This window comes from Macrosteles quadrilineatus, unplaced genomic scaffold, assembly GCF_028750875.1.
Source record: "Macrosteles quadrilineatus isolate MER2022 unplaced genomic scaffold, UCM_ALF_1.0 Scaffold_15__1_contigs__length_3749704, whole genome shotgun sequence".
Taxonomy (NCBI): Eukaryota; Metazoa; Arthropoda; class Insecta; order Hemiptera; family Cicadellidae; genus Macrosteles; species Macrosteles quadrilineatus.
The window spans coordinates 1,357,143-1,645,500 of record NW_026542608.1 but is presented as its reverse complement, the minus strand read 5'-3'; the positions used below and the strand labels follow the sequence as shown (position 1 = coordinate 1,645,500).

The following is a 288,358-nucleotide window of genomic DNA, read 5'->3' as shown; positions in this document are numbered from 1 at the left end:
GCTTTCCACTGTTACAATATGATAGAGGCATAACAGGATATTACCACGATTGGAACTATTATGATTCACACTATAGAACTACTATTATACAATTTTATTAATTAATCAGACATACCTACATTTTACATTTTTTTATTGAAGCATTTGGATGCCTTATTAAAAAGAAATCATTATAAAAAGTATATTACCAAGCTTAGTAAAATAAAGGGAAAACAGAATGACGTTTCAAAATTATTAACCAACACTAACAAACCTGTCTTCCATTTTATCATTTATTTTGCATGGAATATACGCGTGCATACCAGTATTCCTTTACTGGTCGTTTAATATTTATAAAGTTCCAACAAATTCTAGAATTTTAAAGCATAGACTTGTAATTCGAGTGCAGTCTTTACTACCACACGGTTAAATAATAAATACGGCCAGCAATACATTTTAGCAAAACATGAACTAATACAACACACACTGTTTATGGCCTGTTTCATGAAAAGATCGAGAGTGTTTGTTCCTCATAAACAGCCAAACTCTGGGAAATGGGTTTATGGGTAAAAAGTAAGAGGAAATTAAGTATGTGTTTTTCCACAATGGTTTCCCTTCCCTAGCTAGATATCACCATTTTGTATTTTTTACTTTAACAATTTTATTTTGGATTGTTAAACAGTCAAACATTTGACTGTTAACATTTGATATATTAAGATAGAACAGACCTATTAATCTGGTCCAGTACAAAATTTCCATATGGTGGCAGTATTATTAAAAAAATTTAACTTACTGGAAATTGATTATTGGAAATATGAGAAAACTTTTATGGTATACATAACACATTTACCAGATAACACACATCCTTAGTTTTTTGAGGTACTGTAACAACATTTTAATGGAGATACAAAATAGTGCGAAAAAGGTACTAAATGTGTATATGTCAAATTAAAAGGCCGGGCTATATGTCAATGGTCCGGGGCCTTTATTTAAATTAATTATAAGTCGGTTCCAGGAGGGCAAATATTAAGAAATCGGTACTAAATATTAACACAACTTGTTTGAACAGATTCCATCATGGTTGGGCCAGGACATGAACGTTTAGATAACCACGCTTAATGTGCCGTTTTGTACGAGTATATATTTATATAGTTTGATATACACAAACTGATCGTTAATACAGTAAGGCAATACTTTTGAAAACAAATGTTTCAAGATACCAGAATTTCACAATGTGTCATAACATCTTATTGTCAATAACCGTAACTGCTATGTACCGTTTCCAATTTTACACATCGCTTTTAACCGTTTGTACAAAAATGAATACATATTTCAAGTAATTAAATACGTGCAGATTAATATCGATAATTTTAAATAATTGTATACGTAATGGTTAATTCTTTAAACAGTTAACTGTAACCATGAAAAAAATAACACTACTAAATTAAACACACATTGCATTGCTTGATGGCCAAATAAATCATTGAATCATTGAAACTCGTAATCAATAATATTGTATCGACGGAAACAGAAAGTATCGCTGTGTCATCGTATGACCAACATTCCAGGAACTTGACCTACGTGAATAATGCATGATGGTCTTGCCAACGTATTGGAAAACACTTAGAGCAAAGGTGGAAAGTTAAGTCTGTGCGAAGTAAGGAGCTGATCATAGTCAGTATGGCCAGAAAGTTGGTAGAATGTCAATATTCTAAGAAAATCTACGTTCTGGCTCCAACTGTTTAGTTACCCATACTTATAGAAAACGAAAAGTATGAATAAATAGAACTTTTCACAAAAAATAAAAATATTAAGTTTTGTGTCACAGTAAAGATGTAATTTACATCGAGTATTTCAGCCGGATCACTTGCTATATTACCTTCCTTGTGCCAAAGCCGTGTTTATATTCAAAGCAATGTTAATTGTTAGAGCGATGTTTACAGTCAGAGGAATAGGAATATTACATATCAAGGTAATGTTGATAACTTTGGCTGAAATATCCTTGTGTTTACTGATTACACATTATGTTGTACATTTATAGCATAATAACATGATTTTGTTTCAGTAACTGTCATAACACATGGAGTTGGATTTTACGATACTTCTAGCACGGACACCTTTTTCATTAAATCGGGACACATACAGGGTGAATAAAAAGTCAAGACCCCCCCCCCCCCCTCTAATATTTTTCCAAGTAAATATACAGAGATATCCTTTTGGTGGTCGAGCAATCTTAGCAGGAAGTTTCATTTTATCATTTTGAAATGTTTGAGTGTCCCCCCAAAAGGGGGGATTTGGGGGGCAACTCCAATATTTTAAATGTAAACCCCCTTCAAGTGACACCTCATTTTAAAGTGTTTACAAAAACTTAGAGAAGAGATAGCGAGCTCTAGTTTTGACCATTCTTTAAGTTTTTGTAAACACTTCAAAATGAGGTGTCACTTGAAGGGGGTTTACGTTTAAAATTTTTGAGTGTCCCCCAAAAGGGGGGATTCGGGGGACAACTAAAAATGTTTCAATAGAAAACTCTATCAAGTGACACCTCATTTTGAAGTTTTTAAACAAACTTAAAGAATGGTGAAAACCAGAGCTCGCTATCTCTTCTCTATCCAAAATGGCAGCCAATATTAACAGTTTTACCATTGATTTTCCACAACATTCGACGGGCTACCATTTTGGATAGAGAAGAGATAGTGACCTCTAGTTTTCACCATTCTTTAAGTTTTTGTAAACACTTCAAAATGAGAAGTCACTTGAAGGGGGTTTACATTTAAAATATTTGAGTTGCCCCCCAAAACCCCCCTTTTGGGGGACACTCAAAAATTTCAAAATGATAAAATGAAACTTCCTGCTAAGATTGCTCGACCACCAAAAGGATATCTCTGTATATTTACTTGGAAAAATATTAGAGGGGGGGGGTCTTGACTTTTTATTCACCCTGTATGATGTATTGCCTTTTGAAGACTTGATTGAACATATTATGTTACTTTAAAAGCGACTTAATTAAGCAGATAAGCCATTATTTGCTCAGTAAAAACATCACTTAATACTTTCTACGTAGCTTTCTGTTGGGTTGTGTTACTGTGATTGTTATCGTCTCATATGACATAAGTTAATCACTGTTGTATCCTAAAGCCTTAACAGGAAAACACCTGAATTCAATGTGTGCCATTCAACTGAAAACATAAGTGAGCTTTAAAATATGTAGGCATAAATTGAAACTCATCCTGAATCTGTTTCTGTTATTAACGGGTTTATCAGTTAAGCATTTAGTTAATATTGTAGGCAAGAGATGTACCACCTTTATGATTTTCACACGAGAAGCTAACAAGGCTAACAACTTGCATGACAAAACATGACAACGCCCATTGAATCGATGGGGCAGTCCTTGTAAGATAGCATGATCATGGTCTTTGGTTACATTGGTAATGGATTGGCTATTGTTAGCCTAAATCGATTTAAAAATTGCTTACTTTTGTCGAATGGATACGTCACACAAGAATCTTGTTCAAATGAAATAAATTATGCAATACACACCGGCCACGAGAGGTACAAACAAAGCTTTTCATTGTTGGTGGATCACAGGACTTCAGGACTTGTTTTTCTACTTTGTTAAGGCAACACACAAACCTGTGTCGCTCACTTGACAATGTTTTTATGGTTTGTTTGTAAATACAACTATCTCTTTTTGATACTAAATTTTAATAATTAAGTCTATCACTGACGAATTTTACTGTCAATTCGATTGATTTTACACTTGAATCTTGTTTCATTTCACGTAGTTTACTTGTTTTAAGGTAAACGAAGCTAGTTTTCGTAACACGTATATCCTACAAAACTCTGTGGATGCGATGACTACTTAAGTTAATCAATAATATTTATATACATTATCAATAAATATTAATTAAGAACATAATGTAACCAATCTTATAACTAATTTTAAGATTAAACAATAGATATATTTTGTATTTCATGTTTCAGAGCTGCTGTTATCGGGTTTCGCGTTATAAACTACTCTGAATAGATTTTACTGTAAGTATAACTGGTATAAATCAATACTTATATTTATTGTATTTGCTATTATTATATAATACTATTGGTTAACAACGTGACACACAATGGAGCTGTATTCAAGTGTACAATGTTTCCTGGTTGTTGTCTTTTAAGATGAGTACGAAAAAATTATATTGATCTGGAAAGCTTACTGAACTTTTAAATTTTAAAATTTATACCTATACTTAGTTCATCAAACAACTCAATACTGTATAATGCACTTTATGCCTAGAAAGTTGAAAAATATCAACGCTCAGCTATTATTGACTGTGTAGAATTTTTCTTACTACAATATTTGTTTTAACTTTGGACAAATATTTGATCGAATTACAAGAAACATGTTTAATTTCGTGTAAGATAAGCATGTAGAGTATCAACAACAGAAACAGTGATTAAACACACTCACTGATACATTCTCACACGTATCCACTGATTAATGGGCTGATTGAGTCCGGTCCCAACGGGACGGATACAATTTACTTTAAAGTTCCCCTGTAACATACACCAATGTTTAGATACAATTAATACTTCTTTTTTCTTAGATAAAACAAAATTGATTGAACCCTTTTATTATTTACTTTATTTCTCAGACAAAAGATTTTTTAATTTGGTTACTAATGACTATTACCTTTAACCTTCTATAACCTATTGCCTATATTATAGGTGTTTTTACCTGTGCTCTCCGGTTTCAACACTTTATAATACGATTAAGTTCCCAAAATTAATCATGGGCAACAATAGAAAAAAAACAAGGATTTAAGATCGTGTCTTATAATATTCACCCTTGTTTAACAATAACATAAGCACCAGTCGTTTCTGAGAAAAAATAAAATTTAGTCCATGATTGTTCTACAACAATGTTTTACAACATGGTTTATGTTGTAGCAATGAATAGTTGCATATTTCTTCAAACAAACAAGGTAGTTCTAACGGTTGAACCCCTAACATCCAACATCCACAAACTTTCTATGTTATATCATTCAAACTGTTCGCCTTTTCAACAACCTTTTCGTAAATGTTTGTAAGTCTTTAAAATATTTAAACATCTCAAAGCTCAAGGGGTAAGATAGGAAGCCTGATAAATATGCTCAAAGCTTACAATGACTGTCACTCAATGGCTGGAACCCAAGCTGAACTGAAGCTGTTATTTAGTTGAACTTCAAATGAAATATGACTGAATTTCAACTGAGTAGGTTGTCGGTTTTCGAAATGAGACATTGTTTGATTGGCTTACTTGCCTACTACATAATCAATTCTTTAGCACCTCAAGCTCTGGCGATATGAACAACATTTATCAGGCTTCCTATCTTACCCCTTGAGCTTTGAGATGTTTAAATATTTTAAAGACTTACAAACATTTACGAAAACAATTAGTTTGCAACAAAAAAAGATTAAAAATAACTTATAGACTATTGACCCTAATTTATATTTGTTTGTTTGAAATCGACTACATAAATAAATGAAAAATGTATATGATAAAAAGTCATCTATTATAAAGTAAAGCATTGCTATGTAATCTCAATCTAACACTGAACTATCATTGTTTATTTGTTATATCTGAGTATATCTGAGGTGTCTCCGGTACAAAGATTTCTTGATATTGCAGCTTGGTTTATGAAACGACTCGTGGAAATAACGTTTCCTTACAAACTGGATACGACTCTCTAAAGCATCTGTGTTATTCAATATAACCCTCCAGTCGGATTCCTTTCCTAGCAAGATCTTTGCCACTGTCAGGTCCAGCCGGTATACTCTATCTTCAGTATCTTCGTTCTTCAATAATATTTTGTATAACATTATTTAATATTTTTGCTTATCCATGCCAACATTTAAATAATTAAATATACAACGCAAAAATAAATAATATCCAAACAAAACTAATAGTAATATTTTCAAATTACGAATCAAAGTTTTTTTATATATTTGGAAACAAAAAATAATTTCAAAGCATTCTACATCATAGATGTCAAGACTTTACTTTGATAGGTTTACTGGTGGTAATACATACTTGCAGCTTAACCGTAATAGAACCATTGTCTCAACAAAAGAATAACGTAATATGTTTACATATTTTCATGACTGAATTGCTATCTCAATAGCTCTCAAACTTGGAACTAATGATAAAACAAGTTGTTAGTTTTGAATTTAGTAGGAATTGAATTAAAAAGTCTAAAACTGCTCTCAAGAAGTATTATTGTCTGATACATAAATGTTTGAAGTAGCCCTCGTGTAAGATGCCAAGTAAGAAAGGGGCCCCACGTACAAATTTGATTATTTTTAATCATAAAGAACTAAGATATCTCAATAATTGTCAAACTAACTAGCATAGTATGAAATACACTTTCATTTTCAAATGACGGGTTTTAATTACGTACTCTTGTACAAATTATTTTGGAATTTTTTCTTGCTGGCTGGAAGAATCACAAAAGCTCTCTGACATATGAAAATAAAGAATATTTTGCACTCGTGTTTCCAGAGCCAATATTGCTATCCGAGGAGAAAGGGCTATCTGTTCCCCTGGAGGCATGTTGGCACCCGGACAGCTGTATAAAACAAACTGTTGGATATACTGAAATGGTTCTCTTGGCAAAGAAAACACTGTTTCATATCTTAAGGAGCTCACAGAGTTTATACGATTCCCATTATTTATAAACTACCTTACCATTTAGAACTATTTAACTAACAAGAAAATGAACTGTAAACATATAATAAAATACATTTAAAAAGTAACTTATTTCATTGAAGGCAACATTTTGTTTCAGGCGCATTTCTTCTATCGTAACTAGCTTAGAAGGTTTAGCTAAACAGTTTTTAGCATTTAATAAGCTGTGATGTGTAACTATGCATTTTTGAGGTCGTATTTTTTATAGAAATATAGCTTTTACACATATAAATGTACGGCCATCGTTCATAATCGCTACATTATAGTAATGGTTATGCTTATATTTATATTTATAGGAGTAAAGGGTTCCCTATACAATTAAAATAAAATAGTAGCCAAATTAGTGTTAGGTACTAAACTAGAGAATCAACTAGAAATTGTAAATTAAAAAGTAAAATAGGTATTTTTGAACCTATTTTACTTTTTAATTTACAATTTCTATTTGATTCTCTACAATAGTTTAGTATCCAACATTATTTTGGCTACTATTTTGTTTTAATTATATAGGGAACCCTTTACTTCTATAAATATAAATATAAGCATAACCATTACTATAATGTAGCTCACACACAGAGAGGAAAGCAGCTAAAGAAATAGCATAGCTGATTTGCATTTTTCAGCATGATTGTATTTAATTTACTGCAATTATTGTTTCTATTTTAACAAACGTTACGAGAAAAATAGGGTTGTTGCTTAAGTTCAGGGTATATCAATAAAAAATCCACGTGCTCTTGGAGAAATGTTTAAAAACATGGCAGGAGATTGATAGCCGATTGGACCTCTTGAGAAGGAACATATGGTGATCACAAAGAATTTCACTAAATATGATAGCAATATTATTTACATTTATAACATGCTAACATATTTTTTTGTAAAAAATAACTGCCATAAAAACACACTGAGTTAGATTTCCTAGCTTGAATACCTTTTTATTAAACCGGTGCACATAATTATGATGTATTACCTTTTGACAAGTTGATTGAAATTGTTTAGAACATTCAATGGTTTATGTACTGAGTAGTCTTATAAAGATTAACGTGGTATATGGTAGCTTATTGATGTGTTTTTGTCTACCACAATCGTTTTCACGTTGAAAAATTAATTGTATTATCAAAATTCTGAGACAGCGACACACACTAAGGTGCGAATTAAAGATAAATATGGATGCAAAATGAGTGTAGAATGGAGTAAAAGTATCTATCTTGACCAGTTGTTTTGTTAGTCAGGATCATTGGTTAAAACTAAAAGCCTATTCTTTGATCAATGACAGCTGGGCATTGTTCCGAACCATCAAAAATCTAATGACTTATTTTATATGTGTAACAAATATGAACAACAGTTACTTTTTAAACTTATTTTGGAACAATACATAGTTTGAGTCTAATATTTTAGTAAAACGATAAATTTACGCAACCCTACGACTGTGTCCAATAGATACGCGCTATTATATTCACGTTTTGGTTATATTTCAATGTGGTTGTCAGATAAAGCGACGGAACGATATCTCGTTGTCTTCACAGTGGGCACAGATAGGCGATGGCAGATGCAATAAAACTGTTCTGAACACTGAACATAACACCGAATATGTGATAGAATGTATTCAGAGGTTGTATCTTTATAAAATATAGGCCTATACTATTTTTTGTGACATTGTTTTGATTTTAAGTTTGAGGTTGACTATAATTAACTTTTTTCATTTGACTTCTTCTGAAATATTCTTGTAGGCCTACTCGTATAAAAAATTAGGTGCATGATAATAATTAAAACACCCCCGTCGCAGCTAATCTGTAGACTAAGCGAATTTCCAATTGGTTATTTGAATTTTCAATCATATGTTTCCTTCATCTCAGATTTATTCCTCATTTACATAACATTACTTAGGTGTATTTTTAGGTTAGCGAATACTTAGATAAATATCATAATTACTCCCACTACTTACCCATGACAAGTATTGTAGACAAGCTAATAGGTGAAAGTATGTGTCAGATTGCTGATATTGTAGCATACCGGTACCGTTTTTTACAGCATTAACACTATCCAATCATGAAATTACTACTAGAATTTTATACTGAATAATTGATTGGTTCGTATCACCTTTCGTGTTTGTTTAGTTAGTGATGAATTAACTATTATTGCATTTTTATTTTAACCAATTTATGGGCGCTTAGTATTGTATGCACTTCCATATTAGTACACTCCTACGTTTTGAATATAAAAAACTATTATTCAACTGTGTCAATCATTAGTTTTCTTAATTTGTTTCAAACTAAAATTATTTACTCAACTGGTTGTCACTATATCCTACTCAAATGTGCAATTTAAAAATAGTACCTTGACAAAGTGTTTAGTTTTACAAAGGCAAACTAATAGTGACTGCAATAGTGATAGGGTAGTGCGGGAGTTTTGAAGCTACGGCGTTAGAAATTTAAATTGAAACATAATTCAATCGTTATATGATAAATATTTCATAAAAGTTTATTAGTATTGTTTATTTGGCATCAAAAAATACACATTGACTATGATGCTACTTAGCCTTATCAGTTTGATATCCTTCCGACGTTTCTAACTCAAAATTTATACGACTTAAATGTTTGGACAAACGAGAATACATCGAGAGATTGATCACCCCTCGGAGATTTTCACGTATTTTCCACAAATCTGTTTACACCGGCCTCTGAGGGCGACTCTCTGTGGCCACCCCTCTCGTTGCTAATGCTTGGCCATTATCTGGATTAATACACAAACTTGGAGTATGTCCCGTGTCATGCAGAAATAAATATCCGTCACGATCCACAGAACAATCATTACTTAGTAGAAATTATTTATTGAACAAGTTACTCTTGAAACATGATCATTTTAACAGTTGAAAATTTGTTCCTGGGCAAACGTGAAATCTGTCACCGAATCTAATTCTAAATATTTAATTCACGCCACTTATATCGCCGTGTTTACTGCACTAACGAGTGTGTTCAACGTTTTGTTGACAGTTCATTTCCGTTCGCAATTTGTCCTCGTGTTGGACGCTGATTCCATCAACCTCTGAATTATAATTTGAATTTTGAATTAAAATGGAGAATAATCAACCATTTTGCTATCCCGGTAAGTAAAATAATTTCCTGGTATTTTAAATGCGCTCAAAAAATACAAAGTAGTTAAAACATGGACGTTTTAATGTAGGAAATGTTTTTTCCATGGACACTATTTTCATTTGTCTCACTAATTACCAATAAATAGTTCTAGACTACAGTGTGGTAGATTTTAAGGAAACGTATAAATGACAATTTAACCTGTATACAGCCATTTCGTTGATTTATCGTTTTAAAAATCTTTCCTTTCTGACCAATTATTTTTGATATACAATGTTTGTTTCATATGCCACTTTAAAAATTATTGTCCCTAACTAAAAATAAGTCTTTTAAAAAATTGAGGTTAGCCTTAAAGTAAAAAATTATTTATAGCCTGGTTTACAAAGCATATCACTGTACATGATTGTAAAAATAGTTCACAACACATAACAATTGTTATATTGCAGCCCGGAGGTGAACTATTGGCAAATAGAATGAAGAACTAGGTTATGGATGTTCAACAACTATTCCTCACATTCCAACCACGCTTTTGTGGGAGATAATGTTTCTAGTTCATACTAAATTATATTAAATACAAACTCAGTCCTAGCTTTAAACAACTATTAAGTATCGTTGGGATTAATAATAACTTATAACCGTCATGATTAAAGGTCATATTATTGTTATTCCGAAAATCAATATCGTCATCGTGTCAAATAACCAAACAAATTAACCATTTTCAATTTACTTTAACTGTAAAAATGTAATATAAAATAATAATTCACTCGTGTACAAAACTATCATGCATCATAGATGCAGATATGGTGAAAACATCCAATCTTTATGCTTATATGTAGATTACATTCATTGATCTCTACTTTTATGACAGAAACTGAAGTTGGAATTTAACGGTGTGAAAATAATCAATGCCGGAAAAAATTTAGTTTCAAATTCCATCCTTTAAAAACACTATGAAAATGTTGCAGAAGTGGTTTCTTGAGACAAAGCGTATCTTGTCCAATTTCCCAACTAACATCCAATAAGGTTCGTTCATCCGGAAAAAAGGCTATCCCAGTTCAAATGCTCCGTGGGAAAACTCAACCTTTGTGTCTGCTTAATACAAAACTGCACATGTAAACCTAAATATAAGTGGCTTTAAAACATAAACCATAGTACGAAAACTAATCCATATACAAATCTATATACATATCTATATACATATTTATACATATGTACTTACTCTGTAACATTGCTTTTTCCCACAGTTCTACTTAACCGATTTTTACATTAAGCGGTCGTTTACAGCACAAGGACGACTGGTATGCAAACATGTAACATCAATCTGGGCTTCGCCCCCTAGGCTTTCATTTATATCTAGAGGTCGCTTTAAAAGGTTTATTGCTCCTGACCCACTTCAAATTTAACACTACCATTTGCCATCTGATTTCCCAGTTTTCACTAGTCTAGTTTGTAAACAAGAGACGAGATATATAAAAATGGATAATGAATAGCCTTATTTGATTGATTGTTGTATAGGCAAACAACTTGTTATGTTACATATCTGAATTACTGACCACATAATGTTTTTCCATTAGTTATACACATTTTTTAAACATTTATTTTAGACTAGCTGTACCCGCGGGCTTTGCCCCGTTTAACTTTATAAGTGAGCTCGATCGCATGGCTCAATCACGTCCTGGTTGAAGTTCGTTCGCTACGCTCACTCACTTTTACGTTGGAGCTCGTTCACTGCGCTCACTTGCCTTCAGGTTAGCTCGTTTGCTACGCTAACTCACTCCCAGGTTAAAGTTCGTTCGCTACGCTCACTCACCTCTTGGTTGCAAATAAGCCGTTGTCATAAATGTAAAAGAAATAATAGTGCTGCACCCTGTTGATAGTCCTTGTAACTTTAATGCTATTGAACATCATAGAACAGAACCAACTTGTTTAATTGAAACAGGTGTTAAGATTCATTAATTCCATTTAAATATGAGTACTCATAAGGTTAACATGGGAAACTCCAGAGCCACTGGGGCAGAGCCCGAGAGTCCGATCAGAATAAAAACAGCTTAGTTTTCCTATTTAATGCCTAAAGAATCAGTGTACCAAATTTCAGCCTCCTAGGTAAATGGGAAGTGAGAGAATTAGTGATGAGTGAGTGAGTCAGTCAGTGAGTCAGTGAGGGCTTTGCCTTTTATATATATAGATTAATAAAATTCACAATAAATCTGACAACATACTGATTAAAAAATATTGGCAATTTGTAGTTGCTATTAATACCATAATAAATATCTTACGTCTTTGACTAACATGTTATTAAATATTATTAAGTCTTTATTGAATGTTACTCCTTTTCAGTTACTTACGCAGTAATCTATTCAAAATAAAATGACAATGCATTTTTCGGTTAGATAGGACAAGAGTTTTAAACTTTATTATAATAAATTCGTAATTTTTACACTGCCCCCTCGTTATGTTTATACTTATAAGTTAAATGTTAACCATTCACTTGTTCACCGTAGCCCTATATTATCTTGCAAAGGGATCCTTGCATTTGGCAACATACATACACTAACCTACAATGATATTGACATTGATATATTGATACAGTAACTTCATATTGTTTTATTGAAAGAATATACAATTTATTAACAGACTATCGTGTATGATGGGAAAAATTATATTAAAGTGTTCGGAGCTACAAACGTCATAGATTTCCAAAAACATGTTTCTTCATCTGTTTATGTAGAAAGAGGCCCTTTTGTATATTCGTCTTGTGTTTTTTGTAGCTAAGATTTGTATAATATACGTCTAAGTTGAGCTAAAAATCTATAATGATCATACTCATATCAGGGAGGGAAGTTGTTTGAAAACATAAGCATTTACATCGCTACCTTATATTAGGTTTTTAATAACTAATTGACACGTAGTTTTATGGCATAATTGTGTTTATTATCTTGCAAGCGAAATATATGACTGATAATATATGCATTGCTGTATAATTTGTCGTTATAAATTCTAAAGCTACTACATACAAAATGTTGTACAAGCAGATTCATATTTTACTCCTTTAACTCCTTACTCCTGTGATCAACACTAAGTGAGTTATGTATAATCTTTTTACTATAGTTATTTTATAACAATGTATACATTTATTGAACATATTTTAATCGATAGAATTATAGAGTTCTGAAGCGTTTGGTAATATTTCCCAATTTCATTTTCTGTGACTGAGGAGAAAGTTAAATATTCAAATATTCTGTTTAATTAAAACATATTTCTGTAACTAGTTGTATTGAATTTCAATCACAGAAACGTTAATCACACTGCTTAATTGAAATATGGGATCTATTAATGGATTTAGCTTCCGATGTTGTATTTACTGTCCAAGTTCACTCACTGAACATTTGTTTAATCGATGCGTCTTTACCGCCATTGGTGAGTTCAAAAGAATAAGTTAATCCCTGAGTGGAAGGCCCAATTTAGTTTTCAGAACAAAATGATTGGTTAGGAAGGAGTTTTATGAAAGCACTGGTAATGAGGATATTCTGGCGGTAATGATTGTCGGAAACAGCTCGTTAGTGGCTGGTGGTTATCCAACTCATCAGTCTTCCAACACTCCTGCAGCTTAGGGATTAGACAAATACAAATAATGTACACGGTAGACAACATAGGCAAAAGAACATTAGACCAGTGGACCACACGTTATCGTCATATACTTTACAGGTTTGAACGATATGCTATTTTGTGGTGATTATTATTGCTAATATAGTAATTAGAAGTGGCCAGTGTCAGTACTTTTTTTGGTATTACTTTTAATAGAAAATTTTCGTAAACATTCAAATTCACAAAAGAACGCCTCTACAAAAAGAAGAATAAAATCTAATAAAAATGACAAAGGCCGAGGACGCATATGCAATATCTGGCACTTCGAGCCCAGGGCTACGATGTAAGACCTCATATTGTTCGGCAGATCTCATTTTTATTCAATGGTCTACAATTGAGACTTACAAATCCGGAAATATTTTAAAGCAATGAATGTGTTTTTATAAATCACCTTGATTTTAATAAATATTTGATATCTTATTTTATTTCAATAGTTACAGGTTAATTTGCTAGAACATCTTGTTGTAAACAAATTAGTAATTGGTAGAATGCAAAAAAATGTTTTGGGTACATAAAAAACATCATTATATTTTTAAAGTTATTAGGTGAAGTCAAAAATAGTCTATACATATTTATTTCTATAAATATCACTTTTGTAAATGAACATCGAAACTTAAATGTTCTATTATCTTTTGTTTATGTTACTATTTTACAATGACTACCTAAGCATCTAAGTAAGAATCGTGGATAGTTTGTAATACACCTTATGCTGAAATTCAAGTATAACTAAACTAAACAAGATATATTATAACAACAAACTACAAAGTAAAAATATGGATTTCAACCAAATATTTATAAATTTGCAGCTAGCCTACCTAGTTTATGCTAAATAACTGCATTAAAAATAAATTCCCCCCCCCCCCAACCTAAACTTTGATAAAAGTATAACATTGAAAATGGTAGACTTTATAAAACTCATAACCAAACTAATCTCACTATCAATGACATTAATAAGTATACCTTTTAAAGGACAATTATTTATATTTCATGATCAAATTATAGCAATAACAACAGTTTTATGTAACTGTGATGTCACAATTAACTGTAGCAATTTACGAGTAGTTAACTATTTTTCTCCCAGTTTAAACATTATAAAAGAATAGTATAACAATCTTCGTCACTTATCATTCAAAAATTATTATTATTTTTCTATAAAATAGAAAACAATTTGCCAAAATATTTTATTCCTTATTCTTGTGAAGTATAACAAGTGAACTATAAATGTATACAAACGTTTTTAATCGAACTTAAATAAATCTTAGAAGCTTTAAAACATATTCGTATAAAATGATACAATTGTGTAAAATTGACTAATCACATACTTTTAAAGCATGTTCTATAAATGGTTAGCATAACAGCATCACAAATAGAGATATTGGCTTATCTAATCGGCCCAAAAATGAACATACTGAGAGCTAACTTTATTTACAGAGATTGCAAAAGGTTACGTCCAAGTGCTACGATGGTTAACAATACGTCAATTTCTTGTTGTACAAGATGATCCGTCTCGTCTTTGTAGCAAGAAAGACCTTCGCCAAATGCTGACCACTAACGTTTCCGGCTGGACGGGAATAAGGCAATTTGTTTCCTAACGTCTCCCAAAGGAGGACTTTGTCTGGTCGCTCCATAAAACATGGCATTGGGCAGCCAACCAGCTATAAACTAGTTTTTATTAAGAATAAGCAATGTGCAAACTGAGTTATAAGGACAATTTTTAACAAAGGGAAGAATAGCTTGTCTTTGATATAATGTTTAGAAATTAATTTTAATTTGCTATCGAAACTCACGAAATGTTGTTTACCATTCTTGTATTGTTTTCGTAGATAATTATTTACATTTTACAAACCAATTAGGTATTCAAACCAATATAATCTAATAGGGTGTCGGAAAAGAAAAACTGTACCATTGTTTTGTTCATCTACTTATGAACAGAATAAAGTACTCGTTACTTGTTCTATTGCATTTTCTAAAATATTTGAAAGCACACTAAAATATTTGTCAAAAAATGCTAAGTTTGATTAAAACCTATACTTTTAAAAGTCATTTACTACTCACTCACTGATCATTATATCTAAAAAACTACAAGCCATAAAAACTCAGGAATTGTCATGAAGGTTCCAATCAACCTATGATGTGCAATAAGAAGCGTTTTCAAGAAATTCCATCAGGATACTTATACTTTCGATATACTTTTAATACTTTCGAATCTGAACAGTTAATTAAGGGAATAGCTGGTTATATTTTAGTATATGAAATGGAAAATATTTACATTATTTTTGTGGCTTGAAAATAGTATATTTCACTACTAGTAATAGTGCTTTACATGCGAGTCGAAGACGAGCCACTATAAATCCCCGAAATAGGACTTTCGTGACGAGTATTAAACAATACTTTTTATCACAATGAAAAAAAAAACAACTTAATCACTCCTTTTGAGTTGTAACTTGTTGATGTCAGGCAAAGTATTGTTTGTGTAGCAAAAGTAATGTTTATGTAAGGAAAAATTAAATGATCCCTATTTGTTTTTGGTGTATGGAAATTTAAGAATTTTGAAGATCTCAGCTGTATGGAAATGGGCTATTTTTGAATAAAGAGTGATGCAATAGTATATTTCATGTTCTTCTTATCACGATTTAAAAAGCTACTTCATCAAATTTAAAAAATTATCTGTTATTTTGTAATCTATTCATTTTTCTAATCTAAACTCAATACGGCTATATTTGTTTTTTGTGTATGGAAATTGAAGATTTTCGAAGATTTCAGCTGTATGGAAATGGGCTATATTATTATACAGAGTGATGAAAAGTGTTTTACTTCATAATAGATTTTTAATAGTTAAATGAATTAAAAAACCAAGAAGTGTAGGTTGAACACACCTCAGGTTGAACATTTACCCTTTTGACCCATTCACTACCAGGTCTCACAACACCCATCATACAGCTGAGTGTGACAGCCGGCAGGCAACGTGTTAATATATAAAAACAGTTCCAAAATAAAACATGTTATTATTTGTCGTAAAAGCACAATTTTTATTATTCTATATGACATTCATTTACTCATAATTTAAATTCGTTTGGTGTGTACATTATTTGTTTCTATTTTGTATTTATTGTACATCATGGCGATGGCTGACAGATATATCTGATATTCTCAAGTTAAGAAAATGTAAATATCGAAAACGAAAAGAAAATTGAAGTTGCAGCTACATTTGCTGGTAAACATTTTGAAAACATTGTAGTTTGTTTTTCAAATCTTTTGCTCAAACGTATTTTATTCGATACAATAAAAAAGTTGTTCGTCCCTCTGCAGGATCCAATGCATTACGAGCTCGGCTATTCAGCCAATAACGTTATATGAGGCGGAAACGGACTATCCCTCCCCGAATGCCCTGGAGGACACGGGACATGTTTTTGGGGGTAGATACGGGTTTTTTTGTCCATACATTTATAGAGGTGCGAAGGACTCATTAACAGTAATATGGGTGAATTTTAAATGAGTTCCCCCCCTACTTTTTTCCACATTTCTTAAGATATCAACTTCGGACCACGTCAGATCATTGTAGTGTAGTAAGTACTTCATTTTGACTGGATAAACATTTTTGGCCGCCATCTTGGATCCGCCATATTGGATACAAAATCTTTTTTTCAAATGTAAAGGTAGGGTTGTGACCCATTGTTTCAAACTAGAATTTTACGCTGATTACAATGCCGCAATTAGTTTTAAAAAATCTTGATCCGTTCTAAAGTTATGAGGACTTTTTATAACTTTATTTTTAGCCCATTTTAACATTGTGCATTTACAAACTAAGACCATAATCTCAAAATAGTGCTAGATAAAGATAAGTATACACCACCATTTATTGTCGACCTATTATCACTTGGTTATGACGGATGTATTTTTTTGGCCGCCATCTTGGATCTGCCATTTTGAAATGTGATAAATTAATTTAAATATGAAGGTGGTGTTGTGACCCATCATTTCAGACTACTTTTTTATGCTGAATTTAATGCCGCAATCCGTTTCGCATTTGCATATTTGTTTTTTGAAATATTGGAAATTTAAGTAAGGTAATTTTAATATTTCATCAAGAAAGCCTGAGAAACTAAAACGGATTGCGGCATTGAATTCAGCATAAAAAATTAGTCTGAAATGATGGGTCACAACACCACCTTCATATTTAAATTAATTTATCACATTTAAAAATGGCAGATCCAAGATGGCGGCCAAAAAAATACATCAGTCATAACCAAGTGATAATAGGTCGACAATAAATGGTGGTGTATACTTATCTTTATCTAGCACTATTTTGAGATTATGGTCTTAGTTTGTAAATGCACAATGTTAAAATGGGCTAAAAATAAAGTTATAAAAAGTCCTCATAACTTTAGAACGGATCAAGATTTTTTAAAACTAATTGCGGCATTGTAATCAGCGTAAAATTCTAGTTTGAAACAATGGGTTACAACCCTACCTTTACATTTGAAAAAAAGATTTTGTATCCAATATGGCGGATCCAAGATGGCGGCCAAAAATGTTTATCCAGTCAAAATGAAGTACTTACTACACTACAATGATCTGACGTGGTCCGAAGTTGATATCTTAAGAAATGTAGAAAAAAGTAGGGGGGGAACTCATTTAAAATTCACCCTGTATAACTAATCAAATTCAAAGATTTTACCACTATAGATGTTAAAGTGTGAAGCAGTTACCGCTTACTATTTTTCTTACGAGTTTATTTTTTATTTTCTGGGTGAGACAGTTATTTATGAGTTTGATTTATTGTGATCATTTGTTGAATAACGTTGAATAATCATCACTGAGTAAATCTAAAGCTCAAATACCACTGACTCATTCATTCACTCACTCACTCATCACAAAATCTCAGAAACCATAAGACCTAGGAACCTGAAACTTGGCAGGCATCTTCCTTTTGGGTAGTAGACGCTCACTAAGAAAGGATTTTACCCTCCGACCTCTGGGGCTCCGCCTCAGTGGCTCTGGAGTTCCCCATGTTAACCTTATGAATACTCACATTTAGAATTAATGAATCTTAAACTGCTGTTTCAATTAAACAAGTTGGTTCTGTTCTATGATGTTCAATAGCATTAAAGTTACAAGGATTACCAACAGGGTGCAGCACTATTATTTCTTTGACATTTATGACAAAAGCTAATTTTCAACCAAAAGGTGAGTGAGCGTAGCGAATGAACTTCAACCTGGAGACGAGTTAGCATAGCGAACGAGCCCTAACCTAAAAGTGAGTGAGCGTAGCGAACGAACTTCAACCAGGACGTCATGACGTGATTGAGCCATGCGAACGAGATCATCTTGAAAATTAAGAAGTTAAACGGGGCAAAGCCCGCGGGTCACAGCTAGTTAAGAATAAAGACATGAAGCAGTTTCGAGCTTTAAGCGACCTGCGTGAGTATAACCTATAATTAATTATAAAGAGTAATTAAAGTTGAATGTATTGAATACTTGAAGGTGAAACTATTACTGTACTTGTAATGAAGAACTTTCCACTTACCATTGAGTTAAACAATGTAAATTAATTTAACACCTTTCCGATTTAACAAATGTGTCAAGCATAGTTATTGAATTGGATATAAAAAAATTAAGCACTATCTAGTAATATAACGTAATTTTCCAATTTATAGGAAATCAAACCAAAATAGCTAAATCCATGTAGGACAAACTATTTGTTAATAACTATTAACAGGGCCAATCCACAAACGAATAGGTAGTGTCCGCTAATGATCAAAAACTCTAAATTTGGCATTCCATTGTAAATTTGAGAATCGATCAGAAGTTATTTGAAAGTGAGTGCCTTTTAAGTAAATGTCTTGTTATCACCCATATCCGTCCGTAGTCTTGTATTAAAGTGGTTATAAAGACTTCCCTGTATATTATTAGACGAATATCTAGAACTCTAAATGTCATGATTAATATCACTAACAAATATAGAATTGTACTAGACTGACTCATACAATCATTAAAATCATAATACTATGCAAACAAATTAATTGCCACGATTTTACTAATTTTTATTTAATTAGGAAGTATAACAAAACAGGTTATAATATAACACCAAACTTCAAATAATCGTATCTTACAAAATATACTGTTAAGATAATGCTACAACGTTTTAAGGATGTGTGATATTGAATCTCGGATCATTCAATAACGGGTGTAAATAGCTGATCTAACGCAACACAATATCGTCTTGAATATCGCTGAACATAGTTTTTCTTTTACTGAACTACGAGAATTTCCACGTTGGATCGTATTAGGTGTCATTGGGTTTTAACAATCTTTAGATATTTACTCTGGGTTCATATTAGATCTTGAGAATTTATAGACACAAAACAGTATTCATCAGTTTTTTGTATTCATTATCAAATCAAAAACTAGTACGGTATTTCAAAGTAAATTAGTAATTATTTTATACACGTTATATCATAAAGTAATGGATGGATTGTAATGACATTTAGAATTAAGATTCCGTGTCTGATGGTTAATGCACCTCTTGTATCTATGCATATATGCAATATGTTTGATTAAATAATTTATGTCGTATCCAATATAGTCTTCACTAAGGGATTTCCCAAATAGGAAATAAGCTACTGCCATAGGTCGCACGGTGAGACCTGGACTCGGGAACGATTGACTTTCTCGTTTTGATGTCCTCATATGTCAAATACACCATCAGTTCGGATTCAAATGTGTATAAATATATAAGTTAGCACGATACCTCGAATAAAAATTGTCTCATTTTCATGAAATTCCATACAAACATATTATAAACCTACGTTTATTTAAACGAGTCCGTGAACCAGTAGGAGAACTATTCGGACGAAGTAAACGAGGTTTTATGGAATGTTTTTATGGGGTAACGATTGGTTTTGCCCATGTTTGACCCTCAACTTCGAAAATTCTTCCTAAAGAATTTTGTAGAGCTTAATAAAATAATTTAGTATATTGAAGCAATGTTGTACTCTCAATGGTTATAGATAAAATGTCAAAAACAGTCAATTAAAAATTCCCACTTTATTGTTATGAGATAAAGTAATCATTCTGTAGTTTGCTTGGTTATGAATATGTTTGAATTGGATTTGGCCAATTTATTAATTGTATACTATGATAATGAGATGGTAAAGGAAATCCCATATTATTACCCTTCTACAAAAAAATATGACATTTTTACATAAATATGTAAGTAGAAATCAAATTTGGAAAATGCAAATACGCTTAGTCTGCCGGTTTACTGCAGCAGAGGTATTATATGTATAAAATGTACCATCTCCAGTTTCTATAAAAGGTTTCAGTACCATTAAAAAAAAATGTTTAAATTCAGATGCCAGTATTAATATCATTACATTAAAGTTTGAAACACATTATTGTTTCAGGTAGGCCCTAGGAATTATACCGAACGCATTTTTCGCCTTATAAAATCTGAAGATACATAATAATATGACAACAATTTAGATTCTAGTTGGTTTTTTATATTTTATATACTGATTTATCATCACACAATAAACCGGTTTAATGTTTTTTTGCGATAATTAACAAAATTGCAAGTAAATGCATAGGAATTAGGTAGATGACTAAGCCATCATGATTTCTTAACACTTACTGACTAGGAGTTAAACATTATTATATGGTATGAGTAAACTTTTAACTTTGTTATTAGCTTGAATTCGTAAAATGACTTTTTTCAATAAGTTGGTCAGTATTACCGTAAACGATGTTGTGTCACATAAGATAAATGTTGTGCATAAACAAAAACAGAACAAAGGCAAAGGGCTATCTCTGCCTCCAAATACACTACCTGTCTCTTCTCCAGGACAAAAACATCAAATACAAAACATGCCAGCAACAGATGGATACATCATCCAACTCCCTGAGAATTACACTTAAAATGTATAAACGTATTGCATTGGTAGACTTTGTAAAATATTTGTCTGTGATAGTCTTTAAAATAGTTTCAATAATTTTGCAGTTTTTAAGGTTTATTTGTTCACATGGATCACATTTCGATGGATAGGGAGGTGAAACTATGTTAAATGCACTCGCTATGACTGGTCAAGAATGCTCTGTGAAACTCTCATTGGTTTACGCAGTGCAACAAATTAGGTAAATAGAACCTTCGACTCATTCCATTCCTATGTTCAATGTGTTGCCAGTTTCAGGATAAAAGTTAACTTAGTTACATTAAGTGTTAGTTACATGGAGTGCGCTGATGTTAACTACTGAGTCGACTGAGCCGAAATGTTATCCAAGACAAACAAAGGACAGTTATTGCAAACCTAGCACCTTTGATGTTTCATCAACTATCACATACTTAGGATAGTACAGTAACCATACTATACTTAATACTTTACTACATTCTTTAGATGGCTCATTTATCTACGTTATTTTGTTATTAACTATTATTAACCACAGCTGGTTAATATAGTTAGTTACAGTGTCTACTTCATCATTCAACAGATAGACAAACATACATAGCTCGTATTAGAATATATGCTAGGAAAATTAAATCTTCCAGTAATGGTATGCGTATCGTGTATAAATACCACGACTCTTGCCACAGTTTTTACCATCGCAAATTATATACATCCAAACACTATTTATAACTCAACAGCCTACTTAACCTTCCTAAGACAGTGGTAGTCTTAACATCCGTAGCCAGGTAATTGTCAGATTCACACAACAACAAGTCTATCTTAGTTTCAATGATAAACGCTGAGATGTCTAGGTCAAGAGTCATTATCAGACATGAGACGAGAAGTGGAATGTCAAAGTGACTATCAGTGACAAGCGACATTAATGAGTCAGCGACCAACGACCGACGACCAATCAGTGATCAGTCGTTGCTCGAATACAGTGTGAAAGTGTTATTTGTTGGAAATCATGACTTTGTAATTTAACTAACTTAATTTGCGCAGGTAATTAGCTGCTATTTTACTTACTTATATTGTTGGATTTTACACATTTTACATGTAAAAGGTAGTTATCATTTTAGAGCATGTATTAACATTAGAGTAGTAAAGTAAATGTCCCTGCTCTAGCAAAGCTGCAACTAAGCGAATTCCCATTTGCTTGATTGAATATTAAAACAAATTTTTCCTTAGACATTCGGATATATTCCCTATTTAAATAACATTATATTTAAAGATTACTTGGGTTTGCTGCTACAGGGAATAAAAAAAGTGTTTTTGTATAAATGTAATGGTATACAGTATTAAATCAATTAATGAGCTGAGTTATCGTGTAGTCGAATACATATGCATGCATTTGAGCGGATACTGTTTTTGGCTGCTGGAGACATCAAAACGAAATTGTAAAACGGTTCCGGGTCTAGGTCTTTCCATGAAACCTATATTAAAAGCACCTATGTGTTTTTAACATTGATCAGATGGTGGAATATAATGTAAATACTTACATAGCCTATTACTTGTATATAGAGTAGTTAATCAACCATATTTCCATTGTTAGTATGCTTAATATTTTGATAAAACTAATATTTATTGTGATTTTTTTAATGCCGGGGTTACAACAAGTCATGGCCAGTAAAATTGTGAATTATGTTATGGCTAAAGGATCCAATGTGTAGTTTGTTTAGGAAGCGTATCCTATCACGGTTTCAATGTTTAATAGCAAAACCATAAACGGAGGGTTTTACAGAAAAAAAACCTCTACAGCATTGTCCTTAATTTAGTGATATTAACCATGCAGGGATTTACATAAGCCCTTTTATGCAAATACAAACTCCACTATTTACATTAAAATAGATTTCTGCAACAAAAGTGAATAGTCGTTCTCAGCCAACTCTTTCCTCAGGTAGAACGAATATGTTAATGTAATTTTCTGTTTCTGAGCTCACGCTCTACATTAAATGTCTCTTGCATATCGCAGTAATTTTCAATTGTTCTTTCTGTGATTTTGTGCTTATAAAAGTAATTTTTTTATTTGCAGCGTATACACCATATTAGTTGACAAGGAACAAATGTTTTCAAACGACGTTTAGGTAACAATAGTTTTGTTTTTGACTTTTCCAAAACAACTTACAATATGGATACCCAAATTATGTATGAACTAACACAACTTTGAGTTCTAGTAGACATCTGGAAGGTCAATGTTTAACGCTGAAATGATATATTCTAGTAGGTATGGAATATTTTTGAATAGCTGAGAATAGATGTTTTTGATATTATTGTGTACTGAGACAAATAGTTTGAATGCAGATGACCTAATAACACGATTATATTTCTTTAAGCATAGGAAACAGTGTTGACAACATTTTTTGGCGTAGTTGAAGAGCTATTCTTTTATACCTGGCATACTGAAACCCCCAATTAATATAACGTTTAAATTAAGGCAAACCTTTTTGAGGACGAATAACATACAACACGTTTAATTTTTTTAAATATAAAAATATTCAATTTCGCTCGTGAATAACTATATAAACTATATAAGTGGCAAGGCTTTAACGGCGCTAAGTGCTGTAAAGGTACAATATAATGCAGTCTCATTCATCACACTGGGTACAGATGGTGGACACAATAGATTAGTATTTTATTTCTTCCGTACAAGTAACTGCAGTGCCACAGATGGAATACTAACTATATTCACACACTTTACTCAAAGAGTTAATCTATACACTCCATATTTTAAATTAATTAATTGTTTCAATTGATTTAGATAACGTTGTGTGTTTTCCTTTTCAAAGAATGTGATACTTACATGAAAATACTACGATGGTTAATAAGTTGAATGGAGGGCATTCAATTAAATAAAACAGCCTTTGCCAATTATTTGAAAGTTCTCAAACAGTTCTGGATTAAATGTGACAGTAAAATGGAATGTTTACGCGGAATATAAAGGAAGATGGGTTCAAAGCAATTTATCTGTAGCAAATGCGCAAAAACCGCGCAGAAAACACACTGTCATATTTTGGAGTCTGCCCAAGTTCTGACATGAATAACGGGGCTCCCCAACCGCTTATGAGCTTATGTGATGTTTTTATTACCATGTAAGCAAACTCACTTACCAATTATTTCTTAACTATTGCTATAAATGAAAGGTTATGCCTATAAAAGTGACGCGTTCAATGTATATTTTGTTCATTTGAAATAAAGTGAATGACCGAAATGTAATACATAAGAATGTGTAAACGGTGGTCCAAGAATGTTAATTTTGGTTGTAAAGTGGTTGTCGTGTGCTGCTGCTTAGTCGTTTGCCAAAAGACGTATAATATTTGTAACGCTCTTTTTCCATTTAAACTTCAGTATTGAACATAGCCTACGCCCACTCATTTTGCTGCTGTTATGTTTGAGCGAAACGCAGAGTCACAATATTGCTCTGTAGGGAGAGGTGTGTAGACCAATATAGTTTTCTAACATTTTCTAAAAAATAAATTTATTTAAGCACTTTTAGTCAGCTTGCGATGTATGCGCTGCTTCTGCTTGTAATACAAGACTGTTCATACTCCTAAGCTTTAACGACGGATTCAAACAAAAATTATGTAATTTTACAAAGTATTTGTATAGTTTTTTTTTTTTTACTATCTTTAGAGGATTATTATTTCACTATTCGAGGAAATTACTATTCTTGTAGGAATTAGAAAAAAATCTTATATATTTGTACTAAAACACCTATTAGGCACACAGATGTCCTTGGTACTGAAAGTATAAATAAATTATAGTTATATACGTTTTTGAAAAAAACTTGTAATTCACTATTGGCGAGTACTTTTGATAACAATGGGAGGGATTGTTTTATAATAAAGCTACGAGGACATAAAATTCATTCAAATGTGAACTGTAACGAGGATGAGTGCTGTCGAAAATATAAAAGAATGTTCTCATTGAAACTCCGGTGTGCCTCCTGCACTCGAGACTGCAGCTGATGGATTATGAACTAGTTTAGAATACCTAGTGACTGTAAACAAGAGTGATGAATATCCGCAATATTGTTCTACGCTCACGTTTAGGGAACCTACCTAACATATTACTGTATCTTGTACAGTACCTCAAAACTGTTAAATCATTGCCATACGATTTGCAATATTGTCCCCAAGTTGGTTGGGGCCATTAAAATAGTATAGTTCTACAGTATTTATGGTGAACTTAAGGCGGTTATCTAAAATATACAGTAAATAAAATACGTCTAATAACTCTAGAAAGATATATATCGTTTCGAGATAAATATTCTTTTGAAAGTTATACTGTTTCAAACAAGACGGTATACATATAATAATTATAAAATATGGTAATGGTGATCGATTTCGATTGGATACTCCAATCACCATGAGACCCAATAGGCAAATGCTATTACAATGTTGATTAAATTTGAAATATTCCAGTGTAAATCGGAAACACAATTTTTTTGGAAAAAAACTTGTACAGAAAAGTCTATGAGTACGATAATCCTGATTGTAAACACCAGGGGCGTAGGTGTATCACTTTGGTATTACGGTATTCTGATTGTTGAGATATGTTTTGAAATAGTTACTAAATAATTTTGAATTTTCCTTTAACTAGCTTTGCGACGGTTTCGACCATGTGTGTTTCAAATTACTTTCTTACAGAATATGTTATGTATTTTTTATGATAGCTATTATAAATACCCCCGCCGCAGCAAACCTGCCGACTAAGCGAATTTCCATATGTCTGAATTGATTTTCAGTTAAATATATTTTAATAACATTAGGTTTAACGAGTACCTAGGTTTGCTGCTACAAGGAAACTAATAAAGTGTGTTTTTGAGTAAAATATTGATAACTTAGTACAAAATAAATAAATTTGCCAAGTTTGATCAAAATATATTCATAAACAAGCAAACTACAACATTTGACAATATTCTCCATAAGAATAACATGGGAATTTTAAATTTAATTTTTTTTTAATTTTCTCCGTTACTAATAATTGAACAAAAATACTTTTATATACTAAATTATTTGTTTTTTTAATCTCTTTAAAAAGATCTAAAGAGAAATTGGGAAATTTTGTGTTTTGAGGGTCAAAAGTGAGAAAAACCAATTTTTACCCCATAAAACCCCCCGTAAAGCCCCGTTCCCATGGTCCGATCGTGCTGGTTCGCGAACTCATTCAAGTTTATCCCGCTTTACACCTTTAAACCAAATTTCATCAAAATCGGACAAAAATTACTCAAGTTATCGCGTTCACGGACGTATATATATATATAAGTCTATATATATATATATATATATATATATATATATACATATATATAAAAATTTTAACGAATAGTGTTTTTGGCCTCTGGGGACATCAAAATGAAAAAGTAAATCGGTCCTGGGTCTAGGTCTTACCGTGCCACCTACGGTAATAGCTACTTCCCTATAGGGAAATTCGCTAAAAATGGTTTAATATATACAAATCGAAATAATTATTGATCTTTTTACTAGCACTCGGATAATAATTTATCAATAACGAATTTGACTCAATCATTTCTATGTCGTATAGAAAATGTTGAATTTGATGCTGGAAGCATATTGAACATCACAGATGTCTTGGCAATAGTATATTGTCGGTAAGCAACTGGCATTTGCTCGCGACATTGCATAAACCCGCATTATATATTCTCTATCGCATCGAATATTTTATTTTATACCTTCAGCTGAGGTCACTATTATACTTCTATGAAAGGTTGAGGTTGAGTGACCTAACATAAGGAAAATGTTTACGAAATATTACAGTACAATTAATATAGTAAATATTATTTATTGGTGACAGCGGTACATGTAATATATCTAGTAATGACCTTAAAATGTCACCTCGAATTAAGTTAATACTAACTCATTAAGTTTGCTTTCTAAATCACGATTGCAAATAATTGAATCATTGTATGCAATTTAAGTAAAATATGGACACTACAAAGTACTTCTTATAAGACTATTAAATGGAGTATAAAGTATAACATAGTAAAGATAGCTTTTACCAAAAATTAAATTTAATTAATTTTGCAAAAAAGTCAAGAATATTGTAAGGTTTTGTATGGGTCTTGGTTTCATTCAAATTAGCATATCTTCTTCACGTTCATGTAGTGTTATGTTTTGCTACAAGCTAAGCTAGATAATATCCACTGAACTAGTTCCTCACCAGATGCGAGATTTGAATGTACGAGAGAATGCTTACCAAACCGTAGCAAGAAATTTAATCTGCAATAAGGAATGCAGTGAAAGAGTAATATTGCACAATCCCATGTTTTCGAGTAGCGTATCTCGTTTGTGAGGAAGCGTTATTTCCAAGTATATTTCATAAACCTTAATTCAATATCAAAACCTTTGTTTAGAAAGACATCTCAAAAGAATTTTTGTTCGAGATTCTAGTTTTGAAATGAGGCGAAATAGTCAATCGAGATTTTGAACCGCTAAAATAAAAACATTGCTTTACGCTTTTGTCTAACCCTGACAGTATAATTTGAGTAATACAAACAAGCTGATTGTACAATTGTTTCTAAGTGATTGATTTTGAGTCGATTTACTGAAGCGTCAATATTTAGCTATCAGCTTTCCCAATCACTTCGTCCAACAATAAACTTCTTACGAGCTAAATTTGAAAACATCGTTTTAAGGACATTCGCCAATTGCCACCCAGAATTCTTCATGAACGCTAAAAGACGTTAAGTATCAGTTAAGTAAGAACATTTGGCAATTATATTTATATGAAGTTTTACATGTTATGAGAAGTTATCAAACCTCTATATTTTAGCAAATAGGATGTTAGTCTTCAGTTGTTAAACAGTTATGAAGTTTTAGCTCAGGACGCAATATGTGCAAGGGTACACGTTTTCACTGCCTGCCACATTGACATAGGCTGAACCATCTGTTGTTTTAATATCGGAGCACACAGTTAGGTTGGCTTTCTCCTCACAAGCTTTGATAGTGTATTTATACATTTTTGATTATACAATACAATTGGATGTACTCAAACAAACAGCAGAACAATCATTTTGACTCAGAGATAATGGATGAGATAATTACAACAGAAAAAGTCAATATCAAAACAAATAAACAGTGATGTCGTATACGGTAATTTAAATCATGTTTTTCCTTAGTTTCATTTACCACAGTCATGTATTTTACCTACAACTACTATGACTTATGTGTTGTTTCTGTTCGAACAGTATTTATTCGTTGAGAAAAAATACATTATTTCTATAGATACCTGTGGCTCCCAAGAACCTGTGGCTCTAAGCATATTAATAATAAATATAAAAAAAAACGGGAAAACTGCGATTCCAGTTAAATAGATTACCTTATATAAGGAATACTCAAAACAAAACAATGCAATGGAACAACATTTTCTCAGCTCTATAAAAATTAAGTCGTTGGGTGAAGAACAAAAAAGTGCCATCAAAAGCTGTCTGTATGAATTTAAAATGGACCAATTTAATTCAAATTAATTGCTACAAAAGTTATGGAAACCCCAAAAATGACATGTGGCAGTTATTATAATGGAAAAACAAGTACCTCATCGCTGCGAACCTGCAGACTAGCAAATTTGTATTACCTAGATGGATTTTCACTCATATATAGGCTACCCTCAAAATATCCAGATTCATTTTCTATTTAAATAATATTAATAATAATTAGTGCTTGCTTTTAATGCCACAGTAGAGGTAACAAAGTGTGATTTTATTGAAATTTTATTAGCTTATTAGTATTAGTAACCTTCGAAACACGAGTGAAATATAGTTATTGTTACTATACATATTCTCGACCACATTTACTCCAGCAAGTTTATTTATTATGTAACTCGATATATCTATCACTTTAATCGTATGGTCTCACTTCCTACTCTTGTTAGTATATATGCTATATCGCGATATTTTTCAATAAATGAGATCAATCACTATTAATGAATTACAACATATCTATTTTCAGACTATCAGAACAACAAATTATGTCAACAAATTATGGTAGGAATGAAGCCATTGTGTTGGAATCAATTTTTGAATAGCTATTGTTACCGATAACAACAGTAAACTGGTAAGGGTCACGTACCTCCTCAAAGCTGGTGGATTTACATTTGTTTGTGGTTTCGTTGATATTACATCACCGCAACTCTGTTTCCATTCACATTCAATGTTGAGGTCTGCTCCTCGTTAGTCGTGTGCATTCTACAAAAAGATATATTTAAACGAGTAGGATTTATTTTAACATAGAAGTACCAGTTTCGTTTCACACAGTAAGTAAAGGTAAATTAAATTAATTATTAAGGTAACACACTAAAGTTATGTATATAGAATGAACATAGCATTTTTACCTTACTCTTGTTACTCTATGTTACTTTGGTCGATAACAAACCAGCATTTGGAAAGAATATAATTGAAAATAACTAACATTGATTTGTAATTGCCTCCATCCTCTACTACTTGATTATTTATTAACTAGTTGGCAAAGAGTTATAGATTTGGTCAGCAATATTCATGTTTATAACCGCACAAGGTCGTCCAAACCACCCTCGTACTTTAAAACTCTCATTGTTTCGAACTAGGATTCATGCTTTGTCTATTTGCTAGATTATTTTCTAGTTCTGATACTCTCATTACTATGGAAAACCAGGCTATGATTTAAATATTAAATTGAAATCATACAAATTTAACTTAAAAAATTTTACCCTCCAAAAAAAGGCGTACATTTCAAAACGACTAAACAGTTTTTTTTATGGCTATAACTTAAATGTGGTAAGAGCTAGCAAAGATTTTAAGGAATTTTCATGGTCTGGAATTTATGGTTTTAAAATACACTCGTAGGCATTTTTTTAATCGCAACCCTTCACCCCAACATAACGCTCTACTTTAATTTTTTTTTCAAATTGTCAATTGTTTTCACAACTTTTTCTACCTATGTAAATTTTTATTGTAAGTGGCACATATGCTTTGCATCTGAAAGGGGCCATATTGAGCACCTACAAATGGTATACAAAAAAACCTTATTAGTTACTCTTTAATATAAGATTAACCTCATGTTCATATAATTATTAGTTTTCAAATTATAAACCTACGAAATCGGATTATTCTTTTTGAAATACCATGTATATTAGATGATAAAAATAAAAATAATACGAATTTTTTTGTGTTTGTTTGTGTTAGCACCTTAGAGTTAGGGTTGGTTAAGACCCTAAAGGTTTTATTATAACCGAAAAGACATGTCTTGACCGTTGATATAAGAGATAAATTTACCTGGAATATATAAAATAAAAGCCAGACGAAGTGTACTGTTTACTTATTCAACTCGTCCATTTTCCAAACTGACATATCTCATATATCCTCTCTTTTGAAACAAATACAAAGCTACACCGTCGTCTGCATCGCCGAGGAAGTATGTTAATGTAATTTACTGTCTTCGCTCTTGCAGAATATTATGCATGTCACACCCTCTTTGCCTCTGAAATATGTTTTCCATCAGGGACTCTAGTAATAAATTTTGTGTCGTGCTAATAAAAATAAAAAGGCCGTAACGTGTGCCTTTGGTAAAGATAAGTGAAACCAAAACATGTTCACAATTTCCGTTAGATGAATATAAAACTGAGCGTCAGAGTGCGATGATTCAGTATCACACTCGTCTTCATACCGTAACTGAAAAAATAATACTTCAAAAGAACGTTTATTTAGCTTATAGTGCGTGCTGTTTCCGTAGCTTGTAATTTTTTTCATAAAACAATTCATTCAAATGTTAAAATTATAATAACTTGTATACATATAAAATGTTCTAATACAATATTGAAATTATTTATGTAAATCTGCCTGTATAGAAGCTTACATATGAGCAGCGGTGATTCCAATACATTTCTTTAGATCCAGTTTATTGAAGATAGTACTTCAAATCACAGAAAAAAGAGTAGAAACTGTTAGTTGTCAGTTCTATGATGTATGATATCTTGTTTTTAAACTATCCGCTCGTTGTTCTGCGATCAAACTGACATTTTATATTTTTAAAGTCACCAACAAGGAACACCTAAAAACTGAAGATCAATATATTTACCATATTTTGTAAACAAAAACGGAATTAACTATCCAGTACCTCTAAGTATACTAGACATTAATATTTAAAACGTTTAACAAAGTAGTTGTAGTAAAGTAATTACGTAAAGTAATTACGTTGAAAGACAATGGAGTAAGTTAAGTATTAATTTGGAATGCAAAGTTCTAACAGCATGCACATTTTCAACCCAATTTTTACTCGATAATACAATATACCTGGCATCCATTTTAAAAACTACGATCTTGAAACCTTTTAAAGGTTAGGAATATAAAAAAAAATGTGGAAATCCAAACTATACCAAGAAGACATAATGTTATATTTCGTCAAGAAAGGCTTGTATGGTTATATAAAACTTAAAATTACTTTTAAAAGTGCCTGTTTCAGCACGGAACGTTGGTTTCGTAAATAACCAACGGTGTCCGCTGACTTGCACATGTTGTAAATTGAACACCAACAATGGCATGTTTTATTCAGACTCGCCAAAATAAATGGCTGCAATAAAGGCAATACTTTTCGTGAACCAATTCAAAATGTGTCCCCGTTGCAGTAAAATCGATTTAAACGTGAGCTTTATTGTCTTAAATATTTGTAGAAGAGTTTTGCTTCCAAAGGGAATGTAGTCGAATAGACTAACTGGAAGTAGGATTTCAAAATTGGTTCAAAAATGTAACTGAGGGATTCTCATTTTTTACCGTATAGACTGAACCTATAGTTCAGATTATTCTTAGAATTCTCAACTTTCGAAATATTTTTTTCGAACACTAATCAAAACATTCTAAACGAAACAGATTAGGTCTAGATTAAAACAAAAGTACATGATATCTTCTGATACCTAAAACAATTACAACAGAATGATTTAGTATATTATCCAAAGATCCATTTAGAAGGTAAGCTGAAATGCATTTTTTTGCGTCAAGGAAGATTAAATAGAATAATCCACTTTTAAGGCTTAGCTTACTCTGTTGGTAGTACAGTTTGTGTCAACATTTTAATCATTTATAGCTGACATGTTGTGATGCAACATCATCAGTCTCATCATCAGCAAACATCATCAGCAACATCATCGCGTCAAAATATCCCTAGCCTTATTACCCAGCCTAACTACAACCGCCGCTGTGTCATTATAGCGCTATTAAGTTTTTGTAGTTTCGTGTGTTTAAATGCAACATTTAACAATGTAATGTACTGTTTAATGTTAAATGTTTGATACTTTTGCGTGTTTTAAGCTCTGATGATGTTGCATTGCAACGGAAAATGTCAGATATAAACAATTGAAATGTTTACACAAATTATACTACTGACGGAGTGAGATGAGCCAAAGCCTAAAAAGGCTATCAGGATTGATAATGAATATTGTGAACTTTTTACCAATTCAAATCGCCCTTAATTTTCCCTGTTGCTTAAAAATAAATTGTAACTCAAGTAGGATTTCAAAATGGGTTCTGAAGTATTACTGAGAGATTCTTGTTTTTTTTACCGTAATATAAGGAAACCTCTAACAGAATGCTGAGTATAACGATGGTGGTTGAACCAGAATAAGGCAATTTGGTTACTAACGACGACCAAGAGATTGCTTGCATGACCACTACACGCTATAGAACAAGAGGCATTGGTCTCTAATACCCTGGTATATTTTATTTTACGAATAATGTACCTACATTTCAGCTGTTGGTTTTAAAGCAGTAGAAATATTTGGAATAATTGTGAATCTTACGCCGTAAGTTATATTCACTGCTGCTAGTTTACTGACGTTGATCTTTCGTTTTTAAACACATTATTAAAATTGCTACACCCAAAAAGGATCAAGCTTTTGCTTTCGTTCGATAATAAAGCAAAAGATATACGATCAATAGTAACAAGTCCACATTTTAGACTGTCCTTATGAAGAAAAAAAAACACTAAAAAGTATGCGACGTAGGCACCGTTAAACCATCAAATAGATGTCCGTGTCAAACTACATTGGTTTAAATAGGTAGGTTAATGACACTAAAACTACTTCAGTGATAGACACCATAGTCACCAGTGAAGTTTGTATTTTATTGTGCAGAGAACATGCATACAAAGCACCTTATAGTATAGGTCCAAAGCTAATCAAACCACAAAACCTTGTTTGGCAAGTTAGTAATCCTTAAACAACTTTTCATCTAAACACATTTCCTAACTTTAAATATTTTTGACAGTAAAGCCATGAATAATAAATAAAAATATACCTAGTACAGTTTTATTGTTAATTCTAAAAGATAAAATTTTGCTAGACCTGTTTATGATATATTATTAAGGTATGTGATCGTTCAAATTTCTTTCTAAAGATAAAACTTTAATTTTTTAAAGTAATTTACTACTATTTATACAAGTGGTACTATCCAATAAAAAAATAAATAGCGTATACATTATTTATTGATTGAATAAGAAATTAAAAACCTTGAACTCAGTAAGAAACGTTCCTTGGTTCAGTAGTAGTAGCAAGATTCTACTACCATATAAACAATGTCGAATCTCACTCACACAAGTGGTATCTCACTATCAAATGGAGAATACACATTACATTTTTCTTCTACGTATCCTTCCATTCGATGGTATAATATGCTACATGTTATACAGAATATGGGGAGAGTTGGACAAAACGGGACAGTCGAGCAAAACGGGATACCCTACGTTTTAGCGATACTAGTGCTACAATCTATAGAGAAAGCATAGTTTTTAGCTCTCGGCCGCCATCTTAGCATTCTCAGTTGAACATGGAAGGCCAGCATTCAGTTTCCATGAGTTATGATGTTTCAAAGTTTTGTACTGAGTTTTCAGCCAAAATCATTGTTTTTTATTGACAATCTTCTTGATATAGTGTCTGCGTGTGAAGGAATACAATTTTGGTAGCATTATCTTTTGTTTGCTGTTTATTTCCGAATACTTTTATGTGATCACCTTGTTGTTTTGCTGCTTAGTTCTGGCAGCAGCCATATTTGATTCCAAATATGTCAGGGTTGGACAAAACGGGATAGGCATTTTTAGAGTTGGAGCTGGAAGAAAGGGAAAGCAATGAAAAGGAAAATGCCAGAATAGTTGAAATGAAAGAAAAGGCTATTAAAAAGGGGCTGTTTGATATGAAAAAAAGAAAATGTGAAAAACAAACGAATAAAAATAAGGAAGAACCAAGAAAATCTAACCAAACCATCCCTGTTCAACAAATAAAAAGGTCTATTGCACAGGAAATGACTTCCTCATCTATAGATGAAGAAGATCAATGAAAATCAACTTAGTTTGGTTTTTAAACGATAACAGCTTATTTTTTTAATATTTTTTTGGGATTTGATGATGAAAATACAACGTAGAAATTCCTGTCCCTTTTTATCCAACCATGGTTGGATAATACGGGATCTGTAAGCTTTTGTGAAACTTTTTTTTAAGATTTAAGTTGAGTTAAATGCAAAAACAGTTGTTTTGTTTAGTTCATTAATAAATGTTTAAGGTTATGATACGACATGTTTGCAATTTCTTTAAGAAACATTTATGAAAAAAACATAATATAGGAGTGGTATCCCGTTTTATCCAACTCTGCCCCTATGTGTGCCTTCGATTTAGCGTGGTGATAGGATAACTTGTCAATACAGCGTATCAATAAGTGTTCTCAATGTCTTTGGAAATGTGTATTTTCTTTTCATCTTTCGTTTCAAAATGTTGGTAACATAAAATGGGTACTCAAAAAACTAAAATCAATGTGTCCATATATATTCAAAAATGTATAGTTGAATTATCCCCCACAATTATCTCCAGACACAAATTTTACTGAAGAAGTAGGTTCTTCTTTAGCTATGTTTGTAGCTTGTTGGATAAAATAATTTAAGAAACTGAAATAAAAACATAATTTTATTGGAATGAAAAAACATAAGTGTGTAATGTACAAAAATCAGGAATGAACTGTTAGGTAACTATAGCAACTCATTAGAAAAAAACCAAAATTAATACTTTTAATAAACAAATCATTGTCCAGATGTTTTTGAACAGTATTGGTGCACTCACCTCAGTATAAAAATAAGTTTTATGAACTGTTAACTAAATTAGTGATCGAGTGGTAATCATCAAATGTCTTAAGTTATGACCCATTTTTCATAGGTTCGAGGCAGAACCATCATAATCCACTTAACGAACGTCTTTGGAGTAAACTTTCCACAAACTAAGAGTTATTGCTTGTCATTCCATCAACTTAGATTACCTTTAGGTTTACCGGATGCCTCAAACATTACTTGTGTATTCTTTAATCGTAACGCGAGGGTTTTTTTACCACTGTTTCAGTCATATGCATACAGTTCACTCAAATCATAAATTTTAAAATACTCAACGCGTTCAAATAATCACTTTAATCATTGTGCGCCATAAACAGAGTTTTTATTCATTCGTTTTTTTTTTTTAGAAACAAAATCCTTCTACTCGTCATTAGGGTTTATACTGATTTCCTTATAATGGCTATCCATTGTGAGTAAGTGAGGATATAAATTTATATTCATTCTTAAAATCCACTTAAAAATTCTATACGTTGTTTGTATTTTATTATAATTAGACCTTAAAACTATCTTTTCAGTTAAAACTGTCAATTTGTTATCTTAAAAGCTACTGTTATGAAGTTTTGATAGTTTGGTTCTTTTAATGATTAACCATATTGGTGCTTTGCCATATTATAAAGTAGATTGGGATAAAACAGTTTTTATTTTGGAAAGAAGTTGACTGTATTTTTACTGAATTAATTTAATTTACATAAGAGGGTCAACTTGCCTAAATAATAATGGAAAGTTGTTGTAAATTCTCTATAATCATGAATAAAATCACTTAAGTACAGATCAAGTGGTTATTTCTTGGTATCATTCAATTAAAATTTTATATAATAATTTTGTAGCCTTGATTAATTTGGAATTTCAATCTTCCTCATGGAAAATAATAATCTTTTAGCATATTGGCTGTCTTTTAAATTTTCATCTTTTGGCTTCATTCTTTATAGGATACATTCACACATGTGTTCAAGTTGTTTTCATAATACTTCATTGTTAGATAAATGGTTTTAGTGTGTTCTAATTGGTTTGAAAATGATTATTTTAATTAAACTGCTTGTATTGACAGTATTACCAATATTAATAATGACATCTTCTTTAAGTTATATTTTTATATAGGTAATAGATTTTAATATAATAACATATGATATTATTTAATAATGAAAATGGATTTGTGATTTAATTTATAATAAAACATGTTTATTGAAGAAAATAGGTTTTAAATTCATTACCAAACTGATTAGTGGCAACTAATAAATACTTAACAGCTACACTGTACTATGACCCCTCGGCTTAGTGATAATAATATAAATATTTCCAAAAATAATGTCTTCGTTGTGAGCTCTATGTAAAATATACAGTGGTAAACGATGTAAATTGTAGTAACCTGAAAGCCTGAATAAATTTATTTAATAACATTCTTATTAAATATATGTTTCACAACAAACAAGTACACCGAAATATATTTAAGGTTTATCAGGATCGCCTTAACTTTACAACGCCCTTAATTGATAATCAAAACAAATTTATTGTCAAGCTTTAGTATGTGTCAATAGTATCCATAATATTTAAACAGTTTTTTTGCAAAAAAATAATCAAATACCTTTGTACTTTTGAATGCCTGTATCCATAACTCTCGGCCAAATAAATATTCAGAGTGTCATTTGTTACAACCATATTTCATGGCTGAGAAGCTTCGGCAATCCACTTAATGAAAGTCCTTGCTTCAAACTTTCCATGAATCATGACTCAAAATGTGGCTCCGTATCAATACAAACTTTTGCTGACATGTTTTTATAAGATATTAAAGATGCGGTGAAATTTATACCTAGGAATTGTGTAAAATGTAAAGTGTTGATTGGGTTATTGAAATTATTAAATCTACACATTTTGTTTAAAACAATTGTATAGAAAGAAACATTTTAAAAGTTTTTCCGATGTTTCTTGGCTCAAAGTTTATAAGAATTAGGATTTCGCTAACAAATAGAATAACGTTGTTTTAGAGAACACGACTAGCTCACAAGTTATATTGCCTGGGTACTCCTCGGCTCCTTGAGTAATACTCTTGGGACAACAGAAATGAAAAATTCACAAAGGTAGGAGACAGAGTGGACACGTACTACCCTTCATATAAACGTAAAACAATGTCACATTCCAACACAAAGTGTACCACCCTTCATGTGAACATGCAACAATGTCACATTCAAACACATAGTGTACCACCCTTCATATAAACGTAAAACAATGTCACATTCCAACACAAAGTGTACCACCCTTCATGTTAACTTACAACAATGTCACATTCCAACACAAAGTGTACCACTCTTCATGTTAACTTGCAACAATGTCACATTCCAACACAAAGTGTACCACCCTTCATGTGAACATGCAACAATGTCACATTCAAACACATAGTGTACCACCCTTCATATAAACGTAAAACAATGTCACATTCCAACACAAAGTGTACCACCCTTCATGTGAACATGCAACAATGTCACATTCAAACACATAGTGTACCACCCTTCATATAAACGTAAAACAATGTCACATTCCAACACAAAGTGTACCACCCTTCATGTGAACATGCAACAATGTCACATTCAAACACATAGTGTACCACCCTTCATATAAACGTAAAACAATGTCACATTCCAACACAAAGTGTACCACCCTTCATGTTAACTTACAACAATGTCACATTCCAACACAAAGTGTACCACCCTTCATGTGAACATGCAACAATGTCACATTCAAACACATAGTGTACCACCCTTCATATAAACGTAAAACAATGTCACATTCCAACACAAAGTGTACCACCCTTCATGTTAACTTACAACAATGTCACATTCCAACACAAAGTGTACCACCCTTCATGTTAACTTGCAACAATGTCACATTCCAACACATAGTGTACCACCCTTCATGTAAACTTAAAACAATGTCACATCCCAACACAAAGTGTACCACTCTTCATGTGAACATGCAACAATGTCACATTCCAACACAAAATGTACCATCCATCATGTAACTTACAACAATGTCACATTCCAACACATAGTGTACCACCCTTCATGTAAACTTAAAACAATGTCACATCCCAACACAAAGTGTACCTCCCTTCATGCTAACTTGCAACAATGTCACCTACCAACGCAAAATGTACCACCCTTCATGTGAACATGCAAAAATGTCACATACCAACAAAGTGTACCACCTTTTTAACTGGCAACAATATTAATCCCAACACAACATTAAAACTTTCCAAATAAACAATAACTCATCACAAAATCTCACCACGAATATAAACCTACATTTATTCGAACGAGTTCGCGAACCAGCATTATCGGACTATGGGATGATGGGTTTATGGGGGGTTTCATGGAGTAAAAATTGTGGTTTCCCATTTTTCACCCTGAAAACATACAATTTTGCTATTTCTTACCACACCATTTTGTAGAGCTTAAAAAAAACAAATAATTTAGCATATTGAAGCATTGTTGTGCGCCTAATGGTTACGAAAAAAATAATAAATAAAGTGTAAATTTAAAATTACCATGTTATTCTTACGGATAATAAATTAATTGTTGTAGTTTGCTCGTTTATGGACGTATTTTTATGAAATGTTGAATTTTTGTTACTTCATACTAAGCTATCAATATTTCAATAACAACCCATATTTTCTTCCCCGTAGAAGCAAGCCTAAGTACTCCTGAAAAATAATGATATTTAAATAACAAATAAATCTGACAATTTTTAAGGCATAATTTATTGTAATTCCAGTCATGTAGATGAAAATTCGCTTAGTCTGCAGGTTTGCTTCGGCGGGGGTATTTTAATGAATTCGAATGTTTATTAGTACTGAGCCGTGACTTGCCCACCAAGCGTCCCACCAATGTCACGCCTCAGTTTTTTTTATAGTGCGAGTACTGGCTTTGCGCCGGAACTCGCTCGGTTTGGGTCGGGCAGCAATCCTGCAACCCAGAGTCAATGTCCGCCTTCTGTCACATTTTCACCAGAAGGCCGGCGATTGTTGATTTGTAAAGACTTGTTTATCTTCGATGAATATCAGTGTTAATCCTTTAATGGCACTGTTAATTTTGTTCATCCGTTCTTCGTAGACTCAAGTCATGGTTTAAGTGTTTCGCAAACGTCAGATGAGGTCCCAGATGAGAGGCTTCATCCTGCTGCTTCCGGAGAGGGTCGCCCGGGGAGACACTACAACTTCTCCTTCTTCGGGCTGCCCGTCACCCTGCTTCTGGGACCAGTAGAACACTACGCCTTCTACCACCACCGCCTACCACCAGGAAGGACAATGACTATGATGTGCAAAAGGAAACCGCAAGTTTTATGTTTAGGCATGAATATTTAAAAGGACTGTTATTTAAAGGGGCCCCAAAATAATTCATCTTCGGTTATTTATGTGTCATAGTCATCGTTATTTTTAATTGTTATTTATTTAATTGTTATTTATTTAATTGTTAATTCATTCAAAGTTTATATTGCAGTTACCATCCTTAAATTATTAGTTAGGCCTAACTTTTTCACAGTTAAGTTACCATTTGTAATCTGGAAGGGTAAATTTTTTGAGAAAAGTGTTATTTAAAATTGATAAATTCTTTGGATGGGGAAATGATTGTTGTTTGATGTTATTTGTAGATTTTGAAAATTATAGGCTTTGTTGACAACTGTTTGTTTTTTGATATTCACCCACGGCCTTTCATTTTGTTAGGGATGTGGGGCGGCCACTCGCACTGTCACTATGGGGGGGCATGCTTCCAAAAGTTGTTCGTCTGGGGGCGGTGCGAGGGGTCGGCTCAGATGGTAGCAGAGCGTGGTTTTTTGGTTGCGTCCTGGGTGCCTTGTCGTGAAACTTCGGTTTCGCGACTTGGATACTTAGAGATCCGATCACTGTCCACGTTCTGATTTGTTTTGAAGGGCCGTGGATGGATTTGATTTTTGGGTGATGCTGGTCTGGCAGTCTTAGGAATTTTTTGAAGAAATGTTGTCGTGGTGGGGTAAGCACATTGTTGTAGTTTTATTAGGAGCTCGCCCTTGGCCGAGTCACCGGGTGGAATCTGGTTAATGACTTGCATCCTTTGGGAGCAAGAGTGTCAAAAGCATGGCCAATCCCAAAATTGAAACTGTGTGTGTGTGTTTACCTCATCACACAAATGTTAGGTGTTGTCGTTTAGTGTATGTATGTATGTGTGTATGTCGTGAGTGTAAGTCCGTGTTTTTGTTTTGGTGGCTTAGGCGGTGTGTATGGGCAGGTTCTTCTGTTTGGGACCTCATCTGACTGTAGGCATTTCAGTCCAGAGCCTTTAGTTAGTTAATTTTGTGATTTGTTAGTTGTAAAATTTTTTGTGTGTGTTTTGGAAGGTAGACCGACTGACTGAAAGCAAAATGGGTTTGTTTGCTCCACTGCCCAATCCCATTGCTGGGGTTTTGAGCGACATTCGCCCAGTTGATGGTTTAGAGGTAGAAACTTTGTTGGAGTTTTTGGGAAAGGTGTTGCACCTGAAGGAGTTCCCAGGCATGGAGGACTCAGTAGTGTTGGAACTGCTGGTTCCACTCTGCCTGAGACCTCTTGGTGACAAATTGTTAGACTGTTTGAAACGGGGAGTAAATTTTGACAATTTTCACAGTGAAGTGCTTGAGCTCTTTGTCCCCTTCAGGGTCATGGAGAGATTGAAGGTTGAGAGAGTGTTTCGACCTCAAAAATTTGATGAAACTCTCAGTCAGTATGTGGGTGACATTCGTGGCGTGTGGCGTGTCCTACGGCTGGACATCCCTGAATCCCAACTGGTGGACATTGTCTTGCAGGGGTTGAAGCCTGAGGAGCGGTCCAGACTGATTTTTGCTCCGAAGCCTTCTTCTTTTGCAGACCTGGATAGGCTGGTCATCCTTTCACGGAGCGTTCAAGACGCTGATTTTCAGAGGGAGCATGTTTCGGGGCATCTTCCCCAGACTGGTCCCCATCCCGCTGTAGCATCCGTGTGTCGAGGTCCTGAAACACCGCAGAGACAGAGGCATCCTATTGTTTGCTTTGGCTGTGGTCAAACAGGTCACATGAGACGAGAGTGTCGTCAGAGGGTTAATCTTGGGACTTTGTCCAAAAACCTGAGTAGCTCACAAGGGGAAAGTTTGCCTAAACCGCCCTGTGAGAAAGCTGTTTTGGAGAAAGTCAGCGGGAATTTGGTTTCTGTGAGTACTGCCCCTTCTGGGAGTGCTGGTTTTGGGGAGCCTCTGTCGCGGGGAATGAGGGAGCTTGCATGCATGGGAGTGAAAGCGGCGCGCCCAACTTGCCCACGACTCAACATCTTCTTAGGTAAGACGGTGCAGAAGGCCCTTGTGGATTCTGGGTCAGCCCGTTGTCTCATTTCCCTTTCCCTGTTTGAAAATCTAAAATCTTCTGGGCTAATCAAGCAAGTTGAGCGAAGTACCCACATCTGCTGGACTGCATCGAAATCCCCACTTCCAATCATTTATGAAGCCCGTTTGAAATTCAAAATTGAACATTTTTCTTGGGTGTGGAGTTTTTGGGTAGCCAAGGACCTTTGCATTCCTGTCATTTTGGGAGCGGATTTCATCAAGCATTGTGGCCTGATTTTGGATTTGGGCAGAGGCCAGTGCTTCTTTCGTTTCGCAAGACGGGTGCTCATTCCTTTCGCAGATGAAATTGTGGATGGTGCAGCTGTGGTAGAGCCTGAGACACCCAGCAAACCAAAAGTTGATCCTTTAGGGCATCTGACTCCTGGTGAGGCTGAAGCTATCAGAACATTGTGTTCTCGTTTTCCTGAGGTGCTGACGCCAAAGCTTGGAGTCACCAATCTTTTGGAGTACGAAATCCGTTTGACTGACACCCGTCCAGTTCGTTCTCATCCTTACAAACTTGCTCCACCCAAGATGGAAACACTCCGTGGAATCATCAATGAGCTTCTTGAAAATGGGGTAATTGAGCCTTCTCGCTCAAGTTACGCAAGTCCAGCTTTTCTAGTTCCAAAGCCAAATGGCAAGTCTCGAATGGTTCTAGATTATCGCAAGTTGAATGCTCAGATTGAAATTGACTCTGTCCCTCTCCCTGATTTGCACTCTGCGTTCGATTGGTTCGGTAAGGCCAAGTATTTTTCCGTCTTTGATTTGAACCAGGCTTACCATCAGATTCCTTTGAAACCTGAATCTCGACCTCTCACTGCCTTCTGTGTTCCGTGGAACTTGTACCAGTTCACACGTGTACCCATGGGCCTAGCTGTGGGGGCCCAGACCCTCACCAGACTTCTGGACTCCATCTTTCATGACGTCAAGTTCAAATTTGTGTTCAACTATCTTGACGATCTTTTGGTGTACAGTGAGAGCTTTGAAGACCATCTGGTTCATCTTGAGGAAGTCATGAATAGGTTGCTTAGGGCTGGCCTTACCGTAAATCCCGAGAAAGTTAGTTTTGCTCAGGCTGAGATTTCTTTCCTAGGTCATCTAGTATCTTCACGAGGTGTCTGTATCGATCCGGCTAGAACCCAGGCTATCAGGGAGTTTCCTCCTCCCAGAGATGTCAAAGGCATTGCCCGTTTCATCGGCATGGTGGGTTTCTACCGGCGCTTCATCCCCAATGTGGCTGAGTTGGCGGCTCCTCTCAATGAGCTTCGGAAGAAGGGCGCCAAGTTTGTTTGGGGTGAAGCACAACAGATGTCTTTTGATCTTCTGAAAGGAGCTATCATGCAACCCCCGGTTTTGGCGATGCCAGATTTCAGTCGAAAGTTTGTTTTGCAAACCGATGCTTCCTCCGTCGCCATTGCGGCTGTGTTGTCTCAAGAGGTAGATGGTGTTAGGCAGCCAATTGCGTATGCCTCACGCACTTTGAACCCATGCGAAAAGAAAAGCTCTTCTGTGTATGAGTTAGAGTGTTTGGCTGTCGTGTTTGGAGTGAATAAGTTCAGACGTTTTTTGGAACACAAAGAGTTTTTGCTGGAAACCGACAACCAAGCGCTCTCGTGGCTCCTTGCACATCCTCGCCAGCTTGGGAAAATTGGTCGTTGGGTTGTCCAAATATCTTCCCTCAAATTCCAAGTGCAACATGTTCGAGGCACGCAGAATGTGATTGCTGACACTTTATCAAGGATGTATCACTCACCTGACGACCAACCTTCTGATCAGGAGGAGCACACTGGGTGTGCCGTGCTCCTGGAGTTTCCCCTCGCCTTTTCTGAGTTCATCCCACATCAGCTAAAAGATCCCGAGCTGGCTAAGATCATTGGTGAGCTTCAAAATGGGGGAGCCCACCCCCCGTATTTTCTGTCCCAGGGTGCCCTTTGTTGTCGAGACCGACAGCGAGGTAAACCCAAGGTTGTGCTGCCTAGTCTTCTTGTACCCATGGTCTTTGCGTACTTTCACTCTTCCCCTGTGGGTGGGCACTTAGGGATTCATAAGACCATTGCGAAGGTTAGGGACATGTTCATCTGGAAGGGTATGGACAGGGACATTGCGGCACGAGTACGTTCTTGTCAAACATGCTCGCTAAGCAAGCCTGCTCAGAATACCAAGTATGGGTTGTTGTCATCTGAGGTGGCGGAGAGACCTTTGGAGAAGGTTTTCATAGACTATGTAGGGCCTCTCCCACGTAGCAAGTCAGGAAACAAATTCTTGCTTGTTTGTGTGGATGCCTTCTCCAAGTTTTGTTGGCTTTTTCCTTTGAGGAACGCCACTGCACAGCTCACCGTGCAGGCACTTCGTACCCATTTGTTCCAACACTTTGGAATACCCGCCACCATTGTTTCCGACAACGGAACTCAGTTCGTGTCTCACCTTTTCAAAAGAATGTGCTTTGGGCACGGTATCCGCCATGTGACCACTTCTCCTTACTATCCACAGCCTTCCCATGCTGAGAGGTTCAACAGAAATCTTCGATCCGCTCTCATAGCTTTTCATGCTGACAAGCAGACCACCTGGGATCAGGAACTTCCTTGGATTCAATTTGCTTTCAATACTGCACACCATGAGAGTCACAAGGCGGTCCCTTTCGAGCTGTTATTGGGCTATCCACCCAATAATCCCTTGGCAAATGTGTGGAAAATTGGCGACCTTCTGCCACCCCCTGGTGCTGCCAATGTCAAGGCAACTTGGCAGGCGGCTAGGAGGAACTTGATCAGGGCTAGGGAATTGGTCCGGAGGAAGCACAATCGAGGTCGGTTGGACAATCCTTTCCAGGTGGGGGATTTGGTTTTCTGTAAGGCTCATCCGGTCAGTTCGGCCGTGGACAAGAGAGCCGCAAAGTTGTCTCATCGGTGGTCAGGTCCCCACCGCATCTTGAAGTTCTTGACTCCTGTCTCCGTGCGGCTGGGAGATCCGCAGACTGGAGAAGTTTTCCGGAGGGCTCACATTTCTCATCTGAAGCCTTTCCGGGGAACAATTCCGTAGGTCATCTTTCATTACTCTTGTGTCTGAGTGGGAAGTGCACTGGGCCAGAGAGCTTGATCACCTCTTCTGTCCCTTGTGCGCTGCTGAAGATTTTTCCCTAGTAAATTTTCCAGCACTGGCCAGTGCAAACCCTGGGGGTGAGTAGTCCCTCCAGTTGAAAGACTTTTGGCGTTCCCCACTTCAGACATTTGAGTTGATCTGTGGTGTTGAGATCTTCTAGAATTGGGAGAGGTTGTTTTCTTTTTTCTGGAGAGGAAGTCCTCCTTTGGGGGGGGAGGTTGAGCCGTGACTTGCCCACCAAGCGTCCCACCAATGTCACGCCTCAGTTTTTTTTATAGTGCGAGTACTGGCTTTGCGCCGGAACTCGCTCGGTTTGGGTCGGGCAGCAATCCTGCAACCCAGAGTCAATGTCCGCCTTCTGTCACATTTTCACCAGAAGGCCGGCGATTGTTGATTTGTAAAGACTTGTTTATCTTCGATGAATATCAGTGTTAATCCTTTAATGGCACTGTTAATTTTGTTCATCCGTTCTTCGTAGACTCAAGTCATGGTTTAAGTGTTTCGCAAACGTCAGATGAGGTCCCAGATGAGAGGCTTCATCCTGCTGCTTCCGGAGAGGGTCGCCCGGGGAGACACTACAACTTCTCCTTCTTCGGGCTGCCCGTCACCCTGCTTCTGGGACCAGTAGAACACTACGCCTTCTACCACCACCGCCTACCACCAGGAAGGACAATGACTATGATGTGCAAAAGGAAACCGCAAGTTTTATGTTTAGGCATGAATATTTAAAAGGACTGTTATTTAAAGGGGCCCCAAAATAATTCATCTTCGGTTATTTATGTGTCATAGTCATCGTTATTTTTAATTGTTATTTATTTAATTGTTATTTATTTAATTGTTAATTCATTCAAAGTTTATATTGCAGTTACCATCCTTAAATTATTAGTTAGGCCTAACTTTTTCACAGTTAAGTTACCATTTGTAATCTGGAAGGGTAAATTTTTTGAGAAAAGTGTTATTTAAAATTGATAAATTCTTTGGATGGGGAAATGATTGTTGTTTGATGTTATTTGTAGATTTTGAAAATTATAGGCTTTGTTGACAACTGTTTGTTTTTTGATATTCACCCACGGCCTTTCATTTTGTTAGGGATGTGGGGCGGCCACTCGCACTGTCACTATGGGGGGGCATGCTTCCAAAAGTTGTTCGTCTGGGGGCGGTGCGAGGGGTCGGCTCAGTACATAGGATATGTGTACTCAAAACTGGACAGAATACTTTATTTACAGGTACATTTTGTGTTGTGTAAGCTTATATTAACACAGAGGCTTTTATCCGAGTATTAAAAACATTATTTTGTTACCTTATTGTGGTCTGATAACAGGACTTTCCATGTCAGTGATCGATCTTTAAGTATTAGAACTGTAAGATAAATGAAAGCACCGTAATTTACGGGGAAAGTCAATCCATCCCTGTCTGTAGGGTGCCCGGGGCCAAAACATTATTGCTTTTTCAAACAGAAATCAGTCTATGACAGCTCAATAAATATTGTAAACGCATGAATTTCTGATCTATTAATATTGTGAAAATGTTTGTTTTAAGCAAAATGAGTTATATGTTATTTTTCTGAAACCTATGTTTTCATTAGGATTGTCCGTCACATACTAGGTAATGATCAGGAACACTTAGCGGAATACGTTGATCACTTAATTAGTCTACTAAAAATTTCAACTTAATGTTTCAATGCACATGTTATGTGTCACTTTAAATGGTCGCCCCCCACCGTAAATACAAGTATATTTGTTTTCAATTATTTGTTTTAATTTAATATAGTAAAACCTCTTTACAGTGGAAATGATCAGCAACACATTCAGTTAGTAATACAGTATACAAGTAAAGAGTTCCGCGTGATAAGAAATCAGGAAACCACGAAAAATTAGTTTTAAAAAAAGACGAATTTGCAGTTTTTTTTTATATCAGGGAATAGTAAAAAACTGATCAAAGAAAAACCCTTAAAATTGGGGAACTGGGAATTTACTCGTAAAATTTAGCATAAAGATCGAGCACATAAATTTGTCTAACAACCTAAAACAGTGATGTTTTTTTTTCTACTTAATTGTATGAGTGAACCTAGTTAATCAGCGGTTTACATTAAGTACTGTGTATTTATTTTGTGTTATTCGCCTTCATTTTTATTGTTTTACGGCCCTTGGAAATTCAGATTCATCCTGATTTTCAAATAAAGAAGTTAAAGTATGATCCATATGAAGAATGCAGTACTCTTTTTAATTTACATTTTAAAAGTCGTGTAAACAATAGTGTAAACAATTTTATGCTACTAAACAATCACACTATTATCAGCAGGGCCTAGGTTACGAAGTTTTCTATTTACAAAAACACCCAGCATATCTAATAAGTACATAAATTTCTGACTTCAAATTAAATTAATTTCTCATTCACAGTATGATAATTATTAAAAACAAAGAAAAGCGAAAATCAGTAACACTGTGTTAGTAAATTTCAATTTTGTTGTAAGCTTCGTAACGTCAATTATTATATTAAGCTCTAGTTTTACAAGTCTTTTTTGAAGTCCAATTTTAAAATTTGATTTGACCACATAACCATGTCCTTTTTGTCTATAATGCACATCAACAACAACAAAAATATTTATTTTTTACTTTATATAAACCGCTATCTTAGTAGTTTATATGTTGAATTATTAAGCAGTTCAAAATTATATACATTTACAATCTAAAAACCTGGTTTTATTTCTTGGAGGGTCATTATCGTGCAACCTGAACTCTGAAAGTTATATTATTCAATTACTAAACTTGGACATATAAAATAAATTTAAATTTGAAATGATGATTCATTATGGATGGTTAGCGTTTGTTTCAAAATGTCATGGTAATTAATTTAATGTCACACCTACAAAACGTACTACAAGACTTTAACAAATGACTGAAATAGGTGAAATAGGAAACCAATTAGCTTTAAAAAGATTATATAATTATTATGTTTTGACACTCTAAAATACCATTAGAAATTTAAAAGGCATATTAGGTTTGGCTAAATGTAATTTTTACGAACAGTATGAACAAATTTGAAGTTTACAAGATGTATAGGAAATAGCAATGATAGACCTATGTACTCACATATCCGTTTTCAGGAGGTGGCTCTTTGTTAAATAATCAGAATGTTTAATTTGTAGTTTAATTATATACATAGACATTATAAAAAGTTAGTAGTTGGATCCAAATTGATGGATATTTAATTTCCCTTGAAATCTCTCAGAAGCAAAGTATTCGATAACAAACTGCCTGAGCCTCAGTTCTCTCTGAGATTTTATCTCCTTGTTCAGAAGACAGAGCCGTAAATTATTCCACCAGAATCCTCCCCCTTCCACCCCCTTTGCCACTGGAGATCACAAATGATTTACTTCACTCCCTCGCAGAATACAGAATTAGTTAAATACAAACATTAAAACGGGATCCTCACAAATTGACACGAGAAAGACAAAATTCCGAACTTGATTTTTTTATCAATGGGTTATAATTTTAACCTTGCAGCAGATCAGAGAGTATCAGAGAGTACTAGGATATATCAACTCATTCCAATATGTAACATGCTTCTGATGTCGATACCGATATTAAGGTTTTCCTTTTTTAATTATTTTTAAATTGCCTTAAGTTGACTAAAGTTTACAGACCATCTTTTACTGAAAAATGCTAAGTTAGTCAAACATCGTTTTACACGAGAAAAATGTATCAGTGCCAACTATAAATTTACTACGAAGCCTAAGTGTACATACTATTTACTAATTACTTACTTATTTTACTTTTTAATTTAATAAAAAGCGAGAATTTTTACTAAAACTAGGTGGTACAACGATCTCATATTAAATTCGATGTAATCAAAATGTGATCAAATTTGATGCTTTAGTAAAGGAAATTTCTCATATCTGCACAAACGTATGCACCCATATTAAATTTTGGGGTTTAGAGTTTAGAGTAAAAAGTGATAATGATCTAGCACTTAGTTGCTACAATAGTGACTACAGTACAAATAAAATATCTATACATCCCCTTTAGATTTCCAGAATACGGTGAGGAATGGATAGTCTCAAACTAATGTCGTGTTGTGAAAGCCAAGCATGTTGTACTGGCGGAAACAAACATCGTCTACTTCCGATGGGAGAAGCTTCTATCCTGGCCTTGATCCACGCAAGCTGGTATCGTGAGACATCATCGGCCCAAGCTAAATGTAAACGTTAGTCTGAGCCAGGGAGATTTCGATGACCATTTAAATATGTTTGTTGATTTCAATTCCAATGTTGGGATTATGTTATTTAAATGCATGGATGAAAAATCATTTAAATAACAATGTTTCAAGTCATGTTAAATGACGAGTATATTCACAATATTTGTAATCATTAGGTCGGCCGGACAGATAGCGAGCTGCGCAAGCATTTATCGCGCATGTTAAGAGAAAGTCGCTTTCTAAGCTGTTTATAGCTTATTTATGAATAAATTCAATAACCTTGCCAATATTAATATAAAGCGTCACCTTCTGATCGTTCCTCTTGTATATACTGTATTTAAATGTGAATTCCATCTCTTGTACTTCTTGTACTTGTACGTTTATTATTTGAGCGTTCCTACGTCGTCCTATTTTCAAATGTATTTTACTATCAGTTAAAAAAAATAATTACTGTTATGCCCAAATCTGGTACTGTAATCATTTCTTAAATTATTATTTTCTATTAGCCCCAACAACCAGTTAACGTCAGAAAGTAATTTAACTTAATCCTTACCTTAAGTTCATACATGCGTCCAATAATCAAGCTTGGAGCACTGAATGCTTGCGATAAGCCTTGACGTTGGCGTGCTACTCAGCTTTATGGCAATGAAACACGGCACGGCTGTATTACCTTCCAATGTATATTTTCCCACTTACACAATAATACTCAACACTTTCTAAATTCGTTAAAACTTATAATATTAGAAGAAGACCTTAATTTGAATATCTTCTTTATATTATGTAACATCATTAAAGATCCTACTTTATTATGCCAATTGTTAGAGGTGTTTATAGAACCACTTTCTAAGTCTTTTACAGTTGGTCTTCAAAGCTTTCATGGTTTTGAATCAACTCAAACAACAATCCAGAATTGTATACAATGATTCGTGTTTTCACTTTCATCGTGCCACACATAATCGTAAAACCACATTCATCGGTTTAAATATTTATTTTATATATAGCTCTGCATTTAATTTAATATAGCTTCTAACGTAGAATAAAAATAGTAACCAAAATTAATGTTACAAAATCATCTTACCACATACCATTGGGAACCAGTGTATCAGCTCTAAATACAAATACCCTAAAGCAGAAGACTGCGCTCTCGTGTTCTCATTCCACTTTGATCCTCCTAGTCATTCCATACGACATTATTTTATATTTCTATTCAAGTTCCTAATTTTGCAAAACTATGTCAAACTGTATGTAAAAGTGTGGATAAAGATTTGTAGTGCCTTGATCGGTGGATGGCAACAACTTTTTCTTGGCGTCATGCTTGATACAAGGGGTTTGCATCAGGCTTGATGTAACGGCTTGCATCTGATGGGAGACTGATTCCCCTAGCAACCTACTTGGCCTTTATACTAGTATTATTTTCATAGTCACTACAACACCCTGATGCCTAACCCGAGATGAGAAGACATTGAATTGCCTCTTCTTCAGAAATAGTTAAGCTTTAGTCAATTACTAATTTGGTGAGTCGGTGGCTCAGTTGGTAGCGTCGCGGACTTTGGGCCTAAGGCAGCAGTGTCGTGGGTTTGGATCCTGGTCACTGCCACAAACTTTTATCAGTACAGTTCACCTTTGTACTATACCGGCTCACCCCTTGCTTTGCTGGATACGTTCCACGCACAGATCTGTAGTCTATGTGGACGGGCAAATGCAAGGTTAAAGAGGCCGCCAACCTCTTATAAAAAAAAATGTCAACTGTGTTTGGCAGATTTGATTATGTGAGGTTGTTATGAAATATTACACATTTTCTAATTTTTGCCTGCGTAGTGGAGCGCCAACCTACAAAAATAGCATCACTCAACTAAATAGGTTTGTAATTTCAAACCCCTCTATGACCCTCTAACTATACGGCTGGGTCATTTCCTGAAATATTAATAATCAATAGTAGAGTACAATTTAGGTATTTTCAGTCGTTTTATGGTTCTGCTTGGAGAAAAGCCGGCCTGGAAATATTGGAAAATTGAATTAAGTCTTAGAAGTTGGTATTTTTATATCAACCCTATCTTTTAAATATATCTGCAATGCTTGAAACATTGCATTTTATATGAATCGCTACAGCCATAAACATGAAACTACGTAACAATATTGACCGTTGTCCACCTCAGCACGAAATGTTGGGTCGTGTAAATAAACAACATTGTTGCTGAACTGCACACGCTGTAACTCACGCGCGAGTGGAGCATCAGCATTGCCTTGTTTTATTCCGGTTCAGCAATATGAACACAGCACAGAACACTAACATTTCTGTTACATTTAGTTTTATTTCAAACAGTATGTATAAATATTTACTTTAAAGGCATCGTTTAAATAACAGTTAGCTACAGCAATATTTTGGTTTATCCATGTATACTGACTTATAACAATAATAACAAGACTGAAGAAGAAAACACCAATGATAATATGATAATAATATGATATCAAACACTAATCGCTAATAGTGGTTTACGTAACAAATGCGTAAAGATAGTGTTAACGACACGAGTAGAAAATATTTATATTCTTTTATTTTTATTAAACTCTAATTGCCACTGACAGTGATGCAACGAAACATTGTATCAAATACTAATTGCACTAATCAACAATTAAATTGGCCTAAACAGCTGATTAGTTGAATTTCGAATCAATACACTTTTGCTTCTCCTCTCTCAATCCTTGAACCTCATTGGTCCGTTGCCCGTGTTGTTATGAGTAAAACTATTCTGTTATGAAAGTAAACAATGCTGTTATGAGATACTTTTCAATTCTAAGAACTGTACTGAAACGGCTACTTTAAAAAACGGTCGTAGGTAAACATTATAAAATAAATAAACACTAAAATAAATAGTTATAAACAGGTAAATATTTTTCAAAGAGCAATCCCAACATTAAGTTTATCTTGCCATAAGCACTTAGGAATTTAACACTAATTAGATTGAAACCGTACATAGTGCTGAGAAATGAATATTATATTGCATGTTTAATTCAGTTTACAAATGCAACATTATTTGTAATCCAGCATGAGATATATTTATGAGTTGACAACATTCTATTTTTAAAATACTTGTATAATATTTGTAAAATATTTCAACACAAGAAAATATAAAGAAACATAATCTTTGATTTGACATTGATATATTAAATAACTTGATACCTCAACTGCGCACCATTAAAACGATTGAAATCGTAAGGATAGCTGATTGAAATATGAAATTTGAAATCAAATATAAATTAAACAAATCTGTTTTACAAATTTGTCAAAACAATAGTAGTTAGGATTATTTGGAACCTGTGCACAAGTTTGACTTTTAAATCGTTTATTCAGGCTAGGTTATGCTAAAACAGGATATGACAACATAGGCAAAATTAATAAAAATAGCCCAAAAATAAATATACGTTACGTACTAAATTGGACAAACCAGTATACTTATTTATCCAAATTGTTGCCCAAAGACCTTTGCATAGACGTAATAAAAAACCTTTATACACATCATGCAGTATTTGGTATGTGGGATTGCTGGAGTCACTTTTTCGTTCACACTGAACTAAAAAAAATTCAGGTTTTATTTGCATAACTCATATACACTATAGTAATACCAGAAACAAAAGAACCCTGGGCCGTTTCGAGCCGCGCAGGTTTGAATGGTACGCCACACCTACCGGCGCGAACCACGTGAGCTTTTCGTTTCTGCGCAGGTGCAGGTTGTTTTGTTCTTGGTATGTCTATATACTACTTACAGGATGTGTACTTATCCCTCATTGTACTTTTGGGACAATTGAAACATCCACGTGGTTTTCGATACTATGAAATTCTCGATTACGCATTGGGAAATATGATACTAACTACTAAGACAATTATTTTTGCAAACGAATCTGGTTGAAATTGGGAAGCGAACGAAACTGTAATAATTTAAAACGTAATTGGCATGTATGTGATCCCCTTGGATTTTTAATTACTATAAATTATAATAAGTTATCATATAAATGTTTAACATTTTACCTTGTGATGGGTAAAAATTACCCAAAGCCCTAATCCTTAGCGTTTATAATCCAATCACAACAACTTAATGTACAATTCTTTATAGCCTTGCTCACTAAACGTCTGCCTTGTGTGTGTATTTTAACCTGACAACTGTTGTTAGCTTATAATTTTAGTACAGTTCCCAATAAATTCTTATTCTAACCAATTCTGTTCAACTGAAATGTTTTTAAATTGAAAAAGTGCTATGATATTAATTTAGGAAGTTATATTTCATTGGCCAAAGCTAAGGCCAAAGCCAAGTCATGACCAACATGGCAAGACCGGCTGGCGGAAACGAGCATCGCTCACTTCCGGGATGGGGGACTTCCTGTTTTCCATCGTTCAAGATAAACTCTCACTAGACATGCTTGTCTTGACTTAAAGTATTTTACTTGTAACGAATCACACCTAAAAGCCAAGGAAAACTCATTGTAACTTCTTAGCTTATAGTGTACACTTACTGATATCCTTTTGGCACATGAACCAGGTTGTCCAAAAATTCCCGGGTCAGTTAAATATTTTTCGAAATATTTAACACAACCACAAAACTGCACAAGGTTACTGGACATAATCATATATTTTATCACATATTGAGTAATCCACTACTTTCTCAGGGGCGGCCCACTAGGAGTCTGAAGGAAATCTTAAACTTAAACATAGGTTGATATGCATCTCTAAAATAAAGCATCTTTCGTAAAAGATACAATGTATACATCCTGAATAATAACTGCTATGTCAAGGTAACTAGTAGAATAGAAGGCAGAAGTAGAATTAATGTTATCTTGTTAATTATCACTTTACACATTAATTAAAACTTTAATTATAAAATATGGAAGACTATGAATTGTATCTCACAGAATACAGTACAATACTACAGTATATAGAAATTCAGTAAACGATTATTGAAATAAAATCTTTGGTGATTAAATACCGCACCTAATTAATTATCTTTACAAATGAAAACACGTGTAAGCTGGAAATTATCTTAACAATGTTCTAATTTTACACTGTAATGGGAAACGATTGTTTTATCAATGCAAAAACGGGGCTCTGCCAAGAGGCTTATAGCAACTACTAAATTAACTACAACACACTAGAGGATCTCAGCACTAACAGGTCTTGCCAAGCTTCTATACAACAACTAAATGTATCATTACTCTCAGTCCTGCTCCAACAACAGTCACAGCAACGACGTTGTGGGGCAGATAGCCCCAACCAACACACTAGAGAGTTCTAACCAACAAGTCCTAGAAATCTCTCTTACACAACGACTGCATTGTTAGTTTCAGTCCTGCTCAAAAAAGACAACAGCCACAACGATTTGTGGCAGCTAGCCCCAACCAACACACTAGAGAGCTCTGACCACTAACAATTCCTGACAAGCTCTCGGCCCCAACCAACACACTAGAGAGTTCTAACCAACAAGTCCTAGAAAGCTGTTACACAACGACTGCATTGTTAGTTTCAGTCCTGCTCAAACAAGACAGCAGCAACAACGATTTGTGGCAGTTAGCCCGCACCGACATACTAGAGAAATCTTCCCAATATCAAGACCTGACTGGCTCTTACACAACGACTGAATTGTTAGTTTCAGTCCAGCTCCAACAAGACCACAACAACAAACAAAGTCAGTTATCAACAAAGTCGTGAGGCGGTTAGCCCCAACCAACACACTAGCGAGCTCTTGCTACTAACAAGTCCTGACAAACTCTCGTACTACGACTGCATTGTTAGTTTCAGTCCAGCTCCAACAAGACCACAGCAACAACGTTGAGAGGCATTTAAGCCCCAACCAACACACTAGCGAGCTTTAACCACTAACAAGTCCTGACAAGCTCTTGTACTACAACTGCATTGTTATCTTCAGTCCAGCTCCAACAAGACCACAGCAACAACGTTGTGTGGCAGTTATCCCCAACAAACGCACTAGAGAGCTCTTACCACTAACAAGTCCTGACAAGCTCTTGTACTACGACTGCATTGTTAGTTTCAGTCCATCTCCAACCAGACCACAGCAACAACGTTGTGTGGCAGTTAAGCCCCAACCAACACACTAGAGAGCTCTTACCACGAACAAGTTCTGACAAGCTCTCGTACTACAACTGCATTGTTAGTTTCAGTCCAGCTCCAACAAGACATCAGCAACAACGTTGTGACAGGTAGCCTCAACAAACTCACCAGACAGTCCTAATTTTCACGACAATCTTTTTTCTAACTGGAGTGTAAGAAAAAACATTTCTATAGATTTTATTTACTTCACCGACTTCTGTATATCATATTTATAAGCATTATCAAACTTCATCCGATGAATAAATTGTGTTTCATTAATATTTGCATGCATATCAAAAGTCTTAAGGTTTGAATATTGTTATTTAACCTAAGCGCATCTAATTAAAGTATCGTTTACATAAGATTATACTTAGTCTACACTAAAACACAGTTTATGAATGCATAATCGTAAATTTAACTGCGTTTTTATACCAATCATAGAGATTATCAATAGCCTTTAGGATAAAGATATTCTACAACCATAACGATGTCAAAATCCCAATTCCCAGGGACGTTTTTACCTCCTTGTTCCTCCCCCCAATGCTTACTCCTACGCTGGGCTTTAGAGATCACAAATGATTTACTTCGCCTCTTTCGATGCAGAATTACTTATCGTTGACTCCCAAAATAACTTTCACCACTTTTTTACAAACCACCTTAAGGTTATCTGTTAACTGTGTTTCTACAGTAAAAAGTGTTTTTTTGTTTTACTATAGTCTAGTAATTTCTTCCAAAAATCTACAATAAGCAAGGAAAAGGCGGAACATAGGGTATTTGTCAAGAAAATGTAAATATGTTTCAGGGACAATGTAACAAATGCTATGAGGCAGTTTTTTTTTTTTTTACTATAAAGATGATAATATTGTGTTTATACAGTTTGTAAAACTTGCTACAAAGTATAAGTGTAGCATGGAAAAAAATATTAGCTTGAGGCAGCTATTTTTTAATTGGCTTCATGTAAAAATAATCGCAAGTCAAAGTTTTACAAGGATGCATTTATCTGATATCACATCTTATTATAGTTTTTTTTGTCACTTCTTGCAGCAGCCATGGTTTGTTTATACGGTAGATGATACTTATCTGCTATTTGTTGTTTATTTATTTACATAAAACTATTTTCTTAGATATAAGAGTTTTCTACCAGTATTAAATGCGCCAATATTATTGTATGTTGAAATTTATTTACCTATTCTAAAGTTTGACGGAAGCAAAGAAACAAATGTTTGTAATTTTAAATTTATCTTGTTTACCTAAGACGTTATTATCACAAAGCAGTTTCTAGACGCTTTGCTTTGTTTATCCATCAATTTGTTCAAATGTGTAAATCCATCTTGCAACAGTTTCAAATAGATTCCACAACTCCGCTGTGTCTCACTTGATAATCGAATGAAGACGTGATGTGCACACTGCACACTGCGGTGCTTGTGAGTCAGGAGAGGTCGTTAAAAAGTCAGACCTAAGACGAGAGTGTAGCAACTGCACATTTCAGTTATTGATTGTTGTTAATATTTAATGTTAAGATTTGTATTTTTTTTTTCTATATAATGGTATTAAGTTTTTTCATCCACGTTTTTTAGATTAAGGCGTTATTAATAAATTTTACACTGAAATTAGTCTGGTAGGACTAAAAATAGTAGGTTTGGTTATTGCTATCTAATTAGTCCAACATGTTCAAATACATGTACAACACTGTCGCTTGTGTTGATCAAATAGTTTCCCACAGTTAAACGCTTCTGAACTTCTATCCTGCATTTCCAAAGTAAACTGAATTTGATTTAAATTAATAATTTCCAGTTTGTATTCATTAATTAATTGGTAGTCCACAAAATTAGCAATAGAAAAACCAACCACACATTTCATAAACAATAACGATATTTCCAGTAAACAGGCGGAGACCTGAAAATTATACTAAAAGTGATAATGATAAAGAGGTCATAAAAGATACATACGATAATATACGTACGTCCGAGAGTGAGTATGTACCTGGCCAGGATGATGAGATTTACAGTAACATCAGCATCCTTAACACGGTCGACGCCGGAACTGATGCGTCGTGTGTGTGCTCAGCACGTAGACTTTAGCGCAACCTGCTCACAACTTTAACAGGTTTGTGCTAAACACATTTTAACTCCAACAGTTACTCTCCAAATAAAATTGTTACTTGATAGGATTAAATATTATTTTATACTTACGTAAAAACACGTATCATCCAATAAATTAATCTTTGAAGTAAAATTTATTTAGATAAAAACCTTGACACTCATGATTCGTTGTATCATAGCGGTGCAGTATAGTATAATATAAATTATGTGGCCCTAAGTTCTGAAAAAAACATTTTAACACAGAGAAATAATACTGCTATAATTAAACCCAAATTCTTTTTGTGTGTTTCAGGTGTTATTCCTGATCTTCAAAATCAACTTATTTAAAAAAGAGGTATGATAACAAAGCATTCCATATATTGAAAATAGGAATATTTAAAAATACGCGCCTGTTGAAAGTGTTAAGCTCAAAAACCTACAGTCTCGTTTGATAAAGCTTCTTAAGTAATTACTTTCTGGTTCCAGACCATTACCTCCGTTTCAATTAAAGGAATTTATTACAATTTACACTGAAGTCTCTATATTTGATTATTCGGAGTTAATTAAACAACTTTGCGAAGCATTTGCTGCATTTGGTAATAAGTCATTAATTTCAAAACATAAAATAAGCCTTGACGAGGGTGGCCCATGTGCATTTTTTCGATGCAAAACGAATACAACAATAGCCTACTTTCATACCTTGCAAAAGACTATGGTTGTATTAAACAGTCATTAAGTGACTGGAAAAATAAATTTACATTAATCTTTCTAATTTTATTTTCACACCATAAATATTGATTTACCTACCTTAATCAGGTTACAATTGTCCAAAAACAGCCTATTTGAAATATGTGTGCATAGATTTTGTCTCTTGATTACAAAATGACAACGATCAAACATTCAACTGCATCTGCTGTTAAGTCACAATTTAAATTAAAATCGTAATAAAGAAAGTTGGTCAGCTTAACTGGATATTTGAAAGAGAATTTTGGAAATAAATCAAACGCTGGGGCGAAGACCCTAAGGAAATTACTTCTTTAGTTACGATTCGTCACTCCGTTTGATCGCAAGCTTTAAAGTGACACCTCAATCGTTAAAGTCGGTTAAGCAGAACGGTTGAAACGTGGCAGAGAAAAAAACGTATTAGTTGTTTATTTTTATTGTCCAAAATACATATATCACAAATTATAATTTTTTTTAAACTTAAAAAAACGGGAAACTTCATTTAACTCTATGTGATTTAGATTCTTTAGAAGGCCGTACAAGTGTCGAATAATTTATAATATTCGACATGTTTGCTTATGCCGTTTCGTTGTAAATAATTTCCAAATCACATATTTCTTTTATATGAATACAAGGACGGATACAGCTTTAATTGAGATTATTTACAAAATCATCCAGTGTAATCGAAATTATCTTTGATATTTGGCCTATACTCGTATGGTTACATATAAAAAAATATAAAAGCACGTAGCTAATACCATTAAAACAATTTTTAATTAGTTGTTTCAACCTTAAGAAACATTGTTCATAATAGATGGTTCAACGCTTGACATTATCATGAGGGACAGCGACTACGTGTCACCTCGACAACCAGTCACCCCGACCAACCGTCACCTTTTAAGACAGGTTTTGAGGTGACACGTTGTCGCGCATCGTCCCCGACTACCCGTCACCGTTTGAATGAGGTGACAGGTAGTCGGAGTGACAACTAGGCGCAAGCGTGCGAGGTGACAGGTTGTCATGTACGAAGGCGTCTAGTCGTCACCTCCAAAGAGAGGAGGTGACACCTTGTCTGGGTGACACCTAGACGCGTGCGTGAGAGGTGGCGGTTTAGCGTCGATGCAGCCGACAACTTGACACCGCCTCAAGCCGTCACTCCGATAGTATCATCACTTTTAACTAAAATTACATAAATGAACAAACTAGCAGAGTACCCGTCCTTCGTACGGGGCTGGCGTATACGAATACAATGCTTATTGCAGTTATACTCATGCTTTGCGTTTATTATAACAAATCTAAAATAGACATAATGTTCTACCACTGTACCTAAATAATAGAAGAAAGTAAATTTTCAAACATTTGCACAATACCGCAAATTATTAATTAAAAGAAAAATGCATACGTAAATGTAAACAATACTACTTTGCAATTTTCATTGTGTATCACAGCTTTTTGTTGCTGCTTAATTCAAATTAACTGTTGTCATAAAATAAAAAAATAAATAATAATGTGCTGCACTCTGTTGGTAAATCTTTTAATTTTTAATGGTATTGAATATCATAGAACCAACCAGTTTAGTTGAAACAGCTAACTAAATTCTGTAATTCCTTTTAAATATGAATACTATTCTTTTCTTTAATCATACTAAATGTTATAAATGTGAAAGTTTGTGTGTTTGTTTGTTCGTTTGAAGCTCAATCACGCACTAACTACTTGTCGGATCAGGCTGAAATTTGGCAGGATGATAGCTCACATCCTCGATTAACGTATAGACATATTCTTACCTCAAAAATCCTTTCGGGTTCCGCTCCAGCTAACCCGAAATATGTTTTTCATATAAAATATGTTTTATATGTTTTTCAACTTTACATCACTCGTGAAGGAGTTGTATACATCACGCTTGGGATAGGGAAGTTTAACATGGCGGGTTAGGTAAAAAATATACCTCGACGTTCAACGCTAGAAATCAGCTGTGTGCTTGAATTTTATTGTGTTGATTTAAGAATTTTCCTAACCTAGCTTTTGTTTGTAAAAGAACCTTACTGTTAGAAGATGAGTGAAATGGATAATACAAAATATTGAACGTAACCCCCTGTATATTTTCGGGTCAGGCAAAATCTTGTACGTTACACGTTACGCAAGAGCGTGTTTACATCACTTAGGTGAATTATGCAACTCGCATTCGCTCGTTGCACAACATTCACCTGCGTGATGTAAAAACGCTCTTACTACACTTGTAATGTAAATAGCTATTGTAATATTCAGTAGATTAAGACGAAGTTAAAAGGTTAGTAAAAGGTTAGTCAGTTTTGTTGGAAGAACAGAAATGCCTCAAGTTCAAATAAGAAATATTTATAACGGTAGGAGGAGACAATTAATAATAAAATATCTTATCTGTATGAGGAGAGTAGAATAGGCCTGCTCTAACAGATACTCATCCAGATACACATTTACTTGGTAATATGCCAGTTCTGCTATGCAACTTACTTTAGAAGTGAAAAACATACGAAGCACATAGTGTTGTCTTGGTGGTAAAGTTAACTTGCTTAATGTCAGATCAAATTAATGCATACAAGAAATGTTTTACTTCTGACACTAACAGATCGAGATATTTCAAACATTTACGAAACCATAATAATGTCTTGACTGTGATAAATTCAAGTTAGATTATACCAAATCTTGGCGGACCTTATGTCTTTATTGTAAACTTTAGAATTACTCACTCTACCTCAATTGAAAAAAAAAAACGCAAATGGGTCGTTTAAGCAACTTTTAATTTTGTTACTTTAGCCTATTCAAAGCAGATTATGGATGTCCAGTTGGTAACCCAGAGTTTGTGGGTAAAAAATGGAGCACATGAAAGGGTTGATATCACCATCACCCCACTTTTCAGGATTCTCTACGGAGAAAATTCGTTTGATCAAGGGGATGCCTCAATTCAAAGAAATAAAATGGCCCAACTTAAGTTACTTAACACAGGTTATCAGTGAGGCAACAGTTTTTTAAAATTTTTATTCTCAATGCTGTGATAACTTTGTTGCGACGACATGTTGACTCGAACTGAAGCAGATCGTTTAGCATTTATTAGAAGTTATCAGTATAAAACTGAGAGCAGAAATAATGTAGGCGAACCTTGACGACGCAAATACAGATATTTATAATTAGTTTCTAACAAGTGTAACTCTAAGATGTAACTAGAATTACTCGAATATGAGCTTAACGCTTTGTTCGGCGCTATGTTTCATACTATGCGGCTCATTGAGCCGCGCGGGTTCTCTAGTATTAAATAAACTAGGTAGCATTCGCAGAGGCATCCACAACATTGAGCGGAGTCATCAGGGTTTATTTTATACTAGGTGAAACCCGTCGAAATCGACGGTTAGGGGCCTCCTCGTTTATATGGTCGTGTAGCTTCATTGGCAACAAATAATGTAAATGAAATAGCAATGTGGCATATCCTAAGCGAAAAACATACTGTAAATTGGCTGTTACGTAAATATTGACATTTACATGCATTGTTAATCAACGTATCTTATAAAGGATTTAAAAGGAATATGACCTTTCTGTCATGACAGTAGCTGCTTAAATAGTATTTACTCTTACAGCCAAAATATCGTGTTACTTTCAATAATGTTACCAACCCAGTGAGCCACGGTCCGTAATATAGACCAAACTGCAAATAATTTGTCAAAATAGGTACCATTTTAGGCAAGGTTTGTGTGTTTGGATGTTATTAGACACGTTAAGAGCACACTGAACTTCTTCTGCAGATGAATAACTGTTGGAGAAATATAAGCCGAATCATAAATGTCACAATGCGAGTTTGAGTTTTAGGCTGCTGCTCAGTGCACTTTAAGAATATATTTTTTAGAGATAAATTAAATTGTTTTTGTTGCTGAGTAGCGCCAGCAAACATGCACAACACTTTTTTCGTTAAGCTAGGACATTCGAAGGACCTCGAAGAGTTCAAGAAAATAACATTGCAAAAAATACTTCCTTTGGACAATTCAGTAACTCTCAATATGTGTTTGTTGTTTAAAATACAATTTAAAAATTAACAGTTGTTTCATAAAAAACAAAAATTATTATCCACATGGCCAAAAAGTAAACAAATCTGTGGAGGGATCTTTAAAGGCTTCTGGGGCAGAGCCCTAAGGGAATTTACTTCGTTTTTCTTTTGATAACTCATCTACAGACCAAGACCGTTCTTTGGACACCTCTACCAAGTTTCTACGCCCAGTCGTTCTCTTAAATTAGCGGAGGAAAAGTTTCTAATTAAATAATTTAGATTCCCCCATGTTAATATTATTGGAGAAAACCCAACTTTGATGGAAAATCCAGTCCAAACTAATAAAGATTTCAAACAAATAAAAACACTTTGCAAAACTACAGATCAGGGCCATTCTTTTGACACTTTAATCATCAAAATCGGTCCAAAAATGAGGGAGGAGTTCTGTTTACAAAAATCGGCTTAGCGTATTATACAGGGTGATTTGTACTCAGTGTGACAAAATTTTTTGATGTAAGTACAAAGTAAATGAAGTGTGATGATGCATATCAAATATTCCAAGTCTCAAAATTAGCGTCCCAAAAAACTATTTTATGTTTTTCAAAAATAACCATGCTTTTAAACTTAATACAGCGATTTCTCAATTACCTGTATATGGATTTGAGTAGATAATGTCATTTTCGTGTTCTACATTAAATTTTGAACAAGAATAATAGAAAATGACGGAGGACCAGTTGTAAAAACTCCATTGTAAATAGATTCAAAGATAACAATTAAGAAGTTTGATAAAAATTGTAAAAACAATGGTCTATTCCTTTTTTCACACCCTGTATACAAGAAAGTGTCGGAATATATTAAAAACTGCGCCATTTTATAAGCTTTCCAACGATATGCTACACTGTTGAGGTTTATGTCTGCTTATGTACGCTTTAATGGTTTGAAGGCTACAAAACATGGTGTCTTTAGCATTTAAAACATAGAAAGTTGGCATGTATTAAGCAAAAGTTGTATTTTTGATTCAGCTTGAACAGTAAAAACAGTAAAAAGTCCCCTGTTTTCTGGTAGTCAAACCACTAAAACAAACAAAAAAATATCTTAACCTCAATAGTGTAGCATATGGTTGGAAAGCTTATAAAATGGCGCAGTTTTTAACATATTCCGACACTTTCTTGTATACAGGGTGTGAAAAATACAATAGACCATTGTTTTTTAAATGTTTATCACATATCTTAATTTTTATCTTTAAATTTATTTACAATGGAGTTTTTACAACTGATCCTCCTTCATTTTCCATTATTCTTGTTCAAAATTTAATGTAGAACATGAAAATGACATTATCTACTCAAATCCATATACAGGTAATTGAGAAATCGCCGTATTAAGTTTAAAAGCATGGTTATTATTGAAAAACATAAAATAATCTTTGGGACGCTAATTTTGAGACTTGAAACATTTGATATGCATCATCACACTTCATTTACTTTGTACTTACACCAAAAAAATTTTGTCACACTGAGTACAAATCACCCTGTATATATGGATGGATGGATTGTGTTGACCTGGTCCATCGAGCTTTATAATTATTCAACCTACCATTTTAAGTAAAGACTTAATTTTCGTAGAGATAAATATGTAGAGGCAGTTGTATGTAATAAGTGGGATTAAAAAGGTGTTGTAATCTAAGAAATATTCAGGTAGACTTGGTCAGACTTAACCCGCTGTTGTCAAAACATAGGTATTGTTGTAAGACGGGTGTCCTGTTAATCGCCACCAGTGACATTCGCTACCAGTGACAATCGCTACCAGTCTGGCCCGTTCTTGGAAAGAGGGTGTTGGGTGGAGGGGGGGGGGAGTGTCGAGACTGTGTCATACTATGATCACGGCTACTTCATAGTTAGTACCAGAATTAGCTAGTCCCGATCCAAAGGAGAGTTAGCGATAAGTTCAAAGGACAGTCGATTGCAATAGTTAACGTTTTTTATATTGATTCTTACACTATTTGTTTTTAGTCAGTATACATGGTTTTGTTCAATACCTTTACCGTTGGACGTTCTAAAGATGATCTAGGTGGGTATGATGATTCACCTTAACACGTACTTTGAAGGAATGTACGCAAAATAATTTAGGTTCGTTCCCCCGATAGTGCAATGCGCTATGATAAAATGCTCTGTTATTCTGTTAACTTATACATTAGCCTGCCTATAATCTCAGAAAGATCGAAGCTAGAGATTAACTCATTGCAATGCATCAAACGGAATGGATAGATCAACATTAAAATTGTCTTGTGGCATTATATTCTGCAATAATAATAAAAAGTTTTGCCAAGTTTGGTCAAAATATATGCATAAAGTTTAGTAGTTATTTTATAGTTTTTAAGACACTCTGTATTTTTTAAATGTATATTTACTTAGCCAAGGCGTTAATGTATATCTGGCCAACTAAATGACTTATGACTTAAAGAAGCAAACTACAACATTTTACAATATTCTCCATAACAATAACATGGGAATTTTAAATTTACAATTTTCCGAACTTTCTCCGTTACCAATAACCGTACAAAAACACTTGAATATACTAAATATTTTTGTAAGCTTTTTAAAAAGATCTAGAGAGAAATTGGGAAATTTGGTGTTTCGAGGGTAAAAATTAGAAAACCCATTTTTTACACCGTTCCGATGGTTCGATCATGCTGGTTCGCGAACTCGGAATTCATTCAAGTTTATCCCGCCTTACACCTTTAAACCAAATGTCATCAGAATCGGACAAAAATTACTAAAGTTATCGCGTTCACGGACGTATATATAATTTGAACGAATGGTGTTTTTGGCCTCTGGGTACATAAAAATGGAAAATAAAAATCGATCCCGGGTCTAGGTCTCGTACTACCTAAGGTAATACTGTAGCTAGTTCCCTATAGGGAAATTCGGTAAAATAAAAAGATATACAGTACGTCTAATAACACTTGTAATAATATATTTACACTTAAACTGTTGACTCAGAAGACGGTAAATACATATGAGAGGTGGTAAGTGGTGATCGATTTCGATTGGACACTCCAATCATCATCATACCCAATGCGGGAATGTCAAGAATCAATAGCGTCCTTTATATACTACTGGCTACCGGAAGTACACGCCAATAAAAAGTAGATCTGTAGTCAAAACTTACCCAGAAGAAGGAGCATGATTCAATGAAGCAAATATTCAACAGCCAACATCCGAACCTTCTTAGAAAAAGTTAGTTTACATAATGAACAACAAACACTTTTTGGTGTAAGAACAATTCTGAAAACATACAAATTAATTTATAATATGTATCTATATTTTATTAAAATTTGATAACGTTCTGGCTTTTTGTTTACAATATACGAATCTTCAAAGTCACATCGTTTTTGAAACTCCGTTGAAAGAAGGTCGTCTTAACAACGCTCCTTGATATTCTGACTGTCATATTGATTTTTATAAAAGAGCTAACAATACTCATTTTTAGATGAATACAAAAAATAAGACGATAAACATTTAAATGTACTCCGTGTTTTTTCTAAGTAGTTTAGGAACTTTTCTGTACTTCTTCAAACTTAAATATCTAATCTTTATTAAAAGTGAGATTGTACCATCGTACAATTTAAGTTAACATTACAACCAAACTACATCAGCTAAATATAAAAAATGACTTAAAAATTTAACTCTTTAGCTAAAAAATCCATCTAATTAACTTACCTGACCAAAAAAATGAAAAAAAGTAGTTGCCAACGAACTTTTTCATGTCATGTTTCCCCCGGTCTGTACCCATTGGATAACATCTCCTTATAAGGAGTATTTATCTTATGATACAACCGTAGATTTTACTGCGTTCTGAACAAAATAATTGAATGTTGTTTTAAAGATTAATAATTTCATGCAAACGGTTACTTGGTGTTTATTCGTTATTTAAGGGCAAAACTTAAAAAAAATCCTTACCTAGGATCCAGTCTGCGTAGTTCAACAACAGTCTGTTTAAAGTTCAAACTCAAATTTGGAGCTTAAAACAGACTTGGGAATTCTTGGGGTATTACTTCAGTGGTCATTCCCTATAGGGTGGTAAGTGAAGGGAGGGGAGTAAGGTGGAGTGGTGACTCACAGCCGCAGGTAGAAACTGGTAGCGATTGTCGCAAAATTTGAGTTGGCAGCGATTGTCAGTGGTGGCGATTAACATATATTCTGTAAGACGAGAGGGACGAGAGGGTGCGCTACCCTTTCCCGGCGGTCATTGCCACTGTTTCTGAGAATTAAAGAGAGGCAGTAGCAATGACCGCTGAGACGCAACCCCTCGGCTTCCCAGAGAAGAACAAAGGAGCTACTGTATGTTTTGACAACAGCGGATTAGGCCTGTCCGGTATCTGCGCGATGATGGACGCAAACATTGTGTGACGTAGCTAGAATTGGAACACCCTGGAGAAAAAATAAAACATGATACACAATTTTTAAAGATGTTTTGTTAACAAGCACAAAAAAACTTCTCACAATTGTTTTCAATTCACAAAACTTAAATGACATACCAGTAAAATCAGTTCAGATTATATTTTGGCACTATATTTTGTCATTTTTCGATCTCTGAAGATATTGTGATATGATCTGAGGACTTATATACTATTATGAAATTCATAATTTATTACGAAATAAAAGTTTAATTCATTGTTCAGGACTTAAAAGACTCCATTTAAAACAGATGATTTACACAATTGGCAGTACATGTGGGTGATTGCGCCAGTGAATAACCGTGCGTATGATATAAAAAAATCATATCAGGCTTCCGGTCTTCCTATTCGATGACAAACAATTTTAAAAGTAACTTTCGGTCCTTACATGGTATATACTTTGTGGCTGATTAAAATACCCTGATTAATATTCCTTGGTTTTTTTATATTTTTTTGTAAATACAGTAGTTTAATATGAATTAAAACCATATTCCAAATATATTATATGTACTTATCTTTTCTCCAACCTTCAATAATTATATAATCCTATAGATATATTTTTGTCTAAGACGAACCTTCAGTGCAATATCGGTTTTCATTTAAGCTATTAGTCATTCCAATCGGACGAGTTTCAAGCAAAGGCAAGGTGAACAACCTACATAAAAATTATTTTCTATAAAGTTTGTCTATGATTTAAAATCAATTGCTCCAGTATTGTTTATGTTTTTGACTCAAAATAACCGTTGAATTACAGTTTTTAATTTGATTGTTGAACTATTGATTGTTAGAATCAGCTGAGTTCAAAACTCTACTATATCAAGAAACAATATTAATAAATCAAAAATCATAAATTTGATCATTTCTAGGATATGATAATTATTTCGACACTGCCGAGCAGAATGGGTCTTTTAGTAAATTCATATTTTATTTCCCGTGCATCGCAGAGAAAATCTACACAAACCTTTTAGAAATATATTTTCCTGTATATGTCCGGAATCCCTATATAAATAAAACAGGCTCAAAAATAAGTACAAAAAATCTGTAAAAAAAAAATAATACCTCCGCTGCAGCAAGCCTGCAGTCTAAGCGAATTCCCATTTACTTGAACAGATTTTCAATTAGGCCTAAAAATGCATTTTTAGCATTCAGTTTAGCGAGTAACTAAGTTTTCTGCTACAGGGAAACTAATAAAGTGTGTATTTTTAGAAAAATAATAATATCTCAGTATATAATAAATGAATTTGCCAAGTTTGATCAAAATATTTCCATAAACAAGCAACTACAACATTTTACAATATTCTTCATAAGAATAACATAGGAAATTTCAGATCATATTTTTATAAATTTTCTCTGTACAATAACTAATAATTGTACAAAAATACTTAGATATACTGAATTTTTTGTGTTTCAAGCTCTCTAAAGAGGTCTATAGACAATTTGGGAAATTTTGTGTCTTGAGGAACAAAAATGAGAAAACCCAGATTTTTAGCGGAGCGGAGCTCTTATACGTCGACTCTTATAACAGTTAATAGTAAACAGTGATAAACAGTTAAATAACAGTCAAACAGTTAACAGTTATATATTATTTTTAAGTAACCCGTTTTATTAGCAATATGGATTGGTTTGTTAGTTCGGGGTTTAAAAGAACAGAACGACGTGTTTTAATGCGAACAAATTTGAAGTGTTTACATGGTAAGACATACAGCTTTTTAAATAATAGTATCTTAGTCGGTATTGTGTTTTTTTATGCGATAGGCTTACTTGAGAAATATTGAATTTATAATATTAGCATTCATAAAATAATTAAGTACTATGTACCTGTTGCTCGAAATCTAGCAATTGTCAAGTACCGTTGTTATAAAGGCGTTATTTAAAACTGCAGTAACTACAGTCAAAATTTTCGATTTTGATAAGTTAAAAAAACTCAAAGTTTGTATATTTGTATTAACAAGAATACCTTTTACTTAAGTCAGGTAAATGCATCCTTTAACATTTAAAAGTCTATTCTTGAACTTCCCAAGAGTTATGTGTTCAATATGTAAGATACGTTTTTTTTCAGTGCTGTTTGAAAGCTTATATTTTGGAATATCAGGTTTAATTTTTAATTGAATAATAGTTTTAATCTGTTGAATTACATGGATTATAAAAATTAAATATATATTTGAATTTAATGATTGTAGTAAGCTAAAGTAAAGGAACTTAATTTTAATTTAGCATGAAACGTACTTTTTTCTGACATATCTTGTAGTTTTTTTTTTATATTTAACTAGTTAATTTTTGTGTTTGAATGCAAGAAACAAATTTCTCTCGTGGCCATAGAAGGCCAAGTAGATAATAATTATTAATTCATCCAAATACACTATGAGCTATTTCAATATATGTTCAATTAATTGGTCAAATGTCTAACGGCGTCTTAAAAATTTAGTCTCAAATGTAACATCTGTTATGATCTGGAATAAGTTTATATTTGGCACTAACATGAAAAATTTTAATCGCAAAAGGTCGTTTTTATTTCCTCAGGCACAATGACTGACTTCTATTTAAGCTGAGAGCATGCAATGTTGGCTTAAACTAAAATTTATGTAACAGTGTCACTGAACTTTTTATAAAATCTCCTACATTGGAAAATGTCCTAACTGCATTTAGATTGCAAATATTTTTTTTTCTTCTACTTGTTGCAGTATACAGAACCAACCTAATGTTATTTGGTTCTAACTACCTATATTTTAGTATTATTTTATTAATTTGTTAGATTTTTTAGTTTTATTACCCGGGTGGAGCCTGCGTGTATCATCTAGTTAGTGAAGATTAAACATGCATAATTTATAATGTATTTTATTATTTGTTTATTATTTATTGTAACATCTATATAAATAAAATTAGAGTTTTGTCTGTACATTGCTCAGAATTATATATTTTTAGGTTATTTTTACGTTTTATACATTAAAGAAGCAGAAACAAGTCTTATTTCTATTTCTGTCTGTCTGTCTGTCTGTCTGTCTTTCTTTCTGTCTGTCTGTAACACTCAAGATGGCATTTTACGCAATTTTATCCGTGAAAACAAGAGTACCTATCAAGATCCAAGTCATTTTAATGTGTTCACTGGATTGGCGAGAGTGTCTTTAGCGATTAAAATATGGCCTCACTACTTTGTAAATAAAATTACGGACGTTCAAAAATGCAGTTTTGTGCGATTTTTGTCAAATTTTCGTTCAATTTTTATCACATAATCGTCAATGAAATAACGAACAGCTGTTCGGATCAAGATTATTTATTCTAGCTGTCACTGATATGTTTACAAATGTTGTTTACAAAAACCGCAACCATTTCTAGTCACGTTTTGAAAGCAAATCCCAACCAAGTAGGATTAAACGCGTTTTTCTTACATAACGGATTTAATTAATCGCAAGTGTAATATCATAGTGTAACCGTAAATGAAATTAAATAACTAGGCATCATCCAGGTCAGGAACCAGAAATTCTTTGTGTATAAAATTGTTCTTGAGTTTTGATAACCAAACAAAAGACCTTGAATCAGTGTTGTATATGGCTGGGACACTTAATGATCGTCGCCAATAGCTTACAAACAAGGTTTCCACTCATTGACGGCGCTTCAATGGCGATTGTGTAAAGTGTAAAGTAAAAAAATCACAACTGCAGTGGGTGATTGTAACAGGGGTTTACGGATGATGCTAAACTTGCTTTTCCAATGTGTCACTTTCTGTTTCTACTCACCGTGTAATGCAATCGCTGGACCATACAGCCAATAGGCCCATAGCCAAGGCCACACTACCATAGCCCATCTCTTGGGTACGTACGCATACCTATTTATTCATCTAACAACCTTTTCGACGACGATCCTTGATACCAGTAATTTTCCATAGAATAATCTACCTACCTACTTAAGAAATAAAATTACAAATGTCCAAAAACCCAACATTGTGTGATTTTTGTCACATTCAACTGACTACTATAAGATCCCCGTACGTAGAACGGGCACACAGCTAGTATACAATTATTTGTTTTCAACCATGGTAGCGCCGATAAACCAAGTGGAGAAATCCTATTATGCGTTATAAGAAAACGTAAACAGATGGAGCGGGGTGGCAGGTAGTCGGGGTGACACGTTGTCGTGAGTGTACGAGGTGACTGTTTGTCGTAAACGGCAACGACAGATCGTCACCTGGGCCTAGAGTAGGTGACGGGTAGTCGGGGTGACACGTTGACGCAAGCGTGCGAGGTGACAGGCAGTCGTCTCTACACACGACAAACAATCACCTCCAGAGAAGAGGTGACAACTAGACGAGGTGACACCTAGACGGCATCGTTATATTTTTACGAGGTGACACGTTGTCGTCTGTGCCCAAAATACCGAGGTGATGGGTTGTCGGGGTGACACATAGACGGCGACCCTATCATGACTTTAACGTTGTTTTTTGAAGATGTATAGGCTCTATCCGTGTATTTAACAAAAATACATTGAGAGACGGGAGTGGTGAGGCCTAATATGGGGATTAACCTGAGAACGTTCGGCGCGAAAGGCATTCAACTCTCTTAATCTCAAGTTTTCTTTAAAAGACTCCGCTTTTTCATCTAGGTATTACCTCCAGTTTGGAAATGCCGGTAAATGATCAAGTTTGTAAGGATTACCAGCCCAGCATTTTACAGTTTCTAAACATCCTGATTTCAACAAACAGCAATTTAAGCGATTGTTCTCTTAAAATGTAATATTCTAGCAAATAAACTACTGAGCACGTTAAAAACTTTACTTTAACTTATGTTTCTATTAAGGCCAGTTTGATTGTCTCTTGAAGTAAGAACATTATTTACATCAATATTGAAATACTTGTACCTATTTTATAAATATGTATACGTCTGTAACAAACTATTATAATTTTTCACGAATACATACGCGACCAAAAATCAAGTGACAGATGAAAAATAAATGTTGGTATAATGGAGGTAAACTTAGGTCTATGCTAGAGAAACGTATAAAATCACATTTGTCTGTTACTACAAGCTAGAAGGGAAACTGTTGAGAATCGCCATGCTGAACTAGATTTTAAAAGTCTTTGTATGGTGTTATCATCAAAAATACGTGTGAACATGGAAACATTTTCAAGAATGTATTTTAAATTTCAAACATACCTATTAAAAAAGTGTTTATAGTTTAACAAGGTGTATAAATTATACTTACATTTTTGTTTAAATTACAAAATTTAACCTAACATCATAGTTCGCTTATTCCGCCAAAGGGCCCCACAGATTCATTGCTTATTCGTTTTATATGTTGTGGATAAATCTTATATTTAGCTGACAAGTTATAACAAACTCGTGTTATTTGTTTACAAGTAAGAAGTCCTTACTCAAAACGTTGTAAAAATCTACTTTTAATTTAGAAGAAATTCCATGTTAGGTTCGTAAAAACTACCGGGGTTTGCATAAATGTTTCGAACTTCTGTTGCTGTAATAGTTTTTATTATAGAGGATTTTTATGGAATTTATATTGACTCTTTATAATAGAATCTCAAAGAGCATAATAACCGTACACGCTGTATAACAGGTGAAAATCGCTATAAAATATTTGACAAAACGTATTAATTACGTACTGATAATTGCTTACCAGTGACTACTGGACTACATTTTAAGTTAAGCAGTCTTTGTGCCCACTTCAGCGTAATATAAAGAGCAATAACTCAGCCGTTAAGGTCCATGCAGTCGTAAACATAAGAAGGTGTAGAATTGCTTATAAAGCTACGAATAAGGTTTCCATCCGAGCACTAACGTATTGTTATTTTAATAAAAAAGTAGGAATATTTAGTTCCGATTTTAATATAAATTGTTTTACGTAAGTACAACGCAGAACGTCTACTTACGTAAACTGTGTTTTAGTCTACACAGTTGATTAATTATATCCGGCTGCAGAAAATTAATCATTTTAGGTTACAGAGGAAAACATGTCTGTGATCATCGGGGTGGAATCGATAAGGTGTGTGTCTAACATTGGCACTAACACAGACAGCTGGTGTGTGTGTGTGTAGACCTAACACTGGCACAAACACACAAGCTGGTGCATGTTTGTGTGTGTGTGATGTTAAATGGTGGACACATTGAGTTGTGTGCAGAGAGAACACACACCGTATCTTGTGCACTTATCATGAGCTGATGCTGTCATGAGACCCTAAGGGTAATCCAACTGTGCCGTTTTCCTTATTTGACATACAGTACAAGATGACTAATTTGCAATTACGGTAGGTTTGACAAAAGGTTTGAGCGTAATAAGACGTTTCTAAGTATCTGCGTGTATTTGGGTTGATATTCAGAAACTAAAGACATTTTTTATTTCATTTAGTCTGATATATGAAGTTCCAACGACTTCATGAATGTAGTTATAATCTTATTCAAGTCTTAAAGAGAAAGGACATAAACCCCCTTATATATGTAATTAAAATATAAAATAATACGTTTATTTGTAAAAAAATCCTCCTGGTTGACGGATAACATGTTGTATTGATACACGTTGCAAACAGTATTACATTTCTTTGTTATAAATAATCACACGGGCTTCTGCCTAGGTATAGTATGCAATTCTAACTAAAGATACCACATACATGTAAATAATTCTATTACTGAATAATGATAGTCACATTTAAATGAGTTTAATGTAGAGAAATATTTAATATTTTATTATTCCGTATTAGAATCAGTTTCTGATTTCCGGTTTATGTATACAAACGATATGGTGTAGTTACATTATATACATCAAAAAGTTGTCCAGGAAGACGCAAGTTTAAAACATAAATTATTTAAATTTTAAGTGGAGTTATAGTTTTATGAAAGGTATTCATATTTATCTATGTGGCAGTTAGATACCCATAAATCAACGTCATAATATTATAGTCCACTGCAAGGGACCAATATTGTGCAAGATATTTTCAAACACCGAGCACCTCTGCAATCATTATTGCCTGCTATTGCAGCTAAGTTGTCGTTTCATTAGATGACAATGTTTTTATCAATGAACCATTGGTTTATTTTTTGAATCTGTTATTCTAATGGATTCCTCTGGCACATGTCTAAAAAGGTAGGAGTATTTCAAACAAGTACCAGTACAACGCTTACTGACAAAGAAAGTAGAAATAAACGGTATCAGCATTCTGACACATACTTTCTCCCATAAGTATGTCAACAACCTTTATCATGTGTAAGCGGTGAGAGTAAATATACGGAAATGGGATTTGTACAATTTTGTTCAGAATTTCAATGACTATAACATACTAAATTTTTGTCAAAATCGTTCGGGCTATTTTTTTATCCTATTTTTTCGTTTTAATGGGAAAATCCCCATTGAAAATCTAAATTTCTAAAAAATGAAAAAAAACTATCAAAATTGTACGGACCATAACATACTATGTTAAATCAAAACCGGATTTTTTTCTAAAATCCTATTTTTCGTTATTTTATGGGGTTTTTATGGGAAAATAACATAATTTACAATAACATTTGAACCATAAGTTTTACAGAAATTGGATTTGTACCATTTTGTTCAGAATTTAAAGGGCTACAAAATACTAAGTTTTTATCAAAAATGTTCAGGCCATTTTTGGGAAAATCCTATTTTTCCGTTTTTGTATGGGGTTTTATGGAAAAATCCCCATTAAAAATCAAAATATCTAAAAAATTAAAAAAAAACAATTTTGATTGTAAGGACTCAAAACTGACAAAACAAAAGGAACTCAAAACTCAAACTAGAAAATTTTGACAAAAAATAAAAGTTCAATCTAAAATTAGTTAATATAATAAAAACTGATAAACCACATAAAACTAAAGTGTAATGTAATGGCAACTGACAATTCAAAACCTCGCAAACTCATAACGTGCTCTTATTTTCTTTGTTTATCAAACAAACCCATCATAAACAACATGTAGTTTTATCGATAATTATAATCATACTATCGAAATTTTATTACTATCGGTGATGCGATGTATCAAACCGGTAATGCAAAAAAATTTACATACTTAAGTTTCTACAGCCTCAAGAGTTTACCTTACAAAATTAATTCGAACAGGTTTTAACATAAAGATCTTAAGAAAACAAAATCTTTACGCAATCAAAACTTTGTAAAAAATACGCAATCGTTGACATGTGCTTACGCCTTTATTGGAGTTTCTTAAATGTATTTATTATAGTTAAAACTTATAAAAAATATCAACACTTATAAAATATCAAACTTATAAAATATCAACAATTATGAACATTTATTTTTTTTCATAAAAAATACGTTTGTATAACTTTGTTTGTGACGCCATAGAACAAAACTTACCGTCATGTAAAGATGACGGCGAATTGACTGAAAAGGTGGAAATCAATACACCGGGCTTAAGGCAACATTGAAATAGCTTTAATTTATTCTACAGAAGAATGTCTAGAGACAGGCGAATTACAATAGGCGACGGTCGATGCTGGGTGTATTGATTCACCAAGGAAATGTAGCCAGGGCGGTAAATTATTCAACTCTTTCTCTAGACACCGTGCATTGTTTCCAACAGAGCTCGCTACTGCTTTTCTTTCAAACAGTTCATACTTCAATACCTCACCTTTACTCTAATTAAAATTCTTTTCGCAGATAAAACTTAGCGTCTCTCGTTTTTCTTCCGAGATCAAACAGTTGCAGTACATATTTAAAACTCAACTTAGCTGGATAAATATTCAAATTATTTCTGTGAGACTGATGGACCGACACAGAACCACTATGGACAGAACCCCAAAGCATTTACAAACCATCTGGTATCACAGTACGGCCTTTTAGTGACAACCGTTACACTGGTAACATGTATGTCCCGTCTGTTTCATAATTCATGTGGTCAACGTTTTCGTCTTAGTCATATCGTTTGTTATCATTCAAGGTTAAAATACGCGTATATAAGTAACCAATCAGCATCACCCATTTAGGGCATTGATGGCCAGGTGAGGGAAAAATACAGTTACTAAACAAGATTGTGTTTTTATTCATAGTTGTATGCACCTATATAAAGATTGCCTGTAACCAAACGTGTTACCGTAATAATACTGTTGTAATTTTATCGTAATATTTATATATATTTTTTTATTTTAGTACAATTTAATATTACAATTAGTGAGTTTAATTCTGTACATTACCTGAATACATTTTGTGAATTATGAGTTTTCGAGTAATTTACGGGTGTATGTGTTTCCTGCGAATACCTTTTATAACAAAATGTTTTAATACGGCGTGTTACTACTAAAAATAAATTTAGAATGAATAAAGCAAAATATAAATATTCTATGCTATTTAAGTTACATCTCTTTATGTAAAACCCTTATAATATACTTTGGCTTGAGATAGAGTTTAAGATTCATTTTAAAACCCCTTGTGCAAAATTCTCCTACTTTAAGCCGTCCTTTACGTCAACATCATCGTAACTTTAACCCTGAGTAGGAAGGCGGAGTTAAAAGAAATTCTTTATCGTCTCTAATGAAAGTTATTAAAATGATATTTTATTTGGTAGATGTTTCAGTTTGGCAATTTAATAGTTTATTTGCTTCAGTATATTATTTAAATAAGGTGTGCGAGCCGCGAGAGCCCCTCAGGTCGAATTAAGAAAAAATATTTTATTTTTATATAAGACTAATTTTACAATTATTAATTATAAAATTAAACTCTCATCACCTAACACAACCAACCAAACTTGCTGATAATATAAAATACCCCCGCCATTATTATATTATCAGCAAGTTTGGTTGGTTGTGTTTGGTGATGATAGTTTGATTTTATAATTAAAAATTGTAAAATTAGTCTTATAATAAAAATAATATAATTTTTCTTAAGTCGGCATGAGGGCCTCTCGCGGCTCGCACAGTGCCTGACTCCTTCACAGAAGGGGTTCACATAGACTTCTGAACAGGTGCTTTAGACACGCTAGTCTCGGCGCGCAGTGTCACATTTTGATGTTGCCTCTACTCGGACAGTTAAAAACTCGGACAAATGATATTTTTATATTTTTTTAAAATAATTTAAAAACTCGGACAAATGAAAACTCGGACAGTTGATTTAACGAAATATTATTATTATTTAAACCATACTCGGACAGTTGAAAACTCGGACACTTGATATTTCGATATTTTTTAAAATAATTTATTAAACTCGGACAAATGAAAACTCGGACAGTTGATTTATCTAATTATTAATAGTTATTTATCAAAACTCGGACAGTTGAAAACTCGGACCAATGATTTTTCAAATATTTTGTAATTTTTTACAAACTCGGACAGTTGAAAACTCGGACAAATGAACCTCACCCAAATGCAGAACAAATTATAGTGCTGCACCCTGTTGGTAAATCTTATAAATTTTTTATGATTTTGCATATCATAGAACCATTTTTTTTTTTTAGTTGAAACACGCTGACTAAATTCTTTGATTCCCATTAAATATGAATACTCATAAGGTTAACATGGGGAACTACAGAGCCACTGGGGCGGAGCCCGAAAGGATTTTTTAGATAAGAATATGCCTATATGTTAATCGGGAATGTGAGCTATCATCATGCCAAATTTCAGCCCAATCCGTCCAGTAGTTAAAGCGTGATTGAACTTCAAACAAACAAACAAACAAACAAACAAATAAACAAACAAACACACAAACTTTCACATGTATAATATTAGATTAGTAAGATATATATATACTGTATAATATAGGTAGACCAGAGCTGACGTGTACAATGTTACTCGCAAATCAATATCCAGTCTCGTTGGTTTTGAGAAGGAAAGTGAAACAGAGTTGTAAATAATTGAAGCCGCCCTCAACCACGCATTGTTCCTATTATAGAAAGATAGAGAGTTCATTATTCACTCTACAGAAGAGTTTCCTAGAAATAAGCACTTTTCGAAATACGCTCACGTTAATTTCTTATTCATTTTCCTTCCAGTTTTTATTTCAATTTTTCCTTAACCCATTACCTCCAGGAGATTTTCAATTAGGCCTAGAAAAAGAAATATGCAAAATGGGCGATATTTGTCCTGTAAAAAAGGTGTGCATAAAAATAGGTTAATTGTTTTAAACAGTAGAAATTTTCTTGAAAACAAGTTTCTTGTTTCAAAAGCCATCTTATACCGTACCAGACTTCAATTTTAATTTTTCTAACTGACAAAAAAAATTATACGATAAAATATTCTAAATTCTTAAGTAAATTTGTACATAATCTTTGTCGGACAACACGAATGTAAGAATTTTGCCTCACACAACTATTGATATTTACAGAATAACAAAATGTTTTAATTCGGACTTAAATCATTATAATAAAATAATCTTACTTCTGTAAACAATACTAAAAATGGGAAGAATTTCATAAATAATATTCCTTTCTCATGTTAACTAGTAGTACTTCTAGTCTATATTATACGTGAAAATGTATGCCCTATTTAATTTAGTGGCCCTGACAGTGACAGGATTAAATACGTTGTATCACCCATCGAGAAGTGTCTACTCGTTTATCTATGGCTGTATGTAGTTTAAATGTATTTTACTGCAGATGGCCGTTCGTAAAGAGAACTTACATCAAAGCAGAAGTTAATTTAATCCTTTTATCTTTTGCGTGACCCAGGTTGTTGAAATCTTTACTTTAACATTAACGTATCTAATTGCATCACACCATACTAATTTTACTCGTTAAGTTATGTAACGATAGAAAAATTCTCATACTTTGGGAGCATGGCGGTAGAAGAACACACAAGACGGAATATTTGGAAAGAATGGGTGCCATAATACTCTTATCTCAGATAGAAGTGGTGCTTCATGTACAGTATACAGTATATAGTTTATATTGAGTGTACATTATTGCAGGTGGCGGCGGCACACAGCTGAGATGCTGGAGGCATGAGGCAGTCGACACATGCGGCTAGCCGTTCCTCTATTGCTCAGATAGAAGTGGTGCTTCATGTACAGTATATAGTTTATATTGAGTGTAGATTATTGCAGGTGGCGGCGGCACACAGCTGAGATGCTGGAGGCATGAGGTAGTCGACACATGTGGCTAGCCGTTCCTCTATTGCTCAGATAGAAGTGGTGCTTCATATACAGTATACAGTATAGTTTATATTAAGTGTACATTATTGCAGGTGGCGGCGGCACACAGCTGAGATGCTGGAGGCATGAGGTAGTCGACACATGTGGCTAGCCGTTCCTCTATTGCTCAGATAGAAGTGGTGCTTCATATACAGTATACAGTATAGTTTATATTAAGTGTACATTATTGCAGGTGGCGGCGGCACACAGCTGAGATGCTGGAGGCATGAGGCAGTCGACACATGTGGCTAGCCGTTCCTCTATTGCTCAGATAGAAGTGGTGCTTCCTGTTCAGTATACAGTATAGTTTATATTGAGTGTACATTATTGCAGGTGGCGGCGGCACACAGCTGAGATGCTGGAGGCATGAGGCAGTCGACACATGTGGCTAGCCGTTCCTCTATTGCTCAGATAGAAGTGGTGCTTCATATACAGTATACAGTATATAGTTTATATTAAGTGTACATTATTGCAGGTGGCGGCGGCACACAGCTGAGATGCTGGAGGCATGAGGTAGTCGACACATGTGGCTAGCCGTTCCTCTATTGCTCAGATAGAAGTGGTGCTTCCTGTTCAGTATACAGTATAGTTTATATTGAGTGTACATTATTGCAGGTGGCGGCGGCACACAGCTGAGATGCTGGAGGCATGAGGTAGTCGACACATGTGGCTAGCCGTTCCTCTATTGCTCAGATAGAAGTGGTGCTTCATATACAGTATACAGTATAGTTTATATTAAGTGTACATTATTGCAGGTGGCGGCGGCACACAGCTGAGATGCTGGAGGCATGAGGTAGTCGACACATGTGGCTAGCCGTTCCTCTATTGCTCAGATAGAAGTGGTGCTTCATATACAGTATACAGTATAGTTTATATTAAGTGTACATTATTGCAGGTGGCGGCGGCACACAGCTGAGATGCTGGAGGCATGAGGCAGTCGACACATGTGGCTAGCCGTTCCTCCATTGCTCAGATAGAAGTGGTGCTTCATATACAGTATACAGTATATAGTTTATATTAAGTGTACATTATTGCAGGTGGCGGCGGCACACAGCTGAGATGCTGGAGGCATGAGGTAGTCGACACATGTGGCTAGCCGTTCCTCCATTGCTCAGATAGAAGTGGTGCTTCATATACAGTATACAGCATATAGTTTATATTGAGTGTACATCATTGCAGGTGGCGGCGGCACACAGCTGAGATGCTGGAGGCATGAGGTAGTCGACACATGTGGCTAGCCGTTCCTCCATTGCTCAGATAGAAGTGGTGCTTCATATACAGTATACAGTATATAGTTTATATTAAGTGTACATTATTGCAGGTGGCGGCGGCACACAGCTGAGATGCTGGAGGCATGAGGCAGTCGACACATGCGGCTAGCCGTTCCTCTATTGCTCAGATAGAAGTGGTGCTTCATGTACAGTATATAGTTTATATTGAGTGTAGATTATTGCAGGTGGCGGCGGCACACAGCTGAGATGCTGGAGGCATGAGGCAGTCGACACATGCGGCTAGCCGTTCCTCTATTGCTCAGATAGAAGTGGTGCTTCATATACAGTATACAGTATATAGTTTATATTAAGTGTACATTATTGCAGGTGGCGGCGGCACACAGCTGAGATGCTGGAGGCATGAGGCAGTCGACACATGTGGCTAGCCGTTCCTCCATTGCTCAGATAGAAGTGGTGCTTCATATACAGTATACAGTATATAGTTTATATTAAGTGTACATTATTGCAGGTGGCGGCGGCACACAGCTGAGATGCTGGAGGCATGAGGTAGTCGACACATGTGGCTAGCCGTTCCTCTATTGCTCAGATAGAAGTGGTGCTTCATGTACAGTATATAGTTTATATTGAGTGTAGATTATTGCAGGTGGCGGCGGCACACAGCTGAGATGCTGGAGGCATGAGGTAGTCGACACATGTGGCTAGCCGTTCCTCCATTGCTCAGATAGAAGTGGTGCTTCATATACAGTATACAGTATATAGTTTATATTAAGTGTACATTATTGCAGGTGGCGGCGGCACACAGCTGAGATGCTGGAGGCATGAGGCAGTCGACACATGTGGCTAGCCGTTCCTCTATTGCTCAGATAGAAGTGGTGCTTCATGTACAGTATATAGTTTATATTGAGTGTAGATTATTGCAGGTGGCGGCGGCACACAGCTGAGATGCTGGAGGCATGAGGCAGTCGACACATGCGGCTAGCCGTTCCTCTATTGCTCAGATAGAAGTGGTGCTTCATGTACAGTATATAGTTTATATTGAGTGTAGATTATTGCAGGTGGCGGCGGCACACAGCTGAGATGCTGGAGGCATGAGGCAGTCGACACATGCGGCTAGCCGTTCCTCTATTGCTCAGATAGAAGTGGTGCTTCATGTACAGTATAGTTTATATTGAGTGTACATTATTGCAGTTGACGGCGGCACACAGCTGAGATGCTGGAGGCATGAGGCAGTCGACACATGCGGCTAGCCGTTCCTCTATTGCTCAGATAGAAGTGGTGCTTCATGTACAGTATATAGTTTATATTGAGTGTAGATTATTGCAGGTGGCGGCGGCACACAGCTGAGATGCTGGAGGCATGAGGCAGTCGACACATGCGGCTAGCCGTTCCTCTATTGCTCAGATAGAAGTGGTGCTTCATGTACAGTATATAGTTTATATTGAGTGTACATTATTGCAGGTGGCGGCGGCACACAGCTGAGATGCTGGAGGCATGAGGCAGTCGACACATGCGGCTAGCCGTTCCTCTATTGCTCAGATAGAAGTGGTGCTTCATGTACAGTATAGTTTATATTGAGTGTACATTATTGCAGTTGGCGGCGGCACACAGCTGAGATGCTGGAGGCATGAGGCAGTCGACACATGCGGCTAGCCGTTCCTCTATTGCTCAGATAGAAGTGGTGCTTCATGTACAGCATATAGTTTATATTGAGTGTACATCATTGCAGGTGGCGGCAGCACACAGCTGAGATGCTGGAGGCATGAGGCAGTCGACACTTGCGGCTAGCCGTTCCTCTATTGCTCAGATAGAAGTGGTGCTTCATGTACAGCATATAGTTTATATTGAGTGTACATCATTGCAGGTGGCGGCGGCACACAGCTGAGATGCTGGAGGCATAAGGCAGTCGACACTTGCGGCTAGCCGTTCTTCTATTGCTCAGATAGAAGTGGTGCTTCATGTACAGTATAGTTTATATTGAGTGTACATTATTGCAGTTGACGGCGGCACACAGCTGAGATGCTGGAGGCATGATGCAGTCGACACTTGCGGCTAGCCGTTCCTCTATTGCTCAGATAGAAGTGGTGCTTCATATACAGTATAGTTTATATTGAGTGTACATTATTGCAGTTGACGGCGGCACACAGCTGAGATGCTGGAGGCATGATGCAGTCGACACTTGCGGCTAGCCGTTCCTCTATTGCTCAGATAGAAGTGGTGCTTCATGTACAGTATAGTTTATATTGAGTGTACATTATTGCTGTTGGCGGCGGCACACAGCTGAGATGCTGGAGGCATGATGCAGTAAACACATGCGGCTAGCCGTTCCTCTATTGCTCAGATAGAAGTGGTGCTTCATGTACAGTATATAGTTTATATTGAGTGTACATCATTGCAGGAGGCGGCGGCACACAGCTGAGATGCTGGAGGCATGAGGCAGTCGACACATGCGGCTAGCCGTTCCTCTATTGCTCAGATAGAAGTGGTGCTTCATGTACAGTATAGTTTATATTGAGTGTACATTATTGCAGGTGGCGGCGGCACACAGCTGAGATGCTGGAGGCATGATGCAGTAAACACATGCGGCTAGCCGTTCCTCTATTGCTCAGATAGAAGTGGTGCTTCATGTACAGTATAGTTTATATTGAGTGTACATTATTGCAGTTGACGGCGGCACACAGCTGAGATGCTGGAGGCATGATGCAGTCGACACTTGCGGCTAGCCGTTCCTCTATTGCTCAGATAGAAGTGGTGCTTCATGTACAGTATAGTTTATATTGAGTGTACATTATTGCTGTTGGCGGCGGCACACAGCTGAGATGCTGGAGGCATGATGCAGTAAACACATGCGGCTAGCCGTTCCTCTATTGCTCAGATAGAAGTGGTGCTTCATGTACAGTATATAGTTTATATTGAGTGTACATCATTGCAGGAGGCGGCGGCACACAGCTGAGATGCTGGAGGCATGAGGCAGTCGACACATGCGGCTAGCCGTTCCTCTATTGCTCAGATAGAAGTGGTGCTTCATGTACAGTATATAGTTTATATTGAGTGTACATCATTGCAGGAGGCGGCGGCACACAGCTGAGATGCTGGAGGCATGAGGCAGTCGACACATGCGGCTAGCCGTTCCTCTATTGCTCAGACGCCACCGGTCGAAGTCCGCTATCCATTTGGTGTCCAGAACGACCTTGGACAAGTAATCTTAAATTCTAAAGCTAAGGTAAGAATTCGTTTGTGTTCTGTTTTAGGATTAAAATGGTTACATGACATAGTTAAAATGGTGGACATGTGAATGGTATCAAAAATGTTTATTGAGCTACGCATGAAAATCGAGATTCACCGAGCAATAGCAAAAACTATACCGCAATACTTTTGTGCAGTCATCTCCTTCTACACTCGCAATCAAATATTCAATTCCAGACTCCATTTCTGATCTCTGGTCCCATATAATGTGGCACCAGATTTTTTACCCAAATATGAGAGAAACCCATTACTTTGCTCAGTCAACGTATGTTTCCCAGCCAAATGTCACACTGGGTCTTATCACTAACCTGTAAACTGTAAGCTTAGTACATATATACAATGATGAGGATTAAAAGTGGAAAATAGATTTTCTGTTCTTTCCCCGAGGAAAACCCTTTCTGCTGGGTAAGCTCAGTACTTAGTTTTAAAATGTTACTAGATTACTGGAAAAATGTAAATCTACACTTGTTGGCCAAAACTGTTCGTGCTATTTTTAGTTTTTCTAATGCAAGCTACTTACACAACAAGACAAAAATATCGATGCTGACTCGTATGATAGAGATAACTAGAACTATTTCATAATTTGAAAAATAGCCCTTAACATTGACTCCCTCCCGGTATCTTTCATTTAAGATCACGGTGATATCTATATTTTATACTGATAACTATGCAACACTTTTTAATAGAGAAAAACTGTATTACCAGATTTTTCACTATGTAATGCAACTTTGTTTGTTCCTAACCAAATCCTAATCTTATAATTTACTAAAAGATAGAATATGAAAGTAGACAAATGCCAAATAAGCAAATAAAAGGCTGGATACTCTACAAAGTATTTTTCTCTACGGAGACAAAGATTCCTGGTATGGGATCCAAGAACACATGATCAACACATGTTTTCAAATTTTCTTGAATTTATTACTGTGGTATGACGATTAGTGTTCATCAATTATAATCTAATTCGGCTTGCAAGTAAAGAAAGGAATATAAAATTGTACTGAGTAGCATCAAACTAATGGTTTTTTTAAAGGTTTACATGCGATTCATACATTATTAATGACAGTTTTGTGAAGAGACAGACGTTTATGTTGATAGTAAAATAAAATCAAAGCAATAGTCACCTAAATTATAAGTATTATATAAAATATTATATTTTACAAAGTATTATATAAATTATGAAAATTCAGGTGGAGGTATTTTGTATTTTCAGTGAACCATTCAACTCCCGGGGATAAGAAATACTCTCTGGGGAGGTATACATAATACAGGACATTCGGGTGCTGACCCTTTTACAAGGCTTTTGACGGGGGGTGGCCGGCTTTATAGCCTGCTGTCGCTCTCCCATCGAGAAATTCTTCTGCTTACCTTATACTCACACGCGCACCGTAGACAACGGTTTCTTATTTTTTATCATTGGCTCGGAACGAATTAAACCTGATAAATATTATCTAAATAGCAGAGTACCCGTCCTTCGTACAGGGTTGACGTTTAAGTATAAAATGCGTATTGCAGTTATACTTGTGCTTTGCGATCGCAATGGGAGAGCACACGGTTTGAGCAAATTTGGCTCTTTTAATTTACGGTATGCTATAGTATAATACATCTACCATAGCCTGCTATAGCGGAAACGTAAGCTATCATCATACCAAATTTCAGCTCAATCCGATCAGTAGTTAATGCGTGATTGAACTTCAAACAAACACACACACGCACTTTAACATTTATAATATTAGTTTGATCTCTAATCTAAACAGTTTTAATAAAAGATCCATCAATTCATGGTTGAAACAGCTGTTCAGAGTTGAAGTGAGTGTTCAGAGAATCGTTTATACGCTACAAACGTATCTTTAAATTGCATTCCAAGTGGACTGCTACATCGAAGAATGTGTAAATCTGATAATACTCAAAGTGCTATCTTAGAAGTTTATAGAATGTTAAATGCTTTATAAGTGTATTTGATTCGGTTCAATTTAATTCTATACCAAATATGTGAGATATGAACATTTAGCTCCTAAAAGAATAAATAAACACACAATGATTTTTAAAGGAATGTTATTGACTTTTTTACAATAAACCAATAATCATGTTTGAGTTAGTAACAGGTAACAGGTTTGAAGTATCGGTAGGACAGATCAGGTGCAGGCTGGCCCATTAATGGGGCCTAACAGTATAACACAATTACCAACAGACACGGGCTAGCGGCTCGACGCTGCATTATTGACGAACTCTCGGATCGATCGCTATTCATTCCAATGTGCCACAGTAAGCCTTAAATATAACACTGAGTGGAGTTAGCTCTCTAAAAGGTGTTATGGATTATCTTTATGAACTACATTACATCAGTTATTCACCTTAGCACCTTTCGTGCAAGATACGTATTTCGGCACTAAGGCCATGATCACAGTATGAGCTATATAAAAGTATGTAAACAAATAAAATAAATAAACACATTTACATGTTAAAAAATACACCTAACCATTTAATCAAAAATTTAATATGAATTCAAAACATATGTTATTAACTATTTATTTATTTTATTTGTTTACATACTTTTATATAGCTCATACTGTGATCATGGTCTTAGTGCCGAAATACGTATCAGTTTAAATAAAAATGAATTTCAGGGTACTCTAGTTTTTATTATTTCGCTTATTAATATATATATATATATATATATATATATATATATATATATATATATATATATATATATATATATATATACGTCCGTGAACGCGATAACTTGAGTAATTTTTTTCCGATTTTGATGAAATTTGGTTTAAAGGTGTAAAGCGGGTTAAACTTGAATGAGTTTGCGAACCAGCACGATCGGACCATGGGAACGGGGCTTTACGGGGGGTTTTATGGGGTAAAAATTGGTTTTTCTCACTTTTGACCCTCAAAACACAAAATTTCCTGATTTATCTTTAGACCTTTTTAAAGAGCTTAAAAAAACAAATAATTTAGTATATAAAAGTATTTTTGTTCGATTATTAGTAACGGAGAAAATTAAAAAAATTGTAAATTTAAAATTCCCATGTTATTCTTATGGATAATATTGTCAAATGTTTTAGTTTGCTTGTTCATGGATATATTTTGATCAAACTTGGCAAATTTATTTATTTTGTACTAAGCTATCAATATTTTACTCAAAACACACTTTATTAGTTTCCTTGTAGCAGAAAACCTAGGTACTCGTTAAACCTAATGTTATTAAAATATATTTAACTGAAAATCAATTCAGACAAATGGAAATTCGCTTAGTCGGCAGGATTGCTGCGGCGGGGGTATTCTTTGAATTCCTTACATGTCCATACAAACGTCAAACTTGGACTATTTCATGAGATAGTCATTGAGATATGACTTGTGTGTATTCTTATCAATTACCTCGAAGGCCTGTGCAAGGCATTATAGTGGCACGGAGATATTGTGTAGAACAGGAGTCGCAAAGGCAGTCATCAATAATGCAAGTAAGCGGTGGCCAATTGGCGTCGTAATTGTGTTACTTACCGACGCTTTCTCAAAGCTCCTCTTTACTCCACACAATAGCTATTTACAAGTTTGACATTCTAAAAAGCTGCTAATTAAATGAGCCAATTCTCTTTCAAAAGTTTCTAAATGTTGATAAGATTTCCTTGAAGGTACAATATTGTAATTCCTTTAATTAGTATTTCTTAAACCTTCTTTGATTATGTATAATAATATGATTTCTAACCATATGGATTGTAAAGTTGTAATGCAAAGACTTCTTCATATCACTGAAAAGTGAATTAAAATTATACATATTGGGATCTATTTTCAATACTGTTGAAATCATATGAAGTATTGTATTTTATATTGTTGTACTACTTTGTGTTTTGATAATCTAGCTTTTAAAAACGAACCTGGCTACAAATCCAGCTGGTCTTAGCAGAAACGCCAAATGAAAGGGCCCTAGACTCGTGGTTCATATCTGGCTCAAAACACATCAAAATTAGTTTTTTTCACCATCTTATGGTTTGATGGTGTGATGATGTATGCTAAGGCTTTAAAATAATAGTAATAATTTAGTACATTTATTCACGTTTTAAAATATACTTAGTTTCACAATTCAGACTCAATTCTTGATCAGGTGTTCTAAAATAAATACATTTTATTGTAACAATAGTACCTCATTAGTCTCGTTGCCTAGGACAGATGTGCTTGGTGAGGTTGTTATTCAATAGAAGCACCGAAAATGCAAGTCCGAGAAAGAAAGTAAATTGACTTTGTAATTGAGTTACTCAAATAACCTTTTCCAGAACCACACTTCGTGCCACAAGAACTTTATTTAGACTACAAAGGGCTGTGTCACGACACTCTCAATGTGCACATTATAAAGTTTAACACTTAATTTTATTGAACTTTTCCTGACACATGTACAATAACAAATAATGAAAGGTTACCTACAGTAGGGCCTACGAGTAAGTATGCATGAACTAAAACTAATTATAAACATTAAGTTTTTAAATCTTATGTTAGCATTGTAATAAATTCTTTAGAGCAAACAGGAAATTTATTAAATCACCAATATAAAATTATACAGGCATATACAGCATATAATATATATTTTTATATACATATGCTAAACAACGTAAAAGGAGTATTAGCATTGTTTAAATGGAGAAAAGTGGTCATACATTACGAAAACAACACGTTTCTCTGTTATTATTTATCCAATCTTAACAAATAAGGTATCATTGAAAACTACATAAAATTTACAAACTTTTTTGTCTCAATTTGTCTGCAATTCATTTGTTAAGTTAACAGTTTTCGTGAAGCTTAAATGGCCGCCATTTTAAAACGGTTAATAATTTGTTAGTATAATTTCTAACGATAATAGGTCTTAATAAGATTAACATGTTTGCAAAAAATAAAAGCTGTATCTAAAACCGTTTAGGAGTTATACGTTTTTTTGTAAAAACACATAAATACCGACAGTCGGTAAACTAGACACCACAGACACATGTTCCTATGGTGAAATGTGTTTGTCTTGACCTAAGCAATAACGGTATATACAAGTGTCCAGAGAATTACGGGACACCCTGTATATCTAGTGGTGCAAGATGTTGCAGATTCCGAACATTTTATTTAAAACTAACTGCGCTTGTACATGCACTTTAAAAAAGATCATGAATACTGAAAAAATCTAAAATTAATATTGATCTATCCGTATGGAAATTAACATTTTTATTTATTCTCAACTACAATATCGTTTAACTATTTCAAAGGATAAACTAACAAAAATTATTCAAAAACACAATGAATGTCTCTTACGCAAGTTTTAGTCTTTTTGCGGGATTTAACAAGAAAGTTTGAAGTGGTTCAGCAAGAACAACAATAAACTTTTAAAACGAGGTTAAAACTTTTCTTTTCCGTTTTGCTTTGTTTTAGAAACAGATTGCTTTAAAGGTTTAGCTTGCTCCATAATTAAATAGCCTCTATGCTTTTATGTGAACAGATTTCTTAAGTGCTTTGCTACACATACACACTTCCTACATAGACATATTATATAAAGCATAGTCTTTGCTCTCGTTATACAACATAGTGTTTGCTGTTGTACAGAGTGTCCAACGAAGAAATGTAGGTCAATTATAAAACTTGTTTAGTCAGGTTTTAGATCTATAAGTTTATTTTATATTACGAGCCCATTTATGCACCAATAAATTTGAAACCTTACACAATTCATAAAGTAGGTTTTGAAAATATTTTGTAAACATTTCAGCTTCCTAACATTTGCACCACCAAAATGGGGGTATATTGACAATTTTACCAATTTCGTCCCATAAAAGTTGTATTTCTTGATTTCTGCGTTTCAGTTGTGAATTTTATGAACTTTTTGAGCAACTAACTGTGATTGAAAATTATTGCTTCAATCATAAAAACACTAACATAAAGCGTAGTTTTAGTTCAAATAAAGTTCAAAGAATATCTTTTAATGTTAAATAAAAAGTGAAGTTTTTACAAGGGATATTGCTTTTGGTGTAGTTACAGAATCAGTTTTAAAACTATTTACCAAACTACCGGTTTCTAAATTATAATATATAATTGTTGTCTTAGTTATTGTTGGATAGCTTGGTGATTAAACTTCTGAGTAGCCAGTCTGAAATTGTCTAACAGCTTCTGTAACGATACAATTTCAGTAAAACTTCAAGACAGAATTATTATGCTATTTTACGATTCAATCAATATTCTTTAATCAAAGAATTGAGACGAACTGCAAGGTAGTAAACAAATCGAAAAATAACTCATGAAAGAGATTTTTATAACCAGCAAATCGGATAAATTTTCAATATGCTACCTTTAATTTCTACAAATGTTGAGAAGCTGAAATTTTACAAAACATATCTACTGAATAACACTTTCACTCGCTCACTAATGAAGTATACCCACTAGTTACCCCACTTCCCAGTTACTAGTTATCCCAGTTAATAGTTTACCCACTTCTAAAAGAGTTACGGGGTTGAAACTAGCACGGTTTAATTTCTTAGGCCAAAACACCCAGAAAATAACCAAAAGTGACAAAGGCCCGCACCTTTGAGCTGTGGATTGTTAGTATGGGGTTTATTTTTTATTTTTAACGAAGCCCAAATGTTACAAGTAAAAAATACTCCGTACCCAAACGAGTTCGTTAGTTATTTTTGGCTTCCAAGCTTCGTTTACTTGATACCGATTGGCTGATATGGATTGTTGCCTTCATTGTGTTATAGGGAATTTATTGTGAATAGGACGTAACATGGCTTTACATTACACACTATTGAAACGTGTGTTGAGATAATTAGAAATAATTTCATTGCAAACCTTTCTTGACATAAAACCTATGATTTACCTGCATTCTTCGACATTAGATAATCATAGAGGTTGCATAAAAATAACAATCTTGAGTCTTTTTTGCAACAAGTTCCTAAATAAACTCTAAGCCGTAAAGGCAGCAATGCATTAATGCATGTTAGCTGATCGGTAATGAATTGAAGAAATAAGGAATGCCAACCTATGATCTCATATTGTCTCTAAACGGTGACAACCTACACTTGTAAATTGGGTATAGTTTAATAAAAAACCCTGTTTGAGTTTCACGTACCAGAGTTTCAGATAGTTGAGGAAATCCTTCAATCCTCCTTGTAACTCACAAAAGCCAATAAGATGTTTTTTTACTTAATCCGGCTAAAGGTAAAACTGACCTAAGCTCAAAAACAAATTATTATAATTTTATAATATTACACATTACAAAATCGTTTTATCCTTTGGTTGCAAACGAAAAAAATATTAAGTTGTAACAAAAAACTATATTCAGTGACGCAGATGTAAGACGCTGTTTGTGAGAGATCATTTATCAGTGCAAGTCACATTCTTTTCTTATCATAAATCAAATTCCAACCTGGAACATAATAGATTATTTACAAGTTTTCTTTTATACCACGAATTAGATTTTTTAGTCAAGTATCTTGGATTATTCTTTTTCGCAAATTAATGTTTGTTAATGTAAAAGAATGATAAATAATTAAACACAACATTGCCTTATAAGTTCTGATGTAGTAGTTAATTACAAAAGTGCTGATCTTGTCATGTTGATGTTCACAGAAGAATAGATAGCAAACAGTTTAAATCCGCTGTACAACATCAGTACCACACTGACCACAGCGACATGTTGACGATAGCTGACCAGCTCACCACCTGTGCCAGACATACACACACATAACACAAACGTTCGTTACACGTTTGAAGCGTAAAATACTCAATTGTAATATTTGCTCGGTAAAATACTATTTCTGTTCTGCAGTATTAACATATTTGGATCATTACGAAATCAAACTATCAAACAGGTGTTACGAGATCATGTTGTTGAACACTACGCTTTCATTCAGTTTGCAAATATAATGAGAGTTTCGGTTTAGTATCTAGTAACCGCATGGAATCATATTAGAGGATTAAGTTGATAACAAAAAACCCGTGTGTTTTACCGCACAGTCTGTTTGGCGTGTTATGTAAATGGAATACTGAATAAAATTGTTTCAAGTCGGAATATTGCAAATGTAACACTCGCTTATTGGAGGTGGAGTCACATCGGCAATAAACTGGGTGTGTTCCGGCCCAGCCAAAACGTAGATGAATGAAAACCAGCCAAGACCTGCATATCAGCCGTCATTAAAAGCTCTTGTGGCTAGAATATGAAATGTTATCTTGTGAGGGAACCTTAAACTTGTGTGGGTACATCCTGCGACCACAACATATGTTTTGCATGTTTTGGTATCACCATTGACTAGTGGATACTGATAGTCAAAGGTATCACATATTTAGTTCTTATTGTACAATAAAATTAGTTTAATTCTTTCCTTTTGAGCTAAAAATTAAATTCAAACTGAAAGCCAAATAGTGTTGAAAACTATAGGTAAATATTTGTGTTTAAATGAAAACGTGGAATTTTCCAACATTACATTAGGCAATGGAATATATTTTTAATGACAAATAATAGTTTAGAAGAAGAATTTATTAGATTAATATATAGTCGATAAAGAATACTACATTTATATAGTTACATTAAAATAACAGTTAATCTCTTAATTAATAGTTTAAGTCAACAGTTTTTCTAAAACATTTCAACAACAGACTTTCCAACAAACAACCACGATATGTGTACAAAAAACTACAAGTAAGCTTTGGAAATCTTAAACGACCATACGACGGAATAAATACCCTAGCCACAGCAAACCTACAGACTAAGCAATTGATTTTTACTTAATTATTTAATAAAATTTTGTTTAAGGAGTACCTAGGTTGCTGCTACAGGGGGGGGGGGTAATAAAGTGGGTTTTTTTTTTGTAAAATAATAATAGCTTAGGATAAAATAAATAAATTTCTTAAGTTTGATAAATCCATAAAAGAACAGCTACAACAGTTTACTTATCCTCCACTCATTTTTAAGTACTTATCAAAGAAAAGTAAAATTAGCCTTAAAGAAAATTAAAATTCATCTGAGTTGAATAACTTTTTTAGTACCGGTATCTTAAATTTAAACCAGAGGGGAACTTAAATTTAACCCACACCACCATTTAACCTCTGGTTAAAATTAAGGATGCTAAAAAAGTTATTCAACTCAGCTGAATTTTAATTTTCTTTTAGGCTGATTTTATTTTCTTTGATCTCTACTCAGTCACATGTTCTCAAATTCAATTATTTGTAAACTGTTCATATTTATTTATTTTATTTTATTTCTTCCTGCTTGAAAAGGTTTGTATTAAATGAAAATTCGCACAGGTTCATGTATCATTTTCACAATTCTCTCAAGGAATCCTCAAGAACAATGTCTACACATGTGTAAAATTTTGAATGAATAGTGTTTTTGGCCTTTAGGTGCATCAGAATGAAAAAGTAAACCAGTCCTGCGCCTAGGTCTTCCTAGGTCCCATCTACGGCAATAGCTCTACTTCCCTGTTGGAAATTCGCTAACAGTAATTTCGTTCTTAAACTGTGGCTAGGTTGTTCACATTATATATTTACGATTGTACAAGAGCTTGCAAAAGATTACAATTTGACGTACCCGAAGGTACAGAAATTGTAAACCACTCAATATTTATGCTATCAATTCACTCATACGTCCATCTTAATTGTTTATAATAACTTTATACTATTCATTAGTTTCTTCTACAACTTTTAACAGTATACGTAAAAATATCATGAAGATCCATGACGATCATGAAGATCCATGACAATGTTCAGCTATGGATGTCACAGCCAAACAGTTTTTCGATGAGGTTGGAAATCGTTATCTAGATACAGAGTTTGTCCTACATTATTATTGATTCGCATACATGTAGGCGTCAGTGACCTTTCCGTTGGTTAAACTACCTCGACATTTTAACTTAACTATGATAAAACGTATCGATATACAACCGTTTATGATAATTATTTAAAAACGTCTACATCGTTTTCAATGCAATTCAATGCACAAATTATTTAGGTCTACTGTTTTGTGTTCTATATATTTCAATATTTTACCTCATAATACAAACAGGTTGACCTGCGAGTATATTAGTTTAACAATTCCAATACATTTATGTATAGGGAACAGCTAAATGTTTCAAAAATATGAATATAATAATAAGGTAATAAAATTAAATCAGCAATACAAACAGAGCAGGTTATTCTAGTAATCTAGTGGATGGTTTGTGGATTTAGAGATATCATATCATACTGTACTCATGTATTAGCTTCTAAGCATATTATCTTCAGCCATAAGCCCATTGTATAATGCAATGAAGGCAATCCTGCGACATGATATATTGTTTTGGGTTAACAACAATGGAGTTATTGATTTATAACGTCAAGGATATTTTGCTTCGAACGTCCAGTGATATTTCCGCCTCGAAGCTTCGGTTGTACAGTACTTACGTTTGCGATACAAACGCAAAGTTACCGACAGAGTTTATAACATTTTTAGGTAATAGACATTTTTGTATTTTATTTATAAGTGGTTATTCGTTTCTATAATCAAGTAATTGTTTTTACTATACGTCTATACCGAAACAATATTTTATACAGTTAGTATGAAAAGCACCACTGGTAATATTATTTATGACAATAACTATGGGAAAAGAAAACTAGATTTTAATTGATGTTAATTGACATATATAACGTTATCTTATGTGTTAATACTCCGTAGTGAGGCTCGAGAAAAGTCCAATAGTAAAAAGTTCATTTATAGTTTGTACATGTTATGTTGGGCTATTTATCAGCAGCATGGATTGTGCGATCGAATTAACCATGATACGGAAGTGTCATAGTCTTGTCATTAAAATTTTTATCATGAATATTTGAGAAATAGTTATTTGTGCAACTAGTGAGAAAAGTGAGCAATTGACTCACTCGAGAGAAACCCTTACTCACGAGCCGTAGGCGAGTGAGGAATGGTTTCTCGAGTGAGGCAATTGTACTTTGAACTCGAGTTGCACATTATACTTTTCCTACAGTTACCATAAAACAAATAAATTGGTGAAGAAACATAACCTATTTTTACACAGAGGTGAACTTTTAATATAACATTTAATGTGAAGTGACAAATACAACAGTAGATACAACAGCTAACCAGCTGATTTACAGCCAGTGCTACCAACGTATTCCGCGCGCATACGGCGTTGCCTGCATGTTACGCGCTCACTATTTCGTGCCTTCACGTTGAAAATCTGGAGTGAGACAAAGTAATTAGAGTGAGACAATGTTAACATTGTCTCACTGATGAGCGAATTGGCCACTTTGCTTTCTCAAATCAGTGAGAGAACATGTACATTGTTAGGTAACTGTAGGAAAAGTGAATTATAATTACCAATGTGTGTTTACTTGACTACGCAAGTATAAGATTCCAATTCAAATATAAATTAATATTTTCTTAAATGATTTAAATAAGACAAATCACGGACCATATCCGTACATTTATTCAGTAAAAGGTAATTACAAAACAATAGTTGACTAAAAACAGATATGGATATTACTACACTCACTTTAAACTCGCAAAAGCAAATTAATTGATTTTGTCCGGGATATTGGGGGAATTTGCTGTTTAATTATTCAACGGATTGAAACATTCGAATTAGGTTTGCCTTTGGAAATTGTTTACAAGATTATATCAACAAAACACTACGTTCAGAATAATTTGAAATTTTATATTTAGAAACGCTTTTGATTGGTCAAACTATTAGTCCAAACGTAATTCTAGCATAACAACATATCAGTTTGTTTATTTGATATCTTAAAGGGTATTTAGAGAATCTTTGCAGTCAGCAATAGTTCATTATGATAGGGTAGTCTAGTATATTCGTTCATCATAGTAATTCTAGAGAACTCCTTACCTAAGGGACTTGTCTTTTTTATTGAGAGATGGTCATACGTTCATACTGCTCTCATGGGCCCCTAACCACCGTATATTGGCATCATCATAAGAGTCATTCGTATTAGGTTTTAGGCACAGACCCTTAGACCAGAAGTCCTATGTGGAAAATAACTCATCAGACCTACAACACTATTATATTTCGATTGCAGTAGGCCTAATAAAACAGCCTGATAACAGCCTAATAAATAGGCCTGGGTCATACAATTCTATAATTATTACTATAATTTTGACACACCGAGTAATCTGAAATGTGTGTAAATGCTGTTTTAACTGCTTTGCTATTCTTTAAAGTTTTATTAGTTTTATTATTTAAACCTTTTATTCGTCTTGTCATCATACTGATTGATATTGCAACTTTTACATTACATAGTTTCGAATAATTGTGTTAAGTTACTGAAAATACTTTATAGTTAGATTAGTCCCCTAAAAGACAAAAAGAGATTGATTTTATGTTTCACAAAATTTAACCACTGAATTGTGGAATTAGTCACCAGACTACTACAAAACGTCTGTATCTCTTAAATTTCGCAATAAAAGATAAAAACCAAATGTGTTGATAATGCAAGGTCTATCTCCATATAAGGACTTTTTCTAGTTAACACATTTATAAACACAACTTCACAGCCACTACTCATAAACAATGTAAATAAAGTAGCTACAATATATTCTGTTAATAACGGAGAACCACGAACCTAATGGCATAACAAAGTGCCACAGCGTGTTTCGTACCCTAAGCACAATTTATGCATTCTAACGACTAAGCCGTCGACTTTAACTCCGTGATAAATGTATACTTCACATGTATTTGTCACCTCCCCTTTGTGTGTACCTACATTTGTTTACTGCTCCTTTGGAGGTTACAATATCATTCTTCCATTCAGTGACATTGTAAGCTAAGGTAAAAATAACAAGCAAGAGGTAACAAGATAATGTAACTTTTGCTTCTGTGAAACGAAATAAGGGGATACGAAATATTGTATAATTCTATAATTTTGACACACCGAGTAATCTGAAATGTGTGTAAATGCTGTTTTAACTGCTTTGCTATTCTTTAAAGTTTTATTATTTAAACTAATTGCGTTCTTTCAACGCAATGCAAGTTTCATCACTTTTGTTCGACGAAAATGTCTATTTTGTTTGAGTAAAAATATGACGAAATTGTGATTAAATTCAAAGATTCCCTTAAGTTATTAAGTTATCAACTTCACTCCTCAACACATAATGTACAACTACTGTAAGTAGTTTTCATTTCAAGACTTAGGTTAGGTTCAGTTCTATCTCATAAGGACCACAAAACTGTAGAAAGGTGCATCTGTTTATATTTTAAATCCCATGTGATAACCTCATGGGGTGACCTCATACAAGTTATAAGTATTAAGAATCGTTTGTAGTTGACCCCTTATGACTTATGAATATAAATAACGTCCTATAGGAGCAAATGTTTGGTACCATAGTCATTTTAGTTTCTCTCTTCCACTCAAATAAGTAACCCTTCGAAAGTATTCCTTAAAAGGCCGCAGAACATAACCTCTTATAGAATTGTGAATTGTATTTTTTTGGCTGACTCTGAGCACTGTTTTAATATCAATAATTAGTAGACATATTTGACGACTCTCTGACAATGGATATAAAGTTCTTCGCTTTCTAAGAGAACCTCAATGGGACATTTTATATTCAGTTTCTCTTTCTGGATATACGATAATTTTTGGTCATGAGAAATGTTTGATTAACGATAATATATCAAATTGAATTGGTATTACGTACTCTTGGAACTTTTTTTTTTCAAGAAAATAAGGGAGTACTGACCCTCTTATGAACCAGTTAGAATAAATTTACTAAAAGATTAAAAACTTTACAAATATACGAACATTATTTATTCAAACATGGGAATATTATAAAAAATATTGTATTTTTTTCAAATTTCTCTTTGAATGTGCATTTAACAGTATATTTTTGTGAGAATCCTACATATTTATTACTGGTTGTAGAAGAATTTCCAAGGAACCCAACGCAGCATCTATATTTATAAAAGAGGAAGTTTGTAAATTGAACGTTATGGACTTCGAAATCGCTCGACAGATTGTAATGAAACTTTCAGGCATTTTTAAGCATTATTCATGGATGGTTTTTGTGAAGTTTGGTGCAGATCCATCGAAAGGGCTCCGCCCCAGTGGCTCTGGAGTTTCCCATGTCAACCTTATGAGTACTCATGGAATTAAAGAATCTTAACAGCTGTTTCAACTAAACAATTTGATTCTGTGATGATCAATAGCATTAAAAGGTTAAAAAACTTACCAACAGTGTGCAGCACTATTAATTGTCCTAATTTATGAAAACAGTTGCTAATTTCAACCAAGCAGCTGTTATACAAAATTAGAACTGTCAAAGTAGGGTTGTTTACAGTTATGTTTATGTTTTTAATTTAATAAATAATTTTTGATAGTGTGTGAATAAGTAGTTTTATTTTTTTAAGTGCGTAATTCATTAACTTATTGACTTTCTTTTTTCCAAACTCAAATGGGGTGAAGCCCGTGGGTAACAGCTAGTATCAAATTATTCATTGATTATGGTCATTCCTTCTTTAACTAATGTATCTCTATTTTAACAAATAAAATATTGATTGAAGAATCCTGCGATTTTCGTTATCTATTTATACAATTTATAAACTTTATATATATAAAAACAATTTATATCTATGGTCCGAAATTATTGAAAAAATTTATCTCAGCTATATAGGATCATCCATGTTAAAAATTTAAATTGATATGTCAATACAAAATTAACATTATTATAACTGTAATAAAATTGGTAAAACACATAAGTATAAGTTTCTAACTAAAACTTTGTGGTACAGCACGATGTTTTGTAATTCTAAATCAATTTATATTTCAAATGTATTCTTTACAAGTTTTACACTATTGGAATAATTGTATAATAATAATTATTACGAATCTCCGAAGGCTTACATGAAATTTTCATCAACAAGAAAAGATCCAAGTTCACAGAAGTATATTACCGATTTTAAACTCGATTTGAAAGCTTGTTGTAATTGATGTAAGTTAGTTTCATAAGGTGCAAAACCCAGTTGACGTTTGGGAGAAAAGTGTTCCAAAATGTGTAAACTGTCAAACTGAGGCTTAATTGCTGTCCAATCTTGTTGGCTGCGATTGAAATTGGACGTTTGGCCTGCGTTATTGGAGGTTCGCTTATCGGTCAACTCAATTGTCCACTTTTGGTACCCGCAGAATCAAGAAGCTGAAATCAAGTAATGTGAGTCAAATATTATTTGTTGTAGTTTTAACTCGTCTTTAAACTATTACACGTTTTATATTAAACTTTTATAATTATTGAAAAGAAAAATATTTAACTCCCACAATAGGTGCAGTATACAGTTCCATAACATATGACTCCCTGAAGTGGTGTATTTTAGATATTACAGCGTTGGACTTTCTAGGAAATTACAACAGCCTATCATTCTCTTTGTAATGTTATGGTAGTCTACAGTACAGTTTATACCTGGTTAAACTACTAGATGCTTGACGTAAATGATGTAATTAGGAAGGAGCACGATAATGAATGTATTCAATAAAGTCATACAAAGCAAAATCAGGATTATAATGGTAATATAATGCAAAGAATTTATAGATATTTACTTTTTTAACTCGTAAACTCAAATAAACGTACTAGAATAAGGTATGACAAAAACCCGCACTAACAATTTTACTGACGTTGTATATGGCTTACAAAATCGTTTTAAGTACCTAGTGACACATCATTTCAAAGTAAAAATGCAACTACTTTTTTTTACCTTTGACTTAGTCAATGTGTTACTTAATGTATAACTTAATGTGTTACCATTTGTTACTGACTAACACCATTGAGTGAAGTCATTGCTAAGTGTTTATAATGAGCCAGCCACAGTCGTGAAAGGGTGGCTGAAGTTTAAATATTCGAGCATATGTCCTCGCTAGTTTTATGGGGGAAAACTTGAGTTTGAGAGTCATGCCACATGTGCCGCGCCAGTAAGATCGGATAGTGAAGCCTTTTGGCGCGTGACCCGCCTGAGAATGGCAATATCTTTGTAACATTTATACTCTTCATGTTACCGACTCCAATAAAGGCCACCAGTGGCCATGTTTTGTTTGATTCATCTCCTTTTTACTGCTATATGAAACCTTCAAAACATTTACGGTTGTATGAACCCGGATATTTTAGTAAACTGATCGTAAATATTACGCCTTCTAACGACAGAACGAAAAAATTTGAACAACATAACTTATCTAAACTGTGCAAATTTTATTTATTTTGTTTCTTAAAAAGTTGTGCTAAACATTTTTCTCAGCTATTTCTTTATTGGTATGTGTGGAGAAAACACGAACTAATAATAATATTATTGTTACTGCCAAAATAAAAAATGTAAAAAAACATTTTAATAAGGAGAGTATAATATAAGGAGGCTGACCTCTATTCCTCATTGTTTAATGTAAAAGTGATGTCAATGTTATTTGACAGGGAACATTCATTACCAGTTAGTTACAAGTGTGGCCTAACTATCAGTCACTTTATGTGTGTTCTGACATAACTCAGTCGTAACTTTGAGCTCAGCTGTTTTACAGGCTGCATGCTATACTATCGCAACAACGTAAACGTTTGTGAACAGTGTGTTTAGGCACACAACAGCGATGTGTAGTAAATTAAATTTCTGTTAACTGCAAACTATTATACGACTTCTTTGTCGCTAGCTGATTGTGAAATCAACACGCAAAACGACTTATTTTATTCCTGTTTCGTTGCCCAACATTTACTCGTCATTTTTATTTTTTGGCATGGTTATCTTTTAAACGGTGGCTTATGCATCTTACAAAATTGGAATTTTTGTTCTAAGGTGTTTTTTATTTTCAAATACAGTTACCATAGCTGGCCATAGAGGCCTTCAGCTGGAGCTATACTTTTATGGTTAAATGACGTGACCACAAGAATATTGGGTGGTGAAAGTGGCCAAACACATTATGGGTCTGTTGGAAACCAATAAAATAACCATCCGACGTGAGCTGGATATCACATCCAATAGTTAAAGAATTACGAATGCATTCACCATTTTATAGTTACACCTATTAATTTTACATTTATCTATTTATACTGTCAACAAGTGTAACATTTTCTCCTTATATTTGTTTCTCATTTGTCAACACTTTGCTAAGATCAATTATAACTCAAAGAAAACACTCTATGTTGACAGAGAAACTTGCAAACCAAATGCAACTTTGTCCTTTACAGTGAAAATTTTATCCTAATTTTACAAGGCACAATAATAAAATTAGATATCGAAATTTAAAATAAAATATATAAAATATATTTATTCACTCAAACTTTTAAATGGCTCAGCGTCATCTAAAAATAAAAATCTTGTACATTATATGTCATAATATTAAAATGTTTAAAGTGGTAACGCCGAATATAATTAAGATGATGCGTTACCTTCCCTATTTAATTGCAAACTAAAATATACTTAATTATTTAAACAGTTGTTCCGAAACAGCCGTAGTGTTCAATCAACACAATATCATTACATGTATTTTATTTACCGAATAAAAACGTAGACCATCACCATGGATAGTATACTACTACAACAGCTCACTCAACACAACACATTATAACTACGATTTAAGAGAAAACTACCAGCTAATGTGCGTTAACTAATAAATACTGCCATTTTCAATTGAATGAATTCAATTAACTTAGTTTTGAGGAATGTTGCATCGGTTAATCTAAACGTATATTGAATAAAAAAGCCTTTGATTGAGAGCCTATGATGGCTTCCGCTGCTGTTTTAATTAGTCGTTCACATACCTAATCAATCTTTCACTCATTAGAATAAATAACTAATTGAATCATCAAAATACTAATGTAGTTTTATTTCAATGCGTTCGTACCGTTTTGTATACTAATAATATTGTAAACGCTCCTTTGAGAGCGTTGAGGGAATTAACTCTAGAATACTTAGTCTAAAGAGTTGTTTAATTTTTTATTTAGTTTCACAAATAGTGTTTTTTTTACTGTTGCACTTTGTTTGAGGCAAAAGGGGCCAATTGTACATGTAAAGTTTGATTGGATTAACAGAGCAGCCAATCAGGCCACAGGTGAATTATCAACAGCAGCTAAATAGACGAACAACGATGGGATTGGCTTGTCTACTGAAGAGAGGCAAACATGTCCATGACCCACACAACACTAACAACCCAGATGTTCAGTACTGTTCAAAATGGGAATCATTATAAAACCGGGTGTGAACATGTATGAAGACAAATCTCTGAGACTTATGTTTATAATCTTGAATAAAAAAATATTGGCTTTACATTTTGCACGCTTTAAATATTAATTATTCATTTAATGCGTAACATGCATACGTTTTCTTAAGACATAAGCCTAATGCCAATTAATTAATAAATAATAATATAGTATAACAAAACAATTTAGTAAACCAGATACAAAATTACTATTGTGTTAGATATAACACGACAATAATATCACTTGCTAATACCTTCCAATAAATTATGCCACATATAAATTAAGCTAGTTTTTAATACCATGCTTTTATATGTCAAACATTACAACAGTTGGTATGTACATTATTTTTTTGTTACTTAAATTTATATACCTCTATAGAAGGTTTTCTATAGAACATGAGTTAAGAATGTGTGAGAAACAAAAAGAAAATGGTGTTTTAGCTTATGTGAATTTCTCACTGGTTGAAATGCAAATAAATTTATTTGACAGTTCAAGTAAAACCATAATTAAAATTACAATTGTTCAGTTTCTACCTTGATGCACTCAGTGTCAGCAATTCTTGAGAATTAAGTAGAAGGAAATTTTACCAATCTGGTATTTAGCTTACTTAAATACACTTACAATCAAATAACTGTGATCCAATAAACAGAATGAATACACACAAACTATTACTGCTATTTTTACATACTAACTTAATGTAAAACAACGTAAAACAAATAAATGACAAATAAATGTCCGGACTACTATTATTTGTAATGTATAAATAATTGAGTTGAGGTCGGGAGTTTATTTTTTTTATTATGTATAAAGTAATATTTTAAGTTTGATTTTGGTTATTTGTGTGAGATTGATAATGATGGCTGTGTCTGGTTGTTTGTAGATGAGGACAAGTTAAATACAAAACGTAGAATATTAATTGATTGCGGTATGTTGTGAACGTAGTAACGGTATATTTATCAAATCGAATAATGTTTTATTATTTTAAAAATATGAACTCTTTTTTGAGTAGGCTACTGCAAGTTATAAGTGAAGCATCATACTTTTTTGCGAGATTTTTTAAATATAAATTTAACAACACAGTAAAATTAATGATGAAAGGAGTCAAACCATAAACTAACCATGTTAATGAATCATTTACAGTATTTTTAGGATAGATATTGCCATTGAACAACCTAGTAAGGGCTGGAACTGTCTATAAGGATAAACGTTATGGATGTATATATGGATAAACGTTAAATATGTATTTTAATTAGACACGTTTACAAAACAATATGGTGCAGTATAACAGTTTTCTCCAAGTGTTCATCGTTGACATCAACTATGATATTCGGGCACAAGAAGTCTGATCGTGGAGAGAATGCAGGACAAGTGAGTTATTAACAAAAAGCCCGGACTGTTACCCGGAACTTAATTATTGGTGGAGCTCTTGGGAGCTCCGCGTGACTTGACTGGCGCTGGCGTCTCCCCTACTTTGTCTTCATTATACAAACTCAACACTAACACTTGGCTTGTAATTGGTTAATAGTCTATGTTCGTCTAACGGTAAAGAATGGTGATTGCATTGTTTGCACCCCCTTCTAATACGTTTTTTAATAACTAAACATAGCATTAGAAACTGTTTGAATATCCATCGATACGAATACCACTCATCCATTCCCCTTGAATTAGGGACCGTCATCGTACTCCTCCAGACAGGTTTAATACTTTATAAAATTTTTATAAAAACTGTTCAAAACATTCATTACCATACATTTAACTTCAATCAAACACATTAACGGATGAACAACATAACATGTGCAATCATATATTTTAAAGATTCGTACTGAATTATTAACAACTCACTTTAACATAATATTTTTATTTTATTTACAGCTTATTAAAATATATTCAGGTTATTACATTTTCTTCACAGAAAATTGATGTTCTCTAGTACACAAAGTTCTACAGTGAAAAACGAACAAGTTAAATATACAACGATGTTTATCACGGTGTTCCAATCAGGAAATGTTGTTAGTCAAAATTTACACAGCTAGTTTGACATTAAAATTACAAGTCAACGTTAATAAGTGTCAGAGAGCGGTGCGAGGGGTGCGGGACAGGATATTGATTGGGCATCATCTGTCGAATCGGACGGCTTGTAAAAGTGTTGAGCACTACCTTCACTTGGCACCAAGTCGATGAATCCAAAACACACGGTTGTAAACTGTTGATGAAGTGTTCAACCTTCTTATATACAGTACAGACTTCTTCAAGTTTGCTCTCGCCCCAGTTGTCGGGAAACGAAATTATAGAAAACCTGTTTATGAAGCAAAACATCTCCGTCATCTGCAAAAAATATATAATACCATGCAGCACATCACTGGACCCACTAGAGTAACTTCCAATTCAGCCACTTTAATAGGCCATATAATTACAAATAAATCAACTCACCTGGATATGTGTGGTGTAATTGATGCATCAAGTATCTTAGATCATAGAAAAAAGAAAATTACTGACCAAAAATTAATATATTATAAATTGAAATGTAAAAAAGAAAAAAGCGCAGCAAAAATGTTCACCTATAGAGAATTTAATAAGTTTGACACAACTAAGGCAATTACCAGATTGGGAAGTATTGATTGGAATCGAGTTAATGACATGACGGGATTAGAATGCATTAATGAATTTATTACATCTAATGTCAAAGATATCTATGACGCATTAGCACCTCTAGTTACAAAACGAGTTACAAAGAAAAATTTACCTTGAAGAAATGATGAAGTGATCGAGCTAATGCAATTAAAAAATGAATTTAGATCAAATTATAAGCAAACAAGGCAAGATAAAGACTCGACGGAGTATAAGAAACTTAGAAATAGACTAAACTGTGTAATATGGAGGGCTAAAAGAAATATTTTGCTGATAACCTCGCTGACTGTAAAGATGCAGGAAAGTTTTGAAAATGTCTTAAACAGAATAATGTAATTGTTACAAGCTGTAATACTCAATCCCTTATACCATCAAAGACAGTTAAATGAATGATTACTTTGTTAAAATGGGAGGCTATTATGAAGCAGATTAAGATTTAATTGGTTTTTATAACAAAAAAAAAGGAATAACAAATTTATTTAAAGATGTTTTAGGAAAGGACGTTAAATTGACAATAAATGAAATAACCTCTAGGGTGGTAGGAGTAGATGACTTGTATCTGAATGATTAAGGCTGTTTGCCCTTAATGCGATAACTCGATTGATAAATAAATCATTATTAACAGGAGAATATCCTCAGGCATGGAAAAGAAGTATAGTTCACCCAATGCCAAAAACATCTAATCCTACTGTCTTCAATGATCTTAGGCCTATATCAGTCTTGCCAGCCATTTAAAAAATAAATAATAATGTTACTAGAAAATTAGCAAAAAAACAAATTTTAAAACATGCAGAAAAAGAACAATTACTTCCTAAACTGCAGTCAGGGTTTAGAAGAAACCATAGTACCTGCACTGCGCTGGTAAATATCTTTGCAGACTTGTTTATGTTTGGGGCTAGGGATCAGGGCAGGTGTAGCTCTGCAGTGATGATTGACTATTCTCAGACATTTGATTGCATGAGCCATAGTTTACTACTCGCTAAATTAAGACATATTGGATTTATGGATACTGCTTGGGTGCAGTCTTACTTGGAAAAAAGAGACCAGGTGACTAAGGTGGGAGCTGATATTTCACTTCCCCTTAACCAAAGTACGGGGGGTGCCGCGGGGGAGCTGTCTGGGTCCTATTTTATTCACCTTGTACACTGCAGACCTTTCCAGTAGCTATTACTACTGCAATGTGAACGTCTATGCAAATTACCGTCAGTTGCATTTATCCTATGATGTCAATTCAATAGGGTCAGCTGTTGCGAGGCTTAACGTGGATTTGGAAAACGTCAGAGATTAGTCAATGAGACATGGTCTCAAGTTAGATGGAGAAAAACGCACAGTTCTCCACATTGCTCCACCCAACGTTGTCCAAAGTATAATTGGGGGAGACGTGCAGGTGAAACTTGATCAGAAGGATTTGAAGGTCAGCCACACTGCTAGGACTTTAGGTGTTATATACTAGACAGTGGTCATACTTTTTCTGATCATATCACTCATGTTTCCAAGCTGGCGTTGGGTAGACTGCGGGGTCTGTACAAATGCCAATTCATCCTACCTGAGTCAGCTAAGAATCAGTTGATTCAATCGATTGTATTGTCAGTGCCGTACTATTGCTTTCCTGCATATGTCAATAGTATCACAAAGGAGGACATGAACAGGCTCCAAAGACTGCATAACACCGCAGTGAGATTTGTATATGGTCTTCGGAAACAAGACCATATATCTCAATTTGAAAAAAAAAAACTGCCGGCCTCTTGCCCACAGCAGCTGTGCGCAGAAGGCAAACCTGCACTCTGGTACACACAAGGTGATGGCCAAAAAAGGGACCTGCCTAACTCTTTGAAAGACCGGTCACCCAATCACCAGGTGATCAGGTGTCTCAGCGCAATACCCAACAAGACGAACAACTTCACTTCCCGAAGGTAAAGTTGGAAGTAGGTAAGAGAGGTTTTGCGTACTTTGGGCCAAAACTGTACGATGACCTCCCCTGTGACCTTAAGATGCTGGGTGTCCCATCTTTTAGATCTAGGCTGAAGAAAATATATACTATCTATAATTGTAGATAGCTAAAATATTGTAAATAGGTGGTTGAGCTGTAGTGTATTTTGTAACGGTCAATTAGTTTAAAGTTAGCTTTAGTTCATTGACAAGAATCGCCCTGTAAAAAGGTTTTTACTGAGGAACACTTCCTAACAAAAGGCCTTTTATTTATTTATTTATCAGTAGGCCGGTATGAGGAATGGTGTATACAAGTCGACCTAGTCCTTATATTGGTTTCAAATCGACTGACAAATGTCATCATCAGGACACATAATTGAGTTAGTTTGACGTGGTGTTTGATTGCCAAGTAGATAAAAAAAATAGGCCACTGTACGGTTTTTTATTATTTTCTTTATTATTAAATTGAATTTGTAATAGTAGGACTAATAAAATATAAATTTATATTACAAATGTTCTTGCAGATAGGGTGTCAAAGTAAAGCAGGATATTTAGATTTTAAAACGTAGTACTATTGTAATACTTTTGTAGTACGTAGTACGTATTTGTAATGTGTGAAAGAAAAAAAAGTTTGCTGCATTGACTAAGACCATAAATAGAGGAATAGATCTTATTTGAGTGTAAGTATGGGTTTAACATTTTCTTGTTTTGTTTTCAGGTAAATTATTCTTAAAATAACTATATAAAGTCTCATGTAAGTAGTTTTTATTTTGCTCGAACTATTTTAGAATAATACATTATTTAACACTTATCACCCTTTTTAAAATCCATCTATATATTAATAGGCAAGCATGTTTCTTTAAAACCTTTTTTCTCAGCTCGTGTGTAACGCAGGGAAAATCTAAGCATACCGTTAGAAAGATATTTTCCTGTAGAAGTGCAGAATCCCTTTAAAAATTAAAATAGGCTCAAATATAAGCACAACAAATTAATTTGAAATTTTAAAAATTTAACATGGGCTATATGGGTTGCCATGCTGGTGACTAAATAACAACGAAATGTAAACAGAAAATCAAAACAACAAGAAATTCCAATCACATGTTTCATTTACAGCGTGGGGTGAAAAAGATAGAAAACATTTTGAATGAGCTATATCATTTGTTATGGCCCATCAACTTTCTCAGGAACAAAAAGTAAGGTAGAAAATATAATTTAAGTCATGCTTTCGGTGAATGGCTCACAGAACTACAGTACAGTACATGTTTTTTTTATAAAAACAAAATTGCGACAGCTGGTCCATAGAGATGGGATGTCTACTTCAGTATCCAATAGTCAATACGTGTAGATTACATGTTTTTGGTCGAGTTTTCGACCACTGGACGACCACTAGTTTTAATTAATCAACAACTACTATAACCTTTAGGTCATAATAATGTTGTCTTCATCATATAAACAAATATAATAACAAGTAAAGAAAACAAAAACATTTAATCACGTGTTTACTTAACTTTAAGTTTGGTGAATGTTGATTTATTTATTATCTGATTTTGTGTATATTCTATAATATTACTATTTAAGTTCATCTGAAGAATTTTTTTTCAAGTATTAGATTTGATTTATTGGTGTTCATGGTGTTGAGTAATGTTTGAGTGGAATTTTGTAATATTTTTGTATAAGCCTATGTAAAAGTTGTCTTTGAAAATTTAAATATTATTATCTTTTTCATTGCCTATAATTCCTAAATTTGAGTTTTATTATAATCACTTGGAATTAAAAAGATAAATAGGCCTACTAGAACTAGTACAACAGTTAATTGCAATTTAGTAACAAAATAATATATTTTCTTTAAAATTAATTGTGTTCCTATATTTACTACTGATTTAAAGCACATTGATTTCCACTAATATTGTTCATACATTTACGCTTTCTTATAAATTTATTATATGTTTAAAACCCAAAAGAAACTAAAAATTGACCTAAAACAATTTAAGTCTTATATTCGACTTCACAAGCTTTGTACTTACATTACACGTACATTACTCTATTATTTTAGTATTTTGTATTTCTTATGAATAGCTCACTTGTAAACCATCAAGAGAGCTACGCCATTCATCCAATGAGGATTAACCTAACTAGTTTTCTCTTTAGCCGTTAAAAGTCAAGATAGCTTCTTTGACTGGCAACATCGAAAACCTTTTATCTCACCTCTAACAGATTTAGTGAGCTGTCTCCTAGAAACTCTCATGAAAATCAATTATTTGTTTTAACGAATTCATGGACTTTCAGTTTAACATATATTTTGATGTAGCAATATAGATTTTTAGAGAGCATTTTTTTATTAGGCCATACGAGCATACTCATAAAGCAAGCAAAGGAATGTGTACGGTCAAACTATACACTATTATTAGAAAGAGAAAGATGATACAATTTGAAGTTATTAATACTTGTACAGGATTTTAACCGGAATTTTTTAAGTAATTATTTTCTAGACATATTTAATGTTGTTTGAAATGCCCTATGACGACAATTTAACATACAAGTATAGAGGAGTTTTCTATATTATTGTAACATACATAATATATAAATACTTTTCATTTTATACGTTTTTTACAATCAACTCAGCATCTGTCTATAATGATATCTTCATAAAATATCGTGATTAATGTTCATTTTTGAATGTATTACGTTTAGCAAATAATAAAACAATTTTACAAACTCAAATTGTGCTCGCTTCAATATCCAATAAAAACTTCATTAACATCCTAATCAGTCTGTTTGATTAATTTAATACATAGTGAACTACGTCGGATGCCAGGCTTGATCATTCAACCGCAATATCAGATATTACATTTATTCAACATTAAAAAATATCTTGCATTATCCGGTTTGTTTTAGTTGATAACTTGTATTTTAACGGAACCAAGGCAAATTACCTATTACCTGATTATTTAAACATTACAAAATTAAATTGTTTACCGAACAGTTTGGAGCAGTTGGAATACATGCTGTATGTTTTGCTCTCACTGTCAGCTCAAAGTGGATATTGACCAATACAGGCGTGCGCTTCAGAGACCAGGATGACGTAATCCATTACAGTAATTAGGAATAAAACCTCACGCAACTTGTGGTGGATCACGAAATAGTCTTCTCCACACGTTTGTGCCATGAATGTGCTTGTTGTCCATAATCGCCATGTTCGCTTAGCTCAACACAGAAATATATAATTGATCTTTTGTTGAAGTATATATTGTCATTCCAAATAAGAGATAACAATAATAACCTTTCTTGTAGCAGTAATTAATTACCTAATTACTCAATAACTACTCTAATTTAGTTAAAAATGTGATAAATCTAACATTTGTAAGGTCACTTTTAGTGTAAATCAAAATTGGACTATTAGTCTGCAGGTGGCTTGCAGTAGTGGTTTTTTTATGTCTGATCAATCCTAAGTTAGATACAAACTAATGGAAACTGAGTTTAAAAATTAAATGCCTCGGATCTTACGAGCCAATACAAGCATTTCATAATTTTAAATTGAACTATTATTAATATCTTACTAGAGGACCCATGCTGCTCCGCAGCGTTAAAACAATTATTCTATTCGAGAAATAATCAAATTTATAATTTTAGATTGAGTAATACAGTATCTTGAGCTTAACTGATTCAAACGATCAAATCTCAAATTAAATCCTATAATTTACTGATTATTTTGTGTCTAAAAGATATAGAAAAACATTAACAATAATGGAGCTATTGATATTTAACCATACCATATTAAAACCTCATGAAAAATAAGGTTTATATTGGTTATTCACCTTGAGTTTGCTTGAAACTCGTCCGATTTGAATAGCTAATAGCTTAAACGAAAGCCAGTATTTAATTGAAGGTTCTTAGACTAAAATATATAGGATAACAAATTTATAACTGGTAAATGTACATCTTAAATTGAAGTAAGAATTATAAAATAAATCAAATTATGTGTTCTAGTCGTGTAATACTGTAGGTAAATATTTGTAGATGATTGATGACAAATTTGTGCGTGCATACTGTTGCGGGCTTAGCAGGTTCTTTACAAATAAAAATTGGCGATTTTATAATAACTATTTATTTACACTAATTATTCTATATTTACAGATATTACAATTACCTAACACCTAACTAACCCTATCTAACCTAGCTAAAGCCTATTCTAATTTACAATGATTCTACTTACAGCTAACCTTTACAGGATTTATCACTACTTCTGTTACAGCACTGTCACTACACTGCCACTAGTGTCACTACACTGTCACTAGTGTCACTACACTGTCTCTACACCGTCACTACACTGTCACTGCCACTAGCACTAGCACTGGTCACGCGCTTGCTGCGACGATTCTCGGAAGGCTCAACTCAACTCAACTGCCGTGTGCCGGAAGACGGTCCCTTATATAAGTTTTCCGTAGAACATTCTAGAGACTACTCGTAGGCTAGACAAAGGTGTTTACAGATCGCCGTGGAAGCTTCTGGTAGATGTCAAAACCCCTATTGACGTAGTCCGTTGACATGGGTCCATTGTCTTTCGTAGAACCCCGTGTAAACAAACAACCCTTTTGAGACGGCGCCTGGCTATTGTTGCGCGGGGCTCCTGACTTGTAACACTACCCCCTCCTTAAGACTGTTCTGTCCCAGAACAGATTTCCCCTGAAGCTTGCGATCTTCTGGTCCACCGGAGGTTCCCCAATCCCCATGGGTTGTACACGCAGACCACAATTTCGATGCCAGTGTCCTTAAAAAGTTCCTGCACCATATTTCTCACAATCCTCCATTCTAGTCCGTCATAACCACATCCCAGCCTGGGAATAGCAAGCTTTTTTATTCCAACCCGAAGGAGCTTGTTTCGCAGGTCTTGCAAGCTTTCCTTCAACGATTCGTAGGAGGGCTTCTTGCTTGACGTCTCCTTGGTTACGAGGTAGAACAAATGCTGTCCATTGCGCTCCAGGTGAAGGGTTGTGCCAATGGCGGGGCTCTGACGCTCAAGATCTTCGGTCCCTCCAAACTTTTTCCTGAAGACTGTGGCTATACCTCGTGACGCTCTCAGGTCTTCTGCTACGCAGTGGGCCAAGGCATAATCCACTGGTAAGGTGAAGGGTCCTTATATAACAATTTTTTCAATTTTTCAATTTCAATATTTGTCATGAGAGCCGAAGCCCCCTGACTACATACCCGGTACCTATCGTGAGACTTACCTGGGCCCCATGATGTAGGCCGAAGCTTACGCATCAACCTTTTGCACATCATGGGCGGATGACTTAAGGTCATCAGGCTCACCGGCTGCCGAAGCAGACCCTTCGGAAAGAGGGTTGCCCCTCAATCCTAACCAGGGTTTCCGGCTACTTGTTTAAGCGTCACTCCACCTGGGTTCCACTAGGTCGGGACCTAGAGGACCATAGTAGAGCGCCCCGACGCATTTAGTGCAAGCAACACTCGGGACCTATCTAATCCCTGACAGGCAAACCCGCCGTCAATAGCCAGAAGGAAGGGGACCGTCAGCAAGCTGACGGGGGAACCCCAACCTCCCATTTACACCACTACCCGATCGAGGCCTTACCCAGTTGCTGGGAAACCAGAGATAACCAGAGCGATTGATCCCCGGATACCTCTGGTGGGCTCGGACCCAGCACCCGATCTACTTCGTTTGCCCGTCAGACCCAACATCACTGCCAGGTCATCGGGGTTTCCCAAAAGGAGGCAGGTATAGAAGTGGGACCCACCCGGATGAACCTATCCACCAAAGGTGGCGACATCCTTGACTCAATTGAGGTTCCGGGAAGAACCCCCCACACTCAAGATAACCATACCGTCCGTGATCAGAGACAGGGATTGGTTTGCATAAGTGCCTACAAACCGTTGCCCTCACACTGCGGAAAGTTACGTTTCCCTTGAGTGTCCCCATGAGCTAAGGGTACTTGCCCGTTTTCACCTCCAGGAAAGGCTACTTCCAAAGTCGAGGATATGCCACTCTGAATGCTGGTCGCACACAACAAGCAGGCCGAAGCCCAAAGAACCACAGACACAGGTAGGTTAGAGATTATGATGCACTTCCATCTCTCCTAGAACTAAACACCCCCCTATCCTGGATGAAGGGATGTCACTGGGACACAATGCCCAGTCGTCCATGTCTGTGGCCTACTTGAAATGCCGATTCCAACACCGGACAGTTGCCTCCCCTTTGGGGGCTTAGTTTTTCACCTCCCAGGACGAGGCTACTTCCAAAGTCGAGGATATGCCTCACAAAGTGTCAGTCGAACACAACAGGTAGGACGAGCCCGAAGAACTCAAGTCACAACCACAAGCTACAGGCAGGTGAAAGATCTATGAACTTAATCAACACTAGCAGAGCTGAACACCCCACCACCCTGAATGGAGGAAATGTCACTGGGAACTCTCACTTTGGGTACAACCCAAAGAGGCTGGCTTGCCCAGTCGTCCATAGCTTGTGGCCTACCTGAAGTGCCTGTTCCAACACCGGGCAATTACCTCCCCTCTGGGAGAGCTAGGGTCCGCGTGGTCGCCAGGCCACGTACCCACGCAAGCGTGGGCCCCCTGCGGGTCCTTATATAACAGCCTCAATTCCTCATTTCCACGTTTTTTGGGCACGACGTCTCTTGGTTCGGTTGAGATGTTGCGAACTTGTTGTTCATCTTGTTGGCCGTGATCTCCTTTGTAGGGTGCAAGCCTGTTGAAATGGACTATTTTGGGTTTGCCATTTGGTTGCTTTTTAATCCGGTAGATGACGTCATTTAAAAAACTTCATAGGGTCCTTCCCATGAGTTCTGGAGTTTGGGTGAATAACCACGACGCCTTCGGGGATTATGAAGCCACACTAGATCACCAGGTGTGAACCCTCCTTTCTCGGCCTTCACGTCGTACCTCTCCTTCATCCTGTCACTTGCTCCAGATATGTTGCGACGAACTTTCTCATGTATCTCGTCCATCCTCTTCCACAGATCCGATACGTAGTCCTCGCCAACCACACATTCATCCGGCTTTAACCCATACTGCAGATCGCATGGAAGACGTAGCTCTCGCCCGAAAACTACGTTGTCTGGAGTCTGGCCGGTGGTTTCGTTGACAGAACTCCTATAAGCAAGTAGGAACAGGTGCAGGTATTGGTCCCAGTCCCGCTGATGTTCGGAGACAACCTTTGACAGATATCTTCCCATCGTCCTGTTCATGCGTTCTACCATGCCATCTGACTGTGGATGAAGAGCTGTTGTTCGAGTCTTCCGGATACCAAGAACTTCACACATTCTAGAGAATACCGCTGACTCAAAATTTCTTCCTTGGTCAGAATGAAGTTCGAGCGGGACGCCAAATCGGCTTACCAATTCTTTGATTAATATATCTGCAACTGTTACCGCTTCCTGGTTAGGCAGTGCATAGGCCTCTACCCATTTGCTAAAGTAATCCATTGCAACCAAAATAAATCTATTTCCAGTATCTGACATGGGGAACGGTCCTGCTACGTCAATGGTGATGCGCTCAAACGGGGCACCTACGTTGTATTTCCTCATTGGGGCTTTTCGTTTGTTGACAGGGCCATTTGAAGCAGCACATGTCGCACACCTTCTGCACCAGTCTATAACGTCATCTCTCTGATTTGCCCAGTAGAAGCGCTCCCTTACTTTCACCAGTGTACGATGTACCCCTAGATGGCCTCCAGAAATTCCATCGTGAACTTCCCTTAGGACTTCGGGAACCCTCTTCTTTGGAATTATTAGTTGGAGTTTGCGGTGCCCCCCTTCCTCCGATTCGACAACTCGCTTCAAAACTCCTTCTTCCATAAAAATAGAGTTCCACTGCGCCCAGTAGGTCTTGACGTTCTCAGACAATGGAGCAATATCCTGCCACGATGGTCTTCCTTTATTGTCGATCTTCCACTGCAAAACGTGTCTTAGGTCAGGGTCTTCCTTTTGGTCCTCTGACAACTTCTTCTTGTCCCATTCGTCGTCTACGGTGGTCACACGATGAACCGATGCATTCTTGTCTTCCTTGCGTATGCAGTGTACGCAGTTGTCCCCGCACGGTCTTCTAGATAGTGCATCTGCATTCCTGTGGCTCGGTCCCGCACGATGGATTGATTCGAAGTCATATTCCTGTAACCTTTCTAACCATCTTGCAACCTGTCCTTCAGGAGACTTAAATCTTAGCAACCACATCAGTGCGGCATGGTCCGTTCTCAAGAGGAACCTTCTTCCATACAGATACCTATGAAAGTGTTCTATGGACTTAACCACTGCGAGAAGCTCCCTCCTGGTGACACAGTAATTACGCTCAGGCGCTGACAGGACCTTACTGAAGTATCCGATCACATGTTCTTCCCCATCCTGAAGCTGAGAAAGGACTCCTCCGATGGCTGTATTGCTGGCGTCCGTGTCAAGTATGAACTTTCCGTCTGATCGTGGGTAGCTCAATATGGGTGCGCTGCACAATTTAGTCTTCAGCTCTTCAAAAGCTTTCTCGCAGTCATTACCCCAAACAAAGGTCCTCTTGTCTTCGGTCAACTTGGTTAGTGGTTTTGCAATACTGTATTAGCAAATCCCTTAACAAATTTCCTGTAGTAAGCGCAGAGCCCAAGGAAGCTTCTAACCTGGTGCTTATCCTGACGTATTGGCCAATCAGTGATAGCTCTGATCTTCTCCGGATCCACAGACACTCCTTTGTCTGATACGACATGGCCGAGGTAATTAACCTGTTTGCGGAACAAGTTGCACTTCTTGGGGTTCAATTTCAGATTAGCCAACCGCAGTCGCATGAAGACATTCTCCAGGTTCTTCAGGTGGTCTTCAAAGGATTTGCCTAGAACGATAATGTCGTCCAAGTAAACCAGGCATGTCTCCCATGACAATCCCCTGAGGACGTTCTCCATAAGCCTTTCAAAAGTAGCAGGAGCATTGCAAAGTCCAAAAGGCAGCACGGTGAATTGCCAAAGTCCTGTCCCAATAGAGAACGCTGTCTTCTCCTTATCCTCAGGAGCGAGCCCGACCTGCCAGTAGCCACTTCTGAGGTCTAAAGTTGAGAATATTCTACATCCTCCCAGAGTGTCGAGTGTGTCATCAATCCTGGGGAGAGGGTAGCTGTCTTTCTTGGTGACATTGTTGAGAAGGCGGTAGTCTACGCAAAATCTCGTTGAGCCGTCCTTCTTTTTCACTAGTACTACAGGTGACACCCAAGGGCTGCTAGAAGGCTCGATAACACCATCCGCTTCCATCTCCTTTATGATTCCCTCGGCTTCGTCACGTTTTGCCAGTGGGAGTCGTCTAGGGGCCTGACGTATGGGTTTTGCATCTCCTGTGTCTATCTTGTGTTGTACTATATTCGTTCTTCCCCTAGGGCCACTTCCGTACTCAAAGACATCTTGCCATCTGGTAACAAAGTCCCTAATTTTTGCACTTTGTTGATGCGTCAGCTCCTTACAGGTGCTCTTCATGAAATCTTCCAGCTCCTTCGGCAATCCATTCGGTGATGGCGGACATGATTTTAGTTGACGCACCACCGAATTAACAGCCACGCAAGTTCCGATCGTTACTCCTCTTTTAATTGTCACAGGAAAACCATTCAAGTTCATCAGCCGCACCGGATTTTCGTGTCCTAAGTTAAATAAGGATCTGGCGACAACGACACCACGTCCAAGCTGGGATTCACTGTCACTTCCTGGCTCCAGAAGAACACTTTGCCCACTAGTCCAATCTCCTTCGACAGTAGTTCGAACGATGACTTGGCTGCGTGCTGGTAGCGAGGTGTCTTCCAATAGAAGGACGCGTGCAGAGATATCCTTTCCACGCCGAAGTATGACATCTTCATCTCCGAGAGTCATTAATCCTCTTGACATGTCCAACTCCAATCCAAACTTCACCATTATATCGGTTCCCAAAATCACGTCCTCGTCTATGTCGGCAACAAGTGCGCAGTGTTGAAACACGCAGCCACCGATGTGGAAGGTAGCAAGCGTCTGCCCAAAGACCTGAGCCAGCTGACCAGTAGCTGTACGTAGAGACCATGATGTTGGTGAAATATCTTCCGTCGACACCGTGTTTGGATTCAGGATGGTCATTGTCGCCCCGGTGTCCAGAAGACAGCTTTGGAGACGCCCGTTCACCTTTCCGTCGACGTAGAAACTGCTCGACTGACTTCCCAGTGAAGCAACTTTAACACTTTTCCTCGGGGCTTTCAAATCACGGGCTGACGGTTGCCCCTTTCCATCAACCCTCCTTAGTTTTCCTGCTTCGGTTCTGATGTGGTCGAAGGACATTTACTCCGGGGATATCCCATCTGTCCGCAACTCCAACAGCGTATCTGCCGGCGACGAGTTTTTAGTGCCTCCAGCACTCTCTTTACTAGCTCCTCGATGTCCAGTGGAGTTGTAGGTTCTGCGTCTGCCACGTGGACTCGAGCCTGGCCCCTCACCGACTGTCGCACAGCCTCGAACTCCAGTGCCTGTGTCAGTGCGTCACTCATTGTCTTTGGTCTGGCGAGTTTCACTGCCTGTTGAGTCTCAGGTTCACGTAGACCTTCTAGGAATTTATCTACCGCCAAATTCTCGTAAACATCATCCGTGACCGATGGATAGGCGTTTCTCACCAGGCGAGCAATGTCGGCTTCAAACTCCTGAAGTGACTCGCTGGGCTTCTGGATCCGGTTCCGCAGCTGTGATCGGTAGAGCTGGTCCATATGTCGATGTCCAAAGCGCATGTCCAATCTTCTTACTAATTCTGCGAAATTATTCCGCTCCGCCATTGGCATAGCATGCAGAACAGCTAGTGCATCACCCCGTAGTGCAAGGCACAGTGCTGAAGCCTTTGTCTCCTCGGTCCACCCATGAACCATAGCCGCTGTCTCGAAGAGAAGCATGTAGTCCTCCCAGGGAGTTTTGCCATCGAAGTGAGGAACGATGTTCTGAGGGGCAACGGCAGCAATGGTGGGCGCTGGTTTGGAGATCGTATCTAGGGTGTTATCCTGCTGAAGTTCGCTAGTGCTAGCCGATGACGCAGGTGTGAAGCTCCCCGATGCAGCCATCTCCTGCCTAAGCTTATCAACTAACCTATCTTCTAGATTCTTTTCTATACAGTTAACTTTCTCATCGATTTCATTTATTCTACTTTCTAAACTATCAACTTTGCTAGAATATTCACCTAATTTGTTCAGCATTTTTGATTCTACATTTGACATTTTTGTCTCAATCTAGGTCAATTTTTTTGTCAATCTAGGACAACTTTCTTCTAGGTTTTTGCTTTTTTCTGACATTTTAGACTCGATATTAGCTTCTAGGTTTGATATTTTTGACTCTAATGCTTTGCTATTTTCTGACATTGACTCTAATGTTTTCAAAGGTTTATTGCGGACATTTTCCATCACGAAAGTAAAAAACAATACACAACGTTTCGGGATCTGGAATCTGATCCCGTCTTCAGGTGAAAAAACTTAACTAACACATTACAACTAACAATACACAAACGCCCAACCTAAGTTGGAATACACTACCGAGGGTGGTAGTCAAAAAATATGCACTGTATAGCAGACAAGTCATGATACAACATGCAATTAATAACAAATCACAAAACACTATAATCTATAAAAGGTTTACGTACAAAAAACTCACACAATGGAACACTAACAACACCGTACGCTATGACTCCACCAATGAAACACACCTACATACCTCTAACATACCTCTAATGTTTTGCTATTTTCTGACATTTTTGATTCTAGTGTTTTAGTATTTTCAGAAATTTTTACTCTAAGTTTTTAAGCATTTTATTGAAATCAGATGTTTCAAATAAAACGTTATCTGGATCCTCACCTGCATCAATTAAAGCTTGTTTAAGTCGTGCCTGAAGGGCTGATTTAGTTCCACTAGTATCTAGATCTCGTTCTTCTAATTCTCTCCTAAGATAAGTTACTTTTAGTTCATCAAGTTTTACACCTTTGACAGCAATTTTTATACCAAACAATTACAATGATTTTACAATAAAATCGCCAAAATAATGCCGCTTTCTGACACCAATTGTTGCGGGCTTAGCAGGTTCTTTACAAATAAAACTCGGCGATTTTATAATAACTATTTATTTACACTAATTATTCTATATTTACAGATATTACAATTACCTAACACCTAACTAACCCTATCTAACCTAGCTAAAGCCTATTCTAATTTACAATGATTCTACTTACAGCTAACCTTTACAGGATTTATCACTACTTCTGTTACAGCACTGTCACTACACTGTCACTAGTGTCACTACACTGTCACTAGTGTCACTACACTGTCTCTACACCGTCACTACACTGTCACTGCCACTAGCACTAGCACTGGTCACGCGACGATTCTCGGAAAGCTCAACTCAACTCAACTGCCGTGTGCCGGAAGACGGTCCCTTATATAAGTTTTCCGTAGAACATTCTAGAGACTACTCGTAGGCTAGACAAAGGTGTTTACAGATCGCCGTGGAAGCTTCTGGTAGATGTCAAAACCCCTATTAACGTAGTCCGTTGACATGGGTCCATTGTCTTTCGTAGAACCCCGTGTAAACAAACAACCCTTTTGAGACGGCGCCTGGCTATATTTGCGCGGGGCTCCTGACTTGTAACAATACCTTCAACTTGAGACCTCAATCATGAAAATCGGTCTAGCAGAAGAGGTAAACGAACTCGGCAAAGAAAAACCAAATTTAACTTCCATAAGAAATACATGGGAAGCAAATTTCATTTGCGTATACACCAAGTGGGATTATAGATAAATATATGCCGATGCTTGATGGCAAATCTGTGCGTGCATACTTTCAATTTGAGACCTCAATCGTGAAAATCGGTCTGGTAAAAGAGCCCAACGAACTCGGCAAAGAAAAGCGAAATTTAACTCCCATAAGAAATACATGGGGAGCAAATTTAGTTTACGTATAAGCCGAGTGGGATTATAGATAAATATATGCCGATGCTTGATGGCAAATTTGAGCGTGCATACCTACAATTTGAGACCTCAATCATGAAAATCGGTCGGGTAGAAGAGTCAAACGTACTCGGCAAAGAAAAACCAAATTTAACACCCATAAGAAATACATGGGGGGCAAATTTCGTTTACGTATAAGCCGAGTAATACTATAGATAATTATATGTCGATGCTTGATAGCAAATCTGTGCGTGCATACCTTCAATTTGAGACCTCAATCATGAAAATCGGTCGGGTAGAAGAGCCCAACGAACTCGGAAAAGAAAATCCAAATTTTTTAAATATATAAAATTATGTGGTTTCCATAGTCAAAAGACCGCACACAATATTCACAATTTAGGGTATTTAGGCTGTAGAAAAATCTTTTTTCCAAAATAGTTTACTCCTTCTTATTAAAAATGTTTAGTTTTAACATGTCCATAAAACTGATCTACGCTTGCTAACATGTAAATTAATTTTTAATTTATTTCATTCAGTTAATTTGTCATTGTTTAAAAGCTTTTGAAAAGTATACTGTATCCACAGTGTAAAATAGAAATCTGGAACTCCAGGGAGATTTGGGGAGTAACAGGATTAAACACAACAGGTGGCTTAGCCATTGTCAATAACATGAACAGGTCCGCCTAACGGTTACAGAGCACAACCTATTACATTGAATCGGAATGGGAATTACTTTATTTTCATCTACGTAAGAGTTGACTGTTACCGATATCAACCAAATGATCAATGTTTCCCATCATTGAGAGGTTGATTACAAACTCTATAACTAAGTAATTTCTGAAAGCTTAATTCATATATGCAATATGCATGTTGTGCTGTATAGTGTGAAGGTATCTTTTAGCTCTTGTATCGTGAGAGTTGACGCCTGACGTATATTTATACCACACATGAGACATTTATACATGTAGATGTATGTTGTGATGTATAGTGTGTAGGTTTCCGTGATCAGCTCTTTTGCATGAGAGTTGACGCCTGGCGTGTCTTTATACCACACATGAGACATGTATACACGTATATACATGTTCTGCTGTGTAGTTTGTAGGATTCCGTGATCAGCTCTTGTAGCGTAAAAGTCGACGCCTGACTTGTATTTATACCACACGTGAGACATTTATACACGTATATACATGTTCTGCTGTGTAGTTTGTAGGATTCCGTGATCAGCTCTTGTAGCGTAAAAGTCGACGCCTGACTTGTATTTATACCACACGTGAGACATTTATACACGTATATACATGTTCTGCTGTGTAGTTTGTAGGGTTCCGTGATCAGCTCTTGTGCATGAGAGTTGACGCCTGACGTGTATTTATACCACACATGAGACATGTATACACGTATATACATGTTCTGCTGTGTAGTTTGTAGGATTCCGTGATCAGCTCTTGTAGCGTGAAAGTTGACGCCTGACGTGTATTTATACCACACATGAGACATTTATACACGTATATACGTGTTCTGCTGTGTAGTTTGTAGGGTTCCGTGATCAGCTCTTGTAGCGTGAGAGTTGACGCCTGACGTGTATTTATACCACACATGAGACATTTATACACGTATATACATGTTCTGCTGTGTAGTTTGTAGGATTCCGTGATCAGCTCTTGTGCATGAGAGTTGACGCCTGACGTGTATTTATACCACACATGAGACATTTATACACGTATATACATGTTCTGCTGTGTAGTTTGTAGGATTCCGTGATCAGCTCTTGTAGCGTGAAAGTCGACGCCTGACTTGTATTTATACCACACGTGAGACATTTATACACGTATATACATGTTCTGCTGTGTAGTTTGTAGGGTTCCGTGATCAGCTCTTGTGCATGAGAGTTGACGCCTGACGTGTATTTATACCACACATGAGACATGTATACACGTATATACATGTTCTGCTGTGTAGTTTGTAGGATTCCGTGATCAGCTCTTGTAGCGTGAAAGTTGACGCCTGACGTGTATTTATACCACACATGAGACATTTATACACGTATATACGTGTTCTGCTGTGTAGTTTGTAGGGTTCCGTGATCAGCTCTTGTAGCGTGAGAGTTGACGCCTGACGTGTATTTATACCACACATGAGACATTTATACACGTATATACATGTTCTGCTGTGTAGTTTGTAGGATTCCGTGATCAGCTCTTGTGCATGAGAGTTGACGCCTGACGTGTATTTATACCACACATGAGACATTTATACACGTATATACATGTTCTGCTGTGTAGTTTGTAGGATTCCGTGATCAGCTCTTGTAGCGTGAAAGTCGACGCCTGACTTGTATTTATACCACACGTGAGACATTTATACACGTATATACATGTTCTGCTGTGTAGTTTGTAGGGTTCCGTGATCAGCTCTTGTGCATGAGAGTTGACGCCTGACGTGTATTTATACCACACATGAGACATGTATACACGTATATACATGTTCTGCTGTGTAGTTTGTAGGATTCCGTGATCAGCTCTTGTAGCGTGAAAGTTGACGCCTGACGTGTATTTATACCACACATGAGACATTTATACACGTATATACGTGTTCTGCTGTGTAGTTTGTAGGGTTCCGTGATCAGCTCTTGTAGCGTGAGAGTTGACGCCTGACGTGTATTTATACCACACATGAGACATTTATACACGTATATACATGTTCTGCTGTGTAGTTTGTAGGATTCCGTGATCAGCTCTTGTGCATGAGAGTTGACGCCTGACGTGTATTTATACCACACATGAGACATTTATACACGTATATACATGTTCTGCTGTGTAGTTTGTAGGATTCCGTGATCAGCTCTTGTAGCGTGAGAGTTGACGCCTGACGTGTATTTATACCACACATGAGACATTTATACACGTATATACGTGTTCTGCTGTGTAGTTTGTAGGGTTCCGTGATCAGCTCTTGTAGCGTGAGAGTTGACGCCTGACGTGTATTTATACCACACATGAGACATTTATACACGTATATACATGTTCTGCTGTGTAGTTTGTAGGATTCCGTGACCAGCTCTTGTAGCGTGAGAGTTGACGCCTGACGTGTATTTATACCACACATGAGACATTTATACACGTATATACATGTTCTGCTGTGTAGTTTGTAGGGTTCCGTGATCAGCTCTTGTAGCGTGAGAGTTGACGCCTGACGTGTATTTATACCACACATGAGACATTTATACACGTATATACATGTTCTGCTGTGTAGTTTGTAGGATTCCGTGATCAGCTCTTGTGCATGAGAGTTGACGCCTGACGTGTATTTATACCACACATGAGACATTTATACACGTATATACATGTTCTGCTGTGTAGTTTGTAGGGTTCCGTGATCAGCTCTTGTGCATGAGAGTTGACGCCTGACGTGTATTTATACCACACATGAGACATTTATACACGTATATACATGTTCTGCTGTGTAGTTTGTAGGGTTCCGTGATCAGCTCTTGTAGCATGAGAGTCGACGCCTGACGTGTATTTATACCACACATGAGACATTTATACACGTATATACATGTTCTGCTGTGTAGTTTGTAGGATTCCGTGATCAGCTCTTGTAGCATGAGAGTCGACGCCTGACGTGTATTTATACCACACATGAGACATTTATACACGTATATACATGTTCTGCTGTGTAGTGTGTAGGTTTCCGTGATCAGCTCTTGTAGCGTGAGAGTTGACGCCTAACGTCAGGAATGCTCACGCACGGTGAGTTCAATAGTCATCTGTCGGTTCAATAAATTCTTTGCATAAATTCTTTCCATTTACATCGTTTAAATACAAAAGTCTCACAATTTATATTTTAAGTTTGGAATTTATGTACAGAACATTTTTTCTGCGTTTAACAACAGGTTTCTGTGTTTAATTACAATGTTAAAAATAATATTAAGCCCTCTCTATATATTGTTTTTATTTGGTGTAGGCCATATTAGAGTATTTCTTAAACGATTGACAGTAGCAATTGTTTGCTGGATTACAATTTATCACACACTACTACAGAAGGAATAAGCTTTGTTTTAATTAAATGCATTTGCTTAAAATTATTTCCCGTTTGGCATTTTATGTATCTGTATTGCTATTTGGCTGCAAAATAAAATTTTGGTATCTCATTTTAGTAAAATAAAAATACAAACCCGAATCAATCCATTAAGAGTTGAAAACCAGAGCTAGAATTGAATTAGTACGAAGAAACCAGCCTTAGATAAATACGACTTTGATTTTCTCGGAGGAAACAGAACAGAACTTGTTTGCACCAATAAGGAAATCAATCAGGAAATCAATTTCATCATCTTAGTCATTTATCCTAATATTTGTAGCAGACAGACTTAGTTTGTGACTGAAGGACAATAACTGTGCTTTTGCTCTAGGCAATTCCTCTTATCGTTTCATGTGATCTTTTGAATTGGTAAATAAAACAAAATATTAATATGACGGTACAAAACGTTACTGTGTATACTGTATGTATAAAAAAAAATTGGATAATGAATAATGCGTAGTCAGACTATATTTTCTACGAATATCATGTATGCAATTAACATGTAGGAACAGAACGTATTATTTAATTCAACATAATATTATTTTTATATTGTTGTGTCTTAGTAAAATATTCTATGGTATTCTCTCCAGCAACTGCTGAAAAACAGTCTAGTTAATATCGGTAAATTGTTAATTACTTCGTGTGTTTTCAATATAATAATATATGAGCTCAGCGGGTTATATAACAGTACACGAAATACATTAGTCTTAAACTAAATGAGTATTTATTTACAATACAATGCCGTATGTGGTTAGTTTTAATATTGATACATTTTAAAGTATATACATTTAATGTATTAGTGGTTTGCGAAACTGATAAATCCTGAACACAGGTTAAAAAAAAAAAAAACATTTTTATAACTATTGTAAACTCTAACTGTATGTTTAAAACAGTTGACCGTTATATCAATAGTTATAGTCCAGGACCTGACTAGGGTTCTGTGTGCATGTCGTGTATAGAGAATTTTGCTTTTGCATTTCAATATAGGTGTCTTAGGAAGTGTTTTCCACTCGGGTGTCAAGTTCGCACCTGGTACGTTTTCGAGCTATGACGTCATCAAAATGGCGGCCATTGATTTTTTTAAATCGTATATTTCGCAAACTATTTGTCGGATCGGAATGAACATTTTTTTGTTTGAAAGATAATTTTAAATGCTACCTGTTTTACATTTACATATTTGTTGTATGTTTAGTACATTCTTCGTTATTTTTCAAAAACCTGTAATTTTTAATATTTTTGTGTCATTTTTGTTTGTAGCGTTTTATTGATACAATTTATCAAAAACCACCAATGAAAAAAGTTGTAGAACTTTTAAAAATCTTTACAAAAATACCAAATTCGATATGTTTTCCTCAAAAGATTACGTCAAGAAACTAGATAAATCTCATAAAATCACAAATTTTGGCGCAAAAACGCCTATTAGTCCGGCATCTAGGGCAGTTCGGAAGTCTTATAAAGACAGTTTTACCATTCAATGTTGATTTATGTGTCTAAATAAGTGTTTTCAACTCGGGTGTCACGTCTGCACCCACTGCAGTTTCCGGTTATGACGTCATTAAATTGGCGGAAAGGGCTACATTAAAAATAACTATATTTTACATACCATGTATCGGATCGGAATGAACTTTTTTTTGTTTGAAAGATAAGTTTACATGCTATCTTTCTTACATTCAGACTTTTGTTGTATGTTTAGTACCTTTTTCGTAATTTTGCAAAAACCTATATTTTAAAACATGTTTATGTTACTTTTGTCGATAACGTTTTATTGACACAATATATCAGAAATAACCTAAAGACAAAGTTGTAGCACGTTAAAAGAGCTTTACAAAAATACCAAATTCGATATGCTTTACTAAAAGGATCACGTCAAGAAACTAGAAAATCGTACAAAACAACCTAATTTGGCGCAAAAACGCATATAAATCCGACATCGATGGCTGTGTTCGAGTCATATATAGACAGTTTTACCATTCAATGTTGATGTATGTGTCTAAAGAAGTGTTTTTAACTCGGGTGTCACGTCTGGACCCACTGCAGTTTCCGGTTATGATGTCTTTAAAATTGCTACATGTTACGATTTTACTAACTATTTTATTTAAAATAAGACCAAAACCCTCTTTTATGCAAATAAAAGCACAACAAATCAATGTAATTAGTCCATAGGAATGTTTCCACTATACAAATACCCCCGGTGCAGCAATCCTGTCGACCAAGCGAATTTCCATTTGCCTGGATTGATTTTTGAGGTACTCTTAAACAATGTTAATTAAATGGATTAATTAAAAAACAATCCAGGCAAATGGAAATTCGCTTAGTCGGCAGGATTGCTGCACCGGGGGTATTTTTATAGTGGAAACATTCCTATGGACTAATTACATTGATTTGTTGTGCTTTTATTTGCATAAAAGAGGGTTTTGGTCTTATTTTAAGTAAAATATTTGGTGAAATCGTAACATGTAGCAATTTTAAAGACATCATAACCGGAAACTGCAGTGGGTCCAGACGTGACACCCGAGTTAAAAACACTTCTTTAGACACATACATCAACATTGAATGGTAAAACTGTCTATATATGACTCGTACACAGCCATCGATGTCGGATTTATATGCGTTTTTGCGCCAAATTAGGTTGTTTTGTACGATTTTCTAGTTTCTTGACGTGATCCTTTTAGTAAAGCATATCGAATTTGGTATTTTTGTAAAGCTCTTTTAACGTGCTACAACTTTGTCTTTAGGTTATTTCTGATATATTGTGTCAATAAAACGTTATCGACAAAAGTAACATAAACATGTTTTAAAATATAGGTTTTTGCAAAATTACGAAAAAGGTACTAAACATACAACAAAAGTCTGAATATAAGAAAGATAGCATGTAAACTTATCTTTCAAACAAAAAAAAGTTCATTCCGATCCGATACATGGTATGTAAAATATAGTTATTTTTAATATAGCCCTTTCCGCCAATTTAATGACGTCATAACCGGAAACTGCAGTGGGTGCAGACGTGACACCCGAGTTGAAAACACTTATTTAGACACATACATCAACATTGAATGGTAAAACTGTCTTTATAAGACTTGCGAACTGCCCTAGATGCCGGACTAATAGGCGTTTTTGCGCCAAAATTTGTGTTTTTATGAGATTTATCTAGTTTCTTGACGTAATCTTTTGAGAAAAACATATCGAATTTGGTATTTTTGTAAAGATTTTTAAACGTTCTACAACTTTTTTCATTGGTGGTTTTTGATAAATTGTATCAATAAAACGTTACAAACGAAAATGACACAAAACATATTAAAAAATACAGGTTTTTGCAAAATTACGAAGAATGTACTAAACATACAACAAATGTGTAAATGTAAAACAGGTAGCATTTAAAATTATCTTTCAAACAAAAAAAGTTCATTCCGATCCGACAAATAGTTTGCGAAATATACGATTTAAAAAAATCAATGGTCGCCATTTTGATGACGTCATAGCTCGAAAACGTACCAGGTGCGAACTTGACACCCGAGTGGAAAACACTTCCTAAGACACCTATATTGAAATGCAAAAGCAAAATTCTCTATACACGACATGCACACAGAACTATTAAGGACTATTAAGGATTAAACGTATCGACAACAATGGAACTCGGGGTCACTCAATGTGTGTATTGTATCAAAGTTACTTTGCCCAATAACAATAACTAAAAATAATACGAGAACAAACACAATGTTAATCGTGTTATTTATCATTTTAACTGAAGTAAAATTTGTCTCGGATATCATATAACGCAATTGCATTTTACATCTCATTGAACACAATTGTCTCTTTCCATAAATTGATTTCATCGTCATACCATTAGTGTTTTCAGGAAATTGAATTTAAACTTTGACACAAAGTTTGGTCAGTAAAAAAACTTTGGAAACAATTACATTAGCATTTTTCCTTCTTGATATTTTCAAAATCGCGCCATTTACCTAAGAGTATATTATCACAGTCTGGAGGTTCGGATTCAACCAAGTTTCACTTATCCAATATAAGAAATCGCTCTTTTAGGCAGAGAGAACCGTCTATATTTTTAAGGTCTACATGAAAGAATATCCATAAGCAAATGGAATATAAACACCACAAATATTAACACATTTCAGATTTTAAATGAGAAAATCACTATTAATAAAAATATGGTCATAACATTTGGTAGAATCAAAGATAATTTGCTGTTGAATAACTTCTTGATCAGCATCGTGTCAAATAACACTTGTAATAATTCTATTAACATTTATACTATTTACTCACAACACATTATAATTTCAGATAATTTGTGTTTTCAGATAACTTGGTTTTGTATCGTAGGTAGATGGTTTTCCGCTTTGAAATAGTCTTAGCAGCTTTACTTAAGGTTCAAATATTTACATTGTTAACGACTCCTAGACACGACTCTCGTCACCAACCATGAATGAATGAATGTCTCGATTCAATGCATCTTGATTTCCCTTGACAGTTGCTTGATTGTAACAGCAATAAATGATGACAACTGATGAACCCTCCCATAACAATACATCTGCCAAGCTCTGCGTAATTAAGTCTAATTTAACTAGAATATTTTCAGTTCTGTTCAACGATATTTATCATCTTTCATTTTTTGCGATTCCTTTAAAAAATTGTAAGCGGTCTGTGCATGGTGGTCAAGTTCATTTTACCTTATTAGTATGCTGCTGTGTTTTTTAGTATAATCACAAACAATATATAACCAGTCTGTGGTATAATGAATCTAGCATATAATAATAATTAAATAAAAATTGAATGCGTATTTAGAACCACTACACTACTGTAGAGAAAAATCTTTAACAAATTAAATTTTGACATATACACTATACAGAATAAATTATAAAAATAGATATAAAAAATATTTTCTTTGCAAGATCCAATATTAATTATAATATTTGGGTGGATGATTAAAAACTATGAAATAAATCTAAAAATAATTAGATACATTCATACAACAACCCATACAATCGTGATTGTGCTAAGTAATTTTAGAATTATCATAATAAAAAGGAAAATCAATCCACATTTAATCCTCTGAAAAATAAAACGTGTTCTTTAAATTAATTCAGCATATTAAATATGTTCTAGTTAATTGTTGTTACCATTTATGACTTTTTGAATCTTACTCTCATAACACACTATATTTCAAATAGATAGCTTGATGTGAATTAGACATGAATAAAAGATAAACATGAAGTTAATATGGCTAAAATTAAAATGATTTAAATAATATTTAACATTTTCTTATATTTTTTAGTAATGTGACTAGGATTAATATTACATATCATTAGAAAAATACATTTCGATGATAAAAAGGTGAGAAAATGTGTTATTAAATTATCTGAACGGGCTGTAACATAGAATGTGTTTATCTGATGGATGACATGTCAAGACCGGTGATGATTGATAACATGTTAAAACGTGGTCCTCTATACTCGGCCCGTAAAACATTGACAATTTTTATCATGCATCTGTGTAGAAAGGATATGTAGAACTAAAAAAAGATTTATCAAACCAAAGGTTATACAATTCCAGTATTTAAAGAAAAAACCAAAAATGATACTATAATTTTTAATTTGGTCTCATTATACTCAATAGTATGGCAGAACTGCCTTTTTAATTTATATTTTTGTTAGTATAAAACTACTATCTCTCTACATAGGATTTTAGGTTTTCTCAGTTGAATTTTTTACTGCATTTACGAGTTCCACAATAGATGTATAGAACCTTAATTTAATTTGTAATAGGAGTCCTCGTTTACCCTATTGTATGTCTCTTTTAATTTGAAAAACCAAATATTTACGAAATAGTTCTCCTAAACTAAACCATAGTAATTAATTTTGGGGGTTTCTAAAACACAGTTGAAAAGCGCTCTACCTCACAGCGAACCAATTATGAAAATTACCTCTGATTTGTGTACAGATTAATTTAATTACTACCAATATGTGGGGTTTCTTCATTAAAAGCCATGTAATTTTGTTGCAATTTAATTTAACGGTAAGTTAAAATACCGTGTAAAAGATGGATACTTTTAAATTACTAGATCAATTTATGTTCATTGCAACGTATTTTACACATAAATTGGACTGTTATAACTTTGACGTCTTAGTAACTAAAATACACAATCTTAGAATAAGATAATACATTTAAATGTAATACGTGTAAAAACTGACGTTATACACTAAAATATCTTATAGTAAGTAACATATCATGTGTAAGGTGGGATAAACATGAATGTGTTTGCGAACCAGCATGATCGGACCATGGAAACTGGGTTCAACGGGGGTTTTATGGGGTAAAAATAGGGGTTTCTCCTTTTTCGCCCTTAAAACACAAAATTACTCAACTTTTCTTCAGTCCTTTTTAAAGAGCTTAAAAAACAAATAATTTAGTATATCAAAGTGTTTTTTACGGTTGGTTACGGAGAAAATTCAAAATATCGTCAATTTAAATTCTAATGTTATTCATATGAAGAATAATGTAAAATGTTGTAGTTGGCTTGTTTATGGATATATTTTGATAAAACTTGGTAGATTAATTTATTTTATAGTAAGCTATTAATATTTTAATAAAAAAACACACTTTATTAGTTTTCCTTTAGCAGAAAACCTAGGTAGTCGTTAAACATAAATGTTAATAATAGATTTTTTTAAATAAATCCAGGCAACTGGAAATTCTCTCAGTTAGCAGGTTTCCTGCAGCGGGGGTATTTTACTTACTCAAACGTTACTAGGATTAATAAAGCTTTGAGAGCTAAAATTGTATGCCTTACTTACATTATTCTATCCAATAATTTTGGTTGGACTAAATGCTGTCACTTTTAATATGAAAATGTTTGTCTTAAGAATTTTTAAGCAAATTAATTAACACATCGCAATATCGTACAAACTCCAAGATTGTTAATTAATTCAAAGAAGTCTATGGCATTAAGCTATAAACCAAAGACAAATATCCTAAAAAAAATTCGAGTGAAATCTTTTTAGTGTAAAATTAAACCTTTCCAAACAACCTATAGACTAAATTATGTTATTATCATTATTTTTCCTATATACATATATATATACATGATTAGGCCTAAATATATTATTTCTCATAGGTTGATTGACTCTCAAACTCCAATGGGAGACGGTTATCCATGATGAAGTCGATATTCTTAAATACAAGTATAGGTTGACATGTACATCAAATCACTGTATTTTGTAAAAAAAAAACGAAAAGAAACATGGCTATTTTAGAACAAATAATTGTTTGGTAAGCCCATTTTTGACTTGGATTTCCTTATTGCATCATCACACTCAATTTACTTACACCAAAAACATTGTGTAACACTGATGACCAGCCACCCTGTATTATATATTTGTTATGCAGACAGCACATAACAACGCTTTTCAAGATAAGTGATGAAACAGTATACTACTTGGAAAAATACAACTGTAATCCTTAACCGAGAACCCTGTTAGAAAATTTTCGAAAATTGCATGTAAAAATATGAACATTGTGTTTCATCAGATTATAAGCCTAGTTCAATCATACCAATAGTCCATTTATTGACATTTTAATAAAGGTTATGTTGAGCTCAAAAATCTATTATATTATTAAAGTGATACAATGAAATTTTATGTAAACAGTTAAGGTCATTTACCAAATAAAAATATAGGCATATGTAAAATCAAAATGAAGCTTAGAGTTTGTAGATTTGCCGAAAAGTATTGATATGGACGAATTTCCTAAGGGCTCTGCCCCACAGGCTGATTTGCAAAGGGCTACGCCTGGCATGCTTCCAAAGTTTACATGATTTAATTTAATTTAGTTAATGAAACAGCTGGTCAGTACAATGAACCGGTGTTTGTTTATTTACTCGAAAAAGATGTTTGTGATGCTTTATGTAGATTTAGGAGGGTTATGTTTGGTTTTAAAGAAATGTTTTATACGTTTTGTAAAGTATTGCTGAAAGTTTGATTTTGTAATTTATATAGTAAGCTACATGTAAAGAGGCTTGACTAAAGTTGAAGAATTGTGGTAAAACATGTCATTCGTGAAGCATCAATATGAAGCAATTGATACTGTTGCTACACTAAGGTAGGCCTATGTTGTCACATTCTTTTGGATCTATTAACATAAAAAGCAGGAGTTTGAAAGTAAGTGGGTTTACACTTTTAAATCAGTTTATATTTTCAAACTAAATCTTAGAGTTACCGTATTTTAAAACACACATCAGAATTACTTTAATAGCTCTCTAGGTCACATTTTCTTCCCGTTGCAAAGCACGGGTATAGCAGCTTGTAACTAACTATATTGTTACTTGACCCATAACTCGATATGTTGTTTACTTTGACCATGTATACATTTCGTTAGCAGTTCTCAGTGATATATGTATTTAAGTCAAGGAGGTATATTTCAAGGTAGAGTCTTAGAGCTGTCTAAATAAGAACACGGCGAGCCCCTGGGCTTAACTACACAATGCTTGCAATCATTCCTGTCGATCCCCTCAGGCTTGAGGCTTGAACAAACTTTCGGTACAATTTTATCAATGCAAATCGATTACGTATGTTTGTGCTCAGTAAATTTATATTTCTGTTATTACTCTAAAAGAAAAGTTGCTAAGCGATAATTTTTGGGTAAAGCATGTGCTCATAAAATAATTACTTCGAATAAGGTAATAAAATCGTATTAAACATTTTACTATATAATTAGATGAATAGTAATTTTGTCCTTAATCCCCATTTGTATACTTAAAAATACTTAGGAATCCACCAGGATGTTGTAATGGAATAAAACATTAAAAATACTAATTTATAGATTTGTCTGTACTTTTTATGTCAAATGTGTAATAAGTTAGATTCACAGACATTATTGTGTCTTAAAGAAAGAAAACTGAGAGTTAGAAGTTATCAATCCATCAAACAATATTTGACAGACAATTTATCATAAACTTGAGCTTCATTGAGTAGGGCGGGCCCACTCAGGCGTGTTTCATCTATAATCCTGCTTATTTCTTTAAATTAAATATTGAACTGGTGATATTAGCACGAAAACCTAAAAAATAATACAGATGTTTGAAAACATTAAAATGTTCAAATATTAGTAAAGCAATTTGGTTGTTATAAGTCATGCATGGTCTTCTCGTTTTATGTAAGCAAGAGACTTTTCCTAGAGTTCTCAGTAAATGTATTATAAAACAATAAACATTGTGTGTTGTTCTGGTTTGGTCACTGTTAAGTTTCAAAAGTCTTACCATTAGCATCAATTCCTTCGCGAACTAACGCTTAGTATATGATGGTCAAAATCAGAGTACCCGTCCTTCTTATGGGGTTGAAATATATTTATATTGTGCTTATACTGTTTGCAATGGGGAGATGAGGTGTAAGGAGACAACGTGGTTCTTCCAATTACTTAATGACATAGTTACTAATCTACTATTTAATTAAGATACTTTATAGGAGCAAAAATCAATTAACTGTATATATTCGTTTTATTAAACACCTTTGTCCATCTTATTCACATACAACAGATTATTACGCTACTTGGTACGATGCATACCATTTAGTTGTACGTATAAAAAAATAATAATAAATGCAAATAATAAAAATAAAAATTATAAATAGTTTAATGGTACTGTTTTAAGAGTGTATTTTTCAAAGATTCTTCTGTATCTTAAGTCAATAGTAACAAAATAATTTTATGAAATAGAGCAAAGAAAAATTATACCAAATTGTCACTACCTAAGTGAATTATTCAACAACTAATACTTCTATTGTTAACAACAACACGAATATCCTCAATATACAATTATCAACCATTAACCGACAACATTTTCTAACAGTTGGTTAGTAGGTACCTAACATCAAACTTCAATATTATCAAGTGTCATGCTTAACTTTTTGTTCGAACAAAAGTGATTGACCACTTCACCTTGACTGTAAAAAATAAAATTATCTAATAATCTGAAGTTAGTAAAACTGTTTTTTACCTAATTAACCCTTTAATTTACTTTAATATTATTGTGGAACACGGGAGGTTATTGCTGTATGTTTTACCACCGTATTTCAGATACTGAAGTAGACATCCCATCTATATAGACAAGATGCAGTTTCTTTTAAGGGATAGAAAATAGCCAAACTTAACTGGTAGGTTATTATACAGGGTGTTTCAGTAAAGCGTAGACACGTCAAATTTCAAAATGGCGGCCATTTAAAGGTTCCAAAGTAAAATTCCATGAAAACCAGCCAATAAAACATTTTAATGGCCACCATATTGAAATTTGATGAGCTTGATCAAAGATAATTTCGGAAAATGTTTATGCCTGTGAACTTAAAGTTTATACCAAGTATCATAAAAACATCTCTAAGGACTTTTGAGTTATTAATAAAAAATTACAAAATGGCGAATTACGGGTAAACTAAGCCGAAATAGAAAACAATTATTCAACATTTTCGACTCATTTTTGTATTTAGAATCTGAATCTGCATAGCCCGCTACGCTTTACTGAAATACCCTGTATAAAACAGGCTAGCAAAATTTTCCAGTCGTTCAAAACGATTCAATACAAAATGAGTTAAATGACAGTCAAGGAGGTTAGGATTGATAATCAAACTATATAAGTAAATTTTCAGCGTGTAGAAATGACTAGGAATGCAATATTTTTTTATATTTTCCTTGTCCTTACCCTTTTAAATTTGTCCTCTACACCTAATAGGTTAAGTGCGTAGCTTTTGAAACAAATGATGCATAAAAAACACATAATTGTATCTTTTACATTTCATAAAGAACTAAATTACCGAGAATTCCAGTTCTGAAATATGAATAATTATTACTTTTACATTCATATAAACTTGAACTTCACAATATCATGCAACTATACCGGGTGTCCGAAAAATAACTCCCTAGTTTTGATAAACGATTGTTTATTGTAGAGAATACATATTCTTATATCTAATACATGAAATTAAAGAGGGTTTACTCAAGTTTATTTTGACATTAGTACACCTCGATATGTGACCCATTTGTAGCTCTACAGATATCTAACCGGTATTCGATCTCTCTCCAAGTGTTAGTTAACATATCAGGTGTCACTGATTCTACTGCAGCTACGATTCTTTGACGAAGATGGTCAATGTCACGTATCTTTTCTGAATAAACCAAGTTCTTAACGTAACCCCACAGGAAAAAATCCAGTGGTGTTATGTCTGGGCTTCTTGGAGGACCTTTCGGTTTCCCGGCAAGATGGATGGGGAGAGCTGGCCCGATCGCGTGGCCTCCAAGAAGCCCAGACATAACACCACTGGATTTTTTCCTGTGGGGTTACGTTAAGAACTTGGTTTATTCAGAAAAAAAACGTGACATTGACCATCTTCGTCAAAGAATCGTAGCTGCAGTAGAATCAGTGACACCTGATATGTTAACTAACACTTGGAGAGAGATCGAATACCGGTTAGATATCTGTAGAGCTACAAATGGGTCACATATCGAGGTGTACTAATGTCAAAATAAACTTGAGTAAACCCTCTTTAATTTCATGTATTAGATATAAGAATATGTATTCTCTACAATAAACAATCGTTTATTAAAACTAGGGAGTTATTTTTCGGGTATTTATATTTCTTAGGGAAATAAAAAATGTGTCGTTGAACTTTTCATAATTTTACAAAACATGTTCAAATATGGTGTCAAGATCACTGTGGACTTTTCCATTAACATCGAGTTATAGCTCAATAAAGCTCTAGTGTGAGTGACAGTAAATGGTCTGGGTTTACAGAGAGATATTGGAAGTGGCAGATCGCCTTTATCTTATATCTTACCCACTTCCTCCCTGTCGCACCCTCGACTACCCCCTCTACTCAGACAACCAAGCCCTGATTCTTAAATCTCGTGTCACGTCTTCTTAGAAGTTTGAACAGTTAATAAATAACAGTGTTATTTTTTTATGAATACTTGCACTCAAAAATTATTGCAATTAAATGCAACAGAAACCGTAAGCTACATAAAACACACGAAGCGTATGACCCATATGGATTAAAACTCAGTTTATGAGTTACTGTTACAGCATACTTGTTAAGAACATATTCTAAATATCAATCATTGTAATTCATTTTACTATTGACACACTATTGCTAATTATCTAACAAAGCCGATAATATAAAATGAATTGATATGATTCTTCAAGATGTTCGTATAATCTAAACCAGTTATTTTTTATTTACTGTTAATATTTTCCTAAATCCTAGTAAAAAATGAAACAATTTCGTGTTTTATATTTTCCAATTTTAGATTGTGAAATATTTACATAATTTTACTAAACAATCTGCCTGACTTATTGCCAGGTTTATAAAGTTGAACTGCGGTTATATCGTTTAACTCGCTCGAAAATATACGAGTATAAAAAGTTAATGAATTGAAGTACTAATTAAAACATCAAGTAGTAAACAAACAGTTATGTAGGGTTAATGAACTGTAAATGTAAACGAGTTTCATTTCAATGTGAAAGGCCAAAGTAACTTTAATAAATATTTCTACGTAGGTTATAAAAACAGGTTTCACGTTACTACAAAATACGGTTGCCTATGGCGCTGAATATTTTTGTAATTTTGGTTTTGTCAGTGGTAAAACATGTTTACTTTGACAGTAACACTTAACTATTAAAACTATAGATTATTCAGTATTTTAATTAGTAGAATAAGTTTATATTGGGCAAAACAAATTAAAATCGAGGACTACAAACATGTCACAGGTGTTTAGCCTGCAATTGTGATTGTATCATGCATTTACGTTTCTGTGCCAATGCAAAACTCACATTGATACTATTGTACACATAGATCCCTAATTCATAAATAAGCATATGAGTAAAAATGAATGTAATTGAATATGTAAAGTAAAGTATCTTCTTATTAATTGAACATCAAAAAATATATGTTATTGTCCAATAGTGTGATTACTTAAATGGTTAGCAAAGAAAATAGAAACGGTTACAATCCATAGTATTTACTGTAACAACGAATTATTTTATGTCAATTTATATTTTTTTGTAAATGAATCCCAGAGTTTGATTGGTATCATGATAAATTATATTCATAGAGTTATCGGCTTTTCATCAATTCGAGGATGACTGAATTATATTGGATTGCTCCAATTTATCAGGCTGACTTTCATGTTTTGACATTCAATTCACTTCTCTCAAATTACCCCGAACTCCTATCACAAGCAAGTATTTTTTACACAACGATTTATTGATGGCTTAAAATGTAGTTTCCTCTTTTAAATTTATACTTTTTATGAATATCAACGTGTATTTACTGCAACGCTATTGGATGAGGAATTTTAAATTAAGAACTATTTAGCTAAATATTAATGGTTTTACGTAATATGCCAGCATACAATATCTAGTAAGCAGTTCTTAACCAGAAATATATAGGGAGGTAAGTGATCAAGAATGTATAATTTGTACTAGTTTCTATTTTCTTAGGTTTACAATTTAAAATACCCTAAAGGTTTATTTTTGAAACGTATATTGTGTTAAAGAATAGAATCAAGGATCTACGAATATCAAAGTATAAAACAAACTCACCAAATTCTTTCTTAAGAACATAGGTGATTTTTAGAACGACTTCCATTAAATAGATTTGTCAAATTTCGAGGGACCTAGTTTAGTCTTGTGGCAGGCATTCGACTAGTTCTTTCCCAAAATATAATACACATAAGGTATTTATATCAACAGAAGCTTCAGGCAGTATTGACAACATTATGTTACTGAAACTGCAATCCTATTTTTAAAAGTTTTAAAATAGAATCTTTGTTGGGACCCAAAAACCCACAATATTCTGGGAAATATTGACTGATATCTCTTCTACGTGTTTACAAGCTGATGGATATAATCCACTCTATACTCAATGCCAGCAGTTACTCTAGTAGGCCGCATGTTGACCTGGACACTACTAATATATGAATTGCCTGTCTCTTCCATTTTACACGGAGAATTCAGACTTAAAGTACTACCTTGTCCAAACAAGTAAGTCACTGCCTGTCAGATCTAGTGATTTTCGGTACAAACAACTAGTATTTCTGTATTCTTTTGTTGATAAATAATTGTTATAAATTGTATATATCTTAAGTTTACTAGTTTCACATACATAAAGTGAAGATCTGAGAGTTATGCGTCCATTTTTGTATGAACCCCTGAGGAATCTGCACAATAGGAAGTATGTGTTACTCAGGAAGACGATTACACAGGGAGCGTATGTTTCCAAGCCTATACTTCGTTATGTACTGAAACTTCATTATCAGTTTATAATATACACTTATGATTGAGTTTTATTCCCATGATAAATGTAGGTAGCGAAACAATGTTCGGGAAAGCTATAAGTTATATCAAAGCAAGAGTAAACAACATAAATCGTATTGTTGGGGTTCAAAAATGGAAAATAGTAGATGATATCCAGTGGTTCGTAAACGTTAGATGATGTGTGTAATGCACAAACCGGGGATATTATATTATGCCGTGGAAGTGGGTTGGCTTTGATCGCTGGTATTTAGCTAATGCTGTGGAATTTTACACCCATAGGCTGTGGGGGTGAGAGAGAGAGAGAGAGAGAGAGAGAGAGAGAGAGAGAGAGATATGTAGGGTGGCGAGAGGGAGGAAGCAATTGGGATGGAAGAACACTGATGTTACATTGCACGCGCGGCCTACTTTACTTACACAAGTGTTAGTGAAAAGTTGTTTTCCAATGATTATCTTTATCCTATTTTCTAAAACAAGCGCGTGTACGGGCAAACTTTTATTTTATTCCCAGGATTTCTTTTTAATTATGGGGTATTTGGCCACGAGAAACCGATTGGAGTTGGTTCCAAGGCTGGGAAAAATCTGGTTTATGCCCTACAGCCCTTGAAAGTTCCCATGTTATCGGCAACACCTTTTTGTAGTGGTAGTTAGCAAAAACAGCTGTTACAGATAATTTTTATTGTCATAATTTAATTTTACGTGTAAACAAAAATAACTGCGTTAGTTAGTTTGGGCTAAACAGTTAGTTTATTAGGTACATATTAGTGTTAAACATTTTCAAGGTAAATTTCAAGAAAAAAATTAAACGGGCAAGTCCTCCAAAGCGAAAATATTTACAGAATCAGTTTACAAAACAGTTGGTGAAAGTAAACATCTGCTTTAAAATTATATTTATTTTTAAACATTGTAGTTCCAAAAGTCTGACATTGGACCCCTTAAAGCTCTCTGGGGCAGAGCGCTTTTGACGGAACTGCACCAAACTTCACACAAACTATCCTTAAATAATGCTTAATAATGCCTGAAAGTTTCATTGCAATCTGTTAAGCGGTTTCGGAGTCCATAGGGTACATACATACAAACTTCCTCTTTTATAGATATACGTAGATACAGCATGTACAAGATACAGCTAATAACATAGTATTAAGCATATCAAAATGACATCAACAACAACAAAAATAGTATATATTTAAATTTAACAAAAGATCGTAGGTATTTACTAGAAGCACATAAGAATATTTGGTCAAACATGGAAAAAGCTGATCTTCCTCCTGGAGATGTGAGTTTAAACATAAAAAATTCAACATTGATATTTTTAAAACAATACATAGTTTTTTCCTTTTATTTTCAAGGAACACTGGAGTCATATAACCCTCTATTTAAATTTGTTGAGCTTTGTTTACCTAAATGTTTTCTTATTAGTGTATTCGTTGTTAGTTATGATATGCTTTATAATAATTACGAGCAAGCTAATATTCTAGTAGATAAAAGGGTTTTAATAGGAGAAACTGAGGTTTTATGAATGTGTATAAGTTTACAGGACGGGCCCGGCCCCGGCGGTGATGTCCCTGCTCATATTTCACCGTCGGCAATTTGCACATTCCCCAGCGTGAACCGCAGCTACGTGATGTCTGTTACCCTGCAATATGTTTGTGATGAACTTTTACTTTACGCATTTAGTAGGCGTTAACCTTCTTTAGTAAAATTATATTTTTATTCTTCGATAAAATTGTCAAGATATATCCTAAAACTAGATATAATTCTTTGCTTTATACCTATGAGCTATGTAAACAATTTAATAGAATCGCTTACCCAAACTAACTTTAACGTCGCTTTTATTAATAATACCATACCACGCTCTGATATATAAAGCTCTCGACCCCACTTGTTGACGTGGCAGATGGATCGAAGTTTGTGAAATCACACAACTATAAACGCTTTGTCCCTCAGGCGTTTCATAAGTTTACTTGATACGTCAGTGATTTCTAGTTTGAACTGTATCCTCTTCATCTATTGCTGTTAGAGTCTATAGTAAATGATGTGAGCTATATCGGCTGCTGTAGATCGTCCTTATCTTGCCGTCTCACCACTTCACACCTCCTCCACCCCTCATCACCCAACGGGTCCTCGAAAGCTGCTTCGATCCCTACTGTCCCCAACCGACACCTGTTAAAACCTCGTTCAATTTCATTTCAATAACAATATGATTTCACTCAGTTGCAAAAATAAAATTAGCTACTCAATCAATTTTTCAAGTGTTGCAATCTGAAAACCTGCTTGATTTTTCACACGTTTGTTGTTTAAAAATAAACTAGGGGCATGTAGGGACTAGTCCTAAAAAGCTAAAAATGTAAAACAAATTATGCAATTATTAAATACGCAAATTTTCAAATTGTACAGTAAAATTGATTTCAACATTCTAAGACATAACGAAAAAGTCGAAATTATAGGTAACTCAGCAGCAAATGGCTTGTGGTGGATGTCAATTTTTGATAACTTTAAGACATCGGGCATTTCTTCGTCTTTCTATTTAACAAATCATATCCTATAATTTTTAACGACATAGTTAAACATTTGTAATACGTGTGAATACCAGTTGTCGGAGTCAAAGTAAACCACTCCTAATTTTTACCATACAACTAGCCGTAAAAACAATATGATGACTCTCTAATATAATCCCAATTTTAAAATGCCAGTACCATTTTTTTAAATGAGTATTATTATATTAAATAATACCTAGGAACGTATTATTTTAAAATCCTTTGTTTTAAACACTTAAAGACGATAAAACAATTTCATTGACGCGTTACTGCTACTGTACCTAAAAAGTAATACAGTAAAACAATTTTCAATATTTTATTGTAAAAGACTTGGACAATTCAAATCAACGTATTTAATAAATAATATTTGTTAGAAAAAACATAATTGCATAATGTTTATAATTAAAGTAAAACTTGCAACGCAACATTTTTTAAATTAATGTATAGTCTATTTTTATATTATGTTTGAGTGAACGACTTTGTTCGACTATACGTGGGAGAGAACGCTTCTATTCATATTTCTTTCGAAAGGTATAAGTTACTGTGAGCCAAAGGAGGCGCGGAGTCTATACGCCAAATCCACAATGCTTTATCGGTGGGACACCAATCCATCGACATTTACTTACTCAGTCCATAATGTAATATTGGATTCACCTATGCAAAATCAATATTTCTTAAAATGCTTTATAGAAGCTTTAAAATTTATTTTCAGTACTATAGTTTTTTACACTTATTGTAAGTTTAACTTTTTAACTATATAGAAATTGCGTGTAGTTTTCTAATTTGTTTGAATCGTAACAAATGTCGAAAGTAATTTCAAACTTTTGAAAAGTTACTCTAATTAATTATATCAGAGCAGTATAAAATATTAGGGCAATTCACTACTTTTACCGATTTTTTCCTATTGTATTTTTATACTAAGGACATTCATATTAATCTTCACGCTTGAATAAGTTATTAATAAGTCAGCTTGAGAACCCTCTCTATATTACCGTCAATAATAACAACACTTCATTAATAATTATCGTAAAAATAACACTGTTGGACAAAATCTGTACTGTGTAGTTAAATCTTGGATCACTTCAAATACATAATTATTTGACCATTGCAATAAACCATAAATAAATCAGAGTAGATAACAAAGCCTATTCATAAATGACAAAGGCAGCAGCTTAGAAATAGTAGATTTTTTAAAGAATAACTATACGTTGAATGTTCTTTCAATAAATGCATAGAAAAATTGCATAGAATGTTATTAATATCAATAAATCAACATGAACTAATGTAAATGTTGTCCTTTAATGAGCTGTTATATCCCTATTTAAGCTTATTCATCAGATGGTTTTTATCTTCTAAATTATTCTAGTACACGATTGAAACTCAAAATATGTCCTCAACTCTTAAAGTTAAAATAGTTTAAAAAAATAATCTGTTCGAGTGCCAGTATGGATAATACTAACCGATGTTTTATCATTGGTTTTATACCCGTATAACGAGGTGAAAGTAAACAAGTTAGTGTGTGAGAGAGAGGGTTTGTAGTGCGCGAGGGCACGTCGCCTGTCGCCTGAGGTAGGAGCTTGACAGGTGTTTGAACCAATCTGGGAACCTTGTCAGTTTAGTAATGCAATTACTTCATATCCATTCTAGTGTTGTGATTCGTTCACAACAGATGTCATCTTACAAAGACTTTATTCTACCTCGGTAGGATCTTATAATGTCTTGCGGACATTGAAATAAGGAAAACTTTCATAGTGAGTTCATATTGTAGGACATATGTCTGGTAAATAGTGGTAACTAGAAACTAACAAAGTGTAGTATTTTATGTGACTCCATAATACATCAAGATTTGTTGAGTATAAAGAAGTTCTGTGTGTAACAGTAGTTAAAAGACTAATAATAATGTTAAAAGGTTTCTATATGTATTTTTCCATAAGCAGGATAACTTGAGCAATGGTGGATTTATATATAAACTTTCACGAGTCACCAACCAGCAAGATCAAGTAATTGTAGCTGGGTGTTATGGGGTTTTTAATGTTTTACAAATCGGGTTTTCGAATAAAACAAAAGCCCAATTTTCATTACATTACCTTTAAAATAAACAAACTTACTATATTGAAGCGTTGTTGTACACGTAATGTACACTTAAAACCCTTATGTTTTCTTATGAAGATTAAGTAAACTGTAGTAGGATATGTGTTGAACAAATTTATTTATTTCAAACTGACCTATTAACTTTTCATCAAAAACTCTTTGTAGCATTCCTCGCAGCAGCACCTAAGTAATCGATTAACCCAATTTTATTCAAAAAAAGAATAAATCTTACATGTTTCTGGAAATATTTTTATGTAAATCCGAATAATTGAAAATTCATTTAGTCTGCAAGTTTGCTGTGGCAGGGATATTTCGTAGTGGGCCTGTTGTGTTTAGTTTGCAGAGAAGAAACACATAACACCCGTCTCGGTTGACACAGGCCTGGTGGAGGCTGCTATATTGCATTGACTATCTGTGTGCCACAAAGGGTGTTTCAAGGAGGTCACGTAGACAAACACTCGTTTTCTCGCCGAGAGTGAGCGATTAAATACGCTGATTGCACAGCAATAGCGGTTTTGGGTTATTTGTAACTCTGATGTATTGGATGTTGAATCAACTTTATAAGACGTACGTGTTCTGGCGAGTTGTGCTATTAAACTTGCAGCATTTTCTTAAAATCAACAGAATTTTACTAAAATTAAGTAGTGGGGACATATTGACTGTAAACTCTCAAATTAGTTTTATAGATGGTTTAAGAATGCTTAAACCATGGTTAAAGAATGGTTTAGAAAAATTATAACAAAAATCGAACTACGTAAAAAATCGTCAAATTGAAAGTCCAAAGTAATTAACACTGGCTTTATGGGTTGCCAAGTAACCATGTTTGTTGAACAAAATAACAAGGAACGAGTAAACTAAAGACTTCTAACATCTACATAAAGCTAAAAAAAACCATGAACTTTTGGAAAAACTACAAGTCACACCCCCATAAACAATACACTTAAACTGTTCGTCATGACGAGAAACCTTGCACAAAACTATTCATTATTTTATAAATTGCCCTTTAAGGTTGAAATTGCTTTATAAAGGGAAATTTCCATATACCTAATGTTAACAATATCTCAGCTGTACTTATTTGTATGTCATTCTTTCAAATTATTTCCTTGTTAAAATTATGTGTGATTATTTGTTTGTATAACTGTTATGTGTGTATGTATTCTGTTTTGTTCATTTCAGCTTAACTCAACCAATCAATAGTTTTATTAATACTTACGAAGGAAAACGGGGTGATGCCGGTGGGTAAAACCTAGTTTTTTTTTGTATAACAAGCCATCTACATTATCCAATCGAACTACAAAGTGTTGAATGTAATTTTATTTTTATATAATATGTTTGCTGTTACTTGTTCTGTATTTAATTTAATTTATGTTGGTAACAGCTGACCATGTGTAAATAGTTAGGATTGTTTTTATAGTAACGAGAGGTCGTCCAGTGGTCGAAACTCGACCAAAAATATGTAATGTACTCACTTCTCTATTTTCACCCCACACTGTAAATAAAACATGTGATTGGAGTTTCTTCCATTTGTTTTGATTTTCTGTTTATATTTCGTTGTTATTTCGTAACCAGCATGGCAACGCATAAAATCCATGTTAATTTTTTCAAATTTTCAAACTCATTTTTTGTGCTTATCTTTGAGCCTATTTAAATTTATAAAGGGATTCTGCACACCTACAGGAAAATAGCTTTCTAACGGTATGCGCAGATTTACCCCACGATGCACACAAGCTGAGAAAAAAGGTTTTAAAGAAACATGCTTGCCTATTAATATATAGATAGATGAGAATTGTTGAATAAGTTTTGTTTGAGTAAAAATGTTGTGTGTGTGTACTTCAGTAAAATAAAAGATAATTATTGTAACAGTAAAACCTTAGGTGTTAGTAATTTACTTTCACTTAAGTCAACAGGTTATGGGCCCAGAAAAAATCATTAATTCAACCATAACTGTAAAAACAAGAAGTAATCTTCTAGTAAAACCCCAAGAGTTAAAGTGTAGTGAAGGTGAGTGAAAAAGTAAAAGTAAGACTAACAATGGCATCAGTAAAAGAAGATGATTTCGTAGAAAAACTCAAAGGAGTTGAAACTTTTCCATTGTGGAAATTTCAGATTAAAATAATATTTCAATCCAGTGATTTGATGAGTATTGTTGATGGTTCTGAGAAACTTGAAGATATGGGCGATGGAAAGAAGAAGGCTGATTGGATTAAAAGAGATGCCAAGGCTCAGAAGTGTATAGTTAGTTCTATTGAGAAGGGACCGATGTTACATATTATTAACTGTGAAAACTCAAGAGAAATGTTTTTGAAGCTGTGTTATATTTATGAAAGAGACTCAGAGCAGCAGAAGTACTCGTTATTACAAGAATTCTTTAACCTCAGGTATGAGCCTAATTCTGATATAAGTTCTCACACAAGTAGAATTGAAAACATAGCACACAGACTAAAAACTTTAAAACAAGATATTGATGAAAAAATGATAATATCAAAAATTCTTGTCAGTCTGCCAGATAGATTTAAGTATTTTGTAACTGCCTGGGAATCAATGCCCAATGAAGAAAAGACATTGGCAAATCTAACAGCGAGACTGTTAGCAGAAGAGTCAAGAAGTGAGTTAAAGGAGGTAAGCCTAGAGAAAAATCTTGCATTCCAAGTTGTTTGTCACAACTGTAAAATTCCAGGCCATAAAGCAAAATACTGCAAGAAACCTACACACAATTGGGCTAACTCTGATAATGAAAGGCGGTGTTTTAAATGCAATGCTGTTGGTCATCTAGCAAACACCTGTGGAAATGTAAAAAATTTTGTTAACAAGTTTGAAAAAAGAAATGTAAAGCCAAATTTATTTTGTAATATATGTAAAAAGTCAAATCATAATGAAAAAGATTGTTACTTTAGAAAAAGCCAGAACCTAAATGTCGCTAGTAAAACTGTGTCATTTTTGTCGTATGATGAAAATGTTCGGGCTAATAGTGGGACTGTAAACTTTGTATCTGAATGGGTTGTTGATTCAGGCACATCTTCACATATGACAAATTGTGAAGATTTGTTAAGTAATAAACAAAATATTTCTTCTGAAATATATGTTGCTAAGAAAAATCAAACCATGTTAGCTTCAACGAGTGGAACCGTAAAATCCAAAGAATGTATCCTGAATAATGTGCTGTATGTTCCTGTATAATGTGCCCGTAACGTACTCCCGAACGTGAGTTTAGTCGCTCGTTAATTATAGTTATTGAGTAAATTCTCGGACAACTAGAAATGAAATGTTAACTGCAACGAAATACTCGGTTACAGCAATGCGCCGGTTTTTCTCAGAATTTACAAATGTCAATGAGTTCGTAAAGAAACAACACCGTGAAAGTTCTACAATAACTTTTGCTTAATAAATGAAATAGTGCAAGTAATATTCTGATTGGAGCACAGTACCTGATAATACTACTGCACTTTTGGTCCTTGGGAGGTTGTGGCTGCTGGTACAGGGCCTCTCAGCAACGTGGTCCAGGGATCAGCGAGGGGAGTCGACTCAGCAGGGGGGAGAAGGCGCCTTCTTTGGGAACTGAAGTGACGTTCTGGAAGGGGGGGGGGCGATGACGATGGTACAGTCAAAAAATGGCATAAGATGACACAAACACACTCTTCTCCAAAATATCAAAATAAACTTGCACTTCAAAAACCAGATTGTACGTAAAAACTAAAAGAAACCACGCTTTTTCGACAAGTCTGTGCACGATCTCGAGCACGTGTTCGAGTGAAAGGTAAAATAAAATAAAATCACTGTCCAAAAGTTTATAAAAGAACTAAAAAACAACTTTTACGAAGTATTACTGTATTTGAACGGTAAAATTATATATTTTTGCGGTTTGATAGTTTGTGACCGTGAAGCACGGGAGTTGCCGGTACGACGATACATGCGGAACTGACCAAGTGGCGTCTTTCCCTCTCCACTAACATTAAAATTGACCAATGAGAGGACAGGGATAAGAATAAGTCAGGAAAAAGTTTGCACTGTGTTCAGGTTCGTTTAAAACTTGTTGAATTATGTTTTTGTGATATTGTCCATACCGCCGCCCGTGAATCACTCAGGGATTCGCAATGTAAAACAAAACTAAAAGTTCTCTTGAAAGAAAGTTCCATTTGAAAATAAAAAAGTATGTTTGTAGAAATAGATATCATATGAAATAAACCTATTTATTTTTTTGTGTTTTTTTTTGTTTTTATTTTATTTTTTTTTTATTTTTTGTAGATTACTTAGGAAGGGGTGAGATCTTGACGACAGGTCTCGTGAGCGTTCCACTGGCTGTCTTCAGGGTGACGACTCTAGTGACGCCATCACGTCCAGGGTGTGTTTTGATGACTCTTCCTTTTATCCAAGTTTGAGGTGGGACTGATTGGTCATGAATTAAGACTAAATCATTTTCTTCTACATTAGGGTGTGATTTGGTCCACTTCGCTCTCTGCTGTAGTGTGTGTAGGTATTCAACTTGCCATCTCTTCCAGAAATGTTGAACCATCGATTGTACAGCTTGCCAGCGTTTCAGGTGATTCATAGGTGACTCTCCGTGGTTTGATTCAGGCAGGGAAATCATGGGTCTTCCAATGATAAAATGTCCTGGAGTTAGAATGTCGAGTTCCGATGGATCAGATGACATGGGACATAGTGGACGAGAGTTTAAAATGGCTTCGACACGCAAAGATAAAGTTTGAATTTCTTCTAAAGTGAGAATTCTTTCACCAATAACTCTTTTCAATAGGGTTTTGGCACTTTTGATGCCACTCTCCCATATACCACCCTGGTGAGGGGCTGAAGGTGGTATAAAATGAAATTGAATTGCGTACTGCACGGCAAATTCATTCAATTTATCTTTTGTATCTTGACTTCTCATAAGATCTCTTATAACTCTGTTTATCTGACGTGAAGCTCCCACAAAGTTAGTGGCATTATCCATATACAAATGAGATGGGGCTCCTCTTCGTGCAACGAATCTACTCAAAGCGGCGATAAATGTTTCTGTAGTTAAATCGGATGCAATCTCAATATGAACTGCCTTTGTGGCGAAGCATACGAATAAACACAAGTAAGCTTTAACAATTTGAGCTCTTCTCAAAGTGTGCACTTTAATATCAAAAGGGCCTCCGTAGTCAAGACCAGTAGCGTTGAAGCAAGGAGAAGGATTAACACGAGGTTCTGGTAGATCGCCCATTTTAGGATAAACAGTGCGAGGTTTGAAACGAAAGCATGTTATACATTTGTGAACCCTTGATCGAATTAAGCTTCTTGCAGATAAAATCCAAAAACGCTTTGAGATGTGAGATTGTAAAAACTGTGGTCCAGCGTGAAGATACATCAGATGATAATAATCAACAATCAACGTTGACACATAGTGAGATTTGGGCATTAAGACTGGATGTTTAGCGTCTAAACTGATAAGAGCATTCTTTAGCCGCCCGCCAACTCGGATTAGGCCATCCTTATCTATGAAGGGAGCGAGAGATTGTATGTTATATGAACAAGGTTTATTTTTTCTCAAATTTTGAATATCCGAGTAAAAAGCTTCACTTTGCACCATTTTACAAATTGACACGGTAGCCTGTTCAAGTTCCTTCAATGATAAATAACCTGTAAGTTTATTTGATGGGTCCTTTGTGTTGTGTACGAATCGTAATAATAAAGCTGTTATTTTTTTGAGCTTTAACCATGAAGAGAAAGTAGTCAATAATTCATTTTTCTCGGCATTAGTCGATACTAAAATGTTATCAGTTGTAATCTTAACTTCTGGAAGTTCACTGATATTGAGCTTGGAACTAGAAGTTTTAGGCCAACAATCGGGATGAGACGATAGCCACTGTGGACCAGTCCACCATAAATGATGATTTATTAATTGGTGAGGTAATATTCCTCGCGAGGCGCAGTCGGCAGGGTTTGAGGCAGAAGGGACGTGTGACCAAGTAACACCTGGTAGCCATTCTTGAATCTGTGCTACTCTGTTAGCTACAAACGTTTTTAATTTATAATGAGGTGTTGATATCCAAGCAAGTGTGATCGTTGAATCGGACCACGCGTACACTGAGTCAATATTCATTTGTTTGTTTACAATTGTCATAGAATAATGCAATAACTGTGCTAGCAGATGAGCGCTGCATAGTTCTAGGCGGGGTAATGTTGTACGCTTAAGCGGTGCAACTCTTGTTTTTGCTATTACTAAAGTTGTCTTGATAGTATCATCATCCTTATTAATCAACTTTAAATAAACGCATGCGGCATATGCCACCTCGCTTGCGTCACAAAACCCGTGAAGTTGAATGTTGTTTACGTTAGAAGTACCAAAATGGCGAGGTAGTTTGACAGTTTCTATCATTGGTAATTCTTTATAAAAAATAAGCCATCGTTCTGCTAAGTCATGTGGAATTATACTGTCCCAATTAAGCCCTCGTGCCCAGAGTGCTTGGATAAAAGTCTTGGCAAAAATGACAATAGGAGATAAAAAACCACAAGGGTCAAATATTTTAGCTATATTGCTTAACACCTTTCGTTTGGTGAGAGGTTCGCATTTGTCCAGATTAATTTTGTAAGTAAAATTATCTGAGCTTGGAATCCATTGTAGACCTAGAATTGCAATGAGTGGCTGATCAGGAGTGTAAAAATGTACAGGTTTCTCTAGAAAATCAACAGGAAGATCTGATAAGAGCGTGTCATTGTTAGCAGTCCATTTTCTTAGCTGGAAACCTCCTTTATTCAATAAGGATATTACATCATTTTTCAGCTCGACAGCATCCTCTAAACTATCAGCACCGAGTGCAATATCGTCAATATAAATATGATCCTGTAAAGCTTTACATGCAACAGGGCAAGAATCCTTTTCATCTTCAATTAGTTGTTTGATTACTCTGTTAGCAATATAAGGACTACAAGTCATTCCGTATGTAACCGTATTCAACTGATAAACAGATAACGGCTCGGCTGGGTCCTTGCGCCAATAGATAAGCTGATATTTTCGGTCTGACTCATCAAGAATTATTGAGCGAAACATTTGTTTTACATCCGTTGTAAAAACAAAGCGGTGTTGTCTGAAGTTGATTATAATTGATGCAATTTCATTGTGAAGTTTAGGTCCAACGTGTAATATGTCATTTAGAGAGATGTTATTAGAGGTCTTACAACTGGCGTCAAAAACTACCCTAAGACGGGTGCTAGTGCTGGATTCCTTTATAACGCCATGGTGAGGGAGAAAATAATGCTTATCTTTAGGGAAATCTCCTTTCAACAAAGTCATATGCCCCAGACTTTGATATTCTTCCATAAAATCACAGTAGGGTGCTCTAAGTTCAGGCTGGGATTTTAATTTATTTTCCAGAGATAAAAAACGTCTTTTTGCTGTAAACGATGAATCGCCTAGATTTTCGGGGTTTTGTCTAAAAGGTAGTTTCACAGTAAATTTCCCAGAATCAGGCGAACGAGTGTGAGTTTTAACAAAGTGATTCTCACATGCAATTTCGTCCTCAGTAAATTTATTTGGTTCTGGTGGTTGTTCTAGGGACCAAAAGTCGGACATAAGTTTGTGTAATGGATCGTTTTGAAGGCAAACAAGTGTTGTGCAGTTCGCAGATACGTCACATGGGTCAGAGTTCAGTACAGGCGCTTTACCAATAATAACAAAGCCAAAGACTGTGTCTAAAACATTAGGCAAGTTTTCACCTAAGCTAAAATGTGCTGATTTTATTATTTGCATGAAAATATCAGCACCTAACAACATTTGAATTGGACCTCGCTTATCAAAGCTAGGATCTGCGAGGTTGACATTAGTTAACATTTCCTTAATTTTGGATGACAGACAGACTGCAGGTAGATCTGATGTGATTTTATCTAATATCACAACAGGAAGTTGGTGTGATACCTTTTGTTCATTTAATGTGAAAATGTTAACATGAGCAATTCCTTTTGTATTTACAGGGGTTGCAGATATACCATCGACCTTTGCAATCTTAGGAGAAAACTGTCTCTTTAATTGCAATTTATTTACGACATCAGTGTTTACAAAAGAACAGGTTGATGCGCTGTCAATCAATGCTCTCACAATCATATTATTTCCATTAGAAGCGTGGATTTTCAAAAGTACAGTACCCAATACTGTAGTAAAAGTTTCGTTATTTGTATTTACTGCACAAGCAGTTTGAGGGAGAGAGAGAGCGTTATCAGCTGATTGCGATGGGACAGCCCGGGGGGGGAGGTGGGGCGCTGCCGCCGATACCAGTTTTAGGGCAATGACCTTGGGACATATCCTTCGATTGATTTACATTTAAATGTAAAAATGTGTGATGTTTTTTATCACATTTCCTACACGTACTTTTACTAGGACATTCTTTGAATTTATGAGGGCCCAGGCAGTTAACACAATAACTGTTTGTTTTGATAAAATTTAATCTATCTTTGATTGCAAGTTTCGAAAATGCAGAGCACGAGTAAATGGAGTGGTTGTCATTACAGTATGTACAACTGTTTACAACATTCTGAGCGCTTAATGTAACATTTTTTGACCTTTGGAATGTTGGTTTGCTTTTGTTATTGTTGAAAAATGTTTGTGCTTGACTCCGTGAGCTAACTGCATCTGAATTTATTAAATGCGCATTTTCTAAGTACACACACTCATTTTCTAAAAACTTTATGAACTCCTCAGGAGTAGGGAGATCTTCTAAGGTCACACGTTTTTCCTCAAAACGTGTACGTAGATTAACATCAAACTTTCGTAGTAACAAAGTCATTAAGACAGGATTGTTATCGACAGTACTAACATCTAGGCTACTTAAAGCTGAACTGTGCTCTCGAAACTGTGAAATAAAATGCCTTAAGGTTTTTGCATTTACTTCGTGGCAAGTGGGCATGTCAATGAGGTGATTTATATGCAATGATTTTAACACCCTTGGATTGTGGTAACGTTTTGTGAGCGTTTCGTAAGCTATTTTGTAGTTTTCACTTGTTATAGGCAATGCCTTAATTAGATTTAAAGGCTCATTATGAAGTGAAGACAAAAGATATTGAAACTTGTCAATATCTGTTAGAGACTTATTTTTGTGTATTGTAACATCAAAAATGTTATAGAAAGCAATCCATTGAGACATTTCTCCATTAAAAGATTTGATTTGAATTTTAGGAAGTCTAATACTCGTAGACTGAGTTTCATGAGCGTGAAAACTAACACTGGAGGTGTTAAGAGAATCATCATTGTTTGTGACTGGTAATAAAGGTCTTACAGTAGAATGAATATCCAAAAATATATCAGATATTTGTGACTCGATATCCTGTAACTCTTTCTCATCGTCCTCTTCAATTGCACTAGGAGTGTTGAGAAGTTTATCCCTAATAGTATGATACTCTTTAGTTTTTTCCTTAAGTTCTTCATATAAAGATAAAGCTTGTTGTTTGTGCCTATCTAATATTTCAGGTATTTCTTCAAGAGTTTTAGCATGAATTAGAAGTTTCGCAGCTCGGGTTTGGATTAGTTTGGATTGGCGTTTGAACGTGATAAACTTCATTATGTTATGTATTTAACACTATTTATTTTAAAGTACTGTTAGAGATGTCATTTGAATGTTTGAAGTGCATTAGGCTAGCGTGTTCTTGACTAAATATAGTTTTATGAAAGTTGGTTTCCATTGATATGGGATGTTTTGTGTAGTGTGATCAATTCTGAGGTGTTTCAAGACAGGGGTTTGAGGGATCTGAGACCAAATAGATCCGGCTCGAAGGACCAATGTATAATGTGCCCGTAACGTACTCCCGAACGTGAGTTTAGTCGCTCGTTAATTATAGTTATTGAGTAAATTCTCGGACAACTAGAAATGAAATGTTAACTGCAACGAAATACTCGGTTACAGCAATGCGCCGGTTTTTCTCAGAATTTACAAATGTCAATGAGTTCGTAAAGAAACAACACCGTGAAAGTTCTACAATAACTTTGCTTAATAAATGAAATAGTGCAAGTAATATTCTGATTGGAGCACAGTACCTGATAATACTACTGCACTTTTGGTCCTTGGGAGGTTGTGGCTGCTGGTACAGGGCCTCTCAGCAACGTGGTCCAGGGATCAGCGAGGGGAGTCGACTCAGCAGGGGGGAGAAGGCGCCTTCTTTGGGAACTGAAGTGACGTTCTGGAAGGGGGGGGGGCGATGACGATGGTACAGTCAAAAAATGGCATAAGATGACACAAACACACTCTTCTCCAAAATATCAAAATAAACTTGCACTTCAAAAACCAGATTGTACGTAAAAACTAAAAGAAACCACGCTTTTTCGACAAGTCTGTGCACGATCTCGAGCACGTGTTCGAGTGAAAGGTAAAATAAAATAAAATCACTGTCCAAAAGTTTATAAAAGAACTAAAAAACAACTTTTACGAAGTATTACTGTATTTGAACGGTAAAATTATATATTTTTGCGGTTTGATAGTTTGTGACCGTGAAGCACGGGAGTTGCCGGTACGACGATACATGCGGAACTGACCAAGTGGCGTCTTTCCCTCTCCACTAACATTAAAATTGACCAATGAGAGGACAGGGATAAGAATAAGTCAGGAAAAAGTTTGCACTGTGTTCAGGTTCGTTTAAAACTTGTTGAATTATGTTTTTGTGATATTGTCCAGTTCCTGAACTCAGTAAAAACTTGTTGTCTGTTTCTGCAATAACTAATAATGGTGGTGAGGTTACTTTCTCTGAAAATAAAGTTATGATAGGACTTAAAAAAAACTGGAGATAAAGTGTTGGAAGGCTTAAAAAATGCAAATGGATTGTTCACAGTGAAGATTTTTGACATTAATAGTAATTTAAATGCTCAGTTAATAGAAAGAGAAACAAGTAAACCGGTAGTGGATGATAGTGTAATTTTGTGGCATAGAAGAATGGGACATATTAGTTTTGATAGTTTAAATAAACTCATTTCTATGTCAGAAGGTATAAAATTGTCTGGCCAATGTTTGAAGACCTGTGATAGAAGAACGACTTGTGAAGTCTGTTTGAAGGCTAAACAGACAAGGTTACCTTTTAATACTGAAAGAACAAGAGCAACAAGACCACTAGAAATAATTCACACTGATGTATGTGGACCAGTAGAACCAAGTACTCATGATGGTAAAAGATATTTTATCACATTTATTGATGATTACACAAACTTTACTATGGTATATCTTTTAAAAGGCAAGTATGAAGTGTTTGATGCAGTAAAACAATATTTTGCAGAAGTAGAGGCTAAATGGAACTTAAAAATTCACAAGATCCGATGTGACAATGGTGGAGAATATATTTCGAAGCATCTCCAAGATTTGTGTAAAACAAAGGGTATAGTGTTAGACTACACTGTTCCTTATTCGCCACAGCTAAATGGCAAAGCTGAGAGGATGAACCGAACTCTTTTAGAAAAAACAAGAGCACTGCTGTTTGATTCAGAATCAAGTAAAGAGCTATGGGGAGAAGCTATGAGAACAGCCGCATACATTGTAAACAGAAGTCCTTGTGAGTCAGTTGACACTACACCATGTGAAAAATGGTATGGCCAAAAACCAGATCTATCAAGGTTAAGAATTTTCGGCAGCAAAGTTTATGCTCGTATAACCAGGCCTAACTTAGGAAAGTTGGATATCAGAAATGAATCATTTATTTTTGTGGGATATGGTCTGAATGCGTATAGGATATGGGATGAACGCTCTAGGAAAATAAAAGTCTCAAGAGATGTGAAATTCGTTGAGTACAAAAGCAAGCATGTTGGCAAAGAACAGGAGAAAACAACAATTATTGAAGACGATGACAGTCACGATGAGAATGACCAGGAAGGAGACAAAAATGAAAATGACAAGAAAGAAGACAAAAATGAAAATGACCAGAAAGAAGACGAAAATGAAAATGAAGATATTGAGAGTGCAGATAATCTAAGTGAGATAAGTAATAATGAAGTAGAGTTTGAGTTGGTTTCAGACAAAAATGAAATCAATGAAGAACAGCCAAGTTCAAGTAATACTGATACTACACAAAGCATCAAACTAAGAAGAAAAACTAAACTACCTGAAAGATATAAAGATTTTGTGATGTTGACATATGAAGAAGCAATCAAAGGACCAGATAAAAAGAATTGGCTACAAGCAATTGAGGATGAGAAAAACTCCCTAATTGAGAATGAAACGTGGGAAGTGGTTGACAAGAAGCAAGCACTAAACAAGAAGATCCTAAGTAACAAGTGGGTATTAACAAGAAAGGATAACGGAAAATACAAAGCGAGACTAGTTGTAAGAGGTTTTGCCCAAGAACAAGGTATAGACTATGATGAAACCTACAGCCCAGTTGTAAGTAATTCAACTTTACGTTTGTTATTTTCATTAGCTGCCAAACAAAATCTCAAACTAATGCAATTTGATGTTAAAACTGCTTTTCTCTATGGAAATTTAGATGAAGAAATTTATATGTGTGTACCTGAAGGGTTTGATCATAAAGATAAAGTTTTAAAATTAAGAAAGACTTTATATGGACTTAAACAAGCTCCATTTAAATGGAACCAGTTGTTTACAAACTGCTTACTAAAATATGGCTTAAAACAAACTCAGTCTGACCGTTGTGTTTTTACAAATGGCAGTATTCATCTTGCTATATTTGTTGATGATGGAATTCTTGCTGGTTCAGATGAAAGAGAGATGAAGAAACTTTTGAACGAGCTGTCTAGAGATTTTAAAATAAAAACAGACGAAAACCCATCAAACTTTCTTGGAATGGAAATTTTATATTCAAGGGAAGGGATATTGTTAACACAAAAGAACTATTCAAACAGTATTCTCGAAAAATATGGAATGATAGATTGTAAACCTGTAGACACTCCCATTTGTCCAGTGAAAACGAGCAAACCTGATGAAGAAGTAAGCTGCCTGACAAAAGATTATCCTTACAGAGAAGTTGTAGGAAGTTTGCTGTACTTATCCAATAAAACCAGACCTGATCTTACACTTGCTGTGGGATTAGAAAGTAGATGTGTTGAGAATCCAATCAATGAAGATGTTGTAAATGTCAAACGAACCTTAAGATATATTAAAGGTACTCAAGACGCAGGAATATTATTTTCAGCATCAGGAGAAAATTGCCTAAATGTATATTGTGACGCAGACTATGCAAATTGCAAGCATACAAGAAGAAGTACTACTGGATTTGTCATAATGTATGGAGAAGACCCAATAAGCTGGTGTACAAGAAGACAACCGATTGTAGCTTTGTCCAGCACTGAAGCAGAATACATTGCAGCGGCGGAATGTGTCAAAGAAGTGTTATATTTAAAAACTTTCTTGCAAGAGTTGAGTGGAACTAATGTTGAAACAAACCTAAACATGGACAATCAAAGTGCTATTAAGCTTTGTAAAAATGGAATTTTTAACAAGCGAAGCAAACACATTGATGTTCGCTACCATTTTTTGACTGAAAATGTAAGGCAAGGTAAAATAAACATTTCTTTTGTTTCTACATCTGAGAATGTTGCGGATATGTTTACAAAACCCTTGAACAATGTTAAGTTTCATCAATTTAGCAAAGCTTTGATCAACTATCCAAAATCTTGAACAGAAGACGATAATCAAGATATTTATTTTTTGTTTCTTACATAAAATTAAAATTAAGGGAAGGTGTTGAATGTAATTTTATTTTTATATAATATGTTTGCTGTTACTTGTTCTGTATTTAATTTAATTTATGTTGGTAACAGCTGACCATGTGTAAATAGTTAGGATTGTTTTTATAGTAATGAGAATTGTTGAATAAGTTTTGTTTGAGTAAAAATGTTGTGTGTGTGTACTTCAGTAAAATAAAAGATAATTATTGTAACAGTAAAACCTTAGGTGTTAGTAATTTACTTTCACTTAAGTCAACACAAAGTACAGTACAAAGGGAAAAACATCAGTTGTAACTAATGCGCGAAAATTAAGCTGAAGATTAATCGTTATAGGTGAAAATAGGCCCGATTAATTACTGATTATTTTACTTGGCTCTCACCTACTAAAACACAATACTTGTAGCACTGAGGCATTTTTTGGCAAACTGGTTTAACAGTGAAAAAATCAATATTTAATAATATTAGGCTGCACTTTACTTTACGACCTACACTCATTCGAATGAATATATCGATCAATATATCGATTATTTCATTCGATATATCGAGTTTGGTTAGTTAGGTAAAACCTAACCCAACTAACCGAATAAAATAATCAATATTAATCTACATATCGATATTTTCATTTGAAAACAAAAAATAGTTTGTACATAAAACGTGAGTTTCCTTTATATTGCTTTTAAAATGGAAATAAACTACACCGGGCCATGTCTCAGTCCCCAGGTACACCCCCAGGTCCCCAGCTTACTAACGATTGAAAGTAGTTCAAGCAAATCTAGTACTAATAATGGAATGTAGCAAATTCTATAATAGATTTTAATTTTGACAAATATGAACTTGTTCGTGCGAATGTTATTCCAAAATGTTCCAAACTTCAAACATAAAAATTGTTTTATTCGTTATGTCTAGTATCCTAGATTTTCAAAGAAAACCCGATACACTTCGTATGTTTTAACTTTTTATCTGGACCACGAAGTAACATAGGATTGAGATTATGACGATACCTAGTGGCTTGTGAACATTAGATAGAGCGTGTATAATGCATAAAACGACGATGTTATTGAAGAGATCTTGCCTTTGATCGCTGGTATTTAGCTAATGTGCTGAGGTTACTTGCTGTGCAAAGGAAAACAGAATCCCTCAACCTGTAATGAGAAGAACGGTAGTTTGGCTGAGCCCAAAAATGGGAATTATACAGGTTTCACTTTATTTGTTCTAAATAATCTTAAACGACAAAATAGGCAATGATTGTAGAGTTACAAGCTCAAACATTTACCATTAGTATCAAACATTTTGTATACAAGAATAATTTTCTAGAAAAATAGTTTTAAATGCTCAAGTTTCCTGTGACTCTGACGTTACTCGTACGAAGGTCCTGCGGATAAACAGCCAACAACCGCAGATTTTTCAATTTTTTTCTTTTATAGATTTCATATACTAACTCATTGTTTTGAACTTCAAAAATGGTAGTATAATGCATAAAACAACAGTGAATGCATAGTAATTAATTTATTGCCATCCAACTATTATTTTCCTCAAGTAAGGTCACAAGATGTATTATATAGTCTATTACATATTATTACAAATGCTTTACACTTTATTTTACATAGTTTTTAATTTTTTTAGAAAAGGTTTTAAAAACCTTATTTTTAATATATGGAAGCCTTCACAAAATATGAGTAGCTAAAAAATCCAGTATGAACCTTGAACTTAAAGCATTTTCTTCCAAACTATTTAAAGGAGAAAACGGATTGATTTATTTAAATTTTACCAAGGCAACTCAGTAAATGCATGCAAATTATCGAGTTGAGAGTTGAGAAGGGTGAATACCCGAGACATGTGGTGCCATCTGCAGTCAGCTGCCGATGCTTCCCCTTCCACAATAATCAGGACTCACTTACCAACATCCTCACATGTTGGGTGCATTTTCTTTACAATTGGCAGGGACTTTCCCTATGTAGATTTAAATTGAACACATGTTTCCAAAATGCACTCCCTTTAAGAATAGCTAAATCTAAAAAAAAAACTTAAAAAGTTCAAGGATATTCTGAGTGAAATTTTGGAGGAGTTAATTTATGTCAATTTACTATTTATAAGCAATTTTATCATGTGTGGTTTCAGCCTCCTGCTGACCAGTCTATATATACTCGATCCTTGGCCTTATTATGACGGTTTTATCGTGTTCCAGGATGAAGCAGTGTCGTCCCCAGGTCAGCCCTCTCCCCCCACTACTCGTCCCTCGCCAGCTCATCCCTTAAGACTATCTCCTGCTCACAGCCCCTCGCGCCTTTCTCTCCAGTCTACCAGTCTGTATATACACGATCCCTGGCCTTATTATGATGGTTTTATCGTGTTCCAGGATGAAGCAGTGTCGTCCCCAGGTCAGCCCTCTCCCCCCACTACTCGTCCCTCGCCAGCTCATCCCTTAAGACTATCTCCTGCTCACAGCCCCTCGCACCTTTCTCTCCAGTCTACCAGTCTCTAGATACACGATCCTTGGCCTTATTATGATGGTTTTATCGTGTTCCAGGATGAAGCAGTGTCGTCCCCAGGCCAGCCCTCTCCCCCCCCTACTCGTCCCTCGCCAGCTCATCCCTTAAGACTATCTCCTGCTCACAGCCCCTCGCGCCTTTCTCTCCAGTCTACCAGTCTACAATACAGGTAAGATATCACACTACTGGATTCCATAAACTATTTACGGTATATCTATTTATAGTAGCCAAATAAATAAAAAAAAAATCACAATGGTTTGATTCAACACGTTTAAGTCTTTTCGCTTGTCGGACGTTCTCAAACTAATAGACATTTACATCGTCGTGTTACTGAGAACATGATTTAAGCCAACCACACACGTTATTAGTAGCACACGTCGTAATGCAACTACGCAAACATACTTTTCATATGACAATACAGCGTGGTAGTTCAAAATATTTTACTAGACAATTTGCACATATTTGCATACATATGCATATATACAAGGTAACCCGTAAGTAAGAAGGGTAATTCAGGAATATGTCCAATGGGTCGAAATAAAACAAAAATTAAGAACATGTTTTCCATAAATGCTTCGTTAAAAATATATCCGGCATTTATTTTTATTTTGTAATTTATAACATTTGATGCGATAATATTTCAAATTCAGATATAAAATTTAAAACCAAAAAAATGGCAGATATTATGACTAACGAAGCATTTTTTGAAAAAAACTTTGTACTTGATTTTGGTTTTATTTCGACCCAGTAAATCTATTTCTGACGTTTTTGTACTTACTTACGGGGGACCCTGTATATATACACGTACACATGTAAAAGAATCTAAAGTCATTTTTAAATGTGTTTTTTTACAAACCTTAGTGGGTGATACATTGCATTTCAATGATTCGATGATTTATTTGGCCATTCAGCAAAACAATAGGCTATATCACATTTCAATACAAAAACAAATATTTTAAACAGTATAAAATATTTTTATTACTTACAGTAGTTAATATATAGTTATAATAGTTATAGTTATAGTTAAGCTGAAATTTATCGTGGTAAACATAAAGATTTTGTTGAACTATATTTTGAAGTAATTAAACTCGTAATATAATTGTTATTCTTGCTATGCAGTACGTGGGAGAGATTTCTCTGAGGGAGACATTCTTGGTCACAAGGGGAGGGATGACAGTAAATGAAACAACGCCTTTGCTGTTGTAATGCTGAAGATATAAACATGAAGCTGTGCTACTTTGCTCTTAGTGCACATTGCATTGGTATTGCATTCGTTGTGTCAAAACTTGCACATAATTATGATATTCTTTTATCATGGTCTGTAATCTACTTTTATCGAACAATTCAAAACAAACACGTTGTTTTATTTGACGATTAACATCATTGATAACACTCCTACGATGAATAGTAAATCATACCCTGATTTTGTAAGAGTTTATCAGTGTGTAACTGTTATGTAAATACAACTATTTAACATTTTATCCAACAATATTAATTACATCAATTACATTAGTAAAAACAAATTTTTTTTGTCTTAATGCTAACTGAAAACAAAGTTTTTAACAAATTCGCTTGTGGATATATAATGTACAATGTCCAATAAATTAAAAGGTTTTATTTTAATTAGGATCGAGAAATTCAGCCTGTAATGATCTGAAGATTTTTACAAAAATAATCATACCCTTTTTACGTTAGTTTAGATTGGTTGGATTGTTTAGTTTTTTAAACCAATGTATGTATACCAAGTAATTAAGAGGGTCTAACAAGCTAAATTACAAACACTTATAAAGTTCTAGTCACTGAGGTCTTGAGCTAACGCCAATTACATTTGAGGATGGAAGGTTTAATTTCTCGTAAAATGAAAGAATAAGAAATTAATTATCAAGATGACGTTTGCCGAGCGATCGAACGTCTCGTGAAGGAAAACAATACAGTTGGTAATTAGTTTTGTCTGTTTGCTTTAAAACTTCATTTCGCCACTGCTCTGGAACTCCTGTAATTCAGAGTTGTTTATCTGAGACGTAGAATTGAAAAAATAACAATCCAATGATAGTTTGGATTCATGTTTTATTTTATAAAATACATTATTACTCTAGAGACGTATTTTTTATTTGAACCAGAAACCACTATATTTTAATAATATACTGTTTTTATATAGAATTATTTTTTATTGTTTTCCTCTAGTTATAAATCTAATTGGTTTGCTTACAATATTCCAAATGAAGTTTGGTAATTTATTGTGCAACTGTTATCCTGGATTGTGTACCTGGCTTGGGTTATTGTTTTAAGCTAAGTCTAAACTTACACACAGTTTTGTTAAATTAATTAATCCATGCGCGATTTCCATAGTGTACATAAGACAGTTAACGTGGTTTCTTTCAGATAATATATTTTTTTAAAGAACCTTGTATGTTACACTCATACTCTGAATTCAGACTTAAGCACGGATTGCCCACGTCAGGTTGTGGTATTTCTAGGCTTGACATCACTTTGTCTCCGAATGAAACTGGGCTTAATTTTCTTTCCGTGTTCCTCAACATTTTTTCTGCCTGGATTTTTGAGGAAATTACACAGTTTTCCTGTGTTGTGTCAATAGCAGATTTTCTCAAGCAAAGAAAGCCCAGAGGTAGGTCTTGCTCTATATTTAAGATGGTGACACACCATTCTCTTCCTCGATCAAGCCTCGGAACCGAGCAGGGAGAAGAGAGAAGGGAGGTAGAAGGAAGCATGTTCAATAGTGTGACAGATGGCCGTACACTCATCCAGACGGTGAACCAGACATCAGGCCGAGCAGGGATACGAGCGCTCTGGAGGCGGTTTTTTGGCGAGAGGTCAAAGAAAAGATTAGTCCAATGTACGGAGCGATGTACGATAGTGTGTCACGGTATATTTTTCCCCGTACGCCGCGCCGGTGCGAGTGCCGAACCGAGCGGCCGCCTGCTCTGGCGTTGTTAATTCTAATTGAATATGGCAATTAAACTCTTTATTGGTAAAATAAATAAATTACGGGTAATATTTTGCCGTTATATATTATGGGCATATATGTGGTAATTTTGTGGTTTATGTGGCCAAGGTTGATAATGTATTTTACATGTTCAAATTAAACTTGAATTAAGTAATTCTTAAATTCTTTTCAAATTAATATAAACATCAATATTAAAGGCAATTAAAATTATCAATCTGTAACATGTTATTTCAGGTTTTAATAGGATATTAAATACTCATAAGTAATAACTCATAATCTGTTTAACCAAAATAAACACATTATATACTTTTCTTGTAGAAAATTTAATCTTCTTCAATTTTATAATTTAGTATAGTATACAAAAAGTTGATTGTTTTCGAGATATAATCGAGAAACCCAAAATGTGTACCTTTAACCCCCCCCCCTTTCCCCCCTCCACCCCCTGGCTCACCACCTTGGAGTCAGGACTTTTGGTACGTTAACACCCTAAGCCCCCTGAACAAGTTTCTGAAGGAATCGCGTACGTTACCTGCTCACGCACTCTACACCTCATTCCTTGACTGGACTACTCGGTGGAACTCGTCTTGTTCGGGGATATGTTTGGATTTAAATTTTGCTGATATTTACCTCTCTTCTCCCTGTTCGGTTTGGTGTCTTGATCGGGGAAAAGATCGATTGTGTGTCACCACCTTTAAGTCTTCATTATTGATGTCCAATGAGAACAAGAATTTGGCGTTTGCGCAAACTAGAAATACCCACAACGTGACGTGGGCAATCACATTGTGTTGTGGGAATTTTGTATTTGCTCTATCACCAAATAACGTTTTGACTTTGGTATTTAAGTAAATCAGTTTACTAACAACAACTGGGCATTGCGCTTCGGCCAATCTCTGAATAAAATATTCACTCCGCAACTTGGGTGTTTCACACTTTCCACATCTCGAAGTGGGTAAACATTACGGAAATTGTCCGGATCTGGAGTTCCAGTGTATCATTATACAGCAGTTTTCTTTGTTAATCAGTTGGATTAAGTTTTAAACCCAAACAGTCAAACCCAAAATTGCTTTAAACAAAGTATAATGTGAGTTTTAGGTTATAAGTCTCTTCTACCTAAATCGATAAGTTTTTCCAAGGAAAACCTTCATATTAAGTTATAGACATTTTAAAGGATTTCAGTTCAGTTTCTTTAGAAAGAGGGAAGGACTTGGTATAATTCACTTAGCCAAGACACAGCAAGCAAACTGTTTAGCTGCCCAGTAGGGATCCTCCTCATCATTTATGACTCCTACACTGTCGCCTCGTCTTATCTCACTTCCCCTTGCCTTCCCCAAAACTAGATTTAGGCCTACTGTCTTGACGGATAGAAACACAGCTTATTGTTCCTTAAATTATTGTAATACATTACTTGTTATTAAAAAAACTCTTTTGTATTGAAACTAGGTTAAATGTTAGGTTAGATGTTATAGTTGTTTGGATTGATTTGAAATAAATAAAAAATAAAGTATAAGCTAGTATACAATTTAAGATATTTTAGCTCTAACATATAATATACAACAATATCCCAAATAATCAAAACTTTGAAAAGTTAAAGATTTCCTGGATATGTGATTTTAAAAAATCTACATTTCTTTACTAAGAAGGGAAGTAATCTACAATCAAACAGACAAACAGAAAGAAAGTACACTAGTCTTATGCTTAAATCATTAAATCAAATGTTGTGTTATACGATGTGTCTTGTACTGTAGACGGCAGTTTTTTGTTTTCTTACCAAGTAAAAGGGGGTTGGTAAATTAATTTTTCCGAGTTAACGTTTGCCGAGCGATCAGCGACGTTCTATGAAGTAAAACAATAGAGTTGGTAATTAGTTTGTCTGTTTGCTTTAAAACTTCATTTTGCTTCTGCTGCTATAAGTTTAACACTTTTCTTTCCCCATCTTCAACACAGCCATTGTTGTTATATACAACCGGGTTTATGGCGAATTTATCAAAACTCTAAAGATTTTACCCTTTAAAATTTATTTATTACAGTTAAATATAGTAATTATACTAAACATAAGTTTGCAATAAACTTATAGTGCCATTAATGTTGTTAAGTTTAAAACGTTTAAAGTGGAACAAAGCTTAGTACAATGTAAGCTAGTTTTCTTAAAAAAAAAACAATGAATTAAAAAACTTAAAAATTAATTACTATTAATTTTAAGTCTGCTTTGTAGCTACATGACAACATTATAATAACTTGGTTTGTATTTATGATAACAACTGCGGAAAGAAGCTATGCAATTGCAAACCAAACGTTTGCAATTGTATGGAACGCGATAAGTATAACAATGGTTTTGTAGCTTTTACGAAAGATTCCCTGTTCACTGGGAAGTCATATGATTAAATCTATTATGTCGGACACGGGACAGCCCCTGTGGGAAATAACGCCGGACGCTTGGGGAGAGATGACACAGTAAATGAAACAAAACTCGGATGATGCAACAACCCTACATGGACACACACCCCTGGGTACACAATCTTGTTACAATTATCATGACTATGCAGTAATAAAATATGCTACCGGTGTCAAAAATCTAATAGTATTAAACTACTTTATTGTAATTACAAATTTGTACGACCCCTAACTAATAACAATTACTGTTAAACTATTTCATTCCTTTGCTAACAATGGCCTTCAGCAATGGTAAGAAATTTGCAACAATTACATTATACATACCCAATTATATACAACGTTAAGTTAAACTATTTCGATATACAGAGAAATTGGGTTTCAATTAATTTCACACCGAGAAGAAGCATGAGTCGGTGAAATTTAAGAGGACAGTGTTAATTATAGAATGGAGAATCATATTCTTAGTGCTTACTAAACCCATCTGCCTCCAATGCAAATATATGATGTAGAGGTACTTTCCTGTTAAAGGGAACATTCATTATTATCGATGATTTATTTTCGATATATCGATATTTTTGTTTTACTTCACGATTGGTATTCCTTCTGTTTTAATATCTTCAAACGCATTTAAATTACAAATTAAGAACTAACCTTGTCTAGGCAAAAATAATAGCCTATATATTGGATTCGGACATGAAACTATTCTAAACAAAACCAAACTTGCTGTATAGGCTAAGTTACCGTTTCAAAATTCCATTTGATAACAGAAAATGCATTTGGGGAAAAGGCTATCAAACGGATTTTTGAAATGTCACCGCGAGTTTGGTTGGTTAGGTTAGTTTAGAACAGTTCCATTTCAATAGAATTTTTTTTTATTGTGTTGATACTGAACAATATTTATTTACTGTATCCTATATCGTACTTGTCAGCTGATATGTTTCAATTTGTTACTATCAATATATCGGATGGAAAACAAAACTATCGAAATATCGAAAATAAATCATCGATAATAATGAATGTTCCCTTTAACAGTAAAGTACCGTTGTATATAACACATTCTGTAAACAAAATAATTGAAAATGACTTTGTTCCCAGTTAAAACTAAAAATGCGCTACACATAATCAATTGCTAATGAGTAAATTTCACAAACACAATTTCTTTGCAGTCGAATAAAAAATTCCAAAAAATCAGACATAAAACAATATACCCTGTTTTAGTTTGCACATTTTATTTCTCAAACAACCCAATTCTGTTTGAACAGATATCTACTACTCTGTTTCATATTAATATTGGTATACGATTTAGGGCCAAACCATGAACAGTTGCTACGGTTAATTATTTAATTTATGGGGCATTAACATTTTTTTAATGCATAAAAATAAGTTTATGCACTAAAAGTTGTATTGTATTAGTTAATCAATGATTGTAGGGTAAGGGACGAAAAGTGAAAATCTGAGTCGTTCTCAATCATGATAGCTTAGGTATACTGATGTAGATTAAACAAATTGTAATACATAGGATGATCATGCGTTGAAGACACACATTAAAACATTGGGAACAAGTTTAAATTCGTCCCAAAATTACGCACATAGCAACAATTAGTGTTGCCACATCGATTTTTCTAACCATTATTTCTCTTTAATTATATTATTTCTATTATAAAAAAACTTTTCCTAAGGGCTGTTATGTAGGAATCAAAGTCCAAAGTTTTCCACCGGAGTAGTCAAACTGTGAGCGTGGCTTTCAATATAAAGTTTGGCAACATAAGTTTGTCACCAAACTGACGAGATAGGGGCTGGAAAATAAATGGAACTTTGAAAGTGATAATTTACACAATAGAATGTCAAAACAGATGTTTTCAGAACTCTGACACCAAACTATTTCTGTCCTGACTTTAGCTTGAATGTGCTAAAGATGAGATAAAACTCTAAAACCATTTAGGGATACTATTAGGTAAGTTAATGTAATGTCATTTTTTTACCATTTATTCGTATCGCCCATTTAGTTGCTTTGTAGATAATATATTTTGTGATTGTATGAGATATACTAAGGTAGTAGAATTACAATTTTAATTATAGCCATCTCTAAAATTACATGTTTAGAGTGAATGGTTATTTCCCCCTGTTTATTCTGGGGGGGGGGGGAGGTGATGCGAGCGTGATCTACTACTGCAACTATATGATTGGTTTAATGAACGAGTTGGTAGTTGAAAGGTTCATTATTCACTACTACCTGCATTGATTATTCATCAGTGTCGCTGATAGCGTCCAGACAGGCTACAGCTTGGAACTAATATTATGAATGAGGGTTGAAAACACAATCTCTATGGTGGTCTTTCGTATAACTTTTGTATAGCCTACTTAAGTTTTACAAAGCTAACCTGGTTATTATCATAGGTGAATATACCGCATAGGCTACATTTATCCGTCTAGAAAATTATATTTTTAAGTAGATAATTTTAGACAATGTCTGTAGGCCTATGTAGAAATAAGATTTTGTTACTAATTACTAATTACTGTTACTAATTACTATATGCACTTGTGAGTCCAAAATATTTTATATTTTAATGTATGTTTCCATTAATGGCTACTTTCCAATAATAAATTATATATTTGCATTTTTTTGTAATAATTCATCTCAATTGGCATTCTCTCAACGTATCTATTAGGTTTTGAACTAGAATTATTAGAATTACTAGGATATACAATTACCATATTCATTTGTATTTTTTCATCTCGCATAAAGCTTATTTAGGAACAATCAGTTTTCCTTTAAAGTTAAGACGAACTAAACTGGAAAATTGAGTTGTCAGCAACGAGTTGAGAGTCACATCTTGATTGTTCTGTCTAGAACATCGCTAGTGGTCCCCAGTCTCCACATTATCCTATTTCAATGTATTTTAGGAATCCTTCTGGTACTAGAACTTATATGAAATATTACCTAATACTCTACGTATTCACACCTTAATATAATATTAAGATATGTATGAACTCAGTAAGTAATCTTATATTATTACATGCAACACTTTGGTTAAGTCCTGCAATGTTTTCCCACTGTTAAAATTATTGCAGCCTCGGGCACATTAGCAATGATAAGAAATCTACAAGCATATCAACAATATGAGTTAATTTATATAAAAACAATCACATGAATGATTATACGATTGCAAGTGTAAATAGTTGGTATGAGTGGTAAATGAATTTCTGATTACAACTCTTTTTTAAAGCCAGTTTTTATGGTAGTAAGGTCTTTTAGTACATCATGGAAAGTAGGAACCTTAATCCTAAAAGTGTAAAAGTAACAAAGACCAACTTGTTTATTAGTTAAAGCGACGAAATCACGTTTGTTTACCAGTCTAGTAATTTACACTTATTAATCTCTTATAAGGAAGGATTAGAGTATCTTTCTATCATTAAGTTAACAATAAAATGATCATTCAGAACTAGCACGGATACAACATAAAAGTCCCAGTAATCTCCAACTAAACATGCTAAAATATGTATATTTTAATTAAATAGTTCTAAACAATTACATATTTAACAAACTACAGTTAATAAACGCTAAAGCTAATCTATATATACATATATAAATGGTTAAATCCCCTATACTGTCACCACATGTATTCAGAGGAGACCCGACTTGTGCCTACCTCATGATACACACTGCTAAAGGCCGTCAAGATTATCCAGGTTGGAGTTTCACTTGTTGATTAGATTTCTGAGCTGCCTGATTAGAGCAGGGATTTAGACTGCTGCGAGCTGCGAGCCGACCACGTTCATATGAATCAGAGTAACTAACTAAACTCTCAACCACTGTGGTGGTTAGATTATAGCTCAACTGTTTGATCAAATTACTGTATGCATAATGTTCTTAGTTATCACTAATGGCTCGTTGTGAACCGATTGGTAAAACGAAAATTATATCCCAAGATCTGGAAACCAGTCGAATAAGCTAGTATTACGTGGATTTATCAACTTTTAGTTTAGGTTAAACATTCATTTACCTATAGGATATTACCTTTAGGATATTCATTTACCTAACGTTCACTCATTCCTTAAAGTGTGTAGTTTAATTCAAATTTGTTATTTTTTTATGGACGCGTAAATATTTAAATACTGTCCAGTATGTTTAGTTTAATTAAAATTGTAATATTATTTGTAAGCATAGTTTATATCCAGTATTTCATGGGATTTATACAGAAAGGTACATTTTAAATCTTTAGTAGCTTTATTTGTATTACCAATAACGAAAATATTCCTATTCCCACGAATCATTTTATAATTTAATTAGTTAGATGGATACGTCCGAACTTTAAGGATTGAAGTACCTTAACTTTGGTAAATCTCGAATGTTTAAATTTAGACCTCATAAGGTAACTTGCTTCGGTTTACTGTTCTTCTTGAGCTCGAATGTAAAATCGCTAGACACACTACTATCTCAAGTTATCACATGAACATATCTTATTAAAATGCGCCAAACAAGAAGTGTTAAATACACCTCTGTCACGACTAAAAATCAGGTACAAATATAGAAATAAAAATAAAAATTATACATTAATTTCTATCTGTAAGAAATACACTTTGTTTTCGTTGCTTTTATCCAAGCTGTAGTGCCGTTGTAAAAGGCACGCAGGTACGAGCAACAGATGTGGATTATGTTTGTGTCTTCCTTGACACAACTAAATCCTCCTCGTCACAGGTTAATCCACAGTAAAACATTTCAGAGATTGTTGGATTGTAATACTGTACAGCGTACTTTGCTGTGTTGAACTATCTATTGATTACGTGTTTAATATCCTAAATGTTTATGGAAAAAGAATGGTATAGTGTTTCTGTGACCGATACTGTGTTCGCTAACAAAGGTAATTAAAGAATCGATTTCAGACAGTGCGACTGGAGATGTACTACCCATTCTGGTGACAGATTTAATGCCCATTGTGGCTTCGATAAGTTTATGGCCCTGCCACTTGCTGTAATTCCCTCTGCCACTTTAAAAACCACTTTGGAGCTTTAGACGCGAGGTTCACAAAATTTATGTCAACAACTACTTTTATTATTGCTGCATATCATTTGCACACAGTCACTTGCATGATCAACATGTATGTATGCGTATGCATAGATAAATCAAATTTTCAAATTTTTAATTGTTTAAGCTTTTAAGGTGCACGTTAATTTATTGCAATCCTTAAATTTATTCCCGCCCGGTGCTTTATGTCCAACTTTTAATAAAACTCCAATTACTTTATTGGACTAATTTACAGTAGGTAAATCTATGAAGGAACGTATGCCATTTATTCACATTATTGTAGCAAATTATATTGTAATAGTACGTTGATTCGGTCTAATGAACATGTTAGTAAACACAATGTGTTGTAACAAGTTGAATGGTTTTAACATAAATGAGATTTGAGGTTTTACAAATGTTACATTTGCTAAATAACACTGAATCTCTATTTCTCTTTAGGGTTAAATAAAGTGTAACTTGTGTTAGGAGGGAGGAGTGCTTTACTCATCCCAAATCCTGAGAATAATCAAGTAACTCGGAATTTAATCCACAAATAGAACTCCAGCTGGGATAGCCTTTACAACAGTTGCTTAACAAATTAATGATGGTGTCTATTTAAGTTGGTTAGTAATGTACAAAATAGAAATTTTTTTATTATTACTGCATATTGTTTTATCAAACGTGTATTAAGTAGGTACAAACATTGATCCACTAATAGTCCGGCAGACAAACAGGGAATTTTCCTTGAACCTTGGTTTGTTCTATAAAGTTCTTTTTATGGTTGGTATTTTTTTTTTATTTAGATGCAGAAAATAGCAATCACTAACAACGTACCATTGGTAGGCTCTTAGAATTTAAGATAATAATTAATTGTCTATATTAATCAATAATTATATTAATATAAAACATGGTAATGAAGCAATAAACTATGCGTTTTTAGTCCAAATATTATGAAGTTTGGTATGAAATCTCGATATAATGTTACTCGTAAATTACCCCATATCCGTCGAGCCGTTTTAAAATGGCAGCGGAAAACGTGGTTTTTATCTCTAAAAAATGCATTTTTTGCACAATTAAAAAATAACTTGATATGCGACCTTGTTCTACTGTTACCTCTAAGGAAACAAGATATAAGTTTGGCCAATTCAAACCTGAGTTTCTTTAAATATACACCAATCTCTTTAGTTATTTACAGTAATCCATATTTGTGTCTTTCGATGACAGGGTTTACAATGTTTATCCGGCAGTAAAACGTATATGATGTTATATTATCCGCTTGATATGTTCGATTCTCTCTATAAGAGGCCAATAAAGTTTATTGGTTTGTGAACACAAATTATTACCATATCATGTCGTCTGCATCCATCCAGGTTAAACTTCCTTTACAATGTCAGCGCAATAAACGTACAGTCCGGGGCAGTCAGAGTACTGCAATATACAGTCTGGCTTTATGGCCTTCTATAACTCAAGATATTGCCCTCTGCAACACTGACATCATTGACAATAAATCGCACCGGTCACGTAGAGATTATGGACAAGGGCGTTTATATATTCCAATTGTTTATATCTAACTCAACTAGACTATTAATTTTGTGTTTCTCCTGGTGCAATAGTAAAAACACTGAAACCAGATAAGTTGAACCTCTATCTAATGGATGGCTGCTTTAACAACTCATTGCATCGATTCCAAATTTGATGAAATAAATAAAGCTTTGGATGTTAGATATTTTTCAAGTTCAAAAGAAACTACTAATCTAATTTAAATATTTTGATTTCCTTCACTAAACCAATAATAAAGAGGTAGGTCTAAACATTTTACCAAACCGTGTGACAAATATTTTTAAAAGCAGTATCTTACTAATGCATAGAAAAATCATTTAACATTTTAAATAGAAACGACGATATCCAAAATGTCATCAGTATATTGTGTTACACTGGTTCGATGGTGTGCACTGGAGCTTGCTGGATTACACGTTATTCACCTGTCACTGGTATGTCCATATCGTCCCGGAACAATCTATAAATCTAGAAATAAAAGGATTTTCTCCATCGCCGTCACTTGCAAACTATTTGTGGCAATTCAGTAAAAAAGAAATTGTGTTTACACTATTAGATTTGACTGTACAGTTAATTGTATTTTAATAAAAAAAATAAATGTTAAGGACTACTACTAAACTGTAACGCAATAATATGATTGATATCTCGGTTATTTTAAAGCTAACTAGAAACAATCTTTTAAAATACACTTTGTCATCACCAAAAAGTAATCTTTATTGATAAAATTATTCTTTTTTTCCAGAATAAAAGGAAAAAAGGAAAATTTAAAGAAAATGCACATCTTGTTGCTTATTAAAATGCATATATTTTCTCTGGAATACGAAAAACTGAAATAAAACTAACTTGTAGAGCAGGTTTTTAGGAGCTTATTTCGAGACATAATGTCTGTGTCAAGGATGAACATTGAGGCCCTAGTAATAAAAATGTAATATTTAAAATTGTATTGCTAATATTTCTTTCGACAATTGAAATATATGATTCTGTTAAAAATGCGTTGAGTATATACTGCTCAAAAATTAAATAAAAAATAATTGAAGATGGCTTAGCGTAAAGTATTCGTAGCTCAACTACTTGTCTGAATTTCAAAAGCCCTCGACGGAACAACTTGAATTCAATAAAGTCAAAGAGTCCCCGTATTTTTCAAGTTTCTTTCTGTGTATTTAAAGTATTACATAAAAGTTAAGGCACTTCATTTAGAATTGTTTATATTAGGTAACCTTTTGGACGATACGATGGTTGATTGCTAATAATGAAATATAAAAGAGTGGCTTAAGTTTTTGTTTTTTTTTTATGGATAAAAACGTTTTCCGCAATGTTACTTTAAATATGAGTATTAATAATACTATCCTGATATTAGGGGTACAGAATCAAAACTCACTAAATCCCAAACTTCAAAATTTGGGAATCGCCGAAAAACTGTTCTATATACCTATCTAGAGTATAGAGGTAAGGTAAAGTAGTAGAAAGATTATTAGAATTGAAGTAATTAACATTACATACATTGTTTGTATTTACGAAAAATATTTTGGATCATTATCAAGATACCAACCTGATTTGGAAGAACAATCGGTTAGTGAAGAGTAAACATTTTTACTATAACTTAAGTAATTTCGATCTAATATGAGTTACCCCTCCATGTTGTTATATCTTTAAAAAGGCGTTTGGTATTATGATTTGCTCCTATAATTTAAAATAAAATTACCCATATCATTTTGGAAATCATTATTTACAAGTGTAAACAACAAACAAATATACATATTCCATAAAAATGTTATTTAAACATACAAGTATAGGAACTTTTATAGATTTTTGTCTGACAAGTACCACGCAGATGCGCTAAATTTTCATGTCCGTTTTATACTCTCATTTCCTTTTTTAATAAAATTACATCCACCTTTTTATGCTTTGCTAATTTAAAGAAACAGCTGCATTAAGACATTGAGTTATTTTAGTGTTGTTAGTGTTTAGACTGACTATAAACATCATTATATGGAACACTTTGAAAGAAGCATGAAAGGTAGATGTAATTTTATAAAAAAATAATTTCATGTGTAAAAGAATGGGTTTTCGATATAAATTTAGCCTAACTAAATTTTACCCACTTGATTCAACCCGTTTGACTTCATAAGTACTAGTGTACCTGTTGCTCGAATTCGAGCAATTGCGAAGCATTACAGGCGACTCAAAGATCATGGAAATCTCACAATCTACACAACAGTTAGATATAATCAAAATCTTTTGTAAATATCTTATCTTTTTTGAAAATGCTGATCTTGTTTTTTTAGTGTTTTCTACAAATTGTTCCCTCTCATAGCCGCATTAGGTTGTCTATGATAACGATTATAAATGAAAAAAAAAAACATTATTTCAATTTCTTCTACTTGGTTGTGTTCTATGACTTTTTCTGTTTCCATTGTTTGCAAATCGGTTATTTCAATGATTGCTCAAGAAATGTAGAACAGTGTTAATTCAGTTTTATTTTTAGCCTATATCAAATTGTCCAGGATTTCTCGCTCTTTTTCATTGTAATAATTACACCAACCCAAGTTTCGTCTACAGATGCAATATGCCAACGAATATCACCTACGTACAATCTCCAAGAAGTGGTAAAAAAGGCAGAAACCAACCCATACAATAGATATAAGTTAACTCCAAAAGAAATAATTTTAAGAGTTACCTACTGTGATATTAGGATTTTCCACTGATTTGGTAATAGAACATTATATTGCAAAACATGACACGATGTAGAAGAAAATCCATTTTAAAATCAGAAAACCCCATTGCAAATACTGTACTTCATTTTGACAAATTCAATAAATCACAATTTAAAATATTGACAGCTGTTTCATTAAAAATTAGGGTAGAATTATGTATATGGTCGTAATATAAACAAATCTGAAGAGGCAACTTTAAAGGCTTCTGGGGCAGAGCCCCAAGGGAATTTACCTCGTTCCTCTTTTGATAGCTCATCTACAAACCAAGACCTTTCTTTAGAGACCCCTACCAAGTTTCTACGCCCAGCCGTTCTCTCAAATTAGCTGTGACAAAAACCCCGTTTTGCTCCATAAGAATAACATGGGATGGGAATTCAAAGGCCACTGGAGCAGAGCCCCAAGGGAATTCACCATGTTTCTCTTTTGATGGCTCATCTACAGACCAAGACCTTTCTTTAGACACCTCTACCGAGTTTCTACGCCCAGCCGTTCACTCAAAATAGCTGTGACAAAGAAAAACAGTTTCAAATTAATATATAGATTAATAAAAATATTTGTTCGTTAAGTTAAGTTGAAATAAACAAAACAGAATACAGTAATACAAAAATAATCACACCTGATCTTAATAAGGTATAAACTGAAAGAATAACATACAAATAAGTACAGCTGAGATATTGTTAACATTAGGTATATGGAAAGTTCCCTTTGGAAAGCAATTACGACCTTATAGGGCAATTTATGAAATAATGGATAGTTTTGTGCAAGGTTTCTCGTCATGACGAACATTTTAAGTATATGGTTTATGGGGATGTGACTTGTAGTTTTCTCAAAAGTTCATGGATACTTTGGGGTTCATATATAGATCTGAGCATAGGTCATCTTGTGAGATTTTAAGCATACAAATAGCGGATCGCTGGATCAGTCGATAAAAATTCACAACGAACTACAACCGAATGAAAACAATCGACAAATACTTTTGATGAATCCATTTACTTGAAATCTAAGTGTCTTGAGGATTCTCTCGATTTCAGGTGATTTTTAGGCAAAATGCTGAAATAGTTATTTGTGTAACTAGTGGTGAAAGTGGCACTTTGCTGCACACGAGAGCAATGATTACGCACGAGCCGCAGGCGAGTGTGGAATGATCTCGAGTGCAGCAAAGGCCTTTTTCACTCGTGTTACACATTATATTTTTCCTACAGTCACTATAAAGCATATAAATAATTAGTCTTTCAAACACCATACAACACCTTTTTAGGTTCAGCTGGCGACACAAATGGTGCCCTAGAGAAAGTAGTACCCGCAGTCCGTATCACTCCGCTATTTTTCCTCGGCAAGAAATGTGCTCCGCGTTTTGAGAATATAGTTCCGTATGTTTTAGTAATTTGAAGTGGTTTCCGCGCCTAAAAAATGCTTTAAAGGTATTTTCTTGTTTATTAAGATCGTAGGAATGTTTTAAAAACGTTTAAAAGAAAAGTCCAGAAAGTTCAGAAATACCGAAACTATAAACACGAAATGACAGGTTAAATCGTAGTTATAATAGTCAATCAGCTGCTCATAGAATTATTATCTTTAAGTGTTGCCAACCTATTTCCAAGCGTACACGGATTACGTGCATAATAAAACCACGCTGTTTTGTGTTGTTTCGTTGGAATCCTGATGTGCGGCAAAGTATAAACCGTACGGCAAGGTATAAATATGCAGCAATTAGCAGCTTTCTGTACTATAAACAGTACAGGGAAGCCAACCTTTGTCGGGTGACTGTAGGAAAAAGTAATTCTCAGGGCCTCATTTGCTGAAAACTGCCGCTTTTGCTACAGTATGTATCATAGTACTTTTTTCGGCTATGCAGTTTTTTTCTAACGATTATACTGTATACGTTTAGAAGTGCAGAAAAGTGAAGTAGCACAGGAGATGGAATTCATGTTTCACGTCGAACAGAGTAGAGACTGTGTTTTGTAAGATTATTTATTATAGTAATCCACTCCGTTATAACAGTTCCGTTTGGCAATCCACTTCTGATGTTATCTACGTAAATTAATTGCAAGTACATTTAAACATGTATGCATTTATTAATTAATTGTAAAGTTGTTAAAAACTAAATGTTTCTTGTCAAATAAATAAACATAAAAAAACATTTTGTCGTAATTAGTTACGTCTATACCGATTATCATTTATTGCTTAAGGCAGGGACTAAACTTTCGGTCAAGGGGAATAACTTATTTGTTGCATCACTTTTGAAGGTATGCATTTTTTGTCTGATTTGAAAAACAAATTCTTCATTTTATTAAACTTATGTTATTTATGACCAACATTCCAAGTCAGGCTCGTACCTCAAGGCCCATTAGGGTATCCCTGGTATCCGTTTAATTATAAAATTCTAATATAAGCTAACTACATAAAAAATGGCGAATTTGTCTAGTAGGCATTACTGTGATACCATTGGCAAAAATGGCTTTTCCCCTATTGGGAAATTTCGCTAAAAATAACCTTAAAATCGATTAAAATATTGTAATAAGTACAAAAGTCTTATGTAAATGGAATAAATGAATCGACGGAATGCAGCATTATTCAAATCTATTAGCTCCATTGTCTTGATTTGTATACGTTCCATATAACACTTTTGCGTGAAAACAGTAGTTGTACGTGATAGATAAAACCCAACAATTTCTACTTAAAAACTAGATACTCTATATAAATATACTGTAATGTAGAGCATAAACTGCACTTTTCACATTGTTATAGTCTACTCTTACTTGAAAATAGTTTTTAGTGATACAAATCTCAAATTAGATAACAGTTTTCAAACATGTTTTCAAACATAGCATACACTAACGAACCGTGTTTGTACTAACCAATCTCCCAGATAATGATATTATCATGTTTCTCCTAGGCCCTTGGGACATTTACTTAATACATAACATGAACTTGGTTTATGTACATCGATAATAAACCAGAAAATACATAGAAGATATTCATATGATGTACTCGTTAAAAGTAGCTTAGCGATGTAGTACATTTATCTTTTTCACGTTTAAAGTAGCCTAGTGATTTAGTACATTTATCATGTTCACGTTAAAAGTAGCCTAGCGATTTAGTACATTTATCATGTTCACGTTAAAAGTAGCCTAGCGATTTAGTACATTTATCATGTTCACGTTAAAAGTAGCCTAGCGATTTAGTACATTTATCATGTTCACGTTAAAAGTAGCCTAGTGATGTAGTACATTTATCATGTTCACGTTAAAATGTCATTTGAACATTCAAATATACATATTTTATATTTATAAATCAAATGTTTAAACTGTCTTCAAAAAAATAGTACCAAAGCTTAAAATACAGTTTAATCTAGAACTATACTCATACGGGTGTTTAAGTAAAACCTTGGGAAATTGTATGGCATATTTTTGCTTCATATATCTATAAGAAGTTTAATATCTGATTGATTGTCAATATTCATCGTGCAGATGAAGTTTTAATAAGGTTGACAAATTTAAGTGAAGCATTACATTTCTCTACCCGAGTGACTTCCCTTTAAATAGGGCGGGTCTTACTTACAGGAGGGGTTTGTTCGTAAAGTGGAAGGAAAAATGGAAAACCTTAGAAATTTTGAAGTATAAGAATCGAGGTCTTGAAATGAAAGTTTTGTGTGCTGCCGAAGTAAGTACTTTAACTGCAATGCTACATTTTGACAATGGAGCTAACCATCAATCTACTGGTTAAATGATCTTTTATATGGAAATAAGACTAACAATTACAATAATTAATTTTACTGTCGTAGTACCCTGTTTATAGAATAGGAAAACAGCTTCGTTTGAGTGCTAAATTATTCTTAAGTTGTAATATATTTGTGTACAACATTCATATAGATTCAATGGGTTTATTTTGTTACCACAAATCAATTTATGAAGCATTAAAGAATTAAATGTGTCTTAGGTATTTTAAATAGTACATAAAACCAATGTATCACGACTTTTACCTTTAAAAACAACGATTGATGTAATTGTAAGAAATATATACAGTACGAATTAACATACAGTTATTAAGGTTTGTTTGTATCCATACAACCATAATATGAGCAATAAATGAAATAGTATAAAAACAGTATGTTGACAATAAAAAAACAAGATGTAACATCCTAATTTTGGATTGTATAGGGATTGCATAAAATACTTTATTTTGAATGTATTGTAATACTGTTACATTAGATTAATGTACCGCCATCATTATCAAATATTGGCTAGGCCATGACACGTCAATCTATATGGTAATGTTACATATCCGGATACGAAGCCCTCCATTATGTACATATCCTCTCGGAACATGCCCCTAGTTAAACAGACATGAGGTAATATGGGGATAGCGCATAAGTGGCCGTCTCTCCTAGTTGAAGATTGACACTTTACACGCGTAAATCCATAACCGTATAGTGCTCACAGGAAACTTCATGGGCGGAAAAATGTATATGATAGCTTATTCATAGATAAAAATTTACTACGACACCTTTGTTACGATGTACCTTAAACTGTTGTATGTTTTTATCGAGTATGGATTTCGTCTTTAAGTGTATAATATCTTGCATGACAGGTGTGGATTTTCGTGAATGTACCTTATTATTTCAAAATTGATTGTAACACAAACATCAAAAAAATGCAAAACAATGGGAAAATAGAAATCCTCAATATGATAACGAAGGCTAAGTTTATAATCTAGCAGGTATATTTTTCGCAATCCATTCAATTATCCAAAATTGTTAAGCACGTGAAGTTCACTTGGTTAACGTCCGCACTAGTGAGTAGTCTACTACGACTATCCGCAGTAATATCCTGATAATTAGACCAATTCGTTAATACCAAGGCAAAAATGTGGTTCGGATTCCACTATAAACTGTAGGTATTAGCCGTGATTAATTAACAGCTGTGTCTAAGGAATGTGTCGGCCTTAGTCACTAACAAGACTACAAGATTGCGCTAATCATCCTTCACTCATATTTGGGTTAAAATACGCACATATTGGAGTCCCCATCTTAAATAATTCATAACTGATAATCGATTGATAAATAATAATTGATTGATTTTCTTTCTCATGAATGGCTTATTTTTTTTATAGATCCTTCGAAACTGATATACTCTAGCTATATAACTAAACTTATTTTGACCCATGCTATTGAATAAGTTTGAGAATATTCTTTAAAAATATATTGAGTCATTAAACGTGTACTTAAATAAATATTCTTATGAAATCCACACTTAAGTAATTTAATAGTGGGAATAAATTATTCCTAAAAATTATTACTATACAAACAATTTCTGAAGATTATTTAGCATGATGTCGAGTCCCAGAGTGATTTTTGGATAAGTGTATAATGGATGGAGATGCTATTCGCAGCTTTGTTTAGTGGCGACCATTTTATAAAAGCCCAATGCCCAAAGACAGGTGGGTACAGTTTCGAACTACTAACAAGTCTCTTACTTATTTCAGAATGAAACATGTGACTTTGTGATTGTAAGGCTGGCACTATAACTTCTAATGAGGATGTTTCTGTTTGACTCCGTGCAAGTGTCCAAGTGAGTGGTTCCCGTCTATATATCACATTCTCCAGATCACAGTGCTGGGAGCAGTCAAGACTCCCCGTAATGTAGGCATCTGCGGCACATTTGCCAGGTTATTGGGTCGTAAAAACCGCCATAATCCCGTATCGACTATACCCTCCTCCCCTCCACCACACCTACACACAGATCATTGGTTAGGGGTGTTGTAGTTATAGGTATTGAGGATATAAACAAATGAAATACCCCAAATGTCGTCGTTGATATGAAAATCTAACCGGATCCTAACCTGATACCATAACTTTTCATACCCGTAATCAAAATGAAATGTCGTAAAGGAACCTGTATTTCTCCATAGAATTTTAAAGCGGCTGTTTTTAGTAATAGCATGTAAAGGCAGTAAGAAGAATTAAAAAATTACAAAACTGAATACTGTTTATAAAAAAATTACTTTTTATATCATGGTCCATTTAGAGGATAAAAAATTAACTTTAATATTATATACACTTTTTATCATCATAACTCTTTGTATTTCATTTACCCCGTTGGACTCACAATTATTTAAAATAAACTAACATATAACAAGAAAGACTAGATACATTTCTAACATACATAAACGTTATTGTACAAAAGAATTTGTATTAACTAAAAATATCTTTAATCCACTCTTTGATTAAATTATTGTAGCTCTTACGTAATGCAACTGTATTAAGCACCCTGTTCATGGAAGGTTTCAGCATCCTTCCACATCATAGCCTTCAAATTAATAAATAACATATTTCTATTCTCATAATAAAAAATACACAACTTGCCAACATTCTAGAGAATAATAAAAAACAATTGTTGCTTACAATCGATTATATAAAGCCATTTCGATAAGTAAAAGGTTTGTTTTCAACTTGCCTCTTGAATTTTCAGTTAAGATAAAAACGCAATTATGTTCGGCAGAGATGGATGCTACCTGAGATTGGAAAGATTGCAAGTTCTGATGTGGGTTACCTTGTTGTGCAAGTCTTACAGGCAAAGATTTACTTTTTCTTAAACTCATACACAAGATAATCAATCACGTTCTAGTTAAGAATAGTCAAATGACTATGAATGTAATGAAGATTATGGAAATCTAGGAATTCATCAACTGTTGTAATTATAATTTAAGAGCTTGAAGTTACCGATAGGGAATTGATGTAATTAAGTATACTCTGTCTGTATACACTGTATGCAATCTGAGACCAAATGTGAGGCAAGTGTCTCTGCTCAAAATGTAGTACGAAACTGAAATACCTGTCATCACCATATTCTGTTGATATTGAAACATTATATTATAGCCTAAATGCCAGATTTCCAACCGCTTTGGCTTATCCAACATATTCGAAAGTAAAAGGAATCGTACTACAGTATAAGATCCACGCTCATTTGGAATATAATTTTTGAACGGATATTCTCTATGAAGATTTGCTGCTACGATGAACAGAAATGCCTGTTGTACTCTTTTGAAATTTTAAGTCCTTCTAAGAAACAAATATAGAAATTAAAAGAATGAAAATATAACAAATAAACTAATCAGAAAACCTCTATAGTAAAAAAAAATGGCATTTAAATTTTTAATTTATAGAAACCATAAAATAGCTTTACATAACTTTGATAAGCGTGTACGATGAATAGTAGCCAGCTTCTTTAGTAATTCCAAGTGTCTAAACATTTAGAGTGATTTACAAAATAATACCTACGTGTCAGCAGGTACATTTTCTTTTAAATGAAGGTTTATAAGTGATAGAATAATATTTTTTAATCTGTATTCCGGGCTTCAATGCAGCTAAGGTAAAATATTATAGTATCGGTCAACTGAACAGTATTCGTGGGTCAAATGACAAATTGAAAAAGCTCGAATTGATGAGTTCATATTTATCAAACCGAGTACTGATTAATTCGCATCCACAACAGATGATTAGTTCTCCAGTTTACCGCAACGAGGAAAAATGCCCCATGAACTCTGTTGCTCATCGCCCATTATTCACAAATTTGCTCATCAATACATCGAACGGAGGAGTTGAATGATTGGAATTCAAGGCTACTCGGTAAATGTTGCTTTCATCCTTTTCAATATTGTAAAACCATATGCTATACTATAAAGATTTCAAAATTTTTGCATATTGTCAATAAACATTTATTTGTTATGTGAGAAACTATGGAAAATGTTTTATTTTCTAAATGCTGCAAAACACGAATATTATGTTATAAGATCACAACACTTAACTTAGTTTATCCACTATATTAAGAAACAAATGATTTCCCTTACAAACATATTTAATTACTTCTCGATGGTAGTTATTAATTTTTGAGAACCATTCAATGTGTTGTCGGACCAAAGCTAACCCTTTCCCGAGTTAGTAATATGACACTTTTCTAAGTAAATGGTTTGCAAGCATAATGGTGACGGTTTATGAATCAATCGCAGCGAAGTCGTTGGTTCGCGTCCTGCAACCAAAATAAGGTTCATGGTTGTACTGTACTGGTTCACTTCATGCTTTGTTGGATTCGTTACACGAACATACCCGAGGTCTTCGTAGATGGAAAATAGCATAGTTAAAAGAGGGCACCAATGCCTTCTTAAAAAAAAATTAATTAACAAAAGCCAAATGTTATTATGATTGTAGGCAAATTAAACTTACCCAAATTTTATTCACTGATCCTTACCATTTGTTTCTTTTTGTATTTTTTATGGTAATGTTAATACAGTAGACTAAATTTAGGAATGATATCTAACATCCTATATGCTTTGCATATCTCATACACGGCACAGTTCATTTAACGACGCATAAACCTTAACAGCTATGTGTCAAAAGTTACGATGAAACACAATCTTTATGGCAAGATAGTGATTTCGTTTATGATATCCAAGTATCTTCAGCATTGTCTATTGTCTAACCTGTATATGCTGTTTGAAATATCTTTTAAAATTCCGTACCCCTATATGTATTATTAAAATAAGTACACATCCAACATGTATAGCTGTAGGCTATCTAAATATACTTTACCGTTATTAAATAGGTAGTACTAACATTGTTTGTACTGAATGAAAAGCCTTAATGCGAGTCTTGTACGATAAGTTACTGAAAGGCTGTCAGTAACTGATTTAGCGAGTATTCTATTCTGTGTGTGTAGTTTTCTAACTAACGTTGGGTGAAACAAAATCCTAAAACAGTTTTCATAAGTTCTCCTTTAAGTGATGAGTTGGTGACAACTAATTATGCACAAAATGTGGATGGATTAAATTAGTAATGGTGTTGGCATTGAGTCTATTATTAGAAACTAACTACCCATAGGTTTTGTCAACATCGTGTACACTGTATGTGTAATACCAGCTTAATAGAGAAGGTTAAGTGCAACCACAATATAATTAGTTAAGGTATTGTAATTATTGAATTGTTTATTTAGAATTATATATTCGCACAAGTACTCATGTGGAAAAATTGCCTCGTTCAGCCATTCAAAGCTGTGATTGCTTGTTTGTAAGCAAAATTACGAAAACCGTCCTTCCTCATGAAGTGGTGTGTTTATTTCGTTATGGTAAAAAGTCGCAATCAAGTCAAGAGCGCGTGTTATTTGTGTACTTGTGTTTGTGTTGTAGTTTACGAGTCCGAGAGAGAGGAAAGCTTTAAAAATATGTTGAATATCTGATGAGTGAAACCAATAATTGGCTGGGTAGTGCTCGCAGCAATTAAAAGGTCGCTGGTTCAATTCTGGGAAATGTCAGTAGGTGACCCAGCTGGCCCTGATCATTGGGCTTTAAAACGGCCCTGACTGATAAGACACAGCTGGTATTAGTCAGTAACCAATTTACACAGGTCATCTCACAACATTCTAGAACCTACACTCATCCTTTACTTATATTTGAGTTACAATTCGCACTTACTGTATAGGTGGTGTCCCCTTCTCAATCGCTAATACTTTTTATAATAGTGTCTAATAATTGTTGTTAATACATTCAAAAAATCGCACTTGCACTCTATCAAAATATTCTACTGTATATCGTTGTTCTCAGTTACTTAAAGAATGTTTAAAGCGAACATAAATGTATTTAGTCAAAGCAATAATAATATGCATAAATATGTATTCAGTGGGAGTTTTGAATGATTATAATATTCCCCTTGATCCAGAATGTCCTGCATATAATATGATTGAGGCATCTGGGCGCCCTGTTCCTGTTATGGAGCCATAACCACGTCGTCATTCCCAGTATTGACTGCCGATGTGACTGGCCTGGCCTCAGCAAAAACACTACGTCGATCCGTGTAGTTGCGTGTTCACCTCATGTTTCAATCCATGTTCTGTTGTTACATCTAGATGAAAACATTCGGTCACAGACAATGGAAACCAAAAACAATAAAAATTAACAATATTACATTTAAAACGCATTTTTTCCAAGTTTAATTTCCAAGTTTATATTTGTAGCCAACTTTAGGCTGCCTTTATTGAGTATTTTCCAAAAATTACTACTATCAGAATATCACCTTCCACTTTGGTCGATTTCCTCACCATTTCTAAGTTATTTGCAAAAACGTTAAGCAACCTCCAAATTTATAATGGTGAGAAAATACTGAACTAAAGATTTTGTACGATTAAATCCACAGTTCTAATTAACCGATTTTATTAATAACTAGCAGAGTACCCGTCCTTCGCACGGGGTTGGCATATAGGTAAAAGACCTTCAACCCGACTCGGAAAAGAAAAACCAATAATTTGTATAGATGGCAGTAATTGGTTAACCAGTATGCATAATCTAAACATACGAACAAATTGTTAATAATTCAACAGCTTATTTTTATATTCTTATTTAATTGATTGTCTTTGATTAAATGTTGTTTTAAACAATTTGCATTTGTGTTTAAAGTGAGTTCATTATGTAAAGTATGCGAAGGTGAATAATGATTGTTTTATTTTCAAGATTCAGTTTAACGCCTGCCTATGCTTAGATGAATCCAGTAAACCGAACTGTGATGAATAATGCAGGTATTACCATTAGACTAAAATATTACATGCAGAGTCAACATTAAAATAGGACTCAATTTTATGTTATCCATGTCAGCGATGTCATAACACGTTATTTGTCTTCTATTCAAATATTTCAAAAGTCGAATTTTACTTATACTTAGAAGTTATCCTTTAAATAAATTTTAAAATGAAATTTAAAAATTCCCAAAAGAAACACAGGTAAAAAATATTTCTAAATTAATAATGGCTCATTTTTGGTAATTTCATCAATACGTTTAGTTAATCATCAACAGAGTTTTGTGTAGGTCTTAGGTTTTTTATAACGATCAACGTCATGAAAGATATCATGGTAAGTGACAAGTAGTTTAAATAGATGTACAATGTAATTCCCATCATACATCTCCAACCCAAATTTCATGAAAATCGGACCAAAATTACTTAAGTTATCGCATTCACGGCCAATCAGAGATGTATACTGGGTGTCCCTAATGTAAGTACAAACAATTCAGGAATGTTGTCAATGGATCAAAATAAAACAAATTCAAATAAAGCATATTCAAAATGTAGAGTCTAATGTTTGTTCGGATAGGGCCACTTGTCATATTTTAGCACAAATCATAAACACCGTCCATCTGCGAAAGGACAGGCACTTCCTCAGCAGTTCGTGGAATTGTTGTTAACTCTACAGGCTGTAGAGTTACACCTCGCCTCGCTCCAATGTGTGGCGCGCCTAATCTAGGGCGAGGGGTGCCTTTTGTCACGAGCAGGCAGGTCTCTCCACGTATTTCACTAGTCAATTCACATTTAGTTACAACCGCATTCGTTTCGTTATAGCAATTTATTAATCAGATTCATTTATACAGTCCACTCTAATGTGATTTTTAATAATTTATACATCAATAAAGTCACAGTTAGTTTCAAAGTGTAAGTTTTTATTACTGTATTACCAAAACATTGGCGCATCACGTACAGGAAATTATACATTATACACCACGTACGAACATTATAATTTATCATTTATAACTTCCTATTAAACTACATAAAGTTAAAAAGATCTTATAACGAATAGTTAAGATATCACATTTTTTCGCTAAATAAGCCGACACCTAACAGGAAGTTTGTTCCAGTTTTTAGTAGTAAGTCAGCAGATCTCCTAAGGCAAATCTGATGGAAATTACAAGTTACAACTTAAAACTTAGTGCGCTATTTAGGCTAAGAAATATCTACCTCGGATTTGCGTCATTGTATTTCTTTTGATAAGCCCTTCAAAATGAGGGGTCACTCAATAGGGGTTGTTTAAACAAAAATAAATCACCCCCACCCCTTACCCTGTTAAAGGGGTTAAAAAATAATGTTGATGTAAAAAACTGCGGAACCTATGTCAACAATTAATTAATTCCACAAACAGAATATTTTTATAATTTCAGTTTTACAAATACAGATTTATTTCCATATTTTTGATATTGGTGCTTTTTCACATTCATTAAATAAAATTTTGGAATACCTGCATTACCTACATTTTGGCTAGGAGTGAGATATCCACCTCGGGTTTGTGTAATTGTGTTTCTTTTGACAAATCCTTCAAAATGAGGTGTCACTCAATACGGGTTGCTATTTGAAAAAAAATAAGTCACCCCCACCCCCTACCCTGTTAGGGGGGTTAAAAATATTTTTGATGTAAAAAAATAAGGAACCTTTGTTAACAGTCAACGCCACTAACAGAATATTTCTATCTATTTCGGTTGAAGAAATAGAGATTTCTTTCAAGAATTTATTTAGATACTGTATATGAATTCGAACGGTTGGTGTTTTTTGCCCCTAGGGACCTCAAAACGAAAAATAAATCGGTCCCGGGTCCAGGTCTTACGATGAGTACTACGGTAATAGCTTATTCTATATATGGGAAATACGCTAAAACGCCGCTATTTTGAAACAGGATCATATTTGTTACTGATTATTTTTCCTTAAATACATTATGACGTATTAAAACGGTATACCAAGTTTCATAAAGATATCTTAAATAGTGTTCGAGAAACATCTCATTCAAAGCGCGTTCATTCAAATTTAAATAGAATCCCACAGCGCCACTCGAGGAGGAAACTTTTCGCGTCTTCCGCTACAGTGGCGCGGCAATACAGCCGCATCATGAAACAGCGCCTAGCGCAGATCCAGCTGACCGTCTGCATTAAAGTATTATATTGTCTGTGATTTGGTGCTCAAGATCCCATCAGTATACAAGGCTATAAGCGTTACAAGTTCGGGGGAATTGTTCAAGTATGAATGAAAGTGCATCGTCAAAGCGAAGTCTTCAAGTTACACAATGTCTCAATCATTCTGTCATCTCTCACTCAAAGTTGCGCATCTTTGTATTCGATGTAGGTTAACATCAAACTTTACTGCTTACAGTCACAATATTTTACATGTAAAACACGTTGTTAATGTTAAGTGTGATGTTCATGAGTAAATATCATTGAAAATATAATATCTGTATATATGTCAAATTAGTTTAGTTTAAGTTTTAGTTAGCTTACTTTCAGGAACCAAGAGAATTGATTATAAGGAATTATAAAGTTATTATAATCAATTCATATGTTATCTCTAACAGCTTTTTACTCAAGGAAAAGCTATTGGTAAATACGCAACCATCCAAAAATGCAGAAACGCTTTTAGAGAGCTTTTGTTTATTACTAAATCAAGTGGTATCCATTAAAAAGAAGTAACGAACCATAGTCTGAGAATATGTCAAGAGTACCAGAATTATTTACAAACAACAAAAGGGAAACACTCCTGGAAGACAAGGCTTTTGCCTTCAGCTGAATGCTCCGTTTGTTTTGCCTCTGTGTCTTGCATTTTCGTTTAACACGATTCTTATTGCCAACAGAAGAAATCCTATTACAATAGAAATCTATTTCCATAGAATTTGTAGTTACAAGAATCTTTGTCTCCTACGCCTGTAGTACCAAACCTGGGCACTCATTAAACCTAATTTTATTCAATCTTATATATTTAAGGAAACATTTAGTAAAATCTATAAAACGGAAAATCGCTTTATTTTCTTGGTAGTATATAACTACTTAAGTAATAATATATAAACACTTAAGTAATTATACTATTTGGTAATAATGTCCAATGATTCTAATGACAGAATACACACTGTTTAACAAGTTTATAAAAACTATGTACAGATTTACGTGATGACTTTGTCTAAATTTGTCTCGTCGTTGGTATCCAATAAAACTTCAAAAACCCACCATTAAACAAATGCATTCGATTTTCTTGGTTTGAAGAATAGAACATAAAAGAGTATACAAGTAAATCAAGTATTTAACAGACGATAAATTATCTTTGACCTTATACATAATATTGTACAACATAAGCATTTAATGTTTAATTTTTACTAAATTACAATCTTATAATTTCCAATGTTTACTTGTTAATCGCCACAGGGACCCAGTTTAAGGCAGCGAAGCAGACGCGCTTGTGGTTTACCAGAAGCCATAAAAAATGCAACAGCCATTACCTACTGATGGTGCTTGACATCTGCCACCCCCCCCCCTCCCACCCCTACCTCCACCAACGTCCCTCACTTAGCCTACATCCAATTTATATATTTATCATAAATCTACCAACACGTATTTACATTTTAATATTTAACAGAGTTTATGTTGATTCGGTTTATATTTCTTGTAAACATTGAATTCACTGATATCAAAGTATAAAAATGTAAACCAAGGAGAAATACAGCGTTATATTTATTTGACAAACAGACTAGGGTTGTGTGTGACTAAGTACGAGTGTATTATAGTAGACAGAAGAAGAAGCGTTTTAATTAAAACTTTAATAACACAGTCATCATAATATCAATAAATTACTTTATTTCTTGTCAAGACTACCTTTAAAATAAAATAAACCAACTTATATTTACAATGAAAAAGTAAATAATTTGTATGATAATTATAAGTCGCTAAAACTGTTGTTGCCTACACACTCATTGGAAATAAGAAAATCCAAGTGAAGAAAATTGGATTTTATAGTGGATTCGTAATAATCAATACCATAATTTTTGTAATGGATTTTACTTCATGTAAAGTAAAAAAAAACCTTTTAGTAATTGCTTTGAGAATGTATTAATCATAAACCTCCTAATACTTCAATTGCAACCAGAACAACCAGAACTTCAATTATTATTTATTTAGTGACATTTGCTTAAGAGGAATATTTAACTTCGCGCATTCTTGTGTATAGAAGGGGAATGTAAGGGGAATGAAGGGGGTCGTGTGCGACAGAATGGTTGAACTAAAACATTCAAATCTTCCAGCTTCAGCCCACGTAAAACGGAAGCTGTAATAAAACATTTCTCATCCCTGAAGTCAGGTACGCATCAGATCCATTTTTTAAATAGGAATAAATTAGGCCAAATGTTCTTTAAACGTAAACGAAATCATAGTAATTGTATTTTATTAATTAATTCTGATTAAAAAATATTAAACCAACAACTATTATTTTGTATGTTATTTTAAAACAAGGTTTAGGTTGTTGTAGAATAATGCAATACTAGGCAAAACTATCGATCAAACATGATCATCCTTAAGTTTTTTAGAGTTGGTTGGTATTATAATTGTACGAATATTGCCAAATATAATGCAAATAAATTATATTTGTCATCAAGAGATTATAAAGTTATTGTTATTTAAGGCTAGCTGAAAATATTTGTTTTTTGTTTTTAATGTTTTCTAATATAATCTCAACTTTAAAAGATCAAACTTTCAAATTGTTCTTATGATATGATTTAAGTATTTGCTACTAGAGGATATTCATACAAGAGTGTTTGATAAAACTAATCGAACAACTGCTTGACATGAGTTACCCGAGCAGAATGTGGTGCCACGTGTAGCTAAACTTCGGATACTATGCTGTTCCAATTATTTACCAGTGTGCTTTTCCGATCATGTTGTCGACTTATTACATTATGATTGACTAGATTTTTTTTGTAAAAAGTAAAACATAATTTTTAGGCATAAAACAAAAATCATTAGGTACTAAAAACTGTAGTATAAAATAATTTATCTACTCATTATAATTACATAATAATAATTCGTAAGGCACTTAAAACTATTTTTAAAGTCAGTTAATTCTTACAGTCGTTTAAAATGTTACTTTAAAAGTTAAATTGATCTTCTTACTAATATCTCATCAACACATGAAAATTCAGTTAGCAGGTTAAAAAAATCCTATTAGGTAAAAAAAAACACTGTATATTAGGGTGTTGGATAATGAAACTAAAGACAGGTTTACAAACAAGTGAATGTATATTGTTCAGTACTATAATATTAAAGAATTATTTTATGAAATAAGTTTTTTATGTAAACCTCTCTTCGTTTGTCCCCAGGCCAAGCATCGTTTGTTCAAATATACACGACTAAACGTAAAGTACCATTCTTTTGTTATAATTGTTAATTATAATTCTTTGCTGTCACGTGTCAGTTTACGCTAAAGTTAGTATTATTCCGTAATCATACTTAACATAAATGTTAAGCTACGTAGGCCTACGCCTAAATAAAACAAAATCATTTAGTTTCTGTGTAAAAGAGAATATAAATATAAATCTCTTTTTCAATGAGAAAACATCATATTTTAGGAAGAAGTAAAATTTACCAACGTACCAAATAAAATGTTCATATCAATTTATATTAACAACAGGTCGTCCAGTGGTCGAAAGCTTGACCAAAAATATGTAATAGACTTCTCTATTTTCACCCCATGCTGTAGATAAAACATGTGATTGGAATTTGTTCTATTTATGTTGATTTTCTGTTTACATTTCGTTGTTATTTCGTCCCCAGCAGGGCAACCCATAAGGCTCATGTTAATTTTTAAAAATTTTAAATTAAATTATTTTTGTGCTTTTGAGCTTATTTGAATTTATAAAGAGATTCTTCACATCTACAGAAAAATATTTTGCTGACAGTAAGCCAAGATTTTCCCTGCGATGCACACAAGCTGAGAAAAAAGATTTTCAAGAAACATGCTTGGCTACTAATATATAATAAATAAACACTGAATAACATAAGTATACAACGTTGAACACTCAATGATCTGGTATGTATCATGATAGATCGTAGGTAATTCTAGGTTTTTAATTTCTTTCTTAATATATCTCTCATAAAAAGCTTACTAGTCCATCCCTAGAAACTTGATACAGCATACATTTTTACATTGTATACGTAAGATTGTTATTCCTTTTAAGGAACAGGGTACTTTTATACTTCTTTTAGACCACGCAATGAAGTATTATGTTGGGTTCCCAAGAAAAAGTAAAGTTATAAAGCTAAGACTTTTGGAGAATCCTCGTGAGATCAAAAATATTAATAAAATATCTAGAGCAATTACGAGATTAACGACGACGCCGATGTCGCATCACTTCTCTTGAGGCGGTCCTCAGAGAGAATCTCTCCCCCCCCCCTACACCTCTCTCTTGTGATGAGGGAGTAAAGAAATATTGTAGCCTTCTGTGCCTTTGTAACTGTGCATTTAGATTTAGCATATTTAATATTACTTGTGAAGTTATATAAAACATATCTATTCAATGGCGATAAAAGGAAGTTTCAGTTTAATTCTATTCTGCGCGTTCGATAATATTTTTCTCTATTTTGCATGGCGAGTCTTAAAAATTAAACCTATGTTTGAAATCAATGAGTTAACACAAGCAATGATTGGAGAGTAATAATTTAAAAGGTAAAAACATTCTTTTGATCTGCAGATGAAGCTTTGAATGTTTCGGACATACTTATCGATATTACTTATGTAATACATACTATTCGCTATCTTAACAAACTAGCATCGATATAAAAAATAGATATTGGTAAACCAGCAGTTTAACACAGCTCTTTCATTGACGGGTATCTTTACAACGAGTGACAACTTCACAAAAAGCTTCCTGTCTATTCAAACACTTTGTTCGGCAACAAAAGCAGAAAGGTTTCGCGATCTTTTCAAAACCATCAGTCCTGATAAATGCTACGTCGCCTATGAATAACTGACGGATGGAAGATATGTTAGACTACAAGGTGTATACCGATCTGTTATTTTATTTCACTGGAGAGCAGACTGTTGAGAGATTTAAACACTTCATTTATCTCAACATCACCCGTCTGTTTACCGTTTATAAAACATTTATAAAATAAATTATGATTATTTATTAGACTATTTGCTTACACGTGGGTAAGCTGGACGTAAAAATGTACAACAGTAATCCATTAAAGTAAAATATGAGATACATAAAAATAAAGCAAACTGTAAAATAACCTTAACTATTCCAGCTAGGAAGGTCTAATTAAGCCTATGAAGGTCGGAACGATGCTTCTAGGTGTCAAGACTGCTTCTGCAAAACCTCAAAAAAACACTAAAAACTAAAAATATTATGTCAGTAACAATGTTTAAGTCAAACTGTCAATCATGAATGTCAAATTAATGTGTCGATTAGCTTACTTGTTTCTGTGTTAAAGATGTTTTTGTTAGATATTATATTTGATTTATTTCTGAAGAATGTTTGCATAATAAAAGAAATATGTTAACATTCAAGTTATTAAAATTATAATACTACAAATTAACATCTTAACAACTTGAATCAAATGTCTTAAGCACACATGATGCATTTGCATTACGTTGATATTTTGTAATCATAAATCGAGCATTTTAAATTAAATTTGATTACGAATCCCAAAACTCTATGTATAAATAGTTTCTTAATAATATTGAATAATGTATCATTTTGACATTTGATTAATTAACAATTAATGTTCATTTTGACATTTACAGGTAACTTGTTAATATATCTAATTATGAAATTAAAAGATTATACTTCCAGTAAAATTACTGAGTGTTTAAAATGCGTCGTTGGATGTGTAGACTTGTGAAGCTACAAGACCACTGAAGACTGCGAGGTATGAGTGTTTAAAATGTGTCGTTGGATGTGTAGACTTGTTAAGCTACAAGACCACTGAAGACTGCGAGGTATGAGTGTTTAAAATGCGTCGTTGGATGTGTAGACTTGTGAAGCTACAAGACCACTGAAGACTGGGAGGTATGAGTGTTTAGAGTGCGTCGTTGGATGTGTAGACTTGTGAAGCTACAAGACCACTGAAGACTGCGAGGTTTGAGTGTTTAAAATGCGTCGTTGGATGTGTAGACTTGTGAAGCTACAAGACCACTGAAGACTGCGAGATATGAGTGTTTAAAATGCGTCGTTGGATGTGCAGACTTGTGAAGCTACAAGACCACTGAAGACTGCGAGCTATGAGTGTTTAGAGTGCGTCGTTGGATGTGTAGACATTAGTACAAGACGTGTGAAGCCACAAGACAAATTGCAATGTTATCCCGGCACTTGTCTCTGGGGGGATTTTCCCTCTCTCTACATTTATAGCTGCTACGTGACGCTATCACACATCCTCCTTCCTCTAGTTAGCTTTTATCTGACCGATCTAATAACGAGCTCGTTGCTTTACAGTTTACACATCCTACACCATATTTGTCAGGAAGGCAGCCGATGTTGTGTTGTTAATTGGGTGACTTAATCAAATATTTTGGACAAGGAGAGTCATTTTATGAGATTACATGTAATCCAGAGACTACGTCCAGGAAACAGGGCATCCTTAAAACATCTGAAAAGTAAAAGAAGCCTGAACTGAGTCTATTTCTTATATAACTTTTAATTCACCAGATGTAAAGTCATCTGTATTTTTTTTTTAAACCAGTTAAATGCTTTAGCCTAGTGTAGTATTTATTGTTTTTGTGATTTTTGTTCAGCGACTACCAACGTACTAACTCCTACTATACTATACTACTACCAAAGTCTGACTCCACTCTCCTAACGTATTTTTTATTGTTCCAGTTATGCCTCGTCTGGCGACCTGTCATCTGATGCAGTTCTGCTAGAGCGTGCAATCCGCTGCAACGACACTGTCCGCGTCAAACGATTTCTAAACCTCCACCACGAAAAATTCCCCGTAAGTAAATTTGCTATTAAATATATTTTTGTCTATGGGAAAGAAAATATTAAATATTGCCAAATATAAGCGTTATCAAATAATTTATTTTAGCATTTTAGTAAAATTAAGCCTCGTGGTTTAGTTCTAAATGACATCACTACTGTACATATTTTATTATAATTATCTCTTAAAACAATTTTTTTTATCTTGTGATTTTTACCACATGATTTTGAGAACACAGTTTCATTTTAGTAAAAATTCTAGCATATCTCACATTTAAATGGTATGATCTCGTGTATAACTTTTATTTTGCAAGTCCTTTCTTGATTTCACCCAACTACTTTAATCATTAGAAACGTTTAATAAATACCAGGCTCTCTCCCTAAGTGGAAGTCTCTTTAATTTGGATTATAATATTAGGGGTTTTGTCAAGGTCTAAGGAATAGATTTGAAATTTGTTTCCTTACAAGAGCAAACAAAACTAGTGTAGGCCTTATCGCCTCATTTACTCTAATAATTAGTAATTATCTAATCTGATAATTAATACGCCAACACAAAATTAGTGAGTGGGCTGAGCACCTCTGCCATTTCTAAACTGATTTTGACCATTGTTTCGCGTCTTTTTTCAAAGAGCGTGTAAAATAGCGCAACACAGCGCTCAGTTTACAGCGCAGCGTTCAGTTTCAGTTTGCGTTGGTGTGCAAACTGGTTTTAAATTTTTGAGAAAGGTCCCTTGGACTCTGCCCCAGTGGCTTATAAAGTTTCAATGTTATCCTTGTGAAGAACATATTTGTTTGCATAATGGTCAGCTGGATAATCTAATTTTAGTTGCAATTCAAGGACTCGCATGCAACAAACATTTTTGCTACACTACTGTGAAATGACTTTTTTTTGTTACACGATAATTGCCTTTGAAAATTCATCATAACACTGTTTACTACGCAAAAACAATGTTTACTATGCAAAAGTAATGTTTTTGATCTTTTTAGGATTTTGCCGACGCAAACAAACAAACATTTGTTATTGTTGAACCATTTGTTTTCATTTGCAAAAACCAAAATAATACAATAAATGTAAATTCTAACTTTAAATTGAATGCTTAACTTAAAACGCTTTGAGTTTTTTAATGCTAATAACAGGAATAAGGAAATATCTTATGTATGTTTTAACTAAAAATAGCTTATTCCTTATAATGGGAAATTCGCTAAAAACAGTTATTCTTTGTAGTGTGGTGAAAAGTAACGTTCAAAACACGAGTGAAAGTGGGTATTTAAATATGCTTGACCAAATTTCAAGTGCTCGATAAATATCGTAAAACGTACGGTCTCACACACTTTTCTACTCTTGTTATGAAATATACTATTACTGACTTGGCTGAAATAAAATATTTACTCTTTGAATTTGGATTTACGTACATATTACAATGGAAAAAGCGAAAAATCCTGGACAATTTTACACATTTCACCAAAAAGAAAACTAAATTGACACAGTACTATATTTCTTGAGCGATAATTGAAAGAACTGATTTGCTAGTTATCAAAATATAGGAAAGTCTTAGAACACTACCAAGTTTAAGATATTTATATCATGTTTTATTAAGAATTATTTATCATCATTAGCCTATATATCGAAAAATACCTACAACATGAAGATTCTTAAATAACGATTAAGGATGTTAGCCGAAGTGCTACAATTCTTTGTAGGAAACATCAACTTAACATGTGGTAATTGCAGAGGAAACCCATCTAATGCTTAATAAGACTGGTACGTCATGGACATTTAATCTATGTTTCCGTTAAAGTAAAGTTGTTTTAGAAGAATACGACAAATCCAAGAGACCTTTACTAAAACTTCCAATGAAGGATTCTATTAACTGTTTACAATTAAGGAAACAAAATATACCACCTGAGCAACATTAGGCCTTTTAACTCTGCATTTTCTAAGGTAAATATAATTGACGTCGTTACAACAACTTGCCAATATAGCCAATTGTAGATAATAGAACTGTGACAGACAGTTTATTAGACAATTTATTATGTGATTTAGTTTATGCTGGAAATCAGTTAATGTGAACAAATTGTATCGCCATTTAATATTATAACCGAAATATTTAAACATACTGCTGACAATAGTGGTACCCTGCAGACTAAATGATCAATGACAAAGATCAACATGAAAAACCCAATGTGGAGACATTGTAGAAAACAAGATCAGCTTTTGAAAAATGATAAAATATTTACAAGATATATATTACATTGAACCGTTACATCGTGCTCGCTTTAAAATGACTCCTGTAATACTTTGCAACTACTTGAATTCGAACAACAGGTGCACTAGTTAGGGATTATTTGAAGAGTTGCCATTAGACATAGTTTATAAATGTAGGATATCAAAAAAGTATATTTCATATCAAACAGTTTTTTTAACTACATTTTAACTAAATTTTTTAAATACATTTTATGTTTAACGTTTTTAACAGCCCTTTACATATTTCGTAAGTACAGGATTAATAGAATAAAACTACTGAAATTCCCAGCCAATAAAAGTATTGGCTTGTTTTTTTTTTTGTACATCAAATAATAACTTGCAAGCTTTTCACTTCACCTTTCTTTATATAAACTTCACCTATAAATCGCCATTTCTATAAAGCACGTTAATATTATTTTTCACAACGGTGCTTCAACCAATTATCACGTAAATAAAAGAGGAAACTTGATGTCACTTTTGTAATGTATGTTGTTAGTAATGTTCAAACCTATTTTGTTAACGACAGAAGCCTCACGGGAGTTCTTTCAGCTACCAATGAATAAACAAGATACAAAAGAAACGTGTTTTTATTTGCCATGTTATTGAAAATATGCAGGTTATTAATTTAACAAAAAACTTGGTATCTGGACCGCTTTTTTACTCGGAATGGCAAATGGTACTCTAAGTGTAAAACTTTGACAATACAGTACTTTATTTCTAAAGCATTTTCCTTTAATCTGGCTATTCTTTTCAGAAACTGTAAACAATAAATGTCCAAAATTTTAAAAATGGATAATACTATAAGGAATAAGGAAATTAAATCTGTAAAATGTGTAGGTCATTACTCAGATTTTAAAAGTTTTACCAAACTGTTATGTCTACTATGAATATTATAAAATCTATATACTTTATTGAACCCAACGTCTATTTTAATGATTTCATCGACCATGACGTAGTATTTTTAAAGTAAAATAATACTCAAAACCGTTTTGCTTTAGTTTTTGCAAATTATGATACTATTTTTATAGATTTGGTTCAATATTCAAATTAGCTCATAAGAGTCCAAATAGTTTATCACGGCACATTTGTATTCTACGCATATCGGTTGCAAAGGCACCTAAAGTGCTGAGCACAGTTCATTGCCACCTATATTAACAATACACTAATTGATGTTTGCACAGCAAGACATAAGCTAGAGGGTCTATTTTATATACTAACTTGGCAAGCTTCATCTTCTTTAAGAGTTGTTATGTTCAGAGAGGAAAACGGCTTTGTGGTTTTATTCGCAAATAACATTTTACTTAAACTCCTAATTTAGGACATTTCAAATTTTTTTTTTAATTATATGCATAGAAAAATTTACCTTATTTTCTTATTGTCTTTTTAAATAGTAAAATATACATTACCACACAATATATCATTTTTAAGATTATTTTATGTGGTTTAGAAAAAAAAGATTAAATTGACAAAGCGCTTTAATTGTAATATAACATACCTTAATCTCACATGCTCGGCTTTTCCTCGCACGTGAAATTTTGTTTTCCTGTGTTCGACTTTCACTCACACATGAAACTTGAGCGCGTGTCGGAAAATGCCACTTTCGGTCCTAGTAATGAAATATACGATTTATAACGTTTATGAAAAGGAAAATTGACCAACTAAATTTTTTGAAAATCTTCCTATTTATTTTAAAGTACCACACCACTACAGTATCTTAAAATAACGTATTTTTCAACTGTTGTTCTGCAAAGTGTATTGAAACCAGTTTAAGTAGAAATGTTACATCTCAACATCTCAATCTATAAGCTATAGTAATTAATTATACAACAGTTATTGAATTACTTCCGTACAAATTTTCCAGGTAGTCTAGTGATTACTGTGTTCACCATTTAATCTCAAGGCTGCTAGTTCGATTCCAATTGAGAAAAATTCTGGTCTTAATGATATTTAACATTTATCATTGGGGTATTAATTAATGCTGCGATTTATCAAACGTTTCGCGTTAGAAAGTAACAATACCAGAGTCCGGATCGTGTACAAAACTTGAAAGTTACTAATGACGTTGATTAACACAAATAAAAATAAAATATGTTCATGATAAGTAATCATACAGTTGTATTTGAAGTGTGGCTAGTGACACAGATGTGTTGCTTTGCAAGAGTGTCTGTCACCTCGTGGACGCTTATGGAAATCAGATTGCTAACTCGATAACGTCGCTTCTGAGAGTGCCTTAGGCCTACTGGATTAATTACCTGATCCGACCTTTTACTGAATCTAAACCAATTTCGCTCTGTTTATGATATGATACCCGTTAGTTTTGTCCTCTTATTTGGATTGCGTAGCTAAATAGTGGCTTACTATTTTACTTGTACACACCTAGCTAGTTAAATGGCATATTCACACGGAATTTTAGAGTTAGGATGGAAATATGTCTATTATTCAAGAGATTTATTTTTATAAAACAAAATATTATTATATTACAAAAACTACACATTCTATTATTTACAATGCCATTTAATAGTTTATAGTTTTTCTCGTAATAAAATACCGTAACAATTTACCAATATACTAAAGTATGTTTATACTAAACAAGGAAGTAAACGCACATAATGTTAAACGATTCAAGTTTAAAATTTCTTACTTAAAATACATTTTGATAAATTATGAAGTGATGAATTCAGCAACTACGGATTTTGATTTTAGAAAACCTTTTTTATTACTCAATTGTTAGTTTTATTAAATATAGTTTCCAACGATTAAAAAAAAAGCTTTCTCTTTCGTTTCAAACCGGTTGATATTTAGTTCTCAACAGTTAATAACTACATATCAACCTGTTAGTTACTATGATTCCCTTAAACTTACATTATCTATTCTCATTTTATACGTTGTACATGAATATATACAGTGTGTAAATTAGTCTTTAAACAAATCTTTATAAAAATAAAAAAAAATAGATAGATATATTCTGTTTGTGTCGTTGATTGTTAACAAAGGATCCGTAATTGTTTACATAAAAAAATATTTTTAAATCCCCCAACAGGGTAAGGGGTAGGGGTGACTAATTTTTAAATATAGCAACCCCTATTGAGTAACCCCTCATTTTGAAGGATTTGTCAAAAAAAGACAATGACGCAAACCCGAGGTGGATATCTCACCCCTAGCTAAAATGGTAGGTATTCAAAAATTTGATTTACTGTATGTGAAAAAGCACCAATTTCACAAATATGGAAAAAATCTGTATTTTAAAAACCGAAATAGATAGAAATATTCTGTTTCTGGAATTGATTGTTAACATAGGGGTTGCTATTTGAAAAAAATAAGTCACCCCCTACCCCCTTAAAAATACAGATTTGTTTCAAGACTTAATTTACACACTGTGTATATTGTTCTTTCTAATTTCGTTGAGTTTATATTCCTGTCGGAATTTCTAAGACAAAACATGGATTTTTAAGTATTTAAAGTATTGTTTTTTGAGTGTGAGTGCACGTTTTGTGTTGTCTGTGCATAGTTGGTTAATGCATCAGTCAATTAATACTTCAACTCATATTGTTTAACTTTATAAAAAATATTTGTCCGTAGCTACGGATAATATTTAATAGTGGAGGAAGTATCTGCTACCATTTATTATACAATAAGAATATAATTATTGGAGGCTGGCTCGGCACCATCAGACCCGCTCACGTCATCCCTTGCTAATGAAAATCAGATCAGTCAACTCAATAGCGTCTCTTCAGGGAACACTTGACTCAAGTAATTACCAAGCCCGTCACGTACAATCTCATCAGATCCTACTTTTACTGACATTTAGAAAACTGTGTGATCTTGTCACTGCTTACATTCATAGTTTACATTCATTACTTTAAAATAAATTTATGAACAATATTTTGTAACAATTTTTTTTATACATTTAAGATATTGCAATACGTAGTATTGATTAAATAAATAATTAAAAGTATACAAGCTTAAATATTTAATCATCTGTAGATGAAAATTCAGGCGCTGTTAGCATAACTAAGAGAGAAACCAGAAGATTAGGCTTTTGAAGCTGTAATTGTCGTAAGTGGCTCTGCTTTTCATCTCTTAGTTGACGTGTTAAAACCCCCAATTTGTCTTCTTTGGATCCTGAAATTCTCAGAATGAAATAATGTTTACATTTCTAACACAAAAATTATTAATGTTAAACATTTTGTATGTGCTCTTTTTGAAAGATGTTTAGACTATTTGTCAATGCCTATGCATTATTTTGTTTTCAAAAAATAAAATGGTCAATCATTGACTGATCAGCTGTTGTTGCCATTTTACAACCACTCAGTAACTTGTGAACCTCATTTATGAGAAGTGCTAACCGCAAATAAACACCATGTCAGATAACTTTGTTACTGCGGTGATAAACTTGTAATAGTTGCACGAATTAAAAACACAAACATAAATTCGTTGAACTGAGTGCTTCGGCCTGATAGGATGGTGGGGGAGATAAATTGCCTTTAGTTTCAAGCTTTGTTTGGGCCAAATTAAACAATTAATATTTGTCAACAGTTCCATTCATCACATACGCAGCCAACACAATGCGCTTTGTTTGTTTGTAAACTCTGCTTCATTATGCTTGCATTCCCAAGTATGTATTTTTCATTTTTGAAAAGAGTTATAATACCCCAAACTCATTACGGACCTTTTATATTTGCATTTAATACAAACATTTAGGATAAAATTTTGGAATTTAAAAGTGCAACTAACTATCAAATTACATGAACTTTTACATTTGTTCAACACCTAACAACGTATCATTTTACCTTCTAATGAATTCTACATTACTTGTTCATATTGTAGATAACACCTTGATAACCTAACATTTGGTATTCTGAAAATAAAATTCTGTCACTTTTTAAGTGTTTGTGAACTTACAGAGCGACTATAATAGCCACAGTCATAACTAACAGATTTTCAGTCTACCCCTCCAGATAAAAAACAAAAAAAAATCTTCACAACGTAAATCGGATATCTAGGTCTTAACGAGCCGCATATAGTAATGGCTATAATTTCCCTATGATTGGAAATTCGTTAAAACAAAACAAGACTAACGAAACATGATGTTAATCTGTTTTATGACACCAAAGATTGACCTTATATCAATCCATTAACACAACTCTACACACACTACAATTTCAAATTAATTATATTTCAATGCGCTAATGTCAAGTTATGCTATATAGATAACTATAATATCCCGTTGTAATGTTTATATCTAAAAGATGCTATTGGTCATAGAGTAAATAAAACGAGAACCACAACTAAATAACTCTTTATAAAGGCTTTATTTAATCCTCGAGTTTAAACCTTATAGCTTTACTTGATGCTGCTTCTGTTTAGTGCGTGGATTAAAGGTAATCCTACTTAGTATTACAACATAAAAGAAGGGTGAGATAAAAGGGAGTTGTTCCTTCTTCTCTACTAGCCTTGACTTGGTGAAACTTAAATTTTTAATGTGAACAGAAATATCTAAAAATTAACTTTCAACTTTTGCTAGGAATAACATGATATGGTATAAAATCAAACTACCTTTGGTGATTTCCTATACAGGGAATGAGCTATTACCGTAGGTATCATAGTAAGATCTCGACCCGGGAACGATTCACTTTTTCATTTTGATGTCCCTGGAGGCCAAAAATACCATCCGTTCAAATTCGTATTTACATTTATTTATATTTATGTCTGTATTTTATTTAGTTATACAGCTTGATTGAAAAGTCTCGGAACCGTGTAATATTTTTTTACCATTATGGATTTAAAATTCCCGATATTCTTATGGAAAACAGTATAAGTAAACTCTTATAGCTTACTTGTTTATGGATTTGTTTTTATAAAATATGGCAAATATACAGGGTTAGTAAAATGTCTGGAGACACCCTGTTAATTTTTTAACGGCGAAAAACTAAACTTGGCACACCTTTATGGCATGTTATGAAGTACTTTTTGGGCATAACCGCCACTTGGTGTACATCCCCAAAATGAGGGATTTTGTGGGAAAATAAAAAAATTCAAAAGGTAAGACCCATCAAGTGACCCGTTATTTTGAAGTTACTGTTAAAATAAAACCTACAACGCAAACTAGAGGTATCTACCTCAATCCAGTAAAAAATGGCAGCTAATTGAAATTCTCAGAAATGAAATTTAACTTACGGCTTTCCAAGTCTGGAGTCCCCTGTAAATTTTGTAACGGCTCACACTAGAAAAACTAAACTCTGCACACGTTTAAAGCATGTTATAAAGTACTTTTTGGGCATAACCGCCACTTTCTGTACATCCCAAAAGATGGGGGAATTTGGGGGAAACTCAAAAATTAGAGACCTGTAGTTTTCCTAGCATTGGTGGTTTTCTTTCATCACGAACATAAAAATGAGGGGTCACTTGATGGGGCTTAATATTACAAATTGTTTAGTTTCCCCCAAAATCCCTCATTGTGGGTTTGCAAACTAAGTAGCAATAAGGCTCAAAAAGTACTTCATAACATGCCATTAAGATGTGCAGAGTTTAGTTTATCTAGTGTGATCCGTTACAAAATGTACAGGGACGCTCCAGACTTGGAAAGCTGTAAGTTAAATTTCACGTCTGAGAATTTCAATTGGCTGCCATTTTTTACTGGATTGAGATAGAGACCTCTAGTTTGCGTTGTAGGTTTTATTTTAACAGTAACTTCAAAATAACGGGTCACTTGATGGGTCTTACCTTTGAAATTTTTGAGTTTTCCCCAAAATCCCCCATTTTGTGGATGTAGGCTGCACCAAGTGGCGGTTATGCCCAAAAAGTACTTCATAACATGATATAAATGTGTGCCGAGTTTAGTTTTTCTAGTATAGGCCGGTAAAAATTAACAGGGGGTCTCCAGACTTTTTACTAACCCTGTATTTATCTTGTACAGTACTAAGCTATTAATATTTTAGTAGAACCACAACTACTTTCTCTGTTGCAGCAAACCTAGATAATCGTTAAACCTAATGTAATTTAAATGGAAATTCGTTTTGTCTGCAGGTTTGCTGCGGTTGGGGTATTTCATTTTGAAGTCCTCAGAGGCCAAATACACCATCCGTAACGATTATGTTTCTTAGATTTGTTAATTTGTGGAAATAATACAATATTGGTATGCGACATGTTGTTTTCAGTTTACAATCAAAAATTTATCGCCGATAGCTAGATTAATTCCGTTCAACGTAACTCTTGTAGGAAGACCTAAAATCAGCCAAAATGCTAGATGATGTGTATTTGTTTGCAGGTAAATCTCCATGGAAGCTTGCTGGACAAGTCCTCCTCTGATGATTCTGCCAGTCAGGATGTTGAAATTCTGCTTAGAAAATCGAAAACACTCATCGACAAGTAAGCATTGATATATGAAAATGTCAAATCTATTTACCATTGATCCATATGTTCTTACTAAACATGGCTCCAAACTGTTGCGTTACAAGCTTAACTCTCAACAGTCTCTACATCTAAATCGTCTCCCACAAGTCATAAGGTACATGACACGCATACATTAGGATGTATACGTTGGGTCAATTTGTTTCTAACTATATTCTCTAAAATCTCTGAAAGAACCGATTTAGATATCACCTTTGTTAAACATTATTTACATGTATAGCTAGGACCAGAATTCCAACGAGCTTTATTAGATAACTTATTTGTCTCAAACTAATCGGAATATTATTTTACACTTTTCATGTGTGTAATTATTTAGTATATGGCAGACCAAACAAACCATTTGCTAAATGTACATAATCTTGTCAGAATTTCATAATTTTTGTTGCCTTCGGATAACTTTTTGGGAACTTTGCTCACCACACATAGTTACGGTAAAAGGCGAGTTTATTATATCCTTAAATCAGAAGGAATCCTTATTTATATACATGAAGTCTATTTCTACGAAACTCTACTCCTCCTTTAATAATGGACGGATTTTTACATACGATGTGTCAAAATGGAGTATTTTTTTTTTTTTAGACGCCCCCTTTCTCCAATTCCTGTAGTAAAAGTCCTCGGGCTTTGCCCCACAGGCAATCAAAATCCCAATGTATTTCTTTTGAAGAAGAGATTTTGTTTACTTAAACAAACAAATAATTTGTATTAATTACAGCTGTTGAGGGGGGGGGGTCGACAGACCGGGGGGTCCGGTAAAAGGGGGGGTCCGGGAAAATAAAAAAAATATAGGCCCTAAAACGGTCTTTATTAGCTCTCTATGCATTGAAAATAATCAACCGCAACGTAAATACAGTATGATTATATAATTTTACATTTAATTTATAAAAAAAAAATTATTTAAGTCCCCAGGACACACCCCCCCCTGGCTACGTCACTGGCTGTTCGTCGTAAACACATGATACACACAAGATTGTTCGTTTTTAGAAAGAGATCGTTTTCAGTTTCGATGACTGGAGTGGAGTGATTGATTACACTATCTATGAGTTGACTCTTTTGTCATCGGACATTATGACTGTTAATTAATGCCTGTAATACTTTGCAATTGCTCGAATTCGAGCAACAGGTGCAGTAGTTACAGAATATTTTGAGTTTGGCGTGTAGTCGAAATTATTGTAATCTTGTGTTAATACTAGGTTTCATTAGGAATTAATAAACAACAGTAACGATTCACGGTTGGTTTGGATTTTAGGATTACTTTTCGTTATGTTTTATGCCATGCTGTATTCCAATTAAGCGTTATCTTATATGCCTTTAGACAGTTTTTTAACACACTCTAACAAAGAACATGAAACATGAAAGTTCATCCTTAGGGCGAGAAATAATGATTTACTTTTACATGCAAAAAAATTTCGTAAAAATTATACGTCTTGTACGGTTTATTTAAATATATATTTTCTTTTTAGCAGATTTCGGTTTTCTCATTTTTGACCCTCAAAACATAGAATTTCTTAATTTCTCTTCAAACTATTTTAAAGAGCTTAAAATAACAAAAAGTCCATTGTAAAGAAGTGTTTTATACGGTTATTGGTTACGGATTAAATCCAAAAAATGAAAAAAAAAATTAAATTACCATGCTCTATTTAAGGAGAATAAGTAAACTTTTGTAGTTTGCTTTTTTATGGATATGTTTTGATAAAATTTGGCAAATTTATTTATTTTTTTATTATAAGCTAATAACATTCTCCTAAAACCCACTGTATTACCCTCTACGTATCGGCAAACCTAGGTACATGTTAAACCCCATTTTTTTAAATAGAGAAAAATGTAACATGAGCGAAGTATTTAAGTGAAAATCCAACCAGGCAAATGGAAATTTGCTTTGTCTGCAGGCTGCGGCGTGGGCATATAATACGGTATATATATTTTTTTTACTACTGGTATATTTTAGCTATAGTAACAATGACATTTTGTTCAGAATAGATGATTCAGTAGATAAATTTCTCAAATTATGATTAGATGTTTGAGGGAGAATCCTCACAAAGTTATCCTGGGACATTATAAAATTTGTAATTGATATCAATGTGTTTTAGCAGCTTTTATCAATACATACAAACAAGTGTATGTATCGATTTGTATTTTGTAGCTGGTAAATATTTTATTACAAGCTATCAATTATAAAATGTTTAACAATTTGCTTACATATTATTTAAACGTATTTTGGCTATTACTGTATAGTATACCTTCTTGCTTTCAAACTATAATATATTATAGTATTGGTGGCCATAAACATGTGTGATTGTTCTAAAGTTATTGAGATAACTGTACCAATTACTTACAGATTAAACGAAGCCCAACAACCAGGGCTGGGGAGGGCTTAAAACTAATCCTTACAGTCCAATCTCCAATCCAAACTTTGCACGTTAATTTTCATACCTGAATGTTTAAATCTCCATTGTCAACAGAGGCGGTTCCAAGGAGTATAAACTCGTTTCAGTTTTAGTTAAAATTATTTGATTTTGTAGAAATAGTGAGTACCAATCGCACGTATCGTGCTCATTAAATATGTCATAATTTTTGGGTATAATACATTTTATACAAATTAAACTATATCACAAAAAGTTCGAAAAATATTAATTTCATATCCATTGGATTGTGTTTAAATACCAATACTTTAAAACCAATATATCATTATGAAGTTATTCAATACACTTATTCTTAATTTACTGCTCTTTTTAGTCATATATATTTTAAGAGATAAATTATTGATATCTAGGTAATCATATCAATTATAAAATTTTAATTCTGATGAATTCAGATCTTAAAATATTCTTCATAGGATACCTGCCTTTCGTGTGTAATGATGTTGGTCATGATATTGCTCTTTTAACTTGATCTGGTTTTGTTGCATAGATGTTTACATTGTTTGTCCTATTCTACGCAGGGGAAAATCATATACAAAGGTCATCGTAATTCAATACGAGGCCACCAAAACTGACTGAGTTAATCAGTAACCTGTGGGCACGATTGTGAAAAATTTTGCCCACCCTCACAGATATTAAGCATTATTTGTGAAGCAATTCTATGGGGCTATACACTATACCCTACTCTCTGCCTGAATAAGTTATTCATTCTACATTTAAGATCAGTTAAACATTTTCTCATCTGACCTCACACTTACAAATGTGGTTCAGTTCATTCCTATCCAAAATAGGTAGGAACACCTTATATAAATTTCAAATTTTGATATGGGCGTTTTTATCATCGGGAAAGTAATTTTGTGAATGTGTCTATAGATGCATGTACCATATAGCAATGGGTTTGACGAAATTATTTATTTTATTTAAGTTGCTTCCAAAACTGTTAACCAGTAAAATTAGTGATGCACCCATAAAATATTTTCCTTCAAATCTTTATAAACAGGTAAAGTCGCAATAATACAATTAATTTCGCTTAAATCACACTAAGTAATGAAACTAACTCAAATAATATCCAGTCATGCAACAAAAGTCATTAAGCCTAAAAGGATCCCAGATTTTCCAGAGGCTATGAAATAACGAGTTGCTCATACAACAAAGAGTCTCCTGCAAACTTACATCGCAAACTGTGTTAGGTCGTTTATCTTTGTACTTAGGTACCAAGGTACTCAACCATCCTTCCTTTAACTATGTTCATCTTTAGAATATCGAAATAGTTATAAGTTAGTTTTAATATGTTTCAATTTTAATAATATTTCTATGTTTATTAGCTGTAGTTTTCAACTGTAGTTAATGGCCAAATGTGCATGATATGTAATGTTTACCGTGGATGTGTGTGAAATACTAATTAAGACTCTTCTGACATAGCTAAATGGTTATGAAATGCCAATGTAAGTCGTGGTCATACCAAAGGCACACAAAGTAAACGACTAACACCTGATTTCTGTGTAGCATACAAGTAGGAATATTTTAGAAAATTATATTTAATTGAGTTGGTCAAATAAACAAATATAGCTTTTCCTGGATGGATATGTTACTAATGGCTTTTGTAAGAGATTCATAAAAACCTATCATTCCGAAAGGTGTTTCGTCGTCTGCAATAGGCTACTTATCTATAACGTATACATTTTATCATCTATTTCATGTATTCAACATATTGTAGTTCCACTTGCAAGGTGCATGCAAAGTAAGTGAGGCGAGATCTAAGTAGATAGTGTTACAGGGTAATAGAATTGTCAGATCCATTAGTAAGGGTTACTAGGTCAGACGGAGCTATGGGATCAATTAGTCTTTGTAATCCTAGAGTAAAATCTCAGATTGTTCATTCACTTACGTTCAACCATAATGGATCTGTTCAATATTGCTGATACCTCTCTAATGTTAAACTTTCAACTTTAAATCAGTGTATTGGTTAGGAAGAGTAAACTTTGAAATGTAAAATAACGAATTTATCGTAAATATGAAACAGTATTTGTCATTGGGTGTAGTGGAAATGAATTTCCCAACCTTGTACACAAGAATAAATTGTATGAATAAAATTTGATTTTGTAATTATTTAAACTATACAAAATTTCCTGAGACTTTTTAAAACACAAAACAGACGTGGTTCAGAATTTATCAGTTTTTACAATCAACAAATTATTGTATATGGATCAAAAGATGCTTTCAATTTGATACCGTGTATAATTTTGATTTAATAGCTTTTTTTATTAAATTTAACTCTAAAACGTTAAATAACCTCCATTTAAAAATGTATTAAGTTTAATCAAAAGTATCCATGGATACTTTTATGAGAACAACGTAAAAGTTTATACCAAGTTTCTCAAAAATATATGAAAAGGTCTTTAAATTTGAATTATTTTTGAAGAATAACAAAATACTGTAGGGGATTTCGGCTAAACTAAGCCAAAGGCACTACATATTTACCACTTATTTTCTTATGACAAATCTGGTTAATATACACTGATATTATTTTGCGATCATATTGTGATAATTATATCAATTCACCTCAGTCAACAAGTACGAAAGTCATGTACGGAATAGCCTATAACGGAGACGCATAAAGAGCATCGACCTAACCTTTGCACAAAAGTGTTTGTCGACTTGTTAATGATACGTAACATCGATAACCAAGTCAGAGTTTTGAGTTCCTTGTGCTGGAACGAAGACGTTGCTAGGAAGATAATGAGGATGGTAACCAAGTGCGGGATCGTACAAAGGTAACCGATTTCTTCTAAGATTATCAACACCACAGCAACTGAATCATGAAAAATATCATACCGTTGAGTTAATATGTAAACGTCTTACTTATATTTTAAATAAGCAGCCCTCAAAGATCGTTCTTCTGCTTGTTTCAGTAGATAGAACACTTGTATCGCTATATAGAACACTTGTATCGCTAGATAGAACACTTGGATCGCTAGATAGAACACTGGGATCGCTAGATAGAACACTTGTATCGCTAGATAGAACACTTGGATCGCTAGATAGAACACTTGTATCGCTAGATAGACACTTGTATCGCTAGATAGAACACTTGTATCGCTATATAGAACACTTGTATCACTATATAGAACACTTGGATCGCTAGATAGAACACTTGGATCGCTATATAGAACACTTGTATCGCTATACAGAACACTTGTATCGCTAGATAGAACACTGGGATCGCTAGATAGAACACTTGTATCGCTAGATAGACACTTGTATCGCTAGATAGAACACTTGTATCGCTAGATAGACACTTGTATCGCTAGATAGAACACTTGTATTGCTAGATAGGACACTTGGATCGCTAGATGGAACACTTGTATCGCTAGATAGAACACTTGTAGTATGTTCAATTAAAAGTATAGATTATATCCAGATTGGTTTAAAATTAATTGGGATAAGTCGTCTATACAGTTCAGACCGTAATACAATTTTAGAAATTGTTTAAAAGAATAATTTTACTCCAGCTTCAACTTTACCCGTAGGATACCTTATTAATTTCCTATCTTAATGTAACAACAATGCAAAATAAATATATAACAGGATATAAAGCTTTAAAATTTTAAGACATTTTATTTGGAAAATTATTCAACAACACCTTATCGTCCATATGCAGTTTATGGAAGATTTTTACGCTAGGTAGCCTACATTAAGGTACTGAATAATTGAACTGTTACTGCACTCTACAAAACCTAACCTACACAAAGAATTTATTACTTGACAACTAATAATATTAAAAAATATTGTCCAAACATACGGACACAAAAATAGCTGAGGCGTATTTGCTTTCCCTATAAACTCATGTTCTAAAATGTATAGTTATTTCAAGATGTTGAAGCGTGTAATCTTCTAAATAATCCGTCCATCTCTTACATCCAATGCAAGATGACATTGCTACGCTACGAGTGTTTGTGGCAGTGTTGGTAATAATGAAAGTGGCCGTCAAGACAAGTGTTCTATAAGGGCGACTCTGGCTTACACGAGACCACCCCAGTCTTCAACCCTCACAACAAAATGTTTTGTATTTTCTTCCCTTGGTCCTGATTTTGGTAGGATTTCAAAAAGATACTATACTATCCGAATATTTCTCATCCTAATAATTGGATTGTATTATAAATATTGGTTTTAATACGCTAAATACCACCAATTATCCATATAAACCATTCATAAAGAGCCGTATTCATTACATAAATGTATGTAAATTACTGCATTGTGGTTAGGTTCATGATTAAATTGGAAACACTGTTTTTCAAGAATTTTAAAGGGTTTCAAACATTAGTTTTAGTGTTCCTCTGGCCATAATTTATGCTTTAAATTTAAAATAACGGAATGTTAATTCAAACTTGTTTGTCCTTAACGTGTAATTTTTTCTGGTGTGTCCTAATATAAAATTATTAGTCTATGTTTGTTAAGATAATTACCGAGCTTTCGCTAATACAGGTAAACATATAACCACAATCAGAAAAGTTTTATTTGTCGTATTTTAGCGACAGTTAACAACGACGATTTAATAGTGACAAAACTACCTTATTTTTTTAAAAAACCTTTCTGTAAACTGATTACCTCTTTACAAAAGCTGGATTTATTCTGTTATGTAACTCAATCACCTAAAGCGAAGGAGGTAATCAATCCCTTTACGTCAATGAGCGCTCGGACTCTGGTTTAATTGTGTCAAGCGTTTGATAAAGCAAGACACCTTTTGTCTGCTCTTTCCGAACAAACCCTTAGCCAAATTTGTTATATTTTACCATTATAAAATTTAATTTTGGTCTGTTTAGAGTTTTAGCGAATTTTTATAAGGGAATAAGCTTTTACCGTATTTTTCATGGTAAGACCTGGACCCGGACCTATTTACTTTTTTCGTTTTGAAATCTCAAGAGCCAAAAACACAATCTGATCAAATCCATGTATATAAATATATATTTGTTTGTTGGCACGATGATTCGAGCAAAAGTCATCCGATTCTGATGAAATTTGGTACAAACGGGTGTGTAGTGTGTGTGTGTGTGTGTGTGTGTGTGTGTGTGTGTGTGTGTGTGTGTGTGTGTGTGCGTGTGTATGCGTCTCTATTAGATATAACTATAATTCGAGCAAATCTTACACGAATTCCATGAAATTTGGTACCAATGTGTGAATCTAAGTTTAATTAAACTCTATCTATCGAATGATAAAGTTAGCAAATCAGCTTAATCGGCTATGGTATTATGGGAACGGGCTGTAAGGTGAATTTATGAAACAATAGGTTTGCAGTTTTTCTCTAAACTATTTTGTAGAGTTAATAATGTAGTATATTGAAGTATTATTGTACCCTTATTTTTATGGATAAAATTCAAAACCACTGTAAATTTAAAATCTCTTCTTATGGAGAGAAGTAAAGTGTAGCAGTCTGCTTGTTTACGGACATATTTTGATCACATTTGGTATATATTTTTATTTTATATCAAGCTTTTCTCAACCCGTTGGCGGAAATCAACGTATAGTGCAGTAACATTTCACTATAGATAATCTTCTTACGGTTCCCTGTAGTAGTAAACCTAAACCCCCGAAACCTGATGATATCTGAGCTAGATTACTATCTTATGTAATTGGATGCTCAGATAATATTATACTAAAATTCAAAATAATATTGCTTAATATAATAAACAAAACTAATCCAGGTGAATTATATAAATATTACTAGAGCAAATATTTTCAAAAAGAATGCCAAAGTGAGCATATAAAATAGCCAACAATGATAGATTTCATTGTACTTTTCATGAACCACCCAAGTTACGTTGTTGGCTTTGTTAAGTATACAAGTTGGTTTCAAAGCTTTTGTATCTATTGTACTCTACCTCGGCTAATGCACTCAGGTGCGTGCTTTTGTATCGTCTCCGAGTCTTTAAAACGTTAGGTGGGACGATTTAATTGCCTAATTACATTGTTTTGGCACACTTACCTTTCTATATGTGTATTCTACGAAGGTAAAGAAAACAGAGTAGCTTGTGGGTGTATAATAGTTTTGTTTTCATTTTTTTACTGTTATAATCAATCTAAAATTGAGAAAATTATTTTCAAAAGTAACCTAAAATGGTCCTAGGTGTAAGGTGTGGATTAAAGCTATAAGTTATATAAGCTAAGGAGTATAGTTATTTGTGCAACTAGTGAGAAAAGTGAGCAATTGACTCACTCGAGATAAATCCTTACTCACGAGCCGTAGGCGAGTGAGGAATGGTTTCTCGAGTGAGGCAATTGTACTTTGAACTCGAGTTGCACATTATACTTTTCCTACAGTTACCATAAAACAAATAAATTAGTGAAGAAACATAACCTATTTTTACACAGAAGTGAACTTTTAATATAACATTTAACGTGAAGTGACAAATACAACAGTACAACAGCTGACCAGCTGATTTACAGCCAGTGCTGCCAACGTATTTCGCGCGCATACGACGTTGCCTGCATGTTACGCGCTCACTATTTCGTGCATTCACGTTGCAAATCTGGAGTGAGACAAAGTAATTAGAGTGAGACAATGTTAACATTGTCTCACTGATGAGCGAATTGGCCACTTTGCTTTCTCAAATCAGTGAGAGAACATGTACATTGTTAGGTAACTGTAGGAAAAAGCTATAATTTAACGTTAATAACAGTAACGTGGCATAACCTGGATGTAGGTATTTACGTAGCGATGATGATAGTTGCGATTTCGGGATTTCATGGAAGCACCTTCCCGAGCCGCGTGTGATACTTTTCACCATATAATCCATAACAAATAGACACCAGTAAAACCACATATTTACACATTCTTTTTTCCGTGGAAAAGATAATTAGAAGAAATTAGGTAGTTTAAAACAAACATCGATTAATAGACTGAGAATCATAAGACTTGACGCTGTTTATACGGCGATAGCCATTTTAGAGAAGAGCTGTAATTTCGTCCTAATTCTCGCTCATGACAAAGAGTACCCCACGCAGGGTGACATCACAGCATTGTATTTTTCTTAAATAACATAAATAATTTGACCCATAAAATCACAATACTTGAGTTTTACTATTTTAACACATTTTTTTTTTTAAAGGGCAACGTTGATTTGCTAGATATAACTGTGCCTGTTTGTAAACGGTTGTCTTTTCAACAAAGGGGGCAGAACCCAGATGCTAACTGTTTAGTGAGGTCAAAACAAATGATACATAGTTTTAAAGGTTCAACAAATAAGGTTGATAAGGTTCAAAAACATCCTGGCCTTTTTACGAAACGAATGATTAGTATTTGAAGCTTAATGGATTGGGTAGGGGACTTTTTTGCTTCTTATAATTCCCGATATAAGACTGTGATAAGAACACACAAATCAATAAAGCTGGGGTTTCCTAGGCACGGAAGTGGAGCGCGGCACGCGTAACGCGGAGAGCGGACTCCACTTGTCTTAGGAAATTTAATGTTACTGTTTTCCTAGGAGCGGAGCGGAACACCATTTTAATATCTTTTTCTGCTCTAGGTTTATACTGCCTATTTGGTCTTGAAATCTACCATTTCATAACTTATTTAAGTAAAGCGATCCTTAAACGACAAAGAGTACCAAAACCACGCGATGTAATGGCGGTGAAACGTTTCCATCCCTAGTTGAAAACACTAACTTCACTTGTATAGTATCCAGATTGCCAATAACAGAAAGAACAGCCCTTTCCATGCTGAAGAACGTCTATTACTTTATCTACGCAGTCTGATATCAAAATAGCACCAAGCCTAAGCTAATGCAATAACCGGTCTGATGCACAATCTATTGTCAACGGTTTATTAAAACTCACTTCCCGGCCAGCTAATATGATTCCCATTGTTAAAGGGGAAACATGACAATAGCAATATCTCATTACTGGAACTCCTTTCTTCCGTTGCATTCATCCTCCGCTTCCACGAAATGCGCCATAACATGACGCTAATAATAGAGAAATGGTTATAGTATAATGTTAAATAGGACTTTTTCTGCAGTATTATTCAATTATCTTTTATTTGAGATGGGGACGCTGCCTTGGTGCGTATTTTAACACAAATATAGGGTGAGTGTAGAATGGTATGAGATGATCTGAGGATAATTTATTTGATGCCTAATCATCAGGACTATAACCGGTATCGAACCCTCATAAAGCTACTGACCTTTCTCACGATGATAAGGGCCAGTAAATCTTAAGTTTCTTTAGCTACATTACATTATATTTTATAGTACGTAAATAGAATACTTTAAGAAGATTTGTATGAGGCAACAATCTAGTAGGCTGCGTAAATGGGGTTTTCATAACTCAATTTCAATATTGGCATATACGTAAATGGGTTTTGAATTGGTTTTATTACGTTTTTAAGGTAATTTTAGATGTACTTTTAACGGATATGGATCCCTTGAGGATTTTATAGGTTAGTAATTGCCTTATGATATACTTAAATGATATATTTATCGCGTCACTTATAAAAGCAATGAGCACCTAAAATATCAAGTGACATCGTTCTAAACTGGAAAAAAATTTTTAATGACATGTGTTAAATGTAGATTGTCAACTCTAAAGTAGTTTTCAATCATCTATTAACTGGTTTCAAACTGATATTGCTTTAGCCAAATTCCCATAAGAGGATTAAGCTATTACCGTAGGACTCGTCCAACACCCGGGACCGATTTACTTTATAGTAGAAACAGTTTTAGAAAACACTAAAAAACAAGATCAGCTTTTGAAAAATTTTAAGATATTTACAAGAAATGTTAATTATATCGAACTGTTATAGGCCTATACATCGTGAGTATTTCCATAATCTTTGTGTCGACTCTTTTAAGGTCATCGGAAATTATGACTGTTATTCGTTTTACAATAACTCCTGCTAAACTTCGAAATTGCTCGAATTCGAGCAACAGGTACACACTAGTTAATATCCAAGATAATATCCACAGTCGTGCCTCTATGAATCTAATATTATTCCTTTTATATAGCAGATTTCTTTGTATATCTTCAACTAAGGGACATCATACATAGAACTAATGGGTTGTAGTCATTGATAGAACAGACCAGTTTAAAGAACAATTCAATTCTTAATGTTTCCCTTGGATACTCTATGGAGCCCGGAGTCACCCACGGCGAAGTTATTAAATATCAAAGGAAGTTAGTAACTGGAGAACTAAGGATTATAAAGATAAAACATGAACTTTACCTTTGGACCTTTATAACCCAACACCAATTATTGGCTTTCACTGCAGCAAAAGGTGTGTCAGATAGATAAAACACCAATAATTCAGTTTTTCTTTTAGCTGCTATTGATTAGAACGACCAAAATATACGCATTAGTATTACTACGAGTAATTGTTATATTTAATCTAGAGGAGCATGGTGAGGTATGGATTTATTTAATGCATTTTTATAATAATTATAAAAGCTCTTAATTGTATGGAATATTGATTCAATCAAGTAACTGTCGTATACAGGGTGTTTAAAAAAGGTGGGGACATAATTAACGTAGTGATTCCTTGAGTCAAAATAAAGAGAAAATCAATAATAACATTTTTTTTCAAAATCGCTTCATTGACCAGATATCCGTCATTTTATATTTTTTACATTAAAATTTTATCTTTGGATTTTTTACAACCGGTTATGAAACTTGGTATGTATGTTAAGGTAGAAGAGACGCATGTTAGAAAAAAATGTCGTCTTGATTCAACTTAAAAATGGCGGCCATTTGAATTTTTAAACTTAAATTACTCAAAAACGGCTGATTTTATGAAAAAATGTCAAGAAATTTTTTTTTTATTTAGCATTTTTACTTCTCTTTCAAATGATACCAAGTGAAAAAAGATCGAATGAGAAATAGCTGAAATATTAAGATTTTTTGTAAAATGGGGCAAACCTGACGAGCGTTCTGCCTTATTCTACCCAATTAAAAAAAAAATCGTAATATTTCAGCTATTTCTTATTCGATCTTTTTGAACTTGGTATCGTTTGATAGAAAAAATAGAAATTGCTAAATAAAAGTGCTCTTGGAAGTTTTTCATCAAATCAGCCGTTTTTTTTTCAGTAATTTAAGTTTAAAGAACTAAAATGGCCGCCATTTTGACATTTTAAGTTAAATCAAGATGAGATTTTTTCTAACATGGGTCTCTTCTACTTTAAAATACATACAAATTTTCATGAAGATCGGTTGAAAAAACTCGAAGCAAAAAGATGTTTATGTGAAAGAATATGGCAGATATCTGGTTAACGAAGCGATTTAGGAAAAATTGTGTTCTTGATTTTATCTTTATTTTGATCCAAGGAATCACTACGTAAATTATATCCCCACCTTTTTTCGAACACCCTAAACTAAATATACTAACAAAATCATCTTATTTACATTAGTATAGTGAAGACAGAATAAAAAAGAATCCATATCCAACAAGCTAATCTCTTTTAATAGGTTTAGGTAGTTTAGATAATAGATACTCTACAGGGCTAGGCAAAAGTCTGGAACCCCCCAGTTAACTTTTTAATGCGTTGCAGTAGGAAAACCAAACTCGGCACATATTTACAACATAAGGAATTGCACTTTTTCATCAAAGTTACAACTTTGCCCCAGCCCTCAAAATGAGGTATTTTGGGGTCAGCGCCAAATTTTCAAATGTAAACACCTATCATGTGACCCCTCATTTTAAAGGGTTTATCAAGATAAATTGAATGGTCCAAACCAGAGGTGAATATGGCACCCCTAATCAAAATGGCAGCCATTTTAATTTAAGATGAGCAAGCAAGATTAAGTCTGGACACTCTCGGTTAACTTTATAACGTGTGGCAGTGGGAAAACCAAACTCTACACATGTTTACAACATACAAAAATGGACTTTTTCATTAAAGTTAGAACTTGTAACCGGAACTTGTAAGCCCGAAATTTTCTAACGTAAACACCTATCATGTGACCCCTCATTTTAAAGGGTTTCTCAAGACAAATTAAATGGCGCATACTAGAGGTCAATATCGCACCCTTAATCAACATGGCAGTAATTTTGAAATATCCCCTATTAACTTTTTAACAGGTTATAGTAGGAAAACTAAACTCAGCATACCTTTATAAAAAAAGGGAATTCACCTTTTGGTCAGTATTAAAATATTAATTTTTTTAAGTTATCAGGGGGTGTCAAGACTTTATCTTGCTTGCTCATATTAAATAATTAAAATATCTGCCATTTTGATTAGGGGTGCGATATTGACCTCTGGTTTGCGCCATTCAATTTCTCTTGATAAACCCTTTAAAATGAGGGGTCACAAGATAGAAGTTTACATTTGAAAATTTGGGACTGCCTCCAAAATACCCCATTTTGGGGGCTTGGGAAAAGTTGTAACTTTGATGAAAAAGTGCAATTTCTTATGTTTTAAATATGTACCGAGTTTGGTTTTCCTACGGCAACGTATTAAAAAGTTAAATGGGGGGTTCCAGACTTTTGCCTAACCCTGTATAATTTTAGTCCAGAGTGGAATATCCACTTGCTAATAAATTCGTTTAGTGCCGATTATTTTATTAGAAGCCGCATTCGTCTTGTTGCGAATTGAGCGTTTTACACGTTTTCCGTACTAAAACTTAAAAGCCACTGATTATTATTAAATAACATTAATATGCCGAAATGTAATCACAGTTTTTAAAGAGATTATGTCCAACAATGACGTATTGTAATTTTCTTTAAATGAATGACGTTTTTGCCAATAACTGAGAAAATGTTGTAATTGTTATAATATTCTCAATGTTTTCTTCATTTGACTAAAAGCTCTTTTATGTGAGAGAGGAAATACAACACTTGCACATTTGTTTGGTATTTATGATGTTTACACACGTTTGCAATGTAAGTACCTTGACTGTAATGTGGCTGACAATGCCACTAATCAGGTCCACTAATGCTACAGCAGCTGTCCATTAGACACGGTAATCTGATGATTCAATTACCGTCTTGTCCGAGTCGACCATGCACTGACAATAAACTGTGCCAACTATTTGTATTGATACACACCTTTAAGTATCAATTGTGACAGGATTTGACACATGAGTGTGCACGTGGGTCATACAAACATTTTTGACCACCTTATTATAATTATAAATATCAAACTTTTTTGCATTTAACAATTAGTTATCATTTTATATTTATTTTAATTTATGAAAATGTTATGCTTCACCTTTTATTATTTTTATTTTTTTTCAGTTGAATAATCTTAACTAAATAAAATGCAGTATAATACAATACATAGTACTCGACTATTGGGATGTTTCATTACTGTGCTGAGTGCTGAAAGGGACATGATCACACGTTTCATAGAGACAAACATTTATTTCTCTGAAGCAAACTACATTACACGTTTCATGTTAAAACTGTGAGGGCGACACCAAAGGTTCAAAGGCCTTTGTAACATCAATCTGCAGGGCTTTGTCGTTGTGATTGGATCGCGATCACGTGCGGTGGTTCTGAATTAAGGGGCGGTTTGGGAGCTCGAGCCCAGCTAGTACGCGCCTAGTGTTGGACGCGCCTAACTTTAGTCCCCGGACCAGAAACCAGGCTTGGGAGCTCGCGCCTAAGTTGAAATGGTCGTAGATCAAGTATAGTCGCGCCTAAGTTGCAGCGTGGCTAGATGGACAGGGAATCGCGGGGAATTCAGGTTTTGACGTTGGCAACGGCCATTGCAGAACCCGTTACCGTTGACAACAACAAAAGATAAACACTTATTGAAGATGGATACAATTTTATCTTGGTATATCAATGGTGGCTAATTAGTAGACTATGGTGTATGTTTCTGCATTGTACCATTGCAAAAATGTAGTTTTGTAAGATCGTTGTTTTACATCTCAATGACTGAAGAAACGTATTTGTTTATATTAAATTCTTTTAAGATCTAACTTTATTTTCACTTTAGGATTTATAATTATTTAATCAGTTGTCCTTAAGTACTACTAGTTGTCTTTTAAGTACTACACCTTATAAATACGTACAGAGCAACATAGGATTAACATCGGAAACTCGGTTTCATGCAATAAAAAGCTTCAAAATTAAACAGTAATTTCCCAGTATAATATAGGGGTATTGACAAAAAAAATAATAAAAAGTAATTCTGGAGGTTATGATTGTGTGAAGCCAAGGTAAATATAAAAAAATCTTTTAATACAGTACTTGAAAAAATTGTTGTCAATTTAAAATCTTTTTTTACATGACACTCTTTTATCTAATTTTCCTAGGGAAGTATCTATTACCGTAGGTAGCACTTAGTTCCGGGACCGATAAACTTTTCCATTTTGATGTCCCTAGAGGCCAAAAACACTGTTCGTTCAAAATTTTATATATGTATAGCCTATATATAAATGTATTATATATACGTCCATAAACGTGATAGCTTGAGTAATTTTTGTCTGATTTTGATAAAATTTGGCATGAAAGTGTTAGGCGCGATTCTCCTTAATGAGTTCGCGAACCAGCATGATCAGACCAAGGGAACCCGGAGTTGTATAGGATAAAAATATTTTTTTTCTCAATTTTAACCCCTATAACATAAATCTTTGTCTTTAAATATTTTAAAGAGTAATTTAAAGAGTAAAGAGTATTTTAAAGAGTATAAAAAACAAATTAATATCTTAAAATGTTTTGTACGGTTATTGGCTTCAGAGACTATTGGTAAAATTGTAAATTTTAAATTCCCATGTGATTCTTATGGAGAATGAGTTAACTGTTCTAGTGTGGGGTATTTTTTTATAAGGCTGTTAATATTTTGTTAAAAAACACACTTTATTACCCTCACTGTAGCAGCATACCTACACCGTAGGTAGTTTCAGGTGCTTGTTAAACCTAAAGTTATTTAAATAAATTTAATTGAAAGCTCTATTAAGTTATTTGGAAATTCGTTTAGTCTGCAGGTTTTCTGTAGCGGGTTATTGATATACTGTATATATTTTCTTATACTCCAAATAATCTAGGTACTCCATTTTGATGTAATTAGCACTTGGTCAATAACACTGAACTGAGCTCTATCACAACGCAATTAAAAGATAACAATTATGACTGTGAGCTATTTGCAGTTTTTTATGTTTTGTTTACTATCTCTTCACTCTTTCGTAGTGGGGGGTATGCATGTGGTTGCTAATTATTTCCTTACTAATAAAATATTTATAATTAAGGTACGGGTGCTTATAGCCAAACTCTCAGTTGAAAGAAATTCTATTTAGGGTCCATATTTGTATTGCAGTTAACAGTATAAACAAAAACCAAATAATCTTTCGTTAAATTTAGCTTTCTGCAAGATTTTCGTTTTATTTTGAACAACAGAAAACAAAAAAAAAGTTTTATCAAATATACTTTGAGAGTAATGAAAATGTTCGGAATTTAATAACAAATTCCAATATAACATTATTTTAGTTAATATGTAAACAATTAACGTGCTAATGAGCTAATACCGGCATGATGTCGACTTAGACCTGCCCCCTGGCAGGACTAAAGTTGGGGACTAAACTCATTGATTTTTATGATGAAAACATATCTCTTAGTCCCGAAATTGGTCTCCCAAACCCACCGAGACTATTTCTTAGGCTGGCGCCTAAGTCTACTTGGCTCCCAAACCAACAATATTTAGGCGCGAGATTATCCCTGCACAAGTTAGGCGCGCGCCTTACTGATCCCGAGCTCACAAACCCGTTTTCGAGGCGGCAGCCTAAAATACCGGAAATATCCGGATTTAGTCGCGGACTAGCGCTAATACCGAGCTCCCAAACCGCCCCTAAATGTCTAAACATCATTTCGGTTGTCTTTTAATACCATCAGCATAGTATTGACGGTTTGTCAAACTGTTGTTGAAATAATTGATTTTTTTTACTAAATGTTTCAGCATTACCATTTATTATTAGTTTTACGAACGTGAAATAACAATGACATGAAAATAAAATTGATTGCATTAGATACATAGTCTCTATCTAAGTCATGGTTGTTTTCATTACGTATGGTAGGTCCTTAAAATATGGTAAAACGCGTATTTAAGTCCTTATGCCTCAACTTTGTTTAAGAGAAAAATTTAAAATCTTTTAATATAGTTCTGAAATATGTAAAATTACGGATTGTTGTGCCCCATAAAGCACAGCCAAAATATCAAGATAACTAAGATCTCTTTCAAATACAGTATCTTATTACCTGGAAATATTTGTACCATTCTAATATACCTTAGCACATAACTAGGCCTGTATAAATAAGATCCAACCGTAGATTTAAAATAACTACTTACTGTATTGTCAAGGCTGCTTGGTTAGTTCTTTTTCAAACTTATTGGTTTGAACGCTGCCCCTTAAAAGACGTTCGTGTTTTCTTGACTAAAAACTATGACACTAGACAAAATCAAAACTGCATATACTAGTATTGACTATTGACAATTCGTTGAGTAGCTGTACAATCTTTGTTCGTAAAAGATTGTTCTGTAGCGTTTATTATATAGTATGTTAGAAAATAATGTTCGGTCATCTGGTCAAAGGGGTTTCCCATCCCTTGATCTTTCAAGCTTTCTTCTTCGTCCCTTACTTTAAGAACACACTTAAAACCTGCAAAACTTCAATGTTGATCTTCGAAGCGAAATTCAATTTACATTCTTTAAACCTGTGAATTGAAAGCATAACCTACAAGGTCAATAATATCAAATGAAAATTGTAATGCGGATTTATTCTTTTGTATTAAGGTGATTTAATTAATAATTATGAATTAATGTTTAATGGTTCATAATACATAAATGAACTATCAATCTTAAATTTCCTTCATTACGTATCCCAAAATTATCCTTACAGTTTACAATAGCCAAAGTTTTTATTTTTCAAAGACTATTCTGTCCCTAATTGGTGGTAAATTTCACACCACAAATCTATAAGCTACTCTAGCGTTCCCACAGCCAAAACTTACTTTAAAATATTTCACAGTGGCCAAAACGGACATTAATCACTCACCAACAACAGGTTACTGAAATCTGATACTATGAATAATGTTTAGTTTTGAATTATACCTCTTTATGACAGAGATTTAATATAAACATGATTCATTTAAATATCAAATGTGTGTTGCGTCAACTCAATCAGACCTACAAAGCACGTTAGATTGATGTTTGTGAAGGTCTTTTGAACACGAGTCGTCATTTACGATTATTATAACACGAAATCCTGCTAAAACCTCTTTCCTTCATTTCTCGATTCCATAAATAAACACATTTTCTGGTGCAACCCGTGTGTATGTGTATGTAGCTTCGGAAATTAGCAAACTGATCCCTGCAATATAATGTATAATACCCCCGCCACAGCAAACCTGCAGACTAAAGCGAATTTCCATTTACCTGATTGTATTTTACACTAAAATATCTCCTTAAAAATATCACATTTATTCCCTACTAGCTGAGTACCCGTCCTTCGTACGGGGTTGGTATTCAATGCTTATTGTAGTTAAATACTCGTGCTTTGCATTAGCAATGAGAGAGGACTCGTTTTGGGAAAATTTGGTTTACTATAATCTACGGTGTACTATAGTATATAGAATATCTACATTAGCCATAATGTTCTACCACTTCCCCTACACAATAGGAAGAAGTAAAGTTCTCAAAATCAGGTTTTTGTTGCTGTTTGGTTCAAATTAGCTGTTGTCATAAATGTATAATGAACTAATGGTGCTGCACCCTGTTGGTAAACCGTATAACCTTTTAATGCTATTGAATATCATAGAAACAAATTGTGTAGTTGAAACAGCTGTCAAAATTATTTAATTCCTTTTAAATATGAACGAGCTGTTAGCCCGTCCTACGTACGGGAATTCAGTAGTAAGTTAAAACCGTGTACAATTCAGATCAGCTAGTTTACACATATAAAGACAAAGTTTCTTGCAGTTTTAATGTGACAAATCATCTTGTAAATAAATGTTGTGTGAAAAATATGTTTTTATTCCATCATAGGCCTATACGATATGCATTTAAAATCAGATAATTTTACAATAAAACAGCAATTCTGCAATTTTTACTATGTGAAAAGCGTTGAAGTGAGAATTGCAGCCGATTCGCACAGACGCACACTGGCTGTATAAGTAGCATACAGTAGAGAAAGTAATAGTCAATTGAGAAGTGTATAGACCTAGTCAACGATACCTACTTCCATAGTATACCTGCCTCTTCCATAATTATTATCACCACAATACAACTACTATACACAATTTCCAGTAGGTCTGAATAGAAACGACCCAAAATAAAACGATAATATTCAATAAAATTCACAGTACACATAATTTAACTTTGGTGTCCTAACATCAAAACTAATCGTCACACCTATTATTTCAATTTCACTGCATTAATTGCTAAATAATTAAGTGTAAACAAAGAAAATTAAAAACAATAACAGTTTGTTTTGAAACAGCTGTTTGGTTCAAATAACATTCATTTGAAAAAAAAGAACTGGTCACATAGAAGCAGGAATATAAAAAGTAAACACGCTAGTAAAGCAAATGACGTAATTGTCAATGTTTATTATCCATACCTTTATCAGTTCTATCCTTGATAATTACCCACCCTCATTGAATAAATGTAATTTCCTATATTATTTAATTTAAACTACAATATATTCATAGTTGAAAAAAAGTGATATTTTCACGTTTGGGGGCGTTGATATAGGCACCCCCAAACGTAACCACAACTGAACACGATTTCATAAAAGGATGGTTTGTCTAATTGCAGTATCCTAGGTCAATGTTGACGTTGTGTTCAATCTATGTCATCCATCTGTTTATCTTTGTATAAACCCCGGCTGAGGTTGTGGTGGTAATTTAAAATCGTGATTCCTGATTATTCTTGACCTTCTTTTTATGACATAAATATTTCCGGGCCTAATCCAAACAAAGTTAAAGCAGACAAACATAATTGTAAACAAAAAGCTACCATGAAGAATTAAAACATGTAAACATTGTTATTTTTCTAATCTTTCCTTGAAAAGTGGAGCAGTAAAATAATTTGCATTTATCCTTTTTTATTAAGATTCGTGTACAGAGCCTCGATTTGTAATGTGGTTTAATTAATTTTGTGGTTTAATAAATTATTTTAAACTGTGGGCTAATTATCTCTACTAATCTTACCTATTTCCTATAATCAATGACAAAAAAGATTAAATAAAATAACGTCATAGTTCTATAGTTTATATTTAACCAGCTGTTAGTTAAAACAAATTATATTGCTCTAAAACAAATCGAAGAATACAAAGATTGCTTTAAAAAATCATTTTAACATCCTAGTATTTTACTATGTATATTTAATTAATCTTTCATCCTCTTACAGAAGAATTGAACGTAACAATGATTAACATTACACATAGTATAAATAAGTCAACCCTAAGTATGTCTTTACATTTTTATCTAAATGCTGAATTTGTGACACAAAAGCTGAATGTTTACAGCTGTTATGTTAAGCAAATTATTTATGCCAAAAGGTAGTTTATAATCTTAGCGTCGGCTGCTAGACTTTTTAAAAATTAAAACTTAATTTCTAAAAAACTGGGACCCTAAACTAAAATTATGGCTTCGACATTCCCTAGCTCTCAAAATTATCTTTCTTTCAACACAAAAATCATGAAAATCCGTCGAGTGGTTGATTCAGAATCGTGAAATAAAAAAACACTGTTTCGTTTTAATATTATAGATACTCATAAGGTTAACATTGGAAACCCTAAAGCCGCTGGGGCGGAGCCCGAAAGGATTTTTGAGGTAAGAACATGTCTATATGTTAATCGGGAATATGAGCTATCATCATACCAAATTTCAACACAATCCGACCAGTAGTTAATGCGTGATTGAACTTCAAACAAACAAACAAACACACAAACTTTCACATTTTTATAATATTAGTATGATTTAAATAGAATTAATTTAGCAAGTACTTCAGTTTGCTACAACAGGGAGGGTAAAAGTTTTTTTTTATTCTTAATAGTTTAGTAAGAAATAAATTAATTTTCCAAATTTGATCAAAATATGTTCATATACTAGCAAACTACAACGGTGTACTTATTCTCCATAAGAATAAAATGGGAATTTAACATTTTTGGAATTTTCTCCATAACCATCAAGCGCATAACAACGCGTCAATATACTAAACTATTTGTTTTTTTAAGTTCTACAAAATGGTTTGGAAAGAAATTGCTAAATTTATGTTTTTTTGGGTCAAAAATGGGAGACCCCAATTTTTACCCCATAACATCCCCCATTAACCCCCGTTCTCATAGTCCGATCATGCTGGTTCGCGAACTCGAATATATATTATATAAATTAAGACGGATGGTGTTTTTAGCCTTTAGAGTCCTCAAAACGAAACAGTAAATCAGTCCCAGGTCCAGGTCTTACCATGAGTACTACGTTAGTAGCTTATTCGGGGAATTCGCTAAAACGTTGATGCTATTCATAATATTTAATGAAAAGTTTGAAAACGGAGCTTTTGTTTTTAACTATTGTTAATATTGCACTAACTCATTTTTTTACACAGTACTCTTCTCTAAAAGAAACACAATTTCAAAATATCCAACAGAGCATACAGCTTTTATGTAACTACTTATGAAAAAATAACGCCTATCTGAACAAAGTTTTGTAACCATGTACCTCTTCAATGTCATAATTAATTGCGAATTTCTATTGAAACATCCAAAATATCCAGTTAAGTTTATCAAAAGATTCTTTATGTTTTTCAATTCTTTAAACATTTTGATTAGCATAGTACGTGCTAATAGATTTAAGGATGTAAATGAAAATAGTCCAGTTATACTTGAACAGATATTTACGATTATACTGTATACTCAGAATATGGTAAATGTTCCAATAGAAATCGATAACTACTTACCATCTTTTATTCAGTGAGTCATTTATACGTTCTTCCTACTTACCATCTTACAAGCAAAAAGTTGATTTACTAAGTATATTTACCTCTCAGGACTGTAAAACCTGTATAAACTTCTAAAACCACGCAATTAACGTTTATTTACATTTACGTTTTACTACCACGTGTACAGCCTATACTAGGATGACAATGAAATTGATGTATACAAACACGAAAACTTCCACAAGCCATTTAAGAGTTCAAAGTAGTTTGAAATTACAGTCTCAGGCGCAGATCATAGCTAAATATCTCAGAAAAAGACAAAATGTTTAACAAAGTATGACAACAGTTTAGTGATAGGTGGGTCATATAAGCAGTAGATTGTATAAATAAGTATGATTATTTGTTATGTAGGTACAGCACTTGTTCCACAGATTCAATACCTTATTCTAGGCACGTGGATGCCACACGTTTTGTCATTTGTCAGGAGCTAGGAGCTACAGTAGCTCAAGCTGAATCACTTTATCAAAACATTCACGTTAAAACTAGTACAGTGCTCAGTGAGTTACAGTGTTTGACCACGACCATTAGTTTATCAAAAATGCTTGTCTTAATAACATTTTAGTGGGTTTTACAAACAGTAAAAGTTTTAGTTTTAAATATTTTTCTTGAGGTATTTATTTTTGAATGAACCTTTAACCAAGGTTGTACGGATTGGCTTTCCCTTATTCCAATACGGTTAAGCTCCCCGTTGGACACAAATCAGCGGTCCATCAATGATAGCCAGAGATGGGGAAATAATGGGTTCGGTGAAAACACAATTACAAGTTGTCAAAGCTACTTGTGAATAATCTCATTGGCTCTGCGAACTAATGACAATGTAAATACGTTGTGTAGGGTCTATAACCCGCTTAAAATCCACTTTGTATTTAATATGCAACAGCTGAACTACTTTGTAAGTTACTCGTAACTTTGATGAGGACAACCATATCTAATGAGTTTATCAACCCACACTTTTCTCTGACCCTAATCTACCTGTTGTTGTTATAGTCATTATAGTTTAACACATTTTTGTTGTATTTTTTTATGAAACAGCAAAATGTTTTTGGGTCCATTAATATTATTTTCTTTCCATAATTGCTCAAAGAATTATCAAGTACACCAAGTTTATCACAGTTTTTGAACTAAATACTTTTTTTATTGCAAAAAAAATAAAAACTGCTGCAAACTTGAGATACTTTTAAGAATAATCTTTTGCTGTATAAACAAACCGTTTGTAAATGTCAAAAACCCACACTCTCGGTGCCTAATCATAATAACAAAGCCCTGAAGATCGATGCTTACAAAGGCCTTTGAGAACTTTGTGATGACATTCAGGACGTAACATGAAGCTCTGATGCACATACCCTAAACATTATACATAAATAGATTTTGGTTATATAGGTTTGAAAGGGAATCCACGAGTTGTATGAATATTAATATTCTTCTGTAATAAATGAAGGAGGAAAACTTAAAGCTTACATGTGAAAAAGGATATTAATGCAAAAGTACTGTTGAATATTTTCAAGGTTTACAAATGTAAAATCAAAATGGTGGTTGTTGGCTATATACAACGTTCAAGTCAACTTGAAAATATTCTAATAAATCCTATCCTATACTATAATACGAGCAATGTTTGCTTGTATGCTTGCTTGCAGAAAGATCTCGAAAACGGCTCCGACGATTTTCTTCAAATCTTGTAAATAGTTGATTTTTGGCCTAAAAACGAGATTACTGCAGAAAATTACGGGGAAAACTGAAACTGAAAGTCACATTTTTTTAACATTAGTCTTATGGGTTGCTAAGTAACCATCTTGGCTGAATTAAATAACAAGGAAAAATTAAACAAAAGACTTGTAAGTTCTAACACATGTGTTCATAAAGGCATCTACACACAGTATACTAGAAATTACTAAATACAGTACAAAAGCAAAAACGTCACTTGTTACTATTGAAGCTTACTCGATACATTGTAGCATAGATAAAACGTTGGTTAGTCTATGATTGTAGTAAAGGCTATCTGAGCAGTGCGGAATGTGGGATCTGTTATGACAATTAGATTAAGGTAGATTTCCCATCCTCGCCTTGACTACTTCCTTCACCACTTCCTACGTCTCAGACCTGTTTTCCTCCCTTCCCATAGCATTTTAAGATTGTAGATACCTTAATCTAATTGTCATAAACAGTTCCCACACTCCGGACTGCTCACCTTTACTACAGTATTTCCTTTACCACTTCCTACGTCACGGACCGGTTTCCTTACCTTCCCATAGCATTTTAGGATTGCAGATAACTTACCATCCTTGTGAAACAGCTGAAGCCAATTTTATTGTTAGTTCTGTCCGGTTTTCTGTAGATGCACGACATCTTTGTTTACAATTTGTTTCTTGTTATTTCAGTAATTTAAACCCTCGTTTAACCAAATAATACTATTTAATCATAAACGATAACTCGTTCACTATATTACCGTACTATATTACTATAGTACTATCGTTGGCCAAACAGTGCGACACAAATAATGAGAAACTAACCCTAAAATAATAAAAACAAATTTTAAACAAAATACGACTTTTATAGAAAACCAGACAGAACTAACAATAAAAGTGGCTTCAGCTGTTTCATAAGGATGGTAAGTTATCTGCAATCCTAAAATGCTATGGGAAGGTAAGGAAACCGGTCCGTGACGTAGGAAGTGGTAAAGGAAATACTGTAGTAAAGATGAGCAGTCCGGAGTGTGGGAACTGTTTATGACAATTAGATTAAGGTATCTACAATCTTAAAATGCTATGGGAAGGGAGGAAAACAGGTCCGAGACGTAGGAAGTGGTGAAGGAAGTAGTCAAGGCGAGCAGTCTGGAGTGTGGGAACTGTTTATGAGGATTAGATTAAGGTATCTGCAATCTTAAAATGCAATGGGAAGGGAGGGAAACGGGCCGTGACGTAGGAAGTGGTGAAGGAAGTAGTAAAGGCGAGCAGTCCGGAGTGCGGTAACTGTTTTTGAGGTTTAGATTAAGGTATCTACAATCCTAAAATGCTATGGGAAGGGAGGGAAACAGGTCCACGCCATAGGAAGTGGTGAAGGAAGTAGTAAAGGCGAGTTCTTCGGAGTGTGGGAACTGTTTATGACGATTAGATTAAGGTATCTATAATCTTAAAATGATATGGGAAGGGAGGAAAACAGGTCAGAGACGTAGGAAGTGGTGAAGAAAGTAGTCAAGGCGAGCAGTCCGGAGTGTGGGAACTGTTTATGAGCATTAGAATAAGGTATTTGCAATCTTAAAATGCAATCGGAAGGGAGGGAAACAGGTCCGCGATTTAGGAAGAGGTGATGGAAGTAGTAAAGGCTAGCAGTGTGGAGTCTGGGAACTGGAAACCAATTGTAACAGTTAGATTTATGTATCTGCAATTGAAATACTGAATTGCTATGAGAAGGGATGGAAACATGTCCAAGACGTAGGAAATGGTGAAGGAAGTAGTAAAGGCTGACATCGCTGAGTGGGGGAATGATTTCCCCCGAGCAAAGCTCGGTCCCCAGGTACTAATATATAAATCGACATTTAAACATGTGTTTTTCGATAGTTAACCTTTTAGTTCGTTATCTCTGATATTCATGCATATATTAAATTTATTAGCACAGACTGTTTGACGGAACAATTATTTATTGTTCCTGACAAATTTTACTTTTTTCGTTTAATTTGTTAATTTTTACATATAGTGATAATATTTTCTAATAATTCTAAGAAGTCTCTTGCTATTACATTTGGGAACTTTTTTTCTTAAATTAATTTTTGTGTAAGCAAAACGGGTTGGTTAATTTTTTTCTCGTTTATATTTTTACTATAAAAACTCATATCAATGAACGTAGTAATCTATTTAATTATAGAATAGTATCAGAACCACTAGTATATAGCCCTGAAAATACTTGAATAAATAGCAATACCAGCGATAAAATAAACAATATATTGTTGCTTTCGACTCATAGCTTTTAAGGTGACTTGACATTATTTAAACATTTTAAAGTGAATAATACCCTTGTCATGGCAAACCTACTGACTAATTCTATTTGCCTGATCGGATTTCCACATAAGTATCTTCTTAGGCATGTTAAATTTTATTCCCCATTTAAATAACATTAGGATTAGTGCGTATACTTAGTTTTGCTGCTACAAGGAATGTGATAAAGTGTGGTTCATCATTTAAATGCTAATGGCTAAGAAAAAAATAAACAAATCGACAACATTTCATCCAAATATATCTATCATCAAAGTAGCCCATGGTAAATAAATGGTATATGGTAAATATGTTATACTTAATCTCCATAAAATCAATATACGAATATTAATTATTAGTTTTTTTTTTCTTCAATTATAGTTATTAGACATAGGCCTACAACAACACATGTATAAGTACCGTATATTTCAACTGTTTTTACTGTTTTTTATGTTTGGTTTTAGTGAATTTCCCTTATAGGGAATAAGCTATCACCGTAGGTCTCATGGTAATGGTAATGGTAATGGTAATGGTAATGGTGAATGGGACCCGGGACCGATTCACTTTTTTTCGTTTTGATGTCCCCAGAGGTCAAAAACACCATCCGTTCAAATGCATAAATATTTATTTGATTAGATGGTGTTTTGAGTCTCTGGGGCCTCTGGTCTAGGTCTTACCATGTAGCTATATGAGAGATACGTTAAAAATACTATCTTCGTCATACATCAGCAAAGCCCAACGCTTTGAACCAATGAGCACCTTTGAACATGCGTTGCGGGTCTAAAGTAGCTCTTTTACTCCTTAGGGTAATTTAAGTTTTCATCGAATGGCCTAAAATACTAAGCCAATGATGAGTAGGGGCTGATTAAAGCTGCTTAAGTCGTTGTTACTGAATTAGACAATATTTTTTTGTTAGGATTATGAACTGATCAGTACCATCAAAGATTACACATACTACACAAAAAATAAATAAATCGTAATCCTTTGAATGACACCAAGTATGAATTTCTCACCTTTAGTGCCAATATTTGAATGGTGATTTATATACACCTACTATGAAATTCCAATAATAAGGTTTGTATTTGGGTGTATTTTATTTTCCATTTTAACGCGTTCGTTCTAGCAGTCGCAATGAAGCTGGTAAATACAATAATATCTCACAGGGCTTGGAAGAGATGAATGTGACAGACACCAAGTGCGGACAATGAGGCTACTGTCTTGGAAACAATGACTTATTGTTTTTATGAAACCTTTTCAAATCTCAAGTTTGCCTTGTAATCAAAACGTCAAATCCAGTGTTTATATAATATATTTTATAAACTATATACTTTAGAAGATTTACTAGTATGAACTAGCCTATTATAAACATTATATTTTTCAAAATTGAAACACTCTCATCATATTTATGGTTCTCTTTATTATTGACAGCTATGAAGCCATTGTTACATCTGTTTCTCCACACCGATAACATGTTTTACACTTTAAGGCAAGGCAAGTTTTTTTTTTTTTTTTATAAGCTTAAACAATTTTATTAAATCTTCCCTCGCAGTTTGCATTACTGCTCATAAATATATATCTATAGTATGAGATTCGTGGGTTTCAATAGGGGACCAATTCCCTTTTAAAAACAGTTATGTTTGTTAAATTATGATGTCAGTATTCATACGGTGTAAACCCAACTTTTATTTCGAAAAGTTAAACTCAATGATAATTTTAACAACCGTTATGAAAGAGAAAAGTTTTTTTTACTTTTTAAACTACCATTACTATAAACAGGGACAGCAGAGTTCAAACAATGCAATATTGAAGATATATACAAATGAGGTAAGAGCCGATAAGAGTGGGGCGGATGTCGTTAGTGATAACAGCGAAGATGTGTTAGGTGATGTGCGGAGATGTAGTCGACTGGTTTACTGAAGATTTAAATGTGCGCCGTCTTGCTCCTACCGAATAGGCTATATCTTTCTTTTTATTTCTTTCTTATGAAATGGCTACCGTATAAAGTAGGTATTTTAAGCCAGAAAGTAAGAATGGAGATGAGTGTAGGATGTAGGATGAATGGCTTGATCTTGTAGTCTTGCTAGTGACTAAGGCAGACATATTCCTTAGACACAGCTGTTAATTAATAGCCCATACAGCTAATGGCAACTAAGGGACCTACAGTTTATAGTAGAATTAACGAATTGGTCTAATTATTGGGATTGTACTGCGGATAGTCGTAGTACTCACTATTGCAGACGTCAATCCACACCGGGAGTGTCACATCCACAGTGCATGCCTATAAATATCCACAATTTGTGACCTCCCAGTAGCTGGATTACAGGACGACACTACCGTCCCAGTCTAAAATACCTTCAAATTATCAACATGTGTCTTATAGAAAGATATGGTAGGAGATAACTAACATGTTAGAAAGTGAACCTTCGTACTTGGTGTGAGGAAATGTGGTCAACTTGCACACATTTTTCTCTAATCAATTTTTAATAAAATCTGTTTTTAAACCAGTGAAGTCTATGCAAGAGTCTTGGGTGAAGTGGCCCAACTTGGTGGCGTAGCTTGAGATGGTCGTTGATTTGGATATTAGTTTCTTATTTAAACCTATACAAACATTTCCATGTAGACTAAATTATTCTAAAACAAATGCAAAACCTATTTAAAAACCATAACAAATTGAAGCTGTAATAGCTTATTATTATTGTACAGACAAAACTGTAATTTTATTTATATAGATTAGGCATATTACCAGTTGAGATGGTGACACAACCTAGGTGTGTATTTGAATGAAGGATGAGTGTAGAATGAAGTTATATGCGTTGTGTAGCTTTGTTAGTGACTAAGACTGACTTTTTCTTTTGCTAGGACTATTATTAAAAGCCAAATGATCCAGGACAGCCTAGTCCAGTTTTGAACCATCAAAAATCGTCAAACTTTTCTCAGGATTGAATCAGCTCACGTGCAGTATTTATCTCGGACTAAAGATTCTATGCTATTGAAACTATTGATTATTATGACCTATACATGTTGTGGTTTGTTTGTTTGGTTTATTTGCCAAAGCAGTCTCAACACCTGTAAGCATCAACCAACCATTGTTTAACCGTAGATAATCCTGAGGATTTCGCCTGAATAAAAATACATGTTAACAATAACCTCATAACTAAGCTGGAAACATATTTTACGCCACACTACATTATTTTGATGAACTTTCCACGCAAGGATTTAGTCCAGAAAACAGCTGTTTGCCACCAGCTTATTCAAATGGGGTTTCATTGCGTAATACTGTTCTGCAATGAGTTTTACCGGACACCAATCAGCTGATTATACTGTATTTTCGTGGCAATTAGTGGTTATAAACAAAAACATAACCTCTCATGACTAGTGATTTTTAGTCCTTTAGTTGGTGGAAATATATAACGATTTGTACGGATTAAGTAGTATGGCGTAAACTATCGTACGTAACTCGTCCAAAATGTGTGTACCGGACTCGTATGGTAATCCCGTACTCGACTTCGTCTCGCACGGGAACGACCACACTCGTCCGGTAAACACTTATTTTCAGGACTAGTAACGTAATATACTATTTGCCTATATTAAAAAAGTAATACCCACTTAGTGAGTAGGGCCAAATGAAATGAGTCTGTTATCATAATAATGATATTAACAGGGTTAATAGTAATTGACTAGTAGAGTTGTTTTTTTTTTCTTTACTCGTTTAGTTTAATAAGTAGGGGTGCATGAACTAGCAATCTCAAGAAGTCAAGCGTTGCATAAATTCTTTGCGCGAAACGAAGCTTCTTCTAAAAACCACACCTAATGAGATAATTATGAATGATTTGATCGTTAGTGTTGACGCGACGTCGTGGCGGGGTTTTCGCTATGACGCGACAGTGAATAAAGCGTTATTTACAACCATCTTCTTGCTAGCCACTTAAAAACTCATCATCATAGCACACGATTACTGTTCATCCCTGAGCCACTAACTGCACGGTCCTTATCTTTATAGTGGCTTCCCTCAAGGCCGGATAAGTCTTCACTCATGTTTGTAATCAAAATCGTTAGTTTACTCCCTTGCTACTTATTTGTCGCCAAGAAACAACAATGGGTTAAGAATACATTTTACGAAACTATACATGCTCTCGTAGTATCTTTACAATAATACATGTGTAAAATGGTTTTTATTGAACACACGTTATTAGTTCAATAATTGCATAGCAGTAATATAAAATTGTAACAATATATGAAAGCGCCTAGCGGATTAAAAGTTTTACCAAACAATATAGTACAATTTCCACTAACATTATCTAACCTAAGACTTTCCATAGTTTTATAAGGTAGTCCTTTCCTTATAACTCATTTAACTCATTTTACATAGTGTTTTGTATTTTCGTGCATGGTCATTTTATTGTAAGGTCGATGAATAAAAATGCTTATGTATATCTATCTATCTATATATATATAAAAGGCAAAGCCCTCACTGACTGACTGACTGACTGACTGACTGACTGACTCACTCACTCACTCATCACTAATTCTCCCACTTCCCACTTACCTAGGAGGCTGAAATTTGGTACACTGATTCTTTAGGCATTAAATAGGAAAACTAAGTGGTTTTTATTCTGATCGGACTCTCGGGCTCCGCCCCAGTGGCTCTGGAGTTTCCCATGTTAACCTAATGAGTACTCATATTTAAATGGAATTAATGAATCATAACAGCTGTTTCAATTAAACAAGTTGGTTCTGTTCTATGATATTCAATAGCATTAAAGTTACAAGGATTACCAACAGAGTGCAGCACTATTATTTTTTTAAATATTTGACAACAGCTAATTTGAAACCAAAAGGTGAGTGAGCGTAGCGAACGAACTTCAACCCGGAGGCGAGGTAGCGTAGCGAACGAGCTAACCTGAAGGCAATTGAGCGCAGCGAACGAGCTCCAACCGTAAAGGTGAGTGAGCGTAGCGAACGAACTTCAACCAGGACGTGTGAGCGCAGCGAACGAGCTCCAACCTAAAGGTGAGTGAGCGTAGCGAACGAACTTCAACCAGGACGTGATTGGGCCATGCGAACGAGCTCAAGTATGAAGTTAAACGGGGCAAAGCCCGCGGGTACAGCTAGTTAAAGTATACAACTATAGGAAAATGTATCCATTACTAAGGCTAAACACTTACCCAGAAAATAATTGTATGAAACTATGTAAAGATTTGCTCTAGTGCTCTTTAAAACGGTTCAGAATTAATTTAACCAGGAATAAAAGAATTTATTTCATCCAGGAAACCCTTTGTAGGAGTTAATTACACCAGCTTTGTGCTCCGTCATTTTCTGTTACTAAAAGCTGAACAGCTTGAGCCTAGGTTAATTACAGCGATTTAAGAATTCTTCATGGGAAGCAACGAATATTTCCTTTATAATATAGAAATAACATTGTATAAAAATTATTCTTGATACTACCCTAGGTTAATTTATGATTAATCCACTATTACGCTATAAGCTATACGGTACAAACTTCTATATACATTTGCATGAGTCTCACGTGCAGAGATTTAAGTTATTTGCCGCTGAATCTCAGACTGCCAATTTCCAAAAACAACACATTTTGGAGGACAAGGCAACGCATTAAATATATAGAAGTTCGCGATGTTATTATGTCTTTTGAAATGCCAACATATTAAATCAATTATTGAACATTGTAGAATCATTTTATTTAATTTTTTATTTAGCCTTAGTATGCGTAACATGCAGCGGGAAATGATTTTTCTACAATTTAGTAAAATGCTATATTTTTGCTAGGTTCCTAAAATGGTTACATTGTATTTTAACCGTTTGGCAAATTTGAAAATTGATTTAAAATTTCATATTTGTAGTTTGGTATTGTTTACAATCTATTTAAAACTTGCAGTGAAATACAATGATAGTACCTTGTTGACCTCTCTAAGAGATCTTAAAAAAATATACAGATAGCTCGTTAACTAAACGCAAAATATATTTTCACATTTTTTACTTGGGATGTACACAAACGCCTCATATTTTGTACAATCAGTGGAATGCGTTGCATGAACGGCGATAATCAATGGACATTTTAGTCTTTCGAAACATCCAGTGAACAATCTCATTGCTTAATCAAACAAACCCTAATGGTCTAGTAAACACGTTGCTGGTTTTCATTCAATAAGTTGTATAAATATGTGTTGTGTTCACTAAATAGAAGTGCTTTTTAATCGTCCAGCTGTAATCAGTTGTAAAAGTAGGGTATTCTTAGTTATTGCCGAAAATGTAATCAGGACTTTTCAGATGGGCTTCAATAAACTGAAAGTAATATCTTTATTTACCAGCATTATTCTGATACAAAAAGTCTCAATACAACTAACTATATAAACTAACTAATGTTCATCTAGCCTAATACTAGACTAAATATGCTTTCATCTTTAAACATGTTTCCACTTTATTCTTAGTTTTGCAGGATGGAACTGGTTTTATGCTCTTGGGTTTCCCAGCGTTCATTGTGGGTCCATATACAATAGTATTTTCTCTAAATTAGGGGAGAGGTTTAATCCTCTTCAGTGTTTCATCTTAACCCAAAGGGGAGGTTACTTGAGCTAATCCCTACTTGTTACAGGTTGGAGCCGTCGGACCAATATTCGTCCTCGTCGTCGTCGTGTCGGTCTCCACTCATCTCTCCCCTCATCTTCAGCAACGCTCTCCATGTGGCGGTGGACCACGGGGCCGTGGAGGTAGCGAGGCTGTTGCTCAAGTATGGTCTGGAGCCGGACCAGGGGGGCAGAGTCCCTCCGGCACCTCCGTCACCACGCCGGCCCCAGCCACCCTCCCGGCCGTGTTCTCCACAGCCGCACATCCGCACTCCTTCGCCAAAGAAAATCAAGTCTGGTGAGGAAAACCAACCATGTAAATAAAAATAACTACTGGGACTGTAAGAAAATAACAAAAAATCTAAATCAACACCTCTGTGGATACATTAAAAGAAATAGTATCTTGTTAAATCTGTAAATCCATTTTAAAGTATATTTAATGTAGGTGACGTTTGAGTGCGATAATGACAACTAAATATTTTTTATAAGGATACTTTAATATTTTTTTTTAATTTTAGACTTTACTACCCAAAAACGTCATAAGTAAACTATTTCACTGGGTTGAAATACAGTATTTCCAAAGTTTACGAAATGTCAATAAACCAATGATAAAACCAAAAGTTCTCTACATAACCTGGGCGGAACCTACTGTAAAACTATATTGGCAATCAATGGCTAGACATGCTCCGTTATAAATTTATCATCAATTTCATCCTTGTAAATCATCTATCGATCTATCGATATAATTTTTAAAAAGTTTACGTTTTGTAACGCTTGATTGGGATGATGCCTGCTATTCTTTTACTGGTGTTTAAAACTTCGATAATAATTCGAAAGAACAGAGAGGTTTATTGCCTTAAAAATATACTAGAAGTGGTTGTGGTATTGAAATATTTATAAATAAAGAAACACCACCACCGTATAAAGAAGAAACATGTTGTACATATTTACGCATTATATAGGGTTACGACGAGAAGTCTACTTGCAGTAGCCAAAGTCAATGGTGGCAATGTGTTGTCACTATTGCAGTCCATTTAGCCTCGGAATGTAATGTGCTTTTGTGGGCTATACCGTTGAAAATGATAATTTGATTAAACTCATTATGTTATTGAGAGTCCCATTAGATGATAACAGTGTCTAGTGTAATTAACTGAATTAAGATAATAGACGTATACGTTTTGTTTTGCTTAATAACTGCAAACAATTAATTAATTGAAACTTTGCAATACAATTTTACGATATGATAACCTAAAAACTGTTGTTTAATATTCCCATGATTGATAACAAGGTAATTTTAATAATGAGCCCTGGTACTGTAATTTTACAAATAATTAATTGGCAAATTTTGTTAATTACGATTTGCATGGATAAAAACTAGAACTAACCTGAACAGTCTCTTCTAACTATTTTAAGGCTAATTGGTTTGAAAGGAGATACAAATAATAGGGTATAGGGGCATTTGAACATAACAAATATATCCAAAATATTACAGTATAATAAGTCTCTTAAATCAATTAAATGATAGAATTTTCCTTGCCTTAGGAAATGTATAATGTAGCATAATACACATATTGTGCAAATAGTAGTAGACTATATTTATATAAGTAGCTATCCCTAGGACTAAGTAAACACAACCCCCCCCCCCCCCCCCCCGTTTTAAATAGGACTACATACCGTAAGATTCTACGATTATGCCTCCTGAAATAAAATATCAATTATGCCAATAGTTCTGCATCATATTGAGTCATTGTACCGTTGCTAGTACGGACTTTTAAAAATTACTTAATTAAGGAGAGTACTTTGCTTGATTACAGGTTATTAGTTGTAATGAATGGTAAACACGCACTTGACTTTTACACTTGAATAACATGTAAACTGAAGTTCATAAAAAGGATAAACGTGGTGTGAATTGTCTAAAACATAATTGTGCCATATTAAATGAATTCTTCATTTATATGTTATCTGACTACAATAATACACCATTCCTCAAAACAAATTAAATTAGAATAATTTTGTTTATATAAAATGATGTATAACTGTTTAAAGGTCTTAACTGACGAGGTAGCTGTTTACGTACAAGACACCAGACAAAATCGTGATTAGTTATGAATGATTTGTAATAAAACTGGTTATAGTTAAAAACATTTGTTAGACTATTATATAAGTCTAAGAAAAATTATTATCTCTTACAGAATCTTCTACCAAAGATGATGCACAGCCCTTGACAGAACTGTCTCCCCAAAAGTTTCTCAAACCTGAGCTTCTTCCGTCCACTCCGACCGCAGCTACCCCCGTCCGTCGGGTCAGCTGGATCTCCCCCTCGTCACCTACGGACATGAGCAAGAAGCGGAGAGCTACCACCAAGTCCTTACCTCGTCAGAGATCCTTCTCTTTGGAGCACAACAACCAGCTTCTAGGACCTGGCGGATCGTGGACGACGGAAAGAAGAAGTGTATCACTTAAGTCCAGCCCCCTCATCTCCCCTAGACCACCAGATGCTGACGCATCCCCGGCCAAGGTCAAGGCTATAATTCCAGAAAGGAGTATATTCGCTGAGCTGAGAAGAAGCAGTGAAATTTTTAAAAGTATACTGCTGAATCTGTCAATGAAAGACGCGGAGCAGCAAGCTTTAGAAGACGAAGAAAATAAGGCCACTCCAACAGAGCACCAAATCGACGTAGAAACGCTTTTAGCGGCTCACGAACAGAGAAAGCTCGCCACATATCAAACAGAGAGTGGGTTTTCAAGCACTTCTTCGTCATCCCTTTCTTCCCCGTCGAGGTCGTCACGCAGCTCCCTGAGTAGTCCTGATGAGGATGACGACGGTGACGAAGTCCTGGGGATAGGCTCTCCTACAGTCGTTGGTGGGAAGGAAGGCCCTTTACTGAAGGTCAACCCCAACATCGAGGCTGACAAGGTAGCGGGGTGGATGGAGACCTACACTCGACAGTACCTGTTCACCCTCCCCGCTCTGTTCCTCGCCGTCATCAGAGGCAACGCCACCCTCGTGTACTTGCTGCTCAAGTATGGCGCCTCCGTCAACTTTCAGGTAACCATGCACCCTCTCGATCTTATATTTCAGCTTTTTCAATATAAAAACCATATTTTAATAAAAAGATACGTACATTGTTCCAAAACATACCACTATTTCTCAGGTGCATTATATTTACCGGTATGTGATTATTGTTTTAACAGCGTTGTTCATAATGGATTTACAATAACTATGTCAAAACCATTTAAACCGCTACTATGTGGTCTAATTTTTGGCTACGTTCAATCAAAAGAAGTAAAATCATTAAGTGACATGGTTTCACCGAAACAATGTATAAAAATAGTTTTATATACGTAATAACCATTTAACACAAAAGCTATCCTATCTTAGTCGTAACCAGTAGTTTCAAAGTTGTACAACGCCAACGCCGGTGAAGGTAAGTGAAGGAGAAGCTATACACTGCGTAATTAGCGAACAGTTTGAGCTGTCAGATTACACGTATTGTTAACACGGTTATTGTGTCTTAACACGAGCACAACAACCACTTTACTGTACCTTAGTGCAATTCAGTAACTTACATTAGCAGTATTTTAAATTTATTTTGTTGTTATTGATGTAGCGTTTATTTATAAAACTTGAATTATATTTTTGTAATCTTAGAATCAACCTATCTACCTACCAAGCTATAAAGAATCTAGACACTGTCACATTTAGCTTAATATCAATTAAATAGCCATAGCCGTGATAGCTGGAATATCATAGTAGTACGTCTATGACACCACGTGCCCACGTGCACCACGTGTTGGCACTGTGTTCTTAACACAGTGTTAATCCCTTCGTTCAAAGTCAAATTAAAAATCATTGATATTACCAATTGACTAGCCTTAACCACATTGTCTCTATTCAATCTACGGTTTTAATTGTCACTAACGGTAAAGATCAATAAATCTTGAAAAATATAAGACAAATTACAAAAAACGTACAGTAAACCGCAGTGTTAAAAAGATGGCCTAATTAATCTTTCTGTTTACGTTTACTAAAGAAATAACAGTATTTTTACACGAGTAAATATGTGTATTTTGGCATATTTCTTTATAAATGCAGGTTAAGCGTAATGAAGGGCCATGAAACTACAACTTCACCTGTCAAAATAAAAGATTTGTAATTCGTATAATTTAATTTATTTTAAAAGTTCGTCAACTTATAAGCTGGTGAAATATAGGAAATATAAGATTACTACACAACTAATCTCTTGTAAGCTCTTATAATAAATTAGACCTTAATAAGAGATTAATGTCTAGTTTAACATTGCTTCAGTAAGTTCAAACATGGTCGCTGGTTCAAACCGACCGGTACATTCATATCATAGAAACAAGGAGCGAAACTAGACTAACACAATATCTTCCACCATTACATAGAATTGAGGTATAATAAAATATTCCACTGCACAAAATATATTTCATAAAATTTGGCAGAAACCACAAAAATTACAAGAAAATTCTAAAATAAAGAAACATTAACAAGACAAATATTCTGACATTGCTGAACACGGAACGCTCTCTGCTGCCTAAGCGTTTCCGATTTTGCAGGTTAAAATATTCTAGTGATTCAGCTCCATTTACTTTATCACTGTTTGCACTAGTTTTCTGAATCAAATAAAACCTGGTTACTTTCTATTTCCTATCATTACATATATAATATGTTTACTATATACTGTAGCATTTAATTTGTATTGTTTTATGTCATTTTATTAAGAATAAGAATAAGAAATTTATTGACCATTAAGTAAATACATTGTTTACAATAGATCTCGTCAAATTAGTCTAAACAAATGTCAGGCTTTAAAACTAATACCATTGACTATATAAAGTCAATGCTAATACTATTTTCTATTTAAAGCTATGTAGGATGACAGCATATTCAAATAACTATTTCAGAATTTAAAAACTCATCAATCTGGTACATTGGGTTTTCTAGGAGCCATTTATACAGAATTTCAAAGAATACCTTATCACTAGTAATATCTACAACGTAGTTTGGCAGTTTATTGTAAAGCTTTAAGCCCAGAGTGTGATGATACTTTTGTGTTCCTGTCAATCTACATCTAGATATGTCAATTTTATTCCTAAACCTAGTAAAGTGATCATGAACATCAGTCCTAGACATATTTTTATCAAAGAAAACATGAATCAAACATCAATTAGCAAAAAGAATCAATATTTTTTCTCACTAGCCTTATAACTTCATAAATGTAAAGATTGATCACAGTCAAAATCCCTGTTTGCACAAACAAAGGCCTACAATGTGCCGGGAAAGATGAACCAGTTATAAGTGTAACTGTTTTTTCTGTAATATCAAGACATCATCGATACCAATGCCATTACCCCAGACAACCAAACCATACCTCAATATACTTTCAAAGAATGCATAATAAGCCATATTTAAATTAACATCAGGTAACATTTGTCTTAACTTACACAATAAACATATTACTCTTGGTAATTTTTTACAAACTAATTCAATATGATTCTTCCATGACAATTTACAATCAATAGAAATTCCCAACAGTGTTACATTACTTTCCAGGTTTTGATTTGATCTATATAAAAAAAAAAAAGTATTTTGTCTTATATCAAAATTATAAATTATTGTACATTATATTTACTGCACTATAATGGGATTTAATAAACTGTTAGTATAATTTGTTTACTCATAATTTTACACAGTGCGTTAGTGTTGTTAAGTTGTTTATATGTTAGGAATTGTTTTTAGCGAGTAATGTAAAGTATAATGTAAAAAATAGACGAACCTCGAGCCGAGAGTCGCGGAGACTAGTGGCTGCAAGCCGTAAGATATAGTTTTCGGTTTTCAAAATTGGCTTCCAAGGAGTGGAGTGGCTGGATAAACTGAGGACCGGTATAACCGAGGATGAAAATTAGGGGTCTTATTGCAGTTACAATAAATATATGTAAAAAAACAACCCCGAGTCTCATTCGATTTAGAATATTCAAAACAAAATGGCCAAGCAACAAAATATCTACATAATTTGCAAAAAGAACGTTTGCAATCCTGCATGGTGATTTATAGATATAAATGAAATGGATTAAAAGGAATGAAAATAATTAATTTCATTGATTATTTCATTAATAATTTCATTATTGGTTAGGTCTACCACTATTTTACACTTTAATTACTTTTATGTTGTTTGCTCGCGTAACATTGATAAAATAAGAATTAGTACAGTAAAAATAAATGAAAAATTCCATAAACCTAAAACAAATTAGTACAAGCAAGAAATTTGGTACAGATGTTGGCTGTGTCTTTCTATTGAACTTCCCCTAACATTCTGCTAAAATCAAAGCTGTGCTACGGCCGCCATCTTGTAAAATGGCGACATATTTCAATATTTTTGCCTACAGCTGTTTATAGTATAATCTAGGATTTCACACATTACATGGAAAAATGTAATTTTAAATCAAATACTGTATAGAAACAACAAGTATTTAAAAACAATTTTTTTAAACATTTTTAAACTTTGCAATTTTTCAAAGGCTATATGATTGACAAATGTCGAATTTAGAAATATTTTTTACCTTACGAATATTGAAAACTGTATATTCTTGAATTTCCAAAATATACGGAGTAGGATTGTTGGTCCCTTCATAATATGAGCAACATAGTACCGGGTGTCCAAAACCACCCGTACACCCCTTTTAAAACGATGGAAACCTTTTCTTACAAACAAAAAAATAATACAGAACTAGCTAAATTTGGCACGGTCTACCAAATGGTGATAATTTCAAACCCAAAATCACACCGGAAGTGGCTTTTTCAGACCGGAAGTTGACTTTTTTAAATGTAAACTACCAATTTTGATTACAGAATCGGATTCTTCGTTGAAAAATACATAACTTTTGTCTAAAACATTTTTTGAAAAAACTTGTTTTCTACCTCTAATGCCCCATTAAAGTCAATAATTTTTGGTCATTCATCCGTCAAAGTTACTCGAAACAATAATACAGAAAAACAATCAACAAAGATTACATAAAGACATATGAATAATAGAATCAGCTGTTTATTTTAAACACCTTAGCAATTGAGTAACAGCTGGTCTACACATTGCTAAGTTTAATTTTTTTATAATTTATTGTTACATATGACTCCTTAAATGTAAAAACAAATGATTTATTTTAAAAATAAAATGAAATTAAGCAATGGGTAGACCAGCTTTAACTCAATTGTTAGGTGTTTACAATGAACAGCTGATACTATTTATCACATGTCTTTATGTAATATTTGTTATTTGTTTTTCTCTATTATTGTTTCGAGTAACTTTGACGGATGAATGACCAAAAATTATTGACTTTAATGGGGCATTAGAGGGAGAAAACAAGTTTTTTCAAAAAATGTTTTAGACAAAAGTTATGTATTTTTCAACGTAGAATGCGATTTTGTAATCAAAATTTGTAGTTTACATTTAAAAATGTCAACTTCCGGTCTGAAAAAGCCACTTCCGGTTTGATTTTGGATTTGAAATTATCACCATTTGGTAGACCGTGCCAATTTAGCTAGTTCTGTATTATTTTTTGTTTGTAAGAAATGGTTTCCATCGTTTTGAAAGGGGTGTACGGGTGGTTTTGGACACCCGTATATTATTATGCTAATAAATCCTATGCATAATATGATAATCTAAATTGCCAAGCTAATATTTTTATTTTTATTTTTCGTATACCATGTATATTTTGGATTTTATTTACGTTAATAATAGACTATTTATCGATACAATAACAAATGTTCACCCTCTACATTGTATTTGTAAATCTCGTTCCTCGAGTCTTAAAAGCTCCGAAGAAGGCTTTTAAACGTTTTAACGTTTGTATAACTATATGTTGGTACTGAAATGTGTTCCAGTTGTTTCAACGAAAAAGAACAATAAAGTACTCCAGAGAGCTTTAGTTCAACAATATAACATTTAACGTTTATTTAGCTAAATACAGAGACTGAACTGGAACACTGCTAAGACATTTAAAAAATTGCTTGTGAGAGTTATAATTTTACTTTACAATGTACGAAAGCGACCCTAAATTTATCACCATGTCATGCCGTGGAAGATCTCATACATTTATGTAACCGATGTTTCTTGTAAAACCTTTTTAAACACTAAAACATTATAATACCTCAGTCACAGCTAACCTGCAGACTAAGAGAATTTTAATTTGCCTGGTTGGATTTTCATTAAAATGTATTCTTAAAATAGTAAATTTATTCCCTGTTTAAATAACAGCAAGTTTATTATTATTTATTTATTTATTATTATATAACATCCTTAGGTGTGTTGCTACAGGGAAGACAATGTAGTGTTTCTCTTTTTTATAAACATGTTTATGTGAAAATAGCTTAGCATAAAATACATATATTTTCCAACATTTATCAGTTTATGTCCTTAACATTAATTTAATTTTAATTTTAACATTTTTAACATCGTGGAAATGTGAAATTTACAGATATTTTTTAGGATTATCACGTAACTATTAGATCTACAACGATGCTTTGATATTTTTAATTAAGCGTTTTTAGGTCTGCATAATAGATTAGTACAATTGTAATATTTCATGCATATTTTGAGGACCAAAAATGGGAAACCCCAATTTTACCCCATAAAATCTCCATACAACCCCGTTACCATAGTCCAATCACGGTGGTTCGAGAACTCGTTCGAATAAACAGTTTTAAATATTTGTAACAAACTTGATTAAAATTATATAATGTTTACTTGAGCTATCGAGCTAACAGATAAATATATATTATATTTATGAGTATAAACAGATGGTGCTTGGGCCCATGGGGACATTTATCATTTATTTCCCCGTGCGGTACCGGGTTAGAATAGCACCGCAGCCTTCTCGGGCTTGTCGTAAGAGGCGACTAAAAGGGTGACCGACGAACTCACTGGGAGTCCCTGGGAGTGCCCCTGTTGTGTTGCAGGGGTTGATGTGTGCTCTGCACTGCCGATGGGTTTTATCAGTGGGTCGTGAGAAACCAGCCACTTCGGTCCTTGGTCAGGGAGTGCGGCATGGATGCAGAGGTCGGGCTCTGCATTGCGACGGGCGACCCCCGGCATGTCAGGTATCCGGTGCTGGGCAAACGGAGGTCGGGCTCCGGGGAACCGGGGTAGGGGTTTTTGGTCCCCGAGGGTATACCCGTTCCTGACTGATTCCGGGCAGCTCCTTGCCGCACGATGCGCTGGAGAAAACACGATGAGTTTTAATAAAAATCCTACAAACACATCATTGAATAGGAGCTCAAATGAGCAAAATGAAGCGTCTGAAGTGGAGCAGAACCCCTTTGATCGAAGCTCCAAGCTTAAGAGGTCGCCACCACCGAAGAACGTAAGGACATCTCCGCCACCTGCACCTTTCAAGTGCTCTACGTTCCCCCCGTTAGGATCCCTTTCGGCAAGTGGAGCTGGAAACGGTCCAGGAAATGTTGGCGATGTAGATGTCGAACTGGCATTGCCGGGAACTGTTGTAGGGATGCCGAAGGAAACCTTCACAGCGACGTCGCGGTCGGAAAGCTCTGAGATAGTAACATTGAAACCCGGCTCCGTGACATGGAAAAGACGATTAAGGCTATGCTGGACACCTTCCGGACCCAGAGAGCCGTAAACCAAGTGGTAAAAAATGGAATGGCAAAATTAGAGGATGACCTTGGCTTCGTCTTTGCCTGCCGTCTGGTAAGCAAGGCGACCATGGAAAAGATTGCCGAAAAGGTGGTGTCCCTGCCCGATGAAAGAGCGCTGCCTTCTAAAAAACGTCGGAGGCCTTCCACATTGGAGAGTCCTCCAAAAAGAGAAGAAGGCGTCCAGACCAAAAAGACCACGGTAAAGGCCAAGGCGACTCAGACGGACCTCTCGTCTGCTGTGCCCAACGGTACGTCGTTTTCGGACGTAGCTGCATCTCGAGCGAGGCGCCAACTGGCACAGCAACCCACGACCCCTCTTCAGGGAAGTTCCCGAAAGGGGTCAGTGGTGGAGACACCTGGGGCTGTTTGGGAAAAACGCCTTTCCAAAAAGGAGAAGAGGCAATTGAGGCGGGCGGAGGTCGCCTCCATGAAAAATGAGGCAGTGAAGGCACAGCCAACTGGCGTGGCCCAAACTGGGCCCGGTTCGGTGCCTGCACCTAAAAGGTTGCGGCCAAAAAATCCCTTGATGGAGGCAATCATTGTCAAACCCTCAGGGGGGAGATCTTTTGCCGAGGTCTTGGGTGCAATCAAGGCCAATGCTAAGCCAGAGCAGACCGATACGGTTGTACGGTCGATTAGACAAACCCGGGGCGGGGACGTTCTCCTTGAACTGGGTAGGTCGAAAGACAAAGCAGCCTTTACTGCCGAACTGAAGGCAGCTGTCGAAGGCCAGGGCACCGTCCGTTCTCTTGAGCCAAAGACATCAGTCGAGGTTCGAGACATTTATTGTGTGTCGACGGAGGCTGATGTTGTGGAAGCCCTGAAGAAAGCTATCCCCGAGCTTGGTGGGCAAACGGCTTTTCTGAAGGTGTGGCTCACAAAACCGAATAGGAGCCAGCAGCGGATGGCGGTCGCCGAAATGGCAGACGCACATGCCAATAAGGTGCTGGCACTCCAACATCTGAGAGTCGGCTGGGTCAACTGCAGGCTCAGACGGAGAGTGGAAGTAAAGAGGTGTTTTAAATGCCTCTGTTTCGGCCATTCCTCCCGAAACTGCAAGGGACCCGACCGAAGCAAGAACTGCCTTCGGTGCGGGGAGGTTGGTCACATCCGTAAGGACTGCCAAGTCGAGTCCTGTTTTCTTTGCAAAGAAAATGGGCTCGCTGAAAAACACTTGAAGCATATAGCTGGGTCTGGACAGTGCAGTGCATTTAAATCTGCACTACAACAAGCGAAAGCCCTCCCACGAAGATAAGAATCCTTCAATGCAATCTTGAGCGATCCAGGACGGCTGACGCACTTCTATGTCAGTTTGCCCTAGAACACGATGTCGACGCGCTTTTAGTCAGCGAACAGTACCAGTACCGTGATAGGGACCCAGCTTTTTGGTTCCCTGATAGTCTTGGTACTGCTGCAATCTGGGCGCGTAATGCAGCTACAGTACAAGTACGGGGTCACGCGAAGGGCCGAGGTTTCGTTTGGGTTCGGTGCCGGGATGTCACTTACTTTAGTGTCTACCTCACTCCCAATGAGGCCATCCGTGACTTTCGTGAGAAGATAGACCGCCTGGAAGAGAGCGTGCGCAATACCACAGGACACGTCGTCGTGGGTGGGGATTTTAATGCTAGGGCTGTTTAGTGGGGAATGACCCTCACAAATTCCCGGGGCAAGTACATTCTGGACTTTGCTGCCAGAGCCGGACTCGTTGTCGTCAACGAGGGCAACACGCCAACTTTCCGGCGCCTGGGATGCGGGGAACGATCCCAGACATTACCCTTGCATCTGAGTCTCTTTTGCCAAGGATCAGAGCCTGGAGAGTCCTGGAGGATTACACGGCCAGTGACCACCAGTACATAATTTTTGACGTCCTGGATGGTCATCAGAGACAAGTGGCAGCGTTTCGTCAAGTGCCCGTTCGATGGAACATTAAAAAACTGGACGTGGCAAAATTCAATGGAGCCATCCTACGAAGAACGCCGGTGGTTCATCCTGCAACTGGCGTGCCTCACGCAGAGGCGTTAGTTGCATCCACGATGAAACTGATTGTCTCGGCCTGCGATGAGTCTATGCCTCGCAAGAGATACCGGTGCAATAAGCGTCCTGTGTACTGGTGGACTGCCGAGATTGCGGAATTGCGTCGAGCGGCATTGAGGGCCAGAAGACTTGCTACCAGGGCTAGAGAACCCCTAGACAGACGGCGTAAGTCGGATGCTTATAGGGTGGCTAGGAGGTATCTTCGTCGAGCCATCAATCGGAGTAAACGCAGTTGCTGGGATAAATTAAGGGACGATGTTGATTCCAACCCGTGGGGCCTGGGTTACAAACTTGTAACCAAGAAACTTGGAACCCGCTCTCCACCTTCCGTCATGGACAGGTTCACTATGGAGAGGATAGTCGAGTCCCTTTTCCCGGTTCATGCGTTGCGCCCACTGCGGGATTATGGAAGGGTGGACGACGTCCCACTTTTCAGCCCTGAAGAGCTGGTGGCGGCCGTCATATCCCTGAAGAACAACAAGGCTCCTGGTCCCGATGGGGTGCCCGGTGAAGTCCTCAAGAAGGTTTTGACTACCAACCCCTTGATCCTTTTGAGCATGTATAACGCCTGCCTGGTTGAAGGGGTTTTCCCCTTGTGCTGGAAGACAGCTAGGCTTGTGCTTGTTGGGAAGGGCAAGGGAGACCCAGATCTGCCATCCTCTTACAGACCTCTGTGTATGTTGGATACGGCTGGCAAAGTCCTCGAGAAATTGATCCGTTCCCGGCTAAATTCAGCCGTTGTCGCTGCGGGGGACCCCTCCCCTCGTCAGTATGGATTCAGGATGGGGCGATCAACGATTGATGCGATTGAGGAGGTGAAGCAAGCCGTGATGAGAGCTGAGGATTTTACCCACTACGCAGGGTTGTGCTGCTCGTAACGCTCGATGTGCGAAATGCATTTAATTCGGCGAGGTGGTGCGATATGCTGGATGCTCTGGAGAACACCTTCCACGTGCCGGCATACCTCATGCGCATCATAGAGGATTATCTCCGGTTTCGCCTCCTAACGTATGACACTGCGGAGGGCCCGCGGACGATGAGTGTCACTTCTGGTGCTGCCCAAGGTTCCATACTCGGCCCAGACCTCTGGAACGTCGCTTATGACAGCCTTCTGAGGTCTGAAATGCCTGAGGAAACAGTCTTGGTTGGGTACGCAGACGACGTTGCAGCTTTGATAGCTGCACGTAGCGTTGAGCTGGCTCAGCTAAAGCTAAACCGAGTTATGCGTACCATAAACGCATGGATGGCAGACCACGGTCTCTCGCTTGCTCTGAGCAAAACCGAGATCGTGATTTTGACAAAAAAACGGATTGACACCATCGTGCCGTTGAGGGTGGGAGCCGTCGAGGTTCAAACTGTTCGTTCTGCCAAGTATCTTGGTGTCATGGTAGACAGCAAGCTTAGCTGGCGGGATCAGATCTTCCGTACAGCGGACAAGGCCGCTAGGGTGGTTTCTTCTCTTAGCCGGTTGATGGCCAATGTCGGAGGGCCTCGGTCCAGTCGTAGAAGGCTGTTAATGTCTTCGGTCCAGTCCGTACTCTTGTACGGTGCGGAGGTGTGGGCAGACGCACTAAATAAGGAGGCATACAGGATGCGGCTCGCCCGAGTGCAGCGTCAGGCAGCACTGAGGGTAGCATCTGCCTACCGAACAGTGTCCGAGCCCGCCATCCTGGTGATTGCTGGAGTCATCCCCGTCAAACTTTTGGCGGCGGAGAGAAAGGCAATTTACCGGCGCCGTGGGGAGGACGAGGCACGAACAGAGGAACGCACCCGCACCTACCAGCTGTGGCAGGAGGGCTGGGAACAGGAGACACGGGGACTCTGGACCAGGCGACTGATACAGCAAGTCCAACCTTGGGTTGATCGGCGGTACGGAGAGGTGGACTTCTAACTCACCCAATTTCTGACGGGACACGGCTTTTTCCGGTCGTACCTGTTCAGGATGGGCAAAGCCGTGTCACCCGACTGCATATACTGCCCAGGCATTCTCGATGACGTGGAACATACATTTTTCCACTGCCAGCGCTGGGAAAGGCCCCGCCTGGAAGCTCAACAATTAATAGGACTGCTGTCGGTGGACACGGTCATACCGATTATGACGGAGGGTGAGGACAATTGGACCTGTGTGTCACATTATATCCAGGGTATTCTCCGCGCCAAGAAGATCGACCTTGACCGGGATGTGGTTGTAGGTCATTAAGAATCGAAATGCCAGAAACGGTGCGAGCCCTGAGGGCTTAGGTCACATGTTGGCCTGACTTGAAGTAATGTGACAAACAATTCCAGGTCTGTGTCCAACAGAGTAGAGGGGGTTTTTTAGTGAGTAGTCTGACAATTTTCAGGAGTCTCACACTACAGGCTGGCTACCTGTGTGCGTAAAAGCATTTTCCCTCCTCTCCCTAAAAAAAAAAAAAAAATGGGGACATTTAAACAAAAAAGTCAATCGGACCCGGGTTCGGGTTTTCCCATTAGACCTATGGTAGCAATATTTTTTACAACCTAGTATATCCTTGCGAAACCGTATTTCAGCAATAATAAATGTTTGAACCTTATCGGCCATCAAACTTTTTCACGCGATTGGATGAAAGGCCAAAGCGAACTTTTACAAAGAAATCCGTTTATTGGATACAGAAATTCATCAACCTTTTTAGCTGCATTACTTTCGAATACAAATTCCAACTATTTCAAGTCAAAGGCTCATAAAGTCTTGTATTTATTTATTAATCAACATTTGTCATGCTATTTGTGTTTAGCTTAGAGTCCCAACTTTTATTACTTTGGTTATTCAGGGGGGAAATAATCAATAGAAATTTTCATTTTTAATTATGCGTATTGCATTTATTTATTAATCAACATTTGTCATGCTATTTGTGTTTAACTTAGAGACCCAATTTTTATTATTTTGGTTATTCAGGGGGAAATAATCATTAGAAAACTTTATTTTTGATTATAGTAGTTTACAGTAACATTAACTTTTACCACAGTATACTAACTTTTATTTCACTAATGCTGTCTAGAATCTATTGATTAATAGGCAAGCATGTTTCTTTAAAACCTTTCAGGGAAAATCTACGCATACAGTTAGAAAGATATTTTCCTGTAGATGGGCAGAATCCCTCTATAAATTAAAATAGGCTCAAAAATAAAAACAAAAATTAATTTAAAATTTCAAAAAATTAAAATGTGCCTTGCCATGCTGGCGACGAATTAACAACGCAATATAAACAGAAAATATAATCGAATTAAAAAATGCCATTCACATGTATACTTATAAACTGTATACTGCATGAAATGCACTGCAAACCACGTTGACCCTACATTAATAATATTTTTTTGGTGGTATTTTTACAAGCTGTAAAGCAATCATCATCTAAAATATAAAATCAAAAAGCTCTCCTTGGTGGTAAGTCAGATTTAGCATTGATTGTGTGTTGTGAGATATGTCCGATTATTATATACTTACTTTTTGTTTAGTGAAATTTCGATATTTTTTTATTTGTTTATTTTAACTTTGAGCTATAGGAAACACTTCTAGCACAGACAATATATTCCATATTGTATATGTATATGTTGATGTATAAATACATTAACAATATCTTATCTCGCTGATTTTTTTCACGGGCGTTACCCGTGGGTTTGAGAGATACATTACGGTATATGGGGCAGGCCACACTAGAGTAAAAACGTCCGTGAACGCGTTTGTCAGTCTCGCTGGTTTTACCGCTGGAATTGCACGTGTATTCTCTACTAACATTCCACGGGCGTTGCACGTAAAACTAGTCGCGGGGCATTGCGGCTTATGGGAGTGAACACACTCATCTTATCTCGCTGAATTTTTCCACGGACGTTTCTAGTTTTAACCTGGATGATTTAGTACGTGGAGGGGGGGAGGTGGAACACGGACACGGACGATTTTTATTGCCAGTGTGGCATGCTCTATCAGTCTCACTGGATTACCCAAAAAACCTATCTCGTAAGACGAGTGTGGCCACGGTCAAACTGTTTCACGTGCGTCGTACGTGAAAACGGAAAAACAGTCTCGCCGGTTGAAAGTTACAAGTGTGGCCCCGGCCTAAAGCAGGCTATGCAAAAGCCCCCAAGCTGTTGATCATCGTACAGCCAGTATCCTAAAAACTATAATTAGAGTAAGAGGTCATCTATAAAGAACTAAAAACCCATCCTAACTGACTTAGAAATACTGTAATTGGGTTAACAAAAAATACAAAAGTAGAAATCAACAGTTTGTTGTAATCTGCATGTTTACTGATGTAATAAGTGAACAAAATTAGTTTAAAACATAAACCTCATAACGGTTACAACGTTTTCGTTGTAACTTTATTATCGTTGCAAAGAAGGTGATATCTTGGATGTGAGTGGAAAAGTTGAAGACGTGCTCTCTTGAGTTAGAATTGTCAAAGTTTTTGTCAAAGGCTGTGCAACACAAACTCGAAAAACTAATGGGTTTAGTCGCCGCTCTTCCTTATCAGCTGATGATTACTTTACTAAGGTATGATTCTAAAATAACATTACTGTGTTCGGCACCCTCATAGAACGAATGGATTTCTATGTGGCACAACAAACATGTATGAAGTTTATTTATTTATTTTATATTTATTTTACAACAACAATGCTACAACACGGCATAAACATTATAGCATTAAGCATGCAAATAAATGTGTACAAGAGTAATGAAAATACAATATAAATATAATTAGGGAAAAACGTCCGTCTTCACTAGTGGCAGTATAAAAACAATATTTTTCAAAATATAAACATAAGAATGACAGTATAATAACGAAATAAATTACAACAACAATACCCTTTACTAACTAAAATATTACTGATGGTTATGAATCAAACATAAAAAAATATTTTACAAGATACAAAACTACTAAAGTTTTGTCAACGACGATTTGTATGACAATTCATATACATTAAAATTATTATATTGTATAACATATACAATATGATAATTATAACATAATACATATAACTCATAAGTAAGTGGTATTTGCAAAAAGTACAATTAACACTGATAAGAAAGTTTAGAAACCTTGTACAGAACATGAATGAATTGTTCTAATAAATACCATGTTGTTGTGACAACTGGGTGCGAACATACGACAACAGTAGGCCTACTGTGTCTTCCTTTGCAGACTGAGATAAACATATGGGATTTTTATTTATATCTAAGAACATTTTTTATGTTTGGTAATAAAAAAAACACTATTTACTACTAATAGTTATCGAAAATGAACGTACCATCAAAGGGGTAGCGGATTTTTATCCCCCTGGAATTTTACACCCTGGGCAAACGTGACGTCACAAACCAGGGGGTAAAATTCCGGCCGCGAACTTTTGAGTTTTACGACATCAGCTCGATAGATTAAACGCGGAATTAAACATATATTTTCACGGTTGTGAATTTAATCAGAACACATCAAAGTATTAAAACTTAAAGTGTACGGCCCGGATTTTTACCCCCGGAATTTTACCCCCGGAATTTCACCCCCGGAATTTTACCCCCCGGATTTTTACCCCTGGAATTTTACCCCCGGAATTTTACCCCCCCTACCGGAATTTTACCCCCTCGCCAGATAGGCCTATATAAATTAGTGAGAATGATTAATTATCTTCATTCTGTTTTAATTTAATAGTAAATATTTTATTATTAAGTAGCCTATATTAATGTATTTGTAAAATTAACTAATCGAACAGGTTTTTAAATTTAATTTTGATATTCTAGTATTAGGATTCGATTTTTGAAGCCAACATTTAATTAATATGACGTATAAACAATCAACTGAATGATAATTGTTTCGAACATTTCTTTACAAAATAAATAAATAAAGATAGGCTACTAAATAATTACATGTTTACGATTAATTAAAAACAGAAATAAGAAAATCAATCATTCAATTTCTATAATCGGCCAGGGGGTAAAGTTCCGGGGGGTAAAAATTCGGGGGTAAAAATCCGGGGGAAAATCCGGGGGTAAAATTCTGGGTGGTAAAAATCCGGGGGTGAAATTCCGGGGGTAAAATTCCGGGGGTAAAAATCCGGGGGTAAAAATCCGGCCCGTACATCTTCAGTTGTCTAAACGGGGTAGCGGATTTTTATCCCCCTGGAATTTTACCCCCTGGGCAAACGTGACGTCACAAACCAGGGGGTAAAATTCCGGCCGTGAACTTTTGAGTTTCGCGACATCAGCTCGATGGATTAAACACGGAATTAAACATACAGGGTGGTAAAAAAGTCCCTGGACAGTTAAATATTTTAAAAAATAATGAAGATAGAGCTACAATACTTGGTACAAAGTTACAGGGCATAAAACTCTATTTTAACACATATTCAGTGATCCAATAACTCTTCAGGGGGACGGCCCACAAGGAGTCGGAAGAAAATCTTGAACAAAAGCATAGGTCAATATGCACATCAAATTAAAGGTCTTTTTTAGTAGAATACAATGCCACAAACCGCACTTCATAAGGTTGATCCTGCGCAAAATGACAGTTGTTCACAGATTAATTTAATTAACATTGCTATTATACGCTTTCTCCTCAGGGGGCACAGCCCTAGGAATCGGAAGAAAATTGTTAACGTAAAAATAGGTCGATATGCACATCAAATTAAAGGTCTTCACTTGTAGATAACGATGCCGCAAATTCAAGCTAAAAAAAATGCCTGAGTAAAAAATGGCAGTCGTTCAAAGATTCAAAATGGCGGATTCGAGAAATCTTTGAACATCTGCCATTTTGCGCTGGATCAACCTTTTGAAGTGCGGTTTCGGCATTGTATTCTACTAAAAAAGACCTTTAATTTGATGTGCATACTGACCTATGCTTCCATTTAAGATTTTCTTCCGACTCCTTGTGGGCCGTCCCCCTGAAGAGTTATTGGATCACTGAATATGTGTTAAAATAGAGTTTTATGCCTTGTAACTTTGTACCAAGTATTGTAGCTCTATCTTCATTATTTTTTTAAATATTTAACTGTCCAGGGACTTTTTTACCACCCTGTATATTTTCACGGTTGTGAATTTAATCAGAACACATCAAATTATAAAAACCTAGAATGTACGGCCCGGACTTTTACCCCCGGAATTTTACCCCCCGGATTTTTACCCCCGGAATTTTACCTCCGGAATTTTACCCCCTGGCCAGATATATAAATTAGTAGAATGATTATTAATTATCTTCATTCAGTTTTTATTTAATAGTAAACATTTTATTATTAAGTAGCTCTCTTTAATTTATTTGTATCATTAACTAATCGAACAGGTTTTAATTTTTAATTTTGAGATTCGAGTATCAGGATTCGATCTTTAAAGCCAACTGTTGGTTAGTATGATCAAAATAAAACAGCGAATTCTGTTTACTTAGTTGAGATTACAAAATAAATAAATAAAGATAGGCTACTAAATAACGAAATGTTTACAATTAATTAAAAACATAAATAAGAAAATCAATCATTCAATTTCTAAAATGGGCTAGGGGGTAAAATTCCGGGGGGTAAAAATCCGGGGGTAAAATTCCGGGGGTAAAAATCCGGGGGTAAAAATCCGGCCCGTACATCTTCAGTTGTCTAAACGCTAGTTATATGGACAGGGGGTAAAATTCCGGTTTTTATCGCTAATCTAATTAATCACGCTCTAGCTATTTTCATTAGACTTCCAAATCCGCGGGGGTGAAATTCCAGCCGCGAACAAACTTTTGGCCACTCAGTCTACTACGTCATAGTGACGTCAGCTTTGCCCAGGGGGTAAAATTCCAGGGGGATAAAATTTCGGCATCCCCTATCAAGTACGTTTTAAAAGTCTGTGTATGTTAAAAGAGTATCGTTATATTAACGTGTAGGCCTACATTATTCTTCTAATAAATTACCTCAAAATATACAAACTGAGAAAATGAAGTTACAAAGTTGTTCTGCGCTCTGTTGTGCGAAACTATTAAACTAAAATATGCATAATCTGTGTTAAATACTGACATTTATTATCATTTAGATAAATTAGGAGCTTAACGACTGAAGGGTGGCAAATGTTGCCAAAGTTAATGAGATGAAACGGAGAACATCGGCTTACCACCCCGACATGACTTATCCCCTCCTCTGCCCCCGCTCAAACCTCTAACCCCCCCCCCCTTCCAATCTCCTACTACCAACTGCTCCCTTAATATTCCCATCCCAACCACACTATATTCGAAATGTCATCCTCTATCACATTACTAGTTTCGATTAAAATATGTTTCCTCGTCATATTAATTACATTTCTTGTCAAATACCTTTTAGTTCTATTTGAATTGCAATTCAGGTATTTCATTATTGCTGTGGGCAAGTGACTCTTTTCAACACGAGCTCAATTATAAATTAAAGGAAAAATTTAAACTGGTCCAAAAGACCCATTTTTTAGTTGAATCACTATAATTATATTCATCTTACACTACTATTTTCATGCCAAAAACACCAATTTACAAGTTTTCTCCTGAAATTAATCCAATCTTGTTTTCAGTTATGTTATAAAAAAAAGTGATGACCTAGACTTCAGTTGACTATATTTCACCTTAAAAAGAGAAATTTAGCTAGGCTGTTTTCTCTGTAGTATGACGTAGTAATGTAGAAATTATTTTTTTTAAGTAGTCTATGCTTTCCCGAGAGTTATTTTTCATTTTAAAATTGTTCGAAAAAATATGGTTTAGTTTGCCTGTCAATGGTCAAGCATTATCAGCATTTATCTGTTGAGAAGGTATCGATCAGCTACCAGTAAAGTTTATCTGAGATAGTGGACCATACGGTTATGTATTCGAAGCTGATTATAAGAAATGTATCAGTATAGAATAAAGTCACATGTTTTATTAAATTTATTATTGAATTAGACCATCGCTTCTATAAAAAGCTCAGATTCTTTTCTGCTTTTTACCAGGTTGGTAAACTGTCAAATACAAACAACACTGCGATCGGTTCCTTGTCATAAAAAAGCTTCAGACCCTTTAAGCTGAAACATGTAACGATGACACAGGGTATTTTTTATGTAGTAATATGTTACGAGAAAATGGATTCAAACCCATAAACAGATCATATTTGTAAATTACTTTTGCATGACCCTTGGAACTATATAATTAAGCAATTTAAAATACTAAAAATATTTAAACTTTAACATTATACTTCATTGCTTTATTCAGCTGCAAAGGAAGACTACAAATGGACTTTGGAAGCTATTTGGCTCAAACATTTGATGGACAAAGATTTGTCAACGACGATTTGTTTGGAACTAACAAGACGGATTAGATATAAGTCCGATAGCAACAAGTACCACCATCTTTGGCAAAGCTTTGGTGGAGCTTTGATCCACCATGACACCGAAAATATTTGGCCACTTTGGCATAAATTCAACTTCTTTGGATGAATCAATATAATTATATTATTATAATTTTGTTTGTAGATAAATGGGCGTTCCTTTTTCCGTTACCAAATTAAATTTCATATTAAATAAAGAACGGCAGAAATGTTATGAATTTCCAACATTTTGACTTATAATGTTATAATATGATGACCTGCAATTCATTACTCACATGAATACCACTTTCACTGTACCACGTTCATCACAGTTGTACAGTGATATAGTAGTGACGTTAACCACGTAACATTGAATATTTTCCTCTCGTTTTAGAACTAAATCGATTAAATAAGTTGAACTATATGAAGTATTGGCATATTTTGAACGACTTCTAAAAAAAGATAAAAACTTTAAAATTTACTTATTTTTCATGCCTTTACTTACAATTGTGGATAATTATAGGGATGCACTGTGGATGCGATGCTACCTGGTGTGGATTAACGTCCGCACTAGTGAGTACTACGACTATCCGCAGTACTATCCTAATAATTAGACAAATTCGTTAATTACGAGGAAAAAATGTGGTTCGGATTCCACAATAAACTGTAGGTCCCTTAGTTGCCATTATTTGTATGGGCTATTAATTAACAGCTGTGTCTAAGGCCTCTCGCCCACTATACGATTTCGGTCGTACGACACTATGTCGTACGATATTCTTATCATATGTGTGGTCCTCGCCCACTTTACGACACTTTGTCGGATAAATGGCCAGTTGCTCGGTAACCCTGGAAGAGTGAGGTGTGGGTGTGTTACGCAATATCTTAAAACAGAGGTTCCGTATCAAATAGTAAAACAATGATTCCGTTACGTGTTGTTGCAATGTGGCTGCTGTGGCGATAGTGGCCAATGTAGGCCTACAGCATTAAAGAAACATTTATTTTTATGTGTAAATTATTTTTTAAGTTAATGTATTTAAAGAAATTTTCAAATTATATTAGTCCATGCATTTTACAAGTTTTTTAAATTTACCATAACTATCATAGGGTTTTGGGATAGTCGGGTAAAAAGTATGTATGTTAAATTGTTTTGGATTAGTTTTTAAATAGATTTAATTTTATCAATATAATCTACAAAAAATTATATTTATAGGTTTTAGTGAAACGTTTTACACGATATAATTAATAATTAAGATTATACAATAATAAATAATAGCCAAACTAGCATTTTTTCAATAATTATTTTGGTATATTTACTCATAAGTGATGCAATATTTAAACATAATATAAAGAAAAATATAAACAAATTGTAAAAATAAATAGGAAGATCAAAATTACGCAAAATAATGGTTGAAAAATAAGACCAAGTGATATATCAAACATTATAATAAAAAAGTATGAATGAATTGTAAAAAATATTTATTCACGATAAGAAATACGCAAAGTGATATAACAACTATAATAATGACTAAGTATGAGTTAATTGCAAAAAGTATAGGCCTACAGTATATAAGACTACTGGGGAGAACGCACGACATACGATTAAAATCGTATAGTGGGCGAGCGCCCTTTTGATTGTGTACGCCACTGCGAGTAAAACAGTCGTGCGACAGTCGTGTATCACAGTGGCAGTGGACGACTGCTTCACGACAGTTTGTCGTAGTCGTGAGATTATCGTATAGTGGGCGAGCTTTCATAAGATCCAATGGTTCACTGTGGAAATGTTGTCGTTCCGACACAGTGTCGTACGACCGAAATCGTATAGTGGGCGAGGGGCCGGAACATGTCTAGTCACTAACAAGACTACAAGATCGCGCCACTCATCCTACACTCATCCTTCACTCATATTTGGGTTAAAATACGCACATAGTGGCGTCCCCATCTTAAATAATTGATAATTGATTGATTGATTGATAATTTTTAAATAGCTAATTTTGGTTATAAGCCTGTACTTTATTGATCGTAGCAGGTAATCTACCTCAATTTGATCACATGCTGCATCACTTGAGTATAGTAGTTTTGGACAATTGTAAGTAATTAATTCCTCTTGTATGGTGTATTCATGTAGAACGAACCTAATCAATTGTTATCACATCGTTAAACATTCATTAACTTCTAAGTAAAAAAAGGGTAAAGGCTTCTTTCATTTCAAGTAAAAGGTACAGCTACCATTCTATCGATAGTAATCTAGAAACATCAATGCGCATGATCGCAATAACAAACTTTTTCTGATTAACTACACCACATATGTATCGTTCATTGTTGATACAAAATTATATTGATTGATACATCTGGAACTAACCGCTGGTTTTAAATTTCAAAAGTGGCATGGATTTCAAGGACGTAATGAATTTGAAATGCACATTAACCTGCAAAGCGATAGCTGATTAATCAGAGACGAACGTCAAGAAAATCAAGCAGACGTTGGATTCAAAGCTATTCATAATTCAGCAGGGGATCTTTGTCAAAGTTGAAGTGAAGATTGCATTACCATTCACTAAAAAATAAATTTCACAACTCGAACCTCAATACATTTGTAACCCTGGTGTTTCCCTTAATTTTGTATTTACTTTTTAGATCTGCGACCCCATGTGCATCTCTGTACTTGGACTTCGATTTTAAATGCTAACATTAGAAAGAAAGTCTACGTTTAATTATTATCTTCCTATTTTGTCAGCGTACAACTTATACTCAACTCGATTTGCATGTGTACTATATAATGATTGAGATGACAAAATGACTTCGGAATTTACAGTATATTTATAAACGACAACCCCCTTATTTATTAACTCCGTTTTCACTAAGCTAAGCTGATTATAAAATGTCTAAGTCCATAGGTGTCTACAAATATAATATCAAAACAATATTTTATAAACTAACTACAAAATATATAGTTTTTTAATCAGTGAAAGGATAAAAACTGCTTTAGGCATTTTAATAAAATTACTAAGCCATTTGACATTAACTATTCGGTAGCAGATCATTGTTGAGCCAAACGTATGATTGAAAAATAATGATTGAAATAATTTAACTGGAATTCCTTTTGAGGATATTTGTTTCTACGGATAGAAATACGTTATGTGTTTCTATCCACGGAGTTTATTTTCTTTTTCCTTTGAGTAGGCCTTTGTCAAAAATGTTGAGGTGACGGTAACATGACACTTGAAAACTCCTTCCTTGTACGATAAGTTAACATGTGCTGTTATCGTTTTAATCGGGCCGTGACGGAATTGTCTTACCTTAGGGAGGAAATAAAACCCTGTATGCATTACAACCGTTTTAATTTATGCTTATGTTGTTTAGTCTTGTTATAGCTATTCTGTAATCAAGTAGAGTGGTGTTGTGTAATATGGCAATATTTTATATTAAATAATTTTCTATACATATCCTTTGTTAAAAATTTGATATTTCAGATCATCCACCTAAGTGTAAAAATCTGTAAGAGTGTGTACACAGTCTGAAATCAAACCCGAAGTAACTCTGTGATTACAAAAGTTTTGGTCAAACGGTCGCTGAAAACCAAAACTTCTGTAAGAGGATTAAGTCTAGATCCCGTTGTTTTGTTGTTTATGTTTATTGAAAGGTGCCATATTAAGTATATCCTTTTAACTTTCAATAAATAAGATCTGTTACCAATATATTTTATTTAAGCACAGGCTGTACATTTCTCAAAATATACGTGTTTTCAACGCGTCTAATCAACATAGAACACAGAACCAGTTTACCATTGTAATTGATAAATGTATGCTTATTGATGATCCTTAATAGTAGGCTAGTTTTCTACAGTTGCAACAACCATACCAAATCACGATGATACCCGCTCTGATATACAACAACGTGAAAGTTCTTAGCTACAAATAGCAGGAGTTTGTGTAACCATGTTTTTCGAACAAGGACAAGGTAATCAAAGGTCTTGTACATATGTTGTATAGTAGGCCATCCACAGTATCATAGTAAATTACAAAATACAGTGCAGAGGGAAAAACGTCAGTTGTAACTGTTACACTGAAGATCACTCTATACATTGTAGTAAAGGGTAGCACTGCAGAGTGTAGGAAGCTAAGTGTCTGTGGCAATTGGATCAATGTATCTAAAAAATTAAAATGCAATGGGAAGGGAAAGGAACAAGTCTACGACGTAACAAGTGGTGAAGGAAGTAGTAAAGGCGAGCGGTGTGGAGTGTGGGAGCCATTTGTGGCAGTTTAATTAATGTATCTGCAATACTTAAACGGTATGAAAAGGGAACGAAACAGATCCGACTTAGGAAATGGTGAAGGAAGTAGTTAAGGCTGGCAGTGTGGAGTGTGAGAACTGTTTGTGCCAATTAGAATAATGTATCTGCAATCCTAAAATGCTATGGGAAGGGGGGAACAGGTCCACGACGTAAACAGTAGTGAAGGAAGTAGTAAAGGTGAGCAGTGTGGAGTATGGGAGCCATTTGTGGCAGTTGAATAATTTATGTATCTGCAATAGTTAAATGCTATGAGAAGGGAAGGAAACAGGTCCACGACGCACGGAGTCGTGGAGGAAGTAGTAAAGGCTAGCATTGCAGAGTGTGGGAACTGTTTGTGGCAATTAGATGTACCTATAATCCTAAAACGCTATGGGAAGGGAGGGATACAGGTCCACGACGTAGGAAGGGGTGAAGTAAGTAGTAACGACGAGCAGTGTGGAGTGTGGGAATGGATTAATGTATCAGCAATACTACTCTCAGAGTAAATTAATGATTTTCCCTGAGCAAAGCTTGTTCCCAAGGTACTTTAGTTAAATCGTCAAGGTAAAATGGTATTTTCATCGAATTCGTTTTTTTTTTAACAATTTAGAATGAATATCATACCTTATACACTTTATAAGGTCATGCACATTCTGACTCATAAGTAAATTTGTTTATCTTATTCTTATAATTTTGTGTATTTTCTTCATTTTAACAAGGTCGTACTAAATTGTGTAAAGCTGCATATTTAAAAAATAAAAACCAGACCATATTAAATAAATGGGACACTCGGGAAGAGACAGAAGGCGCTCGCCTCGCATCAACGGTCTCCGGCTTTAAACCAAATCCCCGTGGAAATACACTGCTGCCGCTACCCCACATCGGCTCTTAAGCGTTTTTTCTTCTAAATGTGTTAGTTTCAATACTTATTTTTCATTTGGCCACTAAACTTATGATTTCAGGATTTGTTTGTTAGGATGCTTGAAGAAAAAAACAATTATAACTATGCACCTTCAATGTACGGAATTCTAAATTGTGAACAGAAATATAAGACGATGTACCAACAAAATGTATGTAGGCCAAGATCGTTTCCAACCAGAGATATCATTCGTTATTGGACCATTAATTTGATAATGATGCTATCTAAAAAAAAAAAAGTTTACGTAAGCAACTTGACCGACAGTGGGTTTTACGGTTCCCTTACAAGAACCCGTTAAGAACAATAATGTGGAAAACAAACACAAAATAAATACCCCCGCCGCAGCAAACCTGCCGACTAAGCGAATTTCCATTTGTCTGAATTGATTTTCAGTTAAATATATTTTAATAACATTAGGTTTAACGAGTACCTAGGTTTGCTGCTACAAGGAAACTAATAAAGTGTGTTTTTGAGTAAAATATTGATAGCTAAGTACAAAATAAATAAATTTGCCAAGTTTGATCAAAATATATCCATAAACAAGCAAACTACAACATTTGACAATATTCTCCATAAGAATAACATAGGAATTTGAAATTTACAATTTTTTAAATTTTCTCCGTTACTAATAATTGAGCAAAAATACTTTTATATACTAAATTATTTGTTTTTTTAAGCTCTTTAAAAAGGTCTAAAGAGAAATCGGGAAATTTTGTGTTTTGAGGGTCAAAAGTGAGAAAAACCAATTTTTACCCCATAAAACCCCCCGTAAAGCCCCGTTCCCATGGTCCGATCGTGCTGGTTCGCGAACTCATTCAAGTTTATCCCGCTTTACACCTTTAAACCAAATTTCATCAAAATCTGACAAAAATTACTCAAGTTATCGCGTTCACGGACGTATATATATATAAGTCTATATATATATATATATATATATATATATATATATATATATATATACATATATAAAAATTTGAACGAATAGTGTTTTTGGCCTCTGGGGACATCAAAATGAAAAAGTAAATCGGTCCCGGCTCTAGGTCTTACCGTGCCACCTACGGTAATAGCTACTTCCCTATAGGGAAATTCGCTAAAAAGCTGTATAAAGAGTTTAAATGTGAGGCTAAGTGATTTAAAAAAATAAAAATATTAACAGCAAAAACATGCTGTTTTGTTTCAGCATGTAAGTGAATTAATTAATTAATGGGCTTTTTGATATACCAAAATTTCTTTGTGCTTTGGTTATAAATCACTCCTTAATTTTATATTTTCATTTTAACTTATGAATTAGGAAAGAATGTAGAAGAAAATATGTCAGTACAACTAAATACAACAGTAACGTATAATAGTCACAAGGATCAAATGCGAGCCCTGTATTCTACTTAAGATTCCTTTCTGCTGTTAGAAGCCTAATGAATCACATAACATACGACACCCAGTTAACACAACCCTGGGGTCACATTAGTTACACTCCAAACCTTACTGCAATGCATTATCAAATGTTCAACTCCCCTTGAATTACATTTGTTACCTTAGTTCACAAAGTATACACTAAAACACCTTTACGACTAACTCTATCGAAGGAAATAATCCTTTCTTATGTATATGAGTGGTGTTTTTGTACGTAACACTAAGCGTAATAATGTATATACATTTATAAATGTTATTTCCTCCCCAGATGCGGCCATTCCGTCACGGAACGTTTAAACGTTAACAGCTCACGTTAACTTATCGTACAAGGAAAACGTTTCTCAAGTGTCATGTTACCGCCACCTCGACATTCTTAGAAATACTCAACGAAAAAGAAAATCTACTGCGTGAACGTGTGTATTTGCAGACAGAAGCGAGTTAAATATTTCTGCCTGTACAAATATCTTGCGTCATAAAGAATTACGAAAATGAATACACTTGCTGTTAAATACATTTTAATCAAACAATTCTATGAAAGTAAATAGTTACTTTTTTAAATCAGACTGCTGTCAGGTATGTATGAAAATAATATGTAGCCTGTAACAGCTCATAATTTTTCCCCTTTTATGTCAAGATCGTATTTTTGATTGATTTGTACCTCGTAGCTTGCTCATAAAAGTGTAGTATACATAATTGAAACTTGATAGTCAAAGTTTGTTTCAATTGGTGTATTTTTTTCTTCAAATTAAATATTTACCGGGCAATGTGGTTCTATTAAAAAAGATGCGTGAATGAATAAAACAAATCAATATTTTAAATTCATGTAATCTAAAAAAAACTGTTTATACTAAGCATATCTTGATTCACGAATAATTATAAGTTTTCTACTTTCCTGCCATAAATCACAAGTTTTGCCATTTGAATAATTTCATTACCTTATTGATATAATAATAATTTCCATCAGTTTTGTTTACTATTTGCAACCAAAGTTAGTCAATTACTTCCATGAATAGTTAATTATTTTCATGGATTTTGATAGGAATAGAACTTACAAAAATCACGATGACAACGAAATAACGCTTTCAACAAAACTATGATGAGGTTTACCTAAAAAATCATTCCATATAAAAAACTAATGATAAATTCAATAGTGTTCATGGTACAATCCCAAGATGAAAATACGTAGGTTAATGTGTTGCCAACAATATAGGTTAATCGATGTAGAGCGTACTACCAAAGAACCTTGATTAAACGCATAAGCCAATGTATTATATACTTGTCTATTACACGAGGTCAATTTACTTGATAGGTTATCTCATCTATTGGCTGTGTACACAAGCTCTGCCGGTCTCAGATCACCAACCTTATGGTTAATAATGGCCAACAATATCAGTACACGATTACTTATAGATTTACATTCTTCTCATATATTCAGTTTATTGTATGATGTTCAGTTATATGTGTAACAGTAAAGCTTAGTTCTTTTGACATTGTGAGTATAGAGTCTTTGCAGCTAGATCACTGCGGGAATGTAAACTTGTTTATAATTGTTCACAATGAGGAACAAGATTACAAATTCCAACAGGTCATATTTGCTAGGGTTTATATTTTGTATTATTATGTCGGATAAGGATACATTAGTGGCGTTCTTTCAACTAAATTATAATGTTTAAAACTATACAGAGTACAAGATGAATATTCTTCTAAAGCTAAGAAATTTAAAAAGCCAAGTTCAAACGCAAACGAATGTACGATTATATTGCTTATAATCTGGCTAATCTTATTAACAATAATAGATTTTTCTCGTGCTGAGTGTGTGGTAAAACTTTATATCATTTAATTTTGTGCACATAAGATTTTGAAAAAGTGTGATAATGGACACGATTCAAATTCAGGGGGTGATAAGAATGTTGCTTGCTTAGTGTTTATCCTTTGATACATAACTATTTTACAATAAATCCGCGGAATCTTAATTAAAATGAAATAATATTCAGTAAAAAGATGCATAGATCAGAAGTAGTCTATATTTTTAGGTCCATACAGCAGTTAGTTTATTTTAAATTTTGGTATGAAATTATATTGTTTCTTAAGCAGAAGTCCTAAATAAGTTAGACATTAGTGAGTATTTTATAATATCTATTAAAATATTATTTTAACAATGTTAAGTAACTTCCCAAACACAATTAATCGATAAGCCTACTGTTTTTTTTTATTTTTTTATATACATTAACATTTTGCGAAGAAAGAATGTATGATATTATAGCCATAATGTTTCTTCCAAATTGGTCATTTAATGAATATATTTTTACTGTTTGCAAACTAAAACATTAGTCATTAAAATGTACTTTGCAAAATTGAAACACACATATAATGGTGCAAAATCACTATTGATGCGGCTATCGTCATATCGTTCGTTGCAAAGAGGATTGTTACCACCAACAATACCGCTAATGGAACTTAGTGTAGTCGATTTCGGACTGTTTAACTTTCATCTCTATTTAAATTTTCCCGGTAGTGAGGGCTGCTAAATTAACCAGAACATGTAATTAATTTATATGTTTGTACTCTGTGGGCCGTTGTTTTCTCACTTTTACTGTAATTTGAGCAGTCGTAGGTATATAAATACACTAACTATACAATACATTTATAAGTTGTAATGTAATAACTTTGGACACAACTAGAGTTATATACAGGGTGAGTTTTAATTGTCCCCCCCCCCCAACTTTTTTCTACATTTTTTCAAATATCAATCCCAGACCACTTCCAAACATTGTTGGGTAGTAAGTACTTCATTTTGACAAGGTGGCCATTTCCGGCCGCCATCTTGGATCCGCCATATTGGATGCAAAATTTTTTTTTCAAATGTAAAGGTGGGGTTGTGACCCATTATTTCGAACTAAATTTTTACCCTGATTACAATGCCGCAAACCGTTTAAAAAAATCTTGATTCATTCTAAAGTTATGAGGGCTTTTTAAAACTTTATTTTTAGCCCATTTTAACATTGTGCATTTACAAACTAAGACCATAATCTCAAAATAGTGCTAGATAAAGATAAGTATACACTACCAGTAATTGTCGACCTATTTTCACTTGGTTATGACTGATGTATTTTTTTCGGCCGCCATCTTGGATCCGCCATTTTGAAATGTGATAAATTATTTTAAATATGAAGGGGGTGTTGTGACCCATCATTTCGAACTTCTTTTTTAAGCTGAAGACAATGCCGCAATCCATTTTTTGTTATCAAGTTTTATTTATGAAATATTGAAATTTTTTTGTTAAAAATGTCAATATTTCAAAATCAAAAAATGAAAATGAAAAACGGATCATGGAATTAAGTTCAGCTTAAAAAAGTAGTTCGAAATGATGGGTCACAACGCCCCCTTCATATTTAAAATAATTTATCACATTTCAAAATGGCGGATCCAAGATGGCGGCCGAAAAAAATACATCAGTCATAACCAAGTGAAAATAGGTCAACAATTAATGGTAGTGTATACTTATCTTTATCTAGCACTATTTTGAGATTATGGTCTTAGTTTGTAAATGCACAATGTTAAAATGGGCTAAAAATAAAGTTTTAAAAAGCCCTCATAACTTTAGAATGAATCAAGATTTTTTTAAACGGTTTGCGGCATTGTAATCAGGGTAAAAATTTAGTTCGAAATAATGGGTCACAACCCCACCTTTACATTTGAAAAAAAATTTTGCATCCAATATGGCGGATCCAAGATGGCGGCCGGAAATGGCCACCTTGTCAAAATGAAGTACTTACTACCCAACAATGTTTGGAAGTGGTCTGGGATTGATATTTGAAAAATGTAGAAAAAAGTTGGGGGGGGGGACAATTAAAACTCACCCTGTATATCGTGCACCAAACACTATCCTAATTTATAACCCAATTTAATCACCATACTTTCCAAAGGGATTATCTAAGCGTCAAAATAGTTGTAACTTGAAGAACAGGACTTAGTAAAAATTCGAATGACTTGTTAAAAAACCTGTAAAATTCGCAGTAATTAAATAATGCAACCTCAGGGTTTTTAGGTTCGTGCTTGGAACTCTCTTTTATTACCAATTTCCTTGCTAATAGCCTATTTTAATTTGAAACTTTTTTTTTATGATAATAAAGTTAGCCTTTGATTTCTTTTTTTACTAAATAATTTTATATAGAATTTGGATAAGATTGTTCTAAAACAAAAGTCTTTACTTGAATCAAGAATATAGATTTTAACAGCTAGGAGGCTACTCGATCCACCTCAGAATTAGGCTAATGTTCTCAAATTGTCCAACACTTAAATAGAATTGTCTGTAATAATAAGATGGAGATTACCAAATTTCTTCCAAGTTTCCACATTTCTTCTTGTTTAAACTATTTGAAATAATTAGACTATTGGTTTAGCTTTTCACTTTTTACTAGAAAATATTATAATATAAAAATCATACAAACTAGTTTTTACACTTTCATCAGGCTAGTTCATGATAGAAGAAACAATCCAGTTGTTACCTAACACATGTTTTTCAGCAACAATGTATTCAGGTCTTCTATATCTTGATGTTCACTGTTCACATTTTAGTCACTCAGGCCAATTAATATTATATAAAATTTAATTTGGGTAAATTACTTTTTGAGATTTGGTTTAGATATATATAATTATTTTTACTTTAGCTTGTGTTTGAAATAGATTTTAAACATAGTATATTTTAAATAGGTTTTTGGGCTTAATTGACTGGTAATAGGCTATTTATATATTATTTAACTATACTAAATTTTATGAACTGTTGCAATATCCCCGCAGAAACTGAATATTACATGTAATATGAGGTTTCGATACACAGTGAAATAAATTTTGGTTTGAAATGTGAACATTTAATAAAATAAGACTTAACTATTAATGAAGAACGATAGGTGGAACATGGTTATTTAAATACAAATACTTAATCAACACAATTATTGAATAATGAACAATATAACAACAAAATTATAACAATTAATAACATTAAAGATATGAGAAAGGAAGTACTATTGTTTATGTATTGGGGACAATGGGGAATATGAATTTCTCATCACTATTATTATAGTTCATATGAGTTATTATTCCTTAACATCTTTTCTCACATCACACTTTTCTTAATTAAGTTAATATTACACTGCAGAGCGTCTATTTTATGTTTTTTTAATTTATATATTTCTTCTGGTATGTAATTCACTTTGTGGAGTGTCTATATTATTTACATTTAACTATTTACATGGGTTTATGGTCTCTCTACACATACTTTTCATTTAATTTTCTTCAATTTAAAATTTTCTTTAAATATAGGCCTACTATTATTTTTCATTCACATACTTTTGATTATTAAACTTGTATCTTCGGCTGAGGAAGAATATATCTTTTTAGTGCTGAAATGTCGTATGGTCCAAATGTCTTCTTATCATCTAGAGTGCTTACATAAGTTGAATGCCCTAAAATTGTACTGATCTTGAATGCGCCTTCGTAGACTTCCTGTATTTTTTCTCATATTTAAGTTAGGAGTGTAATTAATATAATGTAGATTGTTGTTTGTTTTCATATCATTATTAATACTGTACTATCATAATTATCTTCATAATATTTATCATCATTATTTTCGTTCTCAATGCTTCGCCTTGGGCTTTGCTCAAATACAAAATTGCAGTTTATACCTTCACCAGATACCTCTCCGAACTTCAAAGTAATATTATTATCTTTAATCTTCAATTTAATAACTTTTTCTTTAAAATTCATTTCAAACTGCCATATATTTAATACATCATTCCCAATTATTAAATTCCTAACTAAGTTTGGTATGAGTAAAACTTGTAGTTGAGTTTCTTCATTTTCTATCATTACAGGTAACATTATGATTTTAGTTATGCGCTTAGATCGATCTCCCGTAGCCGTTTTAATATGTGTATTTGTAATTGGCAATTCTTCAAAATGACCTATGTGGTGTTTATTTTCTAGGAACCATTTTTCCGATATACATGATACATTAGAGCCGGTGTCAATTAGGGCATTTATCTTCAATTTATTAATTTTAACACTAATTTCTGGAAAATCAATTTGTTTAATCTCGTGGGAATCATTAATTGATTCATCTTCTTCACTTAATAAAAATTCTCTGTCACAACAGATAACATCAGTTTCATAACAATTATTTATTTCATTATATACATTTGGCCTTATTTTTCCGAGGGGATTTTCTTGCACTGAAGAGACAATTAAGGGAATATTATTTTGAGGGGAAGTAGTGTGTAGGCCATTTTTGCTCTCAGTGCTCTTTAGTTTAAATCCGACTTATGTAGTTGGTCGGTTTTATCGATTATGGTGGTACAGACCTGTCGTTGTTCTGGGGTCATATAATTGGGTTCAGTTCGGTTTCCGTTCGTAGTGGGATAATTATTTGAATTTTGTGGAAATCTGCCTTGTGGGTAAGGGAACCAGTTTTGTTGGTTTGGCCGGTTGTTGTATTGTTGGTTGTGGTTATATGGTCGATTGTTTTGTTGATAATTCATGTCATATCTTGGTTGGTATGCATTTTGGTTGATGTTATTAGTGTGGTCAGGATATCTGTTTTGTGGTTGTGTGTTATAGTTGGGCCTTGGTTCATTTCGGTTTGTCGCTGGTGTATTGTGTGATGGGGGATGGTTTTGTTTGTTCCGGCGATTTCCGTCTTTTATATCTTCACGCTGGAGGATCGATTCAAATGCAAATATTGTGTTGGCATTCTGTACTATGCGAGCATCTTGAATTAGTTCACTGAAGTGATCGCTTAGCAATGTAATAATTTCTTCATCAGTCAAAGGTGGGGACATTGATTTCAACGTTATGACTCTCTCTATAAAGTATTCTGAGCGGGTCAGTTTTCCTCCAGGACGGTACCTCTCGGTTTCCAATCTATGTCGAATTCCACGCTGTACTGATTGGCTCCAAAATTTCATGAGAAACATGCTCTCAAACTCATCCCATGTATTAATATTACTTTTGATAAGATAAAACCATCGTGAAGCGCACCCTTCTAAACTCATCTCTATCGTATCAATTAAGAATTCTTTAGGGTCGGTTGTGGGACTCTGGCGAACCAAATTGCGACAGTAATATTTTTGTAGTTTGTTTAAGAACTCTTTGGGGTTGTGTGCTTGTCCAGTGAATTTAGGTACGTTATTTGAGTCAACGTTAGTTCCGCTACCACAAGATACATAAATGTTAGGGGTGAATGTACTCTGTTTAACAGTGGCTTCGTTTTGTAGAGATTCAATCTTGTTATGATGTTCACTTAGTGTTATTTTCATATTTTCTATTAATTCAATGTTTTGTTCAACTCTGTCTTGATTTGCTTTAATATGTGGTTCTAGTTGTTCTTGAATCCGTTGAGTATTTTCACTTACTGTGTGTCTGAGTTGTTTATGTTGTGTTTCATATGTTTCCTGAATTTGACTTTGAATATTATTTAAATTAGTATTCATAGTCTGGCTCATCTCTTCCCTAATAATTTTATTTTGGGTATGGACTAAGCTATTTACTTCAGTTTTATGGGCATTTAGATCTGCTTTCAGGTCCATTTTTAGATTATAGGAGCTTTCAGCAATTTGGGTAGCTAATTTAGATTCAATTGATTTCATTTCCTCTGATTGTTTTTGTTGATTTTCCTTCACATAGTTTAATTCCAATTGTAGTTTATTTTGTGATTCAGTGATTGATTCAATTTTAGTGTCAAGGATTTTATAGTGGGTCTTTATTTCATCTTTAATGCTGGTTTCCAACGATATCATTTTATTATCCAAAGATTGGAATAGCGTTTGAATTTGGGTCATAAAGTCGGGTTTCGGGTCGGGTAGTTGAGTGACGGTGCTTGCTGTAGCATGTTGAGAAGCTCGCTGTGATTGATCGTCATGAAACTGTGTTGTGATTGGCTGTTGTGTTTCTGTTGCCGTCGTAAGGAACGTAGACCTATCAGCTGTCATATTCATTCCTATCATTCCTTGTTCATCGTTCACCGGGACGTTGGCTTGGTCAGTAAAATTTGTTTGCTTTGAGGTTAGGGCTACAATTTCTGATGACTCGGAATCGTGGAATGATCGCTCGTCCAAGGATTTGTCCTCTAAGTGTGTTTGTTGTGATGATGTTTCAGGGCTTTTCGCTGTTAGAGTGCATGATTCATCTTCACTAATATCGCTGGTGTTAGTGTTTGTGTGAATTTCAATGTTGTTGTCTTCTTGATTATTATCGTCACTATCCCCGCTATTTTCGACTAGTTTCCTAGAGGGTTTAGGGTTTGGGCGTAAATTGTATTGACTCGTCATCTTGAATATCTTTAACTAACAGGTGACTGATAGGCTAATTATGAAAGGGGAAACAGGTGGGGAATCTTAACTTAGGTACCTTTATAATAGTACAACACTCTTATAGGCTATTCTTAGTTTAACCTAAAAATTGCTATTTCAAACACATAAGCTAGGCCTACTTGTATTATTAGCAAGGTTTGGTCAATAAGAGAGCCCCACTTGTTGCGGCGCCAATTGCAACCTCAGGGTTTTTAGGTTCGTGCTTGGAACTCTCTTTTATTACCAATTTCCTTGCTAATAGCCTATTTTAATTTGAAACTTTTTTTTATGATAATAAAGTTAGCCTTTGATTTCTTTTTTTACTAAATAATTTTATATAGAATTTGGATAAGATTGTTCTAAAACAAAAGTCTTTACTTGAATCAAGAATATAGATTTTAACAGCTAGGAGGCTACTCGATCCACCTCAGAATTAGGCTAATGTTCTCAAATTGTCCAACACTTAAATAGAATTGTCTGTAATAATAAGATGGAGATTACCAAATTTCTTCCAAGTTTCCACATTTCTTCTTGTTTAAACTATTTGAAATAATTAGACTATTGGTTTAGCTTTTCACTTTTTACTAGAAAATATTATAATATAAAAATCATACAAACTAGTTTTTACACTTTCATCAGGCTAGTTCATGATAGAAGAAACAATCCAGTTGTTACCTAACACATGTTTTTCAGCAACAATGTATTCAGGTCTTCTATATCTTGATGTTCACTGTTCACATTTTAGTCACTCAGGCCAATTAATATTATATAAAATTTAATTTGGGTAAATTACTTTTTGAGATTTGGTTTAGATATATATAATTATTTTTACTTTAGCTTGTGTTTGAAATAGATTTTAAACATAGTATATTTTAAATAGGTTTTTGGGCTTAATTGACTGGTAATAGGCTATTTATATATTATTTAACTATACTAAATTTTATGAACTGTTGCAATAAATCTCGCAAAAACCTAAAACTAAGAACCCCCCACTTCCAAAATACTTAATTGATCTCAATTTTGTAAAGTAGGATGATTAATTTAAATTAGTAATTCAAGTTTCGGACGAATATCTTAACAGCTAAAAACGTCATACTCAGTTTGTAAGCAATTATAACCGGATTTCATGAGTAAAACTGTATACACATGACATTATTAAGGCATGAGACATTAAGGCTGGAGAGACGTCTGCTGAATGGTATTGGTCACCACTAACGTAACTATGTACATATGGTTACAGAACCGTCTGGGTAACAAATGTCTACACCTGGCTGTGTGTCAGGAGAACGTCCCGTGGGAGTGTGTTCTGGATCTGCTGGAGCATGGAGCCAGGATAGCGGTGGCCAACAAGGCTGGAGTGACGCCTGCTGAATGGTATTGGTCACCTCTAACGTAGCTATGTACATTTCAGCAGGCGTAAAACTGTATACACATGACATTATTAAGGCATGAGACATTAAGGCTGGAGAGACGTCTGCTGAATGGTATTGGCCACCACTAACGTAACTATGTACATATGGTTACAGGACCGTCTGGGTAACACGGCTCTACACCTGGCTGTGTGTCAGGAGAACGTCCCGTGGGAGTGTGATCTGGATCTGCTGGAGCATGGAGCTAGGATAGCGGTGGCTAACAAGGCTGGAGAGACGTCTGCTGAATGGTATTGGTCACCGCTAACGTAACTATGTACATATGGTTACAGAACCGTCTGGGTAACAAATGACTATACCTGGCTGTGTGTCAGGAGAACGTCCCGTGGGAGTGTGTTCTGGATCTGCTGGAGCATGGAGCTAGGATAGCGGTGGCCATCAAAGCTGGAGTGACGCCTGCTGAATGGCACTGGCCACCACTAACGTAACTATGTACATATGGTTACAGGACCGTCTGGGTAACACGACTCTACACCTGGCTGTGTGTCAGGAGAACGTCCCGTGGGAGTGTGATCTGGATCTGCTGGAGCAAAGAGCTAGGATAGCGGTGGCCATCAAAGCTGGAGTGACGCCTGCTGAATGGCACTGGCCACCACTAACGTAACTATGTACATATGGTTACAGGACCGTCTGGGTAACACGACTCTACACCTGGCTGTGTGTCAGGAGAACGTCCCGTGGGAGTGTGTTCTGGACCTGCTGGAGCATGGAGCCAGGATAGCGGTGGCCATCAAAGCTGGAGTGACGCCTGCTGAATGGCACTGGCCACCACTAACGTAACTATGTACATATGGTTACAGAACCGTCTGGGTAACACGACTCTACACCTGGCTGTGTGTCAGGAGAACGTCCCGTGGGAGTGTGATCTGGATCTGCTGGAGCAAAGAGCTAGGATAGCGGTGGCCATCAAACCTGGAGTGACGCCTGCTGAATGGCATTGGTCACCACTAACGTAACTATGTACATATGGTTACAGGACCGTCTGGGTAACACGGCTCTACACCTGGCTGTGTGTCAGGAGAACGTCCCGTGGGAGTGTGTTCTGGATCTGCTGGAGCATGGAGCCAGGATAGCGGTGGCCATCAAAGCTGGAGTGACGCCTGCTGAATGGCACTGGTCACCACTAACGTAACTATGTACATATGGTTACAGAACCATCTGGGTAACAAATGACTACACCTGGCTGTGTGTCAGGAGAACGTCCCGTGGGAGTGTGTTCTGGATCTGCTGGAGCATGGAGCCAGGATAGCGGTGGCCATCAAAGCTGGAGTGACGCCTGCTGAATGGCACTGGTCACCACTAACGTAACTATGTACATATGGTTACAGGACCGTCTGGGTAACACGGCTTTACACCTGGCTGTGTGTCAGGAGAACGTCCAGTGGGAGTGTGATCTGGATCTGCTGGAGCATGGAGCCAGGATAGCGGTGGCCATCAAAGCTGGAGTGACGCCTGCTGAATGGCACTGGTCACCACTAACGTAACTATGTACATATGGTTACAGAACCATCTGGGTAACAAATGACTACACCTGGCTGTGTGTCAGGAGAACGTCCCGTGGGAGTGTGTTCTGGATCTGCTGGAGCATGGAGCTAGGATAGCGGTGGCCATCAAAGCTGGAGTGACGCCTGCTGAATGGCATTGGTCACCACTAACGTAACTATGTACATATGGTTACAGGACCGTCTGGGTAACACGGCTCTACACCTGGCTGTGTGTCAGGAGAACGTCCCGTGGGAGTGTGTTCTGGATCTGCTGGAGCATGGAGCCAGGATAGCGGTGGCCATCAAAGCTGGAGTGACGCCTGCTGAATGGCACTGGTCACCACTAACGTAACTATGTACATATGGTTACAGAACCATCTGGGTAACAAATGACTACACCTGGCTGTGTGTCAGGAGAACGTCCCGTGGGAGTGTGTTCTGGATCTGCTGGAGCATGGAGCCAGGATAGCGGTGGCCATCAAAGCTGGAGTGACGCCTGCTGAATGGCACTGGTCACCACTAACGTAACTATGTACATATGGTTACAGGACCGTCTGGGTAACACAGCTCTACACCTGGCTGTGTGTCAGGAGAACGTCCCGTGGGAGTGTGTTCTGGACCTGCTGGAGCATGGAGCCAGGAGAGCGGTGGCAATCAAAGCTGGAGTGACGCCTGCTGAATGGCACTGGTCACTACTAACGTAACTATGTACATATGGTTACAGGACCGTCTGGGTAACACGGCTCTACACCTGGCTGTGTGTCAGGAGAACGTCCCGTGGGAGTGTGTTCTGGATCTGCTGGAGCATGGAGCCAGGATAGCGGTGGCCAACAAGGCTGGAATGACGCCTGCTGACTTGTGTTCACCTCACCTCCTAGCGAGGCTGCAACATCACATGCTGCAGGATTGCTGGCAAGGGTTGGGCGACAAAAAGGAGCCCTTCACCTCTAGCATAGGTAAGTAGAGAAATTGAACTCTAGAAATCACCAGCATTAGCGTAGTCTGAAGACATGAATCTTGTAGGATGTTATTTTTTCGTTGGTTTTGTCAAATAAACCGTAAGCCTAATACACTATAAGGAGTATAGTAGTGCTGCGTAGTTTTTTCACTGATTTAAAACTTATGTAATACTTTTTTATTTTTATTATAAGGTATTTATACGTGTGGAGAGTATAAGGAACATAGTTTTGCAATAGTACCATTCAGCTCCAACTTAATGGTAAGCTACTCAAAGCTGACTATTAAAACCAGTTTACTTCCCACCATAAAGTTTATGCTTAGTAATTGTAGACTTAACTTACATTATGGCTTGTCTAATGGTAACGCTGTCAGCAATTAAAGCCTTACCTTCAATAAGTCTGTGTTCTTTATTTGGTCTGAAAACCTGTCAGTATTGAATCGGAATGAATGCATTACATAATATAATACAAATGTAATATAATTTTCCAGGAATATAGATAAATGAAAAGTATACGCCACCAGTTTTAGCCGTCACTAATTTCAGTGTATCCCATTTAAGAACGACGAAGTATTATGTATTTCAGTCTCTGGAGGATCGATATCCATCGCAAATGCCAACCGCACAGCCAACAACCCGTCGAGGATCCTCCGCAAGTTGCGGACGGCGCGAGCAGAGTCTGTGGAGGAAGCTACTAGTTGTGCCTCTGGAGACCAGCAGCTGTCTTCCACAGGCAGCATCCGCAGTCACGGCAGCACCAAGAGTCCGGATCTCGGGGCTCAGGCCATCAACGCCAAGGTCAGTCAATTTACTCAATCTACTACTATTACACAGTTTTCTAAGCAAAACTAAAAACACTGATGGAATTCCATTTTTCATTCCAATTTCCATTGTCACTTATTTTGAGTGTACCTTTTCACGTTTAGATAAAATATGTTGAGACCAAAGAGAAACGTTGTCAACCTTAATTTAAGCTTACGATGAAAATATAGGCTTAGACCTATTTAATGTTATAGATTGGCTACCTAAATAGATTTGCTGTGGAAATAAATCAAACCAAAATTAAATAAACTAAATTGATTCTAACCAAATAATATTGGAAATGACTCAAATTCAAACCAAATTTGTAAAAGAAAATACTAACCACTGCACCAAAAGCTCAGAGTTGGCTGTTTGGAATCCAGTATAATAATATTTAGCTCGAAATCTTAAAACTGAAAGCAGAAGGGTAAACATTCGAGATACTAAGGTTTTGCATTTTGACGATTCAATGTTAACCTTCTTAATTCAATGTTTACACACTAATCCTTTACAACGAGAAAAGGGCTTTAACGTTGTTAAAAGAACAAGATCCAAAAGGGTCTCATGGTCTATTAAACATTATTAGCCTATGCTTATCAAACGTGTATATTGTTATGTGATTGTTTTGATATTGTTTAGTGTTTAGATTAAAAGGTGTGCTTTTTACTAACATAACAACAAAATGTATACAGTACAAAAGAATGAAATCTGCTTCTTACATAAGCAATGTCAACTACGTACGATACTACTATTTTAACAGATTAGAAGTAGACTGCAAAAGAAGATTTGGATAAATGACATTGGCCAAAGACTGATGTCAAAGCTAACTAATGATTTTCCCCAAGTAAAGCTCGGTCCCTGCTATTGTAAATAATACGCAAACAAAACCTGTTCAAAAAGGTGGTTTACTAATCTGGTAATTATGCTAATGTATAAATGTACGCATAAGAACAATGTGGCAACTTTGGGAATAAAATGAAAACCAAAAGGGGGGACCCTCGAAATGTTAAAAAAAATAAAAAATAAAAATAAATAAATAGATGTTCATCCGTGTTATATTGGCTCTATTCGTGAAAATTTCATTTCGATTGGTCCGGTAGTTCAATTCATCGTGATTGCCCATGAGATATAAATAAAATCTTTTCTGGTATATTTATAATGCTAGTAACAAGATTCCATAATATTTTAGATTTAAATTAAATGTGATTGATGGGTAAGTTAATTACCATTACTAATTCTAAAAACGATAGCTAGGCTGCGACTAAATTGCAGTTCCCTCTATATGTAAGAAGAATGAGTAACAAAGACTAGTAGGCTAACTATAACATGAGTAGTAAGTACGTTGTAAACGAAATAACGATATTCTTTATCACCTATCAATAAACAGAACTAACAAACAAAAAAAGTAGACAATTGATTGACAAACGTCTTTCGCTTATTCAATCGTGTATAGCTTATTGATTCATGTTAATGAATAAAACTACCGATATTAATCAGTCAACACATAAAATGGTGTATTTTTGTCAGATACTATTGAATTACTGATACTGATATTAAATTGATTAGTAGTTTTATTGAATAAGTTGTACATTGACCATGGTATCGGTCAATAAGGTAAACGTATAAAGAAACGTTTTTCGGGTATACGAAATTCCTTTATCATCTTTAAGGATACTATTTTCTGTTATTAACGAACCATTAAAAATAAATCGTTGTGGTCGAAATAACATTTGACATGCCGATATGTATAGTGTTCCTCATTGATTATAAGGGATCCTTTCGACTTGGTATTATAATTTATATGAAAACTGCCATTACAGATTCATGCCATGGTTGAGTGTAGCCAGTGCAACAAGTAATAAACATAGACACCGTAATAGGTAATCACCCTACCAAACAATAAGATTATTATATTCGTTAAACCCCAAACACTGCACACCAGTGTTCACGAGGATTCGGCGCACGATAATGTAAGAGAAATAATGCTACCTTATAGCCACAATAGTAACACTATTAACCATAATCGTTACAAATTGAAAATTGTATTTTATTACAAATCAGGGATAGTTAATCACAAAAGTCCACAATTACGTTAAAGGCTGGAACCTTTTGAGATAGCATTCTTGGGAATTTTTTCGCTCGGGTTCCAAGCTGTAAAAAGAACATCACAACCCTCATCTTGAGGAACTGAAATCAAACAACTTTTTGTAAAACAATTTAGCATTTCTCCAACTCGAAGCTGGATTCTTGTTTGTAACTTGTTTAAAACTTGTTATTCATGAGTCTCTAAACTTTCAACATTCCTTCAAATATTTATAATCAACTTATCTGTTAAACAACAGATACTTTGGCTAATTTCAAATGCTCAAGAATATACAATTATTTCAAATGGTTAAGAAATAGTTTTGCATGCTAAATATGTTATTTGTTGTTTATAATTTATTAAATAACTTCTTGATCAGCATTGTACGTGTTATTAAATTTACGGAAAGTAAATAAAGATACGTCTTATAACACTTAAAACATATATTTACGCTTATACTGTTACTCACAAGACGGTAAATATACAAAAGATGGTAAGTGGTGATCGATTTCGATTGGACACTCCAATCATCATCAGACCCAATAGGCGAATCTTGTGAGTAACAGTATAAGCGTAAATATATATTTTAAGTGTTATAAGACGTATCTTTATTTACTTTCCGTATAATTAATTGTAAGAATATTTTATTTTATTTTAAAAATTTACTATGACGATTCATAGTACGTTTGTACACTTAATTATCAAACGTGACCCAAGAGGTATTATTTAAAGAATGCAGCGAAAGCAATCTGATACGGCGTCCCACTTAAAATATATTTCATAAACTATTTCAAGCACTCGCTTCAGCTAAGAAATCTGCAATAAAAAATAACGAGAAACTACTAACGGACGAGAACTAACGAGATTTACATTTAAGTTAAAGACACTGTTACGAGATTCGTATTTATATTATATCATTTAAGCTGTCCTAGTTTATATTTATTTAGCTTTATTATAGTCGGATCGGTATATGTAAATTAGTATAAAAAAAATGTTTTTTACCTTGATAGCAATGTTTGAAAATTATATTAAATGCATTTACTTATATGAACATATATCATGCTTTTTATTAGAAAACAAGATTAGTACACTTTACCTTAATTTATTTCCATTTAAGTTACACCACATAATGGTAGAACCATTTCGCTACATTCACTCACTCTTTGCACATTTACAGAATGTGAACGATCCTGATAACAACACACCATCACCATATCGTATTGCGGTGATGTTGTAGTGAAGCCTCATGACCTTGCAGTCTAGATACGAATACAAAATGTACAAATAAAACACGTGCTTTAGCAACATTGTTACTTAAACAACTAAATATCCTAGGAGGAAATGTACGTGTAAAAGGTTTACTGAAATCTTTAAGATAATATAAAGTTCAAACCGCTGAAGACGGCTGTGTATATTTCTCCGATCATAGCTTTACTAATTATTGACGTAAATTGTTGCCAAAATATAATGTACATGTCTCTAATGGTCTAAGTTTCAAAAACAACGTTTACTTTGAGAGGACTGTAAAGGATTGGAAAGCATAAGAACAAAGTTCTTTTCATCTGGAGTTGTGGGAACTAATTCTGCAGCAAGAAGCCCGTTACATAATGTTGAGCAGTAGCAGCTTCTGTGACTGTAACTCCATCGTCACAAATCCAATTTGTCTGCAACATTCACCAGGTTACGCGTCTTGCGCTCAAGTAACTCACTTACCAATAATTATTGTTTATTAAGTCGTAGAGCTTTGTCTTTGTGAAAATACTTGAGCTTATTTGTTTGACGATTAAATAAACTAGGCCTATCTTGTTTTACGAATTAAGACATTTTTTTATGTCAATGGGTGAATTGATTAATTTATAAACATTTGTTTATAGATCATGTAATTTTAAGATAATATTTTACTTAAAGTTTAAATAACTGCTAGTAGATTAGAAAACAAGATTAGTACACTTTACCTTAATCTATTTCCATTTAAGTTACACCAAACAATGGTAGAACCATTTCGCTACATTCACTCACTCTTTGCACATTTACTCGTCGTATGTGAACGATCCTGATAACAACACACCATCACCATATCGTATTGCGGTGATGTTGTAGTGAAGCCTCATGACCTTGCAGTCTAGATACGAATACAAAATGTACAAATAAAACATGTGCTTTAGCAGCATTGTTACTTAAACAACTAAATATCATATGAGGAAATGTACGTGTAAAAGGTTACTGAAATCTTTAAGATAGTATAAAGTTCAAACCACTGAAGACGGCTGTGTATATTTCTCCAATCGTAGCTTTACTAAAGCCTTATTGACGTAAATTGTTGTCAATATATAATGTACATATCACTAATGGTCTAAGTTTCAAAAGCAACGTTTAGTTTGAGAGAACTGCAAAGGATTGGAAAGAATAAGAACATAAGATATTTCTTCCATTTCTTTTCAGACGCACCAATTCGCAGCTCCTGCATGGAGCCATCATCAAGTGGTACATAGGATTTTTTTTATCTCATCGTGGGAAGATCTCATGTGTTATACAATGTAAAATTAAACATTTAAAATCGACAAACACACGAACACGACACATTTACGGTAGCTGATCAGTTAGGATAACGGACAACGCTACCCCAGTGAGTTTAAGTACCAGTCTGGATCTTTAATTTAATAAATTGCCTAATAGCAGGTATTTAAACTTTTTTATTACAATTGTGTATTCAGAGGATAATATCTACAGACAGTCAGTGTGTCTGTGTGTGTGCGAGTGCGTATGTGTACAAGGCTACAGTTTCTCCAGGCGTTTTTATCTTTGTTGACATTTTAATTTTAATGGTGATTTTCCCATAAAACCCTATAAAATAACGGAGAAATTGAATTCTTACAATTTCACCCGAGTGATATTGATTATTTATTGAATTTAGTAATATATAGTTGTTTTACTCTAAACAAAAAGGTAAAACCCCCATTGCTGTAAACAAAAAAAAATACTTAAAGTGATTGCAGCCTTTTTTGTTTCCCCATAAAATATCATAGTTACTCCCACCGCTTACCATAATGGTTGTTGACAAGCTAAATAAAAACAAGGGTGTGTCATATTTGTACATAGCCTACTGGTTATTTTCCTTTTATCCGATTTTAAATGGTATCTAATGACGCTAATTTATTTACTTGTATTTTACAGCAAGCTACTCTATTAACATTTCACTGAAAAAAAACCTAAATGTTTTACCTCTCTGTAGCAGCGAACCTTAGTACTAGTTAAAAATAAGGTTATTTAATAAGGAGTAAATATGATAATTTTAATGAGATATTTTAGAAAAAATCTAATAGATCAAACGATTTTTTTTTTTGCCTGCAGGAATAATGTTATTGAATCACATATTGTAAGTTTTACAAACAAGTGTCTTTATTAGCAAACTCAGCCATTGTGGCATCACTGACAGTGTGCCTGGTAGCTAATGCAAAGACTTACAGTAAATGTATAAACATACAAAGGCGACTTATTCATATATTACAGGTTTGTAGTGGTGGGTGTACTTTAAAATCACAATCTTGGTCCAACTTTAAACATGATGGGTTTTTTTTTATAAAATAATGGGTGAACCGATACAAATAAAAACAAAACTATTGGACGAGTTACTTTTTAGGGACCTAAACCTTACAACCATCACTGTGTTTCATCAAGTAAAATTTAAGATTTTTTAATTAATAGTAAAATATAAGGGTGTAAAACTTAATTAAATTTAAAAATAAACCTTCCGTTATATATTTTTTTTATTTACTAATAATAACGTTGGCCTTATAAAAGAGAATGCAACTCAATACTTATTACCTACTGTTTTAAAAGTTTATTGTAACAGTTTTATCACCTTGGTTTGTATGAAACATACATAAAACACGAACTTATAAACTAAAATGGGTATCACAGTTCAAGAAGCCCCAAATTTATACAATGCTCTGCACCACTTATAAACATTATTTTAAATAATAAACTGATATTGCTGATTACAAATGGTGGCTTCGACCAAATACCCGTATCTGTGGCAGTGTTAGCAGCGCAGATATGTCCATTATACAGAGTGCTATTATTAAACCACATCGGATCATTGCGATTATATTGCTACCGCGAGGTTTGACATACAACTATGTTTAATGATTAGTTTTACACCTGCGTTAGCTCCAAAAAGTGGATTATTTGTGACTTTCATATGTCAGTATAATATATTGTAGTGGCTCATTAAAAACTTATTCGAACCGCTAATTTTGTACTAATAGAACTGAACTATAATTAGCAGAGATTTTAAAGTACTTATAAATATTTATTATTTTTATCAAGTTTGTATTATTAGTATAAATAACATAAAAATGTCATGTATCCGGATAGAACATATTTTTATGATTTCGGTTACAAAAAAACATTCTCAGATTTGGCAAAGTATGGAGATTAAAAAAGGTGCAGAGACTATCATGACATTTTTTCTGTAAGACGTATAAAGTAATACGTAATTGGTCCGATGGTTTGTTGAAGATAATTTGAAAACATAAACATGTCAAAAATTATTTGACTAAAGCTAAACGATTGGTTTATTGTTTATCATTTTAAAGGACATTTTGGAGAATCGAGTAAGATTAATATTTAATGAAGTCTTGGACGGACGGGATATTGTACCGTGGCCTGATGATAATTAAAGACAAAATCCTTCTGCCGCTAACTGTCGTGGAAATGATTAATTAAACAGAGTTAATTTAAGTTTGAATTACTCGAGCTTAAGATAATGCATTTATCTTAAAAGCTAATATTTATCGCCCTTATTCATTTACTTTTCCTTGAGAACCAATTAAAACCACAAGCAGGTTTCTAATTCTTTAAAAAGTCTTATGAAACTATCTTTTATAACTGTTCCTTTGAATATGCATCACTAGTTGATTATATTTCAATTAATTATTATGTACATGTTATGTTGCACATTGCAAAACTTAATTGTTTAAAATATAAAATAGTTTGTGATCAGAACCTGTAACTGTGAGATGAGTAGATTCCCTTAAGTTGTGATAGTAAAACTTTGTAAATAAATATTCTAAATGGAGCACCATGCGACTCACAAGCTGATTTTAATGCTATGCTACTTACAGAACTGTGCTTATTGTAATGAAAATTTAAATCTTCAATTCGTTTAAGCATATTAACATGAAGCAGGTGCCATATAATAAAATACATAATAATCCTTTAAAAATTCCCAATTTTCTATTCATCCTTGAATATATGTGACAAAGTTATTCTATTTGATGGTTTATGTAGTAGCAAATTCTCCCCTCTTAGCGGTAGGCTGAAAAAAATGTAATGTCACATACATTTCGTTGCTATATATGTTGCATTGTTTAAAGCTAAGGCCTATTGATTATGGTTGACAAATTTTTTTTCAATTGTTTACGTATGGACATGAGTTTACTGTACTTCAGAGAATGCCGTTTATATTTTACAGCCTGGACACAAGAACTATATCTTGTGTAATATTTTTATGTACAACAAGAAAACTAAAGATTTATTTATTCATATAATACATTCAATCTGGCTCCGGATGGCTGCGTCATTCGCATCACACCTAAGGCCTCTAACTTCACAGTGCCAAGATTATAACAGCTATCCCTGGCAATATCTATATTCTGTACAACTTGATGCCTAACGATACGACGTCCAACTTGGTTGTGGTAATTTCCATATTGATTTGCTTCTGCTAAGTGAATTAGGAAATCTAATCAAACATTGGTCTCAAGTTAATTGATTCAGAGATCAAGTTTAAGGTCTAATGAGTTGTGCGTTGGTGTTATGATTTTTATGAGGTATGCTCTTCCCTATCAATTATTTACACCTAAATAAATCTTATAGTCCTCAGATTTTTTTTGATTGATTTAACACTAATTTTGTATTTTCTGTTTTCTCATTGGGTGTGCGGAAACTCTTCAGATGGCTTAAAAACTAAACAATTAAGTACAACTTTTTGAAACAGAGTTCTACCAAATCATCGCAAAAGCTAGCAAGGGACAACATTTGACAACCGTGCTACATGCTTTAAGGAGGTATTTTGGATGCATTTTTCTAAGGAATTTTGATTACAAAAACTACTAATTTATATTATGTGAAACTTATTTTTAGCATTTAAAAAATCATATTTTATAAGTAGTATAAATAATCAAAAACTGATTGTAATTTATACAATACAGTATCACTTTAGATGCTTTTGTACTTTTTAGAGAATACGATGAGCATAATCAAATTATGCAATTTAAAACCTAATTTGATATATATTCAGGTAGACAACAATTAATTGATAAGTGAGAAAATAAACTTTATTTATCGACAACTGTATACAATTTGTATTTAAGTAGTATTGTTTACTACTGTAGAATAATTTGAGAAAAAAGTTAGGGTTGGCTGATTAAATTTGTATTATTTGTTGTTCAGTACGTCGTATAGTAATGGTTTCAACACGAAAAAACTACTAACTAACCATTCATGCACAATTTATTAGTAGGCTATTATAATTATTTGGTTATTATTTGGTTTTGGTTCGTACTATGTACGGTACGAATCATTTGATTTTTTTTTCAACCGGTATTTTGTAGAATAATCAATAATATTTTGAAATTGAAAAAAAAACATTACGTGAAAGTGTGTTTCATATTAATGTAGCACTAACCACTCTTAACCTACTTCAGCGACTAAACAATAACGGAGTTATATACAAACCTCGTTACAGTTAAACCTATTTGTCAAAACAAAGAGTACTTTGCAAATACATAAACTGAACTGACAGCTCTATTGCATGTTGGTTTGCAATGGCTCACGATTACAAAAGAGAGTTTTCTAGGTTAAATCGACGACAACATTGAGCTACAGTATAACAGCTGTCCCATATCTCCATACTTACTTCGATGGTTTAAAATCCCAAACTTGAAAATATAATGTTTTAAACGAGGTTTGTTTAGCTTAGCAATTCACAATATTAAAATATATGCACGTATAATTCATTCTAAATAATACGTATTTATTTTTTACTAGTGGTCGTCCAGTGGTCGAAAACTCGACCAGAAACATGTAATGTACACGTATTGACAATTGGATACTGAAGTAGACACCCCATCTATATGGACCAGTTGTCGCCATTTTTTTTTACAAGTAAGTTAGTTGTGTGAGCCAGTTACTGAATCCGTGTCTTAAATTAAATTGTATTTCTTATTTTTTGTTGCTGACAAAGTTGATGGGTCAACAGTTGCTATAACTCATAATAAGTCATTCCATAAGGTTGACTTGTTAAAAAACATCCTGTATTCTACAGAAATTATTCATTTAGATCAGCGCAATCTGTTGGTGGCTCACATCAACTACGACGAATTTAAAGAAAAAACTGGTGAAAACTTTAACATGGAGATGGAATGTAAAAGTACAGGCTTCTCTATTTTCACCTCACGCTGTAAATAAAACATGTGATTGTAATTTCTTCCATTTGTTTTGATTTTCTGTATATATTTCGTCACCAGCATGGCAACCCATAAAGCCCATGTTAATTTTTTAAATTTCAAATCCATACTTCGTGTTTATATTTGAGCCAATTATAATTTTTAAAGGGATTCTGCACTTCTACAGGAAAATATATTTCCAACGGTATGCGTAGATTTTCCCTGCGATGCACACGAGCTGAGAAAAAGGGTTTTAAAGAAACATGCTTGCCTATTAATATATAGATAGATTACAGAAGTGTGCGCAGTTTGTTAAGCTTCGTTGAATGTTATTCAGCCTGCAAAATTTCCAATTCCCGCATGAATAAAGGTTTTCAAACGACGATGTTAAGTGTAACTTAATTTTAAGCCCTTTTCAAAGAGGATAGTAATGAGATTTTGCTAGATTTTACACGCTGCAATCAGGATCTTCTACAATTTTAACCCAAGCTAAACCTTCCAACACAAAACAGTGGGGAAAGCAGTTTTTCGTTTAAACTAGAGCTTAGTAAAGTGAGTTTAAGTTCAACTATGTTTGAAGAAAGCTGCCGCTAGTCAAAATAGCATACTTACTACTGGCATTTGGTGAATGTCATGGGTTACATGTTTTAAGCATTACACTGGTTACGTTCGTTTAGTTAGTTCAAATGGCTGAGCTCTCTAATATCATAGTTTCACAACCATCCTTATTTATATGAAATATTGGATCTCCCTCGACTAAAATACCACGTGGTTAGGACCTCACAACGTCTGCGTGAGAAAAATACAAATGGGTGACCTTGAAAACGCCGCAAGTTGACATTAGTGCTGCGAGACGTCGAAAATATGAGAACTTAAGTCTGGTATTATATTTTTATACTTTTATTTAAAAAGTGTGTTTGTGTTTGTTTTTTAACTATCGTGACAAGGACTGTGTTCTCCTAATTTCAAAAAGATGAGTGACGCCCAAAAATATGTACGTTAATAAAATACCACGGCCAGGCCAACATGTTTTGTAGCAATGGTTCATTGTGACGATATAAAATAATATTGTCTAAAAGTTTTTATTTTGCTATTCATAGACATAATATGTTTTTTTTTCTTTTTCCGTAATAGTAAATAAATACAATATCTGAAAGTAAGTAAAATATAAGTGCATGAAATGGTGTCTTAAATTGCATTTACCCATTTAATATTTGAGTTACGTTGCGAACTTAGTTTCACTCGATACTTGATTACGCAATGCTGTGCAACAGATCTCTGTATCATAACGAATCTGATTTATCTGTTTCGTCGACTGTAGAAGTGATACAATCAACTCTGCTTCGCACTTTGCATGTTTGTGTTTCACTACATATGCCTAAGTAAGAGAGAAAAACGTTGTGAATTGTTTTGTATAGTCATAAATTCAAATAACTAAATCATTTTAAAATGTTCCAAATTTTATTAGTCAGTAGGCCTGATACATAATACTGATTCTTTTTCTGTTTCTGTCTGTGAAGATAGGTATTTTTTGTCAGGCTTGTTTGCTTTAGTTTTTATCACATATTGTTAACAAAGAGTATACATTGCTCACTTATAAAATATACAATGCATTTTGTTTTATTCTAGGCCTAAGGGTATTTTTAGACACTTCTCTTAGTCTATAATTCTGTCCATGTATCTTTCATCACATTTAAAGCGTTTTGTGACTCACACTTACAAACATACAAGCTAGAGTTTATTCATTGCATTATACATCTCATAACATACACTAGACCTGTGTAATAGTTATAACGCTTCAGGTAGCTCAGAATTTGGAAAATACTTTATTTGGTGTAGCTAAAAATATTAGTATTAAAGTTCTGTTTTTAAATACACGCTCTTTTTTACTTATTTTAATTACATTCAAAATGAGGACGAATGAGGAAGGTGGAAGAAAATGTATAGATTCTCCGTCACGGGAATGAATAATTGAGCAGAGTTAATTTAAGTTCTAATGATTTACGCCTCAGATAATTGGTTTATCTGTCTAGCAAATGTTTATCAGTGTTATTATCACTCACTTATTTCAATTAAATGTGAGAAATTTAAATTTTACTTTTTAAGGAAAATAATCAGCGTATCAAGATGTCTTAACAAGCCTATTTCCCCCACCCACATGAACCATTTAACCCAGTTTGTGAAACACCCTTTTATTATGAATACAATAATTTTGTAGAACAGAAGTGTCCATTCGTGTTTGGTAATGTATTGAAGTATTTTCAGTAAAAAAAATCTTTTACTTTGCTATTAGAATACAACTTAGTATAGAATATACGTATTATTACGTTTCACTACATTTTTTTGAGTACCTTTTCCTACATTTCAAACTTTTAGTTTATGAAACAAAGAAGAACTGACCGAAGTCCTTTTCTATCAGTTTTACTTATATTCATTTAAATTATACAATATTGCTCTCTGTATAATCCTAGTTCATGAACGCCAAATTAAGTCTCATACTAATATTTACTGTTCAGAAAACTAAACTGGAATGTTGAATTTAGTATATTTATATAACATAAATTGATTGAAAACCAATTTGAGCTGAATTGTAAACAGGTCTAATTAAACAATATTAATATCCACTCATACTGGTTTGGTTGTGTGAGGTTTGTTGGTTTTACCTCTGTTTCATGGGATTGTTGAATTATACGTGATGAGTTTCATTTTATTATAAACTTATATTATGGAATTATAATTTAATTAAATAATTTAGGGATAACTTTTAAAATCTTATACTAACTCAGGTTTTAAGTTATCATGTCATGTTAGAAAAGACTAATAAAAACAGATACTGTTAACTGTAACCTAGCAGTACAATCAACCTGAAATGCAACCTTGCTTGTTGCTGGTGTGCAACCTTGAATCATGCAGTACAATCAACCTGAAATTCAACCTTGCTTGTTGCTCGTGTGCAACCTTGAATCATGCAGTACAATCAACCTGAAATGCAACCTTGCTTGTTGCTGTTGTGCAACCTTGAATCATGCAGTGCAATCAACCTTAAATACAACCTTGCTTGTTGCTGGTGTGCAACCTTGGATCATGCAGTAAAATCAACCTGAAATGCAGCCTTGCTTGTTGCTGGTGTGCAACCTTGAATCATGCTGTACAATCAAACTGAAATGCAACCTTACTTGTTGCTGGTGTGCAACCTTGAATCATGCAGTGCAATCAACCTGAAATACAACCTTACTTGTTGCTGGTGTGCAACCTTGAATCATGCAGTGCAATCAACCTGAAATACAACCTTGCTTGTTGCTGGTGTGCAACCTTGAATCATGCAGTACAATCAACCTGAAATGCAATCTTGCTTGTTGCTGGTGTGCAACCTTGAATCATGCAGTGCAATCAACCTTAAATACAACCTTGCTTGTTGCTGGTGTGCAACCTTGGATCATGCAGTAAAATCAACCTGAAATGCAGCGTTGCTTGTTGCTGGTGTGCAACCTTGAATCATGCTGTACAATCAAACTAAAATGCAGCCTTACTTGTTGCTGGTGTGCAACCTTGAATCATGCAGTGCAATCAACCTGAAATACAACCTTACTTGTTGCTGGTGTGCAACCTTGAATCATGCAGTAAAATCAACCTGAAATACAACCTTACTTG

At 34.5% G+C, this 288,358-nt stretch overlaps 1 protein-coding gene across 1 annotated transcript; it reads left to right on the top strand.

Annotated features, from left to right (window-relative positions):
* The first annotated feature begins 82,932 nt into the window (after positions 1-82,932).
* LOC129005077 (uncharacterized) lies at positions 82,933-272,358 on the top strand. Its single transcript, XM_054433869.1, has 8 exons — positions 82,933-83,055; positions 157,918-158,048; positions 191,943-192,057; positions 201,554-201,654; positions 234,609-234,877; positions 236,772-237,628; positions 272,027-272,137; positions 272,245-272,358. The coding sequence occupies exons 1-8, from the start codon at positions 82,933-82,935 to the stop codon at positions 272,356-272,358; spliced, it is 1,821 nt and encodes a 606-aa protein (XP_054289844.1).
* The last annotated feature ends 16,000 nt before the right edge of the window (positions 272,359-288,358 follow it).

What these genes read in the sequence shown, in the direction of transcription:
- LOC129005077 (XM_054433869.1), top strand. Translation starts at nt 82,933, where the DNA reads ATGAGGCAGTCGACACATGCGGCTAGCCGTTCCTCTATTGCTCAGACG. An exon ending in GCCAAAGAAAATCAAGTCTG is followed by an intron (nt 234,878 to 236,771) that starts GTGAGGAAAACC and finishes TATCTCTTACAG; the next exon opens with AATCTTCTACCAAAGATGAT. An exon ending in GCGCCTCCGTCAACTTTCAG is followed by an intron (nt 237,629 to 272,026) that starts GTAACCATGCAC and finishes ATATGGTTACAG; the next exon opens with GACCGTCTGGGTAACACGGC.